The 268,044-nt window shown below is 35.6% G+C and overlaps 11 protein-coding genes across 23 annotated transcripts; 6 read left to right on the top strand and 5 right to left on the bottom strand.

The window, feature by feature from the left end:
- The first annotated feature begins 3,121 nt into the window (after positions 1–3,121).
- RNMTL1B (rRNA methyltransferase 3B, mitochondrial) lies at positions 3,122–49,877 on the top strand. Of its 3 annotated transcripts, XM_051213668.1 has the most exons (22): positions 3,122–3,200; positions 7,072–7,127; positions 7,163–7,402; positions 7,438–7,703; positions 9,720–9,881; positions 17,024–17,235; positions 18,743–20,857; positions 27,147–27,232; positions 27,271–27,346; positions 33,686–33,816; positions 35,707–35,862; positions 36,625–36,685; positions 37,820–37,883; positions 39,311–39,591; positions 41,343–41,443; positions 41,705–41,756; positions 42,450–42,510; positions 44,590–44,753; positions 45,487–45,562; positions 47,914–48,033; positions 48,855–48,951; positions 49,389–49,877. In XM_051213668.1, exons 7-22 carry the CDS (start codon positions 20,615–20,617, stop codon positions 49,522–49,524), a joined length of 1,905 nt encoding a protein of 634 aa, XP_051069665.1. In that variant the 5' UTR covers positions 3,122–3,200; positions 7,072–7,127; positions 7,163–7,402; positions 7,438–7,703; positions 9,720–9,881; positions 17,024–17,235; positions 18,743–20,614; the 3' UTR covers positions 49,525–49,877. The 3 variants fall into 3 exon arrangements, with proteins under 3 accessions (XP_051069665.1, XP_051069664.1, XP_051069666.1); XM_051213667.1 differs by lacking the exons at positions 7,072–7,127; positions 7,163–7,402 and having other exon boundaries at positions 41,705–44,753; XM_051213669.1 differs by lacking the exons at positions 27,147–27,232; positions 27,271–27,346; positions 33,686–33,816; ... (10 more) ...; positions 48,855–48,951; positions 49,389–49,877 and having other exon boundaries at positions 7,072–7,402; positions 18,743–19,139.
- Positions 49,878–50,757: 880 nt separating this feature from the next.
- On the bottom strand, positions 50,758–67,795 carry VPS16_1 (Vacuolar protein sorting-associated protein 16). 2 transcript variants are annotated; one of them, XM_035730377.2, is made up of 13 exons: positions 67,700–67,795; positions 66,185–66,322; positions 66,063–66,151; positions 65,943–66,025; positions 64,157–64,336; positions 62,753–62,986; positions 61,055–61,399; positions 59,580–59,980; positions 56,842–57,667; positions 55,995–56,072; positions 53,691–54,047; positions 51,997–52,100; positions 50,758–51,254 (listed from the first exon to the last, which is right to left on the bottom strand). In XM_035730377.2, the coding sequence occupies exons 2-13, from the start codon at positions 66,232–66,234 to the stop codon at positions 51,119–51,121; spliced, it is 2,883 nt and encodes a 960-aa protein (XP_035585672.1). In that variant the 5' UTR covers positions 66,235–66,322; positions 67,700–67,795; the 3' UTR covers positions 50,758–51,118. The 2 variants fall into 2 exon arrangements, with proteins under 2 accessions (XP_035585672.1, XP_051069663.1); XM_051213666.1 differs by having other exon boundaries at positions 55,995–58,239; positions 61,055–62,986; positions 66,185–67,795.
- Positions 67,796–75,401: 7,606 nt separating this feature from the next.
- On the top strand, positions 75,402–107,796 carry DHX37 (ATP-dependent RNA helicase dhx37; the record flags this gene model as incomplete). The annotated part of the gene is made up of 20 exons (XM_051219036.1): positions 75,402–75,461; positions 78,521–78,577; positions 80,164–80,352; positions 80,385–80,497; positions 80,531–80,950; positions 83,305–83,397; positions 93,068–93,164; positions 94,149–94,481; positions 95,323–95,603; positions 96,808–97,003; positions 98,978–99,142; positions 100,320–100,538; positions 101,880–102,009; positions 102,104–102,336; positions 103,450–103,693; positions 104,101–104,288; positions 104,634–104,748; positions 106,331–106,868; positions 107,490–107,587; positions 107,625–107,796. 20 exons carry the CDS (start codon positions 75,402–75,404, stop codon positions 107,717–107,719), a joined length of 3,864 nt encoding a protein of 1,287 aa, XP_051069662.1. The 3' UTR covers positions 107,720–107,796.
- Positions 107,797–112,256: 4,460 nt separating this feature from the next.
- RBM8A_1 (RNA-binding protein 8A) lies at positions 112,257–116,075 on the top strand. 3 transcript variants are annotated; one of them, XM_051219034.1, is made up of 5 exons: positions 112,257–112,361; positions 115,456–115,515; positions 115,547–115,624; positions 115,666–115,802; positions 115,839–116,075. In XM_051219034.1, exons 1-5 carry the CDS (start codon positions 112,301–112,303, stop codon positions 116,034–116,036), a joined length of 534 nt encoding a protein of 177 aa, XP_051069659.1. In that variant the 5' UTR covers positions 112,257–112,300; the 3' UTR covers positions 116,037–116,075. The 3 variants fall into 3 exon arrangements, with proteins under 3 accessions (XP_051069659.1, XP_051069661.1, XP_051069660.1); XM_051219035.1 differs by lacking the exon at positions 115,456–115,515; XM_051219033.1 differs by having other exon boundaries at positions 115,456–115,624.
- Positions 116,076–116,877: 802 nt separating this feature from the next.
- NMNAT1_1 (Nicotinamide/nicotinic acid mononucleotide adenylyltransferase 1) lies at positions 116,878–130,332 on the bottom strand. 2 transcript variants are annotated; one of them, XM_051213664.1, is made up of 5 exons: positions 127,367–130,332; positions 124,181–124,606; positions 122,330–122,661; positions 121,630–121,731; positions 116,878–118,473 (listed from the first exon to the last, which is right to left on the bottom strand). In XM_051213664.1, the coding sequence occupies exons 1-5, from the start codon at positions 127,455–127,457 to the stop codon at positions 118,270–118,272; spliced, it is 1,155 nt and encodes a 384-aa protein (XP_051069658.1). In that variant the 5' UTR covers positions 127,458–130,332; the 3' UTR covers positions 116,878–118,269. The 2 variants fall into 2 exon arrangements, with proteins under 2 accessions (XP_051069658.1, XP_051069657.1); XM_051213663.1 differs by having other exon boundaries at positions 116,878–121,731; positions 122,330–123,487; positions 124,181–130,332.
- A 16,648-nt stretch (positions 130,333–146,980) lies between these two features.
- STK33 (Serine/threonine-protein kinase 33) lies at positions 146,981–153,194 on the bottom strand (the record flags this gene model as incomplete). The annotated part of the gene is made up of 2 exons (XM_012936634.3): positions 146,981–148,849; positions 152,979–153,194. The coding sequence occupies 2 exons, from the start codon at positions 153,192–153,194 to the stop codon at positions 147,440–147,442; spliced, it is 1,626 nt and encodes a 541-aa protein (XP_012792088.2). The 3' UTR covers positions 146,981–147,439.
- Positions 153,195–153,437: 243 nt separating this feature from the next.
- Positions 153,438–176,983, top strand: MS3_00005571 (uncharacterized protein; the record flags this gene model as incomplete). 2 transcript variants are annotated; one of them, XM_035730375.2, is made up of 10 exons in its annotated part: positions 153,438–153,719; positions 153,756–153,976; positions 158,517–158,714; positions 160,063–160,230; positions 163,582–163,700; positions 166,554–166,632; positions 168,823–168,918; positions 171,215–171,478; positions 176,638–176,723; positions 176,923–176,983. In XM_035730375.2, the coding sequence occupies exons 1-10, from the start codon at positions 153,512–153,514 to the stop codon at positions 176,981–176,983; spliced, it is 1,500 nt and encodes a 499-aa protein (XP_035585670.1). In that variant the 5' UTR covers positions 153,438–153,511. The 2 variants fall into 2 exon arrangements, with proteins under 2 accessions (XP_035585670.1, XP_051069656.1); XM_051213662.1 differs by lacking the exons at positions 176,638–176,723; positions 176,923–176,983 and having other exon boundaries at positions 153,438–153,976.
- Positions 176,984–178,589: 1,606 nt separating this feature from the next.
- On the bottom strand, positions 178,590–189,398 carry PDHB1_1 (Pyruvate dehydrogenase E1 component subunit beta, mitochondrial). Of its 3 annotated transcripts, XM_051213659.1 has the most exons (10): positions 189,364–189,398; positions 189,107–189,333; positions 188,900–189,070; positions 188,801–188,863; positions 188,612–188,755; positions 184,465–184,642; positions 183,249–183,359; positions 180,724–180,815; positions 179,998–180,139; positions 178,590–178,985 (listed from the first exon to the last, which is right to left on the bottom strand). In XM_051213659.1, the coding sequence occupies exons 2-10, from the start codon at positions 189,206–189,208 to the stop codon at positions 178,837–178,839; spliced, it is 1,152 nt and encodes a 383-aa protein (XP_051069653.1). In that variant the 5' UTR covers positions 189,209–189,333; positions 189,364–189,398; the 3' UTR covers positions 178,590–178,836. The 3 variants fall into 3 exon arrangements, with proteins under 3 accessions (XP_051069653.1, XP_051069655.1, XP_051069654.1); XM_051213661.1 differs by lacking the exon at positions 189,364–189,398 and having other exon boundaries at positions 188,801–189,070; positions 189,107–189,177; XM_051213660.1 differs by lacking the exon at positions 189,364–189,398 and having other exon boundaries at positions 188,612–188,863; positions 189,107–189,177.
- Positions 189,399–208,373: 18,975 nt separating this feature from the next.
- On the bottom strand, positions 208,374–225,313 carry MS3_00005569 (uncharacterized protein). 3 transcript variants are annotated; one of them, XM_012936653.3, is made up of 10 exons: positions 225,154–225,313; positions 224,882–225,120; positions 222,354–222,810; positions 219,718–219,975; positions 217,380–217,784; positions 216,263–216,611; positions 214,459–214,621; positions 213,777–214,020; positions 212,302–212,713; positions 208,374–211,674 (listed from the first exon to the last, which is right to left on the bottom strand). In XM_012936653.3, the coding sequence occupies exons 2-9, from the start codon at positions 224,984–224,986 to the stop codon at positions 212,385–212,387; spliced, it is 2,310 nt and encodes a 769-aa protein (XP_012792107.3). In that variant the 5' UTR covers positions 224,987–225,120; positions 225,154–225,313; the 3' UTR covers positions 208,374–211,674; positions 212,302–212,384. The 3 variants fall into 3 exon arrangements, with proteins under 3 accessions (XP_012792107.3, XP_051069652.1, XP_051069651.1); XM_051213658.1 differs by having other exon boundaries at positions 208,374–212,713; positions 216,275–216,611; XM_051213657.1 differs by lacking the exon at positions 224,882–225,120 and having other exon boundaries at positions 208,374–214,621; positions 216,275–216,611.
- A 7,291-nt stretch (positions 225,314–232,604) lies between these two features.
- Positions 232,605–244,954, top strand: MS3_00005568 (uncharacterized protein). 2 transcript variants are annotated; one of them, XM_051213655.1, is made up of 5 exons: positions 232,605–232,788; positions 232,832–232,938; positions 236,918–237,471; positions 239,134–239,571; positions 240,053–244,954. In XM_051213655.1, the coding sequence occupies exons 3-5, from the start codon at positions 237,103–237,105 to the stop codon at positions 240,443–240,445; spliced, it is 1,200 nt and encodes a 399-aa protein (XP_051069649.1). In that variant the 5' UTR covers positions 232,605–232,788; positions 232,832–232,938; positions 236,918–237,102; the 3' UTR covers positions 240,446–244,954. The 2 variants fall into 2 exon arrangements, with proteins under 2 accessions (XP_051069649.1, XP_051069650.1); XM_051213656.1 differs by having other exon boundaries at positions 234,605–237,471; positions 239,134–244,954.
- Positions 244,955–250,352: 5,398 nt separating this feature from the next.
- Positions 250,353–253,548, top strand: MS3_00000112 (uncharacterized protein). The gene is made up of 2 exons (XM_051208014.1): positions 250,353–251,234; positions 253,112–253,548. Exon 1 carries the CDS (start codon positions 250,851–250,853, stop codon positions 251,181–251,183), a length of 333 nt encoding a protein of 110 aa, XP_051069648.1. The 5' UTR covers positions 250,353–250,850; the 3' UTR covers positions 251,184–251,234; positions 253,112–253,548.
- The last annotated feature ends 14,496 nt before the right edge of the window (positions 253,549–268,044 follow it).

Genomic DNA, 268,044 nt, shown 5'->3' with positions numbered 1-268,044 from the left:
CTCATTCTTCTCCTTGTGTTCTGGACATTGAAGACCATCATACCTCAGAAATACAAGATAGATAAACATTTGGGACATGGCTGGAAAGTCTGGACTTCGCCAGTGACCCAGCCGTTCTGTCCCATACGCAGGAATAAATGCAGATAAAGACTCACAGTGAAGCAACAGCTTCCATAGCACTAAGCCTCTACAGTTGCAGGGAAAATGGAAGGACTTGAAATACGGTAAAACGGACAATAATAAATTCACGCTTGATGGGAAGCTTCGGAAAAGTCACAAGTCTTTACATACTTGAGGACATTAATGATAAACAAAGAGGATTTAATGTACATATGAAAGCACGGGCTCGCATGTGAAGTTACTATTCCTACCGTTCTAGAATATCTGGAACTCGAAAAACTGTCACACAACACCGAAATCAAAACTTTTGTTCGAAACGTTGGACACTCATGTCTAACGAAGCTGAAGTCAAAACTAACATCGAGAAAGTGAATCTGTTCTTAAAAAGCTATCCACTGAAGATACTGCAGATCAAGAGAGTTATGAACTACTTCGCTATCAGTACTGCTCTAATAATGGACTTAATCCTAATATTGTAGATTTGTCAAGTTGTAACTGTCTAATCTATAAGTGCTTACATGGAAGTCCTATCATTGTCTATACTAACTGGTCGTATAGTAACGATTACCAATATATGACATAGAACACATTCAGGTTGGAGATAGAAAAATATGTTGAATATGAGTAAAAGTAAATTGTACAGAGCGACCACTCCTGAGAGGCTGAGCTATGCCACCCGATCGCATTCAATTCGACTCATTCTTCCCGCCCCCATCGTTGGGTTTTCCTCGGCGTTAAATGTTAAACATATTTTTTCCAAGTTGTCTCGTGCTCAGCTTTGAGGATTGTGTGGTTAGGGCTCAATGGCATTACAGATCTTCTGACTAGAGACGAACAAGAATAATCTATTGTAGCAGAGAATAAACCAACTGGCAGTTGATTCGGGAATTAAGGTGAGACTCTGAACATAGATAGGGTACATCTCGCGAAACCTTTTAAACTCCATCGTAAGGTGAGAACAACCTCGGAATCCTTAAGGCAAAAGGAAACTATTCAGACCAAGCAATCGAAAGATGACATTCAAAAGAAGAGAGTGGTTCAACGTGCAGCCAATTCGTTTCAAAAAGAGTTCATTATTCGGCTATACTTACACCACAATTTGCTCTGTATGATCGCGGATAAGTGAGAGACAAACTTGTGCTAGTTGGGATTATATAAATGCGTAAAACTTTTTCGCCAACATTTCAGCAGCTAATAATCATTTGAGACGTGACCGGGCCTTGTAAACATTGTGCTGGCAAGGTCTAATTATCTGTCATCCGGTTCATGTCTGATGGCGACTTGTATGTGGTATGTGTTGTTTTCATGTGGCAGATAATCAGAAGACGGACTCTGAGTTTCCTATTTACAGTGTAATACTGCCAACTTTTCGTGACAGGACATTCATATGGTCTGTGAATTCGTTGATGAGGTGGCTGACTAAACTGCCTTCTTACGTTCATGTTTGCATCATATAGACATGACTGGATAATTGAGGATGAAGATGCCACAAGTATTTGGAGTTTGACAACAATTCAACCAGAAACACATTCTATAATTGAATCGTACCTACCCAGTGAAACCAACAGTCAGAAACGTGAAGGTTAGAAGAATTATTTGATAGGTTATCAAAGCGTCGAGTAGTGACTGGCTAGCGGTTGCAGGATGATCATAGTAAAGATTTAACCGGTTTGTAATTTGTCATCAACAAAATTTGAATTTTCTGTCGCTATACAGTATCCACTCATTGAAAAAGCCTAATTTTCATACTCTTAATAAGATATCGAGTGGTTACGTTTATGCAGTATTCTAGGTAAGGTCCGTCGTTAGCAAATTAGAAATTTCTGTGCAGATTTGTCAGATGATTGTCTCACATAAACTAGGAATTGAGGCCTGTGTAAAAAACCTTAGACAAACCATTCACTTATGAGCACTTGTGTTGTTTCTAGGCTTGGAAGTTAATTCTAGGAAGAGTGTGCTCATGCACATCGGACACGGTAGTAGTTACCATTATACTATTGATGGTACATCGCTTCCACGAGTTCAAGAATATAAAGACTCAGGAGTAATAATAAGTCATGACTTGAAAACAACTACGCATTTCAACTCAGATGTTGTCAAAGGTTTTCGTGCGTTATGGTCACTTCGCTAAGCAGTCAAATGCTTTCACGTGGAAATGTTTCAAAGTATATATCCCATCTATGTAAGACCACATTTAGAGTACAGTATCCAAGCAGCTAGCCCATGTCTGATAAAGGATACTAACTCAAATGAGAGTGTTCAGCGTGTGGGAACAAAACTAGTGAAGGGTCTTTTTAAACTTCCCTACGATGAGCGTTTAGAACGCCAAAAAACCTTTTCTCCCATGTCGTATCGTAGGGCGTGAGGTGACCCTATACTGGCATTTCGTATCTTTAATTATGATTTGAGTGTTAATATGTCTTGTCTTTTCTCTCTTTCAGCACTAGTAGTCTTTGGGGTCATAGCAAGAAGGTTCACAAAGCGCAATCTAATAAAGTGGGGTCCCGGTTTTCTCATAGAGAAGTCAATGACCGTGAAGATGGCACGGGAATCCAGTGTTTGACAACGCTTGTACCAGTAACACCTTCTAATATAACTCGTACCCACCAAGAGAAATCAAAAGACAGAATCGAGGAGATCAGAAAATGTATTTGACGATTCCCAATCTATCAGAATTGTCTGATCTAGTCTGGCTGGCGATTGCAGTAGATGTTGAGCACGGCGTTCCCACACGTGATCTGGTGCGGATGCATGACCGAGCACCTTCAGCTAGGTGAGTCCATTAAAACTAATCTGGTCGGCATCCAATGTCGAAAACTTACAGAGCTATTTATTTTGGGGATTTATTTACCGCTACAACAGGAACGCCATTCTCGAACAAGTGGTATCAGCCCCATCAGCGAATATTTTCAAGGAGAGGCTGGACCCTCACTAGAAGGTAATCTGTCGGGAATAGCACAGGTTCACCAACTTACTATCCTTATAATCGAAGACTTAAGATAGAGGTCTCAGGAATTGTTCAAGGTCGCCGCGCTCTTATAAAAACCTGGGCTCCCGTCACAAGATTTTCTTAATTTGAGGTTTGTGTTAGTTCTGATTGTTGTCAACTGGTTTCATTATTAAATGTTAGTGCTTCATGTGCGGTTTTTGGGTCGTCGATTCACCTTTTCTTTTGTTCTCTTTACTATTCCGTCTTATACTACTGCATGTACAGTAGCATATGCTACCTTAGTATATAAAGTATCTCCCTGCTAGGCATGAACTCTACACCAGCCGTAGCGCATTCGCAACTTCTTTTTTCGATCGCCAGAGTTTCTTCATGTTTCATTATCGCAACTTGTTATTCACTGCTCTCACTATTGGTTGTAAGGATATTCTACGTGCTTACTGAGTCGTTGGTTCATTCATCGTACGAGACCTACTACACACGTAGTAGGGTATGTGGAAGCTTAATGAGTAACTTTTATAAACCTGCATATAATTCATTAACAAAATGCATGAACTCGTTGTACATATTTAGTTATTTACATGTTCATTTTAAGCGAATGGTTGTGTGGGATGTTAGAATGAGACGGGTATGTCATTACTTGATAATACAGCTGACATACCTGTGGTTTTTATACAGACCAAACAGTGTTTTTCGACCTAAGGGATGTTAAGCAAACAGCCACAGTTGTTTTTCTTTACCTGACAGTAATGTGGCGAAGTCTTCCCGTATCTAGTTGATACATTTCGTTGCAAGACCATTACTATGCATATGTACCATGATGATTAGTACGAATTTATTGTGCTTCCTTGTGCTACGTATATCTTTTCATTCCTGGGGTTAATAAAATGGGAAGAAAATATTACATCCCTTTAAATAAAATCACTCTTAATGTACCATAAGATACTTGGCGAGACTCTAATTTAGCGACGACCTTTGAACGAATCTTAAATGACCTTGACAATTATTAGCTAATCAGAAGACAGTTAGTATAAAGTGAGAATATATTGTAAGTAAGTAATGAATTACAGTGGATATTCTTCTTTTACATGATTTAAAAACTTGTTGAGGTTTGATAAAGGCTCAGAAGTTCTGAATTCATAATGCATATTGTATAGAAACTCGTCCATAGGGTTAGGGTTTGGGGTTAAGGGTTAGGTTAAGGTTAGGGTTTAGGGCTAAGGTTAGGGTTTTGGGTTAGATTAGGGTTAGGTTATGTTAGGGTTTAGGGCTAAGGTTAGGGTTTGGGGTTAGATTAGGGTTAGGTTAAGGTTAGATTAGGGTTATGGTTAGGGTTAGGTTTAGATTAGGGTTAAGGTTAGGGTTTAGGGTTAGGTTAAGGTTAGGGTTAGGTTGAGGTTAGGGTGCTAACATGCGATCGGTTTACATCGAATTTTAAAGAAGAGGTGTCTATTGACAGGCTACAACCCTAACCACTAACCCTATGGACGAGTTTCTATACAATATGCATTATGAATTCAGAACTTCTGAGCCTTTATCAAACCTCAACAAGTTTTTAAATCATGTAAAAGAAGAATATCCACTGTAATTCATTACTTTCTTGTAATATATTTTTACTTTATACTGTCCTCTGATTGGCTAATAATTGAAATTGCTCAAACGCTTCTCATTGGCTCGTCCCTAAATTAGAGTTTCGCCGTCCCATCTGTTTTAACCTCTCATTAATCACCTCCTCTCTAAAATCCGCTGTGAACCGACCGTATGTTAGCGTCGCGTGTTGAACTTGGCTCCGTGACCTTGAAATTGCTCAAACGCTTCTGATTGGCTCGTCGCTAAATTAGAGTCTCGCCAGATACTTCTAAGTGTTCACTATCCCCATTCAGTGTAACCTGAGAGTAATTGTAAGGACTGTTAGTCAAATTTATACCTGAAATTATACTATGAACGCTGACCTTATGATAACTTCTTTTTTTTAATCGCTTCCGTGCTTCGGTTTGGGCACCCGGGCAGTATTACAGCCCTCACACATATCGAATCAGTTTCAGTTTCAGTTTGGGAAGGACAGGAGGCTCGATGGCCTATGTTAGTCCTGGCAATGGTGGTCTCTCAGTTGATCCAACTTTCTTTTGAAAGAGTCGACGGATGGAGCCTCAACGACGTGCTGAGGTAGTGAATTCCACTCGTTGATGATTCGATGGGAAAGTCGATAGTCAGCTGACAAGTAATTTGTTCTCGGCTTATGAACTTTTTTGGAGTGTCCTCGTAAATTCTCTGTTTTGGAAGACAAGAAAAATGAGGGCATGTTAGGTGCAAATTTATCACTAAGCAATTTGTAGACTGTAATCAAGTCCCCTCTAGTTCTGCGATATGACAACGGGAAAAGGTTCAGCTTGGCCAGTCGAGATTCATACGGAAGCTTCGCTATTGCGGGAACCAGCTTAGTCGCCGTTCTTTGAACCTGCGTGGTCACTTTTACCTAAGGGTGGCATATGGTGGAGGTTCGCAACATCATCCTCATAGTGAGTCAGTATAAGATCTAATAAGGATGATTCAGTGTCCGGGTCGTACCTAGTCGCTTCTTTCACATGTTGCACTAGGGCACATGTGATAACCGCATCAACTAGTTCCTGCTCGAAGGAATTTTCTGACGATTCAGTTCGCAGATTTTCCCAGTCTACCATAGGTGCATTAAAGTCCCCTAGGATTAGACATCGACCACTTTGGGACCAAGTATTGAGACTGCTTAACAGGATCTCATTTGCCTCACAGCTTGGACTGCGATAGACCAAACCAATCAGCAGCTCTTGTCCCTTGCATTTTAAGCGAAGACTAACTAATTCACACGTCCCACTCTCATGGGATACACTATCGATAATGGTAAATGGGATAGCATTCCTAATGAATAGAGCTACTCCCCCTCCTTTGCGCTTTTGTGTTTTGCGATTTGTGTGGCGCATATGTATTTGGTGCCTCCTTGTACCAATATCTATGTGTCAAAATAAATAAATAAGACTTTAGATAGTGATAAGCTGTATGAAAATTTCTAGGCTTCATTAATCATGTATCTAAGACTTTCAGTTAATGGTTTGTGGCTATATGAAGTGAATACTATCCAGTCGCGGCATTGTGCATCCACTTTTTTTCTTTTGTTGCATGTATGTATACCACATATCTAGTTGTAACTTCTCTTCTGATTCCTTAGTACAGTTAGTATCATTGCCACTATTCTTGTTAATTTTGTTTACGTGTTAGTTTTCCCTCGGTTGTGTGTCAAGCTTCAAAACGACAATGATCAGTTACTGACTACATCTTATTAAATTTAAGTGAGACTATAATTTACGTACGAACTAATCAGATATAAGATAAATTCAGTCATCCATTTGGCTAAATATCGTTTTGGCATTTTAGCTGTCGTCAGTTCGTGATGAAAACCCTGAATTAAGTCCCTAACCATCAACTGTAAATCATAATTCTAATTCCTCACACTAGTTTATAACCCTCATTTAGTCCCAGTTAGTAGGTATACACTATCAAGGTCACTCTGTTGTCTCTCAAAGGTTGCCCATAAACTAGTCTCACCAAATTTACTGTTCTTAAATTTTATTTGGGTACGGATGCACGTCAAGATGAATGGTAATTCATGGCTAACAATAGTCTTTGTATGTGTTAATAACTTGAGTTAACGGTATCAGCAGTGATAGTAAAACCAACCAAATACATATTTTGTATATGGTAAGTGAAATCAAGGACCTAAAAGTATAAGATCATATTAAATCTCGTAGCCCTTAGGAAGACAAGTACTAGGTATATCTGGGCCAAGGTCACCAGTTTACTAATATACTATCTAATGTCTTTAACCACTAATTACGCTTATTACGCGAACCTCGGTCGGACAGCAAGTATTGGAACTAAATACAAAGTTCCTAATGTCCTTCTATTCATTGCATACTTTAAGCGTTTTCGTCGGTGAGGTAGCTAACAGATATTTCATTGTTTTTATTTAGTTCTATAGGCTGTTGCAGTTAATCTCATCTTTTTCATTGATATCGACTTACACAAAGTGAGATCACCTCTTACACCTTCAAGTAGTTACAGCAAACCTTTGATGAAAAGCGTTTATAATTTGTTTTCACGCTCAAGTATATATTGCGTCCGGGGTCTATCTAATAGCTTTCTTTATGGAGATGAAATACTAGTTTCTAATAAAGCCTTAGAGGTCAAAAAACATAGAAAGCGTCAAGTTAACATTAATACTCATTGTGCAGAAAATGTGCCGGTTTGTAATACAAAGAAAAATTTTTATCCTGAGTTAAATGAAAATGATTTGAAAATCAGGTAAAAGTAAAACAATTGTTTATTTATCTCTTTAGAGAGGTAATACTTCAAAGTAAGGTATCACTATCACATGATGGTTCTGGAAAAAATGAATCTTGTAAATATCCTACAATTATTCTAGAAGGAAGCAAACTAATATCAGATGCACTTGCAACAGGGGCGAAAGCCACATCTTTGTTCTTTTCTTCACAGGATGCTCTGCAAAAAGTCGGTGATTTAAGCAACGTATTAAGTATCTACTATGTTAATCATCGAGTTATGGATCAAATCTCGTCACTTCAATCTCCTCCCGGAGTAATAGGTAAATTTGTTTTTGGTGTATAATCACACTTTTATCTTTCATATTGCGAATTTAATGCAGATCTACTAGAGAAATATCTATATCTTTGAAGACTAACATAATGTTTAGTTGATATGGGTCCTATGATTTCTCATTTCATGTTCTAAAGAATAGTTTGTTCAGTTTTTCTGAGATTTCGTGAATAGACTGCACAAAAGTAAACCAGATCACTTATTGTTAAAGTGTAGAATTTATGTTGCAGTGTGCTTAGGACTTCCACATTGGTTTATGTTTCTATGTATGGTTTTACCATTGAATAGTGACTGGGAAATGCAAGTTGACATGTTTGGTTGACCTATTATGATACTTGTGTAAGTTCGGTGGTTGTCTACTAGATGTGGAACACATAGTTATTCTAAGGACGATTCTATTGATACACTTTATCAGTCAATAGAATTCTGAACCAAATAAAATGTTGATTTAGAACACAAATATCTGAATCTGTTATATCACTGACAGGGCACTCTGCCTTTTCAATCAGTGATATCAATAAAGAACAAACATTTACATTTTGAACATCAAGTGTCAATTATTTCAAATGTATGACATATTGTTTAGAAGGCTACATTGAAGGTAATATAAAAGTATTTAGAGTCGTAAAAGGTATAAGTCCTTCACGTAACCCCCTGGTTATTGATAAGTTGATCTTCGTTCTAGAGCTTGTAAGCCGCCCCAAGTTGATTATACTCAAGTTTCCGCAACTGGCTTATATAAAAATATCGATTCATTGGTATTGAAGTAACCCTCTCATTTATTTACAATACTGAAATAGTTTGGTACGAGAGAACACAAAGATGAGATGTCTTGTAGAAGTAAAAAAAGAAAGTCATCCATTGAAAATGATGAAAAATAGTACAAGATAAAATTTTAATGAACATATAACTATGATAATTCCTATCTAGTTAAAAGGTAAATCTTTTTGAAGAGTGGAATAGTATTCTGCTGCAAGTTTACCATCAGCTTCTGTTTTGATCTATGTTTGATAACATCTCAAACCTCTTAGAAGCTGGATCTCTAACACTTTCAAGGTTTTTTGACGAGCTGACATGTGCTAAGCCAGAAAAACTGTCATCTCATTACTTTTATAACGCTAGGTTTTCACATCTACACGAATGGGACGTTAATTTGCCTTACACGAATATCTACACTAGATTTCTTCCCAGTGTCTATACTACAGGACTTCAACACAGCTCAGACCAAGAATACGTGATTAACCTGACTAGAACTTCAATATATTTCCACACTAAAAACCGACAACAATCCGTCAACAATCATAATAATAATAAAGGTAAGATAATATATAACTCGTCTAGTACTTGTCAGATTATCTACTAGTCTGACTAAGCAAACAACCAATCTTTATCATTCTCGCCCACACATCAATTACTTAGTTCATTGTCACAAGTTAACCATTTCTCTCAGTCGCTCCCGGTGTTGGAAACGACGTTTGGTATAATTACCACTCAGATAACGCACATGAAGTATCTCCAAATCACCAAGGATACTGTTTTAAGGCGTCATAATTGGTCGAATGACGTGCTCCGTTAGTCCCGAACACTCCGTGTTCGACTTCAGAAATTTTCCGCAAGTAACGATTGTATGGAACCGTCGTCGAACACTACCCTGGACAGCATAGGTTTCGTAAAAGTGGGATGAATAGTGACCTAGTTTAGCATAATTTCTAAAGTTTTCCCAAATTAATTTAATCTCAACTACCACAGTGCTATCAGCACAGACTGTTATGAATCAAGGTCTAATGGTGTGAATAAATAAACGAAATTCCAGATACGTAAGTTTCTACCATTTTAGATGGTTCTCTGCTACAAGTAAGTGTAAATATAGTTTTCTGTCAATTTCGATTGATTAGATTTCTCTTTTTAATCTCTCAGTAGATTGTTTGCCTGTCATTTGGGGAGTTTTTAAACTTAAATTTGTCTACAAATTATGATGCAAAGTATTTATCTCTTCTTGTTTCAGCCCTTTTTGAATTACCACAACAAGACTGCTTCAAGGAAAAAAATGCGAAGTTTCACTTACCTGTTACTCTTATACTTGACCGAATTAACGATCCTGGAAATATGGGCAGTTTGATCCGTTCTGGTGCATGTTTTGGTTTGGATTCTATTTTGGTGACTAAAGGTACTCATTACATTTAGTAGATTTTCGTTTGTATTTTACAGCACTCGGTATTCTTTTTGACGTGGTTTGCACTTTTCATCTAGTGATAAGCATTTTATTAGTTTTCAACCCTGAAGAAATTATATTTGCTTGGCTTGTTTCGTCTTTTGATCTGAGGTTAGTTATGATAATTCGTATGGTGTTCAGTATCTTTAATTTTTCGAACATGCTAATTCAGAATAAACTTTCATTCGCTCCATACAAACATTTATCTGTTGGTCCAACACATCACTCTTATAAAGGTTTTAAATTAAATTTAACGAGTTCTATTAACAAAATAATTGCACAACTTAAGGGTGCTCAATCATATTAACAGATTTCCTTTGAAGGATAATGTAGAGATTGTCGTCGAAGTCCCTTTTTTAAGACCAATATATTGTGAAACTATGACCTATTCAATGTTTAAGCATTTACCCAACGATCTCTCAGTATTTTTGCTATTCTTAAATATTTCTCATACTTAATCATCCTAATTCATTTCTTAAAATGAGGTAAATAAAAGTATAAACAGATGTTTTGTCTTGAGAATTTTGTGCTGGGAATTCTATATTGTACGAAAATATAATATTAAGTAAAGCCATTAATGGTACTACTACTACTACTACTACTACTACTACTACTACTAATAATAATAATAATAATAATAATAATAATAATAATAACAATAAGTAAGAGCTCGGAATTAAATAAGACAAGTTAGAAATATAATCGTGATATTGATATTGTCAGTGATAAAAGTAGTAAAAAGATGAGGTGAATTATTCACAATCTAATAAATAGTTGCATGAGGTATGAACGTTTATTATATATTATAGGTTGAACAGATTGGCATATTAACACCACAGTGACTAATTTCAAGTATTATGATTTGAATTCAGCAATCTTGAAGTAATATGTTTTCCTCCGATCTATCCCTCACTTTTAAAACAGAAAGTTATGTTATCAACTCAAATGTCTCAGCTTTCTTCCTGTTTTTCTACAACTTTTCGTGTAGCTTAGACAATACCTGATGACTAATGTCGATGTACGTTCGTATTTATCAGTGAGCCTATTCGATGGTTGGAAGAAAGTTAGGGGCGGCCAGACCAAAACATGGCACAAGTCCATGAAGTCACTCACAAGTGGACTAAGTCATGTTGGTAGGTGTAGACTACCTGGTTGGGGACCGCGAGATGATAGCAACCGATGGTTAGAGATCTTAAATGACATGGCTCAAAATCATTTGCAATAGCGCAGGTGCATCCACTCTCTGTGTTCTCCCAAATTCTAATCTTCTGAATTCTTTATGTCCCTTTTTTTTTCCTCATCCCAAATTTATTTCACTGGATTATACTCTTTAAGTAACATCTCCAAACCCTAATCTTCCCGATTACTGCTTATACTCTTATTACCTCTACCACTTTGGGATTTGAATTGACAACTGCATCTCTGTACTAATGTGATATGGTAACTCGAACTGATGTACGTACGTACAAAGTTCTACGTTGTTACTGACTGACTGACTATTCGATGGATTAAAATGTATCTTAGACAGTACTTGATAACTAATGTCGATGTGCGTTCATATTTATCAGTGAGCCAATTTGGTGGATGAAAATTTTTAAACTAGGTTTATAGATGTCCTATTAGTCTCAGTTTCTTTTCCACCCCATGAATAATTGCAACCATTATTTTGCGATATAATTAAATATAAATAAAAAGTGATTTGTGGTTAACCGATAGTCATTGATACGCTACTTGATGAAGTTACATGACCAATATATACGCAGGGGCTCTGATATCGAAATTCTTATAGACCAATGCACAATTGCGTCATGTCTTACGTTGATGATGACTGACGTGTTAGTTAACTAGGATTTCAGTATCCTTATCTTGCCTTCCACTGCTACTTATTGGTCTTTGTATTTTCTCTACACAAATGTTAAAAACTACATTTAGTTCATAGTACCTCTCCTACACTTAAGTTTGTTTACGTCTAGGTACGGCCGAGAGTGGGGAGAGTCCGCTCTCCCTCTCGAAATACTCTCACACGGCCGCGCGTATACAGCCTCTGCCAGGGAAGTCCTACTCACTGCCTTCTCGTGGCGGGGGTGTTGTTTACGAAAATGAGAGGACGAAAAGCGAATGTCCGGCGCTTTAACCGGATCACAAATCAATGGTGCACATGGGCTCCAGTATCCTGCGGGAACAAATGGCGTATGAACCAATCGTTGGTCACCGGCTACCATGGGACTGCATCTCCTTACGATGCTCCATTGCCTTGTGGGTTAGACCTTTAGGTCAAAGGCTCGGGGAGTGGCCCCCTAAGATAACCACCTGCTTCGGTTCGGGCACCCGGGCAGTATCACAGTCCACACACAAATGATGAACTCTCTATGTCTATGGAAATTACTTTTCTCGCTTCGAAAAACAAGCAATTGATTCAAATTATTATCATTACAATTATTGTCATTATTAATACTATTATTATTATTACTACTACTATTATTGTCATTATTATTATTATTATTGTTATTATTATTATTATTATTATTATTATTATTATTATTATTATTATTATTATTATTATTGTCCACATTATTCACCCTCTTTTATACTTATACAGCGTCTCGTCTTTGGTGGAAATTCGACTGTATCTAGACGTTCTCGAGTCACTGTCCGGTTGAAAATTGTATGTTACCACCGAATACGAGGACTGAAGCAGTTTTTCTGAAACCACGTGCACCATTCAAACTGGCTGCCTTCAACGTTCGCACATTTATGCAGGTCGGACAACAGATAGGGCTAGTTATGTCTTTGGAAAGTCTTAATATTGATGTTTGTTGTCTATCCGAGACCCGTATTCAAGACTGGCGAAGTACTACAAATTCGATCTCCATCTGTCGCTTCAAAAGGCTTGTTTTACGTGCGCTTATCCGGGGACCCTGTGGCATCTTCGTCTAGTCTTGCTGGCGTTGGTGTCGCACTAAGCACTAGAGCTGAGGCAGCACTAGTCGATTGGATCCCCATTAACAGTCGGTTATGTGCTGTTAGATTAGAAAGTTCCATCAAAGTGAGAAGAAATCGGCGTGAGAAACAATGTATTTTCGTCATCTCCGCCTATGCTCCGACAGATTGCAGCCCGGATGCAATCAAGGATGAGTTTTACCACCAGTTATCTGTTCTTCTCCAGAAAGTGCGTTCGACAGATATTGTGGTACTAGCCGGAGACTTGAATGCTCAGGTCGGGCGTCTAGGCACAGAAGAGAGTCGTTTAGGTGGCCGATGGGGACTCGTTGGTCGCAGGTCAGATAACGGGGACCGTCTACTGCAACTGAGCACAGACCACAACCTGTTTCTGGCTAGCACTAACTTTCGGCACAGTCATCGCCGATGTGCCACCTGACGTCCTCCCTCTGCATCTCAAGCCTGGACTCAGGTTGATCACATCGCGATCAGCTACCGCTGGCGTGGTTGTGTACAAGACTGCCGCTCCTTTTGGAGTACCTATCTGAACTCTGACCATGCTTTGGTCTGCGCCAATCTTACCTTACTTTTCAGTGGACAACGAAGTGACCGCCATAAACGGATTGATATTAGCAAGCTGGTTGCAACTTCTGTTGCAAGTAAGTATCGAACCGAGCTAGCCTCTAGGCTAGCTACCACTCCACCGAAAAGTATAGATGAGCATTGGTTGCAATTGCATGACGCCATGAAAATGGCGGGTACAGTCAGTTGTGGGTTCGCGAAACGTCCCGCCTATAAGCACTGGGTTTCTTCAGGTTCCTTACAACTCATTGAAGCCCGTCGGTCTACTCCGGGTGACCGTGAGTTCGAACATAAACGAAGGATGTTACGTAAGGAAATTGGGCAAAACTTGCGTTTATTTATTTATTTGAACACATGAATATTGGTACAAGAGAGCGCCAATATATATGCGCCACACAAAACAATGAGAATTCGAAGAGAAATAGAAAAAAAAAGAGAACAATAACGAAGAGATTGGTGTAAGGCAGTGTGGTAGTAATGAGGGAACACAAAGGCACAATCAGAAGAAATCTTTCAGGTAAGGGAGACACAACCACTTTTTATGAAGAAAGTAAAAGAAGATTATAACAGGATCGCCACTGGCTTCTATTCGGAGCCATATCTGATAACGTCTCTAGCCACTGTGTATCACCATCTCTCAGACCCCAACCAGGGAGTCGTGAAGGACCGACAGAAGCCAGTCCTTTGCAGCTTTCTTTCATGCCACGACACCATGTCATGCACTGACCACCTCTCCGCTTCTTCCAACCAGTCCCAGAGTCGGCAAATAATGCACGACGTGTAATTCTCTGGGACGACATTCGTAGAACATGTCCAAGCCACCGAAGTCGGTGTTTCAAGATGGTGATACCAATTGAATTATCATCTCTGTGCCCGAACACACGATGCCGAACCTCTGCATTACTGACATGGTGTTGCCACTGAATGTCAGCAATCCTTCGGAAACAGCGATGATCGAACACACTCATTCGGTGGCAAAGCGGCACTCGACGGGGAAGCCTGGTGGTCGAAGCGTGCTAATGAGCTGGAAGCAGCAGCTCCATCTGGTAACTACCGGAAGCTCTTCCAACTCATCCGAGCCACTGGCAGCAAGAAGTCTGGTGTGAGTGAAACAATCTGCGAGGATGATGGGATGCCGATCACTAACATCCATCGACGTCTTGGACGATGGGCAGAATTTTTCAAAGGGCAGTTCAACTGGCCTGCTGCTCCGGCAACATCGGTCAGACTGTCCTGCCCTCCATGGCCGGTGACGACTGATCCACCAAACGAGGAGGAAGTCCGCAAGGAACTCCAACTCTTGAAGCGTTGCAAATCACCTGGCCCAGATGACTTATCTCCGGCTCTTTTTAATGATGGTGGTGACTTTTTGTCTAAGGAATTGACGACGTTGTTTACAAAGGTTTGGGAACTAGAGAGTGTACCAACGTCATGGAATGAGTCGATAGTTGTCCCTATCTTTAAAAAGGGTTCACGTCGTTGCTGTAACAACTATCGGGGGATAAGTCTACTTCCGATTGCGTCCAAGCTATTGGCTTCCGTCATTCTTCGTAGGTTGTTCAAAACCCGAGAAAGATTGACTCGCGAGGAGCAGGCTGGGTTTCGTTCTGGTCGAGGATGTATTGATCATATATTCACCCTCCGCCAAATGTTAGAACACCGCCATACTTATCAAAGGCCAACAATCGTAGTGTTTCTTGACATCAGGGCTGCCTTCGATTCGTTGGACAGGGCTGTTCTCTGGGATTGTCTATTGAAGAAGGGTGTGCCTGAGAAGTTTATTAACATCCTAAAAGCCCTATATACAAACACCTCAGGCAGAGTGAGGGGATACAACCACCTTTCTCCATTGTTCCATTCGAGCAGTGGGGTTAGGCAGAGTTGCCCAATCTCACCATTCCTCTTCAACTTTGCCATCGATGACATTCTGGAAACAGCTCTGATGAATGTAAGTAATGGTGGTGTGGATCTGTTGCCTGGAGAAAGACTTCTCGACCTTGAGTATGCGGACGATATTGTCTTACTGTGCGATAATGCCCAAGGCATGCGATCCGCACTTAATCAGTTGGCAATCAGTGTCCGTAGGTATGGTATGTGCTTTGCACCTTCGAAGTGCAAAGTACTTCTACAAGACTGGCAGGATTCCAATCCTGTACTCACCCTGGATGGTGAGCAGATAGACGTAGTCGAGAAGTTCGTGTATCTGGGTAGCTGAATAAGTGCTGGTGGGGGTGTGAGTGATGAGATCAATGCACGAATAGTGAAAGCCAGAGCGGCTTATGCCAATCTGGGCCACCTTTGGCGCCTTCGTGATGTTAGTCTGGCTGTAAAAGGTCGGATCTACAACGCGTCGGTGAGAGCAGTTTTGCTCTATGCTTGTGAAACCTGGCCTCTCCGAGTTGAGGACGTTCGACGACTCTCTGTGTTCGATCATCTCTGTTTCCGAAGGATTGCTGACATTCAGTGGCAACACCATGTCAGTAATGCAGAGGTTCGGCATCGTGTGTTCGGGCACAGAGATGATAATTCAATTGGTATCACCATCTTGAAACACCGACTTCGGTGGCTTGGACATGTTCTACGAATGTCGTCCCAGAGAATTACACGTCGTGCATTATTTGCCGACTCTGGGACTGGTTGGAAGAAGCGGAGAGGTGGTCAGTGCATGACATGGTGTCGTGGCATGAAAGAAAGCTGCAAAGGACTGGCTTCTGTCGGTCCTTCACGACTCCCTGGTTGGGGTCTGAGAGATGGTGATACACAGTGGCTAGAGACGTTATCAGATATGGCTCCGAATAGAAGCCAGTGGCGATCCTGTTATAATCTTCTTTTACTTTCTTCATAAAAAGTGGTTGTGTCTCCCTTACCTGAAAGATTTCTTCTGATTGTGCCTTTGTGTTCCCTCATTACTACCACACTGCCTTACACCAATCTCTTCGTTATTGTTCTCTTTTTTTTTCTATTTCTCTTCGAATTCTCATTGTTTTGTGTGGCGCATATATATTGGCGCTCTCTTGTACCAATATTCATGTGTTCAAATAAATAAATAAGGTTTTTCAAGCCGTTTAATTAACTCATTTAACAGTTATTCTAACAGTAACAATTTGTCTATATCTTTGTTTTATTATTTTACCAACTCTGTACGGACATGTGTGCTTGTTCACATGTTGTAGCATATGCATATGTCCCTCTCTTTAGCTAAGACGTTAGTTGCTTAAATCGTTCGTTGAATTGTTCGCTTTCCCACATATATAACACTCGAATCTCATTAATCGGTTCGACTCGTTCGACTCTTAATTTGTCTCTGAGTCCTCTCGCGCGCATTAGCTTTTCTGCTCGAATTCACTTATGGTGCTTGTGGCTTAGTGATCTGTGCTGTTCGATAATAAACTATGGAAAACGCGTCATGTTGTCCTCTGAATTAATACACCGTTGGGATTTATTTAATAACAATTATCAGGGTAATTGATATACGAAGTCAAACGAATTATCTCTAAGTTAATCCATTAGAAAATTAAGGATATCATTATTCATCGTATTCAACAGTTTGATAACGTTTAGTCTTTTCGCTTCAGGTAGTGTTGATATTTGGAATACAAAAGTGATACGGGCAGGAATGTCTGGTCATTTCCGCATACCTGTCTATCAAGGACTAAGCTGGACCGATATTAGTCGATACTTTGGAATACGTGATGGTTCGTCCTCTCATATTAAAGTCTTTGTAGCCGACCCTGAACCACTCTTGACTGATAAATTAATCGAATCAGCATGGAAAAAAGACCAAACTGTGAGTTAACCTCTATCCATTACTAACTATTTCTTGTTCACATTTTCGAATCTTGTAAGTTGGGCTGCGTACAAGTGAGTATATACATAAATACCCACCAGTATATATATATATATATATATATATATATATATATATATATATATATATATATATGTAAAATCATATTAACCCCAGTTGGCAAATCGTTAAGTCAAAATCTTTCACGCAGCTACCCGAAGTGGTAGTTGAAACACTGACCGTCCAACAACTAAAGGAGAATGTTTGAGCCTTGATCAACCTAGCTGTGATTTGAGTAGACAGGTGTAGTATCACTAGACTATTAAACTACAACTGAAATCTGAGCCCATGAACCTGTGCTTTTTTACTGTATGAATTATTAATTATTGCAACCGCTCATGGCGATCGCACTCGTTCACTAACACTTGTAGCCACGTTACATAGTAAATATTATTGTTGAAATTGTAAAAACTGGGTAAATATCAGTTTCTAAGTTTAAGATATCGCGAGGCGAATTCTCTTTTATGTGGTTATAGTTTTGTAGTAATTCCTGTATTGCTATTTCAACTTTAGTGAGGCTCTGTGATCCATCTATCTTTTTTGTCCTTTGTATTGACTGCTGAAGTTTCTATGATGTCTTCAACTTTGATGCTTATTACTAGATAAGCCTTTCACATTAAGAATTATGTATACTAGGAACACCAGTTCATACAGTAATTTCCTTCTCCTCCAATCATAATCTTTGTGGTTAATAATTTTTACTGCCAATGAGAGTACTACCTCTACAACTTTAGTATTCACATTGATAATTTCATCTTTGTTGTGGTGTGGCAACTTGAACTGATGCAGATATATACTAGGTTTTGAGTCGCTTATCACTAACTGACAAATCCAAATTTGTTAACATTACAGCCAAAAATACTGTCATGAATCTGTTCAAATGTTAATCAAGCTCATGGAAAACTAATTTGGCTAGTCTTTTGATCAAGACGTACAATGTGATCGATAAATTAAGAGATTTAATTATGATTTTGAACAGTTCATGGTCTAACTTAATTTCTAAAATTAAGTTTCTACATATAGCTTGTGGATATAGATACTGCTATTGGATTAGCAAAAAAACAGAACTGAACCGGTCACATTCATATATATTCCTTTAAAACATTCGTCCACTCAAATCTGTACACAATTTAGCGTTTTGTAATAACTCACTATTGTATTATATCTTTTGAGTTATTTAGTTTTCGAGTTTCTATTATTTCTATCACATTCTTTTATTGTAGGTAGGAAAGAGTTCATAAGTTAATTTAAGCACTCATAATCCTTTAGAGTATTTTCAACATAGTGGTCTTCATCTGAAGTGTAATCATTTTTGTGTAATATTGTTTTAATTTTTATCTAAAAATTCTGCCTTTCCTTTAGTAGTTAACAGTGTTTAATATTTAGTTCTATAATTCCTATTATTCAGATATATTTTTTCTGTAATCATGGTTCTTTTTATTTCTAGAACCATCGGTCACAATATATTAATGAGTGCAAAATATCAGTCGAGTGTGAAGCTATTGATTTTCTTACTCCTGAGTCAACAGATTCCGCATATCGCTTACCTGTACAAACTATCCCACATTTTGCAGTAAACTATATTCCTTCCGAATATAACTCTGCGGAACATGATTGTCGTTTAGCCGTTGTTATTGGATCTGAAATTCATGGTGTTTCTCCGGAAGCTTTTCATTTAGTTCATCTTACCGGTGGTTCTCGACTTGTTATCCCATCTGCAGATAGAATAAACAGCTTGAATGTTTTATCAGCTGCTTCAGTTTTGCTAGGAGAAATACAACGTCAATTTTTGTGTTTTTAATGGAATGTATTTTTTTACGAATAAACAAATTTTTATCCAGAAATTTTTTTCCCCTTTTTTGCCTGTATGCAAACCTTAAGTGTTTGTTTTATTATCTGATGTGATAAACCTATTGGGATTCTTTTTTCGTAGTCCATTGGGGTTAATTAGACTGTCCATTTACCCGCAATACTATGTATAGACTTACTTTTTGTCTTGTTGTTGAATATAGTATTGTGAAAGGTTTAGTATACAGTAGATCTGTTTCTTCTCAACCATGTCCCCTTAACTGAATTTAATGGCATTACAGTAGGTTTCAGTACCGAAATTAGGACTAGAAAAACCAAATAAGCGCTAAATTAATAGTTACAATAAACATTTAGGCAATGATTATTAGCGGTCAGTAGAGCTCATATGAATTTATTACACCACACGCTTGAAATGTAACACAAACTATAAACTAATGAATCTAACTTATTTGATTTTGTTAATATATGCAACTCAATAACGAAGTAGAAGTCTATGTACTTGGCTCTGTGCCACTGCTTTCTGTAAGTTAATAATCTTACCCAGTTGCTCAGATCGAAGTAAGTGGAACTTTGTGTAAATCAGTAACCTAGTGGTTGAAAATCGACTACCATTACCCATCAAAACACTACTGCTAAACATAGTTGAATATTGCTTTTCTGTTTTGTAAAGCTTCACCCGAGTATTTCGTTAATTTAATTTATGTATACCCAATAAAATATTACTATTCGGCTAGTACCCTATGATACATGTTTGTTTGAAATATGAATTTCACTTAGTTTATTTTCAGGAAGATTTTCGTTTATTCAGTCTACTTATTTTCTTATGGTTTGAAGTTTGTGATATTTTGTTCACCTTCAACAACGTAAATATTTATAGGAATCAAACCGTTAGGAACTCACCTTCCATATCAAATACAAGAGAAATGAAATGGTCTCAAAATTATGAAGCCATTATACACTATCAATTTCGAGATATGAATTTCTTTAATTCTTTCAGTAAATCTTCCTTAAACATGCATCTTATCCTGACAATATGCATTCATTATCGCTATTTTTGTAGAAAAAGTACCGTTTTCACATAAGACTAGTGAGTATAATTTCCCCTACAGCACACAGCTATTGTCAATAACCATATGATACGTTTCAAAAATCGTACAGCTTTTCCCGATTTTTAGTCACATTGTTGCTCTATTGAGAACCACTGATTTTGAAGTGCTATAATTTAAAATAGTATTTCTAAATTAAATAAGTAACTAATTTGGTGTTATATGTTTGAATCCCTACCCTATCAACCGACGTTCAACCAATAATCTGTTAAAATTATTGCACCTTTTGACATAGTCCATCAATTTCCAGATGATTACTGAAATACATCGTTTTTTATTATTAGTTGTCTTGGTGGACTCGAATATGATGATTGATTGAACAATATTCATTAATGTAAAAAAGATTTTGTGATAATCTGTTTTATATATGTGGTTTATATAATTTTGTAGAAATTTGAGGAGCAATGGAAAGTAATGCCGAAACTGATAAACTTTCACCAGTAAATACATCTACACTTACATGTGACTGTATGAACAATTCAAAAACTGATATATCTAACGAAAATAATGGCTTTGAGTGTAAAACAGATGGTGTATCTACTTGCTCAAATCCAAACTGTCCATTCTCTTATCTTAGACGGAATACTTTCACTTCAGAGGCATTCAAAATACAACTGAAGAACATTTCTCGTCATGCAGGTTTCTCTGTAAGAGTTGTCTCATAATTAATTTAATCAAATTGTTATAATTTTAAGCCTTCTATTTTAGCCAAAACCTTACAAATAAAAATTAATTGTTGCCTGACTCACTGGAATAATAAAGTGTAATCCAGAACAACAAAGATGAGTCATTTCACAGATTGAAATCATGAGTCAGTTGAAGCTAGACCACCATTGAAAACCTGGAAGCACTGGACGGCCGTTTCGTCCTAGTATGGGACTCCTCAGCAGTGCGCATCCACGATCCCGCACCACGCGGGGCTCGAACCCAGGACCTACTGGCTTCGCGCGCGAGCACTTAACCATTAGACCACTGAGCCGGCATCCAACGGTGTTAATGTCTAACTTCAATCAATCCACGAAGTTGCGCCACCGTACACCATTGTCTTCAGTGAGTTCCTATCTCACAACAGACCTGGTTGAACTCCACTGGTAACGGCTTCTCACTAGAACTTCGGGAGTTTTTCCTGAAGTCAGTCACTAGTGAGCAGTTGATTATTATTATCAGAATGGGTTTTGTGGATCGTGGATGCGCACTGCTGAGGAGTCCCATACTAGGACGAAACGGCCGTCCAGTGCTTCCAGGTTTTCAATGGTGGTCTAGCTTCAACTGACTCATGATTTCAATCTGTGAAATTTCTAAAATCTCCACAAAACCCATTCTGATAAAGATGAGTCAGTTATAAACTTTCGGATTAATTTTCTTGAACTACATTCCTTTGTCAGTTTCTTTAATGGCCTATTTCACTAAATATTTTTGGGTTATAAATCAAGATAATAAAGTTAAATCCCTAAAAAGGAAGTTTAAGTTAGGGTCTAAAGCCACTCAATTATCCTGTCTGTTGTTCTCGAAGTTGGGCGTCTGCAGAATCTTTCATCCGGTTCAGCAACACTCTGTTGGAGACGTTTCCTGGTACCGATGGTAGTGTGATGCCTCTGCAGCTGAGTTCTCATATTTGCTCAGATCTTTTTTCTTTGGTATCTTGATGAAGTGTCCTTCTTTCCAGTCTGTCTGAACTTGTTCTCCCTCCTAAATCTTTCATAATAGAACGTGGAGTATGTTTTCAGTGACTTTTGTGTCTGACTTCAGATCTTCGGCTGGTATATTGTCACGTTCTGCTGCTTTCCCATTGTTGATTTGTCTGATGGTCATTCTGATTTCTTCGATCGTTGGAGTGACATTTATGGGAAGGTCTGTAGGTGCTGCTTCAATATCCGGTGGATTAAATGAATATGACCTATTCAAGGGTTTCTCGAAATCTTCTACCCATCTGCTCCTCTGTTCTTGAATGTCGGTGATTGACTTTCGTTCTTTGTCCTTGACTGGTTTCTCCGGTTTACTATATTTCCATGCCAGTTTCTTCGTTGTGTCATATAGTTGTTTGATATTTCCTTCTCTTGCAGCTTTCTCCGCTGTCGTTACTAGGCCTTCCACGTATTTCTACGGATTCTTGAGGCGATTGAGCTGCTGAACACATAGAAAGATGCCCTCAGACAAACAACCAGTAGGAGATGAGCAGCTGCCAGATCTCAAGGATGCAATGACGTCTTCATGAGTACAGCTTGAGATCTGAATGAAATCATCAAGATGGACCACCACAGTTTAGCGGGTGACAAATAAATATAGGCATGGTTACAAGTGAAAGATGCAAGCAAAGAAAATGCAAATTACAGCAAACTCTAAAGTATGTGAGTTGACAGTTTCAACTACAGAACCCCATACTGATCCCCATATCAACAAAAAATAGAATATTCATGAGCAAAGCCTGGACGTTGTAGGTGATTCGATCAGCAATCAATATAAGGTCAATGATTGACTGACAGTAACATCTAGGGAATGAAGAAAAAAAGCGAGACCTGCACGTTTCCTGCCAAATAGGACTGCGAAGATGCAAAGAGATTAGGAACCAAAAGTCTCAATGCTTTTCAAAATACTTCGCAGAGGGGTTTGTTTTTTCTTGTGATTTAAGAGAGTCTTCAGAAAAAGAATCATAGGTTTAGTTTGATCACGATCTAAGCCACATTTAGTCCTCAATAAACCAGCTACTGCCCAAAACAGTATTAGGAGTTAGCATTAATATTGCTTCACAGAATAGGACAAAAAGTAGACTCTGAAAGTACTCAAGCAAGTCGCCTCGTAAAAGAACCTTGTACTTAGGGGTTTTCACGTTGTAAAAGTTCGCAGTAAAGCCATGCCCAAACCACTCTGGGTGGTACGGGATATCATTTCACGTAATTAAAGATATGCTATACAAATGCTTGCAACCTGCCCAATAAAATGACGGAGCTCAGAACCGCGGTGGACACAGAAAATCCTAATGCCATTTCCATAAGAAACGTGATTAACTCCAGAAGCTCATGGTGGTGAAATCCAACTGTTTGGTCCCTTTGTTGGGTTTACAGACTAAACTGTAGAGGTGGTGGGGTTATCATGAACATAATAAGCACATTAACCATATGAGCTATCGAGAGTCACACGACTCAGAAACATGTGAGCTGGCGCAGTGCCATCTGAAATGCAAAGGGTAAGACATTTTATTAGTTGTAGTACATCGCAGTCCGGAATGTGTAGTGGATGACTTCCTCCTAAATAAACTTATTCTGGTCAAACATGTGTAAAAACCTTATGGTAGGTGACCTTAATGCACACTGCAAATTGGGAAAACTTAAAAGTAGGGTTATCACAACCATCATCTGATTACAAATTGTTAGAAACCACAATTTCTCCGGCTTTATCTCAACACACACGAGATCTCACCAGATATGACTATCAAAGCTCCTCGTCTGTCTTGAATTTAGTCTTCACCCACGGTGATGATGTCATTCAAATGACGATCCTCCCACCTATAGGGAGAAGTGATCTTGCGGTCATATTATTCAAGTTCACGGTTAATATAGTCTGTCAAGCAGTTGTGCTGGTCAGTCCTAATATATGGAAAGCAGACATCAAGGTGATTAACTCAGCAGCCTCGACTGAAAACGGGGAAATAGACTCCGGCGAATCAGTAGGGGAGGCCTGGACTCACAGCAGTTATACAGTCAAATAACTCAACCATTTATACCCTGGACAGTCCCAAAGAAGGAAAAGCACGGCCATCTCTGGATGAACCGAGATACTTAATATTTACTAAGACGAAAAAATGTTGGAACATCACCATCAGCTTTGACACAACGAATATGATGGAACGCAAAAGTTCCGTTTGAAGTAAGTATATAAGCTCAATCTGGGCAGCTCCGGGGAAATACGAATAGCGGTTGACACAGTTTGTAATCAAGCAGCCGAAGAGACTTTTCTCGTACATAAATTACAGAACGGGAACGCACTATTGGATTCTCAACCTATTTACGGGAGTGCATCAAATGAAAGAGGAACTCCAGCACAAAGCAGAGGCCATGGCGGACTATTTCTGGATAGTCTTCACTCAAGAGCCTCCTCTAAGCGTAGGACTAAACCCAAATACACTATGTCAGTTGACCAAGGTGAGTTACTTATCGACTGGAAGGATTCAATCGTCGCTCCGATTCATAAGGTAGGATCAAGACAAACTTCATCAAACTACAGATCTGTCAGCCTCATTTAGTGTCGTAGAATAATCAAAAAGGCCATAATGACAGTCATTGAAACTGTTAGCGGGACATAGACTGGATTAAATCATGCTCAATGCACGCTCGCGTTGGTGCACGCTGATTGGCTAATTCTTATGCAACCAGCGCTAGCCGATACCTGGAGAATACTCTAGAAATCTCCTCATGTAAAAACTATGAATATACTAACGTTTTTCCTGTTGTGCTTCTTACTTCCATCTAACCTTGTTATTTAGAATATAATCTATTTCCTGTTCAACCGTGTTCTAATTTGGGGACTTGTCGAGTAAATTGGTGTCCGAGAATACTAAGAAATAGGAATAGCTGGGTTATAACGTAAGAGAGGATTATAACAGAAACCAACAACTTGTTTAGCAGCGAACAACATGGTTTCAGGAAAGGATTATCTTGCGCAATAAACCTCCTTGTAGCAAGAGAGAAATGGTCAGTTTCCAAATAATGGAGAATCGGCGGATGTTGTCGCCGTAGACTTCGGGAAAGTATTCGATAAGGTGCTGAATAACAGACTCCTTTTAAAACTGAAAAATCCAGGAATCGCCAGACGTCTTCTAAATTGAGTCAAGGATATCATAGTGAGTGGTAGAAAATGAGAGTAAACTCAAAATGCTTCCCCTGAAAACCAGTACTTAGTGGAGTACCTCAAGTCTCTGTCCTAGATCCTTTACTTTTTATACTGTATGTAAATGAACTCCCAAGTGTAGTTGAGTCTCCGATGCTACTTTACGCTGATGATATAACATTTGGGCGAGAAATAATGGGAAATGTAGATGGATGTGCACTTCAGGAGGACTTAGATGTCCTGATTATCTGGTTTAAAAAATGACTGATGCCCATCAACGAGGCCAAGTGTGTCTACATGTACATTGGGGATACATAGGTAAATAGGTACAGTATAATGGGAGAGTCAGTACCTGTAGTCCGGTCTCACAATAATCTTAGGGTAACAATAAGCCATGATCTTAAGACCAAGGCCCACTTCATCGTGGTCGCAGTTAAGGAGTTTACAACCAAGTTGTATACTAATATGTTCACTGCAGTATTCACAACCGTATTAAGATCCAAACTTATAAACTGCTTTCAGGCTTCAATCCCTTGTTTTTTAAAGGTGACTCAGCTATCGTGGAAAAAGTACAGAGAGGAGGTACCCACGCAATTCCAGAACTTTGGGGTTAGCCATACACAGAGCGGCTTGAAAAGCTTGACCTCTTTACTCTGTCCTACGGTAGATCAAGAGTTGATCTGATTTTGATGTATTGAATACTAAGAAATGATTTTGGACCTGATGTATCCTCTTTTTCTTCCTACCATATCAGGAAAACTTAGAGGAAATAGCAGGTCAGTACAAAGGCTAAGAATGCGCAAAATATTCGTGGGATACAGGTTTTTAGACTGAGCCATCAATTCTTGGAACTTGTTGCCCAATGCTGTGGTGTCTGCCCCTTCGATTCAAGAGACGACTAGACACTCTCAGAAGCTTACTAGAGAAGTACTAACACAGGCAGTATGCCTTCTGGACTCAACAATTCTGAATCTAAATATTCTAGATCATCTTGTATTTATCAGGACTGTTTTCGTCCCATGTTCACTTTTATCTTTGCATTAAGCATGTTCTTAGTAGTGGTTATACCTTCATCTAACTCTTTTGAGTTTGGTCTTCTGCCTTGCGATTTTTCAACTTCATAAATGTATTGAAATCAAGTGAACAGTGCTAATGTTGATTGTAGAATACCAGTCCCTCTAGATGGTTAACGTAGGAATAATGTGACTAAAAAATAATGACAGTCAGGCCACAACATTAGATCGTTCAGTGACGTCATATCGACGTGTAGACTTTCTTTGAATGCTCAAAATAGCGGTAAACACAGGTTTTGAGACTTCAAGTGATATGTATTAATATCAATCACAGTGACACAGAAGTATTCTTTCTGCATTCTCCTATGATTCTTTAATGCCAGATTTTTTCTCACCTCTTCTCAATTTCGTTAGCCCTTTTCTAATACTATAAGTATAACTATTATTCCAACTTTCTTTTCCTCTTCTCAATTTTTTTTAGTGATTGTGTTAATATTAAGTGTGTCAAGTTGAATAGATCCACATTTATACCTTATCCCGTATACTTCTATCTGTCTGATATAGTGTAAATAATTGAAACAATTTTGACCTACCTCATCTTGTAAAATTTCCCGACATTAAACTAACTCCTGCATTTTTATGAGTAAAGCTTTTTGAATTTTCCCGTTGTTGATGTTATGGACTGAATTTCTATGTATTTTTTGGGACGTATGCGTCCTGAGAGAACTGCCGTGGTACTGTCATTAAGTCACATGTTTTTCAGTTAGGTTTGATAGTGACTAGCAATGGACACTAGGTCCTGCGTTTCGTTCCGTTAGGCGTTCGCTAGGCGGATGTACCTTAATACCAATGTTAACATTCATATCGGGACTGAAACCCAGTGATTTTCGCTTCGAATACGCGAACCGTTGTCAACTGGGCTCTTGAGTTCATATAGCCACTAACTTGTTAAACGCAGATGAATTTAACATTCTAAAGCTTTTTGAATCTTCTCATTATTGATGTTAAGTACTAGATTTTGACTAGTCTACTTTGCGTACTTTATTTTATAACAGTAAGGTGTACAATCTCAATCTTTTTTCTTATTTTTCATTTGAAGGTAATGAAGAAGATGTTGCAGTCATTAAATGTAAAATTTTGCAAGATAAAGTTTCCAAAATGCGGTTTAGCATTTCTTTCATTTGAGTAATTTGTGTAAAATATTTCATAGAATCGATTTTCAGATCTGCCGCTGATCGTGATTTTGCTATCTCTGTTTTGGATGGACACATTTGGAAAGGTTCGAAAATAGAAGCTAAGGTTAGTTCTTGGTTCTCAATCTGGCGTATTACCATTATTCTCAAATTTTCCCAGTTATTATAAAAGTTATCATCGAAGATGTGAATCACTCGTGATACTAATAGATATCATGGCTGTTAAACGAATTGATGACTATCGTTGCTCATTCTTTTTTTGGATAATGTATTGGTATTTCAGACGATAGGTAATGGGTTGCAGTCCCACATTACAAACATCAACGCTAGGATGTAGGTGTGTTTAGCTGACGAGCACGGGGTAAGACGAAATACACTTCCTAAATTCGATTGCTAGCCGCCATCTAGAAGTATTCTTTCCCTACATACTCCGCCAATGTAAACGTTATTTGGATTACTCAACTTGACTGAACTTTCGTGTGTATACTGAAGGCAAAAAGGAAGTGGTACTGTACATATGTTTTAATTGCCTAAGATGATTTAGACAAAGTCAGATTTTCAACTTTACCATTTCTGTGTTCAGATATGGTACTCCGGTGTTTTGAAGAAGAATCACATCACGAAACAAGCAATCTCAAAGTGAGCTGGTATAAGGGTGGCGTCGACCTAACCACACTCAGTGTTTCGACCGTTCAGTAGAGGAGTAGATATATATCAGAACAAGAGTTTATAGACGTAAAGATATAAGGACAGAATTATATATATTGCGACATAAGCATTTACTTATGCGTGATAAATCAGATACTCGCCTACTCACCTTGATTAAACTCAAGTCACTTTAACTGGACAATTTGAGCCTACCGTAATAATGGTTAAGGATGACCTGCATCGTGATAATTCACGTTAGAGATGAAGATTTCTTTATCATATCAATTGCTTAATGTTGTTTGAACAAAATGCAAACAATGAAGTATGATATGAAGAGCTGTGGTGAATGCTACAAGAACACAATTTCGGCAGAAGGACTTAAAAACGTTCTGATTCCTCCTATATACAAGAATTGACTCACCAACTACAAGAGGAGTCGGTGAACGATCCTGGGAAGTGATTATGAGCTTTAAAATGGGACATAGATGTTGCAGCTCCCACCATGTAGCAGTTTTCAAATGAAGAGCTCTGCTACCACTTATACAATAGAAATAAAGAGCAACTCCTGACAGGAAGGTCACCAAAAAGCTTTGACGAAGTCAAAAAAAACCTTCATCAAAGTAGAACATTCCGCCAAATCAGCACCAGTTTAGTCCTCTCTGGGCAGAATTTTTGTCACGACCAGCTGTACACCACACATAATAACAGATGGATTACCTGCAGATCAAAAAAGGTTCTTCGAACTTTTTTGGTTCTCGAATGTTTCTTGTAAGGGTCTCAGGCTGAATGTGGATGACTATAAGGAGATTCTGAGGATCGACGCCGAGCCTTAGTTAAACAGATTGACTTCTAGAAGATCATATGTCTTCCAATAAGATTCCAAAATCAGTCACACCTCCAGATGCTCGACTGTAAATTTTCAGGTCTTCTCCATTCCTGACCTTTGATTCTCCAATTCCACTGATTTCAACCCTGTGGATTGTTGTGCTTTGAACGTCGTTGGGAAAGACACCAACTATACTTTGAGTAATGCAAATTTTAATAATATAAACATAGATCCATCTGATCTACAAAATCAAGGTATTTGAAGCTGCTTATGTATGCTGTAAAACTGAACGCCCCGGATTCAGGAGCCGAACTCGAGTGTGTGATAGGTGTTCAGGGTGATTGCTTTGAGTGACCATGTCTCGATCATTTTAGTAGTTGTGACACTAGTGCTTTTTCAAATAAATTTATATCTCACTGAGGTATCTTTCTTTCTCTTAAAAGAAAACTACAGTTTTTCCTGAAGGTTCCTTGAAATGACTCATATAATTATCAGCCATGAATTATATTCATTTAAGTCTTACTGTAAAGTAGGGTCATAAATTAATCACAGATAAAGATATTCTTTTTGATAAATTTCAGCCATCATCATACAACATAGCAATCAAAAACTTTGTCGGTATTATCTGCATCAAAACATTTGTTATTCGGAGTCGTTTTTATAAGTAGACCTATAATTATGTGTAACTGACATTTTATCTTTGCAATAAAGCACTTAATTTTTGGAGGTTACAAACTAGTAGTTCTCAAGGTTGGATATGGGTTTCTAGGTAGAAATGGTAAATTGGCTTTCAAGGCTCTAGATGTCCATCGATTGATGTCGTCTGGAATATGTTATCCAGGCATCACCTACTCTGACGCACAATTTGGGTAGTATTCGATCAGGTTAGATGAGGACTGCGGATACACAAGTGAATATTTGTTATCGGTTCATGAAGTTTACTGACTACCGGTCTAAGCCATGTGGAGAGATCAAAGCGTCTTGGATTCGAGCCATAGAGATAATCTTAATCTATGGTTAGAGTCCATAAGTGCCATGTTTCTCAAACTATATTGTCTTTTTCGTTTCACGCCAATATGTGGAAATTGTAATGATAAATAAGGCATTACTACAACTATTGCATGCTGTCCGGTTGACCTACAATACTTGCGAATTCGGGGACTGTTGAGATATTTTAGTACAAACGATTTTACTAGGAACTCGACGACTACATTTGGCACACAGTACTTCAACAATTATCTGCTAATACAGGAAGAAGATTAAGTGTAGGAATAACTTGCTATTCAAGCAGAGCAATCTGAAATAATCCAAATGGTCACGGAAGTATGACCTTAAAATATACAGAAAATTAGCAAACTAAAAGTTGTGGCAGCCAGTCAGAAAAGCCCAGAGATGATCCAAAAAGTTGAATCACAGTAAAAAAATAGAATACTTGAGGTTACCGTTACTAGTAAAACTTTAACATTAATAACAAAAATCGAGTAATCTCGTGATCATTCTAGCAGTAATAAATTTTGAGACTTTTATAGAATACCTAGTCAGTAATCATAATTAAAAGTCAGTTCATCTTGTCTCATTGTGATAACCTTCAGGCTAGTATAACGGATATAATAATAATAATAATAATAATAATAATAATAATAATAATTACTTACTTACTTACTTACTTACACCTGTTACTCCTCGTGAAGGAGCATAGGTCGCTCACCAGCATTCTCCATCCAACCCTGTCCTGGGCAATCCTTTCTAGCTCTTTCCAGTTGTAATTCATCCTTTTCATATCTGCTTCTATTATCCGACGTAATGTGTTCTTTGGCCTTCCTCTTTTCCGCTTCCCTTCAGGATTACAAGTTAGAGCTTGCCTCGTGATGCAGTTTGACGATTTGCGTAATGTATGTCCTATCCATTTCCATCGTCTTTTCCTAATTTCCTCTTCAGCTGGAAGTTGGTTTGTTCTCTCCCACAGAAGGCTATTGCTGATGGTATCCGGCCAATGGATGTTGAGTATCTTGCGTAGACAGCTATTTATAAATACTTGTACTTTCTTGATTATGGTTGTTGTAGTTCTCCAAGTTTCAGCTCCATACAGTAGAATTGCCTTGACGTTCGTATTGAAGATTCTCACTTTGATATTGGTTGAAAGTTGTTTTGAGTTCCATATGTTCTTCAATTGTAGGAATGCGGCCCTTGCTTTGCCAATCCTCGCCTTTACGTCTGCATCTGAACCTCCATGTCTATCGACGATGCTTCCCAGATATGTGAAGGATTCTACATCTTCCAGAGTTTCGCCATCAAGGGTGATTGGATTGCTGTTCTCCGCTTTGAATTTGAGGACCTTGGTTTCCCCTTTGTGTATGCTGAGGCCTACTGATGCAGACTGCTGCTACATTGGCTGTCTTTATCTGAATCTGTTCACGTGTACGTGATAGGAGGGCTAGGTCATCTGCGAAGTCCAGATCGTCTAATTGGTTCTGAGCTGTCCATTGTATTCCGTGTTTTCCTTCAGATGTCGAGGTCTTCATAATCCAGTCGACCACCAGAAGAAAGACGAAGGGAGAGAGTAAACAGCCTTGTCTGACTCCGGTCCTTACTTGGAATGCATCTGTCAGCTGTCCTCCATGCACTACTTTGCACTGTAGTCCGTCGTATGAGTTCCGGATAATATTGACAATCTTCTCAGGAACTCCGTAGTGTCGAAGAAGTTTCCATAATGTCCTCCTATCTACACTGTCGAATGCCTTTTCATAATCAATGAAGTTGATGTATAGTGACGAGTTCCACTCAACTGATTGTTCGACGATGATCCGTAGTGTTGCAATTTGGTCTGTGCACGACCGATCCTTACGGAATCCAGCTTGTTGATCTCGAAGTTGTGCGTCTACTGCATCCTTCATCCGGTTCAGCAACACCCTGTTGAAGACTTTCCCTGGTATTGACAGTAGTGTAATGCCTCTGTAGTTTTCACATTTGCTCAGATCTCCTTTCTTTGGAATCTTGATGAGGTGTCCTTCTTTCCAGTCCATTGGCACTTGTTCCTCCTCCCAAATCTTTTTGAATAGAGGGTAAAGCATGCTTGTGGTTACTTCGACGTCTGATTTCAGTGCTTCAGCTGGTATGTTGTCGGGTCCTGCTGCTTTCCCGTTCTTGATTTGTCTGACGGCCATTCTAATTTCTTCCGTCGTTGGTGGGTTGACATCTATAGGAAGATCTGTGTGTGCTGCTTCGATGTTCGGTGGATTCATTGGAGCCGGCCTATTCAGGAGTTCCTCGAAGTATTCTACCCATCTGTTTCGCTGTTGTTGAATTTCAGTGATTGGCTTGCCTTCTTTGTCTTTGACCGGCCTCTCTGGTTTACTGTATTTCCCTGATAGTTTCTTCGTTGTATCGTAGAGCTGTTTCATATTTCCTTCTCTAGCAGCTTTTTCTGCCGTCGTTGCTAATTCTTCCACGTATTTCTTCCTGTCGGCTCTAATGCTCCTCTTCACTTGCTTGTTTGCTTCTATGTATTCAGCTTGTGCTTGGACTTTCTCTGCTCGTGTTCGGCTGTTGTTAATTGCTGTCTTCTTGTTCTTCCTTTCTTTGATCTTGTCCAGTGTTTCTATAGAGATCCATTCCTTATGATGGTGTTTCTTTAGGCCCAGAACCTCTTGACACGTTGAAGTCAATGTTTCTTTGATGCCTTTCCAGTTGTCCTCCATGGTAGTTTCTTCTTCCTTCAGTAGATCTTGAAAGGCTTGGAATCTGTTGTTGAGAGCTATCTTGAATTCATTGAGTTTGTCAGTATCTCGAAGGAAGGCTGTATTGAACCTTTGTATTGCTGTTTGTCCACTTGTCCAGTTCTTTTTTAGCTTCAGTTTTAAATTGGCTACAACTAGGTGGTGATCTGAAGCTACGTCAGCTCCTCTCCTGGTTCTCACATCTTCCATTGTCCTTCGGAATTTTTTGTTGATGCAAATATGGTCTATTTGGTTCTGTGTAGTGTGGTCCGGTGAGATCCATGTAGCCTTGTGTATACGTTTGTGTGGAAATATTGTGCCTCCTATGACTAATTTGTTGAATGCACACAAATTTGCAAATCTTTCTCCATTTTCGTTCCTCTCTCCCAGTCCATGTCGTCCCATAATATCTTCATATCCAGTGTTGTCTATTCCGACCTTGGCATTTAGATCTCCCATCAGAATGGTGAGGTCCTTTCTTGAGCATTTCTCTATGATTGACTGCAGCCGCTCGTAGAATTGATCTTTAATGTCGTCGTTGCTATCATTGGTGGGTGCATAACATTGGATAATATTCATTAAGATCCCCTCCTTCTTTGTTTTGAATGATGCTTTGATGATTCTGGATCCGTGGGATTCCCATCCTACAAGTGCATTTCGTGCTACTTTGGACAGCATTAGAGCAACTCCCTGTGTGTGTGGAGCATTTTCCTCTTCGTGACCAGAGTATAGCAGCATCTCTCCCGTAGCTAGCCTTTTCTGTCCAGCTTGGGTCCAGTGGGTTTCGCTGATTCCCAGTACTGCCAAGTTGTATCTCCTCATTTCCGTTGCTATTTGGCTGGTCTTCCCGGTTTCCCACATTGTTCTAACGTTCCATGTACCTATAAAAATTTTTGCTCTGGTTGTTAGAAGGGGCATCGGCCTCGTGGCTTCCGAAGGAATTCGGCTTTCACCATGAAGCGTCATAATTCTTCTAAATGAAGACCTTCTAACTCTCAGGGCAGAGTTAAAATGGTTTGAATTATTTTTTCTGGTAAGCGTTTTTTTAGCGAGTTAGTTTTCTACGGGATGGGGACGCTAACCCCATGCCCAACCCTCCTCCTTTACCCGGGCTTGGGACCGGCAGTAACTCTAGAAGAGCTACAGGCGGAGTTAATAATAATGATAATAATAACAATAATAATTATAAAAGTTTTCTTATTTCTACTGCTTGATGTTAAATGCCTTATTTTTTTATCTTCCTGGATATGTTAAGATTGCTCGTCCTCATGCTGATCCATTAATGAAAAGGCGAGCGGAAAGTGAAATAAAATCTGAACTCTTATCAAAAGAACAACATATAGATTGGTTAAGTGAACCAGTTGACTTGGAGAAAGCTCACGAAACGTATGTCTTTTAGCAGTTAAAAAGTTTACTGATTAGTTTCTTTTCTAACAAAAATTCTTCCTATGATTGTTAATCATGAAATGAATTGAACACGCATACACATACCATAATAAACAAAATAGTTTGCTAGAATTCGGAATATTTCTAAAAAAAATTAGCGTACTACCTACCATTTTTTAAAGTTCTGCATGGGCTACAGCTGACAAATGTATTCCAAATGAGGACTAGTGTCAAACAAGGCTGCTTACTCACTCCCTCTTCTGGTGGTTGACTGGATTTTAAAGGCCTCATTTCAAGGGAAGCACGTACCTAGACAGCATCCCTACAGTTAAAGAACATATGGAACTCGAAACAACTACCAATCAATATCAAAGTCAGAATCTTCAATACGAACGTCAAGACAGTCCTACTGTACAGAGCTGAAACTTCGAGAACTACTATAATCATCATCAAAAAGGTACAAGTATTTCTAAACAGTTGTCTACGCAAGGTACTTAATGTCCGTTAGTCGGATACCATGAACAACCTCCTACTGTGGGAGAGAACAAACCAGCTTCCATCTGAAGAGGAACTTAGGAAAAGATGTTAGAAATGGATAAGATATACATTGAGGAAATCATCAAATTGCATCACGAGGCAAGTGCTAACTTGGAATCCTGAAGGGAAGCGGAAAAGAGGAAGGCCAATGAACACACTGCGTCGAGAATTGGAAGCAGGCATGAAAAGGATGAATATCAACTGGTAACAACTGGAGAGGATTGCCCAGGACAGAGTTGAATAAAGAATGCTGGTGAGCGGTCTATGCTCCTCCACGAGGGGTAACAGGTGTAAGTAAGTATCTACCATTTTTTATATTAACAGTATCAAATCTTGGTACATCATCATTTCATTTATATTCCACTGTCCATCAACAGTTTGCGAATCCTTACGGAATGTTTTAAAATAATAAAATATCAGAGTGAATAATTGTTTTCAATATATCTTTGTTTGGGTCTTTACAGTTATAAATTAGTATTTATTATTCGTATTTAAGACTCAGTCGACGTGAAATCCATTAGTCACAATTTGTAACACTTATTGATCCAATCAGAATGTGTATCTTTGTACCTTAATAGTTTGTTAGTTGTAATTGGCAGCTTACAAATTTGTTGTAAACAAATATTTTTTCCGATATCCTTTATTTCTGAATGTTCAAACATATTTTCTTCTTGTTACTTTGTGTTATGTTCTTTGATGTATTGAATGTTTTCCCAAACTTCTTAAAATAAAAATTTCTTATTATATCAAGTTTTATTTTTAATGCCTTTAACTAAATACAGCTTGCACATACATTTTATGAGCTTGTTTGGATCATTTGAGTCGTCTTTTCCATATTCTATGGTATGAATAAACTATTAACTAGCTACAGTATCTCATTTATTATAATCAGTGTTTTAATAATTAAATATTTTAGATAGATCGGTTACTTCATGCTACAGTAAATGCTAATCATGCTGTTCACAACGACTTTCAAAGCTTCTCAATGAAGCCACGCGGCTCAGAAAACATAGATCAAAGTATCGACCGTGTCTGAAATTCTTCATTTATTGATTAGCTAATCTTCCAGATATTTTTATTTGTTTGTGTTATTTCAGAATCTAATTTATTAATCTCTTTGCTTAAGGTTACTACTAACATTATAAAATGAATATATAACATAATATTCAGATAAACGAGTTGTCATAACATACTAGACAATTCTCTCAGTCCATTAATTCAACTTTAATTCTGAATAAATTTTGAAGTAGAAGATTAACTTTGACTGTTTCTGACGAATTTTCGTTCAACTTTTTTTAAATTCTTTAAATAATGGAATAAATTAATAGTTCTTTACTATTTTTCACTTCACAGACTTCGTGACTCCATTCTTCCATTATGGCGTTTGAATTACGATCCAGATCAATTGATTGAGAAACGAAATCTAGTTTTAAAATATTTAGCTGAAACAAGAAGGAGATTGTTGTTGATTAATCCAGAAATCGGAAATGTTGACAGTGTGAAATTTGTGTAAGTTCAAATGTTTATTAATGATATGTATGCGTATATGTACACCATCAGTCGTCAGCTTACTAACTATAGAACTCTGTCGATTGATGTTTTTATTTAGTAAGTTGAACCTTCAAAACTGGACACAAGTTCCGACTTCTCTATCCATATCTTTTCTAAAAGCCGTTTCACCTTGTTTTAACGCTGCTCGCTGACTATCTCTACCGTATGAAATGGTACTGGTAATCGAATTATTCCAAAACAACGTTTTATCATCTAATTTAAATGACTCTGTCACGTAACTATTTCACTTCACTATGCACCATTGTTCTCATAATAACCAATCACATATATCCTATCAAATATAATAATAGTCGCTGTGGACTGAAATTGCATATTGGATAAAAATTGACGTGATAAGACAAATTAAAGAGTTGGATACCATCATCAATGGTTATAAAAATGAAATGGAATTAATGACAACGATAAAGTGATATTTAAATTCAAGATTAATCTTAAAGCTTAACAATAAATTCATCTGGATCACTATAAACATGTTAGTCGTACATCTGTATCAGTTTTTCTTGTGAAGCTAATAAATATTTCAGTCAAATGTTCATCATTTTATTCATGACTAAAGATGTATGTGTATGTCTGATGATGATAGAGTAAGCAAAAATCAAATTTTCTTTCAATTCATTGTTTAATCTTTGTCCATATCATAATAATATCAAGGGTAGTTATCTTTACTTTATCTATTTTCTTGATATTATTTGTTATTAGAGAAGAATCCGATTCAAAAGGTCAAACAACTATATGTAAGCTTGCTCCCATAATTCCATCTGTAAGTTATGTGTTTCTCTTCTGTTAATTCTTTGTCAGTATTTTGATTAAACCTATTTATTGTATTCTAACTTCCTAGGGAGATTAATAAGTGTTTGTCAATAATTTATGATTTTAACCTTTAATAATCTTTAAAAGTCGGGAATATATTTCATTTTACCTTTTTAAAAATAAATATATGGGCTACTTATTTGTCATCTGTGTCATAATTTTTTGTCATACAGTATAAGTTGATTAAAGAGGATTTGTGAAACAGATTAGTTGTACTATGATACCAATAATGATATAAACATTAAACCTGTTGTGTAAGTTAATGACTCAGAAACTTTATGAATAATGCATTAGCGTTTGAAGCAAGACATCCTAAATTGGAGCTTAAATCCAAATAACAACACTGAAATTCAGGAACATCCAGTTAATCAATCCTAATTGGAATCAAATACGCGTCTTAGATTCTACTACCTAACATAATCCATCTTTTTTTAAAAAAAAACAGACAAACGTTTCACATAATTTATTGGCAATAGATTTAATTTAATCATTAAGAAATATTATTTCTCTATGTTGAGTCGGCTTTCCGAGAACTGCGACGGAGCCTCCAGAGGCCCTAAGGTAGCCGAAGAGTCCTAGTCAATCAGAGCATGATGGAGCTTTCTAGAATGTGAATGTTGAGTGCTACTATTGGTCAGTAACATAATATGTCTTTTAGCTGATTGGCCAAAATATGATGTTGATTTAACAAATGTTAACATCTGTAAATACCCGTGTTTTTCTGTACAAAAATGAACCTTGGGGTAAAGTACTTCTCGCAAACTTTGCGTCTTCTCTCTCGTTGTTCAGGTCGCTGCATAGTTCTATCTTGGGGTTACAAAATAGCTTAAGAAACGAATATAGCGTTCAAATTAACAAGACTTATCACCCTAGTATTTACTAAAACTTACAATCTACCATTTCTTAATTGAACAGAACATTGTGAAATAAACAGTCCAGTTTACTCATTTTTGATCAGTTCCTTCGTATATATCCACCAAATATTTAAATAGTACAAGTGATGTTATAATATTTTTCCTTAAAAAAAATACTTCTCATATGGTAAAATTTGGTTTTTATTATTGCACAAACCTTATTACACTAGCCTATTCAAACTGAATATCGAAATAAATCTGAACTAACTATTGGCTACGATGTGGATGGATCAGGTTAGTTAAATGTTTATTTTCATTCCAAGTAAATTCTTTTCGTTATGAAAATATTTTTATCTAATATACATAAATTTTTGAATAACTGGTCACTTAAAAAATTATGCGCTACGCAAATACAGAGATAGTAGTTTAATAAGTAAAAGAAGGTTAAAGGGAGTATAATCGCAAAGTAAACAAGTAAATAATTTGTTGTATGAGATACAGTTCTGTTAAAATTGCAGCCATGAAAGGCTTCTTCCAGTTAAAGGAGTTCCTCTTAATTTTACAGAGAGAATTGCTGGGATTCCCACAAGCCTCTGTTCTGACCCACTGAGTTGTATCATTTCTAGGACCCAAATCCAGGAGTCTTGATAGACTAACATGTGTCAATCTTATGTAATTTTCTGTCATACCTTTGCACTATGTAATAAAATTCCCACCTCTCTGATCTTTTCACCCGTCCGTAGCGTAGAGTAATAGTGAGCTATGTAGAAGCCTCTTAAATGATATTTCTAGTATATGGGAATACTTCTGTATTGACATTCATCGTTGATCATATAGTAATTTCTGTGTGCTTTTTCTCTCATCACTCACTGAATGAGGATCCAATTATGTCTTTCCACCATCAATACTTATTGAACTTCACTGATTACTTTTTACTAATATTATTATTGTGATAACTTTGATGGACTCATGGTCGCTGATGGATAAACATGATAGTCTACCCTTTCTAATTATACTTCACTATCATGTTAGTCGACCTTCACCATCCTGTTTATTTTTTCTCAGCAACCGTTACCATCCATGAAAAACGGTTTACTATATGAGGTAGTGAGGATTTTGATAGCGTTTCTTCTTAATTGAATGATGCAGGCTTTATGTTATAACTTGCTCAATTAAAGGGGATATATATATATATATATATATATATATATATATATATTGGAAAAGTCAACTTTCCTTTAATACTCGTAACTACGCTATCACTTCAAACATCAACCCATCATTCATTAAGCTTATAAGTTCAGACAGACACTAACTTATTCAACGATTTTAAAATTGATTTTTAAGGGTTCATCTTTTCTATTGTTGATATTAAGTGTTGAAATCGACTAGTCTTGAACTCATTAACCTTTGGAGCAAAAGATATCGGATCCTAGTCTTGATGTAAATATCAACACTGGAATCCAGGGATATCCAATTGATAAGTCCCCAATAGGTTGATACAGACACTCCGAATTCCACTTCTAGCCACTATCAAACAATGCTAGAACTTGTAATAAAACGATAATATTGTAGCAATCTGTCCAGAATTAACCTATACCAAAAGAGACATCAATTAAAACCCTTGGGATCAACAAAAAACAAACCCTTACAAATAAATAGATTGAAGTTATGAACTGTCAGTGTTAGCATTTACACACACGTTCATTTTATTCTTTAAGGCCCAGTTATTGGTTTTCGCTACTCCAAGTACAAAGGAGGTTCAGTTGCCGTTGGTTCGTTTAAAAGTTGGAACTTTATGCCGAGAAACTCTACTAAAGTCATAGATGCTTTACAAAAGTTCATAACTGCCTGTTCTAAAAGAGAATTTAAAAAATTACCTTCGCTTAATGCTTTTGATCCTATCACATATAATGGAAACTGGCGCCATGTACTCATTCGTGAATCAAGGTCTGGAGATACATTAGTTGTTTTATACACTAATACACATGGCTTTACTGAGGTAATATAGTTTAAATGGTACTAGATCACCTATTGATTGCTTTCTCATTTTTTTATACTTGAACTCATCAATCTATCTCGTTACCTTTTACTCCTATTGTAAAAAAATAATTAAGGTACCAAATTCATGAAGCATCATACATATTGAATTTTCTAGTGTTTATGTTTTAACATTGACAATACTTGACAGTTAATAATGTTTAGTGGAGCTAATCTGTCTCGAGTATTAGGCAGTTATCCACTGAAGACAATTGAAGATGGTCGCTCAATATCGTAGATTGATCGAAGTTCGACATCAACACCGTCGGATGTGGACTTAGTGATCCTGAGTTTAGGCGTCCGCATGCGAAACCGAAGGTTCTAGGTTCGAATACCGCGTAAAGAATCGTGGATGTTCACTACTGAAGAGTTCTATACTGGAACAAAACATTCATCTATTGCTTCATGTCCTCAATGGTGGTCTAACACTGGTCGATTCGTGACTTGGAAGAAAGCTAGGGGCGGCCAGACCAAAACATGGCACAAGTTCATGAAGTCACTGACAAGTGGTCTGATTCATGTTGGTAGGTGTAGACTACCTGGTTGGGGACCGCGAGATGATAGCAACCGATGGTTAGAGACCCTGAATGACATGGCTCAAAATCGTTTGCAATGGCGCAGGTGCATCCACTCTTTGTGTTCTTCCAAATTCTAATCTTCTGAATTCTTTATGTCCCTTTTTTTTCCTCTTCCCAAATTTATTTCACTGGATTATACTCTTTAAATAACATCTCCACTAATCTTCCCGATTACTGCTTATACTCTTATTACCTTTACTACTACGGGATTTGAATCGACTACTGCATCTCTATGCTAATGTGGTGTGGCAACTCGAACTGATGTACGTACGTACGAAGTTCTACGTTGTTACTGACTGACTGACTGATTCGTGACTTCAGTGAAATTCAACAATCTCCACAACCCCTTACTGATAACAATGCACAATTTACTGATCACTTAGAAATGATTCATCATATTTGTCTAGCTCTTTAGGGCTCATTGAATTCTCTTAATCATGTTGCAATTTGACCATTAGTCTAGATGAATTAACATCGTATTTTCTGTTTCGATGCTAGGTTGTTGAAGGTAGCCATCAGTAGATTGTGGATCCCTAGGTTTCATGTTAAATATCCACAACTAAATATTTTAATGAGTTGTTTTTATCCTAAGATGACTTGTCGATACGTCGATCGATTACATAAAATATACCAGTTGAATGTATACGACCAAACTTTGGTGTGCAAGTAAATAGTTCTGGTACCCCGAAGATGATATGTGACTGTTTATGTAGAGAAACCGGTTTTAATAACCCTAAAAACCTTGAAGAAATCACGAAAATCAATATCATTCGAAAACTTGTCTTAAGTAAACATGAATATATATATATATATATATATATATATATATATATAACACTTGCTTGTTTATATTTCATTAGTGTTTGCCGATTTATGATTCTGTAAATGTAACTCGTTGTATCTTGTTGTCGTCATCATCAATATGATTAACTGAATCGTTCAAGACTTGGTTTTAAAATATAACTATGTCAGTATTAATTGTAAGATAGTAATATTTCTTGTAACTTACGTCCAGAAGCACACTAGCTTTGATAATAATTTCAGGCACAAAAAAATCACTTTCCGTCTATTTATTACCATGATTTTCTGTAAATATAGTCTCCATATATTCCTAAAAAGTTTTTTTTTACTTTAGGAGGATATAAATAATTTGTTGAACGAGTTACGAACATGGTTCCAAACCGGTCCAGGCTCGGATTCCGGTTTAACTAGCCTATATCTATCTGTCTCTTCAAGGTAGGTAGGCATTTTAGTATTCGTTTTTACAGTCACATTTGTTTACGATATGCCGATCAGTAAGTTAACTCATTACACATTTTTCAATGTTTTAATCAAATATTAAGAAGAACACATAAAATTAAACAATTTTGACTGAGAATTAATTTAATCTCTTATCTTTCCTACCCAATAATCATAAATACTTATTATTTTAATAATAAAATTGAATGTTTACATAGTGATAATACGTTTCAATTGATTGAACTTACTCTATTTTAGGTCAGGTATAAAACAATCTGGTGAAGATCTTCGTCAAGTTTTTGGTAAACCTGTAAGTCAGATTTTTATTTCATATTATTCATTACACCATCACTAGTTTGAGGTTACCGGTCACATAAATACACTGTGTAATCATAGATTAGTGACCAATTTCGTATTTTTTTAGTCCTTACTGCTGATCGAATTTAGTCGACTAGATCATAGTAAGAAATACTAGACCCATACTGATGAGCCTCAACTAGCACGAAACTCCGTTTCAAAGTTCTTCTGTTTGAATTCTTCAGTGATTTTATGATTTTTTTTAAAAAGTAAGTTAGATTTCATCTCTTGGCATTGTTTGATAATTCATAGAGTGACTATAATTTTAGTCATATTTTAATAAACTCTCCACAATATTCATCTTGATAGTGGAATATCTGTCATAAAAAGTCAAACTTTTTTAATCCGCTAAATTTTCTATATTCTTGACTAGCGCAGTAGTGTTTAGATTAAAAATCATTTGATACATTTTGTAAGTTTATAAATCTCATGGAACTGTACAAACGGATCTGGCCGTCCATGATTCCCTAAAATGTAAAATTATTTTCTACTCTATTTGCATCAGTTCACTCGCAGTTTGCACTTATTGAGATGAATAGTCATTCGGAATTAAATTGGCCACTAGGTCACCAAATGTAAACTCTATTCATCCATCGAAAACATAAGTTTCTGTATTGAAATCTTACTAAGTGTTTTCATCTTTCAGTATATTATTGAACAATGTTGTGGATTAAACTTTCATATATCCATTTCTGCATTCTTCCAAGGTATGTTGTTATTTACATACATATGTTATGGGAAATTATTTTTTAATATACTTATATCACAATATATTGAGATAATGATACAAGAACTCATTTAATACATAATAAGCTTGGTTGTTATATAATCTTGACATTATAACTGTGCAGTAAACAAAATCTTGATACCTGATGTGTATTACTAGATGCATTGACGAAGAACTTGCATTCCTCAGGAAAATCTTGATGCTTTTCTAAACATATTGATTAAAAACCTAACAATGTTCAACCCATAATATTTGTCTACATAATTTCAAACGACTCATTGAATGGTTTACATCGGCTTAGTGGTTAAAGTACTCAACTGTTAACAATATTTAAGGTCACAAGTTTGGATCTGACGTCATTTGGTTTGAGTAGTATCGCTACAAATTACCAGAAAATATATGGTTCAATGTTGACTACATAAAAACATACTCGGTAACAGGATTAGCTAGCTAACAATAAACCTGTGCTTGACAAATAACAAACCTATTATTATGAATGCCCTGGTATGGCCGAGAGTGGGGAGAGTCCTCTCTCACTCTCGAAATGCTCTCACATGGCCACGCGTATTTAGCCTCTGCCAGAAAAGTCTTACTCACTGCCTTCTCGTGGCGGGTGTGTTGTTTACGAAATTGAGAGGACGAAAAGCGAATGTCCGGCGCTTTAACTGGGTTGGTGGACATGGAGAGTCCACCTAGGGAAGTTGGAAAACCCTGATTCCAAACCAATAGTGCACATGGGCTCCAGTACCCTGAAGGAGCAGATGGCGTATGAACCAATCTTTGGTCACCGGCTACCATGGGACTGCATCTCCTTACGACGCTCCACTGCCTTGTGGATCAGACTATTAATTCGAAGGCTCCGGGTGTGGCATCCTAAGGAAACCACCTGCTTCGGTTTGGGCACCCGGTCAGTATCCCAACCCTCACACAAATCGAATGATTTATGTGGCACATATCTGTTTCTTACCTCCTTGTACCAATATTTATGTGTTCAAATAAACAAATACATCTGAATTTATATTTTTGTGTACTTTCGAAAACTTTCGAGTAGCAATTGATTAAACACCACAATTTTTCAACACTGCTAGCTCATTATACAGAATATCTCTTTTTTGTTAATGGACACATTATTCCGTATCGCATAGATTTTATTTAAACCGAATCATGTATTAATCAATTGTTAGATGATAGATCTGTGTTTGATTTGTTTTCTTTTCTTTAAAAATAATGATAAATCTTATGTGTAATATATCAAAGAGTCCTTAAATTAGTAGTCGTTTCACAACAATGCCAATCAAGAGGTATAAAATAGATTATTGGTCAATCACTATTTCTTTGTATGTAGTGTTCACATATCAATAAGTCTTACGTCGATAATAATTAATCTATCAATTTACTTATCTTTATGAGTAATGTTATTATACCCGAACGAAGAATACGTGAATGATAACTGCTAAGAATTATTCATGGACTATTATTGCATAGATTACTTTTGGATAACTGTCAAGTAGCTATATTGTCTGCATATCCATATTCCTTTTATTATAAGCTTCCATTTGACCTATTGATTACTATTATACGATTTACCATTCATAACTTATTCCCGATTTATTAGCCACAGTTTCCTGTACTCACAACTGCTCCTGGCTTAATCTTGTATAATAATAATTTTTATTCTATGGTGTGATGTGGTCTGGTCTGCTTGTATGTAAACCAAGTATGTCTGAAATATATAATTCATACAGTGGAAGTCGAGGTTCCATTCTGAACTCAACAGGTAGGGCTGGGTTGGAAAGACCAATAAGAATTCAGAGTCGACTCAAGGTTGCTAGTGCTGTTTGACCTGTCGTTGGATTAGCACAAGAACAAGGTCATATAAGTCGGTATTCGGATTGGCGATTTTGTCATGTGATAATTGACAGGGGCAAAAGTCATAATGATTGGCGACGAGAATCTTCCGAAAAAAGTTATTACAAATATATGTATATTTTTTGTATTTTATGCTTGCATAGTTGCTTAAAGAATTACTTTTTCTTCTTCCGTTCTCCGTACATTTCAGTAAATACACTTGCTGCTGAATTGTTATTTGAAAGAATATCATGTCTATGTAATTTACCTTCAAAAAATCAGATTACATGTACTAATGAAAATCTTAATGAGAAGAAACGAATACTGCTTGATGTATGTTGTGGTACTGGAACAATAGCTTTATGTCTTTCAAAGGTGAATTCAAGTTTTATTATTTCTGTTGTACTGTTTTTGTGTCTATATGAAATGCAGTTGTATTGTGTTGTTCATTCAGTTTATAATCTTAACCGAATTTGTAGTGAAATAATTAAATAGGCAAGTAGTTCCATGTTATGCAAATTTGCGATAGGCATTTAACTATTTTTTTACTGTTCTAAATAAGTGATACTTGTAACCATATTCACAGTTTGATTGTATGTTGGAGATGTGCAGTCTGAATCCGCACATCAAAAAACTTCATCTGTAAAAATTGTTTTTATTCTGGTTCATAGGATATAGAAAGCAAGTGGAGAAAAGTAGTTTTGTTCACGGTATTGATGTCAATGTCGCAAATTATTAGCATAGTGCACGAATATATCAATATTTATTGAGATAATTACTCACAGTTAATAAATATCAGTTGAGATTTCCATATCCTCCATCAGCAAAATAGGAAATGAAATTAACAGGGCATGAAATACAAGACGGGAAACATAAAAACCTATTGCATCATAAAGCTAAACAATAGAAATGTAATTCCGAATTAGCAGTTGTGATTGAAGAATCAATAATTTAGAACGAAACTTAAAGATTAAAATGATATCATTTTGTTTCAATAAAATTACTTCATCACGCTTCCCTAACACTGTAATACGACACATATTTCTTGAGCGCATTTATTAGCGACTTACTCAATAATTTACCACTCATTTTTTCATAATATTTTCAGCATTTCGATCGTGTAATTGGTATTGATATGTGTAACAGTGCAATTGAAGATGCTAAATCAAACGCAGAATTGAATGGTACTGTTTTTTAAATGTATGATTAGATTTTTTAAAATTTATATATATATATATATATATATATATATATATATCACTTTTGTGATGGATAACTGTCTCACAACCTATATGGTTGAAATCCACTGGTCACGACCATGTCGAATGTGAGACAATTACCAAACCCAAGCAATCGATGTGGGTTGCTCAATTCTGTAAACTGACTGATGTCAAACATGTGTATCATTCGATACCAGCTCAGTGGTCCAGAGATTAAGCGTTCACGCATGAGACTCAATGTATTTCGTTCCCAGTTGGAGGGGTCATAAGTACACACTCCCAGGGAGTCCCGTACTTCTAATTTTTCGATTGTGATCTAACTAAGATCCGTTCACTATTCAAGAACTCAACAAATCCACTTGAACTTGTGTATCAATTTTGTTACTTTCAAAATGGTTACGAGTTTTTCTTTGAGTTGGTCAAAGAAAATAAATCCTTAGCCTATCTATAACAGTCAATACACTGATTATTTATTGGCCGACTGACAAATGTCCTGGAAATATTTCTGCCGAACAAATAATCTGTCGTTTTAATTCAATTAGATTAGGCATGAATCTCTCCTGTGTGGATAGTTATATTACTTTGTCACACAATTAATTGAATAAAAACTTTCAGAAAAAAATGTATTAATATGGATAACAATGTAGATTATTCATCACACTTATCTTTCGAACAGCTTCGTTAAATTTCACATTTGGTGCAAAAAATTTCAGTAAAATGACAATACCACACATAGCAATGTAATTCATGCACTTATCTATTTATTTCATAGATTCTCTTTATAGTTCCTTACAATTTAGAAACAATATTATCAACTGCTTAAAAACAAAACGATGGACAGCCTTTATGTATGAGAGAGGCCTTGATTTAAGTCGAGTTCAACATCTAAACGTAGATTAATAAGAGACAATTATTGTGAAAGAATTAAGAAAATATTCAAACAACTATCAGTATGGAATTGTGGAGATTGTTGAGTTTTGATTGATATCATGAATCAGTCAATGTTAGACCACCATCGAATACCCGAAGCACTGGGTGCCGTTTCGTCCTATTACGAGACTCCTCAGAAGTGCGCATCCATGATACAACATTCGCGATTCTAACCCAAAACCTTCAGTTTCGTGCTCGACTGCTTAACCTCTAGACCACTGATCTGGTACCTAACAGTGCTAATATCTAACCTCAATCCACGATACTGCACTACCATCTTTTATTGTCTTCGATGGGTAACTGCCTTACATCCGACACGGATTACCTTCTTTTATGTCCACTGACATTTTTATGAGTTATGACAAAGGTGTCTGATTCTTGAATAGTTTTGCAGATAGATAGTAAACTGACTATCCCTTTTGTCAATATATTATCATGTTTGACCCATAAAATCTGTTTCGATATTTTTAGGAGCCTTGAAGATGAGTTATTTCTTGTTAAGATGACTTTAGCTAACGCATTCATAGTGAAGTAATTATCTTATTTAATAAGATTCTAAATTAAATATCGATGATTGAGAAACGAATCTCATTCGTATTAACGTGTATTCCGTCATATCTTGAAGGCGTTCTTGTACGTTTAGTAGAACTATTTTCAGTCTTATGAAGTGAAAGACAGTGGTACATTAAAGACAGAGAAAGATCGCTGCACAATACTGCAAATTAATTTGGATGTCGGACCAGTGGTCTAAAGCTGAAGTGCTCACTGGGAGATCGGAAAGTCTCGGGTTTAATCCCAGTAGAATTGCGGCTGTCCAGTGCTTTCTGGATTTGATTGATTATCTAGGTTCAGTCTATGATCCAAACTATGAAACAACTTCATTTAATCTCTTAACGTGTATTGTCTGTACGATAAAAAACACAGTAAATCAAATCTCTAATCTTACTGAAACTGATATTTTCCGTGGGTCTCAAAATCCCGTTACCCACTTTTCAGTTAACATTTGAAGCCCTGTAAATTGTTTTAAATTAACTAGAAATCTTTCATTCTTGACTGATAGGTCCTGGGTTCGAATCTCGCGGGGAGATCGTGGATGAGCACTGCTGAGGAGTCCCATCCTAGGACGAAACGGCCGTCCAGTGCTTTCAAGTTTTCCATGGTGTTCTAGCTTCAGTCGACTCATGATTTCAACTATTGAAATTTCTAAAATCTCCACAAAACCCTTTACTGAAAATATGTTATGGTTATTAATATTTTTTAAATTTCCATAAGTGTATCAGTTTTGAACATAATTCACATTTAAATCTGTTTGTTTTGTCTATCTCATGTTACAATCCAGTCCCTCTATCAAAAATAATTCTACACATTTATTTTCTTGCTAACAGATATCCAGAATGTTGAATTTTTTGCCGGTAAAGCGGAGAATATCTTACGAAATACTATAGACAGTTTATCAGAATGCTATGATTTGTCAGTTGTAGTTGATCCTCCAAGAGCTGGTCTACGTAAGTTGTTGGTTTCTTATTTAGTTTAGTAATTAATTCCGAGTTATTAATAATTTTTTGCTTTGTCAATGATGGCATGTAATGAACAAGCCTATTCAAACAGTCACTTGTTCTGACTGCTCGAAAAATTGATCACACCTTGCACCTGGTTATAGTGTCAGAAGATATAATACCCGCCGGATAAAATACGTCGAAATTGTTTGAGCTATCAAATTCAGTGTTCTATGTTGATTTCTTTGATAAAATGGTGATCCCAACTGTGCTTGAGCATGTGTCTCAAGAAATTAACATTAGTAGCACTATATCTCCACCGAATATTAACATATCTTTTGCGCACAACGACTACCGAACAGAAAATCGCCAACGGCTAATCGATTCCATTGTTTTCTTTCGCACTATTTGTCTTATACACTGTCACCACAATTATACTGAAAGATCAGCTTACTGTGGTTGATAACTGACGAGTTTGCTGCTTCAATCCTTGTTACGGAATTCCTAGCCACTTATAACTCCGTACTACCACACTTGAACCCACACAATAGATGAAAGGCACAAAATATAAATAAAAGCTTAAGATCCGTCTCTGTAGCAAAATCAAGCTTATTTTTCGTGTCTACTGATAGCTGTTAAACTCTGAAAACTTCTAAAACCATGACATAGTAGGTACACAGAGTTTGACACAATCCGTCCATTTTCTAAAGCCCGTACGTGGCGGGCGTGTAATGATTCGGTTCCTAAAGATCTTATCAAGGGATTCTTATTAAACCTCAACAGTAACTCTATCTTTATCGTTACTCTTATTATTTTCTTATTCATTTTAGATCATTCTGTTATTCAACTGTTGAGAAATTGTAAAAAAATTCAAAGAATTATCTATATTTCCTGTAATATTGAATATGCTGTAGAAAATTTTTTAAAGTAAGTTTTATGTTTGTGTGCATTAGGAATACTTTATATTTGAAAAAAGCATCTACTCTATCCATTGTTATATGTTTGTTTGAAAGAGCGATTTTAACACTTGAGAAGTTTCAACTAGCTAGAAACAAATGGAATCATCTAAATACCGGATAGAGATAAACCACATCAGTACTTGTATTTATTGCTGGTTTAAGATCGGTTCACATAATACTGAAGCGCTAGGTACTGACTTTTCAACTGTTTAGTCCCCCAGAAATTGACTATTTATTAGGCCTCAAACAAAAGACAAAAAGCGTAAAATATGAAAGGATCTGTACTTCTGGAATGTAGGTACAGAAAGCAATGATATTTATAGGCTTTTACATTAAAATAATTTTACTTATTGTGTAATCATACTTTTTTAAAATTCTATGTCATGCTTCTTTCCATGATTTCAGTTTTGCTAGACCTTGTTCCAAGAAATTCACAGGAATACCATTTGTTCCAACTATGGCTGAGGCTGTCGATCTTTTCCCACAAACTCTGCATACTGAAGTTATTTTACTGCTTGAACGTATTCCATCAATTCCATAAACAATTTTGTATATAGTTTATTTCAAATAAATTATTTTGTTACAAACTATTCTGCTTTTTCTTTACAATAAACATTTACGGTCACTTGATTGTTCAAGAGCCCGTACGTGGCGGGCGTGTAATGATTCGGCTCCTAAATAAATTCGTGCTGTTACCGTGTGACAATCTTACTTAGACGAAACACTTAGATTGAGAGATCGAATCTTGGTAAAAGTACAGGTTAAACGAAGAAATATTTATTTACAAATTATTTCTCGTCATGAATCCTCACTACCATACAAGTTTTTACAATTAAAAATGAAATCAGTCCCAAGTGAACCGTGATGAATCAATTTAACAATATATTCTATTAAAATAGTGATCAGTTAGCAATCTGTTTCTCAAAATTCCTCGGGTTCAATTACTAATTTTATCCATAGGTAATTTATTTTAATAATCTGATTACTTAATTCCCTTTGCACACATTTAACTTAGTACGTATCATTAAATTTACAAATAACATTGAACATTGTTTAATTTCGCACTCAATTTCTATTCTTACGTAATGAGTTGTTATGATTAACCGATTATATTATTTTGAATCTCTGAAATTACCATATGATTACTATCTTAGGAGAAAATATTGAGACACATTGCTAAACTGATGCATCACCATTCATTTAGTATTGATTTTATTGTCAACATAGGGTTGTAGAAATTGTTGAATTTCATTGTAGTCACTAACTGACCGAAGTTAAACAACCATTGAGAACGTGGAAGAACCGAACGATCTTTACGTTTCAGTATGAGACTCCTCAGCCGTGAACATTCACAACTCGACAATCGAGGATCGAACCAGAACGTTCAATCTCGTGCGCGAACGCTGAGTCGGGATACAGTGATGTGCAGTTCTAAATTCAGTCAGTCTACGTAGAGTGCGACCATCTTCCATTACTTTCGAAGAGTATCTTCCTCACACCTGACACGGTTTTTCGTCCTGGATACGTACTGCTGAAAAGTCCCATAAGATGAAACGACCATTTAATGCTTCCGGGTTTTGAGTGGTTGATTATCTTTGATCGGCTTGTGATTTCAATGAATTGACTTTATTCTCAGTTGTAAAATCCATATATTAGTGTAGAGCTAATTGAAAGAAAATGTCACTTCACTCAACAACTTCAATTCGAATCTTGTTAGTCACTGATTTCATACTGATGAAATCAATCTACGCAATTAAAAGAAAAAGACTTATTTCGATTAACCAGATAAATACCTCTATTGTCTCCCCTCCTACAAGTGTAACTAAATAATAACTGGAAATAATTTTGTTGTAACAGTAGTATTTTGTTTACAAAATCAAATGTTCAGATAAGGATTATGAGAGGTTTTACTATTAAGCAAAAAAATGGCACAATCAGTGTGTACAATAGAAGAAAGAAGTTCAATAGAAAAAATCAATCGATCACAAGTCGGTATTTACAAGTTTGATGAAGTAAATCATAAAGGATAAAAAATAGATAGGTTTGTTCTTTCAAAAAAAACAAAGATTAGACGTAGATAAAACTAACATCGTTTCAGAGAAATTCCAGTTATTTATGTGTTAAAATATAAATCATCACTGAATTTGTGCTCGTAGATTAGTAATCCGATCATATAATTCTTTGTTGGTTTTTCCAACTTCACGCTGAATATACAATAAATCATATTCTGATTTCTCGCGAACCGCTACTTGAATGGCTTCTTCGATTCTCCTTTTTAAGTAATCGAAGTAAAATGCAATATTCTTAAATGATTTCATTAAGATAAAGTATCTTACCAGATATACCCCCCCCCAAAAAAAAAATACATCAATTCCATTCACTGAAAGCAAATTAATCAGCTAAAACTGTGAATATTCAGTCCTACTTTTGATTGTTTTGCGCAAGAAGATATTTGGAGTATCATTTCAATCTTTTAAGATGTAACCTGTGTATGTTTTTTTTCTTACTGTGTGCATAAACTCATGTGAAGTCTATAGACTATAACATGTGAACAGTTGTACGTAAAATAAAAAGTTATGAGATGAATAAACAAAACGGAACGTTCCTGTTTAAAAAAAAACCAACTTAATTCCATAGATCTTAAATTGTTGAAATAAATTTTTACGAGACTTAATCATGACTACTATATATTTTGTAGGTTGTATTTATTACAGATTAATGTTGTTTGAGATAACATTGAAAATCAAGCAGCACTGGACTTTTTCCTTCTAGTAGATAACTTTATGAAATTTTATAAATTAGAGAACAAAGTCAGTATTTCACTTTTATTATTGTAATTACTTTTTGTTCTCTCTTATTTATACACTACTAAGAACAATGTAAATAGACAACGAAGATCTTTCAGTCCCGTAAAATTATTGATTATTTTTAATATTGTCATAGCTATAATTGGTTAGAATCAATGATTCTATAGTACTGTGATTAACAAAAAAAACAAAAACAAATTGCTTACCCAGTCATTACCCAGAAACGGACTGTTCGTTCAGGTGGAAGTTTAGAAATTAGTTTTATCGCTTCGTCTATACGATTGCCGTCGATACAAATTTTGATTAATATCTTTTTGTATAATAAAAATAATAAGAATTTATTGCGACTAAAGAAGTATGGCTTAAAATTTAAAATAAAACTTTCTATTAACTTATTGATTAAGTTTTGAGTACCAATTATTTTTGCAATGCGGTAGCCAGTAGTTATAGAATATCTGCGTGGAACCGAATATAGTTAGATTAAGGGGAGGTAAGAACCCATAAGTCACTGAATGATGATCACGTCAAGTCATTGCTCTAATTGTTGCTTTTTACCGTTTCAAACAAACTAAGAATGAAGTAGAAGATACGAATACTTAATTGAAAATTAATGTGACATATTATGTGATATAAATAATAAAAGCTGCTTTTTCTTTCTGTTAAATATAGAATCCGATTTAGGATTGAACAGACCATTTCAATTAGGAGTGCGAAACCCTACTTGTGTGTATTCCAATTGGTCAAGTGACTTATTTCATTCATTATAGTCTAGGAAATTAAAATTTATAGTGTTTAGTTTGCATTGATCTAGCTTATTCTGTGGAAACTTTTATTAACCATTTTTGCTTAACTAACATTTAATAAGCTCTCGATAACTACCATATTTTTGTTAAAAATTCAAATTCCTCATTATGCCATATCTTGATCCTATATTAAAAAAGCAAGCCTGTTGTCTGACAACTTTATTATATTTGAGTGAGGAATACAATCTACAAATACAATTAATCCCCATAAAATCACTCAACCAAACTGTAATAGTCAGCTTACTGGTGATTTCAATATATTAATCAAATTCTACTGTGAAGTCTTGAATGGTACAGTTCAAACATGTCGAAAGTAACACAGTTGTCGCTAATGGTATTGGATGATCGTCGCGCTATATCGCGAACTGATTGGAAATGAGATTGTACCCAGTGGTACTAATGCTTAAGCGTTTGCCGCGAGACCTGCAGGTCCTGGTTTCGATCTCGAGCGGGTGCTTGGTTGTACATTGCTAAGGAGTCAAATGCCCTCCAGTTTCCAATGGTACCCAACTAACAAATGAGTTTAACCTCCACAAAACTACCTCAACTAAATACTGATGTATTGTCAGCTGTTATCTTTTACTAAGAATCTACTAACACTGATCTAAACGTCAATTAGATAAGAGAACTGTGATGTACAATGGATTCGATGAACATTTAAATAAATAAAAAATAACCGGTATTCGGTAGTTTGATGTAGTCGGCAGAAAACCCTGGATATATGTTTCGTTCTAGTTGGCGCTCGGTATTAAGGTGTAATTCCAATCTTGAAGGAACTGGTGTTTCCTGTGGGATTCACACCCATATCATCAAAATTCACGACCTAAAACTTTACGATTGAGCTATTCGATCCACACATTAATCTAATGCAGGGCTGAGATAATTACAATTTATTGATTATTCAGTATTAAGAAATATAATCTTGTCTAATCTTATGGTGCTAATAGAAAATAAAAAACTAAACGCGAATATTAGCATACTTAAAACTCCCAACTAGGATATTTTTGAGTGCTTTCACTGAGAAACAAAATAGTGGAGATTATAACACAACAAAGCATAATCATTAGAAAACAATTATTAAGGCTTTTATTGGGTACCTCAACATTAACCGGTGGTTTTTTTGCTCGAATCATTTTATCCATTTCTAACCAAGATGCATTATTGATTGCCATACCAACAACACGAAGAAAAGCGAAACGTTTTTCTGAAACTCTAAATTCTCTGCGTAATTGATCTGCTTGACGTTCGGATTGCCCGGAAGCTAACAAACGACTGAGTGTTGTGTTTAGCGACTGACCAACCCAAAGCTTCTCATTTATACTACCAGACTGTACTACCTCGGGTAATATACGATTAGAGCCGGGTATGGATTTAATTTCGAAGACAGGAGCAGATATTTCTTGTTTCTCAAGTTTACTTTGAAATTTCAATAGACGAACTTGTGCGTTACATTGCTGACACAGAGAAAAGCAGAAACGAAATCCGAATAGTTATAATCTCTATTTAATATTTCAGTAAATTTAATGAGTGTGAAAACATAAATAACTTAATGGGATGGAATTTAAATGGATCCGGAATGGTACTACACAGACGGTGAATGTTGACGCGTAGAAAGCATATTTTAAATTTATACACAATAATACTGATGACTAGTCTATTATTTCAAAAACAAACTTGAACAGTTCATGTTAATGATATCCAGAAGTTGGTGATGTATTACACTACACATTATGCAGTTACACTAAACCAAGCACATCGGTTAGTTCCCAGTTATTGACTTAAAAATAAACAGAAGATATATATTTCTCGTATTATATATCGTAAACTATATCCTAATTATTGTTGTCAAAATGTTTTACCAGAGTATTTCCTGTTTTCTCGTCATGAAATAGTTCCACGAGTTATCTGGAATGGTACCATGTATTATCATACATATTTGAAGGTTATTTATTTATCTTTGTATGGTAAATGCCCTATTTATGTTTCAAATCAATATTTGCTAATATTACTATTTATATAAATTGGTGTAAAACTTAAATCACTCCTCTAATATCTCTCTTCAAGCAAATATACGAAGTAGTTAGGGATGGAAATATCATGATATTTCGTAAATGACATCTATTATGCTCAACAAGTATGAACACATGAAAGATGATAACATGGAGACTTCTTGGATAAGAGGTTCATGTAATGATTGTAATTCATGGTGATAAATGTTAGTCAGTCAGTCAGTAACAACGTAGAACTTCGTACGTACGTACATCAGTTCGATTTGCCACACCACATTAGCACAGAGATGCAGTGGTCGATTCAAATCTCATAGTGGTAGAGGTAGTATAAGCAGTAATCGGGAAGATTAGGGTTTGAAGATGTTATTCAAGGAGTATAATACAGTGAAATAAATTTGAAAAGAGAAAAAAGAAATGGACATGAAGAATTCAGAAGATTAGAATTTGGGAGAACACAAAGAGTGCATACACCTGCACCATTACAAACGATTTTGAGCCATGTCATTCAGGGTCTCTAACCATCGGTTGCTATCATCTCGCGGTCCCCAACCAGGCAGTCTACACCTACCGACATGACTCAGTTCACTTGTCAGTGACTTCATGGACTTGTGCCATGTTTTGATCTGGCCGCCCCTAGCTTTCTTCCAACCTACTCCTATACCACTGAACATCGCACGTCGGGGCAGTCGGTGGTTGGGCATACGTAACACGTGTCCCAGCCATCTCAACTGATGAGGTTTCACTACTTCATCAATTGATTTGCCATCCTTACCTAGTACCCGTTTCCTAACAACTGCATTACTTACTCGATGGTCCCAAGATATACGAGCAATATTTCGAAGACACTTATGATCAAATACTAGTAACCTACGAATATTCTCTACTCCTACCGGCCATGTTTCACTGCCATAAAGTAGGACGGAACGAACTGCTGCGCAGTAAACCCGTCCTTTGGTTGATAGACGGATATCTCGCCTACGCCATAAATGATGCAAGTTGGTAAAACCTAGTCGAGCCTTCTGTATCCGTGCTGAGATTTCGTCACACACCAGACCACAAGGGCTGATGAGACTTCCAAGATAAGTGAAGCGATCGACACGCTCAATTACTTCACTCCCTATCATTAGTTCGGGTGTCAATGCAACCCAATCCTGAAGTAACATTTTGCATTTCGAGGGGAAGAATCGCATGCCGAACATGCTTGCATTGTTGCTTAGAGTGATAAATGTTAGCCAAAATTGTACTTATTTTTCACTTTACTCTAAATTTTGAGTTTTCATTTGTTCTTTTTCATGTATTTTCTCTATATTTGGCTTTTCACTGTATTATTATCATTATCACTACTGACCTTCTTACCACAGATACAAGTAACTTTTTAACTCATATGCTTACCTGAGCCATAAAATCATTCTTTGATTGACGATAAATCTCTTCAGCATTTTGTAATAATGTCAATCGTGAAGCTAAACTCTACAATTAATTAAAATCAATTGTTCGATCATAAGATTTAAGAGTATACAAACTGTAGCAATTATATTATAATGATTATTATTACTACCATTATTATTTTATCAAAGTAATGCTGGTCGGCGGCCTATGCTTTATTGGAAGTAACAGGCGTAAGTAAGCAATGTTACATGAGACTGACTTATTAAGAATAGTACATGACTTTTGAGGCACACTTTAAATGTGAAAGCTGATAATACTGCTCGAATGGCCAAATCAAAATATGCTAAATGGATTACAAGTTTCCAACCTACTGCTTGGAAAATGAATGCTTAAACTATTAAACTATCACTCTAACAAGGGATACTCAAACACCTTTATTAAAATAAACGTAGAAATTGGTGTATTCAAAGTTTGATAGACTGGAATTCATTAGCTTACTTTCAATCTCAACCATCGATAATTGAATTGTTCTTTAAAACAGCATTGGTCATAAAGTTGAGATGATAGTGAATATCACTAATGGATACAACTTTTGTTAATGAACTGAAATGATAACCTATTGTACGTCAAAATAACCAAGACGGAACTAAAAACTCTTCTTAGATCACCAAATAAAGGCACTCTTTGGAGTCAGTCTGTATTGCCTGTGATGAAGGTTAACAGAAGTAGCTTAAGTGGTTCCAACCATACATAGAAGTCTGAGACTTGGAAAAAGGATTACTTAACTTCACGGAAACCAAATATTTTAAAATGAGTGAAAAGTAGAAAATAAAAGAAGAGAACAACTTACATTTTCTTGATAGGCTGAGAGAACAATTTTTTTAGCTTCTGAAGCATGATCATTTTCATGATCAAAATTTAAAAGAGCAGCTTTTGTTGAATTTTCAGAACCAGATTTAGAATGATCAGCTTGTTCTAATGTCTCTTGATATATGGCCAGAGCTATTGGATGCCGACGAAGTACCATTGCAAGATCTGCCGGTGGTAATTTACTTTGCTCTTGCAATGCTACCACAACTGTCGTAATTAGTTCAGGATTTCCAGTCTCTACTGCTCGAACTAATGCACGATTATAACGAGATAATTTTAAAAGTAATGGTACCTGACGCCAAGCGCGTGGCTCATATTCTAATATTTGCTCCGCAACTGTTTCTCGACCAGCTGAAATAACTTGACTAGCTACATCAGCGAAGTCCAAATGAGGAATAGAGGTACTGTAATAGTTGGCATGATGATTACTAGACTTAGATTTGCTCTCTGATGAATTGTTGAATAATTTATCCACAATAGCTGCTACCCGTTCTGATATCAATGTAGCTGCTCCTGAAGATGTTATAGAACTATTGCATGCCCAATGAGCAAGTAAACGAGTAAATGTGCATGTCCCATAATTGCTTTGACTTTCTTCTAGAATGCTTATTGGCCATTTATGTTTTTGATGGATTCGAACAAGTTCAATCGCCATTGGGTAATGACGGCGCATCAATAAACGTTCAAACAATTTGTTTGGTCCTAATTCACGAAACTGACGCCACGTTAGTGCAATACCTAACCATGGAACAGCTAAGCTATTTAACAAACGCAAAGTTTGACAAACCTTTGCAGCATGATCCGCGCTATAAGAAACAATAAAATTATGATGCAAAAGGAACCGAAAAGTAACTACTTAATTTTTATGTAAAATTAGCAAACTTAAAGTATTGGAATACATTATTAATATGCTGTCGAACCACATTAGCTAGACACAGTTAAGGCTTAGGAGTAAAATAAAACTATTGAATGAGTCATGGATAACTTAATAGATTAGAATAAGTCATTTACGAACTTACAGCTTCAACAGTGTCGGGAATATATCCTACCGCCAATCAGAAGGAAAATATAATCCACAACAGTTTTCGGTGGGGTACTCTAGGTTGGAACTTGACCACTAAGAATGAGAAGATTGATTTAAGTCATGTATTTGATCATATGTCTTTCTACCACTGACTAAATGATATGGAGCAACCAAGTGCGAAATGTTGTGATGAGGTGTCAAGTATAACTGATGATGGTAAGTCTGTTTATGACGTTGTGAACCTGTACCAACGAAAGTGGCTGTGTTACGTGCCATACAATCGATGTTACACTTCAGCAGAATGACCGAACAACAAGGTGGAAATCAAATTGTACGACTAATGATAATCCATACCTATCAAAAGATTGTTAAATACCATGGGCAAAAGGAAAAGCTTGAGGGAACATAGAAACCGGAATACTCTAAAAATTTGACAATCGCGATTGAGAAATCAAGTAAAATAACACAAAAAATAGAGAATAAACACCTTCAAAGACAATCTAATCAAAATTTTGAATCCACCAACAAGAAAAACATACGCTTATGATATCCGTTTCTCAAAATAACCTCAGTAAAATATCTACGTTAAAAGTTGAAATGCAAAACAGAAAAATCTTCAAAACTAGAATTCCTCTGTGTACTGCAGTCAACCATTGAATATCAACTATAAGGATTTGTGGAAATAAGATGGTGGTACCTCTGGCTAAACGGAAGAAAACGCCAGTCAACTAACCACAGAAGAGTATAAAGCGCTAAAAAATATCAGAAATAGGATGGACATAGTTACGATTGCAGTTGATAAAGGATACACCACAATAGATATTTACAAAGACGACTACGTTAATAAAGTTAAATTGCTTAAGAATAAAAGTATGTATTAGTCATCACCAAGAAATCCAATCAAAATGTCGACAACTTTATATTTAAGATCACAAACAAGCTCATCAAAGCAGGACAAATAAAAAAATGAAACAAGGTTTATTAAAACTATTCTCCAGCGATTTTATAGTATGCTAAAATCACACAAAACAAATACTCTTCTACGATCGACTGTTGAATTTCATGGGGAATTTCAGTAACACTAAAATATTCAGTGGATTTATGCAATCATTCTATAAAGTCTCCGATACATTTTTTAGGTAAGAATAAGGAGTAGGAGCGAGAAACTAGTGGTATTGAGGATAACTCAATTTCAGTATAGAGTTGTGGAGATTGCTGAGTTTTATTGAAATCATGAACCGGTCAATGTTAAACCACCATTGGAAACCCAGAATTATTGGACGGCTATTTCATCCTAGTATGGGACTCAATTTACCAACCAATCCGGAAAATGATAAACAAAACCAGAATCCACAATAAGATCTAAAGGGGAAAAACTATCGAAATGATTTTATGTAGACACTGTATCAGCACAATTATCAGGAGCAATTAATCATATTCAATTTTTTTTTAAAAAACAAGCTGCTAGTCGTTAAGGAATTTCAAAAGCTTACATCATTTTGAATTAGATAATAATGTCGAGGAAGGCAATGAAAGCCTCACGATTAAACCATAAAGCTCAAAAAATCACAATCGCTGATAAATTATTCCATCATATTTTTTTAAAATACAGTATTTGTATAACCTACTGAATTATCTTAAACAAAAGAAATTCTTTAACTGAGTAATTATGTGCACAAAACAAACAAACTCACAGTTCTTTCAATTTAGCCTCAACTGAATAATGAACTGTATTGTTATTGTTAGTAACAGTGGTAGAAGAAATAGTAGCATTAGGAGTAGTATTCATCATAGCTGATAATAATCCTCGACCTAAATGAGCAGATTCCAGTAGTTCTTGTTGACAAATAGGATCAACAGTTGCATGACATGCTGCTTCAATACAATGTGATATTGCATCAATCATTTGATTAGGTTGTTTAATAGGCAATAAATAATCATTAGTACGTCCACAATTGATTTTTAAACTCTTACTTGCAGACAATAACCATGTGGCTGGACACGATGCTCCAATACGTCCAAGTGATTCTAATGGGGATGGTACACGTTGTAATAATTCGTGTGATGTAGGTGATAGAATGCGAATTCCATCAATCTAATGATACAATATGTGTGTACGTTTGTTAATAAAGAAAAATAAGACAGGAAAAACATGATGAGAATTGGAATATTTCAACATCAATCGAAATTTAGTTTGAATGATATTGAGAGGACTTTGTTTAAAAAAAAACAGCTTTCATAAAACATTACTATCATCTAGAAGAGCTGATAGAAGTCGGAGAATTGGGGAGGATTTTGTTTTTATCCCAATGTTGGATACTTTACCAATGTGTAATATGGTAACTGATTCCTTCACAATACAATGGACTGATAACTAATTCATTTCACCAAATAAACATTCCATTGATATCTAGTTTTCGATGCAACACAATCAACCACATTTCCTCGGATAATGAAACATCTAGTAAAAGATGAAACTATTTTTCAGTCACTGGTAATAAAATTTATCATGAATACTATTCTAATATGGGATGAAAAAATAAATTTATTTGAAAATTGCAGAATTATGACTAGAACTAAAGTAGCTATATTTCGAATTGTGGTAAGGAGTAGTTTTCATTCCACTTTGGGCTAGTCAGCTGGATGTACTTTTACTCCAGTGTTGCTGTTTACACAACAACCGTTGCTTTAATCACCCAACAGGTTATTCACTGAGTTCAGATAGCCTGGATGGAGCGCCAGGATATGGTGGATATACCAATAAAGACTGATCACAATTCAGGCTATAATATCAACAATGAGATAACTAACTACTAGTGTTATGAAGTAATGAATAATAGACTGAGAAAGAAAACAAGAAATGTGATATGTATTCTTGAAATACCTCTCATCATTTCACGATATTTAACCTTTATGAATTGGTTTGTATAAAGAGAGACCAAACTCATCAACACTATAAATGAATAATCTTAAGATTACTCATTCAACTGTCGGAAGTATCAATACGTACCGAGCAGATATTAAGGTGCTTAATTAATCTATTACTGAAAATCGTATTGTTGTTAATAGTACTAAAAAAATCTATGCTAATCAATAAACATTGAATATAGCCTCGTCAATTGAAACACATATTGTCCACACACACACACAAATAAGATATATTACTTACCTCTTGTGCTAAGAATATATCATCAGCATAAAATGTTTCATAAATATCTGACTGTGTACTTATAATAGCAATTAAATTATTCCATTGAAGCACAACAGCTGAATTAGTTAACCAAAGCATCGTTTTAGGATGATTGAATTTTTGATTAGCTGAATTATTATTATTCACCAACATAACTGATATACGTTGGGTCAAGTCAATATGTGAATGTAATTCAGTAAATCGTGTATTGGTAATTAACAATTCACCATTGGTTAAATAAATTGCAACAAATTGCATATTCAAAGATATAGACAATAAGTAAATATCAGAACCAGTTGACCTAGTAAGCTTTGACAAATCAATCTGGATAGTAGAGAAAAATATATATATATTTGAGGAAAACCTCATGAATAAAACATTGTTTAGTATGTTGAATTCCCATCATCTGAGGTGATTGGAACGTGTTGCACATGTCTAGCCATGGCTTACCTCGACGCGTGATATTAGCTGGTGTAGATGTAAGTTGGAAAAAAAGTAAGGGTGGTCAAACTAAGGCTTGGCATCAGTTCACGAGGACACTGGCTACTGATCTGAACCATGCTGGTAGATGCAGACTGCCTGACTGGGCTATGCACAACAACTACGATCAGTTGCTGGGCACATTGGATGACATCGCTTAGAAACAATGACAATGGCGCAGATGAATTTCCTCTAACTTTCTAGATCTTAAGCTCCATAATCCGTTCATCATTACTCCTCCTTTTGTCTTCTTTCGATTCATATCCTTCATTATGCCTTTCACAATTCGTCTTGTTGCCTTCATCTCGCTGCCTCAACGTGATAGAGCGTCTTAGATTACTGTATATTTGTGCCAGGCTCTACGTTTATTATGATTAACTGACTGTTTAGTGGGTACACGCAGCAACAGATGACGTAGAAAACAGTTGTGTTTTTTTTTAAAATAGATACTATTTTGTCAGCAACCGACATTAACTTCTAATTATTCAGGCTGCTAAAATCCATCTCTATCGTACAAGGGGGACTTATATTTAAATGATTTAGGAGTTTGATAAAAATAAAACAACTGATTTTAATTTACTTATCGATAGAAACTACGTTAAGTGATAAAAAACACAAGTGGGGAAAATGGTTGGTGAATGAGAAACTAATTTAGTTTTATTAAATAATAGTGGACAGTGTGCACTTGAGAAGCATAGCATTCCAGAATATAGACCGACGAGTATCTTGAAGTCATGCTAGACGAAGTTATTGACGGTAAACTAAGGTCACAAAGTTTAATATTCACATCTATAATATAAGGAAAAGGAGCATTTATTGTAAAATAAGTTGACATTCTGATGAGAGTAAACTCCAAAAAGAAGCAAGTACCAAGCAGATTCCTGAGTAAAGTAGTAATGATAATCGCTTTATTGAATGTGACTGATATTGACTGGTGCAGAAATAACAGATAAGACTAATATTACACACAGGGATTAGGAAAGTAATGAATATCAAACGATGGTCGATAAATTTGAAGGAAACACAGGTTCAGACTATGTTTAAACAAATATGTATTCATTGAAATCCTGCATCGTGCATGGGAGTAATAAAATAATTTAATAATTTCTATTTTTGTAATCCTACGCATCACAACTAATAGCTCCCTTTCTGATTCACTGCGAGGTTTGAGACAATTCAAAGCTTGGAAGTACTTACACCTTCAACTGTTCCAAAGTCAGCTCGGTACAAATTCTTTTTGTTTGAAAACATCACCCATGGGCTTCGAAAAGAATCAGGTGTTCCAGTTTCAAGAGGTGTTGTGACAATAGTCCAATGTGACAAAGACTTTACTGGTCCAGGTAATTCTACAAGGCGTCGCATACGTGGAGTTTCGATACTGGTAGTTACATATATGTGGTTTCCACCGGTAAGAACAGCTATTCCTGTATTCTAAAAAAAAGATGTCCTACATTAATACTGAAAGCAGCAAGTTCTATATATATATATAATAACATGAATCAATTATTATTAATTACGACTATGAAATAGTGAGCGAAGGTAAAGTCAAATAGCTAATTTGAAGGCACCACTTGACTTTAATAAAGACAAAGCGTTGGACATGCCAAAAACGTAACAGGCAAATATTAGCAATATTTCGCGCTCATAGATGGTTGGGCTATAATTTTCACACCCTTAGAAGTCCATTATGCACACCGTTTGAAGCATATAAAAAGTTTCAGAAACTGGTTAAAATTAGAGGTACACTAACTTTTTAGCTTTGGTCTAAATTAAATAAGGGAAGATAAAAAAAGAGGAACCCTTTGTGGGTGGTCAATGTTAGTTGTAAGAGGCTTTAGAATGTTGATAATTTTCGTTCTCAGTAAACCAGTACTCACAAAGATTCTTCTTTCGAGATCCGATAAGTTAAGAGGAAACAATACTCCATAACTTGTTTCGGTGGTGTTTGAATACACAATTCTTTTTTATATGTTCAGAAATTTCTGATCAAACAAAGCAGTTGCATATCTGGTAAAATGGGTTGAGACTCAAAAATTGTCACACCTACTAACATAGCTATGACATATTTACACAGAAATTAAGCAGTCCTGATGGAAACGACTTAGTGCATCCAGTCCAATAGTTTATTGTGTTTTGAAATTACCAAGCTCAATCCCTGAGTGTTGATTGGTTTAGGAAGGATTTATAAAATAAGCTGACCTTTTATAACTTTTCGCCAAAGGTTGATAACATTCGTTGATGCTGTTTTATGGCAAACTGAAGATTATATCAAGCTATAATGCGATGGAAATCCTGTCTATGATTCTCAAAACTCTAGCTAGCAATTCGGTAATTATACCCTATAATATAATATTGAGCTATTTGACGTATGAAATTACTGTAGGACATTTAAAATTTCTAAAAACAGCTCACTAATACAATTGTATTCAGAAACTGTCAACCTATTAACTATACATTGTTTCTATTAAATACAGTTACGCTGTTTCACAGAAAATTCAGTAATTAAGAAGTTCGTGGCACATCTATTAAATCTGGATTCGGAAATTTCAAATGAGAACAATAACTAATTCATACTAATAGTATCAATACGGCAAGACTTACATAATCAATGGTAAAAAGCTTAGCACTAATTATTTCTCTTTCTTCAGCTTCAGGTCCCATACTAAAACGTCGAACAAACTTGCCCTGATGATCTAATATGATAGTGAATCCTGTTTTTTGGATAACTAATAAATCCTCTGACAAAGTCCAACCAAGCAATATACCAGGTGCATCTTTCCACTGAAAAAAAGGAAGTTTAATTTTTTCATATTATGGAATGAATTCAATGTCGAAAAGTAAATCTAGATAAGAAGTTGGACAAGTGACAATGATTCAGTTTCTATTAAATGTGATAACAATGAAAACTTTTTAATTACATCACTGTTTCCAGAAAATCAAACATCAACAAATATGACAACTTAACTACTTTCAATTACTCTAGCTTACAATACGGCCGGGAATTATTTTGGCACGGAAAGACAGACATATTATCACTACCTGCCGATCTACCATCTCAACAAGGGTTTCTCAAATTGTTCTCAACAATGGTAATCAACAAATCTTCTTACATATTGTGAAAATGGATTTCATTTAGCTTAATAAATGTACGACTTGTAACAGATATGCATTAGTTCATGACTTTCATAAAGATATACTCAGCTCTATCAGGGGCAGATTCCAAACTCCACGAAAATAGTTCAGTGTTCTATCGATAATTACCAAGTGTCTTTTTGTACTGATGAAGACAAAAGAAATAAAGCTCCAATTTACAAAGCCAAATGGGGTTATCGTATTTAATCAGAGTGCATAAGTCAACATACTAAGTGGTCCCGTGAAGTGAAACTTAAAACACTTTAGTTAAGGGGCTTTGAAATCTAGCACATCAAACAGACTTCTTTTACTTTTGAAATCTACACATTAACCAATGTCTCGATTTAGTCAGTAATTTCGAACTAATATCTAAAAACTATATGAAAATAATATATTAGATATAGCTTTTTTTAAAACAAAAATCCAATATTATAGCTTTTTGGGCAAGCCATTTTAACGAACAATTCGTACGTAGTTTACTTCTTTTAGCCTCTTTCCGCCAGTCAAAGTTGGTAATTGTGCACAGGCTAGTTTGAAGCACGCTAGGAAGTTAATATAAAACTCGTCCGGATAGTTTTTCCTCATAAGTACACTTGATGTGCATATTAACTTCAAAAATGGCAAATTTACCTCGATATACGTCTCTTCTGTATGTTTAAAAATATGGACACAAGTACGTCAAACAATAAACGATCAAAGTCTACATAAGGGCTTCACTATAAGGAGTAATATTCAAGTAATCCCTTCAATGATAGTTATGTTCCATCTTGTAATTGATGTTTAATGGCTTATACAAACAGGCGAATTTCAGAGAACTTCATGACACAACTATTGTCGTAATTTGTTTGATTTCAAATCAAAAAACACTGTTCAACGCTCTCATATGCAGTTAAAAACACGGCCATCTCTACGGTCACATAAAAAATATAAACCCATTTCTTGCCTACGCCTGTTACCCCACACGTGAACATAGGCCACTGACCAGAATTCTCAAAACAACTCTGTCCTGGGCTCTTTTTTCAATGTTTTCAGTTGGTACTAGTTATTTTGAATCCATACCTAGGTCTTAGTGTACAAATTTAGGATTGTAACATTATCTTCTTCTGGATTTGCTACAGTGTGAATAACTTTCTTCTAACCATAAGATCTCAAACAGAAAGTATTGCGGGACACTGAGTATTAATTGTCATGTTAATTAAAAGATAAATTTACACATTCAATTCCGAACTAACAAATAAAGTTAAAATCAACTCACAACACTTTGGGAAACGAGTTTGCCTGATGATGTATATATTTGAAGTATAGGTTTCGCTCCCGCTTGGCCATCCAAATACATTGCTAAGTGAACTTAAACTACTGGTAAAAATATCCCTACCGATATAACCAGAATACTGACAAATCGATGTCTTGAATTGTGATATTGAAAATCCCATACCCCACGGCATATCGTAAAGATGAAGCTTTCTACAATACAATAAAAATCAAATCAACAAGTACCTGAAATAAATGTCTCCAACAGCAAACCACTCTTCACCCAAGACCGCCATTATGAAGTTTCAGAAAAGTGCTATTCACGATTTAAACTAATATAAGGTTTAACGACTGACGACAATGATTGACAAGGATACACAGACCCTTTAATAAAAGGCAAATCATATTTGGTAAACAAAGTCAACACAGTTGATGATGGTAGGAAACGCGATAGAAGCGAAATATAATGAATTTAACATATGAATATGTAAAAACAGATAATTAAATGCGTGATTCCCAGTACTAACTTGTGTAGCAGTCTACGTATGCATGAATTAATGTATCAACATCAGTCTTTGAGCAGCAGATATATGTTTGGATAATAAAAATCGCAGGTAAGAACCTTGGTTCATCTTATTTTTTCGGGAAGTCAGGTAATATCAATAGCATTTAAATAAACAGTATAATTTAGAGCCTATTTTATAAATCTGGTTGATACGTAACTTACGTTATCATCAGAGTTAAATGGTGTCTGGCAATGGAATTCAGGACGCGCGATGCATCCTATTTAGGACTCGTTAGCTAGTTATATATGCATTACAGGGTTGATGTTATCTCCAGCACTTGAACCTAGTACCGCCTGTTATTGCGTTATCCGCTAAGCTACTAAGTCCGGTTAGTCACTGGGGCGAATTTTAATTCATTTGTATTGGTTGTTTGGATCCTACGACTGATGATAAGGACTGCAACTAAACAATCTCCTTTGGCATGTGTGCCTCATTCGCAAACTACCCACTATTGCCATACAGTCACAAGCAACATAAGCAGACTTGGACAGCGGCTAACCGTGGAACACAAAACGCGCGCTTCATCCTATTTGGGACTGATCTCCAAACACCCCCCTCAGTAAAAACAGGGTTACTCATCCATATCAGCCTAGAGACCAAGATAACTAGCATTACTATCTAATATCACCCGAACCTTTGTGTTGTCTGCAAACAAGAAAGGCAAAACCAAATATCTCCCGTCAGTCAAGCATAAGAGCCTTATGCTTACGACACCAATGTCGCAAAGAAAGTAATTTCACATCGACAAAATAGAAACACCGAAAAATCCATCTTGGTGTTGAGATAATCTATTGCGAGGTGATTAAATAGCCTATTAACCGTGGTGAGACTTTAATTTATAGCAGGCCCCGGATTTTAGAGCGAAATCCAGTAACCTATTTGGCTAAATAGAGTTTTTGCATTATAGCTGAGGTCAGTTCATTATGAAAACCCTAAATCCAATTCATAAACCTAATCATCAACTGTAAATCATAATTCTAACTCCGCACACTGGTTTATAACCCTCATTTAGTCATAGTTGTCAAGTGGACACTCCCAAGGTCACTCGAACGTTGCTCAAAGGTCGTCCATAAATTATAGTCACACCGCCCATTGTTACTCACTAAATATTCGTTAAGTCAACCCACTATATTGCCTAAGATTACGGCTACTTTATATTCCGTCTAAAAATATGTAAACCCAAGTGACATTTTACAATTTCGAGCAGTTTTATCTCCTTGCATGTAGACGTATGAAACTGACTGCTTCACCACATTAATTCCATCGCGGTAACGCAGCAGTCGTAAAGTTCAGTCAGATAAATCCGATATCCAATATTGTCTCAACGAACAAGAACACGTGAATAGGTTAAATTTTCGTCTATTTTCGCTCTAAGAAAAATTTTTATATCTTCAACAAAGTAAAATGAAAATATTTAAATTTCTCTGAGCTAGTAGTTATACGTATTCAATACCCGTAAATGTGTGCATTGCAATTTATCTAATATCTTCTCCATGAACTTGTATAGACCAATTAATATACTGTTGTTTCGATACGGCTCCATGTACTTGACAGTGTCGGTGGGTGATAGTCTAGCCACCCAACTGTACCAACCCTAGTCAGCTTGGTTGTTTGTTGAACTGTACGTTTTGTCGCTCGGTTGAGTGAATTTGTCTCAGGGTTTTAGGATTTGCGGTTCACCAACGTGGTTGACCTGCACCAAATAACTGGGAGCCTACTCCAGTTGAACGTGGATGGTGTGACCAACCAACTAACGTCAAAGTCACACCTCGTGTCTAGTACAAAACGTGGATTACCCTTTCTTCGTAAGCAAGCCTGATGGCTGCTTTGATGACCATGCAACACAAAACGACGTTATAACAAAAGTTTGTTAGTAAGAATGGGTACAAGGAACAGATTTTGATCACTGCTGCATATTCCAGTCCATGGCGAACAAATTACCTATGCGTGTTAGTTGTTCGTGACCTAAACGAAGATCAGTGGACTGCTTGACACTCATTGACTTGACTGCAGGATGGTTTGATTAAAGCTCAGTTGCACTTCTTCGACCGTACATGTCTCTTGACAGGCAGTATGTTTGGTGGGTCTCAGTGTGAGAAAAAATTATGCGATAAATCGAGTGTTATGGGAAGATTGTTTTGTAGGGATAGTTAATATTGAATTGTTTTCCAATCAGTTCGCAACTAACTACGCAAGTAACTCTTTAAGAATACTTCGAGTTTCAAAACCGAGTAAAGAGGGAGAGTACGCTGTGGGATCAGCCACTTCATCCCGTAGAAAAAACTTGTTAAAAGGCGCTAACCATTTGAATTCCGTCTTCGGAGTTCAGTGATCTTTTTCTAGAAAAGTTATGACGCTTCATGGTGAAAGCCGAGATTCTTCGGAAGTCACGAGGTCGATGTCCCTTCCAATAATCAGAGTAACAATTAATATAGGTACATCGAACGTCCATACAATGTGGTAGACCGTAAGGATCAGTCAAATAGTTTTGTAAATACAAGTTGGCGGTTCTCGGAATCAGCGAAAACCAATGGACACAAGCTGGGCAGTAAACGTTAGCCGCGAAGGGAGAATGCTCTACACACTCAGTGAGTTGATCTAATGCTGTCCAAAGAAGCACGTAATGCGCTTATAAGATGAGAAGCTCATGGACCCAGGGTCATTAAAGCATACTTCACAACAAATGAGGGGATTACAATTAATGCTATCCAATGTTATGCACCCACCAATGACATCACTGACGACGATAACGATCAGTTCTACAAGATGCTGAAATCAATCACAGTGAGGTGCTCAAGAAAGGATCTCGCCATCCGGATGGGAGACCTAAACGCCAAAGTCTAAATCGACAACACCGGATACGGACTGGGAGAGATACACAAACCACTGTGCGTTCAGCAAATTGATTATAGGCGGCCCAATATTCCGTCACATATGCGTTCACAAAGCTTCATGGATCTCACCGGATCACACCACGGAGAACCAGATAGATCTGTAGAATTATAGTCTACTCCGTTATTAGTACTGCTCCAATGATGGACCTAACCTTAAAATTGTAGATTTTCCACGATTTCACTGTCTAATATATGATATATTTCGTGGAATTCATATCATTCTTTACGCTGGATCGTCGTATCGTAACAACTGCCTATATGTGATGGAGGAAACATTTAGGCCGGAGATAGAACAATATATTTAATATGAATAGAAGTCAGACACAAAAGTCACCGGAAACATACTCCACGTTCCATTATGGAAGGCTCAGGAGGAAAAACAAGTGCTAAAGTACCGGAAGTAAGGATTTCTCATCAATATATCAAAGAATGAGCAGAGCGAATGTGAGAACTACAGAGTCGTCACACTACTAACGGTACCAGAAAAAGCTTTGAACAGTGTTTCTGAACTGTATGAAAGACCCAGTAGACGCCCAACTTCGAAGTCAACAGGCTGGATTACGTAAAGACTGGTCGTACACAGACCAAATCGCGACACTATGGACCATCTTGAACAATCCATTGAAGAAACTCGTCATCATACATCAACTTCCCTGATTATGTTGAGGCATCGAACAGCGTAGATAGGAAAACCTTACGAAAAATTCTTCGACATCATGATGTACCTGAGAAAATCGTAAAAATCATACGGAATTCATACGACAGACTACACTGAGAAGTCATGTGTTATTATTATTCGCAAACATCTTATGGGTACATAAGTGTTGTGAAGAAACCATTTCGGGTTTCATCGAAAATGCAATAATGTTAGCATAACATTTGCCATATTTGAAAAAGAGAAGCTATAATGAAAATGGAATAATAATGTTAAATCAGGTTATGTGTAACTGAGAAGAATAGTGAATTGAGTTTAGAGAAGGAAAGAGAGAAAATAAAGCAATAGAAATAAAAGAGACGTGAAATAAGCGAACAGTTTAATAGGCGTGTATATGAAGACAGAACAAGAATAAACAACTATGTATGTATCGTCAAATTAGTAACAAAAATGAAATAGAAAATAATCAAGAAAAAAATTATTATTGCAGTAAGATATGACGTTAGATTAAGTGTTTGTGCATAGTTTGGAGTGATGCCATGAAAGTCCTAATTAAGTGCATGGAGGACAACCCATAGATGCATTCGAAGTGAGGACCAGAGCCGGACAAGTCCGCCCATTCCCCCCTCCTTTCTTCTGGCGGGTGGATAGATTATGAAGGCCTACACATCTGAAGGAAAGCATTGAATACAATGGAGAGCTCAGATGCAACTAGACGATTTGAGCGTCAAAGATGACCTGATACTTCTATCCACACACACGGGCAAATGCATATGAGGACAATCCGTGTAGCAGCTGAAGTAGTGAGTCGAGGAATTAGCGAGTGGAACACCATGTATCGGTTTCAAATATTGGACATCGCCTGTGACGACAGTTTCGGGAGATAATGACTTTGTCAAACAAAAATGTAGAATGTCCGTTTGGGCAGATCAGCTTAAATATACTTTGCAGCAGCAAAATAATCTCAGGCGTGACGACTGAAAACGATCGAAACGATGGCACAAATGTTGTCATATCAAGAAACTGTAGTACAGGTGTTCAAACTAATGTACTGGACTACCGAATCACTGACAAACTCTGTGAGCGAGTTTCACTTTGATTCTGATGCTGCTGTCACATCTGAATCTTGGTTCAAGAGGTAACAAACCATTTTCGAAGTTGAGTTTTCGCGTTAATAGTCACAATCTTAACCACTCCGTGACTTTGAGTTTAGTCGAATACGACCTTACCGACAATAGTCCGACAACATGCAACAGAAAAATTAAGTAACAAAGGGTAGGTCTTTTACCATGGTCACATAATAAAAGCTCGGACGAGGAAGATTGAAGGACGTAAATTGCACTTGAAAGAGATATGAATAAAGATAAAACTACACTACAGAGAGAGGAAAAAATAAACGACATAACTGTCTAACAAAATGCTGCGAGAGAGCTTTCAGCGTGTTTTTTCTGTTAGATTGTAATGGCATTGAGCCCTAATCAAAGAATCCCCAAGGTTGAACGGGAGACACTTGGGAAAATAGACGTTCAGCATTTAACGCGGTGGAAAACTCAATGATGGAGAAGGCGGGAACAATGAATTGAATTATTTCGTGTTGATAGGATGGCATAACTCGGCCTTGCAGGCGTGGTCCCTGCTAAATGTTACCTTATATTACTTACTCAATTACTTACGCCTGTTACTCCTAATGGAGCATAGGCCGCAGACCAGCATTCTCCAACCCACTCTGTCCTGGACCTCCCTTTCCAGTTCTATTCAATTTTTGTTTATTTTTCTCATGTCTGTTTCCATTTCTCGACGAAATGTGTCTTTGGCCTTTCTCTCCACCACCTTCGACCTTGAGAATTAAATCTGAGGGCTTGCCTTGTGATACAGTTGGGTACTTCCCCCAATGTGTGTCCTGTCCACTTCCAGCGCTTCTTCCCGATTTCTTCCTCCGCTGGGATCTGGTTTGTCCTCTCCCACAGTAGGTTGTTGCTAATAGTGTCCGGCCAACGGATCCGAAGTATTTTGCGTAGACAACTGTTAATAAACACTTGTATCTTCTGGATGATGACTTTCGTAGTTCTCCAGGTTTCTGCACCATACAGTAGAATTGTCCTGACATTTGTATTGAAAATACTGACCTTGGTTTTGGTTGACAATTGCTTTGAGTTCCAGATGTTCATCAGTTGTAAACATGCTGCTATTGCTTTGCCGATCCGCGCCTTCACATCTGCATCAGATCCATCGTGTTCATCAATGATGCTGCCCAGATATGTAAAGGTTTTTACATCTTCCAAATCTTCTCCGTCAATTGTGACTGGATTGGCGCATGCTGTGTTGTGTCGGAGAATCTTGCTTTTCCTTTTGTGTATATTGAGACCTATTGCTGCTGAGGCTGCTGCTAAGGCTGCTGCTACACTGGTCGTCTTCTCCTGCATTTGTTGTTGCGTTTGGGATAGAAGGGTCAGATCATCTGCGAAGTCTAGATCGTCCAACTGCATCCTAGATGTCCACTGTATCCCATGCTTCCCCTCAGATGTTGATGTTTTCATGATTCAATCGATCACCAGGAGAAAGAGAAAGGGTGAGAGTGAGCAACCTGGCCTGACACCGGTCTTTACTTCGAACGAATTTGTCAACTGTCCTCCATGCACGATTTTGCAGTTTAATCCATCATAAGAATTCAGTATGATAGTGACTGTCTTCTGAGGCATTCCGTAGTGTCGAAGAAGCCCCTATAGTGTTGTCCTGTTCACGCTGTCAAATGCTTTCTCCTAGTCAATGAAGTTGATGCACAGTGAGGAATTACATTCAATTGATTGTTCCACAATGATCCGTAGAGTTGCTATTTGGTCTGTACACGATCTATCATTACGGAATCCTGCCTGTCGGTCTCGAAGTTGGGCGTCTACGCAGTCGTTCATTCTGTTTAACAATATTTTGTTGAAGACTTTTCCTGGTATTGAAAGAAGAGTGGTGCCTTTTAGCTCTCACATTTGCTGAGATCGCCCTTCTTTAGTATTTCGATCAGATGCCCTTCGTTCCAGTCTGTTGGTACTTGTTCCTCATCCCAAATCTTATTGAAGAGAATGTGGAGTGTCCTTGCAGTTGCCGCTAAGTCCGCTTTCAGTGCCTTTGCTGGAATGTTGTCTGGTCCTGCTGCTTTGCCACTCTTGGTTTGTCTGATGGCCATGCTGATTTCTTCAGTTGTTGGTCGGTCAACATTGATTGGGAGGTCCGTGGGTGCTGCTTCGATATTGGGTGGGTTCAGTGGGGTTGGTTGATTCAAGAGTTATTTGAAGTGTTCTACCCACCTGTTTTCTTGCTCTTCAATGTTGGTGATTACCTCGCCTTCCTTGCTTTTCACTGGTCGTTCTGGTTTGCGGCGATTTCCAGAGAGTTTCTTTGTTATGTCATACAGTTGTCTCATGTTTCCTTCTCTTGCAGCCTTTTCCGCCGTCATTGCTAGGTCTTCCACATATTTACGTTTGTTGGTTCAGATGCTCCTCTTCACCTGTTTGTTTACTTCTGTGTATTCAGCTTTTGCCTTGGATTTCTCTGCTCTTGTTCGACTGGTATTGATTGCTGCCTTCTTGTTCCTCCTTTCTTGAATCTTATCCAGTGTATCAACAGTGATTCATTCCTTGTGATGGCACTTCTTGTGGCTCAGGACCTCATGACATGTTGAAGCGATTGCTTCTCTGATCCCCTTCCAGTTGCTCTCCATAGTAGTTCCCTCTCCACTGAGTAGATCGTGAAAGGCCTGGAACCTATTGCTGAGGACTATCTTGAATTCACTGAGTTTGTCAGTATCCCGAAGAAAAGCCGTATTAAACTTTTGTGATGCTGTCCGCCTTGTTGTCCAGTGTATTTTTTAGTTTCGATTTCATCTTGGCGACCAGCAAGTGATGATCTGATGCTATATCAGCTCCTCTCTTGATTCCCACACCCTTCATCGTCATCCTGAACGTTTTGTTGATGCAGATATGGTCGAATCGGTTCTGTGTAGTGTGTTCCGCTGAAATACAGTTGACTTTGTATATGTGTTCATGTGAGAATATAGTATCGCCATTGACCAGTTTATTGAAGGCACATAGGTTTGCAAATCTCTCACCATTTTCGTTCCTTTCTCCAAGTCCATGTCGTCCCATGGTATCTTCATATCCGGTGTTGTCCATTCCAACCTTGGCACTTAGGTCTCCCATCAGAATGGTAAAGTCCTTTGTTGGTCACTTTTCAACGATTGACTGCAGCCTATCGTGGAATCGATCTTTAGCGTCTTCATTGTGGTCGTTGGTAGGCGCATAGCATTGGATGATGTTCATTGAAATGCCCTCTTTCTTTGTTTTGAAGGACGCTTTGATGATCCTAGGTCCATGAGATTCCCATCCTATAAATGCTTTTTGTGCTTGTTTTGATAGCATCAATGCAATTCCTTGTGTATGTGGGGCATCTTCTTCTTCATGGCCGGAGTATAACAGAAGCTCTCCTGAAGTTAGTCTTTGTTGTACAACGTGTGTCCAATGTGTTTCACTGATCCCAAGCACCTCTATGTTGTATCTCCTCATTTCTGCAGCAATTCGGAAGGCTCTCCCGGTCTCCCACATTGTACGAGCATTCCATGTACCTAAATAAATGGTTTCTCTGGTTTTCAGAAGGGGCCTCAGCCCCGTAACTTTCGAAGGAACTCGGCTTTCACCATGAGGCGTCATAGTTCTTCTAAATGAAGACCTTCTGACTCCCAGGGAAGAGTTTAAAAGGTTCGAATAATTTTTTCTGGTTAGCATTTTTTCAGCGAGTTAGTTTTCTACGCGATGGGGACGCTAACTAGATGTCCAAACGCGCCCCGTTATCCAGACTTGGGACCGGCGGTAGCCCCAAAAAGGGTCCTGGAGAACTGTTTACCTTATATCTTTCACTCATATTAAATATATTGTTCAGTCTCTAGCTTAAGTTTGTTTTCCATCATCCATTGGTGATTGTTACGACGCTATGAGTTGTTGTAGACAATGATACGACTTTCACGTAAGATCTTATAAATTAGGCAGTTATATCATGAAAACTCTACAATTCTGGGATTAGGTCTATTATTAGAGCAGTACTAATATCATAGTAGATCATAATTCTACAACATAACTCATCCATGCACTGCTAAAACATCTTAATATCTTCAGTCCATATGGATAACGGTCGTCAAATCATCTCACAAGAATCGTTTGGAATAGTCTTATTTGTGTCTTTCACGATATTGTGTAAACATTACCACCGCTTATTCTTTCATTTCGTCTAAGACCACTAATTTCCAAGTCCCTCACAAAATGTTTATAACACAGAAATTAAACTAATATTGGTTCGGGTTCCTTATGTCATATCAACTATCAAATGACTATGATATCCTATCCAATCACCTGCTAACACCTAAGGTGATAGGTGCAAACAAGAGAAAATTGGGTCCTCACAGACAGGCAATATCAAAGGTATATGCACACGCAAAAAGATCTACTGTCCTCATCAAACGATAGGTGAAGAACATATTCCGCCCATCCTGTAACGAAACAAACAAAAGAATACAAGAAATCGTCATGGAGGAAGCTGTACAGCATCTGAATACATCAAAACTGAGTATTAGAATGACCTAAATTGTTTCAGTAGGATTGCATATGCCCAACCCTCCTCCTTTACCAGGGCTTGGGACCGGCAGTAACTCTAGAAGAGCTACAGGCGGAGTTAGAAAAGTTTCGAACCCTCATAAATTTATATTTTCACACACAATGACTTGAGATTTAATAGGATTAAATATAGATATGTTAAATATAATTCATTTTATATTCATTTTGGTAAATGATATCCTTGTCGAGGCTCTGACTGTCAAATGAATCATTTAAATACATCCCTACCTGTAAATAAGACAAACTATAAAGCTTTGTTATTTTTTTCTGTCTGCATGATTCATGGTTTAAGGATTGTCAAACGCAGCTCATGCCGAAGATCACTGTCCACTTTTTGAAGCTGAGCAAGTTTTGAAACATTAATTTCTTCAACTGTGAAAGAAGACGAGCCAAGAGAAGAGGTAGGAGGCTTATGGTTGGTGAACAAATTGAATTCTCAGTTTTCCACAGGGCGTTGAAAATACCTTACTACACAATTCATGGCTAGGGGTTCGTGCCAAAAATGCTGTTCCTTGATTCAGTTTGTCATGACGGAGGGTTTGAGGTCGGTTAACTGCAAGGTGTTTTGCAATGTCTAACAGATTTGCTATACTTTTTGTGGTACCAACACCGATCAGAGTCATTTGTTTTGCGTGGCAAATAGACAAATATTTTACTTCATAGGATTTTCTGAAGAGTTTTAGAGCGTCTGAGATCATGATTAATGTTGAGAAAACGAATAAGAGTATCATAAAGATAGTGTAATTTCGCTTTATTTAAGGTATTTCTTAGACAAAAAAAAAATTGCCTCAGTACTGGAGGTTCTGATGATCTCCACAATTTTATCGATAGGTTCAGCTAGTTAGTCAAAGTGGTTATTTTGGAACAAGACAAGAACCCCCGTTCAAATGTTGGGGGAGGTTATATAAGGAGTGTTATCTAAAGAGAAACTCGCCGAAAGTTCGCTGATCAGTGACCACCTACATAAACAGTAACATTTCTGTTGCTAAGCCGTATTGGAATTCGGTATTTCCGAAGAATGCTGGTGAGCGGCCTATGCTCCTTCACGAGGAGTAACAGGCGTAAAAAAATTTCCGAAGAGCAAGTCTGACCTCTGTTCATCAGTTGGGTCTCGTTGTAGGATCCAAACTACGGTTTGGATGTTGAAGAATAGCCTTCCGTGACTTTAGACACGCGCCCTTTCCCGTCGAAATCAGAACAAGTAATCGGGTAAATAGCGGTTCTATAATTCATAATAAATTTAATGTAAATCATTACCTAAACAAATATTATCACCCGGCTATTAAACCAATGATTGTTCAATCAATTAAATCTAAATTACAATAAATAAAGAAGTTGATAGAAGATGAGGAAAAATTACCAGTCACAACAAATGAACGTTATTCTATCCTGGCTGGATAGATCACACACAACAGGAGGAACAAATCAACATGGCTACCGCCAAGAACAAGTGTCAAGTAAAACAACGCAGATGCAGTTCAGGAAGAAACACAAACGACGGAAGAAATTAGAATGGCCGTCAGACAAATCAAGAGCGGGAAAGCAGCAGGACCCGACAACATACCAACTGAAGCACTGAAATCAGACATCGAAGCAACCACAAGCATTCTTTATCTTCTATTCAAAAAGATTTGGGAGGAGGAACAAGTACCGATGGACTGGAAAGAAGGACATCTCGTCAAGATTCCAAAGAAAGGAGACCTGAGCAAATGTGAAAACTACGGAGGAATCACACTACTGTCAGCACCAGGAAAAGTCTTTAACAGAGTGTTGCTGAACCGGATGAAAGATGCAGTAGACGCCCAACTTCGAGATCAACAAGCTGGATTCCGTAAGGATCGGTCGTGCACAGACCAGATTGCAACACTACGGATCATCGTCGAACAATCAGTTGAGTGGAACTCATCACTATACATCAACTTCATCGATTATGAAAAGACATTAGACAGTGTAGATAGGAGGACATTATGGAAACTTCTTCGACACTACGGAGTTCCTGAGAAGATTGTCAATATTATCCGGAACTCATACGACGGACTACAGTGCAAAGTAGTGCATGGAGGACAGCTGACAGATGCATTCCAAGTAAGGACCGGAGTCAGACAAGGCTGTTTACTCTCTCCCTTCGTCTTTCTTCTGGTGGTCGACTGGATTATGAAGACCTCGACATCTGAGGGAAAACACGGAATACAATGGACAGCTCAGAATCAATTAGACGATTTGGAATTCGCAGATGACCTGGCCCTCTTATCGCATACACATGAGTAAATGAGGATAAAGACAGCCAGTGTAGCGGGAGTCTCTGCATCAGTAGACCTCAGCCTATGTTACTTCACGAGGAGTAACAGGCGTAAGTAAGTAAGAATGACGAGTTAAAGGGTGTTAGGTGTAAGAGTCTTGAACTTTAAAATACTAGCTGTTTGTTCAAACATTACGTAGATCAAATACGCAAACAGGTGGAAAGAGCCTCTGAATGTAAACGCTATGTAAAAAAATCTACGCGCAATATTACAACAAATTACAGATTTACACTTTTCTCGTCGGACTCACCACTGAAGATTCCACAGATATTCAGGATTTGACAACCCTTGTATCCGTAACCTACTTAGAATGGAAGGACACCAACCAAGTCGAATCACAAGTCAGGGATGAAGGAAATTGAAGATAAATCTGAAAATTTGTCTTTCTGTAGAGTGACACTACATTTGTGTCAGGAAATGATCAATTAATGGAGTGTTAGGAAAGAGAGTCATGAAATAAAGACACATCGAAGTATAAGGTTAATCCAACTTTCCCTAGAAATTTAGCAATAGAAGGTTAGTGAAGCGCCTTATTTGATGGCCAACGTTAAGCGCACATGTGAGGGCTTGGTAAGTGCCTCCTTATGTAGTTGTCTTTCTGAGTGTATATTCTTGAAATATGCCCAATCCGTTTTCCTTCATTTGATTTTTAATTGTATGCAGCTATTCATACATGTACATGATACAGTAACAATTTTGATGTCAAGTCATGCATTTGTTTACAAACGTAAGGTTTTCTATATGCTTAGCCGAAATTAATAAACTTTTCCTCAGATTCTGGAAGTTGGGCATCTACTGGTCATTTTATATCCTCTTCCCATATTTTACGCAGTACGAGAAGTTAATTGATGTCATTCTAGTTCTTGATGCTTAAAAGTCTATACAGTCTCTCGGACACATTGAAGGTTCTTAATAGTTCTCTTGTTTGCGGTTGACGTTTTGTGCATAAATCGCTGAAAACAAACTTTCTTATAATTTAGAACGTGAATGATTTATTATTTGTTTGTGGGATAATCTTGGTAGCTGGGGGTGTCAGTGCTTTTGTACAGTTATGGTCCGAATTAGTCAACCTCAACAGATTTTTGACCCATAGACGAAACAATTCGAAAATGGCCCAACTGAATCCATTTTTATGGACCTTTAGTCTTTTTTAGGTGTCCCTAAATGCCGAGAGTGGGGAGATTCAGCTCTCCATCTCGAAATGCTCTCATATGGCCATGTTAATACAACCACTGCCAGAGAAGCCCTACTCACTGCATTTTCGTGGCGGGGGAGTGTGTTGTTTATAAAATTAAGAAAACCGAAAGCAAATGTCTGGCGCTTTAACGGGGCTGGTGGGTACAGAGGATCTACCTAGGGGAGTTGGAAAACTCTAATTCCAAACCAATAGTGCACATGTGCTCCAGCATCCTGAGGAACAAATGGCGTACGAACCAGTCGTTGGTTACTGGCTACCATGGGACTGCATCTTCTTACGTTGCACCACAGTCTTATGGACTAGACCTCTAGGTTAAAGGCTTCGGGTGTAACCCCCTAAGGAAACCACCTGCTTCAGTCTGTACACCCGGGCAGTATCCCAGCCCTCACACAAATCGGATGATTTGTGTTGTGCGTATCTATTTGGTGCCTCCTTGGATTTATGTTTGTGTTTTAGTAACAATAATGATAATACTTTCATTAGGTCCTTGGTTTTGTTTTCTGTTTTACTTATATCAGCACTTGATGTTGCTTTCCACTCAATTACTTTATGTAAGCTCCAGTTTGTACTTTAACTAGGTAATAAAATGTAATTTTATGACCACAACTGTGGACGTTTTTTGAGGTTTATCAACACTGAATGACTACAAATCGGTAATCTAACCCTGCCTCGGTATGGGCGTCCCGGCAGTATTTCAGCCCTCACACAAATCTAATGAAGTGTGGCTCATATATATTTGGTGCCTTCTTGTACCAACGTTTGTGTTCAACTAGGTAAACAAATAAATTTCAGTAAACATGATTTGTGTGCCTTAACCATCAAGTTATCACTAGTAACTAACGGGACATCCTATCTAATCTGACATGCAAATCATAGGTTTTGTATTCCATCTTCACTTATGAGTAAATTTCTAGTATCTTAAAAGTAACCTTTCAGTTTTCACGTGTTTCGATTTCAGATTGATTTCGAGTTTAACGAAGCAAAGTACGATTCAAGTAATCCTTTGGTTTTACCGGGAAAAAATGAATCTCGATACAAAGGAAAACGTCAATTGGACCGTAATCAAATCGTGCAAAACCAAATCTTATCAAAGAAAAGACGAAAAGAACTGTTACGAAAAGTATCTCAAAAAGAGAAGAAACTATCGGTAACAGAAATTTCCATATATTTCGTGTTTAGCGTTCAGAGCTGTGGAGGGAATTAGAAGAGTATAAAAAACCTGAAACTACGCAACACATTTCTGTCTTACCTCTGTTCAACAAACCTAAAAATTCGGAAAAAAAGCTAACCAAGTAGATCTGTTATTCTAATTTCCAATCCTTCAGTTGCAATATCAGGGGAAAGTCTTGGAAACAACGGTGTAATGACCTATCAGATACTTCCAAATCTACAGACGAATATAGCAGTGATGAGTCTGTATCAACAAACGAGGTTTCTTTTACGCGAGTGGCCTCAGAACAGGATCTTATTAACGACAAAGTTGGGGAACGCACACGAACCATTGTTGAAGACAAGCATGAAAACAAACCTCTTGAGGCAGGAAAAGTTTCCAAACCTGCTCGGTTTGTTCTTGTTTCAAGAACACCTGAGGTAGCAGCAGCTCGTCTCGCTCTACCAGTTTTGTCTGATGAGGCAACTATAATGGAAAGTATCAGTGAAAATGACTGCGTCATAATATGCGGCGCTACAGGTTGTGGTAAAACTACACAAATCCCGCAGTTTCTATATGAGGCGGGATATGCTACGTATGTGTCCGTTTTTTTGGTGGGGTATATAATCTGTTTTAAGCATTTTTCTTAGTATTAAAGGGAGCGAAACGCTTGGTCTATATTACAATGCGAGTTAACATAATACTGATAACTTACGATTATGAAAAAGTGTATTATTCCTGGTGAACTTTCTATAATTTACGTATATTTGGGCTGAAACCACAATTTAAAAGTTCCATAACTGATTCCCAATTATTTGGCACATTCCAGTAGTCACCGGTTAATTTTTTTGGCACACTGATTATAGTTCTCTGATGTTTACCTAACATTACTTATGTAGTCGTTGTTTATGACTTGACAAATTTGTGTTTTCGCATTCTCATACTCAACTCAGATTAAATCCATTTTTATCAGAGTCAATAAACTGATTGGTTTATCCTGAGCGACCAATATTCAAGTTGTAAATAGGGTAATTGTCATAGATGGCAAATTGGTTGATGAGTTCTTAATTTTTTATCGACTTGAGTTGGTTAGGACATGTGTTACGTATGTCTAACCGTAGCATAACTTGACGAGCATTGCTTGGTGTTGCAAAACTGGGATGGAAGAAAGCTAGGGATGAAAAAAAAAGTTAGATCGGTTCATAAAGTCATTGATTGTTGGTCTGGGCTTTGTTGGTAAATGAAGACTACTTGGTTAAGGTCCGCGTGATAACCGCCATCATTCGTTGGTGACTTTGGGTGACATGGCACAGAGTCGTCCACAGCGGTCCAGATCCATTTATTCTTGATACTATTTTCCTTGAACTTCAGTATCCCTTCATGCAGATCTTCTCATCTTTTCAAACCATATTCCAAATGTTCATTCCTTCTTTTCATCATTGCTACCACATTATTCCTATCTCGCGCCGAAGTAATAAAGTAGCTCGGGTCAGTGGACATCTGTACTGTGTTCCATTTTGACGACGTGTCTGTCTTTTTTGGTTTATATGTATGGGGGGATTGTTTTATCTATACTTAAGTAATAGCTAACTTTTTAGTGGTGTCAGTCAGTCAGTTACGACTTGGGACCAGGCACATATATGCATCGATCCAAGTTGCCATACCTCATTAACATAGCAAGATGGACACCGGATTCATAAAAGTAGTTAATTCAGAGTTGGTAATATATAAAAGAAAGATTGCAATAAGGATATAGTACAGGAAAGAAGAATTAGTTCGTAGAAAGAAAGATATGAGGCGATTTTAATCTCTTAGTTTAAGGGAAGACAGAGAGTGTATACACCGACGCCATTGTGATCGATTCTGAGCCATGTCACCAAGAGTTTCCAACCATTGGTTACTATAGTCACGCGGACCCCAACCAAGTAGTCTGCATCTACCAACATGGCTCAGACTAGAAGTTAGTGACTTCAAGCACTGATGCCACGTTTTGGTTTGGCCGCCCCTAACTTTCTTCCAACCATCTCCAACACCGGTTAGCATTGCACGACGTGGTAATCGGTGTTCAGGCATACGTAACACGTGGCCCAACCGTCTCAGTCGATGAAGATTAACAACCTCATCAACTGATTTACCATCATAACCTAATACCCTGCGTCTAAGCTCACTACTACTTACCTTGTGATCCCAGCAGATGCCAGCAATATTTCTAAGGGATCTGTGGTGTTGGTACCCTTCACTATGAACTACACATATTAGGTGATAGATCGTACGTTTAGACAAAAATATCTTCAATGTTATAAGATGTGTCTTTTAGGATTACAATCCAGATCACAACACTCCAACATAGTTTTCAGTAGAATAAACTAATTAATTCATATTTGAACAGCAGAGTTTTTATAGTACATTGCTTGTCAATCGAAGAAATCATATTGATATATTGCTCGCGATTGGTTAACTGGCTAGTCACATTACACCATATGTCGTAGATCTGTCTAGTGTGATTGCGCCTGATTGCTTCGAATCTACTGACCTCTGACACCAATCTCTTCTGAAGACATTGTTATGCAATGTTCTCTTCAATCCAACATTATAGGGGTTAACGCCTGGCTTATCAGTTGGGAAGGTATTAGTTTGTATTGCTCATGCGTCAATAACCGTACATGGAAATTAGGTTAGAATTCGCCCATCTAGCTTTAAAGTGGGGTTGAAATCCTACTTCATAGTGATTTTGTACCTAACCAATGCTTGGACACAATGTATGCCACCTGACACTTAGGATGATCATTAAATTTATAAGCCTAATATTTATTGTTATTCGGTAACATTTATTTACGTAAGTAGCTTGAACGACTAGGGGTACCTATTGTGTGGCACGTTTCTTTATCATAACTTTCTGTTCATTATTTACAAGGGGTTTCATTGTTTATTACTGCTCATAATTTTTAGAGATGGGTATATGATTGGAATAACGGAACCCCGTCGTGTTGCTGCGATATCTATGGCACATCGAGTCGGTGAGGAACTAAATTTGACGTCTGGGTATGTTTACAGTGTATCATAAATTGATGTATCCTGATAATCTATGACAAAAAATTTCTGTTTATATGATTTAACTAGATGGTAGTCTCTCATAAATCCAATATAGCTGTATTTTTGTAGCAAATAGGTGTACTGGTCTCAGATTGTCACTTTGTAGGTATTTAATATTTGTTTTCTCAACAGCCTCAACCACATGTAATACCGGTTTTCCCTATTTCAGTCCGTGTTGGATATTCTTTTCAGTCTTCAAGCTAATACCAAATAATACGTAACTCTTAGTAGTATCCTATTGTTCAATGTTAAAAGTAGGAAACTGTGTTAGAATTATTAATTGGTTGAAGTTCATCCACCGGTGGTTGAAATTCTTGACCCCTATTGATGAAAATCTATGGCTATGATTAGAAGTATTTATGAATAAGTGATTGGTTAACTTATGTTTCAAAATTTGTGCTCATGTGTTTTAGAACAAACATTTTGTTGCTTGTAATAACTTGTCGATTAACTGTAAATTGTGCATTGTTGTAATCTGATTAGTAGACTGTTTTGATTGGATGTCAAAATTTACGTTTTTATATTGCAATTCTACCTTTTTTTAAAAAATCCGTTAGATGATCCCATCGTCGTTGAATTTAAAATTGTATCTTGTGAAAAAACCCACATCAAACCATATTGTACCACTGAATGTTAAAATGTATTGAGATAAAAAGAAAATAATTTTCTTATTGACCACGTAAAAATGGAACTGAATTTGTTCAGTTATGTAGATTGAAGTCGTCACTGATTGCTATAAGCAAAAGACTATGCATGTCATTGAAAGTAAACTCGGGAACATTGATAACTATTTCTCGAACACGACACAGATTTGTAATTACGATGATTATTATCGTATCTGAAAATAAAATTTTATTTATTTATTTGACCACATAAATATTGGTACAAGAGGGCACCAAATATATATGCGCCATACCATATTTGTGTGCGTGGGCTGTGATACTGCCCGGGTGCCCAGACCGAAGCAGGTGGTTTTCTTAGTGGGCCATACCCCGAGCCTCTGACCTAAAGGTCTGATCCATAAAGCAGTGGAGCATCGTAAGGAGATGCAGTCCCATGGTAGCCGGTGACCAACGATTGGTTCATACGCCATTTGTTCCTTCAGGATACTGGAGCCCATGTGCACCATTGGTTTGGGATCCTGTTAAAGCGCCGGACATTCGCTTTTCGTCCTCTCATTTTCGTAAACAACACCCCTGCCACGAGAAGGCAATGAGTAGGACTTCCCTAGCAGAGGCTGTATAAGCGTGGCCGCGTAAGAGTATTTCGAGAGGGAGAGCGGACTCTCCCCGCTCTCGGCCAGAACATTTGGGGGCCATTACACTTCTGTAATTGCGTCACATTTTGGATAATGGGATCCATGGAATTGCGGTTGTGGGTTCCTACCACAAAACGAATGACAATAACCTTTCCAACATAGTTTTATAGAACTATTTCCCTGTTCAACTAAGTCAGCCAAGAAGCCAGAAAAGGCTGTATTCAATAATCCAGTGTATGTTAAAAAGACAATGAATTTCTGTTCATAATTCCACCCATAACTTGGTTTATGGAAGGACGCCTCAAACACCTTTGACGTTTTCAGCAACACCCGAGCCTCATATCGAATCCTCCAATTTTATGGAAGGAGAAATGACAGGAATTCAGTTTGTAAATTGCACCAATTATCGAACGAACGTGGATTTAGACGCAACGTTAAGTTTTGAAGTTGAGGATGATGTTGCATCAGTGAAATCTGAAGAATTCAATGTCAGAGACAAAAACATAGACGAAGATGCTGATGTCAACGGACTGCTAAATAAGTTAGCAAAAGGGCTTAACTGAGTTAAATGAGGACAAACTCAATTGCACGTGAGTTGCTATAATAGCTCCCCCCTGCAAACAAAAATATATGGAAAAAATGTCTGTGTTTGCACAAAAAATAGTAAACTGAATAGGGTAGTTACAATCGTTTGAAAAAAATGGCTTATACAAAATTAAGATGAAGTTAGTGTGTGCTGTACATTTAGTTTGTGCCCGTCCGTGAGGTTATATAAAATAATAGCAAGAAATAGAAGGAATGCGGTATTGTTTTTACATTTTAAACAAAAATTATACGTATAAGCGTAAGGGTACATAAGATACGTTGAGTTTTATAGCGTATAACATGAGCTTAATAATGCATGTGTATACAATGAAGTGGAAGTTATAATTAATATTTAAAATAGTAGAAAATTATTAATAGAAAATTGTAGCGACATAATGTTGGGGTCATCTTTTTCTGCGGCCAGATCTTGTTATCGGAGTCTTGTCTTTTTGTTGCCTTAACATCGTCGATTCTTAGGACTCGTGTTTCGCTGGTGTGACCATCTTAGAGGAGTCTATACTTGTTGATTGAATATCGCTATCGATAAAAGCTGGCTTCATTCGATCGATGCTGATTACACCTGTCTTCCCAGCTTTCTCTATGGTAACCGTTTTATCTGTCCTCTCTATCACTTAAAATGGGCCGTCGTAACTCGGTTGTAGAGGTGGTTGTACTTTATCTCTTCTAATGAATACGTGAGTGCTGTTATGCAGTTCCTGTGGTATGAATACTCGTCGTTGTTGTGGTCTGGGAGGTGTTATTTTTAAATCGCTCATGTGCTTTCTCAGGCGTTGCATATAGCCGGTCACATCGGTCGGAACACTTTTACGTGAAGTGAAAAGTTTTCCGGGTAACCGTAGAGTAGTTCTGTATACCAACTCGGCTGGAAAACATCCCATGTCTTGTTTAATTGTTGCTCTTAGAGCTAACATTACTAGAGGAAGCTTATTGACCCAATCGTTGTTAACAATGACGGCTGTAAGAGACGCTTTTAATTGCCTATGTAGACGTTCGACCATTCCGTTTGCCATTGGATGGTACGATGTCGTTCGAATTCGTTTAATACCGAGGAGTTCTGTAAGCTGTTGAAAGAGTCGACTTTCGAATTGTGCTCCTCTATCAGTTGTGATAATGGTTGGTACACCGTAGTAAGAAATCTAATTTTCAACTAGGGTTTTGGCTACCGATTCAGCTGAGGTGTCTTTTATCGGTATTGCTACCGGCCATCGTGTAAACCTGTCGATGCATGTAAGGATATAATTGTATCCATTTGAAATAGGCAGTGGTCCTACAATATCGATGAGTGTATGTCCAAATCTAGTGCCTGGGTGTGAAAACGGACCCACTGCAGCGCTAGTATGACGATGTACTTTGACTTTTTGGCACTTCATGCATCCTTCTGTCCAATTACGTACATCGTGATTCATGTTTGTTCATACGAATCGTTCACTAATCAGCTTTATCGTGGCTTTTATTCCTGGATGCGACATGTGCATGCTTTCGAATATTTTCTGTCGCAATGTTTTCGGGATTAAATGATCGTGATCGGCCTGTCGATGTGTCGCATATTACTTTCGTGTTACCGAATTGCACCCCTTCGAGTACTAATAATGCTGTACCATCGGATCTGAGTTTATTTAACTCGATGTCTCTCTCCTGCAACTTTGCCAGACCGTTATAATCAATTCCACTTGCCATAAGTGTGCTTATAGTTGCTCTTGACAGTGCGTCGGCCACATCGTTTTCTTGTCCCTTAACGTATTTTATGTCGGACATGAACTGTGAAATGAACTCTAGCTGTCGGATCTCTCTCGGGGAGTAATTGTCTTGCTTTGCACTTAATGCTTTCGTTAGTGGTTTGTGGTCTGTATAGACGGTAAAATTTATGCCTTCGACCACATGAAGGAAGTGTTTTATTGCTAAGTAAACTGCTAGGAGTTCTCTTCCGAAAGTACTATATCTTGTTTGTGTTGGATTCAGTCTTTTCGAAAAATGAGAGCGGTTCCCATATGCCATTTACTAATTGTTGTAAAACGGCCCCTACCATTACATCTGATGCATCGGTCATGATAGCTAATGGTGTCTCACTCGTTCGTCTGTTTAGTGTCGCTTCTTTATTTAGTGCTTTTTTTAGCGTGCTCGAATGCTTGAGTCGCGTCTGGTGATAATTGGGATATCCGTGCGTGTCCGCGTAACGCATCTGTTAATGGTTGCAATATTGACTAACAATTCGGGATAAATCGTCTGTAATAATTTCTTAACCCGAGAAATAGGCGTAACTTTTTCCATGAGTCGGGTAGCGGATAATTCCTAATGGCGTCGACTTCTGCTGCTATTGGTGTGATGCCTTGAGAAGTTATGTTGTGACCTAGGAACTGTAAGGACTCTTTTCCTAATTCACACTTCTCAATGTTTATAGAAATGCCATGTTCTCTGAGTCGCATAAATAATTGCTGTAGTTGTTGTATATGCTCATCTTTAGTGGCGCTAGCTACTAATAAATCGTCGATATACGCGTATACCCCAGGTAAACCTATAATGACCTGGTCGATAAACCGCTGAAAGGTTTGTGCTGCGTTAGTCAGTCCAAAAGGCATACGCGGGAATTCATATGGCCCAAATCAAGTTGCTACTGCAGTCTTCGGTATGTCTTGTGGGGCAACAGGGATGTGGTAACATGCTCTGACTAAGTCGATCTTCGAGAAGACAGTATAGCGACTCACGAGCAATTGAGTTTATTCTCATTTAACTCAGTTAAGCCCTTTTGCTAACTTATTTAGCGGACAAATTCATCCATACTATAACAACTTGTTGTACTTTTATTATTATTGTACTTATATGAAATATGTGTGAACGAACATTGTTTACCACCTACGCGTATATTCATTCTGCCAACTTCATTACTAACTGCTTAATCTATTCGTTGACTCATCCATTTCCCTATATATATATATATATATATATATATATATATATATATATATATATATATATATATACATTTACACTTACTACTACTACTGCTACTACAATCGTAGTTCGCCTACACATTCGTTTTGCCTCTCTGCTGTGTGGTCCGAATTATCTGCTAATGAAACTGTAGTAGCTGCTTCTTTTTACATTCTGATTTCAAACACCGTTGAAGATTATACGATAACGGTTCGAGGGTGATTAGTTACCGAAGCACAGCCTCTACAGAACTGGTAATCCCGACGTGAGAACAGGAAGCGAATTTCGACGAAATAATCAAATCCCAAAAATCTGACGCACTTCATCTCAATTTGGATTATCATATGAACTATAATTACAACTGTGGATTTATATTACTATTTTAATTACATTTACATTATTTCACGAACAGTATTAAACGTGACGATCACAATCATAATAAATAATGATTATTCATAAACAATTGATATATTGGTGCAACTTAGTAAGTCTGTTCCATTTTATAAATTGTACCATTTTTTTTATTATCATTGTTTTTGCCCGTCTATTTTTCCTTATGACAGTTACATTATTTTCGTGTGCTACTTAATTTTTGATAAACATGTCTTACGAAAACACAGTGTCAAGCGTACAGCAAACCTCGTCCGTGAGGTCTCTTAACCTTCCTGCCCCTTCTTTTAAAGTCACAGACCCAAAACTTTGGTTTATAAGACTCGAAAATTATTTCCTCGCTAACCGCATTCTCTTGCAAAAGGATAAATTTGGCCTCACAAGTACACTACTCCCAGATGAAGTAGCAGACAGCGTTCGAGAGGCATTATCGAAACCAGACACTGACGACGCGCTAAAAGAGGCAGCAATTAAAACCCTCTCTCTCAGTGACCAGCAAGCTGTCGAACAGCTCCTTAACCAAGTACAAATTAGAGATAGAACCCCGTCACAACTAAAAAACTATATGAAAAGTCTACTCGGCGATAGGCACATTAACAATAACCTCTTTTATCAACTGTGGCTCCGCCGACTCCCGACAAATATACAACAGATCCTAGCTGTGGGAGTTACGGACGCTGATTTAGACAACATAGCAAAGATAGCTGATAGAATATACGAGGGTGATTAGTTATCGAAGCACAGCCTCTACAATAGTGGTGTCCTCTATACTGTAGCTGAAATCGTGGATGTGCGGTATAGGGTATCTGCCAGCTACTGTTTATTTGTTCAGTGCTCTGTAATCTCCACATGGCCTAACCTCTCCATTCTTTTCGGGGCTATACGTAGCGGAGATGCCCACGGGCTGTTCGATGGCCTTACAATGTCTAGCCTCATCAGCTTGTCTAATTCTTGTTTTGCGATAGCTAGTCTTTTGGGATCTAACCTTCTTGGTCTTGCATTGATTGGTGGACCGTTCGTTACGATGTGATGCTGAACAGAATGTTTGTTACTTTTACGAGTTCAGGGAACTCCTTTAACAACAATTTATATGGATCATTGCAACTTTTATCTATCACAAGGTTCATTGAAATGGCTTCCGTAAGTATTCCTCATATCGAAGTGGTTTGACTGCCGTTTATAATTCTGTGTCGTCGAGAGTCCATTAGCAGGTCAAAGTTACATAGGAAATCAATGCAAGACCAAGAAGGTTAGATCCCAAAAGACTAGCTATCGCAAAACAAGAATTAGACAAGCTGATGAGGCTAGACATTGTAAGGCCATCGAACAGCCCGTGGGCATCTCCGCTACGTATAGCCCCGAAAAAGAATGGAGAGGTTAGGCCATGTGGAGATTACAGAGCACTGAACAAATAAACAGTAGCTGGCAGATACCCTATACCGCACATCCACGATTTCAGCTACAGTATAGAGGACACCACTATTGTAGAGGCTGTGCTTCGATAACTAATCACCCTCGTATATTCTATCAGCTATCTTTGCTATGTTGTCTAAATCAGCGTCCGTAACTCCCACAGCTAGGATCTGTTGTATATTTGTCGGGAGTCGGCGGAGCCACAGTTGATAAAAGAGGTTATTGTTAATGTGCCTATCGCCGAGTAGACTTTTCATATAGTTTTTTAGTTGTGACGGGGTTCTATCTCTAATTTGTACTTGGTTAAGGAGCTGTTCGACAGCTTGCTGGTCACTGAGAGAGAGGGTTTTAATTGCTGCCTCTTTTAGCGCGTCGTATGGTTTTTCAGTGTCTGGTTTCGATAATGCCTCTCGAACGCTGTCTGCTACTTCATCTGGGAGTAGTGTACTTGTGAGGCCAAATTTATCCTTTGCAAGAGAATGCGGTTAGCGAGGAAATAATTTTCGAGTCTTATAAACCAAAGTTTTGGGTCTGTGACTTTAAAAGAAGGGGCAGGAAGGTTAAGAGACCTCACGGACGAGGTTTGCTGTACGCTTGACACTGTGTTTTCGTAAGACATGTTTATCAAAAATTAAGTAGCACACGAAAATAATGTAACTGTCATAAGGAAAAATAGACGGGCAAAAACAATGATAATAAAAAATGGTACAATTTATAAAATGGAACAGACTTACTAAGTTGCACCAATATATCAATTGTTTATGAATAATCATTATTTATTATGATTGTGATCGTCACGTTTAATACTGTTCGTGAAATAATGTAAATGTAATTAAAATAGTAATATAAATCCACAGTTGTAATTATAGTTCATATGATAATCCAAATTGAGATGAAGTGCGTCAGATTTTGGGATTTGATTATTTCGTCGAAATTCGCTTCCTGTTCTCACGTCGGGATTACCAGTTCTGTAGAGGCTGTGCTTCGGTAACTAATCACCCTCGAACCGTTATCGTATAATCTTCAACGGTGTTTGAAATCAGAATGTAAAAAGAAGCAGCTACTACAGTTTCATTAGCAGATAATTCGGACCACACAGCAGAGAGGCAAAACGAATGTGTAGGCGAACTACGATTGTAGTAGCAGTAGTAGTAGTAAGTGTAAATGTATATATATATATATATATATATATATATATATATATATATATATATATATAGGGAAATGGATGAGTCAACGAATAGATTAAGCAGTTAGTAATGAAGTTGGCAGAATGAATATACGCGTAGGTGGTAAACAATGTTCGTTCACACATATTTCATATAAGTACAATAATAATAAAAGTACAACAAGTTGTTATAGTATGGATGAATTTGTCCGCTAAATAAGTTAGCAAAAGGGCTTAACTGAGTTAAATGAGAATAAACTCAATTGCTCGTGAGTCGCTATACTGTCTTCTCGAAGATCGACTTAGTCAGAGCATGTTACCACATCCCTGTTGCCCCACAAGACATACCGAAGACTGCAGTAGCAACTTGATTTGGGCCATATGAATTCCCGCGTATGCCTTTTGGACTGACTAACGCAGCACAAACCTTTCAGCGGTTTATCGACCAGGTCATTATAGGTTTACCTGGGGTATACGCGTATATCGACGATTTATTAGTAGCTAGCGCCACTAAAGATGAGCATATACAACAACTACAGCAATTATTTATGCGACTCAGAGAACATGGCATTTCTATAAACATTGAGAAGTGTGAATTAGGAAAAGAGTCCTTACAGTTCCTAGGTCACAACATAACTTCTCAAGGCATCACACCAATAGCAGCAGAAGTCGACGCCATTAGGAATTATCCGCTACCCGACTCATGGAAAAAGTTACGCCTATTTCTCGGGTTAAGAAATTATTACAGACGATTTATCCCGAATTGTTAGTCAATATTGCAACCATTAACAGATGCGTTACGCGGACACGCACGGATATCCCAATTATCACCAGACGCGACTCAAGCATTCGAGCACGCTAAAAAAGCACTAAATAAAGAAGCGACACTAAACAGACGAACGAGTGAGACACCATTAGCTATCATGACCGATGCATCAGATGTAATGGTAGGGGCCGTTTTACAACAATTAGTAAATGGCATATGGGAACCGCTCTCATTTTTTTCGAAAAGACTGAATCCAACACAAACAAGATATAGTACTTTCGGAAGAGAACTCCTAGCAGTTTACTTAGCAATAAAACACTTCCTTCATGTGGTCGAAGGCATAAATTTTACCGTCTATACAGACCACAAACCACTAACGAAAGCATTAAGTGCAAAGCAAGACAATTACTCCCCGAGAGAGATCCGACAGCTAGAGTTCATTTCACAGTTCATGTCCGACATAAAATACGTTAAGGGACAAGAAAACGATGTGGCCGACGCACTGTCAAGAGCAACTATAAGCACACTTATGGCAAGTGGAATTGATTATAACGGTCTGGCAAAGTTGCAGGAGAGAGACATCGAGTTAAATAAACTCAGATCCGATGGTACAGCATTATTAGTACTCGAAGGGGTGCAATTCGGTAACACGAAAGTAATATGCGACACATCGACAGGCCGATCACGATCATTTAATCCCGAAAACATTGCGACAGAAAATATTCGAAAGCATGCACATGTCGCATCCAGGAATAAAAGCCACGATAAAGCTGATTAGTGAACGATTCGTATGAACAAACGTGAATCCCGACCGTCTTAAGGATCATGCATAACTTGATTTTATTGTTTTGTTTTATTTCGTCACACAGCTTGACTACTTAAGTCGATGCACGTATGTTTTTATTCATGTGCTGTTCATATTCGATAAGAACTGTTTACCTACATAATGATGTCAGCAATTTTTATATCCAACTTATGTCCATGTCTTCACCGTTAATTAGAGTATCGCAGTAATTATCTTTCAGGGTAATTCACTAGACTTAATCCGAAAATTTTAAGTTAACACTTCTTTCTTTCTTATACCATTCAGACAAGTTTCTTATCATATACGATATGATAAAGAAGTAACCAAAGAAACGTTGATAAAATTTATGACAGACGGGATATTGTTACAAGAAATAAAACAGGTAATTCTCAGTGTTATTGTTACATAAATTTCGCTGGTTGAACAACTTTGTCTTTTTAAGCATTTGATTTGCATTCATGTAATCTACCTGTAAAAATTATTTTACTCACAGATTTTTTACCTTAACGCAAACATATCACCGACAGAATAAACTACTAGCAAATCTATAATTCAAACACTGATAGCGTTAGTTTTCATTGTCTCTTTCTGTAAGTGAAAGTAAAATTAACCTACTGTCGTGATTTCAGATCGAGTCAATTGAAGAAAACAGATAAACATGCTGCATAGTATTGTGATATATAAATTTTCAAAGAAAGAAATGTCATTATTTTATCAATTATGAAAGGAAAGCATTACTGTTTTTTCAAATGGTACTTTGTGTCAGTTACATCTTACATTATGTAAATTAAATGTATAAACATTTTAAAACTGTGGTCACAGTTTGACGTAAGCTGATTTCGTTGCAACTTTTTCATCGAGTAGACTTTATGAGCAGAGGTTTTCTTGTACAGTATTCTTTTAAGGATTAGCATATAATTTACTTTAAAAAATCTCTTTTCTGCTCAGAATTAGGTAGATTTAAGGTAACTATTAAAAAAGTACATTCCAAATATTATTGAAAAGGGGTTATGTGATAATCTAATGGTCAATGAAAAATGTTAAGATAATTTTCCACTTGATAAATATGAAAAGCAGAATAATGTTGTAAGAATGACTAAATACTTATGAAGAAATAACTAGAAAGCAGTAGACAAAACGACAGACAGAAAGGAGTATGTCTTTTTTTCATAATTATTATCTTATAATCTTCAGTATGGGTCTACATAAGTTTTGTTTATTTTCAATTTTAATCTCATATATTTTATTTGATAACGAGTTTATTTCAATAAACTTAAGACCAACAAAATAATTTTGAATTGTATACGTTGTATCAACTTTATTTCTTTTTGCTAAAATACATTTTTCTATTTTAAACTTTGTCAAGGACTTTGAACTATCAAAATATTCTGTCATAATTGTGGATGAGGCTCATGAACGTTCAATTTACTCTGATGTTATTCTTGGTCTTATATCAATGGTAGTACGATTACGTCGTCAAAGGTTTACCGATAACATACCAACAAATGGTAAAGTACTGTCACCACTGAAATTGATTATCATGTCTGCAACTTTAAAAGTAGACGATTTTGCTGAAAATCGTCGTTTATTTCCACACAATCCGCCTCCAATAATTCATATCGAATCACGTCAGTATCCTGTAGCATGTCATTTTGCCAAAGTAACACATCCAGATTATCTGAAGGCCGCATTTCGAAAGGTGAATGATTGCATTTATGTATAACCTGTATTACGGATTGATACGACAGCGTGATACCACTTCTGACTATAACTGAATATGTGTAAAACATGTCTCAGTTGCCCCATTCAGTGAATTTTATAGTCTCATTAGACAATTTACCAAATTCGTTTATTACTATATATATATATATATATATATATATATATATATATATATATATATATATATATATATAACTTCTGCATTGATTACTAAGTAATTTGCTCGTGCACAACTAATCATACAAAATAACACAGTCAAATGCTTACAACATATACTTACCCACAATCTTCAAATTATATATTACACCAATAAAGTAATATACTTCAAACTACCCACCTTTTGATTGACAGACCGAACACCTTAATTGAGTCACATGTAGCACAATAAGGCTAAATAAGCAATGATTGGGCATAGTAATTATCATTTATAAACTTCGTCTTTTTGCTGCGTCCCATTACTTTGGTAAAAGCAGCATATTTCTGAAGTGGATACACAAAATTTGTAAGCAACATTAAGGTGCACTTTTTACAAAGACTGTCGGTACTTCAGTGTATAGAAACGTTTGGTTTATCATAACCTTTTAACTGTTCCAATAAATCCGTACTAATGTTTAATCAAGACATTATTTTATAAATTCGCCGTATTCCATGACGTATCATGAGCAAAGGGTGACATTTAATAATTGTTAGATCACATATTTTTTCTTTAAAAAGCTCCCATACTATAAAATACATCAAATTGACTTGTTTTATTAACCTTCTATGCATATCAGTAACTACTGATTAACATTGCCACTCATAAACTTTTATTTCATCAGGTTGTATCAATTCACAAGACTTCACCACTTGGTGGAATTCTTGTATTTGTCACTGGTCAGCAAGAAGCAAATACACTTTGCAGTTGGCTTACAAGGGCTTTTCCAAAGATGGATGATCAAAAAGTAAATTTAACAAATGAAAAATCTAATAAAACTCATAAACACCAGAAAGAAACGAAGAAATTAAAAGAGTCTGTCAATGCAACCGCTCCCTCAAATTCATTAGATAGTACCGTTTTAGAAGAAAAAGATCAGTTTAACTCAGGCATAGATCTGAACAAGTGAGTTAAAATACAATCCTGAATATTTACAAAAAGACTGACTACTATGAACAATAAACAAATAATAACTATGAATACGAATGAACAGTTTAAGTAAATGATTTCATCGAAAAGAAAATTTTCTTCGCAAATTTCCTTATTTTTACTCAATGACACAATGTGTTATTCTAATTAATCATTTAACTATTAAGTATTATGACTGAAAGTATGTGATCATATTAACGCGATTTATCTAGATTGGTAATAATTACAGACCTACATAGATGTTTCTTTCCAGCTGTTTGCACTTTTGATCCAACTATTCTATGCTACATATTTACTACGGTTCATATTCCGTCTCCCCTACATTGTCATCATTGTAAACCTTTTTTAGTTACTTTTAAACTCTACATTTTTTGCATATTTGGATTACACTATCATCCGATGATTGTATTAATAGTATTGTTCGAAAATGAACTATTCACTTTACAGTTTATTCGTAAGTTTGCTAACCGGCGGTTTAATTTTGACTTTCAAGGTTGACTTTCGAATTAACAGGGCATAACACTCGGTAGAATAACAGGTCTTATTTTTATCAAATCCGTAAGACATTTTATTCCATCTGGTTTATCAATACAATACGGTTGGTTACCAGTGGACATTTTATTATTTCCAAGTGGCATAGTTTCGTATGTAGTGTAAAGTCTTAAGTATTGTTATTTTTCAAGTCATTTTACATGTCGTTTTTACTCCAGTTTTTGCCAATAATCTACTTATCAATATAAGGTTGTGGAAATTGTTGAGTTTCATTGAAATACCCACAGAAGGCAATAGAAGGTGGTTGCGCAATGTCGTAGACTGACTAAAGTTTGACATGTACACCATCGGACACTAGCTCAGTGGTCTAGAGGTTAACCGTTCGCGAGTGAGACTGAAGATCCTGGGTTCGATTTCTGGCTGTGGGGTCATGGGTGACCATTGCCAAAGGATCTCAAACTAGTGCGAAACGGCCGTCCAGTCCTTCCATGTTTCCAACGATGGTCTAATTTTTGTCGGTTCATGATCTCAATTAAATAATCTACTTGATTTTTGGTTGATAAACTGTACCATAGCTGTTTGTGTTACCATTAGTCTTTTAAGTAATATGTATTTTTATAAAGTTAGTATTTACTTAATTATTATTGAACATATTAATTTGTGATTATCTGCACATTTCCCCTTTTAGCTTTGATATTATTCCTGTTGATGAAGAAACGGAAATTGGTCATACTCGAATTAATTCTAAAGAAGTTATTTCAACGAAAGAAAAACAGTCGAATAAAGTTACTTATGAGACGGTGAATGATAGTGATGTTGAAGAGATTGGTGAAGATGATGATATACTCGGGCAAATTAATGAAATTCGTAATGAATCTTATCCGGTAAGTTCAGGTTGATGTATAATTGATTGAAATGATAATACAAGTGAACAAAGAAATTAATTAGATATCAGACTGTAGTGTTTATCACGAATGAGAAATCCATGACAGGTACTTCGTCATGCTGACAGAATCTTATTTGATTATGAATTGCTTGTACTCTGTATAATATATATTCTATTTTGGAACTAAAAGTCATTCTTATTGTTGACCGGACTTAGTACAGTACTTTAAACAAAAATCAGTTTATCACATGTAAGCACGTTGTATCAAAGTGTCTACTGTAAAATATTCTACTGGATAATTTAATAATATGATTTAATAGTATTTTTTTGTTTGATTTAAGTTGGCCTACTGTATTTGTCCTAATTGCTGAATGATACATTTTTCAGCAATCTTGGTGTTATAATCTCTCTTCTTACGGTATGACCCAGCTATTCCTATTGCTTAGTATTCTTGGACACCAAATCACTCGACAAAACCCAAAATCAGAACACAGTTGGACAGGAAAGATTATATTCCAAATAACAAGGTTAGATGGAAGTAAGATGCAAGTAAGAAGCACAATAGAGAAAACGTTAGTATATTTATAGTTTTTACATGAGAAGGTTCTAGAGTATTCTCCATGTTGAAGTGATTGCCTCTTTTATCCCCTTCCAGTTGCTCTCCATAGTAGTTCCCTCTCCATTGAGTAGATCGTGAAAGGCCTGGAACCTATTGCTGAGGGCTATCTTGAATTCACTGAGTTTGTCAGTATCCCGAAGAAAAGCCGTATTAAACTTTTGTGATGTCCGCCTCATTGTTCGGTGCTTCTTGAGTTTCGATTTCATCTTGGCGACCAGCAAGTGATGATCTGGTGCTATATCAGCTCCTCTCTTGATTCTCACATCCTCCATCGTCATCCTGAACTTTTTGTTGATGCAGATGTGGTCGAATCGGTTCTGTGTAATGTGATCCGGTGAAGTCCATGTGGTTTTGCTTATGCGTTTATGTGGAATTATAGTGTCGCCATTGACTACATAGGTTTTCAAATCTCTCACTATTCTCGTTCCTTTCTCCAAGTCCATGTCGTCCCATGATATCTTCATATCCGGTGTTGTCCATTCCAACCTTGGCACTTAGGTCTCCCACCAGAATGGTAAAGTCCTTTGTTGGTCACTTTTCAACGATTGACTGCAGCGTATTGTAGAATTGATCTTTAGCGTCTTCATTGTGGTCGTTGGTAGGCGCATAGCATTGGATGATGTTCATTGAAATGCCCTCTTTCTTTGTTTTGAAGGACGCTTTGACGATCCTAGGTCCATGAGATTCCTATCCTATAAATGCTTTTTGTGCTTGTTTTGATAGCATCAATGCAATTCCTTGTGTATGTGGGGCATCTTCTTCTTCATGGCCGGAGTATAACAGAAGCTCTCCTGAAGTTAGTCTTTGTTGTACAACGTGTGTCCAATGTGTTTCACTGATCCCAAGCATCTCTATGTCGTATCTCCTCATTTCTGCAGCAATTCGGAAGGCTCTCCCGGTCTCCCACATTGTACGAGCATTCCATGTACCTAAATAAATGGTTGTTCTGGTTTTCAGAAGGGGCCTCAGCCCCGTAACTTTCGAAGGAACTCGGCTTTCACCATGAGGCGTCATAGTTCTTCTAAATGAAGACCTGACTCCCAGGGAAGAGTCTAAAAGGTTCGAATAATTTTTTCTGGTTAGCATTTTTTTAGCGAGTTAGTTTTCTACGGGATGGGGTCGCTAACCCCATGTCCAACCCTCCTCCTTTATCCGGGCTTGGGACCGGCAGTAGCCCGCGGAGGGACTCCAGGCGAAGTTATATTTGCTTCAGTTTTATTCAAAATATAGTTATTAATCTATATTTTTCATATCTGTGGAATTTCATATTTCATTCGTATACCTAATTAAAACAACTATGAGTGGTATACTTAAATGTATTTTTTATTTATGTTTGTACTTACATGGTTGTAGGGACCAGTTTACGCTTTACCATTTTATTCATTATTATCACCGGAACGCCAACAAAGTGTATTTCAGCCACCACCTGAAAATCATCGTCTCATTGTTGTTGCTACGAATGTTGCAGAGACTTCAATCACAATCCCGAATATTCGATTTGTTGTAGATACTGGCAAGGTGAGCTGTTTTGGGTTATTTTTCTTCCATAGTGTTTATTAGTTTTTTCTCTCTACATGTATTGTTAATTGGTAACTGGTTTCGCTGTTTAGGACCGTAATCTACTGATAGTCGTGTTATCTTTTATATCGGTCGATTTGAAAGGCGGGGGTCGATAATTTGATTTCATAAACCGTTATCAGTCAGTCACATTGTATCATGACAGAACATTCGTTGGTGAACATTCTAACATTTGATGACAGAAACCGTGACTAATCTACGAAATTCAAACCTACACCCTCCATAATATCATGACTTAGCACATTGGTGTTTTGTATGACAATAATTGATTTGACAAAATTACTGATAATGTCTTTACGTAGTTACTGATCGAATCCTAACCATATAGATAACGTATTTACTAGTTATTACCTGAATATATATATTGTTTAACCAAGATGTTTTATGACCAATAGTTACTCATCAGATAACAAGCGATTTATCAAAAATGAAAACAAAGTTGACTAGACGACCAATGGATTTTCTCCGCTCGTCATATAATCTTTAATTAAAAGTGTAGGATCTATGAGAAGTGACAATTGCAGATGTTTAACACTCTTAAAGCACTAAAATCCTTATCGTCTCCTTGCATATACCAGGTCGGCTACATTTCGTTGTCTTAGATCATGGTTAATACATTTCAAATATCCAATAACAAATAATCTGCCATGTGAATGCTTAACTGATTGTTAATACGATTCGTTAGGATTTACCCTCTCATTTTCCGTACAACTGAATCTGTGACGACAGGCCTACTGAATTCTAACTGACCTAGGACCACTTTGAATAAACGGACATTCCCTCCTTCCCTATACTATTATGCTTGTTTACACTTTCCCTGCAGTTCTTTTTTTGATAATTTTCCTATCATGAACTTTATTATTATTATTATTATTATTATTATTATTATTATTATTATTATTTGATTGCGTCACACTAAAATATCGCACTTTCGTAATGATATATTCGTTATATAATTAAAAGTTATTTAATCTCTTTACACCAGTTATTAACATATTCTTTATTGTGAAAATAAAATTCACCAGTTCACATATCTTACTGTTTTCCAAAATATTTCTAATAATAACTCGATGGATTGTAATTATTTTTAATAAAATAACAAATGCTTTCTGAATAGGTGAAAACCAAAGTTTATGAACCAGCTACTGGGACTTCTAGTTTTGAAATTATCTGGATTAGTCAAGCATCCGCTGAACAACGTGCAGGAAGAGCTGGTCGTATTGGGCCGGGGCATTGTTATCGTCTTTATAGTTCACAAATCTTTTCAAGCATGAAACAATTCTCTACTCCTGACATACTTTCACGTCCTATCGATGAAGTGGTTTTAATGTTAAAGGTAATAACTAATTTAAAAAAATGTCTTGTCAAAACAAATTAAATTACTACTGTCATCTCCTTATGGCCTGCTAATTATCACGCGATACGATCGCCAATGAAAACACCGACTTACTGACCAAAGCTACCAGTAAGAGCAGTCTAGAATCAACTTTGTGTTCTTATTGTTCCACCGAGATAGTAACTTTTCGCCTAAACTAGCCAGTCTAGTCCAGAACACCAATATCAGCCTCCGCTGTTTCAATCATGTGTTTCAGACACACTTGGTTTATATACAAACAGAACAAGTCACATCATTACTATAAAATTAAAAATAACAATTATACAAGATCAGTCAAAAAGTGTCTATAATTATGAGAGACTGTAACCAATAAATTAGGAATAACTTACTAAATAGTAAATCGTATAATAGCATTCAATAGGTCAAATAAAAGCTTATAATAAGAAAAATATAAATATATATAATCTGTTTACTAAACAGTTATTCAATAAGAATATATATAATAAAAGTCCATAAATAGCGATTACAATTTACTTGTTTTTCGTCCAGATATAACAACTACACATGTAATTGATAAATATTCTTAATTTCAATAGTTGAGATCATGAGTCAATTGAAGCTAGACCACCAAGGAAAATCTGGAAGCAGTGAACGGCCGTTCAGCAGTGCGCACTCACGATTCCGCCTCGCGGGATTCGGACCCAGAACCTATCAGTCTCGCTTGCTAGCGCTTAACCACTAGACCACTGAGCCGGCATCCAACGGTGTTAATGTCTAACTTCAACTAATCCACGAAATTGAGCGACACATCCACCATTTTCATCAGTGAGTTACTATCCCATAACAGACACGGTTGAACTTCACTGGTCACTGCTTCTCACTAGAACTCCAGGAATTACCTCTTTAAAGCCATATATTTTTAACTCAGTTGTTTTTTCTGTAGATGCTAATTCGAATTTCTTTAGTTATTGCCTTCTTCGTTTTAAATAAATTATGGAAATAATCATTATTAAGTTAAGATGCTCAAGTAATTCTGATACGTAGAAATGTCTCGCAACCTAAAATATTTACTAAATATACCACATAATACGTGCTATTGATGGAAATCACTATTAGATATTACACAGATAATTTTAATATCTTTTTGCCGTCTATGATATTTTGATTCACTGTGTGTTCGATTTACCGGCCACAGTTTCATATTTATATTTATTCCCATTTGTATCGATCTATTTTACTGTTTTATTACATGTCGTCTTTAGTCCAACTATTTTATCACTTTATTGATGTTTATGTTTGCATAAAAGTAATCATTACGATTTTTTTCCTTTTTTGTATTAGCTTTACCTGGGTAATACAAAATTAACGTTGTTTCCTTTACCAACTCCTCCTTTGCCACAAGCGATTGAAGCAGCTGAAAGACGACTAATCGCTCTTGGTGCCTTAAAAGAGATCGTCAATGCTTCTGGAGGTAATTTCGATGGAAACATTAATCAATTAAAACTCTGACCTTTTACGTAATCTGTCGCGCCGCATATTTATCACAATATACTTTTGTTTTTTAGGCGTATCTCGTACAATTACGGACGCTGGTAAATGGATGACACGTGTTCCGGTTCCTGCACGCTTTGCACGAATGTTATTATTTGCAAATCAATGTCAATTAATGCCATATGCTGTGATACTAGTTGCTGCCTTATCTGTACCAAATCTCTTCCTCTCTCAAGTTGCAGACGCACCTGTCTCGGAACAAGAGAAAACTTTTCAGTCAAATTTTGTCCAACAGTTTGTCAGAAAAGCAAGCATCACTACAAATGAATTTATTATTTTTGTTTTTACCATATGGACTTCCATTTATCAGCTATTTGGCTTCATTATGATACTAATACGTTTTAATGTAAATTCCTGCAAAAAAAACCCTGACTCTTAATCGTCTACATTCTTATTGGAAGTTCTGTTTAACCACTGGATAATAGTCATTCGTAAAACTGTTGATATCAGAATAATCCCAAGCACCTCAAATGTGTGAAAATATACAGACTTCCAATACGTCTATTCACATTTAAGATACGCCGTATATAATTAAAAAGTGTCGATAAAAATCTACACTGTGATGTTGTAGTTTGGGCAGTCGACCTCCAACTAGCCTGTTTTTGGTCCGTAGACTGTAGTCTCATTCCATGTCTTGATTCATCTATCCCTGACTTGTTCTATCTACTCCTATGCCAGCCAACATCGCACACCTGGATTAGTGGTGTTTAGACATACGTAGCACATGTCCCAACAACGTCGGTCAATAAAGTGCTATGGTCTCATCTGTGGACTTATCCTTTTCAACTAGTATTATAATTCTAACCTCATCAAGACTCACTCCATGGTCCCATCAAATTCGAACAGTGCTTTAAAAACACCTTTGATAAAATACTTTTACCCTGCCTATTTTTTCTAATTTTATGGGACACATCACGTAACTGTACGGTAATACAGCCCTGACTGCTGAATAGTATGCTTGCGGCTTTGTCATAAAATGATATCTTAGCATACATATTTTTCCATAAGCCGACATCTTAAAGGTCTGAAGCAGTATGCAACTCAAAACTCATCGTAAATTGACAATGCATTTTAACAGCTAAGTACAGATTTATCTACCATGTATTCACGAAGATTCATTTTTACTGTAAGGGCTAGGTACATCACCTGACCAAAAGTAACAGAGTTGTTTCTGAACTTACATTGATTTGAGATTGAGAGTGTTTTATCGAACGAACCTCATTTGTTCATAATTTCAACAACCTTTGACAAACTCCTGAGAAATGCTTGCAGTGGCATTCGTTTTACTAGTTCCAAAGTTTCATTTGATCATATCAGTTTGTTGAAGCTCTGAACATATATAGGGTTGTTTTTCCTATAGAAAGAAGATTTATATCTGGGAGACCTTGCAGTACTACTGGGGACAATATGTTGTTTAGAGCGCTACTCAGCTCAGCTCAGTGGACTGACTCCTGCAGAACCTGGTATAATTGAATCTGTTGGTGGGAAGACCTATGTATCACGTGATCCTGAAGGTGCATTGAGACAGCTCGTTCATCGATGTGGTGTCCGGTGGAATGCATATAAAGAGGTTAAGCAACTTCGTAAACAACTAACCGATATTTGTAAGTTACAAATTGTGTATCTGTTTATTTATTTGTTTTGAGCTGAAATGAATGGCGAGTTAAAGGAACTTTTAATTGTGTCCAGATTTATACATCTGGTTGTGAGACTTAAACAATTTTGCCAGTCTAAATACTCTACTTAACCCTGTAAATCGCAATAGGTCAAATAATTTGTGAACTCATAATTTTATGGTCATTACTCAGGTTTTGTTTTACATATTCTGATCCTGCTTTCCAACGGCAATAATAATGGGATTTTTGGATTTTGTAAAATAGATAAGAAGTTTCTATTTTTACCAAATACCTATTCAGTTTTTTATAATTATGACTGCTCAAGTTTTCTTTCGCAGGTTCAATGACGAATAACGTCATTGCACTATTTTTATGCTTTTATACTATTACTTTAGTGAATGTGATTATTCCGGATCTTGGTCTTTCGATTGATCTGTGCTTACCTAAACCCAGTGATTTTCAAATGATCCAGTTGAGACAATTGTTTCTAGTTGGTTCACCTTGTCAAATCGCTAAAAAACTTAATGTCTCTGTCACTGGTTTACCGGGTAATGAGCGTCGTAGACTACGTTATGCCTATGAAGTAAGTGAAGTCCAATACATCTCATTGTATATTTTACAGTCGAATTCAGTATCGTACACTTATTTTCTGTAATATTTCAAATACGATCTATTCGGATTACGTAGCAAAGTTACAATGCATTCATCAACTTATACATAAAATTACTGCTCTCTGTATTCATCCCGATATTTATTATAACTGAAATAGTAATAATGAACTGTGTTTCTTTTTGTATATGAATTGTCCTCTTCAAATGTCCCTGTCTTTTAGTGGTTTGTTTTTGTCTCAGTTTGTTTCGTATTTAGACCAGTTGTGTTATGCCTTTCAATTAGCTTACCATGACTTTATTTGTACGATAATTTGTAGATTCCTGGCAAACAAGGACCCGTATTTATTGATTCAAATTCCACTTTGGCACGTGAAAATTTCCCTTTCGTAGCTTATTTGGAACTACATACCACTTCAAAACCGTTCTTACGTTGTAAGAAGAATGTTTTTTATTGAGTTGCTATGTCTTCCGTGTGTGTTGGACAAGTCTCATTGGGTTTGTTTGTAAACTTTGTTAGAATTTCATACACCCTAATCCCTTGACAAATTTAAGTAAACGTAAAGGTAAAGACTTGCAAAGCAACATGAATTCACTATATTTCGAGGCTTCTCATCAGCGACGAACGGCTTAAATTTACAACTGATGGGAAGCCTTGAAATACAGAAAATCCGCGTTATTCTGTAAATCCTGTAGTCCTCTTTTGATTAAGAGATTTTTATGATTGGTTTGAATTCGCATAGAACAAATGTTATTGTTACGAGTATTTTTGCGAGGGTACCTGTACTAATTTTTTGTCTTGGTGTATTAAACAAAACACGCGTATATTTGTAATGCTTTACAGACTACTTGAAATTCTACTACTTCCAATAGCTTTCTAAACAATACTATTCTTCACCTTATGGTGGATATGAATAGCTCCTCATCCCAAGCAATTACTGAATGATTAGTGGAAATTAGTTGATTGGTCAGAAAGATGATTAGTAGACATACCACTCGATTCATTTCTTTTATCGAATAAATTGCTGACGTTAATTCTTTTGAAAGGAAAATGGTGTTACTAGATTTTGTTTTTGTCTTCACGAATGTTCCCCAAACGTAGACAATTTACTATTTGCGCAACCATATTAAAATAACCTAGACGTATGTTTTTAAAAACATTTTCAAAGGGAACTAACCCGACGTCACACTCTCAAGGTATAATTCATATTCTTTAGGCAGATGGTGTTGCAAGGGACTCGTCAATTAGGACCTGTTGCAGCAGACTGTGTCATGGTGAACCTAAAGAATATTGTTCTCTAACCAATAGTTGGTGATTGTAATTTCTTTAAGGGCAATGTGGTTGATACCTTCATCATTCAGGAAAATAGCTATCTAAATAAAATTAGTATGTAACGGTGAATCTTCTTACAAATAGAGTTCTGTCTCTAAAATTTTAGTTTTCATCATCTAAACCCTAATTGAACATAGCATCTGCGTATATGTGTAGTAAATTTTAGTTTGTGACACTAAGCCAAATGGCTATAAAATAAATACTTGGAGATCTAGTTCACAAGTTGACTGAGGTTCAAATTTGTAATTGCTACAATTGATCTCAGTGATATTTTATGTAATTTGTGTATAATGTAAGAAAACATTTAGTATTTAATGATACTCTTTTTATTTCGAATGTCATTATATGTTTAGTTTGCTCTTTTTCCTTGACATACTTTTCAATCCAGTTATAAACATATTTTTAAAAAATTGAAAGTGTAGGAAACAATGAATCGGTTAAACTCTTAGTCTTCGTTCATATGTGTAGTTTTCGGAAGATTTAGTTCCACAATTGTTTGTTTTTTCCTAATTGAATTACGTCTTACTTGTAAATAATATTAAGAGTATTTTTGCCAAATACCTGTGGAGTTCATTGTTAAATTTACAATTAACGTCTTATTACAAAACTAGATATTTAAAAGTTTATTTTAAACGTATTAATTAGAGGCTTTGTATATATTTATTGATTTATATAACATTTTAGCTGTTTGTGCAATCGATCCTGGATGGATCCCATTCTTGGCGCCTCACAGTTATGCTGTCAGTGAACTTGTATTGACAGATAATGTTGACACCAGTGAAAATAAGTCTGGAAATCAGAGCACAGTTAACGAATCAAATAATAGCGGAAATGGTGATGATGAAGGCACTAAATCTGCTGCCAATACATCTATTACATCAAACTCTGTTGTATCCCTTCCCACTCCGCGTTATGATTCTGAACGCGATATTATTGTTACAGGTGCGAAATCTATTATATATATTGGGTTGGGTGTTGTTCCCGAGTCTAGTGCACCACTGTTTGATAATCAGTTTTTGGATCTGCCAAGCACGGTTCTTGTTCCTATAAATAGCATTGCTGCGGCTCAATCACTAGGTTTCAAAGAATCATTAACATGGAGTGTCCGGTGGTTTACTCGTTATCTTTTGGAAGGTGTAATATTCTCTGAATTTAAAAAGTGGTTCCCTTTAAAAATAAAAAAGAGTATTTCACCACAAATTGTAACTGTTTCATGGGGGATGTAAGTTTTGGGTGCTTTTTTTCGTTGACCTCATATAAATTAACATTAATTGAAATTTAGAGAGTTTGTACGACTTATTCTGTTGTTGTATGGATATATTTTTCTCCCGACTGAGGTGATATTCTCATATTGGTATAAACAGTTTGATAATGTAGTTTAAATATTGTTTCTATCTTCACTAATGTATTAACCAGAAATTAATATTTTCTCCAAGTTTGGCTTTCTTTCTGAAACTACGATGAATCATAAACCTATTTTTAAATAATAATAATTTGATACTACTTATTGAAGTCTGACCCTTGTTATTGTAGTAAAAAAGTATCTAGCTTTTGTTTATAACTATGGATTATATATATATATATATATATATATATATATATATATATATATATAAACACCAAGATTGTTTTGGTCACTTGTTCTAACGTCGTCTGGGCAATAAAAACAATTTGATCTTCGTTCTAATGCTTGATTAACTAGATGCTACATGATGACTTGTTGTGAAACAGGTTTTATTTTAAAATGTTTAGTGACAATTGATAAGTTGTGATGGTGAGAATGGTTTTTCAGTGTATTATGAAGCAATATAACTTCAGTATTTTCGTTCATTTCATTTCACAGCATTCGCCCTGAGGTACGTTCTATAGTATCTCTTCTTGTCACTGACAAGATCGATTCAAAGAGAAAACTATTACAACAATGGGAGTCTGACGTCCAATGTAAGTGATGCATCCTTCTTAATGTTGAGTTTTGTAGATCTTTCGAAAGAGCTGGCATCATGGATACGCCCGGAATATGTCAATGACTTCCATGCATCGTGGCCGCTGATACAAAGTCGTCCCATATCCTAATTCCGCAATAAGGTTTACAACATGTAAATTATTTTTATCTTTGTTATCAACTTTCCAAATACATATGTACAGTAGTATTTATTTCCTTTACCTTCCAGTATCATTAATCAATATTGATAGTCGGAATTCAAGACAAACCAGTCTTTTATACTGAAAATGTCTTACTATCCATTACATTGTTTGTATTAGTTGGTGAATAGATTGATTCTCGATATCTTATATTTCAAGCAGTTAGTATAATAATTTGCCCTGGAACATCACTGATTTTCTCTTTTAGTGTTAAATAATTCCTTCAAAAATTATCAAGACCTAGATCCATTGTACACCTAGGTTAAGTCATTTTAACCAATAAGTCTCTGTGCTAAAACTTCTAAACAGTATTAATGTCATTTCAAAGTGCTTATTTAAGCATTAGGGGTGTTTAAGTATGTTCGTCTTCATTCTATTTTCGTTACATCCATGACGATACATCTTGGGTTGTGTCAGCTTTATTGGCAATCCGCATATGGATATCAATATTAAAATCTTTTCTATTAAGTGGCTATTCGTATTCTACTTTGGCCTCTGGGTGGGTCAGTAAATTGATAGCGGTGCGTTATCCTTGTTTGAATCTTTGTGACAGTCGAGAATAACATATTTTGAAGGTTCATTGCACTACAGACGGTAAGGTCGGATGCAGTATGTAGCTAGATGAAGTTCCGTGGAACAGTCAAGGGCAAGTATGAAGGGAATGATGTGTCAATTACGAAAGTCTTATTATTTAGTCGATTCGTGATAGCGTGGAGTTGGTGTGTTGTTTTTGAACAACTATCAAGTTTCGAATCTAAAGATTCAAGTGCTGGATTTTATAGGTGATACTCATCAGTGATAGCTTTTTGGTTGCACCTCCATAAAGCTAGGCCGCATTGCTTTGTGTTATGGTCATTTTTCCTCCGAGTGGATCGTTGCCACTAGATAAGTGGTAGATGCGGTTCAAAAAATAGCCCCAAACGTGTTCATCTGAGGAAAAGAAGTATTATGCTAGTAATGTTATCGTTCCCTCGGCTGTCGTGTCTCATTATGGACGCAATAAGTGTTAAGTTTAGCCTGGCGTACAAAGTCTTAGCCAAGTTGTAGGAAATAACGTTTGTACATTTAGAAAAGGTAAAAACTCAAGGAAGATGACGATGTTTGGTCTGGATCGATTGATGTGACGAGCCTGAAAAAGATAGGTATCATATTAGGATTATCATTTCAAAATCCTGGATTTTGTCACTTTCAATGACGTTTAAGTCCAAGCTCGTAGTTTTTGAGACCGAAGACGTTATATAAAGCACATACTCCTGAAAGTATAAACTCGAAATTCAAGCTTCATAAGTGTAATGCGCTAATAGTATAGGAGGAGAAAAGAAATTCATAAAATATTTTCGGAGACTGAAACGGTGTCACTTAAAGCTAAAGAAATACGAAAGTTATAAGCAGCATTGGTCGAATGGACGTGAATACTTCATGGTAGTTTTGTGCCTCAAGTTCGTACGTCTTTTGACAAGATATGACCTCTGTGACAAAACTCCGTAAGCCATAGAAAACTCCCGAAACAGTTAGAATGCCCGCATTATTTTAAATGCACATATTTGAAAGACCAAACTATGTTTTTAAAAAATCTGTCAACCATTGGAAGGAAACAAATTCATTTGATGTTTTGAAGGACTATTGTGCCTATGACTGATTTAAGAATTGGCAATATACTATAAGCCGTGTTACGCGCGTTTTAGGCAGAAATCAGTGGTGGTTAGGAAGAAATTCAGGACATCTGGTTCTTCCTATTTAGGACTTTTGTAGATGTACCTCCATCCTGATGTCGATGCTCACTCAAAGACATCAGCCAACTATATTTTTAAATGCCAGCGGGTTATCGACTTGGTTAGTGAGTCTAGATTAACACTGGTCTATGCAACGGGATGCAGTGTTCAGACAATCCACACAGGATCAGACGGAAATGGGTCTGTTTCCGCCTATAGTATCAAACTTCAATATTTTCCATCATGAATCAACTACGAATGTAGTCTTGTTAAGCGTAAAGCTACTCATTATTCACAAAAAAGAATTCAGCATGAAATTTCAGAAAAGATATTCTTTCGAATGTCAACCTAATGTATGTGGTATACCGAGCTAACTGAGCATGAGTGTGAATAATTGTCAGCTAGTTGAAATTGTAGAGGTAAATAAACCCCCAAAAATCAATAGCTCTGTAAGTCTTCGACATTTGATGCTGATCATATTAGTTTCAATGGACTCACCTAGCTGAAGGCGCTTGGTCACACACTGTCACTAGATGACGACTGAGAACGTTGTGGTCAACTTTTCCTGCAACCGCTAGCCAGTCACTTCTCGATATTTTGATAAACTCTCAAATACATCTTCGAACCCCCTCGCTTCTGACTTGATTTCACTGGGTGCGCACGATTCAATTATAGAATATGTTACTGGTTCATTTATTGTCGGATTACGAATACTCGTGGCATCTTCAAAATACAACATAACTCCCTCAATGCGAATGCTTAACCCGTCTTACGAAACAAATGAATTATCCCGGCAATGGATTTTCAATAATTTCGCTCCAAACTTCATTCACTACTGAGACCTATGGCTTTTTTGTCTGAAAACGATGTGTTGAATTGGTCAAAACCGTCGAAAGATTAGATATCAGACTTCGAGTCTTTGTAGGCACAATTTGAAAGTATTGTTTGAAGCGATTATACTTATGTGATCGAAAGAGAAATATACTGTCACAGTTGACTCATATTTACATAACTTGCCACGAAATTATATTGTGTATATAGAATTCAGTAAATACAATGTACGTTCAGATATTCCAGGTTATTTAATTATCTGATAATAAAATATTATAGATGCAAACCAACGTTTTAAAGATAGGATAATTTCGGCCATTATGTAAGTGGGATGTCACTGACAATAGGATGTATGATATCTGTTCCACCTGCACATGATCGGAGAGAAACTTTCAGACAGCATGTCCTCTAAAGATAAATATTGATAATGTATTGGTTGAATTCATGAGGCAATTAAAGCTAGAATACATTGAAAAACCCGGTAGCACTGGACGACCGTTTCGTCCTAGTATGGGACTCCTCAGTAAGGCGCATCCACGATCCCGCCCCGCGAGATTCGAACGCAGGACCTATCGGTTTGGCGCGCGAACGCTAAACTCCTGGACCACTGAACCGGCATCCAACAGTGTTAATTCAACAAATCCATAAATATTGGAAATCTCAACGAATCGAATGACTTCGAAGTAATGAATATAAAGAGCCTTCAGAAAAATCAGAAAATTGAGATACATATTTTGCATCCTTCTGAAAAAGGAATCATAAATTTTATGTTATTTATGCAATGATTTTAATGACTAAAAATTCTGACTCAAACATCCACCACGGTTAACAGGCCGTCAGACGCTAGCACTTTTAGACTTACCACTCCATAATAAAATATTCTAAAGTCCTAAAGTATGTTTTACTTTTTCTAGTGGAATAGTGGTGCGAACAGAGAAACAAAGAAGTTAAGACGATAAGCGTAAAAATAACATTTAGTGTTGCCCGTAATTTATTCTACACACAACAAACTTCCATTTTATATAATATACACTGCCATACTCCTTTCTTTTCCGAAGCAATTATAATTTAAACGTGATCTTTTGTACTCTATTTTTCTAACCTAATGAAAATTTTCTAGTAAATCTGTATTTTTATGATTGTTTTCGCGTTCTAGTCATGTTACTCATCCATTTATCCTCCTTTTTTAACGTTAGTTGTACTCGATGTCAAGCAGCTTTAGCCTCAATGTCAAACCAGTTTACCCGTCGTATCAAGGCCATAACCTAGATTGAGACAAGTTCCGTCTTCTATATTATTGAGTAGGAAACGGAATTAAACACTTTCTTTGGATATGCTGACTGTGAGGGAACGAATTATCCTGATTTTGATATGAAATACTTTGGTGAAATAAATCCGGTTAAAAAGGCTCACACATTCAGCCGCTATAAACTATATGATTGTGCATTTTTGATCATATGTTACCTTGCCAGATGAATCGTGTTCTCCCTAATTAGTGCTTGATTCGTTTACAACTGACATATGCTGAGATTGTAGGTTGTGAGCTATCGACCTTCAAAGAGCACGACTTACCACAATTCAATGAACAGGTACATTCACTTTCCCCGTTACTTATATGTTATTGTTTTGTGCATTAACAGAAGTGTGGAACATTGAGCATAGTTTTTTGGTGGAAAGGTCATCAAAACTTTAAAAGTCATTGAAATATAAATGAAGTTAGATGAAATATATATTTACATAACATCTTTATCAAACTCTAGCTGATAAAATCGCTCGTTCGTCTTTGTATACCAGTCTATCGCCTAGAAATGCTTGAATAAACTGTATTATGACTCCTTCCGAAAATTTTTTGTGCTGGGAGATATAATATTTACATTTCTTTAATTCTGTCATAACCTTAGACGAAGTACAATATTTTCGGCGCCAAAAACAACTAATCAACTATACGGAGTGTTTACTGTCCTTTAGGATGGCTGATGTGCTAGATTTACATGGGGAGAATGACTTCGAAGAAGACGCAGATGGTGATCGTAAGTGAACTTTTTCGGTGTTTTTAAAATTTTAATAGTCGTCATAAGTGACTGATTTGAAGGATTATAGTAACGTCAACCGGAATGTACATGTAGCTTATACAGTTCATATTTATTTACCTTCAGAATGTGCTTTTCTAGTGTATTATATAGGATTTCAAGATTCGCAATTAGTCTCCTAATTTTTCCTATGGTATAGATATTGTATTGAAAATATTCAGTTAACGCAACAATCTTATATTGATGTTATGTTATTGAAGAGTGGTTTCAGGTATCCAATCGGATGAAGTTCAGTTATTGTAACACATTCTTGCTGATCTGGTTAGTTCGGCATGGATAGATTTCGTCGGAAAAACGTTAGGTACAGTTTTAGACCTGGAATCATTCTGTTAAACAATCGATTATTTAATTAATTCTTGTTGATCGGTATATGTTCCAGGTTATTATCGTAATCTTGTTGATTATTCGTCGACATTTGAAAATCAATAACTTTAGGTGGGGTCCACATTTCCTTACTACTTTAATAAAGCTGAAATATTGGGTTTTCACTTCTGCGATACATGTAATTGTGAAAACCTTATTTGAACTTAGTCTAGATTCTCACTGTGTGAGAATTAAGAATAGAGTGCGTTATAGTCATATTTACTTTCGTCTGTCTCAAATCCTAGAATATTATTTGTCAAGTTTTGTTGTGTGAACCTTATGTGTAGGGTTGTGTACTGTCCCCTTGTTGCATCCTCATCGATACTTCTCACGTTTCGTTTAAGTATGTTAAGTTTCGGATCAAAGTTTTACTGATGATATTAAGAGAGAATCGTAAGTGAATTAAAGAGGATTTCATAAAAAGAATTGAAATATTTTTCTTGGACCTCAAATCTACTATGAACAAGAATACGTTTGAGGTTCAATAATTCGACTACACGTTCCATGTTTTAAATTTGAAGTATCGTTGAATATTAGGCGTTTATCGAGTATTTTTTTGACTAAACCAAGTAACGCATTGGAAAGCACGTACAAGTTTATTTTGTTGCTGACTTTTACATATTCACAAAGTCAACTCTTATTTTTATCCTCCGGTAATAAAATTTTTATGTAGTGATTTAGCTAAGTACAGTTTGTTCGGATGACACTCATGATTTATATTCTTTACAAGTTATCGTATAATGGTTAGTGTTAAAGTGTATCCAATTAATCAACTCATTCTGGTAAAAGTTTATTTACGTGAATGGTCATTGAAAGCACCACCGTACACGAAAATAACCTCAATAAATGAATTATCATTAATGTAAAATTCAAATGGACGTTGGGAGTGGTTTTAAAAATCCGTGTGTCAGTTATTCAAACGCAAAGTAGAACCTGATACGCTTGTTTTATTTATTTATTTTAACACATAGATATTGGTACAAGGAGGCACCAAATACATATGCGCCACACAAATCTCATTCGATATGTGTGAGGGCTGTGATACTGCCCGGTAGCCCAAACCGAAGCAGGTGGTTTTTCTTAGGGGACCACACCCCGGGTAAAGTTGCCGGTGTGGGCAACCGGGAAGTTATAACTGCCCTCACACCTGTAACAGCACTCAAGGTCACTCTATTCATAATCAATCTCCCTCTTCAATTCCTATTATTCCTCCTGCCTCAACTCTAAACTTTCTCATTTGACTTCCTCATCAAGTGTCACTATGGCTAAGGATTCTGGCTTTTCAGATTGACAAAAAAACGGGAGTTAAAAAGTCAAGTGTAAGTGAGATGATCTTGGAAGAAGATAACACTCTAATGTGCTTTCAACCCAGACGTTAAAAATAATGGGCTGAACACTTTAGGGAGCAATTCAACCGGCTTTCAGCTACTCTACAACTACCCACCATTCCCAAACAGCGTGAATGGGACATTGAAGTAGGCACCCCGACTCTAATTAAAGTTCAGAAAGCTATAACTAATCTGAAACGACGAAGAGCAGCTGGTCCAGATGGATTGGCTTCAGAAGTTTTTAAGCATTGTGGTCCGGTTTTAGTGATTAGGTTTACCAGTATTCTAGCTAAATTCTGAGAGTTGGACGTAATCCAATCTGACAGGTCGCAATCACTAATTGTCCCAATATATAAGAAGAGGTCAAAGTCATCCTATGATAACTATAGAGCGATTAGTTTAACTAATATAGCATCTAAAATGCTAGCCTCAATAACTACCGGACGCTTAACAAAGACACGTGAACTGCAAACACGAGAAAACCAAGCTGGTTCATACCCGGTCGTGGCTGCGTCGACCACATATTCGCCATTCGTCAGATTTTAGAACATAGGCATGCTTATGGGCGTCCGTCAATGATGGCTTTGTTTGACTTAAAAGCAATTAAGGGACGAGTATACTGCGCGGCAGTCCGTTCTGTTCTAATTTACGGCTGCAAAACGTGGCCGTTAAGAGTAGAAGATATCCGTAAGTTACTAGTATTTGATCACAGATGCCTTAGAAATATTGCTTTCATCCGCTGAGATAATCGAGTAAGTAATCATGAGGTTAAACGCAAGGTATTAGGGAGTGATGGTAAATCAGTTGGCGAGGTTGTAAATCTTCATCGACTGAAATGGTTGGGCCACGTGTTGCGTATTCCTGAACACCGATTACCACGACGCGCAATGCTGACTAGTGTTAAGGATGGTTGGAAGGAAGTTAGGGGCGGTCAAACCAAAACGTGGCATTATTCATCTTCCTTCCTTTACTATATCCTTATACACAATCTTTCTTTTACATATGACTTCTACTGAACACCTTCGTAAATATTAAACCGCATTTATGTATCTATTTGTGACAGTTCTTTAATCTCAGTCGCAACAGGTTTGTTGAGACTTTCAAGATAACAGTCATGTCCGAGTCTTTAGCTTCCATATAACCTTAAATTAGTTTCCGAGGCCCATAGTATCAGAAAAATACCGTCTCGTAGCATTGAAAAACTAGGGTTCACTTTGAAACAATACCAAATAAATAATTTTTTATTCCTAGTTAAGATACTCTTGTTGCATATGTAGCATTATTATTTGCAATCATCCAGTTTTAAATGCCTAGATTTATCTGACTCAATGTGTTTATTTCAGATGGTTTAATGAAATTGAAGGAAAGTGCCAAAAAAAGAAAAGGCAGAGGATTCGGAGCTGGTATGAATTCTAATGCTTCTAAGCCCTGTAGACTCAGTCGGAACGACAAAAGAAGGGTATGAATCTCTAGTAGTGGATGACGGATCGTCAAAATCAGGACCTCAAAGATGTAAGTTGTTACGATAAATATATATGTATATTGTTTACCAGCCGTAGAAGGTTGGATATTGTTTGTAAGGAATGTACAGGAAGAAGCTACAGAAGAAGATATTCGAGATAAATTCTGTGAATATGGCGATATAAAAAATATACACCTTAACCTTGACCGGCGAACTGGTTATTTAAAAGTACGTTCAGCCATCTTATTTACTAATAAATTGCAGGGATATGCATTAGTAGAATATGAAAATTTCAAGGAAGCTTTTACTGCTATGGAACATCTAAATGGTTCTGAGCTAAATGGTCAAAGAATTCATGTGGATTGGGCGTTTACGAAAGGTCCAAATCCAGTCAAAATGTCAACCAAACACAGAACACGTGAACGTAGTCGAAGTCGATCAGTTGACCGTGCTCGGCGATAATTGTACACTCATGCTCTAGATAAAATGTTTTTTTACATATCTTAAATACCTTTTTATCAAACAAGAAATCAGCGTCGGCTTGATCTCTTTCGTTGCATTATTAGTTGTTTTAAGCTACACCTATTCGAGTAAAAAACGTTTGTATTCCTTAACTGCTTCACCATTTAAATCATTTATCATTAACCGACTGATCGTGCAGTGTGTTTCGTTTTGAGGCTAATGTATGCAGTAAGCAATATATTTTGTTGGAAAGCATCAGGTACTTGGGTAAGATAACAATCTAAGTGTGGAAGCTAGTGATACTACTAGGCTGCCAAAACTGTAGTAGATGGAGCAAGGTTTTAACCTAGGATACATTAGTAACAGGTATACAAATCGTCATTATTTAGGATCGGTTTAAATGAGAAAAACTTGATATCTTTAAGGTAATGCGACTCTATAAAATTGCAGTCTCATGAAAGTTTTTTGAGTGGTTTCATCATAGGTAGGTAGATTGATATATATATATATATATATATATATATATATATATATATATCTGACATCTACTGTGAATAAGTTTTCATCCCACAGACTATGCCTGATGCATTAGTACCCGGCTGTCGGAATAAGCTCGACGAAATATGATCTTCCAAAGTTTGCCAATTACCCATTCATAACTTGGTGACTAAGTATTTAAATTGATACTGAGTTTAAGTTTATCTTATTTACATTAAAAAGCAATACCTATTTGTCCCATCACCAGAAATCTGTCGCAAATAGGAAATATGCAAGATAAAATAAAAGATACATAGTCCTGTGCTATTTAGGTCATCTTGTTATTCGAAAAAACTCAGTACAAGCATTCCTTCAGATGCTTTGGTTCATCAACCTTAACATCCATTTTTAATTCGCTTAGTATTGCAGTGGACGGCGATACACAAAACATGATTTAACTTTGAGATCGAATAATTATTACTTAAACATTCCAACCGGTGCTTCTATAACACCTTTGATCGACAAACTCATTGACTTCAAAGAACTTAATGTCACTCAGTATTGTAATTTAGTTTTAGACCGTCTTAGATTCAGCGTTACTTGATCTTCTGTGGTCTACATAAGTATGGGAGCGAATTCGTCATATCAAGGATGGGTAGACTTCATGTGTACTTATTTCAACTTGCAATTCACTAACTCCCAGGAATTCGTTGCAATAAACAGATAAGAATAGACACTTTGTTTAACAAAGGCACTTATGGTGTTATTAAAAAATTCATTGGTCAACTACAGATATTGCGTTATTACTGCCATTTTGATTAAAGACCAAGGTATACAGTTTGTGTTTAATACACAAAAACCACCAATGTTGTGTATGATAACATTGTTACAACTTTAAATGACTAGATATTGAGTGGTTCGACGTATCTAGTAATTTTTCCAGTTTGAGAAGCAAAGCTGAAAGTGATTTCCCAAGACTCATGTGCTTCATTGTCCCTGACAGAATATCACTGGTGATTTCGTCGCAAGAAAAATCCAGTCTAATTTTTCCTATTTCTTTTACGAATTGGGATATTGTATATTTATTTACAATACAATAAAAATCCGGGAGAATATTTTTAGAATGATTTAGTGGAGATGTTAAGTTAATGCAGTCATTTTAAAATGATGTACAGAACATATATTACCGATATTATATAATGCTCAGATCCCAACAAAAAGTCTGTTTGAATTCTAGCTTATTCCACTCACCGTTTTAAGTAACGAAGAGAATTACGCAGATATTACATTAACAATGTTATCTTTTTCTGAATAAATATTTTCTTTACTACTGTATAACTAAAAAAGTGTAGCAACTTAGTCATGTTTTACACATTGTTTCTATCGCGTAGACAATTTAATTGTTTTGTTGTTACATTTCACATAACACTTGATGAAACGATACTCTAAACTACGTTTCGCGAAATTAGCATGAAATACATTTACCACATATTTTCAACATTTATGACGACTGAAATGATAGAATTAGGCAGATGAGTAGCAAATTAATTGTATAAGTTTATTTCAAATGATAGCGTGATAAGTAAATCATTTTACAGGATAGAATCATAAAATGAAGTAATTGCACAATTTCAAGAAATTTAATCCAATCAACATGAGTAATATACGTATATCAAGGTGTATTTACAATTTTATGTTAACAAGAATAATCAAATGATTCAACTGTTTGAAAAATGCACCATGAAATCTTTGGTAATTAGTGTTGTACTTCTGTTCTAGTCTTCGATTCAAGTAAATTAACACATCTTTTTTTGGCATCATATAATTTATGTGTATAAATATATTCCAAAGTACGATCTGGAACGAGGTAACGTACACTTTTACCATTTGATAAAGCATGACGTACGAAAGTAGAGCTTAGTGAATTCTGACAATTGTCTATCACTAAACTTATATTATCCTAAGTGAAATATTGGAAAAATCAGATATACATTGGAAAATAACTAAACAAATATTGCATCTATCAGTAATAATGATTTCTGTGCATGAGTAAACTACCTTAATAAATCTATGCTTGATTATAAACGTACTTATCAACATGAAGTCTCCCTAAACTCTCACTGTTTTAAAGTTCTAAAAATGATTGGAAATCGTTTACGTTATGAAATATGCCTTGTGGGGTATCTGTAATTGATAGTTTAAGAGCATTTTGTAAATTATATATTGGTACTTACTGTAAGTTCACTTACGCTGATAATAAATGACTAGCTAGATGCATTACATTTTGCCTTTTCATTAATACACATATATGACAATCTAAGGTTTAAATATGAATATACTTACCTAATTACGCCTGTTACACCTCATGGAGGAGCACAGACCGCTCACCAGCATTCTCCATCCAACTCTGTCTTGGGCAGTTCTTTCCAGTTGCTATTTATCCTTTTCATGTCTGCTTCCAATTCCCGACGCAGTGTATTGTTCGGCCTTCCATTTTTTCGTTTCCCTTCAGGATCTCAAGTTAGCGCTTGCCTCGTGAAGTTTGATTATTTCCTCAACGTGTTCTGTCCACTTCCAACGCCATTACCTAATTTCCTCTTCAGATGGAGCCTGGTTTGTTCGCTCCTACAGTAGGATGTTGCTCATGGTATTTGACCAACGAACATGAAGTATATTGCGCAGACAGCTGTGCATAAATACTAGTATCTTTTCGATGATGGCTGTAGTAGTTCTCTTAGTTTCAGCTCCGTACAGTAGAACTGTCTTGATGTTCGCAATGAAGATTTTGACTTTGATGTTGGTTGACAGTTGCGTTGAGTTTCATACGCTCGTCAACTGTAGGAATGTTGTTCTTGCGTTGCCAATCCTCGCCTTTACATCTGCATTGGATCGTCCTTGTTTACCAATGATGCTGACTAGGTACGTGAATGTTTCCATATCTTCCAGAACTTCTCCATCAAGTGTGATTGAGTTGGTGTTCTCTGTGTTGAATTTCAGAATCTTTTCTTTACTTTGCGTATGTTGAGGTCTGCTGATGCAGAGACTGCTGCTACACTAGTTGTCTTCACCTGCATTTGCTTGTGTGTACGGGATAGAAGTATCAGGTCATTTAAGAAGTTCAAATCGTCTACTTGTATCCAAGATGTTCATTGTATTCCTTGCTTCCCTTCAGATGAGGAGGCCTTCATAATCCAGTCAATCACCAGTAAAACCATGCTTAAATCACTTTGGGTGGTTTATTTATTTGGACACATAGATATTGATACAAGGGGGCACCAGATAATTATGCACCACACAAATCTCATTTGATTTGTGTTAGGGCTGTGATACTGCCCGGGTGCCCGAACCGAAGCAGGTGGTTTTCTCAGGAGACCACACCCGGAGCCTTCGACCTGAAGGTCTGATCCCTAAGGCAGTGGAGCATCGTAAGTCGTTGCGGTCTCATGGTAGCCGGTGACCAATAATTAGTTCATACGCCATTTGTTCCCTCAAGATACTGGAGCTCATGTGCAACATTGGTGTTGTCCATTTCGGCTTTGGCGCTTAGGTCTCCCATCCGGATGGAGAGATCCTTTCTTGGGCACTTCACTGTGATTGATTGCAGCATCTTGTAGAACTGATCGTTATCGTCGTCATTGCTATCACTTGTGGGTGCATAACGTTGGATAGCATTCATTGTAATCCCCTCATTTGTTGTGAAGGATGCTTTAATGATCCTGGGTCAATGAGCTTCCCATCCTATAAGCGCATTACGTGCTTCTTCGAACAGCATCAGAGCAACTCACTGAGTGTGTAGAGCATTCTCCCTTCGCGGGTAACGTTTGCTGTCCAGCTTGGGTCCTCCGGGTTTCGCTAATTCCGAGAACCGCCAACTTGTATTTCCATAACTATTTGATTGGTCCTTCAGGTTTCCCACAATGTCCGGACGTTCGATGTACCTACATTAATTGTTGCTATGATTATTAGAAGGGGTACCGACCTCGTGACTTCCGAAGAATCTCAGCTTCCATCATGAGGCGTCATAATTTCTCCTTCACCTAGGAGGGCACAGTTTAGATGGTTTACTTTGTTTAATCTGGTTGGCGTTACTTTAGCAACATTTTTCTTCTACAGGATGGGGTTGCCGACCCCATGTCCAACCCTCCTCCTTTACCCGGGCTTGGGACCGGCAGTAGCCCCACAAGAGCTACAGGCGGAGTTAAAGTTGAGTGTACTGATCTTGAAATAATCGGACTTAATTTAAACGGACGATAAAGCATGACATATTTTATGTTTAGCAAATGATTGCTCTCGAGAAGCATGCATTTGGCATCGGCAAGTATTTCGCATTGTAACTGTGACGGTTTTTTTATAAGTACATCAGGTTAAAAAAAGAAGTCCAATGTAGATCGGCATAAGGAGTCTAACATATTTCAGACGATGTTATCAGTTACCAAACATATCCAACTGACAAATATAGTTATGTAGTAAACAAAGACTTGGTGGGGAAAACCAATTTGTTATTTTATCTAAAATTACACAGTGCTTTCCTAAAATATGAAAACCATACATGCATGCACCACAGTTACAATAATTTCATAGTTCCAGAATGTGATCAACAATGAAATCCAAGATAAGGATTCCGACCTAATTAGGACTTGTCAGCCGGATATATGTATCCCAGTTTTGATTTTCATATTGAACCTCGAACCCAGTATCAAACGAAAAAATACTAAATCCATATAGCCACTGATATGTTCAGCGGATATGATATAATTTTTAAGGGTTCGTATTCTCTTATTCATTGGTCACATTCCCTAACAATAAAGGTTGGCCAAATACAATCCTGATTACCAATAAACAGAAGAACGAAAACCTTCACAATTACTGTTTATTTGTACTCGTTTTACCCATAACTTGACGGTATTGTAGGCGGTAACCAAATTAGAAATTTGTAAGCAAACCAATCAAATATCGATCTAACTTCTTTCTCTATTAATTTCAAATCTACATTATTAAGTCATCTGTATATTCTTACTATAACAACAGGTAAAAACATTTCAAATACAAGCATTTATGGTAATTTCTCATCAGTGTTTCCAAATAATATTCTGTGTAACAAATCCAAACAAATTACCTTATATTTGCCCAAAATGTTTGACTCATTGATAATTTTTAAAGGCTCATATGAAGGTCGACTAATACAAATTATACCATAGTCACGAACAATCGTTTCAATCTGAAAAAAGAGAATAATCTAATAGAAACTTTATTGAATTAAATTGATCAATAGATGTATGGTTGTTCTATGAAATAAGACCAATTTTACGCATCAGGTAATGTATACTAATTATCATAGTGTTATATTTTACATTGTGATCGATGAATGCTGTGTTTCCCGTCTAGGGCATCTAGCTTATAGAATTCAATACGAGTAATTACAGTCCGTTCTTAGAATGGATGCATCCGATCATATATAAGTAAATTGTAAAAACAACAATAAACTACAAACAAATAAATATTGTGATTAGTTAGCAAACTGAATAAAATTTTTAATTAACCGGTTATTACTTCCCGACAAGAATCAAAGTATAAAGTAGTTGACCGGAGAATGTACGATGGAACGTTGTTGGGGGAAAAGTGTTATACCTCTAGATTTAATGAGTGAAACATGATACCGCAACTGGAAAACTGAAAAAGGGCTATAATACCAAATGTTTTAAATTATGTACATTGTATTTAAGGGTGATTCTACAGAGAAGATCGCTAGTATATACAATAGGCACAGGGTGACTAATTGAATCAAACTAGCTTATTTTTAATAACCATAAACTTACATCTTCTGCTGACCACAAATTTGGAGTTTTGAATGATTCCAGAAGATCAGCACCACAAACTAATTTCACACAAGGCTTTGATAGCAAAACGTTTGCGGTATTGTTTTTGCGACAGTAACATGATCTATCTACAGATGATAATGAAGTGAAGAGATTGCTGTTGAAATGATCATCATTAGTATCATGTACTTGGTTTTCGCTACATTTTATGTTACTAATATCAATAAGAGAGTCAAGATGAAAGCAACTCTTAAGCCAGAGGTCAGTCGCCATGCCTTCTAGTGATGAAAGTTTCGTTTGTTCGTTGTGTTCATTAATTAAACCATCAGTGGCTAGAAAATAAAGAAATTAATAAGTGGATACACCTAAAAGAATTTACTCCTGACAGATGAAGATGTATGTATAATTGAAAACAAGGCACTTTGTAGTTAGTGTACTACGGAAGAGATAAATAAAGCTTTATACACTAAAAAGTTGTTACAAAGATCAATTACGAAACTACGACTGAGTACTAGGAAATCGGTTTCGGTAGATGTTTTCTTCTTCTAAGAGGATATTTATTATGGGGCGGAATATGCATAGATAACTCTAACGACAACTGTGATAGCGTATGCAACCGTTATGCTCGCTTCTAGCGCCTTTCAACTAGCTACCATAAGAAACGAATCTTATTAAGAAGATTTATTGGATGAAACCAAAGAAGATTGATTTTACATCCGAGTTAATTTAGTTCCATGATCATTAGTTACAGAGTGAACTGAGAAGTAAACGACAAAATACAATGAAATTTAGTGAATGGAATCCACGTAAATCCATTAACGTTGACTAAGCGAAAATCTCTCTAAGTCGAAATGAGAACTTATACCGAGTTTCTTCTACGCACGTGGTATATAGGGATATACCATCCTCAGTAAACTTTTTTTCGCAGTAAAAAATGCCGTTAGTAGACAAAAAGAATTTGTATTTTATGAGGAATTATACAAAAGTGATGGATGGGCTATTAGAAATTTGGAGATAATCAGTGGGAATCCCTGTACACATTTTCTGTCTGTACGAACTCATCAGTAAACTGTATCAGCAACAAAAGTTTCCAACCTGACTCCATTTACTTTGGTTTGGGCAACTGAATATTATCACCAGCAAGAATTATCAATGAACCTAAAAGTCAAGTAAGGAAATCTTAACTTCGTGAATAATTTACGTCTGTTCGAAAAACTATACTCTCTAGTGAAGTTGAACTAGCGAAATAGTCCTAAATATTGCTAGTGAGATTGTAGTCAGCACCATATTAAATGATCCCCACAAACTAGCTGTAAGATGATAACGCACAATACTCATTTTAAGCGTTAAGCATGTAAATGATGAGTAAACGTAGATTTGTAGATACAACTAGAAAATTATACTTTTAATAAAGTGTTACAGTTCAATATTTCAATTTATAACTATTAGTTGCTGTAAAATCTAGAAGACATCTGATAAAACCTACTTAACACTTCTTCGGTCACATAGACTAGCTGAATAACTAGTCTTATCAATACGCTGAATTACATATTTATTAAGTTTTGAGGACAATAATTAATGACTGAGAATATCCAATATACATTGGGACTTAAAGATAAATAGGAATAGTTGTAGATCAATGACTCGGGAACTGTCAGGTTAAGTTGTACAATTAAATGTTTATGAACTCTAGTAGTTTGTAGGTAGAAAGTGTTTATGGAACGGGACATTATAGGAAAAAGTGATCTTAATAAAAAATCTTCAATAAAACATTGCACTCCAGGTCTGTTTACATGAAATCACCAAAAGTTTCGCACATATATAAACGCATTTTAAGCATACGAAACTCACGATAAAAATTGCTTGGTGCGAAGCAAGTCTTTTTTCTCGGAACTGAGTCAATTTCGGTTTCGTCATTGTTACTTAACTTCGAGTACGTATTATTCAAGACACTATAAATGTGATCTAAGACCATTCGAGTTCTCAACCAACTTGATTGTGAACACTCCCAATTGCTTACGGCCAACCAGTCGGATGCAGAAATACAGGCTAATCGTGTAAGCTCGACGCGTATAGAGGCAGGTAGGAGACCTTTCTTTTCATACAAATTGGACACAGGACTGAATATACCACCAACGACGACTGTCTGATGGTCATAATTTATTGGATGGTCATCACTATATTCTTTTTGAGTGAACTGGTTATTCTCCTCAGACAAAACATGATGAGATTCTTTTGTTGACAAATGCATATTTTCAATCTTATCTCTTGCTAGTTCTAAAAAAAAGAGTAATAAACAATTGAGAACATTAAAAGTCCATCTTGAAATAAATAAAATGTAAATGGCAAACAAAAATATCTCGTTTCAGCAGACCTTATGAATATTTCAATTGATATTATTAATGAGCGTAGCTAAACAGAGGGAAAAACAACAAACAAGTATTTTTATTTAAAATCAAACCTGACGAGGATTTGTTTTTAGACGAATCTGCATGGGATTTTCTTGAATGAACCAACGAATTCTAATTTATTGCAACTACTCGTACCGTTTTGCTTATATTTATAACTTGGCTTTCCCAGACAATTTTAGAGCTAAGAAACAATTATACGAAAGCTGCTGCGATGGTAAGAATTATATTCACATAAATAAATATATACAGGTAGTTGACATCATGCTTCGAGATGACATTTAATAGCTAGTCCGTCATATGCAATATAGAACATATGTGCAACAGATCAAATTGCCATACTCCACTGGGACAGTGAAATAAAATTGTCAGGGGGGAATAACAGAGGAGTAGACGTAGTAACAGTATTAGTGGTGATAAAATAAATTAGGCATCGAAGATACGATTCCAGAAAATATAGATTAGTGGAACAAAAACAATTTAAAAGGTGATTTAGCAGCTAATGATCCAAAGGAAGGCACCTGGATTACTGCGAACGATCCTGAGCCATGTCACCCAAAGCCTCTAACCACTGGTTACGATAATCACGTAGACCACAACTAGGTAGTGTGCACCTGCTAACATGACCCAGTTTAAAAGTCAACATACTCATGGACTGATACCGTTTTTTGGTCTGAACATTCCCAACTTCTTTCCAGTCTACTCCTATACTAGAAATTATCGCATCTCAACGTAGTAGGTGGACGACTATACATATTCTGTTCTGACCATCTTAACCGGAAAAGATTACCTCATCAATAGATTTGCATTCCTACCTAATATTCTATCACTAACCCGGGCATTGCTTCAAAGAAACCTATGGTCGAATACTGGTAACAAACGAATATTCTCTATTCTTAATGGTCATGTTTCAAACAAATGTGGTAAAACACAGGGAACTACTGAGCAGCAAACTTGTTCTTCGGTTAGTGGACGGATATCTCATCTACTCTATAGGTGATGCAAGTTGGCAAACGGCAACAGTTTTGGATTTGTGTCGAAATTTCATCAAGTAACAACCCAATAGGGCTGATCGGACTTTTGAAATAAATAAAATGGTCGACGCACTCAACTACTTGACTCCCTATCCTTAGTTCAGGGGTTGATGAAGACCCGTCTTAAAGCAACATTTTGCATTTAAATGGAGAGAATCGCATCTGAAACATGTTATTACTGTTGTTTAAGATATTCAGAAGATCCTGGATTTTTTAGCGTCTTTACCAAACGTAACTACATCTGCGTATTCTAAGTCCATAAGAGAATCTCCTTGTAGATTATCAACTCCCGAAATCTTATACGATGAGTGTTACTGTTAAAAGCATGTCTATGACAGTTAACATGGGGAAAATAGAGAACTCCAACTAACGTCACTTGAAGCCACCAATTTCCATTACAGTTCTCATGAGCTCTGACTCGACCAGCATATATACTTCTTTGGTACGCCACTTAATGACAGACAGTGTCGCTCAAGTGGCTTTCTTGAGTCTTAGGATAACCCTTCTAGGCTGAAAGGACTGAATATTAGCCTGCGCTCGATCAATAAGTTAAATAAAATGATAGCTTTGGTGACTTTGAAATGTTTTATAGAAGTCGTTTGATTAACTATCACATCGCGTATTATTTGTCAACGCTAAGTGGAGAAAGTGGAAAGGTGATCCGTTTCTCGAATGGCACCATAGTACGAAAAAAATGTATGAGACGGGGATTTGTCTGTTTATCCGGATTGGTTGCTTTAAGTTCTAGTGACCATAGAACTAAGTGGCTACAGATGTCATAAGATATGGCTCAGAGTGGAAATCAGTGCGAATAATGCTCCAGTTTCCATTAGACTCATCATAGAGACAAAGTGAATTCTGTTATTTGAAAAAATTACCGATTGTATTTCTTTGATCTAGATATATTTATCACTATTCTTTATTCTCACCACTTGGAACTATTTATTTGTTAGCTATACGACTTTACCTCCACTACTTCTTCGAGATCTTATCGCTTTATCTTGTCCCATGAAGCTATGGTGTCATATTGTACAAGAACTCTTCATAAATAAACTCTATAAATAAGCTCTCATTGACGAAAGTAACAGATCTAATTAAGTTTTAAATTAAAGACAATCTTATTCATCAAAAATTGATAAGTGGTAACGGCGAAATATCTGCGCCCTTAATTTTGTAGATAAACATTATTTAAGGATTGCAATATATATGAAACAGACTCAGATCATTTAGTTGGTTATACTTGACTTTCCAATACCCTATAGACGATGATTGAACCCCGTTAAAACGGGGCTACGAGATTATTTAGGTTGAGTTGTGTGTTTAATCGAAGGACGAAGAAACCAAGCTTCCAATGTAACGAAACATGAACATATCCAGACCCCTTATTACCACAATAACCAAACATTGAATGTATTGATTAAAACGAAACAGACATTATTAACTCTGAATAGTCATTTAGGTGATGTGCAGTAAAAGGTTAATGCCTCATTGTTTTCATTAACTCAATCGCTCCAAAGTCCTTATCAATAAGGCCTTTACTTACATACGTAATAAACTATTATAGAATACTTTTGCATCAATACAAGATGACTTACCCATCATTCGCATGTGCATTACAGTAACTGGATTGAAAGACCCACATGACAGCAGAAACACAGGTTTAATTCTCAGTTGTTTGTTGCACATTAGAGTTTGGTGATTAAATTCAAAAGGGTTTTTATAGTGAATCTAACAACCAGCCGAAATTATTTTGTTGACCTTAGACACATAAAGATTTAGATTTTACTTATTAGTTACATAAAAAGCTAAACTTGAACGATTTCCTAAACTTTTAACTAATAGAACTGCATGAAAACTAGAATATGGTCTAGTGGATAGATTTTTTAAGTTTTCTAAAATTTTATACAGAATTCTACAGTTATTAAAGATGTAATTATCATACTCATTTTGCATACTACTAAATTGTTAAACAATTGATCCAAACATTTATTTTTCTGTTTCCATGGTCTTCTTAAGCCATATGCTTGTTTTCATGATGCAATGGGTGTTTTTGTTTGTAAAATTTTAACTAAAGAATGAAATTAACTTTTAGACTTAAACCAAATAAAAAGATGTGAGGCTTAAACTTATGTTTTTAACTTGAGTTTCTGAACTAGGCCTAATATAAACCAATTTTGTATTGTTTGTTTGAATCTTCCCATTGATGTTTACGACTGCAGTCGATCAGTCCTTCATTGGCACATGTGCAAATGGTCTCCACCCAACTGACTAGTCTCAAATAAAAAGAAGCGCGCGTCCTGGGATTCCACTGCCAGCCACCATAGATCTTTGTTTATAATGCTTATGACTGAGGTTATATCGATGCAATCCGCAATGGATGCATATATATCTATGAAACTAATTAATTGCAGTCCTAAACACCAGTAGGACGATCCAAACAAACAATGCGAAAATTAATTATGAAGCTGATAGTACACTCTAATTAGTACTTCGGGAACTTGTGACCATTTGCATTACCATTAAGTAAAAAATAAGTGCATTGAACTACTGTTTTAGATACAGTATCGAGCGCAGGACAAATTTTCATCTACCTAGACCTTACATAATTTCCTTACAACATACGTTAATAAGAAAACAGACTTGCAAATTATGCCTATTAACCAAACTTTTTGAAAAGTAACGGAACAACGGCAAGTAATTTTAAACTCGGGAATAGAATGTAATGAAATAGTGAAATTAAAGCTTGCTAAGCATTCGATCGGCAATAACTCAGTGAAATGGATGTAATATCCAAGTCAGTTTTTAATTTTCACACCCTTCTGAAATTTGAAGTTAGCACTGATAGTTGATGAAGTAGAAATGGGGATCTATGTAGGATTCACTTGGATGGACTGAACTGTATATAACAAATCCCGCGTTTCTATAATGCCAGGTTTCTCATTACATGAAGAAACTAGTCTTCGGAAAAGTTCGACAACCAGTTGTCAACTGTAAGTATTCCTTAGTCATCTGAAGTTACCCAATGGACCAAACGGCAACAATTTTATTTATTTTCTTAAACTTAACTATTTATTCAGACAACTTAGCGTTGTTCAATCAATTCAAGTCTGCATCATACGCATTATATATGTAATACGGAGACACCTGATGATCTTAGATTTAGTACTTTCCATTTGCCAGATAAGTTTTCCACCGGCAGGCTTAATCGTTCAATGCTGTAATATCTCGGTGTTCCACAGTAAGCTAATGAGACCATATAAGTGTTAATTCCACGCGAATGCATCACTGCTGTCCCAGGTTGTCAAGTTCATGCATTAAAGTTCACATAATTCGCTTCTTCATCCAGTTAAGCATTGTGTATAAAACGCTGCGCTATTTAATTCAAAAGAAAATTGTCAGGACAATGTTTCAAAACATAAGGAACAAATTTAGGCGTCTTGATGAGGCATATCAAGATGCTCTCACACAAACCAACACATTTCGCAACACAGAACCTCCTTTTTAAGGATAACGATGTACCAGGAATACAAATGTAGACTTATTACTTCTTTTCCAGTCTTTTATATTTAATTCGCCGTTGTTTTGTTTTACCAACATTTATTACAGACAATCCATACTACACAACCAGTGTTTAAACTCTCTAACTAACTTATTGGCCGGTAGTCCCCAAACAGATTTCGTCTACTTTCTTAAATTTACCCAAGCTCCCAATTTTGTGGAAAATCCCGAAGTCAAATGACCTTCGCCAATGTTTGGGGAATTTACCCAGGTCCGGGAAAATTTTGGGGTTTTAGTGCAGTTTCCCCGAAGTGTACTACAGCGGCTTCCCCAAAATGTGTCAAATTTTCCCCAAAATTGGGAGCTCGGGTTAGGGGAGATCTCAGGGAAAAACCCAAAATTTCCCCAAACTTTGGGGTGCTACACAGAAAGACAAAAAGGGAAAATTCGCATTAATTCTTCTTCTCAGACGGACAAGCAGACATTCGGGCGCGTTTACCCATTATTTTCCAACGCATTTTCCCCTTCATTCGCCTTTATTGGTTGCTTGGGTTCGATCCCGAAAAGGTAGCAGTGATCCTTGTGAAGGCAAGACCTTCGAAAGAAACTATAAATATTCTTAAAAAATTGCGTAGTCAGTGAATATGTCTCTTGGTCACTTTATAACCACACTACGTTGAAACAGCTGCACTTAATTCCAAGTAACCTATATATTTATAAATTCCGCTGTCCGTGAATTACACATTTTTTCGGGCGCAATTTAAATATCGGTAAAAGAATGAAATAATTTTCAGTTTAAAGAATCTATAATTCCTTGAGGCAACTGACAACTTTTGCCTGCAGACATAGTACAATTTTCTCTGAGGACTAATAAAACAATGAACATACGATGTGACGAACTACTTAATTTAAATTTTTGTGGTGAACCTTGAAGTAATCTGGTGTAACAAGGGACAAACTGTGAGCCACTTTCTTCATGTCACGTTACACATGTTTTTTGTTTACATATCGTGATATTTTGTGTTCTCTGATTTTTAACTCATACATGGATATGTAGATCGCCAACGTAGATTGTCTGTGTCGAGTGATTGAGGGCCTACTCTAGTTAAATGGGAATAGTGCAACAAATAAGCTGACATGGAAGTCAAACCCCACGGTTAGTACTTTACGTGGATTACCTTTACGACGCATCCCGGTCCTATTATATTTCATACTGCTTATATCACGAAAACTGATAAGACAATTGATGAAGGATTTGCAACTGAAATATGTAATGTATGGTTGTCACATTTTGCCAAAGAACTCTGTAATTTTGCATCAAACGATAAACTGGTTTTCCTGTCTTCAGTTCTCGTTCACCACGTTGTGGTTAATTTTATGACCGTCTCACATAAACGATGAAATTACAAAAATATATTGATGAGTGTAGATTTGAGGTACAGAAAGCTGACACCATTGCATAGGCCGGTCGATGGAGTATATCTAATTAATGCACGCTCGTTGTCCATGATTTCGATGAATATTTGCGGGCTTCACAGTATTCAGTGACACGACAGGCAGTGACATTTCACTGGGCATACATGTTCGATTTATGTCATTTTCAACAGTACCCAAATGCTTGAACATTAAGACTCTTACACCTCCACCTTCTTACTCATACCATCCCAGCCCAAAAACACCCGAGCTTGGCTCTGCTCCTTAGAACCTGAAATACAAGAGCACGGAATGACCGACTTTCAACCTCAGGTCAAAACATGGTAGATTTAGGAGTTATCTGGCGTTCAAATAGCCCGTGTGAGTCCCTAAAAAAGACAGAACGATAAATAATATCCTACCGGTGATCATTAGGGACTAAATACGAAAAGGCCACCTGACTAAAACTTGGAAAGCATGACAGTTTTTCCCAAAAAATAGGCCTAGTTAATGAGCATAACTATATTTCTGTAACTACGAGAGGCATTACGAAAACGGCTTTCTTCATTACCTTCGGAATATACGAAGTTTTGTATGTCCATTTCGGTTTGGAAAATTCAGCACAAACTGCTGATGCATTTGTAGCGGGAAATAAATCCCCTGAATAAATAGCTCTGTAGGTTTTCGACATTGGATGCTAATCACATTAGTTTTAATTGACTCACCTAGCTGAAGGCACTCGGGCGTGCATCCACACCAGGTCACGAGTGGGAACACCCTACTCAACAACCGCTGCAATCGCTAGCCAGATTAGGTCAGACGATCCTCGATATATTGATAGCCTATCAAATATATCTTCGAACCTCCTCGCTATTGTCTTTTGATTCCACTTGGTGGGTACGATTCATATTAGAAGACGTTACTGGTTGAAGCGTTGTCAAACTCCGAATACCTGTGTCATCTTCACATTTATTGGTGACATATTTGGGGGTCTCAAGCTTTGTACACATGAGTGTTAATGACTTCTTGATCTCCATTCTGAACAGAAAATCTCATTTTCAGCAACAAGGTCTTATTTTCGAACATGGTTTAAACCGTCAGCGTAGATGATCTATGTCGAATGATTGGAGGCCTACTCGAGTTAGACAGGAACGGTGTGACGAAACAGATTACTTCAAAGTCACGCCTCCCTGTCAGCACCTAATGCGGATTACCCCTTCGACGTATCAAAGTACTATGAAGACCGTATAACACAGAGGACGTTATTACCGATATATATTAGCTAAGGTGGATGCAACCGAGAGTAAGACCGCCGCTGCATGGGCCAGTCTCCGGTATCTTTTCCGTGCTATTTACTCGCTTACACAAGTGCCAGCGTAATTCAACGTACACCTAAATCGTCGATTTTTCGTACAATAGTGCTTAGAAATGATGAATATTTTAAGATGGATAAGATTAATCAAACCTTCCACTGTAAATTGTTTATTGTGATGCAGATTATGGATCCTTAGTACCAGAAAAGACCCCCGGACGCTGCCGTACACAGCGATCAGCGGTTTGTTTGTCAATAACATGGTCGTTGATTTTATACTTTGTGCTGTTAATGTCTTTCTATGATCACTGAACTACTAGGGGAGAATGAGCTGTAGAGGTATGTAGACACCAAAAATAAATGGTTCTGTAGGTTTTATACATTGATGCTGACCTCATTGGTTTATTAGACATACTCTAACCGAAAGCGCTTGGCAGGTATCATCATTTGCTGCACAATAGTTTTAATATCTAATCTAGTTACACCGCATAATTCCAAACACATCAATATATATATATGGGCGTTTTAGCTTTTCACTTATGTGTGGAAAAAATTTTGGATTGTAGCGGTAAATAAACACCCAGAGTAAATAATTCTGTAAGTCTTCAACATTGATGTTAACCTCATCAGTTAATTGCACACCATAGACTGTCCCATGAGGTGGTGGTCGCCAAAGTGTTTGTGTAATATCATCATTTGTTTCATACGGTCATCAAATTAGCCATGGTACATGGATACAACAGAAGGGTAATCCACGTATAATGCATACCGCGAGGTGTGACTTCGATGTTAGCCGTTTGATTTTACCATTACCGTCTAACTGGAGTAGGCCCTCAATCACTCGACACAGATAATCCACACTGATGGTCTACAGGATCTTTCGATCTTGATGGTGGCACGGAAAATAGCATTGTCAAGCCCCTAAAGTATTTCGAGCAGACTTGTCATCATCATGAAAAGTCTGACTATAAACACCCACTCGACTTTATTTAAAATGAATTTTTTTAACAGAAAGATCTTGCTTTTCTTGTCAGCGTTCGGCAAACATTTTTGCCGTCAACAAACTGGTCATAAGCGGCACTATGTTCTCACATGAACGCATACTTGAGGCCAAATGGATTTAACCGGATCACATTACACAGAAACAAATCGACCACATCTGCATCAACAAAAAGCTCAGGAGGACAATGGAGGATGTGAGAATCAAGAGAGGAGCTGATATAGCATCAAATCATCATGTGATGGTCGCCAAGATGAAATTGAAACCTAAAAAACACTGGACATTGAGGCGGACAACATCACAAAAAGTCAATACGGCTTTTCTTCGGGATACTGACGAACTCAGCGAATTCAAGATAGTCCTCAGCAACAAGTTCCAGGCCTTTCACGATCTACTCAATGGAGAGGGAACTACTATGAAGAGCAACTGGAAGGGGATAAAAGAGGCAATCAGTTTAATTTGTCATGAGGTTCTGGGCCACAATGAATGAATCACTGTTGATACACTGGATAAGATTCAAGAAAGGAGGAACAAAAAGGCAGCAATCAATACCAGCCGAACAAGAGCAGAGAAAGCCAAGGCACAAGCTGGATACACAGAAGTAAACAAGCAAGTGAAGAGGAGCATTAGAACCAACAAACGTAAATATGTGGAAGACCTAGTAACGACGGTGGAAAAGGCTGCAAGAGAAGGAAACATGAGACAATTGTATGACACAACAAAGAAATTCGCTGAAAATTACCGTAAACCTTAACGACCAGTGAAAAGCAAGGAAGGCGAGGTAATCACCAACATTGAAGAACAACAAAACAGGTGGGTAGAACACTCCAAAGAACTCTAAAATCGATCAGCCGCACTGAACCCACCCAATATCGAAGCAGCACCCACGGACGTCCCAATAGATGATGGCCCACCAACAATTGAAGAGATCATCATGGCCATCAGACAAACCAAGAGTGGCAAAGCAGCAGGACCGGACAACATTTCAGCAGAGGCACTAAAAGCAGACGTAGCAGTAACTGCAAGGATACTCCACATTCTCTTCAGTGATATTTGGGTTGAGGAGCAAGTACAAACAGACTGGAGAGAGGGGTATCTGTTCAAGATACTAGAGAAGGGGATCTCAGCAAATGTGAGAACTAAAGGGCATCGCTCCTCTCTAAATACCAGGGAAAGTCTTCAACAGGGTATTGTTCAACAGAATGAAGGACTGTATAGACACCCAACTTCGAGACCAACAGGCTGGATTTCGTAAGGATCGGTCATGTAAATACCAGTTGCTTACGCAAAACACGTCGAATCCGTTGGTCAGATACTATCAACAACAACCTACTGTGCGAGAGAACAAATCAGATTCCAGCGAAGTAAGAAATCATGAAGAAGTGGATAAGAGACATATTGAAGAAAGCATCCATTTGCGTCACAAGCAAGCTCTCACTTGGGATCCTCAAGGCCAAAGGAAGACCAAAGAACATATCACGTTGAGAAATGGAGACAGAGATCAAAATAATGAACAAGAGTTGAGTGGAACTAGAAAGGAAGGCCCAGAACAGAGTGGGTTTGAGAATGCTGGTTGACGGCACATGCTCCGCAGGGAGTAACTGGCGTAAGAAATTAAAATCCTTTCTTAGCCGTTTTCAAAATATAAATTTGGAATATGTGTCGCAGTATTAATTTTACTACACATATAGAACAGTTTTAACCATTGTTTGAGGTGGCTTTCCATTTTTTATTGATAATATATGTGAACAAGAAAGGTGTAGCGTGGCGTCGAGTTGAGATTAACTATGAACACCGCTACCAAGAAACACGTGCCAAATAGATCAGAAGGCGTAAGAAGCTCGTTCCAAATGACTCCATAAAATCCCCGAGAAGCCAAATATCAGAAGGCAATTAATGGACCAAGTCGATGTTTATTTGCTGGCGATCTCGTGGCATCGAAAGGATACCGAGATCGTGCCAGGATACAAGCTTGGTTACAGAACGTAACCGAATTCGCGCGAAGTTACAATCGAAGTGTCAGTATAAGAATGGAAGCACAAAATAGCTGTCATTAGCACAGTCAAACAAAAGCACATTAAAACAAACACTGGTACAGTTGGTTATAATAATAATTGTTTTTATTAAACCAGTCGTGTTCTCGTGATAAATGTGAGTCACTACAGGAGCCCCCGCTAGAAAGGGTTTACACTTTCGATAAATAGCGGTTTGAATCGTGGGACTGATCGGCTGACGAGCGATCGTAGGACGGAAGAATTGGCGAACAGGAAAGCGATCGTTGATCGTCGAGTTGCCAACGAAGGTCGTTTTCGGAGAACGGTACCAGGAGCGATGTGTTGTATTTATTGCTTGGGTTGGCATGCTACACCAGAGTGGTTTGTATCCAGAATCTGAAGAGGGCGTTCGTAGGGGTCCGGACCAGAAACGCTGCAGACGTAGGACGAAACCACGTTGAGCCAAAAGACCAGAAGCGACCGTAACGACCAAGTTCGAGACCAAGCGTATGCCAAGCATTCGAAACCAATATATCGACTGAGTACGTTGACAAGAGCGTGGGTGATCAGGCCAGCTTTCGCCAAAGTTGACTGAAGTCGACGGAACCAAACGGAGATGGTCGAAGGCGTGGGCTCAGGAAACAAAAAGAAAATCAAAAAGAGAAGAGTGTAGCATGCGTGTAGTATAGGAATAATCCTACACCGTATCGGTTGTTGACTGTGCGACTATTCGCGGAAGCGTACGGGCAACCGTACTCGGCGACCGGAACGTGAGACGGCAGTCTCGTTCGTATCGCGTGAGCCTGCAATCTCATCCGAGGTCAGAGGCGGCGTGGTCTGCTGATCTAGACGTGAGACTATCGTCTCGTCCGTAGACGGTGCAGATGACGCGTGCTGTTGACCGGGACGTGAGAATGAGGTCTCAGATGTATCTAGCGTGGGACCTGAAGAAGATTTAAGGATCCCGCTAGGTTTAATAGGTCTAGCATTGAATCTCAGGTTACCAGATAGGGCACTGTCATCGACGTGTGCTGGTTTGAGACGATCAACGCTGACGATCTCAACGCGTCCATATCGATCAACCTTGAAGGTCTTTTCGTGACGAGCGATCACGTGAAAAGGGCCTTCGTAAGGTTGTTGCCAAGGTTTGCGTACCGAATCTACTCGTACAAAAACATGTGAACAGGTAGATAACTCTCGAGGGAGAGCGACCTGTCGATGTTGTATTCGAGTTGACACCGGAGACAGCGTTCACATAAATGCAGACAGTCGACGGACGTTGTCTGATTTACCGAAATTAGGTCTGCTCCGTGGTGTGAAGAATTCTCCGGGCAGACGCAATGTCGTGCCGTATACCATTTCAGCGGCGGAACATTGTATATCTGCCTTCAAGCTCGTTCGAATACCTAAGAGGACGAGCGATAAGGTTTCGTACCAGTTGTCGTTCTCGTGTGCTCGTAGAGCACTTTTAAGTTGGCAATGAAACCGTTCAACTTAACCATTTGATACTGGGAGGTAGACGTTAATGCGTATGCGAATGCATTCCGTACCAAGCAGCTGGGTCAGCGAGGAGAATAAATAATAGGGGAAAATTTCTCGAATAAAGCGTGGAACTCATCGTCACGCGAATAAAAAAGTAACAAGGATTCGGTACACATACATGTGAGTCTATTATATTAATACTATTCTTATCGTTATCCGTCATGTCGAGTATATTATATATTAAATATGAAAATATACGACAGACGTGGATAGATAAATCATAGACTCACCGAATTGGCTCCTTTGGAAGATTTGACCAGAAGCAGAGGCGTGTTCCAAAATACGGGTCACCAATTGTCGCGTGTCCCAAACTTTGGGATCACCAATTGTAGCGTGGCGTCGAGTTGAGATTAACTATGAACACCGCTACCAAGAAACACGTGCCAAATAGATCAGAAGGCGTAAGAAGCTCGTTCCAAATGACTCCATAAAATCCCCGAGAAGCCAAATATCAGAAGGCAATTAATGGACCAAGTCGATGTTTATTTGCTGGCGATCTCGTGGCATCGAAAGGATACCGAGATCGTGCCAGGATACAAGCTTGGTTACAGAACGTAACCGAATTCGCGCGAAGTTACAATCGAAGTGTCAGTATAAGAATGGAAGCACAAAATAGCTGTCATTAGCACAGTCAAACAAAAGCACATTAAAACAAACACTGGTACAGTTGGTTATAATAATAATTGTTTTTATTAAACCAGTCGTGTTCTCGTGATAAATGTGAGTCACTACAGGAGCCCCCGCTAGAAAGGGTTTACACTTTCGATAAATAGCGGTTTGAATCGTGGGACTGATCGGCTGACGAGCGATCGTAGGACGGAAGAATTGGCGAACAGGAAAGCGATCGTTGATCGTCGAGTTGCCAACGAAGGTCGTTTTCGGAGAACGGTACCAGGAGCGACGTGCTGTATTTGATGCTTGGGTTGGCATGCTACACCAGAGTGTTTTGTATCCAGAATCTGAAGAGGGCGTTCGTAGGGGTCCGGACCAGAAACGCTGCAGACGTAGGACGAAACCACGTTGAGCCAAAAGACCAGAAGCGACCGTAACGACCAAGTTCGAGACCAAGCGTATGCCAAGCATTCGAAACCAATATATCGACTGAGTACGTTGACAAGAGCGTGGGTGATCAGGCCAGCTTTCGCCAAAGTTGACTGAAGTCGACGGAACCAAACGGAGATGGTCGAAGGCGTGGGCTCAGGAAACAAAAAGAAAATCAAAAAAGAGAAGAGTGTAGCATGCGTGTAGTATAGGAATAATCCTACACCGTATCGGTTGTTGACTGTGCGACTATTCGCGGAAGCGTACGGGCAACCGTACTCGGCGACCGGAACGTGAGACGGCAGTCTCGTTCGTATCGCGTGAGCCTGCAATCTCATCCGAGGTCAGAGGCGGCGTGGTCTGCTGATCTAGACGTGAGACTATCGTCTCGTCCGTAGACGGTGCAGATGACGCGTGCTGTTGACCGGGACGTGAGAATGAGGTCTCAGATGTATCTAGCGTGGGACCTGAAGAAGATTTAAGGATCCCGCTAGGTTTAATAGGTCTAGCATTGAATCTCAGGTTACCAGATAGGGCACTGTCATCGACGTGTGCTGGTTTGAGACGATCAACGCTGACGATCTCAACGCGTCCATATCGATCAACCTTGAAGGTCTTTTCGTGACGAGCGATCACGTGAAAAGGGCCTTCGTAAGGTTGTTGCCAAGGTTTGCGTACCGAATCTACTCGTACAAAAACATGTGAACAGGTAGATAACTCTCGAGGGAGAGCGACCTGTCGATGTTGTATTCGAGTTGACACCGGAGACAGCGTTCACATAAATGCAGACAGTCGACGGACGTTGTCTGATTTACCGAAATTAGGTCTGCTCCGTGGTGTGAAGAATTCTCCGGGCAGACGCAATGTCGTGCCGTATACCATTTCAGCGGCGGAACATTGTATATCTGCCTTCAAGCTCGTTCGAATACCTAAGAGGACGAGCGATAAGGTTTCGTACCAGTTGTCGTTCTCGTGTGCTCGTAGAGCACTTTTAAGTTGGCAATGAAACCGTTCAACTTAACCATTTGATACTGGGAGGTAGACGTTAATGCGTATGCGAATGCATTCCGTACCAAGCAGCTGGGTCAGCGAGGAGAATAAATAATAGGGGAAAATTTCTCGAATAAAGCGTGGAACTCATCGTCACGCGAATAAAAAAGTAACAAGGATTCGGTACACATACATGTGAGTCTATTATATTAATACTATTCTTATCGTTATCCGTCATGTCGAGTATATTATATATTAAATATGAAAATATACGACAGACGTGGATAGATAAATCATAGACTCACCGAATTGGCTCCTTTGGAAGATTTGACCAGAAGCAGAGGCGTGTTCCAAAATACGGGTCACCAATTGTCGCGTGTCCCAAACTTTGGGATCACCAATTGTAGCGTGGCGTCGAGTTGAGATTAACTATGAACACCGCTACCAAGAAACACGTGCCAAATAGATCAGAAGGCGTAAGAAGCTCGTTCCAAATGACTCCATAAAATCCCCGAGAAGCCAAATATCAGAAGGCAATTAATGGACCAAGTCGATGTTTATTTGCTGGCGATCTCGTGGCATCGAAAGGATACCGAGATCGTGCCAGGATACAAGCTTGGTTACAGAACGTAACCGAATTCGCGCGAAGTTACAATCGAAGTGTCAGTATAAGAATGGAAGCACAAAATAGCTGTCATTAGCACAGTCAAACAAAAGCACATTAAAACAAACACTGGTACAGTTGGTTATAATAATAATTGTTTTTATTAAACCAGTCGTGTTCTCGTGATAAATGTGAGTCACTACAAATTCTTGATTGAATCTAATAAGCCTGGTAAACTTAAAAATTGAACGATGATAATATTCTAGCCAAATTCTATATATTGAAAATAGAATTGCGGTTTTCGAATTCTATCTGACTTTAAATGAACATATAAGGGTGTTCATAGTTAGCATATTTTTTCGAATATCATATACCAGTACTGTAATTAACAATTGTGCTACACACCGACCAGATATATCCGATTTTACTATATTTGACATGACATAGTGTGCATAATATCGGAGAATAAATATTTATCAAACTTTCGCTAATCTTTATCTGCTGCTTTAAATATCCTTGTTGACTTTTTTTTATATTTCAATAGAAATGTTTAAGATGACTGAGTAATGTATCGAGAATCTTCACTGATTGAAAATCAACCTCATTCATTGTTTCATAATTTATACAAGATATATCGATTTTTTGAAATGAACTTTTAGGTCTTTTATTATCTAGTCCTCATTCCGAATTCGAAATATTTAGCCTAGCCAACAGCCGATTACTAAATTGGATTTGCAACTGGTCTCGTAAATTGGACTTTGCTGTTCGTTTTTATTGTTTATGTACAAAATCTTTGAACCTCTGATAATTTATCACACCATTATATAAAACTTTTATCTCGTTCTGCATTCAAAATTAGTACTATGTGCATGACTGATTAATAATTTATTGAAAGTTCCATATAACAAAGAGACTGATTTGTCTCGAAAAGCTGGATTCTTGGCCAGGTTATAATCATTTTTACCAATGTATATTAGGAAATTGTCCTAGGTGTTTTTTTATCTTCAAAGAACACTATATATGCCTGGTCTGATTAATAACGTGTGACTTGTTGAGTTAATTTAACCCTAATGAAAATTGTATTGTATGCTACTTATCAATATTCAGCAACCCGTTTCGTTTTTAATAACTTTTGAGAATATCCTTGACCATTGGCATAAGCTGACGGTATCTAGTTTATTTATTATTGTGATCATATATATTCTTAATACTTGCGATATATATTCCCAATTATAGTATATTTATTGAGTGTTCGTCTTATTGCATCAATTCTCATGTTATTTCATAATCTTGCATTTTGGTTTCCTCGATTTGAAGTGTCACTCGGTCGTGTGGTTCAAGCTTCTATTGGGAAATAACACTTAGAATGATTGAAATAACAGCAAACTAATCCATATTCACAAAATTCAAATTAACAAGAACTTTACAGTTTAAAGGACTGAATGTACGAGAATATGTCGAAGAATTTTTCCATTGGATATCTACTCAGTGTTTCATTTGATAATAATTAAAATTTTCAAAGGATCGATTTGCTATACGACCGATCCCTTGTTCCAGATGGCTTTTATCAAACTCGTTATGAGTTCAAAATTTTCAGCACTAGTATGTGGTGATTGTAATAAGTGTTAGAAAGCAATCGACAATTGGTATAAAAACAAGATTTTGTGATTATTAATATCGACCAACATAATATATGCAGACAAACTAAAAGACAGGTGATTCTTTACTTGAGACTCGACCTTTAGTAGTTTAGTTCTTCTCTCTATAATTAAAAAAAACCCACTGTCACTATTGCATTACTCCACAATTTTCAAGTCGTTATCACAACATCATAACATTGACAGTAAATCCGTTGCTAAACTATATAACTGTACTGACAAACTATTATTCATAATATTTGAATAGTTCGGGTGAGATGAAGATTTAAATTAGAATGTAAAATACGACTGAACAAGAATGTTCTAATTTATATAACTGATTTTATGTTTCATTTGAACTGACTATTTACCCGATTGTTATGTAAAAAAGATGACGTTTAAAGTTAAATAACTATACCAAAGAATTTTACACATTTCTTGATAGATAATTATTTGTACATTGATCAAACACTTTCAAAACTACATAGCTAAATAAATATATGAGAAAACTACATAACGATATGGAGGTTTATTTTTCAGAAAATTATCCAAGTCTTAAAATGATAAAACTTTATTTTAAAGCTCTGGGAGATTGTTAGAAAATTCTAGAATACAATAAACTACGTTCTCTTTTAATCTAATCTGTTAAATGTCAAATATGATGTTAGTGTTGAAATCGTATTTAAGAGACTTTTTAAACCAGTAAGCTTTTTGAAATCCTATAAACATTCTCTATTTTATGTTCTGTAAAAAAACTCCAGTTTACCTTATGTAATTAGTATCTATTTCTGTTGACTGTTCATAGGACACGTATGAAAGGGAGTCCTAAAATTGGTTAGGAATCTAGTGTTTTAATGTATGTGTGCGCATTAAATTATAATTTAAGCTCAATAGGAACTATTATAATTCATTTTAAACAAAATTAAAATTAATTTATACCTTTCATTTTTCAAACTTAGACTTTGGATAGGAAATGAAGAAGTCACATTACCATTTTTAGTATTAAAGTATGAATTTTGTGAACGAAAAAGTCTACTGGAAATTTATGATAATGATACTCAACCCAAATAATTTACAATATCTTACGTAAAATATAAGCCTATCTTTAGAAATAATTCAAAAATAAAAGATAAGTGAGATCATGAACCGATTGATGTTAGACCACCATTGATAACCTGGGAGCACTGAATGGCCGTTTCGTCCTATTGTGGGACTCTTCAGCAGTGCACATCCACGGTCCTGCTCGCGGAATTCAAACCCAGGGTCCGCAGTCTCGCGTGCGAACGCTTAACATAAGGGATCACTGAGTCGGCATCCAATGGTGTTAATATCTAACCTCAACCAATCCACGAAGTTGTGCGATCATCTTCCATTGTACTGAGGTAGACACCTATTTCCACCCGAAACAGATTGGCTTCACTGGCCACGGCTTCTCACCAGAACTCCGAGAATTTTCTCACGAAGCTAGTCACTAGTGAGCACATGGTAATTATCAGTTTAAGGGTCCCACAATAGGACGAAACGGCCGTTCAGTGTTTCCAAGTGTTCAGTGGTGGTCTAACATCAATCAGTTCATGATCTCAATCGAAAACTTAACAATCTTCACAACCCCTTAACTGAAAAGATAAGTGGTAGTACAATCAATATTGGAGAAACAATTTTGTTAAAATATACATCCAAGTCATGCAATTTTCTCATCTGATTAAATCTATTCACATAAGAAAACTTACTTAGAATTTAGTTTAGCTCTTTGATAGACATGATAGATATGAGATTCATGAGAACTCACGTATAATCCCAGTACTTTTGTTCATATATATCTTAGAACCATTACTATTGTTTTACGGAATCATGATGTAAGTTATGCTTAAGTTTTTAGAATAGGATAATCTGTTGAAATAATAAGCTAATTGATGAAGCTATGAATTTATATCAGCTTGAACAGATTATACTATTATAATTGGGAAGCAATATCGAGACATCCCTTCAAGATTCAGATAACCAAATGGAGACTGACGAATGTCAGTACCGTATATAAGCGACATAAAGATATAAATACTTGCTAATGCACATTCATTGTATGGTTTTCATAAGCATTGATATAATTCATTAAAGTTATTCAGTTTTAACTTTATTTTAGCTATACTCATTTGAAGTATTGCGGCTTGGATTGTTACCAATGATATGATGGAAAGAAAAGTCAATTTTCGATTGATTAACTCATTATGAATTTTGTTCAAGGTTACTTCCGTTTTGATTCAATGTAATGATTACTTAATGTAGTATTTCTTTTCTCTTCTCGCATGATATTTTATTCTGTATAATATACGATATTCTTGTATTCCATTGACATGAACTATGCTCAATATGTGATTTGTTATAACTCTAGGTATTTTTCCTATATGTGATTTCATCCTAATTAATCAAAATGGGTGTACAATCAATATATAAATGAGTGTATTTTCTACTAGAGTCGTCGTCGTCGTGTTTTGGGGTTAATAAATCATCACTTATACCAGTCTTTGTGTTCTTACTTTAACGTCGTGGAAATTGTAGAGGTCCGTCGTTCCGAGTATAAGTGATAAGCATTTCCGAAATAACAGTCGGCGACGACCAGATACAAAAAGTAGCATTAAAAGAGCCAAGACAATAAGCATTCAAACTACAAGTTATAACAAACAATTTGTGCCAGATTCTATTAAGTCTATAAAGAATTTTGATGAAAGTTGTCAGAAAGTTTGATTTCTTTAGGTGATATAGCTCTGGTTGAATTCAGTAAATATTTACAAATAATTATAAATGATAAATATAATGATACAATGAGTGACTTATACTTAATACTGAACTTATTATTTAAGTGTGCTATTCAAATTTAAAAGATGTATATTTATTCAAAGTACGATTAAACATAAATGGACGAGGATGAAAACAATATTTAAAGCTAAAAAGGCTAGATCATAGTTATTAACTGTATGCAAGTACTAGTTAGTTCCAGCTAAAACATCTCAGTATCTATTGAAATGATTTTAAGATTAAGGATAGTCATTCTCTATACTTAAATGTTTGATCTAAGTAATCCGTAGGTCGAACAATCAGATAATAATAATAAAAGGCTGAACACATTTATGGTGCTGATCAGCTGTGGTCAAATGGAAAGTTCTATAATGCAAAACAGAACACCCATTTGTGAGTAACGTCAAAACATTTCTCATATATCCACCATGTAATTGTTGTATTTTTTAATGAATTTGTCAAATAAATGAGAAAAGTTAGTCTTTATCTTTTAATATGATGGTGTAATCCTAAATTTCCGCTATTTGTTCTAATAAGCTGTAGAGCTATTGCTATTGGAGATTCTTTATTAATAGTCATATTAACTGTTACTTATTTTATTGTCAATTTTACTTCTAAACCCGCCTAGTCTTTCGTTTTTTTTAATATCAAGGAGATATTTTGTCTAACTTATTATATAACGAGACTAAAAGTTTTTAAGATTAGTTAAAAGTCACTTTTAGGATTAATTCATTCTTCTAAATTACTTAATATTACATACTGTTCTCTATTGCTTTTACTTGAACTTTAGAGACAATATTTTGGTTTGCTACATAGACTACTGAAGGAAATTAGTAGGCTAGATGGTGAATCTTTTAATGTTACCATAAATATCGCTGCGGATATACTTTTGAAATATTTTAAAGAACAGGTGTTATTCTATGAGATGTAAACTATCCACTCTACTTATATATTTCGTTTACAGTTTTAAATAGTTAAATATAACTCTTTGTATTTTGATGACCTAAAGAAATGTGTAATTGAAAGCTTTCGATCTAATTTTTTTGCAGATGGTGTAACAGAAATTACCGATAAGGAAGTAATAGTTTAAGAAATAAAACCTATTATAATAAATATATAAATAATATTTACACATAAATTCATCAAGTAAATCAATGATAACTTCATAGTGTTTTTATGAACAAAAAATCTTATTTTTCTTTACTCACTTGGGTGATTAAACAGTGAATAAGGGAAACTTACGTGGTATATTACAATGGTTACAATTCCATCTTATAAATATTGTATATTCAATCTATTATTCCTGTACACATTGATTCAACATTGATAAACATCAATTTGAAGCAAAGTTCAATAATGATTATTATTTTATTCTATAGTTACTTTCATATTTTATTTAGGGAGATTTCGTAGAGATTGGTTTAAGTTGTAGGTTGTATTTATTACGGATTGCTACCTTGATATGGTGATCAGGCTTGAATCAATCGAGCTATACTGGCTGGAACAGTCGTTTCTCAAGGTCCTACTATGCAAGACAGGTCGGTTGAAGAGCGGTAAGACTAAGAGCAGATAACACGAGGTCTGAGGGCGAAGTCGTACTGCTGAATGTACAGAGGTGTGACAGCAGTAACGTGTTTCCTTCAGACAACCAGCATGACAGCGATGCTGCCTTCCCAAAAGGAGGGGTGGGGTTAGGAAAGGTCGACCCTAAAAATGTACACATCGCCTTATCCCACGGATATCCATCTCCGACGGGAAGGTCTCAACAAGTACGGAACTAACAGGAAAGTTACTCATAAAAAGGTCATGTGTTACCGACTTCAAGCATTTGTACCTTGAGCACTGAGGTCACGCTTTCAGGTCACTAGAACCACCTCTAATCCAATCTCTTTTTCAGGTGACTCCAGAAGAACCCTTCCACGGTGTGGGCAACCGGGAAGTGATAACCTCCCTCATACCTCTAACAGAACTCTCTGATTTTAGTTAAAGTATCATAGGAAACCAGGTAGCACGGAATAGCTGTTCCGTCTCAGTTTGAGACTGCTGAGCAGTGTGCATACACGAGCCTGCTACGGGGATTGAACCCAGGAGTCCTAAGTTAGAACGAATTGGCTGTCCAGTGTACTAGGTTTTTATTAAAACTTTAATGTTTATTAACTGAAAGTTTTTAAAATAGAATTAGTCTTATTGCTCAAGTAAGCACTAGCAACGCTTTTTAATACAACAATCAAATCCATAAAGCTCAAACAATACTCTTTTACCATGGGTATTAACTTAACCTAAAAAAAATTTTCTTTATCATGAAAAAAATTATTTTCACTTTATAAAAAAACAGATGAATCGACGAACATAAACACCGCTAAAAAGTATAAATAATAGCGATATCTGAGGTTTAAGAATGTTACAAATGATAATACAAAATAAAAGCCTCATTATGTTATAACTAATACAATAATCAATATGTTATTATTCTTAAAGAGTGAATGAAGCACATTTACTTACCGCTTTCTTATTATGATTACAATAAATTTTAAATAAACAAATGAATGAATCCATTTTACGGCGCTATCTAACTCATTAAAATATATACATTCTAAAAACTATTCCAACAACAACAAAAAAAACAGAACTATAGTAACATGATAATAAAAAGACTTGATTTATTTCAGTGATATGCATCAGTTGCTCACAGCTTAAATACAGTAGTAATAACTATTTAGAAAAAAATGAGGATGCATACATACTTCATATTATGTTTACTGAAGCAGGTAGATTATAGTTATATAGATTATTGGTAAAAGGTAAACGTTTTAAAAAATTATAAAGGATTCTAGCTGACACTTTCATAGATATTGGCTTTTATTAATCTAATTATATTTTATTATTGAGTTCGGTTAATGCTTCTCTGTAAACCTGGTATAATGATTGTTGTTGGGGTGATCCAGAAGATTGCTTGCAAAAGACAATCAAGTATCAGGAAATACTAAGAGGCGTTTCATTCAATCAGCGTTCACTTGGAGTCTTGGCCAAAAATATCAAGGAAGCGAAACTTCACATTCAGAGGCTCTGATTGGTTGGCTGCTACACTGCTACTATGTTTAGTAGCATTCCAGAATCTTCTAGCAATCCAAGGACATTTAAAATATTATAAAAAAACCTGTATTTTCTGTATAAAAATGAACCTTGGAGTAAACTACTTCTCGCATACTTTGAGTCTTCTCTTTCGTGTTCAGGTCGCTGTCTAGTTCTAGCATGGGGGTTACAGAATAGCTTAGGAGACGAATATAGCGTTCAATCCGCAAGACTTATCAATTGTACATATACACTTTTTCATATATATATAGTGAATACGATTGTATTTAAGCTGTAAGCAACTGAAGAGTAATTCTGAAATGAATAAATTATCATTTATATTCTACTACAGTTGTTATTCTTGTTTCATTGGAATTTATAAATAAATAAATAAACAGATAAAAAAACTGGGAGAACATTGAAATTCCCTTCATGATGAAGATATATATATATATATATATATTAGTATTTGATAAATCTAAAAATAAATTGAAACGTTACAACAAATGTAACTCAACCAGTTGAATAGAAATTTTATATTACAAGTCATTTACAATTTGATCGATTTTGTAAAAATAAATTTTCATTGGACATTGAAAGTAAATTCACTAAAATTCAACTTTAAAAAGAAATCCTTCTATGGATTAAACAATATTCAAATAGACCAATAATAATAATAATAATAATAATAATAATAAATTGAATAATCTTTAATAATAATCATTACATCTTATCGATCAATTGACATTTATGATGTGAATTATAGACATCCTTATTGATTCACCTTCTCAACATTTTGCTTACAATTATTCAATTCTTTATGATATTGTTTCATTAATTCAAGTACATTCGTTGTAGAATATGTATCAGTTGTCTTGAAACGAGAAAATGATGATGGTCTAGAAACACATTTATTAATATTACTAATACTACTACTACTACAAGATGCTGTGACAGAATTTCCAGGCAAATTATTAAGTGAATGAATTGTTGATAAATTCATTTGTTCATATTCCTTTTCTTTTTTAGATGCATTCAAACTATTATTCACTAATTCATTTGAATTATGTACTGGATAAAATGATAACCATGGATCAATTAGAAGTTGATTAGCGGTTAAACGATAAGCTGGATCAACAGTTAATAAACGTATTAAACATTCTTTACATAATGATGTTATATAATTGCCTAATTTTTCTATTATCTTTTGTATATTAGGTTGATTTAATTCATTGATTAACTGTTTTTCATTTTGTGAATTAAATGGTGTTTGATTTGTTAATAATATAAAGATAATGACACCTAAACTCCATAAGTCACATTGACGTGTATATGATCGTCCATTCAATACTTCCGGTGCCATGTACAATAGTGTACCACATGGATTAGCTAATACTTCTTCACTTTTGCGTACTTCTATGGCTAAGCCAAAATCAATTAATTTCGTTTGTAATTCTCTAGGTGGATATTTATTTTCCACATTTATACAATAATTATCATCAAGTTGAAATGATGGGATTCTAGGTTGGATGTTTGAAACATGATTTGTTTTTGTATTACATTCTAATAATGTAGAATCATGTCTACAGCAAACAGGCAATGGTTTTGTGCTTGAATTTACTGATTTATTTCGAGTAAATACAGATGAACATATTGTTTCAGTTGTTATTGTTGTCGTCGTTGTTATTTCTGATCGTGTACCACTGTGACTGGAACACGAGTCATTATGCACCTCGATGTGTTCATTTTCAGGTTTTTGATGCTTAATAAGAGAATCGAAAGAAATTATTCTACTGTCCGATGAATATTTAAAATTTGACTTAAAGTTCACCGGAGGTATAGTACGAAAATCTAATTCTACTTTGTTTAATAACATAATATTTCCAGGTTTTAAATCTCTATGTACAATACCTCGATTATGCAAATAAGATAAAGCTGAAGCTATTTGCTTTACAATAGCTACCACAATATATTCTTGTAGTCCAGTATTTTCTGGTAATTGTTTCATATAATGATCTAGTGAATTGCCTTCACATAATTCAGTTATGAGGAATATAACTTTTGGTGATTCAGCAACAGATAAAAGTTTTATAATTCCAGGATGTTTAACATGTCTTAATATAGATATTTCACGATCTAAACGAGCACGCTCGCTTGCAGAGAAGGAGTTTATGCGTGAAATCTACAATGACAATGAAAAAAAGGAATTGGAGATATTACGTTAAAGATATGAAGCCAATTTTAATCTAAAAAAAGATATTGTTTCTAAAGGGATGTGGCGGTTTTTTCTCAAACAAAAGTGCTACTATATGGTAGTAGTAAGTGGTAATAAAAATGACGTGACACGTATTTGTCATCCGTAAACTGTTGCTAGCTTAACACACATGACTTAAAGTGACTAATCAAACGCCTTCAATATCTCCCAATGAGATCGGATCTCATATCTATTAGGAAGCAAAAGCTATAAAGATTCGAGTAGACAACCCTTGATTTTTCTGTTCTAAAGAAGCTTATTATACCTTTGTCTTTCGTTCGGCCAAAGGGAAACTGACGGACACTGTCATCAATGCTGTCTACCCTTTTTTGATTTCCTCTGTTCACTTCCTTTGTATCTGTTTTTACTTCTGACATACTTAAAATGATTAACCACTCATACATTTCATATAAAATAATTTATCAAAGTCAATTTTAGCAAGTTCAATTCTGATCCCATTGCCAAAATATGTGTTCATATTATTTATTATAATTATCATGACTACCACACCTGCCATCTCATTATTACTTTATATTTGTGACTTAATATGATCAGTTAAGTAATATATTTGTTTCGTAGACTGACAAAGTGCGTTGATTGATTTAGTATTTCACATATACATGGGAATATTACTGTATATTAGAAAGTAAAGAATGATAATTTTATTGTAACAATACTGTTTGCTTATATTATATTGTTTTGATTTATATGATGTGACATATTAAATAATTGTTTTTTTTAATTATTTGAGATTAAGAGATAAATTTTGATTAATACACCACTCACAAATTAACCTGTGTGAGAGACTTGGAACAGTTTTGTGAATATTGGACTTAAAAGTTTTATTTATTGAGTGATTACAAAACTCTACAATTTTCACTAACATTTTCCCTAAAGTGGATTCAGTTCTTAATAATAATAGTAATAGAGTGAAACAGTAATTGAAGGATTACATTAAATGAAAAAACGATTATGTATGTAAGTTTGAAGGTCGAGTTTTTGATACAATAGGTTGTTATGGATTTAAGAATACCAATGTATTTATGCATTTAAGAAATAAAGCAGTCACCTGATGAAGTCTCATTTTGACTGAGACCGAAACAAGCATACTTGGCACGGTATGATAGTGGAGATTACTCATCCTAAAAATGATTTATGCCGTAAACTGACTTGAATTTAGGTAGTAGATGTAGTCTGCTGAAAAGTTATATATTATGATTGGACAGATGTCCAGCGTGCTCGTCAGTTTTAAATACTTATCTAGTTGAGGTGAGTCGAATGAAGTAAACTGCTTCTTAAGTGATAAAATTTCGGTATAATATAAAGTATTTGACCTACTTTTACTCATTAAGAAAAAATCGGATTCCGCGCTAAATATAACTGATTGACTGAAGTTGTAAGAACGCACTAAGCAAACAAACTCCAAATGACTATCACATGACACGTTTGTTCAAAATAACTTCACACTGACATCGTGTACAGAAAAAACACTACATAATAATTAGGTCAGTTATATGCGTAGTCATAGCAAGCGGTTATATTCATAATCAAACAAATGGAGCAAATGACCAAAGTTATGAGATTTCTTTTAGGTAAACTTGTCACCATAGGTAATAATTAATGAATAAAAGCACACATGTTCACACTAAACTGAAAATAAGCTAATTATACTTGCAAATCAGATATATAGTACCGAATCACCGTTAAACAGGGATATGTAATCGAATCAATACGCATTCCCACACAAATCAGTGGTGTGTTGATTATTCTGAAGTCTAAATTATAAACGTTATGACAAACCGCCATAAGTTTTACTTGTTGAGTTAACAAATAAATGAATCAAGTTGTGAGTAGTAATCATGACTATTAATATTACTGTATGCCAAAATGGTGAATTTGCTTGACAATAGAAAAGTATTTGATGACGTATAATATTGATTCAGTCACTATCAACACAAAGCCTGAAATAGATATAAGTTGACTTAAGTCCCCGTAAATCATTAGGACTAGATAAAGTCAACAAAATACAAAACAAAAGGAAAATAAAAAACATAGCAGTAACGACAATGAAGGAGATTAAGCAATAATAGTAGGGTTTGAAAGGACGAAATGGGAAGGTGTACACGAAAGAATGTTGGAATTCAAAATCTAGAAGAACTAGAGTGAGTCTGTCGGCACTGCTGAGAAAGACTTTTAGTTATTACATTTAAAGTCTTCGGTCAAGTTTTAGTGCATTTTTCTAAGCTGTTTAAACTTTTGAAAAGTATTGACAGAAGTATAAACTGCATTGTTTGTCCATTTTTAGAAATCTCCATTAATAGACCATTCCGCATTACTGTTACACAAATTCAATTAAAATAGTCGATGATATGTACATTCAGCTAGTAGTAGTTTATTTAATGTTTAAAAGTGGAGCTGGCAATTAACAAGTTTTTTTATTAGATCTTATTATACATATCTCATAAACTATTTTAATCAGTCTAGACAAAACAAAGGAGATAAACAAAATAATGTCATATGCTGGGGATAAGATACTAGGTTTTACATTAATGTATACTATAAACTGCAACAGACAACCACCTTTAACTAGACAATTTGCCAGTTATATATCATAATGTTACTTATTCAAGTGGAAGTTAAGTTAGATAAAATCAGAATACTGAATGTTGACAAGTTCTGAAACTATCTATCCAACTAACATTCATTCCTCAAAATAGCCTTCAAGAGACAAACCAGAAAAATATACTTAGTTGAAAAATAAGATGAATACTTAGTAACTTTATGAGCCACAAGTGGTTGGGTGATGCAATTTAACTCCTAAAGTCGTCCAAATTCGAAAGACTTCTCCCTACAAGTAGTCAGAAGGTCAGTTTCATTATAATAAAACTCGGTAATATTTGATATTGAGCGGTGTAAAATTTATGTCAAGCCTAAAATTCATGTCGTTTACTAGGTTATCTTACTAATGGTGAACAATTTGTGGTGCTGTCACAGTGACGGTTGCACAGTTCCCATTTGATGGAAATTGCCTTCACTTGTATGCAAAAAACTGGAACTTATCATATTTTTTATTATCTCACCCGCTTAAATGGTATAAGACAAACAAGTCACCCAAAGTGGTGGTAATTTGGAAAATCGGAGCCATTTGGAGCGAGTTTTCCTAATGGCACTGTGAAAAAGAGTTTAAATTTCACCCCTGATTCACATAGGACTAACCGGGAGCAAGCAACAAACGAGAGTTTATACAAAATTCTATAGGTAACCAAAGGATTATCGTCAAAAACTCTTATGTCTTTCTGTAAAGAAAATTTGTTTGACATCATATGGTAAAAGATTTTCATACTACATTGTATCTTTTTATTAACAGTTGGTGTTTACATATCGTATCTGCCTTTATTACAGGACAACTTATTTTTATGAAACATCATCTGTAAACATGAAATAAAAATCAAGCAATTGATAATTATAGGTCCAGCAGTATTGTAAGTTTAATTTAATGAAGTATTTCGATGCGACTCTTTGTGTTGGAATAGTTGTTTTATTCACATATGTTTCAAATAAGTTTCGGTGTTGATTTATAGATTGATATAAGGGCGTGGTCACACTGAAAATTAAAATAATAGATACAATTTGCTGAAAATTCCAAGGTTATATAGATTTTTGTGGAAGTCTATATAAATCGTAATATATCATTGATTAAAAGTATCACCACCTTAAAAAAACAAGCACATGAAATATGCTAGCTTCTTATCACGCGAAAGTGAACTTTTAAGTGACAGACGAAATTTGTTTACCTTGTTTGATCGTATGTGTGGCCTAATATGGTCACATCTAGTTCAGGATAGTCGTTGACCGTTATGCTTTACAAATGAGTGAATAATGAATTGTCACACGAAACGCCTAAAAACTAGAATTACGTATCTACTCTTTGAAAGTCAGGTGTCATTTGATGTCAAGTATTGGTGCAAGGAAGATTAGTAATGTCTTACAATTCATCAAAAACACATGTATATATATGTGATGACAAACAATACGTCTAGCTTCTAGACGTACTTACTTTCTTAATTGCACAGTTCACACCATCAGTTTTTCTCGAAGCATGATAAACAATGCCAAATGTACCTTCACCGATGACTGGACCAATGTCATATTCATCTTTTAGCTGCGAAGGGGTATTAATACGAACATATGCAAAACCGCTCTTCTTCGAACTTGTGCTACATGAAATTTCTTGTTCTATTTCATCCCCTGATGTGCTGCTTCTATTTTTCATTAAATCGATTCATCAAACAGCTTCCATAAGCTAAACATGTTAGGGCAATGCACCGAATATTTTAAATAATTGCCAAAATTGTAAAGTTGTATTATTGAATGTAAAATATTAAATGGAAGTAAAATAAAATATTAAACATATTCTTAAATAAACAAGTAAATACAATTTTGTTTAGAACAATAATGTCGTAGCAACCATTGTCAAATTTTTGATTTTGCTATTTGTTTTCGCTTTCAGTTTCACGTCTCAGACTTGCCGAGTTTTTCTACCTTTTTTGTACTGTCATAAGAAAATTATCATTTTGATAACATATTTTCATGGAGATAGACGAACAAAATCATGGAAAACATTCTACCGAACAAAAAGAGGAAAATACTGTTATTCCTAGTACTGCCTTTGTTGTGGATCAGAGTGACAGTACAAACTTCGCCAACACAATGAAAGATAGTTCTATAAGCAAAGAACAATCAAAGTTGGCAGGCGATTCGCATATAAAAAGATGCAAAAGGCTTTTGTCAGCGAAAGGTATTGCTGTTGTAGTAAACTTTTTCTGAAATATAGATCACTGGTATACTGACCCAGATCAATTAGAATACTTAAATGATTGCAGGTTACGCGGAGCTTTGCCATCAGGATACTTCATTCGCCATCTAAAGGACGAGAGCATAAGCTTGAAATATAGCGTTTTAGGACTTAAAAAACTCAAGCCAATTTTTTCCAGCATTTCAAACAGTTTGAACATAACTCAATTGGATCTTACGAACACCTGTCTTAACGATGAGGTAATAATTCTGCACACGCATGTTTAACGCAGGTTTGATGCATGGAAATGGTTTTTAAATCAAGTTCAGTTGGTATTTTTTAAATATTTCCTCATAACGTTTGTTTCGATTAAGCTCACAGGCCTTGTAACAGAATATCACAATAATTATTCCGTATCCAAGGAACTTCAAAAAAGCAGTACCGAGACGTGTGCGAAGATTTATAAGTAGTTGGATAGCTTGTTTGCAAACCATTTAGCTCTGTCCTTTTAAGAAACTCGCTATTGCAAAATGGTTCAAACGGTTGTAGACGAAATAGAGGAAGCTTTTGCTTAACGGGCTTCCGCGTCTATTAGCAGTGTATCACCAATACCTCCAGGCAGAAACTTAGATGTATTAACGATAATAAAAAAAAGAAATTGCTAAATCATAGTAAGATATTATCCTTAGTCCTTAAAAATAGGTCGAGTTTCCTCTTAATGGAATTCTGGGAAGTCACTTAAAATAGCTCAGCCGGCAGCGAATTTCAGCATTTGACAACTATTAAGGAGATATTGTGTCTTCAGTCCGTTCTGCTATGTTTTGTCGCTAAATTCTGGGTGTTACCCCTTAGGCTTGTGTTGGAGCTAAACTAAAAGAGGGTTTTTAAAGGGATGTTCAGAAGTGTCAAGCATACTGTAAACCATTAGGTCACCTCTAAGATGCCTATACTCTAATGAGTAAAGGTTAAGTGATTGGAGGCGCTCTTCGTAAGGCTTGAATTTGAGTCAACGGACCGATTTCGTGGCTCGCAGTTGGATATGCTCCAGAGTGTCCTTATCCTTTTGAAGTGAAGTAGGAAATACTATATTTCCATGCTTTAAATGGGAACGAATAAAACTGCTGAAGATTATGTGGGAAGTTCTTCCATCGAACTGGCCAAAAATGAGCTTCAATGTTACCAGTGCAAGGTTTGCTCGAAAAGCATTTTTGTCACACTTAGCTTAAGACTTCAAATTGTAGTGTACCACCACTCCTAAATACTTTTCAACTTGGGATACTTCTACAGGGGAGTTTCTCAAGTTGTAGATGTAGTCTGTAACATGTCTCAGATGGACTACTTTACACTTTGAAGTGTTAAAGTTAGGTCCGTTGTCATCTGCCCACGGACTTACTCATATGTTACAAATTCTGAACTCACTACTTCCGTTTTCAGCCTGCAGTTTTCTCAGTGTTGTTTTTGTTAGGTGAAAAGGACTCTGGCGCTCTAAATGTAGGGAATTTCCGCCGTAATTCTTCGTTAGATTTATAAGGATAACTATTTTGCTATTTTAGTCCTGAGAATGACATACAAGCTAGATAGTTAGTAATATTTTTACTAAAAACCATTGTTAAGTATGTTGTGTGTGACTTATTTTCAGCTTTCATATCTTAAATCTGTTCTTATATTTATTTGGATTTGAACTCGAGTTTATCTTATATAAAGCCATGAAATGTTTTGCATATATATTCAGCCCTTTATGATGGAAAACTTTGTACCAAAAAGCATTGTGACAACTTTCACACCAGTAACTTCTAAGTACTGGATGCTATATTACTCAACTTGATGTATCTAAAACGTCCACAAGGTTAGTAGTTCACACAGGTATAAATGCAATGGCTGACTTAGGCAGTTTACTCATTTTAAGTAACCAGAGGAGCAAATGTAATATTTTACGTGCAAATATTAAGAAATTGGTTGATTTTAAAAAAACGAATACTTCCTCTTTTGTGAGAATTTTGACTCTATTGACCAAGGAGTTTCATGGAAGTGTTTCCATTTGAAAGGCCTACCAAATCAATTAATAAACATTATGTAGGATCTCCACCTCGATGCTTTTGGTTAAGTCAGAGCTCATGGCCAGCTGTTTCCAAAAAATTCAACCTTAAGTGGCGTTTGCTACAGTTGCGTGCTATCCAATTTTTTAGTTCATTGACATCTTACTGAAAAATAACTTCCTTTGCCCAGTTTTTCAAAGTTTTCTAACCCACCCAGAAGTCCACTCATAGAATAAGAATACTCTGGTGATATAATTCTGTTTTGTCAGGAAGCCAAAAAGAATGCATAGGTTTGGGATCGCTTTGAGCAACAATACTGTCATGCTTAAGATATTTTCATATCTGGTCTTCACCAACCCTTTAACTAAGAATCAGGAGCAAAATAATTTGGTGAATCGACCGCTTCGCCTATTTTGGAGGTCTGATCGGCGTAAGAGAGTTAGCTTTTGTGGAATTTTGACACAAAACAAAAACCCGTTGCTGCTTGTTAACTTGAATCATCCATTGAGTCAGTGAGAAAGCTGCCTTTCAACCGAAGGACGAGTTTACTGCTCAGTAGTTCATTCAGTTTTACTTAATGGGTTTGAAACATGGTTATTTAGAGCAATGGACATTTGTAGGTCACTAATATTTGACCACAGGTTTTTCTGAAGCATTCCTCATGTAATTTAGGGCCACCAAATAAGAAATCCTTGGGTTTCGAATATATTGATGACGTGGTTTCTAGTATAGGAGAGAGTAGACGAAAGCTAGGAGCAGCCAAACCAAAAAGGTGACATCAATCGATTAAGACCATAACTGTTGATGTGAGCAACGTTGACAAATACAAACAACTTGATTGAAATCTGCGCAATGACCATGATCAGTGGTTGGAAACTGTAATTGACATAATTACCGGTCGTTCATAATGGTGAAGATGCACTCGCTGTTTGTTATCATCATAATTTTCAATCTCCATATTCGCTTATGCATACGTTTCAACTCGGTCTTTTCAAATCATGTTTCCAGCGGTCGGTCTTTCATCTTATCATCGCTACTGCATTAGTTCGACCACATTTGCTATTTTAATCTCGTCATGCTAATCTGGATTAACAAATTAGGTCACTGGTAATCACAAAATGAATAAAAACTAAATATATTTGAAGGACCTCGATCAGGTAACTCATACTTCCCCACCCGGCTCTAATGTACAGTATCTGTCCTCCCGTGGTAATGACTCACCATTGTCTGAACACTTCTTACTCTTTGATAGCCATTATTTTACGTTGACTCATTTATTTATTTTGAAAATGCCCATTGCACTACTGGTTTGGTTCCCAACTAAATCTCAGGGACGATGCGATGGGATCACTTGAATTTAAACAACTTTTGAGACCCGTAGTGTAGTCAAAGTTTCGTCCTTTAACCAATGTAAGGATAAATTTAACGGTGGTCTTCTCATAATTACTCTTTGACTATGGATTCTAGTTTATAAAATTAGGAGATATAGGTGTGCTCTGCGTGGTTAATCAAAGATGGTCATTTATGGTCGAACCATAAGGTGAGTATTGTTGATTTAAGAGTGCTGTGTAGAGAGGGAATTTTGACTGATGAAATTAAAAGAATAAGCTAAGTAGATAGATTTAAATATTTCTCGGAAAATAACCCTGTACGTTAGTCAACTGTCAATTAGGTAGGCAATATTTGAGTTGCAGTCTTCGGATCTTTCATCATTTAATCGTTTCTCAGTTATTAAAGCAAATTTGGAGTGTAAGTTAGGAACTATCTTTTTCCCAAATTCTGGTTTGGATGATAAGTTAATACATTTCTCATGAGAATGTGACTTCACATCCAGATAAATTTTGACTTTTTTAATAGCTACACCCTATTAAGTTCACTTTTATTGTTATCTGAAATCGGAGTCACCAATTCACACTCTTCATGCTGCATACATTACAAACGATGATCAGTATAAAGACTTGTAGATTTAAATAGAATTTAAAAATATTGAGTTAAATGAAATACAAATATACATATATTCCATAGTTTTTAGTTCATGTTTTGCCACCATAATGTTTTAATGACCGATTAGAATTAAGAATTTTAGATTTAAGCGGTACAACTAAGTTCCGTTTTAGAAATAAAAATATCAGTTGACAAAAGTTCTTTTAAATATTGCTACCTAATCCCCGTATGCGCTTGAGTTGAATACAGTAGCATAATGAAATCTACTTTCATTTTGGTATATGCACTAGTTCTCACGAGCAGTTCCAGGCGTTTAATCTTAAAATATGTTTTTATATCGTCTTCTTTGATTCAGTACAATCGTTATCAGTCATGATGTGATGAATGCTAGATAGTTTGAAGTAATTTAAGATAAATGTTTGGGATGCTGATCCATAAAAAGAAGGCAATGACACAATATGACAGAGGGACAGCTGTTGATGGTAATAAAATACTAATCAAATGTCACAAACCAACTAACGCTAACTAAAGCTACGACTACTGGCTAGATGAACTGGTCTTTTATCTAGTAAAATAACGAATCTATGATTAGTGTATTCACTAGAAAATGCACATGGTTAGATGTTAAAAACGATTGAACGATATTATTAATGGGAATCATCAACATTAAAACTAAGACCTGACTATTAAGCTTTATTTTATCCATCACATCATTTTGAATTACTAACCAGTTAATTTTTAATACTACTTCGTTCTTTTTAGTTATTGCCGATTCCAGTGATTAGCATTTATTATCTTGTATTGCTGTGTTAATTTTCAGTGTGTTAATCATTTATGTCATATGCTTCGAGAGAATACTTTTATAACTGGTCTAAATTTATCTGAAAATCACCTAACTTCTAAATCAGCTGAGTACCTTTGTGAAACACTCGCGTTATCAACAGAACTCTTGCAACTAAATTTAAGGAAAAATTTATTCGATGACATTTCGGGAAAATTTTTTTCTGAATTGATTATGGTAAGTAAATATTCATATTTAATTGAATAACATAATTATCAACTTTTTTGATAAAATCATTTAATCTGTTATTTGTGGTTAAAGGAATGATGTGATAATTTACTATACTTAGTGCCATTTGATTAAGTAAGTTCAAAAAGAACCTTCAAATCTAATCATAAAATTCTATTTCCTGATAAGGCAGTTGGTATTTTTAACATTTCACTTTGAACTACTGATTTCAAGCTAATCCGAATTAACCTTTTGGATATGACTAGATTTGATTCCTGAATAATTTAAATTTATTAAAATCATTTTTAAAAATTACAGGTGTTTGAAAATTCAAACTTTAACTCGGTGTTAAGTAAAAATACCATAAATGGACTGGAATTATACATTAGCACCCCTGGATGCAGGCTCACTGGTCTAGAGGTTAAGTGTTTGCCAGCGAGATCGAAGGTTTTGGGGTCTTTACCCGGATGAAGGTTGTGAATTTGCACTGCCGGGGGTCCTGTCTTAGGATGGGACTACAGTCCTTTGCTTACAGGCTTTCAGTGGTGGTCTAGCTAAAGACAGTTATTGGCTTAAACTAAGAAGATTTCACAAATTAAAATATGCTCATATGAAAACTAGTCAGTACCAAACTTATGTATTTGATGTATTATCATTTTAAAGTTGATCGATCACTGGATGGTGTGTCAGGTACGAAACGAAACATAGGCCCAGGGTTTCCTGTCGACTGCCTCCAACCACCATCTTGTGTATTAGCATAGGCAAACAAAAAATAACAGTATCTGTTAAGACCAGTAATGAAGCCATTCAAGTAAACATATTTTATCGAAATTATACCCAAATATTTTTTGTTGTTATTTCTTTATGTATGGTAATATACCATCTTCGTTTTGTTATGTTACTGATCATTAAATAGTAGTCTGCACTAATAATGAGTAAAATTGGAAATACCTGGTTGCAGCTACATTAGGAATTAATGTTTTATGGATTACTGGTTCTTAGTGGTAGTGTCTTGTTTCTCTGCACTCATTGTTCATTGCATTTTATTCTTATTCTGTAAATAAAATATTGACGTGTAAAAGACATACAGTTAGTCGCGCTCCTTTTTTAATTTCGATTCTTAATGACTGCCACTGATCAACGTAAAAATTAGTAGGCTGTGATAAAGTCTGATTTATTTGAGTAAGAAAGATAAATAGCTTTGAAAATCTTGTCCTTATCTTGGTTCAATGAATCTATGAGTGTTCCGTGAAGAAAAAATATGACTTTAGTAACTTTAACTTATGTTTTACACTTAACATTAAGAACATGAAACTTTATTGTACTTTTTATAAGATTGTATTAAAATTGATTTTAGACTACACGAAAATTGAAGTATATGAATATTTCTTATAATGATTTGGGTGAATTATCTTGTCAATATATTGGAAGAGCATTGCCACACGCGACAACGTTAACAGAATTCGATTTAAGTTGGAATAGATTGGGAAGGGGAAAAATGAATATTTTTGGTAAAGGTCTAGCTGTAAGTTCACTTTATTTTGCTGTTAAATTTTCATTTCTTGTCATTTCAAGTCGTGATCAGTACAGTTGGATGAAATAATCTCAACTTAATTGTTCTAAGGACATTTTCCATTCTGCAGCTCTTTTTTATTGTCAATTCATATAGAATTTCCGTCGAACGACTGTTTTTGATTATGTGTATTTATTCTTCCTTATAAACACTTCTAAAATTAAAAGAACTAAGGATATCTCATTTTCTGCAAGATCTTTGGTACCATATTTAAATAATGTGTAAGCTGGAGATTCCATGTTAAGTAACTGGGAGGACACTGTAGGATATCATGGTCCTAGCATTTTGACACGGCAGGAACCAAGGTGACCCCAATAACTCAGGGCTGAATTTTATTACTATGACGCTGAGTGATATAGGTTTGAATCTAACGATAAACACCAGCTCCTTTTAGACTACTTCATGCCGTACTGACAAGTTCAAACAAGTAGGAAGCCTTAGTTCTAGACTTTCTGCCGACTGCCATAAATCATCAAATATTATCACCTTGTGCATTTGCTATTGAAACAAAGACAACTAGTCGTATCGCGATCTGATCTATAAAATTTTGTTAACACTAGAGACTAGATTGGTCTGACAGTGGTCATTTTACAGAAATAAGTTAATTCAGGTGTTCAATGGTCGGTATTTTTGAACATCTGTGAGTTCAGGAAATAGTACACTTGATTATTTTATCTAATGAACAAAATAAAACGGACAATTTTTTTAAAAGTTTTTGGTTTCTAGTTGGAATAGTTCATCAAATGATGAGATAAGCATAAATTATGTAACTGATGCCCTCCATCTGTCTTTCCAAAGTTTCACTTCTGTAACTAACAGAATTAATATTGCTATCGATAAAATGAAATGTTATATATATACTATTTGCAACTCGACCAGATGACTGAATTTGCCCTGGTAGTAGATGCCTCTATGAGATTCAGATGTAGTCGTTCATGTCTAACCTGAAGATGTGTTGTATGAAAGGAGAACATGGAAGAAAACTTGGCAGAGAAAGCGACAAGAGAAAAAAATTAGCCGGCTACCTATTCAACTCATAGAACGGACTTGAGTTTATTAACGAAAGCAGTCAAAATCAATTAAAAATAACACAAGTATAGGATCAGGACAATTTAGAAATCGAAACTGAAAGTTTGTATCATATACATATGCTTAACTATCTGTGAAAATTAATTATGAAATTGACCGTAACTTTCAAACTACCTGATCTTATGGATAAATAAGATTTACTTACGATCAATAAAAATTCACTTGTCATATTATTTACTTTTTCAATATAAACTTGTACTGATAACTTCGTTTAGAAATCGAGTTATTAAAAACGTTCAAAGTCACCCTCTTTAAAATTTAAAATTATTCATTATATCATTCTTATTTTGAAGAGAACTGAATAGCCAACTTATATTTGACGCTTTGAAGCAATCACTGTTGTAGGTCGATAAAATATTGATATGGCTATTTGGTAATATCCTGCAATAACAACAAATTATCTTGCTATTATATGACGAGACGAAGTCTGATATTGTACAACATGTGGAAGAAGGCAAGACTAGGGATAAGAATTTACTTGTGCCCCAACCATAAGTCCACAAATAATCATTCACTGATTAAAAACCTTGACAAAAGTACATTGAATTATGTATGATTTTCATATCGGGTCAACATACAAATTCGAATGTATTGGACAAGGTAATAGTTGATGTGCAATAATTAATAACTGAATGTGTGCACGCTATTCATACCGTTACCAGATTTAGTTGTATCATCTAATAAAACAGTAAATTACTGAGTCGTGTACTCGCGTTTTCCTAACAGTTGCAATCAATACTTCTTTTCATGATGTGACTCGACCTTCATTATAAGCTATGAGAGAATTTCAGTGGTAACCTGAGTGACTAACAGTTTTTTATCGATGTGAAGACTAATATGCACTGTCTTAAACTCTGGTTCAACGTTGTGTCTCAGAAAAACATATCAGTTAGTTAGCGGTTAATAAGAATTTTGTGTTTTCTCGAGCAACATACATAAAATTTCTTCTCATATTCTTTGTATTAATCTTAGGAATGCAATTACATATTCTCCTAAGTAATAAGTTATTAATTTTTAAAATAGTTCGGTAAACATTCACTTGGTATTGTTTGGCTTATGTCTTCCCATTGAGGTTTAAGACTGCAATTGATCAGTCTGTTATTGGCATATGTGCATACTGTGCGTATGCCTCAATATTGCCTTAATTCACAAGCTTTTTGTAAGCAATGATGGATAGTGGCTAGCAGTGCAATCCAGGACGCGCGTTTCGTCCTATTTGGGACTCGTCGGCTGGATGTACTTGCATTTCAGAGTTGATGTTCACTATGGGACTCGATCCCAGTTACCATTCGCTTCAAACGCCATCGCATTATCTACTCAGCTACTGAATCCTGATAGCCAGATGCTTGCGCGATGTAGTGAATTTAAATTTACTTGGTATTGCGAATGGTACTGGGTTCGAGTCTCCGAGTGAACATCAACTCTGAAATGCAGGTACACCCAGCTGACGAGTCCCAAATAGGACGAAACGCGCGTCCTGGATTCCACTGCTAGCCACTATCCATCACTGCTTACATAAGGTTTGGTAAACATTTATAAATACCTTAAAGGGTTTATTCATTAAAAACTGAAGTTAGCTGAAAAACCTTAAAAATACTCAGAGGACAATTCCGTGAGGAAATGTGAACACAGTTAATAATTTTAATCATTTTAATCATCTTATTATATTCACTAAATCTATTGTTATTATTCGTATTACGTAATCTAGTATTATAACCTTTTTATTAACTGTGTTAACATTTCCTCACGGAATTAGTACTTTTACAAAAACAAAATTTTCATATATATACTTAGAGGACAATTTTTCTATATCTTCCTGGTTAAAGCTCATTAGTAGTTGGCTTCCATAGTTATACAAAAGACTGAATACTTTAAGGTATTATGTCAAACATGATAAAGTGTTGTGGCTTTACTACTAATCACTTTCTGTTCACTAGCCAAAACCAGTTATATTTGTATGTTTAGCAGTTTCAATGTGAATTCACAATTTGCTGTTCGTTAGATACATTAGTAAGGATGATATAACATGATCAGTACATAAATGTAGATGGTATTCACAAATGTACCATTAAATATAACATCTACTTAACAGATTGTTGACAAACTTTCAATAATATCTGAATTTCAGCTTCGTGGCTGTGTTTTCTAAAAAAGTATTTTGGAATTTTACCAATAATTAATTATCTATTATTATTATTATTATTTACTTTACAGGAAAATATTAATCTGAAACATCTCAACTTATCTGCCAATGGAATCGGTCCAAAGAAAGGATGTACAGATTTAGCTTATGCATTGAAAAATAACCTAACACTAGAGACATTAGATTTAAGGTAAACGAATATACTGATTTCATATTGTTAAGTATTATTTCCATCTATTATCTGTTTTTGATGAATTATTATTGAAATTAATATCATGTCTATATGTAAGTGGTATACTCACTATGTTCTGATACGAATTGTAGTAACTTGTATCAATGAAATTTTGTTCCAGATGTTAAATCGTTTTTAACTAAACGATGTATATGTTATGTCAGTCTGTCCTGATCGATTTAGAGCCTGATATCTTTATGTATCGAGCCAGGTTTTAACACATCATCATCACAGCGAAATGAACATATTGAGAGAAAAAAAATAGACACAAAATAAAATTTGTTAGGAAAGAGTTAGTTCATGCATAAGATAGTTTTAAAAATCAAGATCCAAAGGAAGATAAAGCCTGAATTCATCCGGACCATTTTGACTATTTCTGAAACTTATTACCCAAGGTCAACAACCACCTAATTGTTTTCCGAATAATTATTCTTGATATCTAAAAGTTTGATTAAATTGTATTTTACATTTTAGAATCGTGTCAATTCTACATTTCCTTTCCACATTAATCGTCATTAAAATTGTTTTGATTTAAAAGTTTATAATATCTACCATAATAAACAAGATTTTATGAACGTTCACTTAGTTTTCAGAATAATCATTGACAATTAAGTGCCAATTTAACATTTAGTCACTATTCTCAATTAAAATAATATACCATTAATCATAGAAAATTAGTATTTTAAAGTTATTACTGATCAACTTGCTGTTCGGTACATATCTCTAGTATCAACTAGCTTATAAGTGAACAATAGTTAAAAATGACTCTGCGAGTACATTGTTCATTAAATTAATTACCATGGAGTTAAGGATGTTTTTGGTTTACATTTTTTATTCCTGATTTGTAAATAATAATTACAAAATAATGTAAACTCAGTGAGTATAAAATTTTAATTTGCTTAAAGTGTAACTACGTTTTTTTTTATTGTGTTGTGAAGTGAGACTGCAGATTAGAGTGAAGCGTTTTATCGATTGTTTCAGTGACACGGAAAACACGTACGGACGGCCCAGAGTCTCGATTGGTCCCGCTTCCCTGTCTAGCCCAGCCAGTTGAGTCCAGAACACAAGTCTTAGCCTCTGAGTTATGAATCATTATATATCAGACATACTCTATTTATATACCAATCAACCAGACCACATCGTACCATAAAATAGGAAACAACATTTGTACAATATTTGACAAGTGAACTGAATATTGACCAATAGGAAATGTCCATTTAAAGTCCAAGGATACCATTAGACTTAACATGATAATTATTGGTATACTCCTCTGCATCCCTAACAGATTGATTTGTTGTTTATTGAGTAGTACAAACTTGTTTTACGTATATACTACTACGATATCACTAATTTACGATTGATTCAATTCCGAAGGAAAGTGTTAACAGTAATTTAAAATAATTAGCTTTTTTTGTAATCATTAAACACTAGACTGAATTAAATGAAGTCATAAAATAAGTCAGTTATTGTTAGTATAGGTTTATGAATAAGATGTTATGATTAAACCGACTGTTTATTGAGCTGAAAACTGACATTCATATTATTTTTATGATTGTGCTTACTTTTGAATAGAGGTAAATTGTTAGCATAATACTGTCAGTTAACCAGCTTTTTATATCGGTTGTCTTCTCTCTCTGTCTAGCCATCTTGCTAAAAGTACTCAACATTAACTGAATTAAGCTGTAGACGATTGAAGGCACTTATCATTCCTCAGGGTAATATGTTATCTTCACGGCCTTGTACAAACCCAGTCTAGTTACAAAACTGAATATCTATGGATATTCTGATGATCATACAGATAAAATATCTTTCTGCACTTTACTGGTTTGTTAATACATTTATACATCAATAAAAATTAGTCAAAATAGATATTTTTGCTAAATTTGGAAACGCTTGATTGGTTATGATGGGCTGTGAGCTACTTATATCCATATAAGTAGTATATAACGATGGTCGGGAATAGAATGTATCTCAGTAGAAGATCGAGAAGGAAACAACGGGAACGCAAATCAGTTGGTATGAAAATGCACGAACAGAAAAACATGGGACAATAGACTGAGACTTGCAAAAGGAACAGTTAGGTTTGAGATAATTGATTAATATTTTGCAAATTAACTATTCACTGTATGGTTCTCAGATTTTAATGAGATATTCTGTGATTTCGCTTACGGTTACTTCCGACTGCTCCCACCTGTTTTTTGTTCACAATGATGGAATTTCAAAATCGCCTATAGTTAATTTAATTCAAGTGGAATGATCATCAATGCATGTGTAACATATTAGATGAAATAATATCAGTCATTCATTTGGTCAATGGGAAGTGTTTTGATGATCTTGAATAATGGCGTCGTTGTACATTATGTCAAATACACACTGAATTACATTCTGTAAAGTTAATGCAGTATTTCACAAACAGCTGTTTTGTCTGTTGACTAAAGAAGATAAACGTTGGTCGTACATAAAATTACAAACACTCATAATAAATCTTTTCTTCTATACTCACTCAAAAAATAATGATCAAATTGATAAAACAATTACCCCTTTTGATAAATTAGGATAATGCAATGAGGCGAAGTTTTTATTCTCATGGCATTATTCAAACTAAGTTGTCTTTAAATGTTTATCATTTATAATACCCAGTCTTCAGTACAGTGTTTTCACTGATGATACAACCAAGTACACATACATAATAATAAACTAATAGAGAAAATGAAGATGCTTTTATGTTTACTGTTAAGCATGGAATTACTATTCTATTAAAATAACTATTCTTCTGTGACCACCTTCCATTTTCTCATTTTAAAAAAATAGGGACAATAGAATAAATCCAGAAGGTTCTGTATTGTTAAGTAAAGGCTTCTATGTGAACTCAACGTTAACTTGTTTACGAGTGAGTTTTTATAACTGAGCTATTTTATAGAATAACTGGTTCTTACCTCCAAACAAAAACTATTACAAGAATGTCTGATTAATTACTATCTTCATCTTTATGTACACTATTGCACAATCATTTATCACATTTCAGAAGTAGGTTGAAGAAATAAAAAGGGCGACCAAATTAAGAAATTGGATAAGTTCATGAAATTATTGACTGTCTGTTTGAGCCATGTTGCCAGATGTAGACTATCTGATAGGATTCTGCGCAATAATCATCGTCAGTTGTTGAAAACTTTGAGTGATATGGCTTAGATGAACTTAGTATTTATCTAATTACATATCTTGAGCCCCAGCATTCCTCCATAGATATCTTTATACTTTATCTTCTTGAACCATCATCCCCAATGGTAACTGACTAATTATCCATATAGTAGAGCATAACATAATTCTTTTTAAAGTATTTACTGATGGGTTTCTCTAGGGAAGACAATTGAAGCTTCATGATTAACTAATCCATGTTATAGAATGCAACATCTCAGAGATAAAGCATATTGTTTATGAATGACTATAAAGTTTAAAATGTTCGTAACAGTAAAATATAGAAAAATATAAGGCTAATAATCTCCAGTAGAAAAACTTGGAATTCTCAATTATTTATATTGAGAAATCCAAATAAGATCTCAATGAAGTAGTCAAATGACTGATTCAATTCCAAAAGATATCTACTTGAAGTACTTCTTTTTTAGTAGAGCTTTGTCAAAGATATTAGAGCAACAGATTTCACTGTTTGTTCAACCGAATAATAGATTAATTTTTGTAGCCTCACAGAACTTCAGATCAGCTTACTACTCGATAAGACGTGGCTGCGTTGGTTTATCAGCAAAGTGTAACTATAGCAAACAATGTCAGCTATAGGGTTATATAATGTTTTGTTCACTTATTTCATCAGATTTTTGGAGATCGGTTTTTTAATGTGGATTTGTAACGTGATTCACGTAATAGTGGTTGTTTATTTCAGTACTTAACGTTAATCGTAAATAAAATATCTAGAATAAAGTCATGACAAATAACATGATGACCAAAAATATCTTTCCAGTCTTTAATATGAACAAGAATGCAATGATTTTTGAGTTTTCAGGTATGGTTAATTATAAGAAAGGTACACTCTTTATCTAGTAAATTTATTCAATCAATAAAATGGTAGTAAAAATAAGGTCACATTAAAAAGGCGAACTGTCTTATTACTGGGTCAACCTGAAAACTTTATCGTACATAACTTTTTAACATAAAATTAAATACTATAAATGTGATAGCCTTCGTAAGTTTATACATATATATACAGTAATAAGATATGATTTTTAATTCTTTGGTGCTTCGAATTACAAATCGACAGTATTTACTTCCCTAGTATTTCGCTCCTGTAGCGTACACGTATTTTACAGCTGTTCGTGCACTTAATTATCCATTTTCATGGATCTCCTGTTATCACTTCGCTTTCAGAGGAAAATGAGATTATGATGACTTACAACGGCATACATTGAAGAAAAACAAAAACTGATAATTCAGGAGCTTTCATTATACATGTAGTTCTTTGTCGTGATCCAATTTTATGATGTACTTTGCGTTTGGCAGGTGCATTGTTGTACTGGGTCATGTGCTATTTAGCTCAGTCAATTCTAATTTATGATAACTTATTCTCAGAAGCTAATATGACACTGACATTCATTATAATCCATATCCCATTACACAATAGACTTTTCTTAGCCAGAAAATGTGTGCTACTACACAGCCATGTTCCATTACAAAATCAAAATCCACTAAGTGATATTTAATGACTGTGATAATACACTTGTGTTTTTACATCGAACAAATCTCTAGGATTAACTCAATTTATTTAATGGTTTACTTAGAGGGAAATTATATTTTGGAAATATCAGGGACCGAAATTAAAAACAACTCTCACTTGACAATCTGATCCGATTTTTGTTTATTTCCCTGAAGATGCTTGGATTGGACGTTAGCGTTATTTTTAATTTCAATCCCTGAGACTTATACATATGATTTCTTTTGAATGCCCTTTGTTCATTTAGTACCTAATATATTGTGAAACTGTTCGTTTAAATCTAGAAGAAAATTCCTGAGCAATGATTTTTTGTTTGTAATCTGCACAATTTAAAATTTCGAAAACAATCTAATTTTTCAGATGGCTAGAAATCCAATGCAAACTGCTGGTTGTTATGCTATTTTAACAGGAGTTCTAAAAAATCCAAACTGTGGATTGTTGGAACTTGATCTACAGGTAATTAAGTTTTGAATTTTCGTATAAATTCGTTATATTTCAATTTTCCTCCAATCTTTTCTTTCTTTAAAATACAGTGTTATTCTTAGGAAATATGTTTTTCCTCAATGCTACAACTCATCAAGTCGTCCAATACTGAGCTAAGTATTGTCTATTGATACAAATTTCCTGGTTGAAGTCTAGGAGACTATCCTAATTTATGGCTAAAGATTAAGTAATTTGCTTAGATATTTAATTTGAGAAAAACCATTTTACACTTTTTATCTTTCAAATTTACTCGTTCATTTTCAAATGAACTGTTTATATCAAATTCTTACTGTCACTGATATTATTATTTTGTATCAGATACTACTTCTATGAATTTTATTTAATGCTTTCGATGGTGGATAGTGAAATACAATAAATAAAATGTTATCATCTTAAAAGTCTCTGCATATTTAAAATGAAATAATGTAACAGCAATTTGGTACTCAAATTATAAATACTGTAATCTAAATTACATTATTGTTGAAGCAATAGTCAGATAAGATATGAAATAACTAATCGCTTAATTCGTTTTGTTAAAATATCGATTTATAATTCTCAATAAGCGGTCTGATTTGAATTATATTTACTATCTGCATGAATACTTCATATTTTGTTCATGTTTCAATGGGCTACATACGCGGCAAATAGAAATGTTATAATGATGCTAATTTTTACTTTGTAATTGGCAATTTGTAGAGAGATCATAGGTTTGAATTGTACATCAGATTAGTAGAATGAAGACAGTTCTCTATTTTTTTTCTTTAATCAGTGTTGCAACCTTATCAGTGATTGAAATGTAGCCCCTCACACACAGAAAGTATTTTCAGCATAATTTTCAGTAAAAGGAATAAAATACACTAACGGATTCCCAAAAAATAGGATTCAATCCAAATCAATACCTCCAAGGTTACCGTCCCTGTGATCTGTTTTTCTATGTGAATAACTGCACTTGTCCTAAAAGGAGTATTTTTTAAAATGCTTACCACAGTGATATTGAGTACAACAAAATAACTGAAAATCCCGTTCTTAGCTTTATTATCTTATGGGTAACCTACGAGACCTATATCTTTGAAAATAATCGCTATTCCAAATAACTTCTTATCATACACATTTAGTATATAATATCTAGCATTCCAGGATATTATGTTACGATTACGATAAATAGTACAAATTGTTTTATATACGGCTAGGTGCACAAGGTAGCACTAATGGATACGATATAATTAGACCTCAATACCAGATCAAGACATACGTGGACATATAATACTGACCAATGATTAAAAACGAGATAAACTGAGACAGAATGATCGTTTAGTTAAGCAGTGTAAAACCTAGGATACAATAGAGTGAAGTCAGTCTTCGATACATAACAATAGTCTATATACTTGGTACTTGTCAGTCGTCGATCGGTGGTCAAATATATCTTACTTTCATTTTTCATATATTACTTATTAAAGCGGAACACCCAACTGTTTTATTGTCTTTTGAGATTAATTTGTTTGAGGATTTGCATGACTAATCAGATATAATAAGCAGGGGCTAGTCAACTATTCTGTATAACTACACATCATTTTCTAGTTACCATTCTATTCCTTTTATAAATAAGTCCAAAATTGCATCATCAAAAATTCTTAAACGCAATCTTTCATATAACAGAGGTTGAATAAAGTAATTCATGAAATAGAAATTTATAATCACATTTATTTTTATCCTCTCACAATCTAGAAAGAAGCCCAGTAAATTGAGTGGCAACAAAATTTATTGAAATTCAAAATACAATTATGATTAGTTACTTAACTCTTTATCATTTATCGAATAGTTGTAGAAAACAATTCTTAAAATTGGATTTCATCACGAACCGATATCACATTAGGATGATGAGTTCCTATAACTCAAGCCAGAACCAATTGACGCCGAATTTCAGATTACCTGGATACAATACAGTCGTCACGGATGGCAATAGATGATGGTCAGGCTATTTCATAAATTGACTAAACATTTTGTTACCGACTCAGTGATATTTCATTTACCCAATAGCTGAGAGACCTGAAGGTTTTGTGTTCAGTCTCTAACGTCATCGTTCATAGTTGTACTAATAGGGGACCACGCAAGGCGATTGTCCAATATAGACTAGTCATCGATGATTATTCAGTGTATTATTACTATAAAAACAAGTGCATTTCTGTACTATAAACTGACAATTTTTGGAAAGTAATGTTTTATTATTGTATTAATTTATATCAAAAGATATTTATTTGGATTTCGACAGGATATTATAGTAAATCAAGATTTTCTTGATTTACAAGATTCAGCTCGAATTAAACTTCCGAATTTATGTGTAAGATATGGCCAGGCAACAACTGATAAAATTCGGGTACTGTCACCACGTTTTAAAAGATCTGAATATAGTCCAAAAGAAATATTGATCATAATGGGACGTTCAACAAAACAGAGTTTAGCTGATCTATTACGTCCTTTGGATATTGTTGGTAATAAAACTATTACAAGACAACTGTTCGTGAAAATTCTAAATGTATGTGTATAATTTATTCTGAAATATTCATAAAACTTAATGGGTAATATTTTGTTTGCAGTATGTTAGCTCATACATATGAAATTTAAATGATTCTTTAGATAGAATATTCACCACTCAAAGTACACTGGATGCGTGGAACCTTGGAGGTGAAAGCCGTTATTTTAGATGTAAAAACACTGAATAAATTTCTGACTACTATATTTAGTCTACTGACGCGAAACCTGACAGCCCACATAAACAACTGCGGTTGAATTTCTAATCTAACCTGAAAAGATTTGACCCGGGTAGTTTAATCGTGTTTGTATTAAGGCAGATAACGCAGAATAACGACAGGACTATGTAAAAAAAATCTATTGGAGTTGTAAACTGTAACAACAGAACTCTGACTCTATGGTACCAAGGTATCACGCTCGTCGCAAGATCGAAAATTACTCGGTTCGATTTTCTTAATGTTAACTGACCATATATATATATAGCCATCCTTAGTTTCAAAAACTTGTCTGACATTACTCATTATGTCTGAAAATTTTCTCTCTCAATAATTTCATTTATTTCCTATTTGTTTAAGGAATTTGATCAAAAACCAATTGATTGCAATCAATGTAGTTTTGAATAGAGCAAAAACAAGGAAGTGAGCAGAATAACATGAATTTGTTATATTTCGTTAGATTGTCGTCAACTTCTTACAACCCAAAAACATAAAATCCAAAATTATTATAAATCTTACACACTAATAACAGTAAAAATGGATATGTATCATTATGATGGCGTAGTGAGAGTGCAGATATATAATAAGTGTTGTAGATGTATGAGAAAAGATTCTTTATCTTCAGATATAGTAAAATAATTAATTGATTATGTAATGAAGTAGTTGAATATAAGTTAATAACAATTAAGAATAACATGAGTTGAGACCAGTCAGCCAAAAAACAAATAATATGGCTATAAATTTGAAATAAGTGATGCAATTAAAATTGGAGAGAAGTTGAAAAAAATGACGATAAAATCACCATTGGTAAGGATTGATTTGTAACTGTGTCCTTTTGGATAAATAATTTTGGCTTTATTCGTTTAATGGATATGGCTTAGACACATTTGAAAAGAGAGGCATTTAACTATCGACCGATAATGCGTTGAACTGAATCATCCTCCCTCAGTTGTATGGTAATGTCGAGATAATGGAACTTACCATCCTTCTCCTGTTCTATGGTAAACTGGATATTTTGATGAGCGTCGTTGAAAAGGTTTAGCAGGTGGTTTGCCTGTTGCTGATCATGCACACTGCTGAGGAGTTTCACAATAGGACGAAACGGCCGTCCAGTGCTTCCAGGTTTTCCATGATCTCAACTGTTGAGATTACTAAAATCTCCACAAAACCCCTACTGATACTAATAAGATTATCGTCAACAAACCTCGTATAATAAGCCATTATATCATCCGCGCCTTTATGCTTGTTCTTTCAAGGTTGGTCATGAATATATCTGCTAGGACAAAACCAAGTGGTCTTCCCATTTTTATCCCATCAGTTTGACGACAGATGATGTTATCAGATTGAAACAGGATATCTTTTGGGCACATAATTAGTGCTGTTAGAGATAAGAGGTCAGACAGCTCGCGAAATATGCCTATGGTTTTCGAAAGTGGTATTTTGGCAGGCAGAGATTTTAAATCAAACCAAACTGTCAACTTAACATCGAAAATTTGTCTTTGTTTGAACCTTCAGTTAAATTATCAATGGTATTTTAGATTTATCTTATTTCACCAATTATACAATACAGTATGACTCATAATTTATCACTTTTGATAGAATATTAATCTTTGTAAGTAAATGTACACACTTGTGTTTTATACAGTTTATTGTGTAGTTGAATATTGATTAGATGTCTGGAAGTTAATTCACCTGTTCATAACTTCCCACAGCTTTCATTATTGATCATATAGTCAATGCTGTCTTGAAATATTAGTAGAATATTATGGATGTAAATGACCTAATGATATATAGTTTCCATTTATTCTGAGAGAAATGAAATGACAACTTGAAGATAGTAAGAAGAAAACAGAACTTAAGGGGAACAAATGATAGTAGGTTAACATAAGGTGAAGATTTCGCTTGTTAAAACTTAAGCAATTAACAATAAATAACTTCAATGATTTGTTTCACCATTTCGTGTAGACCTTCTACAAGATTATCAAATAAACAAAGAATCAAAAACAAGTTCATATTAAAAGATGGTTCCATTATGTCTATATATTGGCTTATCTTGTCTACAGTGAAAATTCGCATTATTCGGTGCGAAATCTCCAGGCTGCCCAGATTTTATTGCTTAATGATAACCATTAACTGATGTCGATATCTCTTGAAATTGTAGCGAGTAACGTCATTCAGCCATCTCAAGGCTGAGATTATTGTCCATCAGTATTTATGAATGATGAGATTTTGTCAAGTGACTGAAGTTAAGAATTTAAGCCGTTGGATTCTAGTTTATTCGTTTTTAAGTTAAATCGCTCTCTGTTAGACCTGAAACTCCTGGGCCCGAATGCTGACATACTTGTAAGTCGCCACTGATAAGAAGTTTTATACTGTATCGACAAAGTTACTAAGCTCGCCCTGGTTTTAAGCTTTTTTCCAAATCGACATCAATTAATGACATGAAACAACTTTAAACGTCATTTATATTTATTGCTTATCTATGTATTCAAAACCTAGCCGCTGTAAAACTTCTCATTTAAAACTAAATGAAAGTTCAACTAAATCATACCTGATCAACCATGTAAAAAATATTACAATAATATATTTAAACAAACTGACAATTAAAAACTAATATTCGTTTATTATATGATAATATACCAGTCAAATACATGTATAATTTGACAATAATCTAAGTACAATAATGTCTTTACAATGTTAAGTAGTTATTATGATCTTTTGAAATTATGAAAAGTACTTACTTATTACTAAATTTGATTAATCAATACCAAAAGTTAATCTTATACAATTTACAATCTAACTATACCGTAATTTCCAGATTGTATTTTGATTCACTTCTTAATAGAAATGTTTCATTATTAGAAGTAATAAATCTAAATTAATTTTAAAATGAATTTCAGAAAGCTAATCATTTTGTATTGTATTATTTAAACAGATTTACATGACGGTAAGTTATGACATTTAAAAAAAATAATAATAATATTAATCATATTTTATGGATACGATCATAATTTATAAAGAAACTCATGAAATTCATCGAATGTTGAGAGGTTATTTTAAAGATAACCTATTGAGAAAATTCTTTTTTAAGGGAATCAAACTTTTTTTTGGTAATTACTATGATTATGTCAAGGATGATGTAAGGTAAGAAAGCTTATCAACCTTCTATATTGGCGAGAACAATAAACGGGTATAGATTTTGAGATTACCAACAGTCAACTTACCGTTCGGATTATTGCTAATCAATTCAATCCAATCAAACTACTTGTGTATACGCTTTAAACTTTATGAAAGTTATCAATGATCAGCTTGATTTTTCAAAACATTTCATGAATGTTCATTACAATGGAAACAGGAAACAAGCTTATTGTGATAAATGAGTTTTTAAGGGGAACAGAAGAAATTGACACTTATAGGTTACTCAATGTACAAAGTTACAATTACTAAAAACAAAGTTAAAAATGTAGTTTTATTTCCGTTGTCAATCGATAGAAATAAATAAGTCTTTTTATGATGGCAGAATCAAATGAATGCATTTCGGAGTAATCACACAAAACATTGTTTCGACACTTCAATCAATTAGCTCATGGAATAAATATAGTAGGACTAAAAATCAATAATCTACAATTTTCCGGATTCAATAATTAGCATATTTCATCTAACAAGCCATCAAGTTATGATTGTTATCACTTTCGCCCAACGTATATGACATTTATTATTATTCACAGGGATTTAGACGTTTCTCCTGTTGATAATGAAGTATTGAATTTGAACATTGGATCTTGTGTTGAATAAATATTTTCAGTAATATTGGCTAATAGATTAATTTCCTAGCTATCAATACATCTACCTCAAAATTAACTATTCTGTCAGTATAATGTTATTTTGATTGTATTTAATACATTCTGTAGTAAATAATAGGCCTTATCCATTCATATTGTCATAATCGTAAACGCACATTTCAATTACACAATATAAAACTATGAGCAAAGTATTTACTAATTTTAGTTATGAGTGGACTGGCAGCTTTACAGAAAACATTTTGGAGTATATCTTAGGGTGATCAAACTGAAATATGTTGTCACTGACCTTTAAAATGATACATATAGAATAAAACAGACTCAGCTAGATAATCTTAATTTAGCATTGCTTAAAATGACCTACGATGATGCAGATAATCACTTTTCTTCCGTAGAGTTCAAAATACTGAACTCGTTTCTTTCAATTTCTTTGCATTTTTCTCATTATGTACTAATATTTTAATGATCCTACTTATTTCGTCTTTACTCATGTCAACTTTCACCGTAACAATGTATACTGTAAAAATAAGCACACATGATATTACCAAATTTGCTAATCTTAATAAATCATACTGTGGAACATATTTAATATTAAAAATTCTTTAAAGTGAACCTATATGATCATTACCTGTGTTCAATAAAAGATCAATATTTCATGCAGTAAAACGAAAGGATTAATCATGGTTCAAATGAGTGAATTAAATGAATAACAAGATGTGATACTCCTACTTTTAAAAAAAACAATCTGCTGTAGTCATATATTCGAGCAATTATTACAAGTTGTTTATTGCACATTGGTGAGCTGTTATCAGACGGTGTTTCGTTATTATTAACTACAGACAGGAAAAAATGCTAGTAACACATCGGCAACGAAGTTGATGACAGGATAAATATTCATCACATCGATAACAGTTGATGTTACTTTAACATGTGAAAGGAAGGTACCAGGTCAATTACGAAAAAGAATGGCCTGTATATCCAGGTGAACCACTGTTTTTCATTTTGTATAATATCTGGTGGCGATATAAGATGGAATGTATACCTACTTGACTAGTTTTTTAAGGTTAATAATAAACAGACAATTTGTATAAATTGAAAATCTCACTTTTTGAAAAACTACATATAATCGGAATATTTACATCTTATAGAGGCTTGGAATACAATTTACTGAAGAACAAATGAAAGTATTAATGCAAGAATTAGATCCAAAGAATCTAGAAGAGGTTAACTTTACGTAAGTGAAAAACTACTTATTTGAAGAAATAAATAAGTATTTGAATTATTTAAAAGTAGATGTTTTATGATGTAAATATGACGGGAAAATATCGATTGCAAGGCACGAAATTCTGGTTACTTTGATGTTGTAAGGAGATGACAACGTAAAAAATAGGGTGATTGTCAAATCTAGTTTATTAGAAATTAAATGCATTTAGTATACTCAAGGGAAATTCTATTAATTCTGAATTAAGGTTAGAAAAAATTTATGATCAATGAGGTTATTTTCAAGATATGATAAATAAATCTTTTAGCGTGCTCTAAACTGACAACCTGGGAGCAGCCATACATGTGTGCATGTCAGCCTCAACATTACATTCCACACGTTTACCAGGAAACGATTATTTGAAGCTGCTCATCGATTTCCCATCACTAATATTCATTTTTGCAGTCAAATAAAATACATTTTCCAGAAATAAATATTTGTGGCCTGCATTTACCATAGATTGTCATACCCTTAAAAACCAAAGTACATCTGCTCTGTATTAGCGAGAGGCTTCTCAGTAGTAACACACCAGATCTAGCTGGTCATCGAACACAAGAACTATAGGTCTCATGGTATGTGGTTAACGAATAGTCTACTAGGTTAATTTTTAATGGTCTACATTACCAACTTCAGTCGTTTCTCGATATACCATAACATCAAATTTAATCAATAACAACCGTTTCATTCCCGACATGAGAGAAATCTTAGATATTGCTTTCCGATAAAACTTCATGAACTCATCTACAAGTCACTAGTAAGTATATGATTATATTCTTTCCAAGCTTTCGTGAGAATGAGTTCTGTTTCCAGGTGGCAATCTGTTATCCTGGGATGTTCAAATTAAATGTTTTACCCACTAAATCCTCTTATTTTTCATTCATTGTCTTTATACAATGAGTGTTGCTTTATTATCTCAGAAAGAAACAACGAAAAACCGTAGGAATATTTTAAACTAAATACAATAAGTGTGTATTTGTCTATATTATGGGGTAAAATTTTATTCAAATATTAAGACAATTGATAAGCCTAAATAAAAGTGCTTCTTGTATATATTTCGTCAATGCTGATGCAGTTTAAAACAACGACCACTAGTTATAAACGTACTACACACTCCTTATTATGAATAACATTCTTAATGTTATGGTAACCAGAGTAAAATGGAGGAAGCTGCGCTGTCGAATGCAATCAAATTAATACAAAAAGTCTTTAACTTAGCTGAACTCTCACATCTAAATCTGAATCTTACAAGTCAGAGTTTGAATAATTACGGAAAAACAAATCGAAAAGCATCTCAATAACTAACAAACTTACTGTTAATTTAATAACAGGTTATCTTGTCTTTTTTCTACTCAAGATGTCTTTGTTTTTTTGTTTACCGTTGCGGATTGTTTCTAATCAATTTAACTGAAGCACAATTATTAGTCTGTCGTGTCTTGTGAAATAAAGTGAAGTTTTGTTGTACTAAGGTTAAGTGTAATTTCCAAGCAACTCATCTCACACCTGAAGTTAAAACCCCGATAAATCGCTGAAATAGAAACGGTCGTATCGCAAACTTGTGTGAAGAGATTAAAGGGAGTGGTATGTAGAGAGATCAATTATGAATTGGCGAACTATTCGCTAAACCTGTTTATCTTATTATTTTTCTTTGTTATTATTATCATTATCGTTTCAGAGATTTTGAATTATAAAGATATCTTCTTCGAAAAATCTCAGTCTGATTTCTGAAAGCTATACAGAACTCCAAAAATTATTTAGACAACAAACAAAAAACTCTGAAGATATTTTTATTTGTTCTCATTTTATATGCCCTTGATTTTTTTTGAACTAAAAATATATAAATAAGGTAATAAAAAATACTTTATTGACTAACTGATATAATTTTGTGCAAAACAACAATCGAGGGAAAATTGCTAGACATTTAAATAAGTAGTATTAGTAGTTGTTGTAACAGTGGAACACAATAAATTTTACAAATCACAAGTATACTGAGATGCATCAATAGTGAAAGAGTATTTTATATAATAAACTAGTAGGTAGCTTGCATTGCCGGTACGAAAGGCAGTTAATTAGTTAAAAAGCTAACTGTTCACTGAATATTCTTAACCATTTTTACAGTAGTTACAATATTATGTGTATCAGGATAAGAAGCACGCTCCAGATTTTGAGCATATGGCATAGGAATATCTGCGCCAGTCACTCGTAAAACTGGAGCATCTAAATAGTTGAAAGTATCCGCTAAAAAAATTCATAAAATATAAAGGCAAAATGTTTAGTTCGTAATATTTTAAATATAAACTATATATATAATGGTAACAAAATATTGGAGCAACAAGTTATAAATTAAATTGTAATGACTGCTTGTGCATACAGCCTCCAACATTGTTCTATCATCTTATAGATTGAGATTAAAGCCTAATAATTTGGATTATTTGACCATAGACTGGTAGGAAAGCTAGCACCATTCACAAAAACAGGTGACTGATTCTGATACCCCTCACGAATGATTTCTTACATCTAACTTTGTTTAGTGGAGCGTCAGTTAAAATTATAAACAAGTCAATTCAAAGTATAAATCTTACTGAGTTATTAAGTAATTGTTTAATGAAAATGTCACAAGTGAATTAAATATCCCTGAACCAACAATATTCAAAGTCTAAATATTAGTAAGAAATTTGTAATACGATAATTGGCTGAAATATTCAAAAGCAGTCGTAAGCAAATTTGCCATAACGAATAAAATGATATAACTGAAGCTTTGCCATTCCATTTAATTAAATGATCATGACAATAACTTCTGAGGTCATGAAACAGTGAATTTACTAACTCAACGAATGCAACTCATTTTTATTAAGTACATACTAAGAATTACAATTTAGTTATGTAAAAACTAATGATACTGGTACTCTATTTTCGAAATTGAATCAATCAGATAGAGCAGTGTTTGCATCTGTAACTTAATTGGATAAAATCTGAGTTGTCTTCTTAATCATGAAGTCATTAATCTAACAAAAAGCTTCAATTATTCAAACATCAAATAGAAAAGAATAAATATTTTTATTATCTTACAGTAGGTTGATGATTTTCTCAGACTTACTCTCAATTTTGATTATGGTGAATGTTTACGGTGCACTTTATTGCAAAATTTAATATAAAATCCGAAAACGTGATTTAAAAGAAACCTAGTATCCTGAAGTTTTCAGAAAGGATATGAATGGAATAATATATTTACAATGGGTACTAAACTTACTTTCCATGACGCGAGCACATATTTCAGCACCAATACCACATACAGGCCAACCATTTTCTACGGTTACTAAATAATGTGTCTTTTTAACGGATTGAAATATTGTTTCTTCATCCATTGGCCGCAAGGAACGCAAATTAATTACCTAAAATAAGGAAAAAAAGAATAGAATATGTCCGATATATTAAAGTCTACCTTACAGTGTCAAGAAAATAAAAGGACAACTCAAAAACACATGAACCAGATTGTATTAATTGACCTATAAGCAAAATATACTATGCAGTGACTGGCCAGTTAAACTTGGACAGTAGTCCAAACTTATCGTCCACTGGTTGGAAATTAGTTCTAAATTATGTAGTCACAGCCCCACATATAACCTGTTCAAATATGATGAGAGTTGGAGTATTCAAGATGACAGAAACTAGTGGCCGGAAACAAACTGAAATGACTTAAAATCGACCACAATATTACAGATAAATACGTTCTGTACCTTCTTATGACTTTTGGACATCTTAATAACTACCATTAATTGGACCTAAAACCTATCTGTCATGATCTGTATTTCAAAATTATAAACTGTCTGGTTCATCTGAAAAGACTAGAAAAAAGAAGAACGATATAAAAGTTTGAATCACGGAATTATATAAGTGAGTGGTTGAGGAAAAACTCATTGAAAATTATTCTACACACGGATTACCAAAGAAAAACGATGAAACATTTCTTGCATACCTCGGCACTGATACCTAGTTTTGATAATTCTTCAGCAGCGGCAAGGCAAGTACCCACACCTAAACTGTAACTAACGAGAGTGACATCTTTCCCTATAAATTAAAATACAAAAAACGACCAGTAAGTATGTAGAACGTTGAATACACGATTCATAACATTCGCTTTTCTCTCTTTACATTTCAAATTACCATGCATAATTCTTATCTACAATACTTTAACAAATGCGTGACAAAACTGTTAGAAATCTATTGCACAAACATCTATTATGCATCGTATATCAACTCTGTTTGTCACGCTACTATCGAAATTTTTTTAACAAAACCAATTGTTTTGAAAGACAAATGACGTTTCTCCTACAAACATTTATAAAAAGGACATATTTTAAAACAAAAACGTGGACATTTATGAAAACTTTTAAGATATGAGAGAACAGCTTCACAAATAGAGGATTTTGATCAAATTTAGCAATGAGGTTAATTCCAAAACAAAATTCTAACACACCAAAATAAACTTAAATGGGTATTTGAGTTACACGGCAAAGTAAGAAATTATCCTTAAAGTTTAAGGAGAACAAAAGTTACTACATGTATAGTCACCTTAAATTTACGATTCCCTAAACATTCTAAACCTCAAAAGCCTGATCCAACATAAGCTTTGTCGTCTCTGGGCTATTGTGAATATTTCTTTCCAAAACTTCCTACTGCCATGTGGAGGACTTTTCTTCTGCAAATATTTTTAACTGTGATCAACTTTTGGACCACGCACATATTTAATTAATTAGAGACAGTAAAGAAAGTATCTGATAATCCAACTTCGACTAAATTCTCTCATTCTAAAAATGTAAAAAACGAGTGAAGGAAACATACTGCACGTAAACACCATAAGCAATACAATTCTATAATATCATTTTAAGTGTCAAAGATATTAGTATTTATACAACCAAGATTTGCGAGGAAGTGACGTATACGGTAGTTACTATTAATGAATGTTATTTATGTACAGGTTTAGTTTTTCCCCCATACGCAAAGTGTTGGAAAACAATAGATTTCCTCTACCATAAAGGTGGAATCAATAAAATTTCATAACCAACAACGGATATTACTGATTAACGGCTCTAAATATTGCTTCCTAATAAATCCCATCTACGATACACAGAAACACCTAGCCTGACAAAGACATCAAAAATTATGTGCTCCATAGCTGAGTCATTATCTAGCCGCTTAATACTACTGTTTTTTTATATTATAGGATGCATAAATTCACATATCAGAATCAGAAAAAGATAAGTGAAAAGCCATAATTAGTAAATCGAAACTTATATATGATCAAGCGATAGACTTGTCATTGAAGTATTTGCTTTATAAACAGCATATACGAGTTCGGACTCAGGACTAACTGCTTCGGTTAGAGTAGCGAATCACTATTGAAAGCCCCTCACAGAAAGTTTTTCTAAAATCTATATCCATGGAACTATGCTTGATCGCGGGGTTGCATCAATTATTTTTAATAGCCACATCCTTTCCTTGTCAGCTTAATATATCCAATGCCTGTAAATAGCGTATTTCAATAACAAACTCTTCACATTATTGTGAAAAGAATAATAGATTTTTTTTAGATCACATCTGTTATTGATGGACAGAAAATAATTTATGCTTTTCGTCATAACCGTATTATAAATATCACGAGAAATGAGTACAGGATGGCTTTACGCTTTAATTTTGAATTACTTTGGTTGAAGATATGAGTTGGCGAGAAGTATTTAATCGCGAGTTACTGTAAAGTACTGAGTGAGTAATATAGAGATGGAGCATAAAGATCTTGGTAATTAGTCATCTATAGTTGTTAACTTATGCACACTGAGGTGCTTAAGACATACGTTACACAAGTTACGCAACCAATAAACGAAATATAATCATTAGTAAGATTGAACTATAAAAATCAAAGGGTGACAAGAATGAAATAAGAAATTAGTTTTGAGATTACTGGTAGTTGTTATGAATTGGGATCCAAAGTCGAAGTGCTGAACAACTGACGATAATGACATGCGTAAATTTATTCTTGATACTGCATTAAATCTTAGGAACCGTATAACACTACATGTATTTACTCCATATTGCACTCCTGTTTTTCCTATTTGCATTCATATATTTTTCCCTCTCTTGATGCCAAATATTTCTTTTACTTCAAAATGTGGTAGCTTTAAAAAAGTGTGGGGTTAAACACTTCTCTTTCTTGTCCTGGTTTACTTTGTTTGTTTATAAAGCAACATCACATTAAATTTTACGTTTTTGTAAGGTGGTTAAAGACGAAAATGTAGGACATAAGTAAAGTTGTAAGAAAAACAATGGGCGAATGAAAACTACTAGAAAAGTTGAAATACAAAGTAATGGAGTTGTATAATAGATATACAACTAACACATTTTAAAGTCATATATTAGCAATTAGTAAATACTCATGCACCAACAGTGAGAATCTAATGCTGAATCAAAGAATAAGGACGGAAAAAGAAAAAGAAAGAGGCTCACCTTCCCTTTCAACTTTAGCTTGACCTATAGGAAGCAAGAAGTCTGAAGACAATGCTTCGTCTGAAACATCAAATGACTGTCCATATAATAATTCGCTCTCCAAATGAACCACTGATATATGAGGAAATAAATGTCAGAATAATAATGGAATTATATCAATCTAGTACTTCAGTAAAAATAAAATCGAAATAAACTTCAAGCAAATTGTTATTAATGAACATTGATAGGATAAAGATTGTGAAATATGCCCGTGTAGATTCATTCGCAATTTATTTCCAACAAGATCAAACGTTGATTTACTTAACTCACTTCTAGAGAATCCTAAAAACATTCCCTATGATCTGCAAGCAACGAAATATTTCTTGAGTAACAGAGATTGGTCTGACTAATGTAGTTCATAAGATCACCAGACAAGGGCTAGGAGCCGTGAATCTGAGTACAAAACCCTATACTTGATAAATAAACTGCATTATTGAAGAACAACTTTTTAACCTTTTAATTCAACTAGCCGACCGAAAGGACCATTACACTACCTCTGGACCACAAGTACGGTTGGCAATGCCCCCAAATGCCCTGGTACAGCCGAGAGTGGGGAGAGTCCGCTCTCCCTCTCGAAATGCTCTCACATGGCCACGCGTATATAACCTCTGCCAGGGAAGCCCTATTCACTGCCTTCTACCTGAGGGGGTGTTGTTTACGAAAATGAGAGGACGAAAAGCGAATGTCCGGCGCTTTAACCGGATTTCAAACCAATGGTGCATATGGGCTCCAGTATCCTGCTGGAACAAATGGCGTATGAACCAATTGTTGGTCACTGGCTACTATGGGACTGCATCTCCTTACGATGCTCCACTGCCTTGTGGATCAGACCCTCAGGTCGAAGGCTCGGGGAGTGGCCCCCTAAGAAAACCACCTGCTTCGGTTTGGGCACCCGGGCAGTATCACAGCCCTCACATATATCGAATGAGATTTGTGTGGCGCATATGTATTTGGTGCCTTTTTGTGCCAATATCTATGTGTTGAAATAAATAAATTCTGATCTGAACACACTTATATATAGATATATTCCCGCTCAACTACCTATGCTATAATGTTTGAGCTAGCTAGACTTTAGCAGTAAACAGTAGATTGTTTGTACCAGGTAAAAACAGAACTTACGAACGATATATATATATATATATATATATATATATATATATATATATATATAACTTACCTGGATCCGGATCACGTATGGCCGATTTCAGGAGACCTCGACAATCTTCACAATTGTAGGGAGCCAGAACTTTAAGACCAGGGCAACTAGCGTACCACGCACCGTAATCCTGACTATGCTGGGCGGCGACGCCAGCAGAGCATCCATTCGGCCCTCTGAAAACAATTGGGACTGACACCTAGAAAACATAAGAAACAGAAATGATATAATGACTTGGATTGTTATTTTTTCAATGACGTGATTAGTTTTGTTTCGTAGGCAACGTAACTGAAAGCAATATTGTGAAACAGCACAGTAATTTATTCGAAAATGAAAGCTCAGGAATGAGATGATAGCAACTTCGAAATTCCATAGGCTCTCCACAAAACCACACAAAGAAATTCAAAACTAAAAAAGTTATTCACATTAGATTAATGTTCATAAATTATCTCATTCTTTTAGAAACCAAATATTTCCATTATGATAACTGTTAAGCACAATATAAATAAGCACTTTTTTAGGTAATTTGTAACCAGGTTTTAAAGCTACTGTTCTTTAAAACCGATAACTTTAATAAGCAGTCTAAAGTAGAAGTTTATTGATATGCCTAACGAAACAAAACGAGAAACTTCTTTGATCAAAGACTAATATTAACCAAAGGATGATTTACGACAGAAGCCAAATCAGTGAGCTGTTATTTAGTGCCTGAATGTCGATTCACTGTGGTATTTGAAGGATCCGACCGTTGTTGTAACCTTGACGTGGTGGTCAGGCTTGAATCAGTCGAGCTATACTGGCTGGAACAGTCGTTTCTCAAGGTCCTACTATGCAAGACAGGTCGGTTGAAGAGCGGTAAGACTAAAAGCAGGTAACACAAGGTCTGAGGGCGAAGTCGTACTGCTGAATGTACAGAGGTGTGACAGCAGTAACGTGTTTCCTTCAGACAACCAGCATGACAGCGATGCTGCCTTCCCAAAAGGAGGGGTGGGGTTAGGAAAGGTCGACCCTAAAAATGTACACATCGCCTTATCCCACGCATATCCATCTCCGACGGGAAGGTCTCAACAAGTACGGAACTAACAGGAAAGTTACTCATAAAAAGGTCATGTGTTACCGACTTCAAGCATTTGTACTTTGGGCACTGAGGTCACGCTTTCAGGTCACTAGAACCACCTCTAATCCAATCTCATTTTCAGGTGACTCCAGGAGAACCCTTCCACGGTGTGGGCGACCGGGAAGTGATAACCGCCCTCATACTTCTAACAGCACTCAAAACCACTGTATTCATAATCAACTTCCCTCTTCAGGCTGGCTTCAGACCTGCTCATAGCTGCATCGACTAAATACTCACCATTCATCAGATTCGAGAACACAGGCATACTTATCGATATCCAACAATGGTGGTCTTTCTTGACTTAAAAGCAGCATTTGACTCCGTAGACCGTGAGATTCTGTGGCAGTGCCTGTCATTGAAAGGCGTACCTCAGAAGTACATAAACCTTGTGAAGGCTCTTTACTCGAGCACCACCAGTCGAGTCAGAGCTTATTGCGAACTGTCATCTGCTTTTGCAACCTCAAGTGGTTTCCGTCAAGGCTGTCCACTTTCTCCATTTTTGTTTAACTTCATCATAAACCTACTGATGGAAATAACGTTCTCGTTTACTGAGTTTTCGGGCATTGATCTACCAGGAGGTCTACTTATCGACCTAGAATACCCAGATGACATAGTCCTGTTTGGTGAAGACGCTGACGAAATGCAGAGTCTTCTGGTAGCACTGAGCAACAATGCCAGAATGTTTGGAATGCGCTTCTCTCCCTCTAAGTGCAAGTTGTTGCTTCAGGACTGGTCTGCATCAACACCTGAACTAAGGATAGGGAATGAAGTGGTCGAACGCGTTGACAACTTCACTTACCTTGGAAGTATGATCAACCATAATGGGTCGGTGTCTGATAAAATTTCAGCACGGATTCAAAAAGCTCGTTTGGCTTTTGCCAACTTGCGTCACCCATGGCGAAGGCGAGATTTTCGTCTATCAATAAAAGGATGAGTATACTGCGCGGAAGTTCGTTCTTTTCTAATTTACGTCTGCGAAGCGTGGCCATTAAGAGTAGAAGATACCCCTAAGATACTAGTATTTGATCACAGATGCCTTAGAAATATTGCTTTCATCTGCTGGGATAATCGAGTACGTAATCATGAGGTTAGACGCAAGGTATAAGGGAATTATAGTAAATCAGTTGATGAGGTTTTAAATCTTCATCGACTGAGATAGTTGGGCCACGTGTTGCGTACACCTGAAAACGACGCGCAATGCTGACTAGTGATGGGGATGGTTGGAAGGAAGTTAGGGGCGACCGAACCAAAACGTGTCATCAGGGCTTGAAGTTACAAACTTCTGATCTGAGTCATGCTGGTAGATGAAGACTACTTGGTTGGAGTCCGCGTGACTATCGTAACCAATGATCGGAGACTCTGGGTGGCATGGCTCAGAATCGATCACAATGGCGTCGGTCTATACACTCTCTGTTTTCCCTTAAACTATGAGATCAAAATCGCTTCATATCTTTCTTTCTTTCTGTACTGTGTCCTGATATGCAATCTTTCTTTTGTATATTACCACCACTGAATTAACTACTATGAATCCGGTGTTCATCTTGTTGTCTTAATGAGGTATGGCAACTTGGACCGATGCATATGTATGCCTGATCCTACGTTGTAGCTGACTGACTGAAATTTGAATGAAACAATGATTCCTTTGTACTTCAGTGCTCGCTGACTACGGATTCCAAATACAATAGTTTCACTCGTACTCAACTACTTCTAACTGCCTTAAATTGAGCTATTTCGGGAATTCTTAGTACATTAATTCAAATACTTCTAATTATTATATTTACCCATACAAAATTATGAGTGCCGTCCGTCTAATCTCTTATATGAATTGAGTAGTGTGTTGTTTAGAAGTTGGGAGCTTATCTAAAAGCCATCAGATGTTTGGAGCTTTCTAACTAATTTGACTAGTGTACAGTACCCCAAGAAGTCAGTACTCCATCTAATATAACTTGATGATCCAAACATGATCACCACATCAAGGTCAAAGCCACTATGGAGTTACTGATTACAATATTCAACAACAGAACCGGTAACTCTGATTTCCTGTGTTATTCGTAGAGTTCTGAGTAACTTTCTGGATGTAGAATAAATTTAATCAGATTGTACTCTTAAATACCGTGTTACGGTATTATGTCAGATTGTTTTAACTGACAGTTTACTTAATAAATCTGATGATCACTTGAAGTATGAGGAATAAGTTACTGTACACCGGACAGAATATGTTCCGAATTGTATGATTTGATTTCCTAATAACATTGAATTGTGAAGAGCGCTGTGAGGCATGGTACAGCTTGTTTGGTTGACGAATACCACGAAAATATCCACACAAAACAATTTAACAAGATCCATGACTACTCAACTTGAGGGAAATTAAAATATGTACATAAAGTCCCAAATATTTACACTCCAATAAACTTAATGAGTCAGGTATTCGCGAAAAATGAATTACAGGCAAAAAATATCCGTATGGTGTCCCACATATGACTAGTAGTAATATGCTCATAAAAAGTACAGTAGAGAAATTGTCGTGGTTCGATTTAAAAGTAGAATAAACAAATATTGGTCTTTTTAAAGCAGTTTTACCATGTCAAAAGTTGCCATTCTCTACCTGGGTAATCAAACTTTTAGTTAAAGTTATAAGATTCAGAGACTTTTAAACCCATGACTAAACAGATTGAGTACATTAGCATTGGATAATTGAAAAGTAGCAATTACTAATATCAGTTACTATTGCACATATATAGGATTTTTTATTAAGCACTCAAAACGCAATCTTTTTTCCTTAATGAACAGTTGATTATTGATCCAAGTGAACACAATAAGGTAGTAAACGAAAAAAGATCTGAGACTGAAAATCAAAGAGGAATAACGAATGTACTAATGTTGCAAATTACAGAAGTAATTTATTAAGCCATTCATTAAGCGAACTGTTTATCAAAAATAAATAAACGTGTAGCCCAGCCTCACAATAAAAGCTCAAACGCTTGAAGCACTTAGTTAAACACAAAAAAGTTAGACATGACAGTTGAGGAGAAAACACAAAACTGTTTTACTCACTAGTCCAGCGGACATGTACGATGATTTTGCAGCAGAATTGATTATTTGGTCTATAGCCTGCATAGCGAAATTAAAAGTCATGAATTCACATATAGGCTTCAGGCCAGCCATAGCTGCTCCAACAGCAATTCCAGCAAACCCCATCTAAAAATTACAAGTGAAATAAGTGCCCTAGGTAAAACTCTATACCTCTGTTATCGGTGTATCCATGACACGACTATCTCCAAACATCTTCCAAAGACCTTTCGTAACCTGGCAAACTAAACTTTCGATGCCATGATATCATACTTTGTAGGCACCGTCATATTCAGCAACTTCCTCGCCTAGAATAATAACATCTTTATCCCGTTCCAGTTCTTCACGCATAGCAGAATTGAGGGCATCCCTAACAGTCATTTTAGTGCCAAAGACAGAGCTAGATGTCTTAAGTGACCGACTACATAGCTGTGGTCTGAAACTCTGGTGAGTTTAGTAGTGAACAGTGGGAAGACAAACCTTTGCGAACAGAAAAAAGCGTTGCGAAACAGACATGTAAAACAATGGTTGTAGTTGGCGCCAGTGAGTGTGTGTACCCAAGCGACTATATAATTGGGTCATCCAGTTGGAGCCATATTTGCTTTAAAAGTTTTCTAGGTCATTAGGAAAATAACAGATCACTCATTCTGCTTTCGAGTTAGAAGTCTGATATCTTCTACAAGTGAGTTGTATGTTTCTTGTTTCTCCTTAAATGAATTAATGAAACGAAAAATTACCATCCTAAACTTCAGTCATTCAAAATTGTTCAAATGTTTGTGGACGGAATATAAGAAGCTTTCGCTAAACAAGCTTCCGTGTCTAGTAGTAGTGTATCACCAATACCTCCAGGCAGAAATTTAAGTGTATTAACGATAACAGAAAAAAAGAAATTGCTAAATCATAGTAAGATATTATCCTTAGTCCTTAAAAATAGGTCGAGTTTCCTCTTAATGGAATTCTGGGAAGTCACTTAAAATAGCTCAGCCGGCAGCGAATTTCAGCATTTGACAACTATTAAGGAGATATTGTGTCTTCAGTCCGTTCTGCTATGTTTTGTCGCTAAATTCTGGGTGTTACCCCTTAGGCTTGTGTTGGAGCTAAACTAAAAGAGGGTTTTTAAAGGGATGTTCAGAAGTGTCAAGCATACTGTAAACCATTAGGTCACCTCTAAGATGCCTATACTCTAATGAGTAAAGGTTAAGTGATTGGAGGCGCTCTTCGTAAGGCTTGAATTTGAGTCAACGGACCGATTTCGTGGCTCGCAGTTGGATATGCTCCAGAGTGTCCTTATCCTTTTGAAGTGAAGTAGGAAATACTATATTTCCATGCTTTAAATGGGAACGAATAAAACTGCTGAAGATTATGTGGGAAGTTCTTCCATCGAACTGGCCAAAAATGAGCTTCAATGTTACCAGTGCAAGGTTTGCTCGGAAGTTACTTTTATCACAGTTAGCATAAGATTTTAAATCGTAGGGCACCAGGACTCCTAAATCCTTTCCAACTTGGGATACTACTAGAGAGGAGTTTCCTAAGTTGTAACTGTAGTCTGCTTCTTGTCTCAGATGGACTACTTAACACTTTGAAGTGTTAAAGGTAAGTCCGTTATCGTCTGCCCAACTTTGAAGTCGAGTCAAATCCTCCTGAAGTGCCTGTATATCGTCTTGGTTGCTTATCTCTCTCCAGAGTTTCACATCATCGGCAAAAAGTAATAGTTGTGACGTTACCTGTTAAGGAAGATCATTTATGTAGATCAAGAAGAGAAGAGATCCTAGTACTGAGCCCTGGGGGACTCCACTAGGACATTCCATAGCCTGAGATAAAGTGAAACTAACCCTGTCCATCTGATCTATAATAAAAGGTGAAGAGTTGTGTTAAAATCAGTACCTCGAACTCCATATGTTCCACGCATCCTGTATTAAATACCAGGACACCCTACAAGTAACCGCCTGGTGTCTCCGTAGCTCTTGTTAAAAATAAGCATTTACGTCAATTTGCTCACTGAAACTAGACCTAACAGTCGAAACGCCCTTTTAAAACTTCTATATGGCAAATCGCTGGACCACATGGCAAAGTGGTTGTATTATCAAAGAGTTGAGTTGTTGATGAACAACAATTGAGGCCTATTTCTGTGTGGAAATTTTCTGTTTTTGAAGTCTAACAGAATAAATTTGAATTGAACCACTTCTAGCAAACAGAATCACAATTAATTAACTTGGCGACTTAATCAGTCGCGTATGAGTCATTTTTAAGTTTAGACGAAACCATAGCGCATGACTAAACGAATTTCCAATTTAACGAGACCCAAAGAAGATTATTTGCCCAGAGTTCAGAACTCAAGCTGGTGATGAGGTGACACTAAACGTCGAATTTACAACTGGAAACCTTTGATAGCTGTTACTGTCTGTTTTAGTACATTATTATAGTGAACGTTCGGTATTTATGAATATATTGATGCTGTTCGAACTCTGTTTCGGGGATATCAATACATTTTACTTTGTTTATATTTCATGGTAAATCCTCAGCTCACAAATCTTAACCATTTTACACCAATATATGATGACGAAAGTATATTTCCGACAAAACAGGTACAAACCATTTTTACAAGGGTGATTAATATGATACAGTGAGGTTTTCACTAAATGCTCAAAGATAAGGTGGATACCCAACAGGCTTGTTAAAATGCAACATCAGTAAATCAGAAATGGTTAGCTTGCGTGTGTTCAATGGAACTTACCTGCCAAATATTTGTGTAATGAAACTAGTTAGTAAGTATTCAGTTGTTATAAAGTAGCGAATGGAAAGCGTTTTCTATAATCTGTGACCCTGAAAAATGCGTTTGTATGGTCTATGTATCAGGTGTGGAAAGGAGCTTTGTGGGTGTACACTAAAAATGAGGTACTGTAAAGAAAAAAAGAAAAGAGAAGAACTAGGTGATTAGATATAAACCTCAACAATGCTTCACTGTTTGTAGAAGAGCAGAAAAAGTTGATGATGTCACAGGTATTCAGTGTTTGACAACGCTTCTACCAGTAACACCTTCTAATATATTTCGTTCCCACCCAGAGAAATCAAAAGACAGAGTCAAGGAGATCGGAAGAGTATATTTGGCGATGATCAATATATCGGAATTCTCTGATCTAATCTGGCTAGCGATTGCGGTTGATGTTGAGCACGGCGTTACCACACGTGATCTGGTGCGGATGCCTGACCGAGCGCCTTCAGCTAGATGAGTCCACTAAAACATATGGTCAGCATCCAATGTCGAAAACTTACAGAGCTATTTATTTTGGGGATTTATTTACCGCTACAGATCACTCCCCCCTAGTGGGGCAGTGACGACCCTAAGACGTGGCCAGCCAGAAGTTTAAACCCAACGAGTTTGTCGTTGGTAAACACTCTTCTGATAGCTTACTAAGTGCAGCAGCGTCTGGTCGTCTTTCCTTACTATATGGGACCGAGGTACAACATAGTAAAAAAAGAAAGAGTTACAACGAAAATTTCGACTCCTCGTTAACTGCATCGTTCTTTTCCAGTCGTCCTGGAAAAGAAAAAAGAAAGTGTAAGTGCATGTCGAAATACACTCGTATGTGCGTAAAAACACAATGTCGGCGAAAAAATGGAAAATATACTCAAGCACACGTAATAGCGTTAAAAAGTGTTTTTTTTGTTTTGTTTTTTTTTTAAGTAAAAAAATATAAATATACAAGCATATTAAAAGTTTTTTTAAAAAAAATTATATATCGTAAAAAGAAAGATCGAGATAATATTAAATGTCGAGTAGTGCTTTACGTGCAGTAGTCGTTTAAATGTTCTGGAAATCTTACTCTTCTTCCAGAACGCGTCGTTTTAAGTTTATTTTCAGATACATTCGGAGTATCATCGCTAGTGTTGGTTGTTGGATGAGTCGTTATAAGTGTCGGAGTCGTGTCGTTCGATTGTAACGAAGGAAAATCGACGTAGATAGGATTTCCTTCTAAATACGCTGCTTTGAGGCGATCGATGCTGATGCTATCGTTTGTTCCGTTCTTATCGACTATATAGTACTTCGGTTCGCGTTGAAGAACTTTGAAAGGTCCTTCCTATGCTGATTCGAATGGTCATCGATGCGAGTCTCGACGAACGAAAACGTGTGTACTATATCGTAAGTCAGGTTGGACGAAAACATCAGTTGATTGAGGTCGAGTGGAAGCAGGTTTAAATGAACGCATTGCGTTTGTAAGCCTGTTCGTGTAGGAGGTTAGATCCATGTTCATTGAAGAGGATGAAGGATCCACGAATTCTCCTGGAAGTCGAAGTGTCGTTCCATAAACGAGTTGAGACGCAGTGTATCCAATGTCAGCTTTCACTGCATTGCGGATACCTAGTAAGACGAGTGGAAGAGCGTCGGTCCACTTTGAAACGTTTGCAGCTGATAGTGAAGCTTTTAGTTGTCGGTGAAAACGTTCTACCAACCCGTTTGCTTGTGGGTGGTAGGCAGTCGTTCTGAAGCGAGTGGTTCCTAAAAGTGTGGTCAGACGACGGAAAAGATCAGATTCAAACTGACGTCCGCGGTCTGTAGTGATGGTTGAAGGGCAGCCGAAGTTTGCTACCCATCGTTCGACGAAGGTGCGGGCCACTGTTTCAGCAGTGATGTCCTTGATAGGTACTGCTTCTGGCCATCGAGTGAAACGGTCTACGCAGGTTAAAAGATAAGAGTATCCATTTGAATCTGGTAAAGGTCCTACCAAATCCAGATGAACATGGTCGAAACGAGCATCGGGAGTTTTAAATGAGCCTAAGGGACATTTATTGTGTCTGATAACCTTAGATTTTTGGCAGCTTACACAGGAGCGTGCCCACTCCCTTACGTCTTTATTCATTCCAGGCCAGCAAAATCGTTCTGCTATAAGCTTGATGGTTGCACAAACACCTGGATGAGAAAAGTTGTGCAATGTGTTGAAGACATTGCGTCGGTAATGTTTCGGCACGATTGGGCGATCCCTACCTGTAGATGTGTCACAAAGTAGAGTTTCCTTACCTGTTCCCATCTGTTTGATGCGTAGTTTAAGTGTTGTGGACGATAACTCGTGCTGAAGATCACTGTCTTCTTTTTGAAGCTCGGCGAGTTTAAGAAGGTCGATTCCTTGGAAACTGTTCAAGGAAGTTATGCGAGATAAAGCGTCTGCAACTACATTGTTTGCTCCAGAGATGTGTTGAATATCTGAAGTAAACTGCGAAATGTAGTCCAGTTGTCGAGACTCGCGGGGAGAGTACTTGTCAGAAGGAGAGCTTAACGAGAAAGTGAGCGGTTTATGGTCCGTGAAAAGAGTGAATTCACGGCCTTCGATATAGTGTTGGAAATTTCGTCCAGCACAATACATAGCTAGGAGTTCCCTACCGAATGTGTTGTACCTCGATTCGGTGTCTAGCAACCTTCTAGAGAAAAATACCAAGGGTTGCCAGGAGTTGTTAACCCATTGTTGTAAGACTCCTCCGATTGCCGAGTCGGATGCGTCTACTGCGATGCTAATGGGTGCTCGGGTGTCCTGGTGTGCAAGCATTGTTGCTTTAGCGATCAGTTCCTTAACTGTGGAGAATGCTTTTCGTGCGGTGTCGTCTAAATTGATGGATTTCACATTTCCACGAAGTTGGTCGGTCAGAGGTTTCATAAGTAATGCGCATTTCGGTATGAAACGTCTATAGAAACTTACAAGGCCGTTAAACGTGCGTAATTGCTTGACGGTGGTCGGTTCTAGGTAATCCAGAATGGCCGCCACTTTGGTTCTAAGGGTCGGATACCTTGAGCATCGATAGTGTGTCCTAGGAAGTCTAATGAGTCGGTTCCGATTTGGCATTTCTGAACGTTTACAGTAATGCCATGTTTTTGTAATCGTTCGAAAACAAGATCCAGATGCTTGAGATGTGTTTCTCTGTCCGGACTTGCGATTAGACAGTCGTCAACATACGCGTGTACGAAGTTGAGACCTCGTAAAACGTCGTCTATGAATCTTTGGAATGTTTGAGCAGCATTCCTTAGACCGAAAGGCATTCGCAAAAATTCATAGAGTCCGAAGGGAGTTATGATAGCTGTTTTCGGTATGTCGTCAGTAGCCATAGGGATTTGGTTATATGCTTTAACCAAGTCGATTTTCGAAAAGACAGTTGTACCTTTCAAGGTAGCTGTCAAATCGTGAATGTGAGGCAACGGGTAACGATCGGGAATGGTTTGGGCATTCAATCGCCGATAGTCACCAGTTGGACGCCAATCGTTGCTGTCCTTTTTAGGGACCATGTGCAACGGAGATGCATATGGGCTACTTGACGGTCGTATGATTCCTAAGTCTATCATATGGTCGAATTCGTTTTTCGCTAACCTTAGCTTTTCGGGAGCTAGTCGTCGTGCTTTAGAGAATACAGGTGGTCCTGTAGTCGTGATGTGATGTGTAACGTTGATGGTTACACACGGTAGTTTCGGTTGAGTTTGCTGAATCCCAGGATACTTATCGAGTGGCGGTTGATAAAGTGGGTCTATCGTATGTTTAATTGTGACTGGGGATACTCTACAACCAGTAAAAGAAGTTACGCAAACGGACAAATTAGTGTTTCCGTCTACTAGCCTCCGTTTGCGCGTGTCGATGATCAGATTATTGTGTTGTAGAAGATCCATACCAATGATTGGCATAGAAACATCAGCAACAACGAAGATCCAGTGAATGGGTTTGCGTAAACCCACGTTAAGGTAAACGTACCTTTTGCCATACGTAGCGATCGGTTTTCCGTTTGCCGCCTGTAAGTTTAGGGTCGATTCGTGTAGTCGGTCGTTAGGATTTGCTGAGAGAACGCTAACTTCTGCGCCAGTGTCGACGAGGTAGCGAACTCTCGTTGTCACATCTGTGACGAATAACAGACGGCTTTGTTCGCCGGCTACGGTTGCCGTTAACGCGTGCCGGCTTGGAAGTTTCCCCAGTTGTCTTTCGAGTCAGTCAGTTTCGTGTTGGGAAAATTGCAGGGTTTTCTGCAATTTCTGGAAAACTTTCCATACTGGTTATGATACCAGCACCAGTCGGGGTTATCTGTCTCTCGTGGTCTAGAGACAGATCGCTTACGAGAAATGCTTCTACGTGGAGTGCGCGATCTCTTACGGTCGGCACGAAGACTAAGATAACGCGTGAGTGTGTGACATAAGTCGGTTATATCATTCTGAGTCGTGTGAGGCTTTTCTTTGACTGAAAATACCTCGGTAGTAGGTTTCGTAATTTCTAGAATGCGGTCGGCAGATGCAGCTAGCTCGTCTAAGGCGTTGTTCTGGAACGAGACCAGAACCGCTTGCACCTGTTGGGGAAGTTTTGACAAGAAGAGTTGTTTGAATAGACCTTCGTCGAAAGTTCTTGGGCCTATTACCTCTCTCATCCGTTGCAACATGTCCGTCGCAGAACCGTGTTGCAGGTCGATGTTATTGAAGAGTTGATCTAACCTTTGTCGATCGGTTAGGTCTCCTCGTTTAAGAATCGAGCGTTTTAAGATTTCGTAAGGATCGGAAACATCACTAGTAAACATACTAGGTGTTACGTACCTGTTGAATTCGCGCAGTAGTGCCTTGACTACTGCGAGGAATTGTGCACGTGTGTCGATCACGCCGTGCTCGGAGAAGTCGGCTTCTGCGTAGCAAAACCAGGCTTCGATGTTGTCGGGCCAGAAAGGCATCAGTTGAAACGAAGGCGGGGACAAAGTCTTAAGCTTGAGTACTTTAGGTGTCTGTTCAGTCATGATGAAGTATGAAGTACGATAATGAACGAGGGGAAAATATATATATATCCAAGAAAAAACACGAAAAAAAATCACAATGTTTAAAAAAAAAATAAAAAATAAGGCAATGATATATAAAAAATCCCAAAAAGGAACAGACTCACAGTTGCAATTAGGTGTACCAGATCACGTTGGTCTCACCAATGATGATGTCACAGGTATTCAGTGTTTGACAACGCTTCTACCAGTAACACCTTCTAATATATTTCGTTCCCACCCAGAGAAATCAAAAGACAGAGTCAAGGAGATCGGAAGAGTATATTTGGCGATGACCAATATATCGGAATTCTCTGATCTAATCTGGCTAGCGATTGCGGTTGATGTTGAGCACGGCGTTACCACACGTGATCTGGTGCGGATGCCTGACCGAGCGCCTTCAGCTAGATGAGTCCACTAAAACATATGGTCAGCATCCAATGTCGAAAACTTACAGAGCTATTTATTTTGGGGATTTATTTACCGCTACAGATCACTCCCCCCTAGTGGGGCAGTGACGACCCTAAGACGTGGCCAGCCAGAAGTTTAAACCCAACGAGTTTGTCGTTGGTAAACACTCTTCTGATAGCTTACTAAGTGCAGCAGCGTCTGGTCGTCTTTCCTTACTATATGGGACCGAGGTACAACATAGTAAAAAAAGAAAGAGTTACAACGAAAATTTCGACTCCTCGTTAACTGCATCGTTCTTTTCCAAAGTCATAGACAGACAGTATATAAAACTAATACTAGCGTTTCTCGCAAAAATGAGTCCTAATTCGATAGTTTTCAAATAAGGGAATATAGTGATAAAGGGCAGTCCATTGTAATGTGTATCAGGATGGACTGTACTATGACGTAAAAGCTGAAATTGTAAGCTGAAGGGCCACTCTTTAAAGTCGTAGGCTCAACAAGGCGAGTATAGCTTGTAGTAACACTAATAACTTTATTGCTTCTAATATTCTTTTGTTCTCAATCATTAAATCACATCCGTTAAGTTGCAGACGTTCAGAGCAAAATTAAGCACGGTATAAGGGATCTTGATAGAATGACAAACCCGCTGTAGTATTTGAAACATGAATTTCAAGAGGAACAAGCGCAAGACAGCGACCTTAGCATCACCGATTGGTTGATCATCCTCTATTATAGGGCTCCGAAAAACATATAAGCTGTCAAGATACACAAACATGGGTGGATTGAAATTACCACCCTCACCATAAGCATTCGCAGGTCAGTATTTCCACTACCCCTCTTTCGTGATGTTAGGCTAATTTAAGCTGATTATAATAAAATAAACTATATCCTACTCGAGGCCCCACGTTTCGCATCATAATTGAAGACAGTATTTGCAATGATAATAACAATATATTCTCGGATAACAATATGTTGCATGAGGCATATCAATTTACAGGCAAGATAAAGCTGATACAAATGTCACAGACACTGATTTATTAGGTTACTCAGCCATGTTAATACATTATACAAGCTCCATGATACATGTTTATCAGACTGTTATGAGTTATGACCTATGTGTTTGGTATCGGTGCTGTACCGTAAGCTGCTACGATATTGAGTATGGACTTCGAAACATATTTAGATCATTTTGGAAAGAGCAACGGTGGACAAATGTTTTTTTCGATGTAGGCGAAAAGTGGTGGAATACAGTAGTCTTTGTTGTTATGAGGATATCATTATTCTGCCATATTATTGTGATTAAAACCCATTTTTCTGTTCATTTCGGTTAGACACGCAATTCTTGTCGACAGGTTTGTGAGTTTCACTTGATGACTACGATCCCCTCAATAATTGTTATTTTTACGTTTAGAAACGGATAGAGTTTAAATCCAAGTTGTCCTTGTTCTGATTATGACTTTCATGGAGACTCTGAGGTCGGAAGTATCGCGTTTACAGTTTTAGTGGAACATCTGTATAACAAATTATATCCTACGAATTTTCGACCAGTAACTCATCAGAAATTCATACGTTGGGTGCCTTTAAATGTCTACGGAGAATCATAAGACTTGTCAACTTACTGAATTGTTTCTCCACTATTCAAAAACTCATAGTGATTACCAGTTTGGAGGAAACGGTTACCGAGTGGCTCCCTTGTTATAGTTATAATTAGCTGCAGTACGCTTAGCTCAGACGCAAAGAGAAACTGAGTTGGAAAAATTACGTTTAAAGGGGGGGAGGATATTAAATTCAAGATGTGGTTGACAAGATGATGATGTACGAGTTTACATCTGCCCACGTGCAGTCGTTGCTCTTCATGGAAAGGACTGGACAACATTGATATCTAAAGATTTAGATCTACCAAAGAGAGAGATCATAAGGTTTGATAGTAATTCAATGAACTATTGAAGTTTCATATGAAATTTTGAAGACTGCTTCGATGGAAGTGTTTGAATTCGATCTCGGCTAAACTAGTTGGTTTAGTATTGTGATGGTGATACTGAGGCTACTTAAATTCATTGTGCATTGCTCGAACTAGAAGAAGGCTATCGTAAGGCTGTAGAGCTTATCGAGGAGGCATTTGATCAGAAAAACATCGTAGCTCATGCATTTGGTGATACGATGCTGAACATCTGTGGTATTAAGTGAAGAGATCTAGATAATATAAGAAGACTATCTCATGAGATACAGATTTTTGAGCTAACACTCGCGCAGATGAACCATATATATGTTCTGAACTCTACAAAAACTATCGAGAGTATGTTCTTGAAACTCACATCATACTTACAAAGAGGATGGGTGAAAGTTGCATGTAGAATTCCCAAGACGGGCAGATAGTCTTTCTTCAAGGACCTTTACGAATCTGTGAAGCAGCGGTCAGATATTGCTAATACCAGATGCGGATTACTTGTCAATGAAGGTCCTTCTAATCTCACCCAAACGCAATCGGCCGTTGTTATTAAAAGAAACATTGTAAGATCCATTTTGAATGTTTTGTGCGTGAAATTCATTCCATGTATGCACTTGCAGCTTGTTCCTATTAATTCCTTTAATTGTACACTTAGTTAGTCTTTTTGATTCCATTTAAGTTGTCGATATTTGTATTTTATTATAGTTTCTATTTTTATTACGCCTTTACTAAGTTTACGTGTTTTTTCCTGAATTGCATTTATGTTGTTTTACTTGATATTTAATCTTGGCGGCGGCCATATTGGTTTGGTCCCTTTTTTGTTTGTGTTGCTTGTATTGACTGCAGTTATGCATTTTTGATGGTGAATTAAGGCACTTTTCCAGAATTGGAAACACTGTGTTATAAAGCAACCAAATATTATATTTTGAACCAGTCTGCACGTGGACTATCCGGACAGGATGGAATAACGTTTACTTGTTGTGACTGGTAATTGTCTCACATCCTTCATCAACTTCCTTATTTACTGTAATTTAGACTTGATTAACTGAACAATTATTGGTTGGATATCTGGGTGGTCATATTTGTTTAGATAACAATGTACATTTAGATTTATGGTGAATTTTAGAACCGTCATTTTACTCAATCACTTTGTTTTGGTTTCAAATGGGCAAGGGTGCGTATCCAACTCACCTAGACAGCTATTCTTCAGTCCAAACCTTAGTTTGGATCTTATGACATTGATTCATACTATAAGGCGAAAGTGTCTTTCGCTAACACGAGAGGGTCTGATATCGCTCCATACGTAATACCAAGCACTCTTGGTTTGTAATATTTATTGTGTACCGAAAATCTCCACTTAGACCAACATGGAAGGTTTATACATAGGTATATTAATGAAGGGAGAGTTTGTGCTAAAGAAGTTGTGTAATCTCTGTCTGAAGACAGATCACATAGCGAGAAAGTGTCGAGCACTGCGGTCATTTACCTTTAAATGTTGTGGCTGGAGACACCAAAACGTTTTACACAAGAAGCGGGAAGAGCAAAGAGACTGTAACAGTAATATCCACATCAATGTTCAACTCTGTACTGAGGAAAGTGCTAAGCATGTACAGTGAGAAGTAGCACTTGTAATAGTGCCTGTATTGGTGAAAAAATGTAGAAAAGGCTGACCAGACTTGTGCATTCCTGGGTAGCACCTTGGACGCTTCGCTTGATACATAAAATCTAGCTACAAGGATGAATTTAGAGGGAGAACTGCAGACACTCGTTGAAAACTCTAGATACCGAGTCCGCATTACGTTGTAAAGAGGTTTGACTGAGGGTTTACTTTTTAGATTCTTCTTTATCACTCAGGATTTCAAAGGCATGGGCTGTCAGGAGATCACACGTGTTACGTAGGACAGTGCCAATGACATCCCAAATTATATCGTAGTCTTATTTGCACGATGTGACCAGGCCAAGAGTTGACAATGAAGATGCCAACGTACCTATTGGGTGCAATGTGCCTGAGGCACATAAGATAACGGAGAAGAGAGTTGCAAAATCCAACAGACCATGTACCATAAGAACTTTAGGGTGGACGTTTTTTGTACCTTACAGGGGGACTACGAAGTATGTGGGTATCATAGATGATCTATCATCTAAACATGAGCTAGAAGCTTGATTAGACCAATTATATAGAATGAAGTTTAAAGAAGACCCGAATCGCTGTTTTCCCGTGTTGGTCGAAGATAGTAAATCCATGGACACTTAGTCCAAATCTATACAGTTATTAAATGTGCATTATAAAAGAGCTCTAATCCGGCGTCATCAACAAAGCCTACCTAATAATATAAAACTGGCGATGAGTAGATAACATTTCTCCATAAACCAGCTCACACGTGACCTAAGTCTGTGTAAGCGATATGTTAATGTGATGACACAGAATGCCGAACGGAACTACGCCGAAAAGGCTTCAGAGAACTCCATAAGTTTCAGGTTTGGTATCTAACGCACCACCCTGTCTTCCATCTGAAAAAAACCTAATAAGCTAAGAATCGTGCTCGGCTGTGAGATGCGATACACCGGTACGTCCCTAAATAAAAACTTCTGTTATGGATCGGGCTTAGTCAATAGTATGGCAGACGTCTTCACCAAATTTCGGCGATAACCAGTAGGTCTCACGGCAGGTACTGAAGCTATGTTTTATCAAGTGATTGTCCCACCACAGAATCGTGATCCCCTAGATTTTTATGGTGGCCGCAGAGCTACTTAAAAACTGAGCCAGGTACCTACAGGCATAATGTGTAACAGCTTAGGTTGATTGGTTAAGAGTTGAACTCAGAAAACTAATTGCATTTCAAAACAACAGAGTTCAGGTATTCATTCACTTCCTGATTTTGTATAGGCATTATACTTCCTAATATCTTACATTGAATGTTGAAAAGCTTTGTTTGTCTGAACAGGCAATCCCACGCTCCACTGTGGCTGCGCGAAGATTTAAATAGAGACCTACTCACTACTGGTCTGCTTTCTTCTATCAAAAGAACAAGGGTTACATATAAGGCACGAAAAATTTACATTTGTTTGGGGCGACCTTCTCATCAAGTTGCGCAACGTTTTCTCTACAAAGAACTACATCAGATATCGAGATCAGGTTTCCCGGATGTATTATACAGACTGCAAAGAAACCGTACTAAGTTAACTATTTATTAACCAGTATTGATACGTTAGAAGAGGCTAAATTAGTATATTCTCAGTTGACGAAGATCATACATTTAGAGGGTTTTAATATGACAGGTTGGCCAGCAACAATATTACATTAATCAAGTTTATTCCAGAGGAAGATAGGATAGGAAGAAACGTAGAGATTGTTTATCTGTAGAAAGAAACGATAGGACATTGGAAATAGAGTGGAATGTTCGAACGTATGAGATCCGCTCGAGTGCGAAAATTTGATGCGACCCCTACAACGTGAGCCATTTTTTCATACGTAGCTTCTATATCAGACTTAGTTGGGTTTACAGCTCCAGATATCTTTCCAGCTCAATATGTTTGGCAATTTACTTGCTAGCAAAATCTGGCGTGGGATGCAGAGCTTCCCAGTCACTGCTTCACAATATGAGACTGTTGAGACGCCAAGGTGAACTGTCACTTCCCAGATGTCTCGGAATGGAATCGTACAAACAGCAGGTTACTCAGATTCATTGCTTTGCCGATGCCTTAGAATTTGTATATCTCAGAGATACGTAAACAATGGACTAGTAACGATCCACGAATTGTTTAAAGCAGGTCAATGGAGATATGTTAAAATTAAACAGAACCCGGCAGATCATGCTTTGCATAGATTATCGTCATATAATGGCATTAAACTAAATGAGTAGTTTCACGGACCGAACATTTTATGGCAGAACGAACGTGACTGGCTAAATTCAAGCGAAAAGGAAAACCCTGTATTAGCTCATTTGTACACAGCATAGCTAGGCGAAATACCCTTGGAGAATCATTTAGACCGATTTTGGATCAATTCAGTGAATGTAAGACCGGGTCCAAAATGTTGAGAATATTCGCTCTATGCAGATGTTTCGTTCATAATATGAGGACGAAATTAGATGGAAGACCGTTAACTCTGGGTAGATTGAGGTTGGAAGTTATTGCCAATGAGAAGCAGGATTTAAATAACTTTGCTGAAGTTATCTCACTCTTCATAGATCTAAAGACATGAAGGAGCATACATCATAATGATGAGCACAGCAATACATCTAAATCTCAAGAAAGGCCGAGGAGAGGCGTAGATGTATCTGTTAAGAATGAGGAAATGACACTGCCCTTAATCTCTGCCGGTGAGGGAAATAAAAGTAGCTTTTCATGTGGGAACATGATAACGAATCATGATCCATTGATAATAAATAACGTCATTCGAGTAAGGAGACGACTCCAATTATCGTGCTTGCCCTTCGAAAGCAAATATCCGCTTGTACTTTCTAGTAATTATTTTGTTTCTGACTCGATCACAATGCACTATCATATACAGAACGCGCATTCATTACACAGAAAGTTCTTGATCCTTAGAGTCCAGGCTAGTATCCGAAGAGTCGTGAGGCGCTGCTTCCCGTTGAGAAGACTCAACACTACGCCATGCGCACACATTATGGTTTTATGCTACCCAAATGTCTCCTGAACACTTACGTACCAATATCAAATTCTGTTGGTACATAATATTTTGTGCCATTTTACGAGTCGTTGAAAAAACGCTAGGACTGTTTGTTACTTCCCTGTCTATTAAAGCATTTCATATCCAAATAGCCCACACCTTGGATAGTGACAAAAATGTTTTCGCTCTCTCGAAGCTCGGTGCTAAGTTAGGCTACCTAAAATATATGTTTAGCATCAACTGTTCAAACTTCAGAGGAGATGACGCGAGTCTTAGACAGATTGTTTGTAGTTGGGACCACAATAATATATCGAATTCGCTTTTGAAAATAAGTTGTGAATGCCACTTTAAACTTCAGTTAGCTGGCCACCGAGATGGTATGTGGGAACGCGTCATTAAGTCAATGAGAAGAATCTTGCGATCACCAATTTTTCAGAAGGTATTGACAGATGATACTCTGGAGGCATCTTTATTAGAGGCTGAAGAAATATCCAAAAATCTGTCACTCGTAAAGCTAGTTAATGACTGTGGTAATTTGGATGTATTCACACCAAATAATTCGTTTTTAGTACATAAATGTGTATCTTTCGATGAACCTCAGGTGCGTACAACATTCCTATATAATAGAAGGTGGGAGCAAGAGTAACAACTAGCAAGCTTATTCTGTAGTAGATGAATGAAGGAGCACCGACTAACTCATCAGGCGAGATCCAGATGGTTGGACATGAGAATAAATTTACAGACAGGAGATCTGTCGTTATTAAATAATACTGGCTTGCAGAGTGATCTTTGGTTGAAAGCTATAATTAGATAGGTCAGTTATGGTCCAGATGGATGAGTTATAACAGTTCGGCAGATAATGGTTTGTAGTCTTTGTTTGTCTTAGTGCTTTCAAGAAGAGGCACCAATAAAATTTTTGCAGTACATGTTAGATGCGTCTTACGCAGATTTGCATAAGTATTGGGTTGATGATGGGATATCTGTCAAATTCCATTGCTAAGTGATACACAGACCGATTAAAATTTAAATAATTTGTTGAAGACTGTGGTAGTGTAGTATTCCCGGGGTATACTACCTGCATATAACATAAGGTCCCCTGATACATGAGTGGCTAGCTTCTAATGTGGAGTGGTGCGAAAATACGGATGATTACAAAAGGATTGCACCACACACTTATATTGTGACTAGTCCTTGTTACCGATTCATTTTGTAGTACACATTCTACTGGTCGGTCAGGGTAAATCAGTTGTTCAACTTGTAAATTTACGGCTTTTTTATACCAATTGGATCAATTTACATTTTAGAAACAGATCAGGCCTGTTGGCTATATACATAGCAACCTGTCTTTATAATAGCCCTGCTATTACCGTATGAGACAGCATGAGGACTTATCCAAGGAATTCATTTGTACGAAAATTAAAAGTAACACAACCTATCTATTGACGATCCTTGTTCAATGGAACTCCCACATAAAAACAAGTCTTGCGTGGAGCCAGTTGTCATAAAACCTGTCAAAATAAGTGATAATTGGAAAAAGTCATGTTGTTCTGAATTGCCTAGGTTCTTACTGACCGCTATTACTTCTGTTTGACCACTGCCCAAAAAACATTGTATTTCGTAGCGTTTTTTGCGAAAACCGAATATCTGCTTCAGTTAGTATACAATAATTAAAAGTGTGTAGTTAATGTACCCAGATCTTTTGCTAGTTAATAAAGTAAACAGTTCTTTTGAGTAATATGTATAATACTTCAAAACTGTATTCAAAACTTAGTCTTTTCATTTTTATAAGACAAAATAATAAGGTTTTTCGTCATTATGATATATTATCATTCCTGTCGAAATAAATTCATTCTTTACAATTGATTGATCACTGGGTGTTGATCAATATCATGTATGTCTGGTCCTACTCAATGCAGATTGAATCCTATCAACAAAGTTGCAATGTGGCCACCATTCTAGGTGACACAACATTGCATGCACCATGTTGAGATAAAATGGTGGTTGTAGGTAGTCAACAGGAAACCCTGACATGATTCTTTTTCTGTGTATGTCACAAATAAATCAAGAATATGAAATAATTTATTCCTTAAATTGATTATTGGAATAATTTTGTGTTTTATTGAAATGGTTAACACAAATATATTTTTTTCATTTTATAACTCTGGACTGTATAAGCAATGAAATTTTCTTAACAGATCTAAATAACGTGGATCATATCGAAAATAGACTCTGACAGCAATGACAATTTTAATTCATCAAAATAAATTCAAAATTTCAAATATTTCATTAGTTAAAAAATAATATTGAACCAGAATATGAAAGGGGTTCGTAGAAGATTCATGGGTTACCACAATTCCAGAACTGATTATTCTTTATATTCCATATTAGAAAAAGTATTTTAGGGTTTGGTTGATTTCAGAGAAAGACAAGTATAGATGATGCAATCATAATTATTCATCGTTAGATTCATAAATAAGTATGGGGGTTGTGGAGATTGAGATCATGAACCGATTGATGTTAGATCACCGTTGAAAACCTGGTCACGCAATTTTGTGGATTGGTTGATGTTAAACACTAACACCATTGGATACCTGCTCAATGGTCCAGTAGGTTAAGCGTTCGCACGCGAAACTGAAGGCTTTGGGTCCAAATCCCGCGGGAGGGACCGTGGATGTACACTGCTAAGTAGTCCCACAATAGAACGAAACGGATGTCTAGTGGTCTAACATCCATCGGTTCATGATCTCAATCATAAATGTCAGAATTCAGTATAATACCTCAGACTCAAATAAATTCATGAAAAGATCAAGTTAATCGAATTTTTGTGCCTAAACATAAAACAGTTGTTAACTTTCAATCTATTTTATATCAACATCCCATTTATGTTAATTGTAAATATTGTTTCCACTTTTCTAGTTTAGAATTTGATATACAATTTAAGTAAAATAGACATAATATTCATACCACAGATTTCATATCATTATATTATACTGAATTTATTAGATTCAATTCACTAAATTAACTTTACACGGTTAACTACATTTTTTCTAGTTTTTTTTGTTGAAAAATTATTTGTCTACACTTTTACGATTACAAAATTCCTTTTTTTTTCTAATGTGTGAATCCATGTAAATTTATTGTATATTGATTTTCATTCCTATTTTTTTATATTAAAATGAACCAATGGTAAGTGTCATTGTCTTATTCTAGAGAAAAATGTTTCCTTTTTATTTGTTGTTGTTTTCTTTCTTTTTTTTCATTTTTCTTTTTACTAAGCGATCTAACCAAAATAGGAAACGAAATATCAGTAATATATAAATCATTCAATTTTTTGAATTAAATGAAAGTAGCTTAACTTTGAATCCTTTAAACTAAATAAGTTTGAAAAAGAAAAGAAATATGGATTGATTGTTTCGTAGTTTGATAGAAATGTTGTAGATTTTATGGCTTAGTGATTTAATTATCCGGTATTATTCTATTAACTTTAAAGGTTTCTTTCTATTTATGTTGTTTGATAATTTACACATAGTATACAGATTGTTTTTACAATGTATCAGCTTTTTTATATCATAAATTCATATAAGATTGTATAATTTTACTTAGAAATGAAAAAAAGTATCCTGTGAATGAATACCAAAACACAGTATTTTTACAAAAAGTATTGTGAGTTTTATTGAGTCACTTGAAAAGAAAATGAACAACAACCGAACTAGAATGTACAATCTCTACATTTCTAGCAATGTTAATAGGACTCGAGTTGTGTTGTTTATTATATTAAAGTGAGTACTTTATGTTTGACAGTAGTATCTGTGACACCGAAAACTTATGACTCAAGACAATGTCTACAGTATCTTAGAATATATTGTCCTATATTGGTTGATATAAATGATTGTGTATATAGGATCAAATAGAAAAAATTTGAACCTTGGATAGAGGTATCACAAGCAAAAGCAAAAAAGTTTACAACCATGTGACTCAACAAATCAAAAGACATTTTGAAACATGGCCAATATTTCAACCAGTGACAAAAAATGATAAATAGTAATATGGTCGAGGATTCCGTAGATGACAAAATTATCAAAGTAATTTTTAAGTCAGAGACTATATTTATTTGCAACAACAAATTATTTTGTGCTCTAATTGACTGAGGAATTTAATGAACAGATTCCGCAGATGACCTAGCCCTCTTAACCCATACACACCAACAATTGCAGATAAAGACAACTAGTGTAGCAGCAGCCTCTTCATCAGTAGGCCTCAACATACAAAATGAAGAAAGCTAGATCCTCAAATACAACACGGAGAACATCAACCCAATCACACCTGATAGAGAGGCTATGGAAGATGTGGAATCCTTCACGTACCTGGTAACATCATCGATGAACAAGGAGGCTTTAATGCAGACGTAAAGGCGAGGATTGGTAAAGCAATAACAGCATTCCTCAAGTTGAAGAACATATGGAAGTTAAGACAACTGTCAGTCAACATCAAACTCAGAATCTTTAATACGAACGCCAAAACAGTTTTACTAAAAATTGTAGAACTAACACAGCCATTATCAAAATGGTACAAGTATTTATAAACAATTGTGTACATAAGATGCTGAATGTCCGTTGGCCGGATACTGTCAGCAGCAACCTAACGTGAAAGAGAACGAATCAACGTTCATATGAAAAGGAGAAGATGCTGAAGATGGATAGGATATACATTACGGAAATCATCAAATTGCATTACGAGACAAGTGTTAATTTGGAATCCTAAAGTCCCGTAACTTTTCAACAATCAAGATATATATCTCCTACTAAGATTAATTATTTCATTTTCTTTTTTATTATAATAAATTTTGAACGATATTTAAAAATTTACTGCTTAGCGTTTCAATTACAAAATATTTTCATAAGAACAAAAGATCAAAGAACTTTATCGTTAAGATATTCGTTCACAAAATGTATCTGTATTATTATTCACATAGATAATGTAATGATTAAGACAGTCGAATCTTCAAAGAGGTAATATCAAATCAATCTTTGTATTTTATATCAAATAGTAATTAAAATTTCATATTCATTTTTCAAGAGATATAAAAGAAACCTCATTAGAATTACTGTTGTAACGTGTGGATTGCAGATTATGGATGAATGGAGCAGCGTTTTATCGATCGATCCAGTGACACGTAAAACACGTACGGACGACCTAGAGTTCCGATTGGCCCTGCTTCGCTGTCTAACCCAGCCAGTTGAGTCCAGAATACAAGTCTCAGCCTCGGATATATGAATCGTTATATTTCAAACATGCTCTGTTTATATACCAACCAAACAGACCACATCGTACCATAAAAATAGAAAACAACATCTGTACAATATTTAACGAGTGAAATAAATAATGGCCAATAGGGAATGTGCATTTAAAGTCCAAGGACATCATTAGACTTAACATGATAATGATTGGTATATTCCTCTGCATCCCTAACAATTACATAATAATGAAGTGGATAAGTTTTCCTCCTATCCATCTGATAAACTTCTAATCAATGGATCACATAAAAATCCTGCGGAAGATGTATGATTGAAAGGACGTTTAATCACCACCATTTGAAGGAACTCGAAGAATAGACGTACAACCGGGATACTTCCAACTACACTATTTCAACATAAACACAACGCGTCTAGCACTTTAAGAGTGTCTCTAAACACCAAAAGTGGATTCCGAAATAAAATATAAATACTTCCAACTCTCATTGCGATTTTCTTCAATTCGCTGATAAGTGCAATGAGTACACGTTATCTATATTCATATAATTCATGCTCCATTTACCTGTAGAAAGTCATTAAAAGCATGTTCGAATTCCTCTCAATGAAGAACCTCTGACCGAACAATAGTTGTCGAAAAAGAAATTATAAGTCGACGGGAGCTGTATTTTAAATAATTGATACAATAGTATCACTATTAGTCATCAGTAAGATTTTATTTAGGTACAGAATAATAAAATAGTAAGCAATAATAGAAGTGAACCAATAATAAGAATATTTGAAAATCATTCATTAAGCACAGATGCAAATGTACTAGCAAAGCGAGGCGGGACACCATTTGTGGGACCAGTTCGTGGTATTCAAATAGTGAATTCCCACAGCCCTTCAAGGTTGTGTAAACTAAGAAGAGGTCATTTTAACCAGGGAGTAGTTTCCAACTTATACTGTAAAGACATATCACCACCAGTCACGAATGTTTTATATCTTTATGCGGAGACATAAATATAAGTCCAATATGTTTTACGCCTAGACAGTAGGAGATCGTTCTTGGTTACAGAAGGATATTGGGGTTCAGTACAGCCTACTACGTTGCGGATTTAGGAACAAAACGATTGAACTTTTCTAATATGATCCGTTTTCTTCTAAATTAACAACAATTAATTATGCTCAACACATCAAACCTCGACGGCTAAGACAGAAAGAAGATGGGATTAAGGGTAACCTAATAATTGTAGTATAACAAGCAACTCAAGAGAAATTCGTACCAAAGTTGTTACTGTAGTGGCAGAACATGACCTTCGAGCATGTAGCAATCCAGCAAACTAAAAAAACATGGGGACCAATCGGAGGACAAAGGTCATGCGGAAAATCGAATTAGTAAAGAGTATGCGAGTGGTTATCGTTCCAGAAGAGATCCTGGCCCGAATTGAATCTGACTATTCTTGCGACCGACTGAGCAGGTTCCCAATCTTTTTCTTCTGAAAACGAGCAGAGACAAACTAGGGACTAAAGGAGGAAGTAAACGACGTGAGCAGTGTGCTTCAATACCTAAAATGGCGAGACTCTAATTTATGGACGAGCCAATCAGGTTTACGGCACCAACTTCAGTGCTTAATGCTAACGTACGATCGGTTCACAGGGAATTTTGTACAAAACGTGATGATTGAGCGGTTATAATAAATAAAATGGCGAGACTATAATTTGTGGACGGATCAATCAGGTATAAGATAATAGATCTCGGATTTTGGCGCGAAAGCCTTCCATCCATTTGGCTAAATAAATTTCTGGCATTATAGCTGATGTCAGTTTGTGATGAAAACCCCATATATAATTCCTAACTAAGGCAAATTACGACAATTATTGCGAACTGGATAATAAAAGCACCAGTAACACTGGCTGCAGCCAGGTACTACAATTTATACGGATGTTTAGAGAGCGTGCACTCAACAACCGGAGGCCGACTATTCTGTAGCTGTATGGATGATTTCCTCCACTGCATGTATTACCACGTACAAGGAGTGTATCCACTTTATTTCCTTGGTTTTGCATAACATATTTTTACTCTATACTGACTGTTTGTTGATTGGCTAATATTTCTCAAGGTCACTTAAAGATTCGTTCAAAGATCGTCCATAAATTGGAGTCTCGCCCCTAAAATACCAAGACGCTATTAAGCCAAATAGTTGGATGAATTCCGCACTAAATTTCAAGACCTGTTATCTTATACCTGATTGATTCGTCCATAAATTTTAGTCGCGCCGGAAATTCTTATGGCTTTTGCTCCTATCATACAAGCAGTCTAGAATCCACATCATCATACAGTAAGTTTGAGTAGTTGAACACATGAAAGGGACCTGTACTCCTTAGGTTTAGATCTATTACTGTCTTTTCACTCTTTTGAGTTAAAATGAATTAATCACGAAAAAAATCCATAAATATGACTAAGAAACGTGAAACTGAATGCTACTTGTACAAAAATCCCTTCTAACAAAATAACTCAAAGATTAAAAGAAAGAAGATGATTATTCGTTCACACTTATGGCTCCTGCAGCTGAGTTTCTGTGAGGTGAATTATGTTTGACATTTACAGCAAGGTCAAGAGAACTTAATAACACTACAACCAGTCACTTCCGAGTGACTTGGCGTTAAACCGATTCTGTAACGATTTAAATGGCTGACCAGTTAGATTGTCGATAGCTCTAGGATTTTTGGTTTCGTTCTCCATTTTCGCTCTTGTTACTCAAGTTACTAATGTAGCGAACGTAAACTCAGGCGGGGAAAACCAGTTTATTGATTAATACAAAATTACAGTGATTCGGTAAAATATGAAAACCATACATTAAATACACCATTCGCACTGCTTCTTTGGGTTGTTTTCCGCATGCTCCACTATTCCTCTAATTCTGTTGTTACTTCGATTACTCTCCGATTTCCTCCCTGTTATCTTCATTTCAATCTTCTGCTGCCAAGCATTCCACTTCCAATTGTTGTTGCATACTAATTATGTCTTTCAGCGTAAGTAGCATACACCACATTTTTACCAACTCTAATAAGTGAGTAAGCAAAGAACACTGAGAACAAACTGATAGCTCCAACTGATAAACACATCAAACCCATGCAAAAATTTAAGAGGTTGGAGATAAACAAGTCCGACCCGACTTACCACTTATGGTTTCCAAGTTTGAAACTTGGAAATATGAGATATCCCAACAACTATGATCTCCCGGACGAATAATAGTACTGCACTGAATACTATCACAGGTTATATGTGCTTACAGGTAGATAGACTGATTTCAGCATTTGAAGTTAGTCAGAACCTTCGATTAGTAAGCATTTAAATCATTCAACGTACTTTTCCCTTGTTAGCACTTGACCTACAATGAAATCTTGGTGTCATGTGATCTGCCAGAACAGCTAGGCATATCGCCGTTTTTGGCATAAAGGTTTTCATTCAGGTATGGACCATTTTTCTTAAAAGCTCATTACACACCGGAATTTACAGCCCAGTAAACCCAAATTTTATGTGTTAAAGTTGATACACACGTATTATATGAGTGAAACACACTGAACAATCTTTTTTGCTCGACAAAGTTTAGTACTCAAAAATAAAAGTAGTGTCACATGGTCGAGTATTTATAACTCATGAGATAATTTACTTATAAAATTAACTTACAGGTGTACAAAATAATCCAAATGAACGGGTTCAGTATTATTTCTATCTGGAATTATTTATATACGGGAAAATAAAATAAGACACTAGGAGGGATTTATAGTCTTTGTGTTAAGCGTTTTAACTGCGTTAATTAACATTTTGATTTCTAAAGTTTCCCGGCGAAGTTCTTCTGATACTGTTTGCCACTGATTTCCTTCGATATTTTCGGTGGTTCTAAGAAGGCTGCTGGGAAGAGAGTTACGAATAGATGATTTATCTGTTTTTTTGCGCAACAGTATTTGTTTTTCCAATTTGTCACGACGGTTCTTGAGATTCGATAACCATTGCCTAAGGCCTTTGTGTAGACGATCACGAATTACGATAACTTCACTACGCATTGCGATTTCAGCTTTAGTAGGACCTTCGCCTAAAGCTAAACACAGAAGTAATTATAACCATATCAGTGGAAATCAGTAATGAACACTTACAGGATAATACACGTTAAAAATAACTGAAATGGAAAAGTTTTAGTTTTGAAGATATTTCACCACTATATATTAAAGGTTGCAATAGATGGGACAAACTGATCTAAATGAACTATCATTTCGACTCATTAACTTCCATTTATTTAAACAGAAAATCAGGTAGTAAGCCACTCATTCGGAGTTCAGAGGAATTTTACAGACGAGCCAAACAACCATGATAGTAGATGTGGGGTTTTTACATGAGCAGGTATCGTATACTAAAGCGCTTGCGCATTACTCTACTTTAAGCTTTAATCAAATGAGATGAGTGACTTTTCACGGGTCAATTTGTGATCCAACTAAAAAACAATAGACTGCATAGGTCAGTTAGCCCGATTACTGAAAAAAATTTTACTGGCTAGAAAAACCTGTAACCCAAAGATCATACTATGCTTCAGTCACCTTATAATTTCACATAATACCGTACAAGGTAATACTTCAATTAGCAATGCTGGTTAACGAAGGAGCAGACTGCAGACGGAGTGGAATTAAGCCATAAAGTCACTGGCTCCTAGTGTGAGCTATATTGGTAGGCTCCGAGTATCTAGTTGGAGGTAGTACGATAGTTGCAGTTCATAATTAGGGACCTCACGAGACGAGGTTGAAAATCGGTCTCATTAGTCCAGATACCAGACCATGAATCCTAATAGTATCCCACTACTACGTAACGTCACATCATTTTTTAATTACAAACACGTTCCTCGATATCTAGCATTTTATGATATTTCAAATCTCGTTATTTGATTTGTTGAGTCAACGTTGCTGTGTTGGTGAAATATAGCAACTTGAACTGATGCATACCTATAGAAGATCCGATGTTGCTTAAAACTGACTGACTTGATCAGGATACCTGGTAATCGCTACATTCAGTTTTTATAGTGTTAAATAGGCGTAAGCTTCAGCAACACATTCTTACATTTTGTTTTAAAATTTATAAGAATGTAACAGGAAGTTAAAGAACTATTTACTTACCGGCTAAACGGGTTGCTAAGTTAGCCATACGTTTATCCAACATACTTTGACGCTCGGCGATTACAGAGTGACGTTTTGCTAAGTCCTCAGCTTTAGATTGTAAAGTTTGACGTTCAGATGTTAGCTTCATTGCTTCGGAATGTTGAGCTGAAATTATATCTTGTAACTGTCTAGAGTGATGTTCAATCATTGAGCGAGCTTTCATTAGACGATCTAGAGGTCCTTTGCGCAGTATATCAGAGACCTAAAACAAATCAAACTACATAAGGTTACTTATTTCCAGTCATTCAAAGTTTCGAAGTATGATAGCATATTTACGATTGCATTAAAAGTTATGATGACCATTTTGACTAGTGAGAAGTTAGAAATTTTAAAGGCCTGCAATCAAACAATCAGTTCGGAATAATAACCAATTTGTGCATTAGGTATGTGCAGCGGTGTGAAGGCTAACGATACTAATCAGTTTCTTAAGCCAAAGTAGGCAGAGTAGGCTTCGAACAAAAGTGGTAAGCACCGATCTAGACTATGATGTTCTGATTTGATCATTATATATGAAACTAACAACCAGACAAAATGAAGTCAGAAACATTTCACGAGTAAGTAGTTATAGTTTCAATATCGGTGCAACTACAACCAGTAACAATTAATATTCAGGAACTGAATTATAAGATTCAAACATTACCTTAATAAAAAATTGAACCAACTGTTGCTGGGTAAGATCGGGTTGTAAATTTAAACCGGTTATCATCGGAAAATGTGAATTGTCTCCCGATAACACTTGTTTTATTTGAGATGTGAAATGTGAACGGAGAGTTGAATCACAGGAATCATAATGATCAGTAGTTCTGAGATATAAAAAGGCAAAAGAATTTATCAACTTACATTGTACATCACACATATGACGAGGATGAAACAAGTTCAAAAAATGAATAAAAATAACTCTTAAATTATGCACTTGATTAAGGGGAAGTGACTGTCGACTGACAGCGCAGAGAAGTCCCACACAAAAACAAGACGAATCACTAGTGCTACCTGGTTTTTAATAATGTACTAAACTTATTTCACATAACGATGAAAACAAGTTTAAAAAAGTACACATCATAGTAATGTTACATACACGATAGTACCTGAGAGAATGGAACGGAGACCTAATGGTTAAAACATTTGGCTTTTAAAAAGTAAATTGTACAATCAGACGCCACTACACCTTTAATCTTATCAGCTGGGTAGTAACAATGGTCCTCATAAGAACAGTGGGACTACTCAAAGTCGAATACATAAAAATGTACGTGATAAATGCGAGTCTAGAGAATGATGAAGAATATCTTTCAGTCAACGTATTTATGAGAGTTAGAGTGGAGTGCGGCATACATGTAAGTTATTAAACAAGAACAAGTTTCTATACTAAGATTAGTATCAGCGTAGAGCTAATATTTTGACCTAGACCTGTTTCTATTAATAATTGCATGAATATTCAAACCGATTTTAAATAATGCTTTTTGAAGATACTTCATCGTGATGTACAACCACCTTTTGACTACTTAGATTGACATTTGAATCTTATGATTATTTGTATTTATATGTAAGTGTTTCGTTACTTTGTGTTCTATTGTTCGAAAATCCAAGTTAACCAAGAGTCGTTAAAATATACGAATCTTTAATTTTCCTTCTGAAGGCTAACTATACAAACCAGAATCATACCAAAGTATCTAATCTATTCATTTTTAAGGCAAAATCTGTAATTGTTGGGTCAATAGTTCCGGATGTTAATTACCAGATACACGATTGTACTTCAATCAAGGCAATAATCGAACAACGATGTTCAACTTCATTATTTACGACATGAATAAAAATCAGACTGTACAAAACGGATTTACTGTACTTATGCAAAAAAAAAAAAAATCAAAGAAAAACAATTTTGTTCAGTTTCAGTCAACTTTTATATATTTCTGAATGAGATGAGGGTAGATCTTTATTCAGAAACCAGGAAAATGTTGGGAACGCTTTGCTGAATCAGATTTCAATAGAAACTTCCGAGACAGTCCTTGAAAAGTGACAGATTACATTTCATATCCTAAGTGAATAATTACCGATTTTGTTACGAATTTTAGTTGATATCCAGAAGCTTCCAGGATATCACGATCACACATAAACTTATAAATATCCTCGTTTTTTTGTACCTGAAATAACCTTGGGAGTGAAGCCACTTCTCATACTTTTCCTCCTTTTGTTTCCTGATCAAATGTTAGAGATTTATGGAAAACTAGGAAGGAGTTAGAAGTCGATATCAAATGTTCGAGCATTAGACTTGTCAAACGGTTTCCTATTACTACATTTGCTGTAAACTATAGAAATAAATAAATCATATTGCAAAGACAAGTTTGACCAGCTATAAAACTTTACAAATTCTTATCATAGTTATTTTTATCAAGACTTATATTCAATGCAGTTATCATATGAGTATGAAGATAGATAAATTTAATAACCTTGAATCTAACCCAGTATAACGTTGTTTCATAGCATAACTTTCAGGTTTCCGTGTTAGACTGATGAAATGTACCAAACATGAATAATCAGTTATACCGGCAGTTGAATCAATTGGTTGGATAGGTGCACGAATAAACAAAAGTGTGACACCTTTAGTTGATCGACAATCAGCTAATGTGGTTGTAGTTTTAGATTTCGGTCGACTTTTTGACAGGAAATTACATGATAGTTCAATGAAACCAGCTAGTCTAAACTTTCCCTCCATATCTTCATTCATCCCATCAGGGGTAGAGATGGTAATTTGGCCACAGACAAGGTGTTTCACACATGACTGCCAATCCCGAATCTCTGAAATAAAAAAATTCAAAAATTTCCGACGAAAATAAACCATCAGAGAATGACCAATTTATGGTCAAGTCATAATCATGAAAAAAAAACTTGGCATCTCTACATAGTGATACATTTAATTTCTAGTAAATGAAGATCTACCAGTAAGTAATGAATTTCAATCAGATTGTGGGTTTGTGTGACACTATATCACTAGATGTTTATTTCATCTGCAAACCGACAATATTTGAAAATTTCAATGAACACCGGAAACCATTATACAGCTTTTTTCGTCTTCTTCAATGATAGTCTATAATAAAATTTTCTGAAACTAAGGTAAGTAAATTCTCAGTATTATGATCAGCTTGCTGTAGTTAATTTAAAGTTTACTAACTGATGTTTTTTTTCAAATTCATTTAATTAGTAAAACATACTCGATTTATGATTTCATAGACAAGTATTTGTTCATTTTGAAGTATGACATATGAATAAATTAGTTCAAGTAAAAACAGACAGATATATCTGATTTTAACAACATTATAGAGTGAAAGTAAGCATAATGTTATATTCAAAAGAATGTTGGAATCGAAAAAAAGCAGACCAAAAGTTGATAACTCCATCGACTACTTCCATGTCCCCAGCTAATTAGTCTAATATAGTTTTAAACCATCTAGAAATACACGTTGGTGCGGTGGCTAGTGTTAAATACTGTAGGCTGAATTAATTAATATTTCTTTATCATAAAAAATTATTATATTTAATAAGCATTTAACAATGTGTGATAATTACCTTCAATAAGAGATTTATTAGAATCATTTAACAGTTGACTGTTAAATTCACTACACCATAGTGAAAGATTTTCAATCCATGATAGACTAACAAGATGAATGCCCATATGATGAATTACATAATATCCTTGATGTGAATATTTCAAGCCAAAAATTCTATTTTTAACAAAATCTGAACCATCTATCGAATAACTATTATATTCAATATTGTCCAAAAAATTTAGATTAGCTGGTTCTAATGACAACGATGGAGATTCAAAATGATTGTAATCAGAATAATTTGAAGAATGAAGTATACTACCGTTTGGATGACACTGTTGCACAGTTGTTCTATTACTAGACATTAGATTAAGATCCACAATATCAACGAGACAGAGTAAAACTGGAGGGGTTGTAGTTTGATTTTCTGAAAGAATAAAAAAGGATGTTTTATTTTTGTTTTAATAAAGATTAAAGATTTGGTAAGTTAGAGAAAACATATTAAAGTGACAATAATGATTATGAAATAAATTTCTCGAAAATTTCCACAATATAAAAGTAAATTAATCCAAATCGTGTTTAGAAAAACATCCAGGTATCGATCTATGTACCTGTTGTTTACGTCACATTAGCACAGAGAGAGGAAATTAACAAAGATGATAATTAAAAGATACAAAATAAAGTTTCTAATAATAGTAAAACTAAATATGTAGATGTTATAATTTCTCTTATTACGACCCAGCTATTTCTATTGCTTAGTATTCTTGGACACCAGATTCACTTGACAAGTCCCTAAATCAGAACCTAATTGAGGAGGAACGGAATTATATCCCAAATAACAAGGATAGATGGAAGTAAGAAGCACTATAAGAAAAGCGTTAGTATATTTACAGTTTCTACATGAGAAGATTCTAGAGTCTTCTACAAGTATCTGTTAGCGCTGATTGGATAAGAAATAGCCGATCAACATGCACCAACACAATCTTGCACGGAACATGCTTTAACCCAATCTATATTCCGCTAACAATAGAGAATATGAATTGAAAATGTATGGAATAATATTAAGACTAAATATTTAGAGCAAGACAACGATTGAATGCAATTATGGAACGGTGACCGATTTTGGGTCGTTATCATGTAACGTCAGTGATCACAGAATACTATGATTTCACCGTCTACGTTGTTACTGACTGACTGATGATTTCACCGATCAGGAAATCTGGATTAGTAGTTAAAGCATCCAGTTTTCTGACAAAAGATTACAGGTCAGAACACAGTTTCACATAATTCGGTTCAGGTAATGTTACGCTAGCCCTCGTACAAACAATGCAGCTGAAAGCCGGGGTAAGAAAACCTGTACTTGATAACTTGTTACAAGAAGAGACAGTTAATAGTCATATCAAGTGGTGATTTCCCTTTACAACTAATGAATCCAAGTTACAAAAACGTAGTAACCTTAATTTAGATTCAATGGCTAAACAGTAATCCACAAATTGAAATATGTCTACATCCTTGATTTGAGTCCAAATATAGTAAGAAGCATACCCAAGTCATGAGTCTCATACATCTAAAAAAACGCCTAACAATATGGAGATCACGAGGAAAATTCTATAAAAAACCTAAAATTGGTCACTACGAATAGGAAAAAATTCCATAACGACATTTTGACTAATGTAGCTTGAAACTTAAAATCATGTAGTTCAAAATTATCACTAATCCAGTGAATGAACTTATTGCCTATTTTATTCAGTAATTATGTACCATTAATTAACTTTTGCCTCTATTTAATTGGATTTTCGTGAATTTCTGGTTTTTATATCTGATATTTTTCGCTTAGTCATTAGCAATTAGAGTTCAGAACCAATTCAGTAGCTTGCTAAGTTCTAAATTATTTTATTCAATTACGATAGTAAATAATTTCAGTTATTTACACAAAGATATGTGCTAAAAGATTGAAAGTATGGGCTATAGGTACATTATCATCAGTTCACAACAACAACATAAAAACTATGAAAAGTAGTTCTAAGTGTTCGACTAATTCAGTAGTAGGATTTTTAGTTCATGAATACGGTTCATTTCGACTACTATATCCACAAATGAATTAGTTATAACTGGATAAATCGACTTTTTCTTTACAAATCATTGAAGTTGAATTTAATCAAGCAAAAACAATTCTTGAAGATATGCTCACGAAAAAGTATGTTCACTTTACTGTCTAGTGACTAAGAGAAAGGTATTGAATTCAAAAGTGATAATGAAACGTTTAACTGTATGTAAATTCAAAGTGAAAGTATATTAAGACAGTCAACAATTTCACAACCAGTCCACCAACATAACGAAATCTTTAAAAATAAACTCACTGTTTTTATTCTGTCCAGGTATATTGGCTCGCAGAACAATACCATTATGCAAACGACCAATTTTATCAGCTAACACTAATATATCAGGAGGTTTTTCAAATGAAAACATTTCTGAACTGTCAATAGGACGAATACAATGAATAGCACAGAATTCATCTCCATAATTATCAATTGATGGTGGGAAAATGTGCAAAACATTACATTTTAGTTGATTCATTTTACGAACGGACAAGCATCCACATACTTGAATAACATCACCTATATAAATCAATGAAAACTTATTGTTATTAATTGTTTACATTATTTTGAATATACAATTTCGTTTATTTTTTCCTCAATGTTTATCAAGATATACTCAAAGAGAATCTTCGTGAATATTTTTGTTGTTATTATTACTATTACCATTAAAAATAAGACTAATTATAGAAAAACCGAGTGAATAGCGGTTAAAGATTCAGTAACTTAGTGACTATTGCTCAGTAAAAATAACCTTTATGTTTTAATGGGTACTCTTCCACTGTGAATAAATTGATATGCAGAAAAAAACTATACTACACAGAAAATTGCCAAAAATACATTGGTTCTGAAGAAGAATATACAGATTTACCAAGGGTGATATTTTTATTTGCATGTTATACTAAACATTATAAGGGCAGTTTTCGAGACATTCTAATTAGATTGAAAACTATGTCAAAACGTTTTGGTTAGAGTGAAAAGATAACATTGTTAAAATGTACAATTTTGACTGAACAAAATAACACTTGTGACTTCAGGCAATATCGAGGCAATCCATAAAGGATGCACATATGCCGATAAGGGACTAATCATTTGCAGTCTTAAACATAAGGGGGGGGTCAAGCAACTAATACATGACAAATTAGACTAAACATATTTTATAATAACAGGGAAAAATCAATGTAAAAACTCAAGAAGGGATTTGAATAAAATAGGAAAAACACTTTGTCGTTGATGTCCGCATAACATCTACAATCGTTTATGTATGTGAACATAAATATTGGTACAGAGGGGTACCAAATAAATATGCACCACACAATGACAATGAGACTGTGAAGAGATAGAGAATGTAAAGTGTGTATAAGAAAAAGGACAACAATGAACAGAAATTAGTGTATGAGAGTGAAATAATAATAATAGGAGAGGCAGTTCAGTTAGCAAAAATACAACCATAAAGAATCCTTTCAGTTAAAAATGTTACGTTCATTTTTTATGAAGTAAAATAAAGTTATAGCAGGATCGCCACTGGCTTCTACCATGAGCCATGTCTGATAACGTCTCAAGACACTATGTTGCATCATCTCCTGGACTCTAACCAGGGAGTCATGATGAACCAACAGAAGCGGGTCCTGTACAGCTATCTTTCATACCACGACACCATGTCATACACTGACCACCTATCCGCTTTTCACTTATCAACCCTGACTATCTTTATATGAGCGTATGTATGTGTACATCTTATCCTACTCATCACATGTCTGTAGCTTATTTTTGTGTGACTACAGATATTGATTAAAGCCTCATTAAATTGAGTTGGCTCACGTGCCTTCTCCACTGCGCATCATTTCGTTTCGCTTCGTTCCTTTGATCGTCAGCCTGGATCAATGATTGTTGTCAAAATATATATTCTTGCTATCCTCGTATATTACTATCAAATTAACTCGCGTTAGTGAATAACGGAATTAAAATAAGTCAAATATCAAAAAGGATTTCGAATGCGTATATTTTGTACAATTATTGATCCAGGCTGGTGATTGAAGGAACGAGGCGAGACGAAATGATGCGCGTTGGAGAAGGCATGTGAGCCAACTCAATTTAATCAAGCGTTAATCGATTTTTCGTAGTCACACAAAAGTAAGCTACAAACATATGATGAGTAGGATAAGATGTACACACACATACGCTCATATAAAGATAGTCAGGGTTGATAAGTGGACAATTAACAGGGTCAAAACGTGACTCAAGAAGAATGGATGAATTGGCCTATACAGAAGCTAAAATAAGTTATTTGGGCTTAACATAGTAACCGATACTAAAGTATACGTGGTTTCAGAAAGACTTTTTCAGCATTCGTAGTCGGTGGTAGCATTCAACTTTCGACCAGTCAGTGACTCGAGATCCTTTAGATAGGACAGGATTCCTTTGACAATGTCTTGAGTGCATAAAGTGGTCCCGGACCAATCCATATTTGTTCTAGGTCTTATTTTGACAATGATTAAGTGACTGGCATGATAATTTGAAAAGTACTGAACATCTGAGCAAGGCTCGTAAATGATCTAAGTAAAGTTTAGTTAGGACAGTACATCCCGTTTTGTTCCGAAACACTACATTGGGTTGATGGATGAATCTAAAAACATAATGGCTACTAAAGGTATCATCAAATTTTACGCCCAATGTTTGGTAAACCGATAAGTTTGTGAACGTTTAGTATCAAGCTTTTCATAAATTAGTAACACAAACTGCCTTTTGAAACAGAAGCGGACAAGTCGCGAATATATACTCGAAAGGTGATATTTATTTAAAACTATCGAGCCCTACTTTCAACAACTGAAAAGTCGGAATACGACGAACATGAGTGGGGAAAACGTGATATGAACCGACAAAACAGTAAACCTTCTTACCTGTTTCGTAAAGAAGGAACAAACAGCAATCTTGTAACTGAGCTTCCGATAAACCGCGTTTTGATATAAATAGTGCGGAACCGAAATCAAAGTCGACACACTTGCTGCCTAAAGCAAAACTGAGATTCATTTTCGTATTGGACACTGATGAACTGTTATCATCGTTTTCATTGCAAGAACTCTCATCCGAATCATTCATATCCTGGTAGGTAGCATCAAGAGCGCTATGAGTAAATACTGAAAGATCTGCTTCAAGCCATAAATTGAATCGAATGCTTTGATTTTCTGAGGACTTTACACAATGAATGTAATATATAAAGGAATTTTCGGTTACAATAACCAATGTTCTGTTAGATTTTGGATGCCACCGCACCTTTACTATAACGTCATTTAATTTTGATTTGGAGGAAAGGTCTCTAAGATCAATAGCACAGTATATTGGACGAACAATTTGGTCCTAGAAAAATAGTAAAATAATGAGGGTGGGATACTTCTATTTTAAATGCTATAGACATGCTTTCCGTGGTAAAAGTTTAGTTTGACATGATAGATAAATATTCTACTCGGGAATCTTATAGAACTTGAGCACACAAACGACATAGACTTGTCAGATGTTGAAAGAGCTTTCCATTAGAAAAATCAAGTGACTGGAAGAAGGCTCCTAGAGTTTAGTGTTATTTATTGATTTTTAATTGTTCTACAGACGATATTAGTTCGTGAAAAAAAAACTAACCTATGTCTGAAAACTGCTTTGCGCGCTCGGAGCACAAATTACTAAGTAATAAGAAGTGTAACTTCTAAGTCATAGTATAGCTAGTGACCTGAAGGTGAAAAATGAATTCCTATCAATAATTCCGCAACAAAGCATGAATAAACCGTGTTGATTGATAAAAGGGAGTTGTTTTCGTAAATAAACGATGAGAAGTGCTACTAGTTAGCAAGAACTGGTCGGAAAATGTATTATGTATAAATTTGCATATTATTGGTTTAGAAAACAATCCCAAGTTAATAAGGTGATGTGATTTACATCAACCAGAGCGTAGAAATTTGCTACTTATATAATTCCTAATGAGTCGTACACATAAGCAGGCAGAAATACATATAGATTTTATATCTCCATCTGCAACAGTTGTAATGAGTACCAGAATGATAAGAGTTACAGCTCTTTAAACCACCGACTGACTGCATTTTGAGAAAGATTGACATGAACTTATCCTATTTTGAAGAGGAACATTTGCCATACAGTTAAATTTTTTATTTGTAATGGCAACAGCAGGTCTGTTCAGTGTTCTAGTATGGAAATTCAATTGCTCAGATTTCTAACTTTGGTTACGATAGTGATAACCGAGGTTTCCAGTCATCCCAAGTCGACTAACGTAATTCGCATCAATAGGCATACGTTCAAGACCTGGATGGAATATTTACCCTCAAACATTGGCGTTAATAAATGTTATTCAAAAGAACAAGATCACACCATCTCTTAACTTGACATTACTCAAATGCTTACAGGGAACGGAGTTTAAGAGAGATGCAATGATACAAAACAACGGAAGCAACTGATAATCCAGGTCATTACAGTATCTTGTGAAATATTTGACCGGACAAGTCAGTATTTTATTTTAACACATAGATATTGGTACAAGGAGGCACCAAATACATATGCGCTACACAAATCTTGTTTGATATGTGTGAGGGCTGTGATACTTCCCGGGTGCCCAAACAGAAGCAGGTGGTTTTCTTAGTAGGCCACTCCCGGAGCCTTCGGCCTGAAGGTCTGACCCACAAGACAGTGGAGCGTCGTAAGGATATGCAGTCCCATGGTAGCCGGCGACCGATGATTGGTTTATACGCCATTTATTCTTTGAGGATACTGGAGCCCATGTGCACCATTGGTTTGGAATCAAGGTTTTCCAACTCCCCTAGGTGGACCCTCCATGTCCACCAACCCGATTAAAGCGCCAGACAATAATTGAAAACAATTACTTGATCTGCAGGTCATCATCTAGGTAGACACTTACGACTAAACTAATCAACTATTAATGAGGAAAATCAAGTTCAGTAAGTTGGTAATATAATGTTGAACTACTTGACCGAAAGTTTTAGTTTCATTTATCTTCCATTGAATATAGCAGTTAGGTATTATAGTTCGCTACTGAAGAGACTACTTGATTTTTAACTCGGATGTTAAATTAGAGTGTGATCAACTTAATACGTCTATCATATTTTGGTTTCGTGATTTCTACCAAATGTAGTCGGTAATATAGGTTGTTGAATAGCTATGGCAAAATCAATCTGAACAGACAAAGGAGGGGATGACGAGGAGTCCGGAACATAAGCGGAAAACAAGCTTCAAAAGATACAGTTTAGCGGGCTTCCTATTTTACTACTTTCTGCGTGGCGAATATAATGCTTCATTTAAAATCCACCGTTTATGTTCCCCCCTTACTCGAAAACAATGTAACTAGTGGGAACCAAGTACGAATGATTCTACACGCAGGAAAAAGTACTCAAACTTGAAGAAAAATTACCTGACAAAATTCTTTTGCGCCGAACTGTGCATCCACAACAAACACACAGGTTTCAGATATGAGTGCTAAAAACTGTCCACATTGAGAACATAACAACGAGCTCATGCCAGGTGATGGTGGAGGAGTTAGGAGTACGGGTAGCTTTGGGTAAGATAAATCGTTTGTAACGCCACAGTCTTTTATAACAAGGACAAATAATTGGTTGATACGCTCATTTAAGAAAAATATTCTCAAATGTTCTATTTTTTGTATTATCAGAATACACTACTTACTAGAACAAGCTCCACTTTTGCAATACTGCGATACACAGGTAATCGTTTTTTCTAAAGCTGATTTGTAGTTACAATAAACTGACATGTCCAACAATGGCAAGATATCCTTAAGAACAGTAGTCAGAGCCATTTTCGTAACTGGCGCTTTATGTTTTCCTTGACGAAACTTTCAAATCTAATATCTTTGTTGCGAGCTGGCATAAACCGATTGTTTTCTTTGAGCTCGATTTTTGTTGTTTCGATACGGTTCCAGGTGTTTGGTAATATTCAGTAAATTGTAGTCTAACCACTCGACTGTACCTGGATTCCACTGCTCGCTACCATGTATTTTTGCTTGTAATGCTTGTGAAGTAAGGCAATATCGAGGCAATATGCACAGTATGTAAATATGCAAATAAGAGAATGATCAGTTGCAGCTTTTAAAGTCAATGGGAAGATTCAAACAAACAAAACCAAGTGGATGTAAACCTCACCCCATCGCAGTAGCTAAATGGAAAACGCGATGGCGTTTGAAGCAAACGGTACTGGGTTCTTTTGCCATTTCTCTTCCCAACACTTACCCCTCCCTCCTTGCTGTTAACAGATACTGAGGTATTAGCAACAGTCATTAATTTCCTTAGTGTATAAGATCGATTTGTGGCTATCATAGTCGCGTGTTTGATTGAATTTGTGTTTGACGATTTGAATATACTGGTTGAGATTGTTACGGCTGTTTCCAACAAAGTCTTACGCTTCCTCATTTATTAGTTCTGTTGATGTGGCTTCTCCACACCGTGAGAAAACGCATCAGACTCAACGACCAGAGTGACTTAACACAAATCTATAGTACTGCCTAGATGCTCTTGCATCACAGCAACAGTGAACTCAGTCACCACAGAAACCATAATCAAATGGTGAGTCTCTGTCCTAAACGAGCGACGAGCAATCGATATGTCTTTTTTTGTTGTTCCTCCTTAGTAGTCAGTGTTACGGGCAGTTAAGGGTTTTCTTTTCTCGCACTACGTTTTTGCTTACTAGACTGACTTGGAGTAGAAACCTGTAAGAGTTTGATCCTGGTTACTTAGCGATTCAGTTTTGGTGTTTCACTGGGGTGGTTCGTGTTTGTACTTGATCCTCTGAAGCTCTTTATCTGGAGTTGTATTGAGCCTTCTTATAATCTTATTGTTAGGAACTGTGATATAATAATCGACCTGTTATTAACTTTTGATTTGATACCTTTGTCTCTGCCAGTTGTTCTTCTAAGTATAGTGAAACTGCTATTCGAAATGCTATTACCATGAATGCCGCTTCATAGAAAATTAAAGAATTAGTCGAGACGAAAAGTCGAAATAAGTGAATATATGCCACACGTGAATGAACTTGAAGGACATTTAAAACTCTAACGTCACGTTCGCCCCATCCTAGAAACAACTGCGCGTTTATCCAGTAACTTCTCCGCAAGCTATGTGTTTGGAAGTGAACAGTCGTATGCATGTCACAGTTGAACCAACCACGAAGAAAGCAGCTGATTGAGACAGTCCCAAATTGCTTCGGAAGACTGCTATTCTAGTAATATATTCCAACGTTTTACTCTTCACACACCCTTTATCACCAGGGGATGACGATGAGGAAGATATAGAGGCATTTCATTGTAAAGATATCTCATAACGGTATTCCGATACTGAACCTTACAAGATAATACTTATCAACATCTATTTTAGACGTCCATGTTACTAGCGACAGGAGAAATTTACAGAAAGTCTCAATAAGGAGGCAGTCGCAACGCACTTGGGGATGGAGTTGAGTCACCATATTCTGGCTGGATCTTGGCACAGAACATCTAACCCGGTGCAACCATAGTCCTGAATGAAGTGAAACAGCCACCTAAAAAATCAGGTAATTTAACACGTTTTACAAAACAGGAACACCAAGACCCTAGAGGAAAAGTGATTTTCTAGGATCAGAGTAGCCACGCTGATTCACGACATGACGAGAGATTACCCTACAGGAGGCTAGTACTGTCACCAGGTCGGTGGTGACTAAAAACTTTGGCGGTTACTTTGACAAGCAGCTAGATTGGGCATACTAATAATACAAACCAATCACCTCCGTATGCTCACCATAAGTGTGGGCACAATTTGCGGGACTCAAATGTTGGTGCTTTAAGAACTGACAGAGTTATGGCCCGATAACCCACTGGGTTATGAGAAAACCGATTTAACTTCTCCATACACTCTAATGATTTACACTGGTGAGGCGAACCCGAATTCCCACAGACTAGCTTTACTCTTAATATTTTTGAACGTAATAGAAAGTTTGGTCAACAGCCAAATCAAGAAATACGTTGACGTGTGTAGTATATTCACATAGACTCAGCTTGAGCTCATAAACGCCAGGTTATGTGTACCTATCGCCTTGGCTTTTATGCGAAATTTTAAAGGCCTATTGATAAAGGAAAGTAACGGTACATTCACTGTGTCTGATTTTGTCAAAATATTGAATGTTGTTAAAAATAACTTCCTAGTCATAAAGTTGGTTCAGATTAGTCTCATTAACTCGTTCATGTCTGATCTTCGAAGTTAGTTGAAAGGCTGAGTGTTCTACTTCAAAGTCGACAGTATGTGGATAATCTGAAGGGTGCCAGAATATCTAACACTGCAAACGACCATCCCTTGTTCTTTCCTCCAGATTTATAGTTTCCTTTCAAAACAACCTGTTTGATCACCTCACACCCATATAAATTATCTGAGACTTGGGAGGCATCAAAATGTCGGGTCATAAGTTTACCGTGAATTCAGATATCAGTAGGATGGTAGGCAATTAAAAATGCTAAATCGTATACAACCACACCTCCAAATTGTTGTCAACACCTTACTTCATCTTTTAATAATACTTTTTCAATAAAGCGTGGTCTGAGCTTATTGTCGGATAGAAAACCACACATGTGTACTAGACATAGTTTGTTTTATGCCTCACGTTGTTCGCGTAGATTTAGGTTTTCCGACGCCCAAACTGATCTTCAATCAGTTCAGTTTGTACGTTAGGCCACATATCGACAACCACCAGTCTTCGTGAATACAGATGGTAATTTTTCCAGGAAACTCCTAAGTCAGGCAACAGAAGGGGTTGTTGAGCTATGGGATAGTATTACATGAGAGGCTCCATAGGTTAGGAGTTTCATCTCCAAACTATAGGGACAAGCCTTGTTACAGACCTCAACATAGTCAGCTACTCAAAGCATACCAAACAGTCATTATAACAGACAGTTTCCTTTATGGTCCTAAACTAAGAATATGTAGGATCTCCAACTCGACCCAAACAACGTTGCTGCATATCGCGCCTATATATATATATATATATATATAACAGGCGTTTATATCTTTTTATCCATTATTTTTGTGGTAAGTGATAATAATTCAGTTTCATCAACAACATACAACAAGGTTTCAGAGATAGAATGCTACCTCAGTAAATTTACTAAAAGATCGAATTGATGAGTCAGAAAACTTTTACAACAAAACTTTTGGAAATCTATCAGTTAAACACCGTTTTCGTGAAACTGCTTAATACGTTCATAGATGCTGTAGGAATGAACATTCAAATCAAGCTTAAAGTCATGTTGCGACTAATTCAGTAAAAGTCGCAGGCATTTTAGTCCCCAAATCCCTGACGTCGATAAACATATCGACCGTACTACCAAACAGTGAATAAGGTATAACGCTTAGTGTAGCGGAAAATACCTCCAGAGCATTTCGTGGGACAATATTCTTATTTGTTCTGTTTCTTCTCCCTGTTGTGTATTTTAACCTTTGTTTAGATCGCTTCTAGACACACATTGGGTCTTTCAGTCTTCCTAGTCTGAGTTTTTATTATGTGACTTTGGTTAAAGACTTACCCCTTGTTACTTAATTTTTCTGTTACATGTTACCGGACAATAAGGTCGCGTTCGACTGAACTTAAGGTCATGATGTGATTTAATGCGTGACCTTTAACCTTTGACTGTCTGCCAAGATGGATTGCTGGAATTCTTGAAGATAGATATCTGATGCAGTCTTTTTGGGAACATATTTACTGATTCTCAGGTGTTGAACTCCTGTGTATTACCTATTTTTTAATATTTAGCACTCTGATTTGCGTTAGAGAAACCCTTGACTAAATACTACAGGCCGTACCGTTTGAGGTACTTTGTATTTTTGATATAATTTGTTCTCTGCCTTATATTAGAACCGTTCAAATTGAGCACAGAGTTTGTGTTTTGATGTAATTTAATAAGAGTAACTCGAAAACGCCTTGTACGCTATACAAAAATGTATTCTAGTCTAATAGAATACATTTTGGTTCGTTAGTTCTTCATTCAAGCAGAATATTGGCATTTCGATCGTTAGACTTGGGCTATGTTACAAAAATTACTTTCTCGTTCTACGGATTTTAAACGGTAACAGTACTGTTGAATATATATCATGGTTATGACCCTGAGCAATTTCCTAGTTAATCGTAAAGCAAAATAACAGTGGAATAATAGCTTCGTTAACTCACCTTAACTGTCTAACAAATCTTCATGACAAATGTAAGTGGATGAAATTATATACTAAGATGTCTGTTGGTTTACTAAGTACTGTTATAATCCTGTAGGGTTATCGTCACCGAGCGATGCCAGCTTTATTACTCTTTTGATTTCGAATTTATGGGATTTGATGTTGAAAGTGAGAGTTGAGAGTCAGAGTCGGAGAATAATACCTATATCTAGTAACCAACCTTGGATATGTGTTGAATCGCATTAAATGCATTAACAAATACACTGTACAAAGGGCAGACATTTCTCGCAATTTAGCTACTGCACCATCTTGCATTTAATGTTTGGCTAACCAACATATGTGTTTTATAAATTTCAGGCATTTTGAGAATATAACTTTGGAAATTTTTACTTGGTTTTTAATGACATACAACTCATTCATCACTGTGCTTTCAGTGAAACAAAATTGATTTGAAGCTATCTCAACTTTAAGTAGCTGACATTTCAGAATTAATTGCAGAAGGTATAACGAACACTGTTAATTCACCGAAAAAGGAGATGGTTAGCATTCTGTGTGGTTTAAGAGATTTTTCGTGTTGTTATCTTCGTGAGCACTTTAAGCAATTTTAATTGCACGACTAAAACATCGTTGTGGTAGACTCACTGTCTACTCTCTGGTTGAGGATGGAATTCAATGTGACAACTGCAATAAGTAATATCAAAGCATGTGGACCAGACTCACACTGACAGCATATAACGTTTGCTGCAAGCCACTATCACGTTGGATGTTCAAGGCATGCTGCTATAAAGCGTTTCTGCTGGCTCTTGAGCTGCTAAACACTGCTAGAGAGGTGACTTCAGTCCAACAACCTGCAGCAGATTAGCAGCTATCAAAATTCAGTGAAGCGACGAGCATCATCATGAGTCCAGCTGTAGATCTGAATGAAGCCATCAAGGTGGACCACCATAACGTAGTGGATGACAAACAGATATTAGGCATAGTTACAAGGAAAAAAATCACAAAAATAAAAAAAATTACAGAGAGTTCCGAAATATGTGCGTTGAAGGTCTCAACTACAGAACACCATTTCAACTTTGTAGAAGATTTGATCAAGAAACAAAATAAAGTCAATGATTGGCTCACAGTTAAGTGGGTCTTCCGTAAAGGAACCAAAGGCTAGGTTTGAAACGGTCTAGAGCACATTTATTCCTCAAGAAGCAAGCTACTGCTGGAAACAGTATCAGGAGTTAGCATTTATATACGTCACAAAACAGGACAAAAATTGGACTCTAAAGGTAAGTAGGCTAGTCGCCTCTAGAAGTTACTTTTGGTTCCGCTTGGTGGAGAAACCAAATACTAGGAAATCCACGAAAACTAACTGGATCTTGAATATATGTCCGTGAGAATCATGATCTGATTGATCATATTAAGAGACAGTCGTTGGAGACAGAAACAAATGAGCACTACCGGAACCGTCGAAAAAACCTTCTACTTGAGGGTTTTCACATTGTAAAGTTCAGTGCAAAACGATGGCTAAACCATTCCGGGTAGTACGAGACAGCATTCCGCAGAACTAAAGGTATTATATACATGTTCTGTCAGCCTAGTAAATATATTCACGGAGCTCAAAAACGTGACTGATACAGAAAACCTTAATGTTATTCCCATCTTAGAAACATGACTAACGTCAAAAGTTTATACGAGTTCAGCTGACTGGCTTCTTACTTTATTGAGCTTACAGACCCAACCGTAGAGGTGGTGGAGCTATCCTGTACTTAATAAACAATTTAACCATACGCGCTGTAAAGGCTATGTCACACGACTCGGAGAAATGTGAGCTAACGTGGTGCCATTTGAAGTGCAAATGGCATGCCGCAGTCCAGGATCATCAAATGATGACCTCCTCCTAAATAAACTTAAATACTGGTTAAACAGGTGTAAAAGTCTTGTAGTAGTTAACTTCGATACAACTTAGAAGTAGGGTTACCAGAAACATCAAATGAACACAAATCGTCAGAAACCACAATTGACCCGATTTCATTCCAACACATATGGGATCCCACCAGATATAACTTTCGAAATTCCTCGTCTGTCTTAGACTTGGTCTTCACACACGGTGATGATGTCATTCAAATGGTGATCCTACCATATATAAGGAGAAGTAATCATGCAGTCATCTTATTCCAGTTCATGGGCGATATGGTATTTCAGGCAGTTTTACCGGCCCGTGCTTACATACAGAAGGCAGACATGAAGGCATTCAGCTCTGCAGCCTCGGTATGGATCTATTTCCAGCAATTTTACGATTGAGGAACTCAACCATTTGTACTCTGGACAGTCCCAAAAAGGTGGTGTACAGCCACTTCTGGATAGACTGGGATATCACATGTTTATTAACACAAAATAATAGATGTTGGAATGTCGCTATCAGCCTTGACAGAGCAAACACGAAGGAATGTCACAGTGTATATGCACAACTCACGCAGCTCATGGAAAATACGAAAATCAGTTGGTACAGCCTGTAATGAATCATAAATTCGAATCTGAATCTGGAAGGGAAGGTCAGATACAAACTCATGGATTTTCAGACATTTTTACTTCAACTTCAAGAATAGGACGATTATAAACTTTCGAAACCTGATATATTTGTATTTATTCATGCTAGTTACCCTTTCAAGGCTCTCCAGAAGAACTAGCCAACCTATGGTTTTCGGAAAGTGTGGAAGCAGTAACTAAATTTAGGTATGCACTGAAAAGCAACTAAAAGAGCAATTTGTGTTATGAAGAAAAAGTGTGACGGTTTTCAAACATCAACAGACTATGTAAATATCAGAATACCTGAAAAACATGTAGTCCTACACACTCGATTCTGCTCACGGATAATTTAAATTTCTAAAGCCCACCGTTAATCTTGAAGTTGAAGTTTGACAACGCTCTAACCAGTAACACCTACTATGAATCGTACACGCCTAGTGAAATCAAAAGTCAGAAGCAAGGAGGTACGAAGATATATATGATAGACTATCAAGATATCGAGAATCGACTGGTCTAGACTGGCTAGTGATTGCAGGAAAAGTTGAGCACGACATTCAGTTTCCACTCGTGATCTGGTGCGGATGCGTGACCGAGCGCCTTCAGCTAGGTGAGTCCATTAAAACTAATGTGATCGCTATCAAATATCGAAGACCGATAGAGCTATTGATTTTGGGGATTTATTTACCGCTACAAAGTCAAGGCCGTTGGGGACGACCGTCTGATATTGGAGTCGTTTGTCGTTCAACCCGCTATTTCGGTAAGCTTTACCATGATATTCTACACCACCAAGTTAATTTTTGAGTTTCAATCGTTCATCACGCATCAAAATTAGTGTTTTTACTTCAACTCAATCTGTTTCATTTAAAGTATTAGGGGTCGCGTCTTATTTCGAAATTTATACTTAAAATTTACCGCACCCCACATCCCTTGGACTATACCATGGGGGCCGAAAAACTCTCCACCATGGCTCAATAAGGAGGGGGACTGGTGAGACAAAGTCTCAGTATCGAAAAGCTCAGAATACCTGTGTTCCGACCCTACGTAAGTCTATAAAGTTGTACGAAGAAAAGAATTGTTAAGGAATCCATAGAATGTCCTAGACGCTTGTATTCCTATATAAACCAAAGGACAAAAAGAAGGGAAAGTATTCCTGCACTATGAGGAGATAGTACCGCCGCATCATTAGTGCAGGACGACTTTAGTAAGGCTCAATTGTTTTCAAACTACTTTAGCAATGTATATACCATAAAACCACCCTTCCCGTCAGCGCATACAAATCCTCCCACACATACACTGGATAGCGTGACCATTTAAAACCCCGATGTCTTCAGTCTGCTAAATAAACTTGACATAGGTAAATCCACGGGACCAAATGGATTGCATCCTAGGCTACTAAAGGAATTACCTAACTGCGTTGCGAACCCTTTAAGTATATGCTTTAGTCTATCCGTAACGCAGGGTCGTTTACTGAGAGACAGGAAGAACGCCATAGTAATTCCTGTTTTCAAAACAGGTACGAGACATAAACCTGAGAATTGCCGACCAGTTAGCCTAACTAGTGTGGTTGTTAAAATCTTGAAAAAGATTATTCAAAGGGAGCTGTTTAGGTACCTCGATGAAAACCGGATCCTTTCGGAGAAGCAGCATGGTTTCAGAATATGTTATTCTTGTCTCACTAACTTGTTAGTCGCTCGTGAAAGCTGGTGCGCTCTTAAGGACTAAAAGTTACCTGTAGATGTAGCCTACATTGATTTCAGCAAAGCTTTTGACAAAGTTCCACACAACCGGCTGTTATAGAAGCTAAGAAGTGTCGGATTGGAGGCAATCTATTGATTTGAATAAAAGACTTCCTAGTTGGGTGCCAACAAAGAGTACGGGTGAACTCAAAGTTATCTAGCTGGGGCACTATGCTTAATGGAGTGCCCCAGGGTACATTTTTTTGGGCCAGTGCTATTCCTCTTGTATCTAAATGATCTTTCTCGTCTCCTATCATCATTGGTCTTGCTATATTTTGACGATGTCAAGATATAGAGAACGATACGATGTAAGGGTGATAGCTTAAAACTCCAAAATGACCTGAAGAAATTATCTGAATGGTCTCAAACCTGGCAGTTGCCGATAAATGCTTCCAAGTGTGTTGTGATGTATATATACATTGTTCGCACGTCCTAAACTTGAGTACTCCATACAAGCGGCTAGCCCGTGCTTTAAAAAAGACAGTAAGCTTTTGGAAAAGGTTCAGAGAACAGCAACTAAGCTGATTCCCGGAATAGCAAAGTTCCCGTATGATGCTCGACTGGTCAAGCTAAACCTATTCCCGTTGTCATATCGCAGAACTAGAGGCGACTTCATTACAGTTTTCAAATTGCTTAGTGATAAATTTGCACCTGATATGCCCTCATTTTTCTTGTCTTCCAAAACAGAGAATTTACGAGGGCACTCCAGAAATGTTCACAAGCCCAGAACAAAGTACTTGTCAGTTGACCGTCGACTTTCCCATCGAGTCATCAAGTGGAATTCATTACCTCAGCACGTGGTTGAGGCTCTTTGAAAAGAATGTTGGATCAACTGAGAGACCACCATTGCCAGTACTAACACAGGCCATCAAGCCTCCTGTCCTTTCCAAACTGAAACTGAAACTTTTGCATCTGTAATCATATTGGGTACAATAGTTTTTCTGGTTATCGATCTCTATGAGCCAAACGGTTCATTTGTGCTTTCTAACCCAACTTTGCGTGTCAGTTTTAGCCTCTGGGTGGTTTTTTCCAAGTTATTTGAAAGTTTTCGAATGATGACATGATAGTGTGCAAAAGAAATTGTTAACACTCGAGTTTTCTTAACTGGAGGAGTGGTGTGGGGTATGATGAGTGCAAAGGACGATACTGAGAACTTTTTACAAATCTAGCACTTGAAAATTTTAGGTGTAGTTGTCCTGAATGCGTGTGATTGTGCCAGCAGTGTTGCTCGGATCCAATAAGTGCGTTATCTGTTTAAAGAATGAATTTTTCCATGTTTTAAAACATTAGATTTCTGGTGCGTTTATCAAAATAGAAGCTAGATCTAAAACCATTTAACGCTTCTAGCGTTATTTAAGTTTGCGAAATACCTTTTCACACGCCTTTTACTTCAGTCTACACTAGTTTAAATTTATTTGTTGGTTCGTGTCTGTATATTCATATTCTCCGTTTTCCCATGTATTTCCCAGAGTTTGGTTTGCCAACGTTTTTGACGTTTCATTTCTTTAACTATCACTTTAAAGTTACATTTCTGGTACATTTTCATATTCACTGTAGTACCATTATAATTTCCGAATTTTTGTGATTATCTGTTTTATCCATATGCTGTTTATAATCATCGTCTAACGTTATCGATGGGGTCGAAACTGTCTCTTTGTTCAAGATGGTATGCTGTGTGACAAGTACAGATGGTCCCACAAAATGTGTAGCAATCTATCACCGACTGCGCATAAGCATTCCTGCAGACCGCCTTCACTACCGTTATGTAGAGAATGCTGCATAAAGACTGATCTCTCTGATGAAGTCTTTGAGGTCCTAACTCTGACGAATAAGTTGCCAAGTGGCGATACCCACTCAGTGAGTCTGACATTGAACAAATAGGAAACTAAAAGTTTAATTGCTGTTTACAGGTTAAGACAACTCGAGTGTTAACAATTTCTTTTGCACACTATCATGTTATCATTCGAAAACTTTCAAATAACTTGGAAAAAACCACCCAGAGGCTAAAACTGACACGCAAAGTTGGGTTAGAAAGCACAAATGAACCGTTTGGCTCATAGAGATCGATAACCAGAAAAACTATTGTACCCAATATGATTACAGATGCAAAAACGCGACTCCTAATACTTTAACTGAAACAGATTGAGTTAAATTAAAAACACTAATTTTGACTCGTGATGAACGATCGAAACTCGAAAATTAACGTGGTGGGGAAGAATATCATGATAATTGTTCAATGCTAGGAATTCCATCATGTTAAATAACTGAAAATTGCCTTTGGGAAGTATTGTCACTTTGTAATGATTGTTCATAATTTGGAAATGTCACAGTCACAGTAGCCCTTTGTTATGCAGTTATAGCGACCAGCAACTTATAGTTCCTGACCGTCGATTAAATAGTGTGAAGTTTCATATGCATATGGTCCTGAGATTAATTATAGCTATTTGTCATATACTTCGTCCTTGCGGTAGATAAGCACACCAGCTTTTATATGAAGCGCGAAATTACCATAGACCAGTCATAAAATATCAGTGTCACATGAAATAGCAGTTAGCTATATCGTTTCCCTCTAAAGTCTAAGATTGTAGGACTTATGAATTTTTAAAATGGTTTCTCATTGGCTGTTCTACTCTACTTTTGTTGGACCATAAAGCTGAAAAGTACTAGTGTTTTTGTTGATATTAGCCCGACTGGCTCATCATAACAAACAAAACTTTATCAAGGTAATAGTACGGATTTTAACCCAGGGATCTTTCATTGGTTTCTACACAAACCTCTAGTGCTCGTTAAACTTAATGAAGCAAGCCCATAATTTACATCACAAAGAGAACATGCAGGAAGTTAGCAATCCAAGTAAAATCACAAAAGTGAGAAAACTGCCCGAGTTTTCACGGAGCGAGCCGTATAGAATTTAAAATCTGGAAGGTTCTTCGATTAAGACCATCAGTTACATCTTAAATTTGGAATGTCCATATAATTATTATTTTACATTTATTGTAGTGTTCCATAATTGAACGAAATACAAAGTCAAAGAATTTCATTATTAGATCAGTCCCAACATAGTTCATTTTTCAAACAAGAACGAGCTTACTAAGCCTACCAGATTCAGGATATATATGTATCCAGTGTATTTGTGTCCATATTCCGTCACTCAGATTTAGGCTGTACATATGTAACTCCCCATAATGTCAGTCATCATAGTTGGAGGTGGTATCATGGGTGTTTCTACCGCTTATTATCTATCAAAAAGGAAGGTCGACACACTAATAATTGAAAAAGAGCAACTTGGATCTGCAGCATCTGGGCGAGCTGGGGGATTCCTTGCTAAGGACTGGTGTTCTCACAATGAAATGGATGTTTTAGCCCAGAACGGTTTTGATTTGCACATGAAATTAGCAGATGAGTTCGGTAGTGCATGTGATTATAGACGTGTTAATACGTATTCTATATCATTATCTCCTGGGAAATCTTCCGGTTCTTCAAATTCACCATCTTGGGTCAATGCGAAAGTAAAAAATTGTTCACTGATAGGCGACTCTACAACTACTGCACAGGTTTGTTTTGTATTTTCTTGTTTGTTGGTAAGAGTACTTCCAAGGGCCCTGTAAAAATAAACTCTTAAACACTAAACTGATTTAGTTTTAAACCACTAATGTTCATTTACTTTTATTGGTATCCGTTTTTTACTGTAGATGTTTCACATGTGTTATTTTTTTGCGTACCGTAAAGGTTTAATGTAACAGGATTAAATTTTAAACTAAAAATAACAGCTGAAATCCAGTTGAACTATTCCTCAGAGTATTTTACTCATCGTCCTCAACACCAGTTCTGAATACAGACCACGGTGCCATCTTTTTCCTCAATAGTCGTACTAAAGGCTTGGCTTTTAATACCTGTTCATTTGATAAGTCTAAAGAGCTATATCCCACTACTTATCACCTCCGACTTTTCTACTTCCTTTGTTTTAACGGTCGACTATTGCTTGCGATCATTGTGTAGGGTTTCTGTCTGTTTATTTCATTGCGTTTGTATCTTATTTTCCGAGCAACTGTTATTTCAATTGAAACTTCTAAAATCCACTGTTTTTTCCTAACCTTATGTCTATGTTGCTGATAGATATAGCCTTTGTATTTATAGCTTTTTGGACTTTATGCCAAATTATTCCGATTGTGACTGTTCCCCCTGACTTTTTTCTCAATGTTTGGATAATTCTCCCCTAAATAACTCGATTCATCTTTCAGCCGAAGTATAAATGATCCTCAGGTTTTGATTTTCTTACATTTAAATAAATGAAGGCAAATTCGTGCTCCCAGTTGAGCACGATCAAAGTGTAGACATTTGACTCACATGAAGAATTATTTTACCATAGAACCATCCCAACAACGACTGGTATTGATACTATTTAGTGGTGTCTATGATTGATTTAATTTCAAAGATCGTCCAGTCAAACACTGTTTATCGTTGATTACTGAGTTCATTTTAGTTTTTCTTTATAAGATTTCAGGGACTAAGCTAAACAACTGGTTTATTGTAATGAAAATTTAGAGTTGAGTAATATTCATATAATCCATCACATCTACAAATGCAATCCTAAATCTGAGATAAAGTAAACGAATAAAGTTCTGGATTAAAAGCTTTTATTAGCAATTCTATTAGTTAAGCAAATTTCTGTTTTTATTTTAAAAGACACTTTGTGCATAGAGAACTTTCAAAAACTGGTAATTGCTATCTTTTTTGTAACTTCACGTTAATATTATGGATCTTTCTCTCGTTTGGTAAAATCATCAGTGATTTTATGTCAAAGATTTTGACTTGGAGGGATTTTGTTCAGATTAGTAGGTTGTTTTCGCCACAGATTGATCTCAGTTAATGTACTACTGAAAACCATGGGACTGTTGAACAGTGCGGGTTCACAGCGACATGAGTCGAACTTAGGACCTCTGTTTTTCACAGCTAATGCTCGACTATGAAAAGCACTGGGTAGGCGTCCTATAGTACAATTATGATTTCAACCATTTTGTGATATAGTGTAACAACCATTCAATAGCATTGATGACAACTATTACATTCCCTATGTGTTTAACTTTAGTAGACATGCCCTATGTATAGTCACCTATTAAAGTCAAGATTACATTTTTATTTCATCATTTTGAGTTTTGTCATGTAAAAATAAAAAACTGAGAGTATTATTTATTTTATTACATTACTCCTATTAGGTACATCCCAAAAAACTCACAGATGAATTATTTCGGCGTGCTCAATATTTAACAAATCAGGGAACAAAATTGAAAATTGCCCGTGTTATAGGACTAGAATTTTCAACATCGAATACATCGGCTCCCAAAGTTAGTGGTGTTCGAGTAATAGAATCATCTACTTCAAATTCTGAAGTTATCCCTGCCAGTTTAGTTATACTTACTACAGGACCATGGTCAAAGGAAGCTGTTAGTTGGTTACCATCAGGATGTTTAAATCCTAATAAATTTCATGGAAGGCGAGCTCATAGTATCATATTGAAACCAAAAATAGAGAAGTCTCCAATAGATGCTAAGTGTTTGTTCATGGATTATCAAAATTCTGAGTTCTCTTGTTCACCTGAAGTTTATCCAAGACCTGATAATACAGTCTATGTATGTGGTCTTGGTGATGGAGCAGTGAGTTTAATCATTGTGTTTTTGGTTTATAAACTGTTATTGTTATATTCATACACATAGTCGTGACCAAAAACCTAGGATCGAATAAAGATTGGAGAAAGTCTATTGGATTCGTTTTTCGTCTTCTCAATATTGATTACTCCTAAGGAACTCAACTTTCACTCCCACCAATTTCAAAAAACAGGCCTACTAGATTAAATAAGATTTCCATGTTTTTTTGTAAATATCTGTTTTCAATTTCAATGTCATCAAATAAAATGTATGCAAAATTTTGAGCTTTCGTGGACCTCAGGTTCAAAGCCAAGATTTCCCAGTCCTTGCAAGTTAACTCATTTATTTTCATCAACAGACGCCATTCACACAAATCTATGTTTGTGAACATCTCCATTGTCATAGTATACATTTCGATTGGTTTCCCATATTTGAATATGACTAGTGATAATTTCATAAAATTTCTAAACTTCATTATTATTCCTTCTAGCCTGTGCCGTCTTCAAAGGACCAAGTTGAAATTGAATCTTGGCGTTGTAATCGTTTAAAAGAAATAGTTACTAGTGTAGTCCCATCATTAAAAGATGCTGAGATGATAACAGAATCTGCTTGTTATTTACCGCTAGTGAGTGATGGCTATCCTGTTATTGGTCAAATTCCTGGTTTATCCAATGTTTATATTGTCACGGGTAATTCTTGTTGGGGAATTCTTACTGGACCTATATCTGGACGCCTTTTAACAGCTGTCATTTTAAAAAATAACCCTAATTTAATACAGAGCACAAATTCAAACGTTACCGACCAAATGGAGCTGGATGAAAAAAAGCCCAAGATGATTTATTACAACAACCCGGTATTGAGTTGTTTAATCCAGCAAGACTGATAAAATAAATAACTTGATTTTTTATATTTTTTAAAAACAGAATCTGTTTTTTTCGTTTTATTTTTTTTATCTCAAGTGGAGTTTCACATTAATCTGACTGGTGTTTTCGTCTGATTCAACCAGTACAACTCACTTGTCATGACTAAAACTTCTCTTTTTGAACCAGATTGTGACAAAAAATACACATATCTAAGTATTGTTGCCTAATATACTACCATTTATTTATTACTATTATGTGTTCCTTTGAAGCAGTAGTACCGGGTCACTCACCAGGAACCGAAGTAGCTGTAGCGGGATTAGGACCTGCAACCAAATAACTGGGGACTAAGTACTGTAATTGTTAAGTGACCCTTTCCACTAGTTGACTGGAAAAAACCAGTTTTAGGATGCTCTGGATGTACATTCCAAGTTGACTGGTCTTCATCAGAATCGCCCTTAGCACAACGTAAAGATTTCTTTCTTATTTTTGTGTCAAGGTTAATTTACATTAGCACGAAAAGCTACTTATTTGAAATTGTTTTTGGCAAGTAATTAGTATAAAAATGTTTAGACACAATAGTAAAAGCGATAAAATTAAGTAGTGCATAGTACGCTTCGATATCTAACAGTTTAATGAAGCCTATTGCATTACAAATTTCTGTCATAAGGTGAGTATAAATGTATATATTGGACAAACCATCCTGAATAACATAGTGTTTTATACAAAAGTACTTTCCAAAGTACATTGTGAATTCGTTTCAGATCTACTCAAGGCATTGCTAATGTAGATGATAAGTACATACGATCGAGTTGTATCTGTATTCCTAAATAGTTCAGTTCATTTGAAGGAGAAGTAACTGGACTTTTTTACAGCTAATTGTAACCTTCAAAAATGTTCAATTGAAAATATAACAATAGGTTACCATTACATTGATAATGTTGCACTGCATAATCAACTACAAACCCTTATTTGCCGACTTAGTTTTATCTGATGTTTAGTTATACAGTTTTAGCTGAGTGGATGAATATTACAGTGTATCAGTTCACGGTGTATATACACAAATCCACTTGTTCAGCAAAGAAAGTATATGGTCTGTTTTTTGATGCTAGTGACCATTTTTTACTTAAGGCTCAAATTTATCCGTAATTACATTAAATGCAAATTTGTTATCAATACGAAGGAAGTCGTTGGAAGATTGTCTTATGTTGTACTTCGGAAATACATAATTTTGCATAGGTGAACATGTAATAAGCTTACTGGTTTTGTAAGTTATAGTATAAAGGATACCTTTAAAGGAGAGAGTTCGACATCTGAAGATTAATGATAGTGACATTTATTTTTAAAATTGATTTCTTGTAGATTTACTCTTATGTCCAATAAGTAATTACAGTCTAAGTAGTAGTCATACTGAGTAGTGTCACTTTATGATTTGTCATTGGTAGAAATCAATAATTCGTTGTATTAAGTTTTCTTCGGCCTAGTGTTCTTGGATACTTTTTTCACTCAACTGATTTTCGAATGGAAACACGATTTAGACGGAAGTATAAATATTTCAGAGCGGATAGCAAGTTATGTTAATATAATGAGAAAGTATCACTGTATGAAAATTTTACACTGAAAATTTCTATAGTCTTCTCAGCTCATTCACTAACGCTGATCGATTGAAGATGAACCAGTCAGCGAGTTCCAAAGTGGTCTTATTCGAAATATGCTTTAATCAGGTCCTGTTGACGTGCTTAAAAGAAAATGCAACCGTGCAGAACAGTAAATCAGATTCGAATACTGTCCGATCAACTGATCATTTGATACCCCTGATGAACTGAATTCATAGAAGTAACCTGTGATTTCAATTTGTGAACTTTTACTTCTATTCGATAACTCTCAGAAACTTGAAGTCTCCATAACTGTTGCAGAACACCTTGGTCATAACTGTCGAATAGAGATAGCATTGTTGATTGATTTGGGGAGATCGACAAGCACATCTGTTATATCCTGACGAAGAATTAATGAATGGTAGTTGCTCGAACTTATTTATGGACTATTACTACGTATATTCATATTGGATAGCTATTAAATAGATTATATTCATATTACCTTTATCATAAACTTTCATTTGACCTATTGGCTACTGCTATACCATTTACTATTCCCAAGTTATTCTCGATCTCTTAGTCACAGCCTCTAACATTCACACCTACCTTTCGGTTTGCTCTTGTATAATTGTTATTTTCTATTTTGTGGTATGATATGATTTGATTAGCTTATATGTAAACCCAGTATGTCTGAAATATATGATTTATGCAGTAGAAGCTGTATTCTGGACTCAAACAGGTCGTGCTAGGCGGAAGGACTAATCAGGACTCAGAGTTGACTCTTGACTGCTCGTACTGGTTGACGTGTCATTGTTTTGGTACAGTATCAAGATTGTATAAGTCGTGTTCTGATTGGCAATCTTATCATGTGATAGTTAACTGGGCAAAATTTATAACAACATCTCTTTTTAATCTGAAGAACCGCATCATTTAAACTAACGACATCTGAAAAATCCTTTTGTAGAATGGCAAATAAATTCCAAATTAATGGTTTAATGTACTTTTTTCAAAATCATTTTTAAGTTAATTTAGTAATTGTATTGAATTATTGTAGTGCGGAATAATCTAGTTTGATACTTTTTGTCTCAATCCAAAGTTTACCATTGACCTGAATCAACACCATTGTTTATATTCTTTGTCCGATTTTGAAACTTCCTAATCACCGAAGGTTTTCACAACTTCGAACTGTGGGTGATGGTTCTTGTTTAACTGGAATATCACTTGCCTCTACAACTTGGTTCATTCATTCGCTTAGTCGTATGCACTATTAACCGGTCACTGATTTATCTGAAATATCTGGTAACCGACTATAGCTAGCTTAACATGTTTGTGCTTCTTTTGGATACTTGTGATTAAAAAGTTTGTGTTAATAATCATAGTTTTTGTTTTCAAATGAATAGCTACATAACTTTCTACTAAAAGGATTATTATGTTGAAGGAAAAAACAAACGTATACGATTTATTTAATTCACAGACAATTATCTTAAGATTATATGGAAACATTTTCAGTAGATCCCCAGGAAACTTTGGTATCCCATGTACAGTAATTCATGTGAAAAGTGTAACCCAACTATGAAAGTGATTGGATCGATATCAGGTCTGAGAATGTTAGGATCAGGTAAAAACAAGTAATTATTTGCATCAAAGTTTAGCTCCTAATGTTGATTGAAATCCAAAATATTCCGATACATCTGTACTCGAGATGTACTGCTTTAAACTACACCCTACAAATGTTCAGTCAGCGCACCTAGTAATTACAATAATATTTATTATTCACATAGATCCCAGGTGACTGGTGCTATTCAGCTTTGAAATTTGGGTTGTAGTAAATAGGTCCCATTCGGATATTTGATTTATAGCTTTTCCTCTTAAGGAAAATAGATAGTTGGTTTATCTACCTACATAGAGTGGGTCTTTTCGATGCCAACAAATTTCCTCCTTCATAGTTCGTTTGTCATCTGTTTTACACAAAAGTAGACTGATCTCTGTTGAAAAATAAATATAATTTCGATCTCCTATAAACAGTCTTTTTCTTAACTTACTACTTAATAAAATGTTTAAGTACTAGAAGTGATTTATAAAGAAGTTTTTTTCAATGAGAGTCTAGTTAATTATCCTATTATTCTCGTTTTTATTTAATTAAAATCGAATATTACTTTAATCTATCTTATAAAATGATTTAGACAAATCCAATTCATATAAATGAGCTGATATTGAAGAAGTATAGGCAAATCGCCACATAAAAAATATACAGTTTGGTTTATTACTTTAGCCCAAATGATGTTATGTACAACTTATTTATTTTTTCTCTTATTTCCCCTGTTATTACTTCTACTGTATGTGTTGTGAAAGAATGAATACTGATGATGTTGTTTTTGGGACAAATTTATGGGTTATTATTGATATTTTCATTGCATAGTTAATAGATAAATATGTTATTGTATTTCTACATTCTCCTGATTGTAAGCTGCCACTGGATCGATTAACTGCTGTTGTATCCTTTGCTATTTCCTAATTATGTTTACTTAATCATTCACCTCCTCCGATATCTTCCACTTTCGGTGTAGTTATTCCTATGTTGTAATTTCATCATCATATACATTTGCGATCAGAAAATTACTCTACGTTATTGTGAGTTGATTGGCATAAGATATACTATTGAACTATTGCTTGTTGTATTGTATTATCAAACAGAAGACACGGTTGAAAGAAGTGTTCAAACTCTAGACCAATAGAAGTTAGGATTATTCTCCGCTTCAAACTCTAGGTTTACCTTGCTAGTGCGAACGAATAATTGGTTGAACTTTGGACGGTAGCGATAATCAAAAATGGTATACACAGAGGTGGAGAAAATTTACAGGATGTACGTTGACGAAAAATTATCTAGATATCTATCAACCTGCATTCATGACATTGTACATTCTTCTTAACTTTTCCCGTACTATACTATTTATTCTATACCATTCATACTGTACTGTCTATATTATTTATATTATACCATTTATTCTGTGCATTGCGGTACTTGCCTAGTTAGAATGTGACAGCTATTTTATTTTTGTGTACATCGACAGTTGAGGAAAAAATAAGATGTATGATTATCCTCTAATAAGTCATATTTATTAGTAATCATCATTTGTCATATGATAGTTGCACGTCTTTTCTAATAAATAAAAACAACATTTACTGATACTACTGAATATCTTATCCATATTTCATTTCGCCTTCATCTTTTCGCTACCGACCAAATAATTATGTTTATGTGACTAGTTATATTTTTAAAGATCGACAGATTTTGGTATTTTAGACGTTTGTATATTCAATTAATAAGTTTTAGAAGCAAAAACTGTTAATTGATTCATGTTTGTAAGCAATGGTTGCAAACAACGAGCTCTAATGCAAGAATACAAGTGATTGCTTGTTGTTTTTTGATCCTACGTAATGTACATCTCTCAACTATTTATATTAGTTTAAGTAGTATGTGATGAAATATAGTCAGAGATTATGTCAGTTTACATGCTTTTAGTGAATTTCTAGACTTTGGGCTATAAATTAAGTAGTAATGTGCACATTAGAAGGTTTTAGTTTTTAAGAACGTTTGAACATAATTTCGTGAACTTGTGCTTTTTTTCAGGCTCTTAAGTAAAATTTAAAAAAAAACAATTATGCTGTTCTTTACAAATCCTCGTCAATACATAACAAATATATTGCCTTTTTATTAGGAAATAAAATAAAGTCTCTTATATCCAGTTAATATTAACTATCGGGCCTGTATTCGATAACATGAACTAAATGTAACTTTTATTATGAACTCATGTATGTTAGGAGTATTGTTTATGTTATAACTTGTGGCCTGTGTGCCCTGTTAATGTATGACATAACGATACCATCAATTAGAGAGCAGTGAATTATTGATCGGACCAATGACGCGTAAAACCCGTGCGAGTTGTCTAGAGTTCTTATCAGTCCTGCTCCCTGCCTAGCCCAGCCAGTTAAATCCAGAACACCAATCTCAGCCTCTGCAATATGAATCATTTATTTCAAGCATACTGGGTTTATATACCAACCAGACAGATCAAACCGTACCATAAAATATGAAACGACATTTGTATAAGAATCAGCCAAATGTGGCTGTGAATGAGGGCGGTAGTAATTAATAGACAGGGCATAATTCAAGGATGGTAGATCACATAATAATAGTTCATAGATCAAAATAAAGTTCATAATAAGAGGGACATGAATATGAAAAGTTTAGTTATTTAACAATTATACGATAAAAATATACGCATAGTATTGGTCCATAAATGGGTCCCAAAAGTTACCATTCATTGTGCTTATCGGGACATAACAGTTTACTTTGATGTTCTGTTGAACCTTTAACATTATTACTACCTATAAGTAACTTATTCAGCTGCCTCTCTTTTTTTCTCTACTTTTGTTTATCTAAGGTTATATTTTAAAGTAGTAAATAAATATATTTATCTTATTTGTAAATGTTAATTAGAATAGATTCTCTCCTTTTGTTTTCTAACTTGTACATATCTCAATTTTTAGGTGGGCTATTGATTTGTGGTAAATAAACTAGTAACAATGATTCATTTTGGTAGAATAATTTATATGTTTATGTGTTTGTGAGTTATTGATAAACAACATTTTGAATGTAGACATTTCTAACAGGAATTATTAGAAGAATGACATGATTTTTATGTTACTTACATTCTGTTATCCATATGCAAATATATATATATATATATATATATATATATATATATATATATATATATATATATATATATATATATATATATATATATATATATGGTTATAGAGATTTTTATGTCAATCAAATGAAATGTTAACTATGCCCTATTCTCACATATTTTGAGTGACCTACACTTGAATTCCTTCTTATCTAGTCAACAGATTAGATTTTCTTTTTATTTCGCACTGTCTTAAAAAGTGATAGAAAGATAGATGTAAAGTATTTTATACATGTGAATATTTTAAAATAATTTCATATAGGACAACTGATTCACACAATGTAGGTTGAATTTATTAATATCAATAAATTATTCATAAAATCACGTTATACATAACTTACAATTCAGTGATTGGATCCATAATCAGCTACCGACTGAAATCATGACATTTTTTGATTGTTATCCTGGCGATATTGAATTCAGTTGTATGTGAGACCATGAGCACGAATTCTCAAGCGGTTCGAACATAAAACCAGACAACTGGTCAGTTCTACTTAATCCTTGCTTCTCAATAAAGATGACGTTCCAATTGTAATTCAAAATCTCAGGTGAACAACATATCGTTTTTTTTCATTTTCAGCTGTAGTGGTATACTTTCAGTAGTTATTTTGTTTATTAAATGTATTATTCACTGCTGAGGAGTCCCACAGTAGGACGAAACGGCAGTCCAGTGCTCCCAGGTTTTCCATGGTGGTCTAGCTTCAGTCGACTCATAATCCTAACCACTGTAATTACTATAATATCCACAAAAACGCTTCTGATATTATTCAGTCCGAAAAAACTACATTGCAGTTTGCATTAAATTCAATGAGACATTTCGCAACTACTTAGTAGTAGTATAACTTTTAAATCCAAATTGTAACGGTTAGGTTCTTGTAATTATTCAATTTTCCCCATCTGAGATACATTTTCTTCATCACGATCTTTACTTTGAAGTAGATAACTCCACACATTTCATCATCTGCAGAGCCCAATTATTAGGAGTGCTGGTTCATTCTCAACCAAAGCGTAAACTGTTTTCATCGTTTTATTCTTCAATTAATTAGTTGTGAGATTTTTAGGGTAACTATGGGAAGATTTAGATCAGAATGCTGTATCGAGAAAAACGCTGTTATTAATATTGTTTCGCTATACTGATATCATCTACAAGTGTCTGTGATGTAATTTTCTTCCATGACAAATTATAATTTCTTATCTGTTCTGTAGTTCGCTAGTCAATTTCATTTTTTGAGTATTACATAACTTTATTCTTTCATTTCTGAAAATTCTGTTCACATGATTATATTGGTTTTTATAGAATATTTTTATATTCAACTTTTAACTAGATAGCTGTTTGAACAACGATTTTAATCCTTTCACAAACACTGTTTACCATTAATTTATATATATGTATGTTAAACCTAATGTTAATCAAGTTTTTTTTTAATGACATCAAGTCTGTACATTGAATTGTTTCCGGAACAGTTAGTTGTTTCCAGGTTGTAAGCAGCTAAAGAAAATTTGCGAAAAAAGAACTTACATTATTTTCCTAAATTCTTTGTTCCTGCCTTAGTTAGGACTATTTTATTATTGTCGTTCAATTAAAAATCGTTTCATTTATAAAGTTAACATAGAAATTAATGAGTTTCATTATTTAGCTCAGTGTCTACTGAGGCTTTTTTTGGGAATAAATTCACAGATTAGAATTTAGATCCCATTGATCACTTGAACGTTGTATACTTTCATTATAGACTAATTGAGTTGTTGTTTTTTTAAAATAGAAATCATTAAATAAAACCACAGCTTATATATGTCAGGTATGAAGAGGCCTTTTCAAGGAGGATATAGCGTCTATTAGCTTTCGTATGTATTATTCATTCCTTTCGAATTGGTTTGACAGATAGATATATGATACAAGATCGTTATTATTTTTTTCTAACTAATCGGATTTTCGTTTAAATCATCTTATTGTATTCCTTTTTCTATGAAGTAATCAATTGAAGACAAAACTATATGGGAATTATCGTGTATCAATTTTTTTAAGATTCTTTTCAATAATTTGTATCTGTGAGAACATAAAAAATCTACACTTATTACTCATATCTGGGATGAAACTGCTATCGCCTGTTTCTTTGTTTTCAGTTGTATTCCATTTTATGTTAATCCATTTTGAGAACCATCAATTTATAATTTTTCCTTATTTTTCTTTCATTATGATTAGATAGTCATTACTATTTAGAGAGGCTTAGTATATCAGAACTGTAATTTGAAATGACTCTTAATTATATTTACCTATTTTCTTTACTTATGTTAACACGTATATCGGAAGATCAACAGTCATTTTATACATGAGAATCGATAAACACAAAAAAATTGTTAGTCAGTGGTTTTAAATTGTCTAATCATCATTGTTATGGTGATACTGTAGATCCAAACATATAACTTCAGTAAATCGATGGAGAGAGGAAGGAAAAGAAAACTGTTAGGCGTAGCAGAGCTAGAAGTGAGAAATATCAATGACCTTAATTTATGTCTGTGAAAAAAAGCTTGTGATTCACCTGATAAAATGTGACTTTTTTCCACTTGTCAACCCGTACTTGTCAAAAATATTTTTTTGTCCACCTTACTATTTTTAATTTAACTACATTGACACTTTATAAACTTTTATAGCCTTATAATGTTGTTATGAAAAGTTTGTTTCATTATTTGCATTACTATTATTTCAACAGTCTTTTGATGGCTTATCATTTACATTATCAAGCTCATCAGGTAATTTTCAGATATTTTTTATCACTTTGAATTATTATAATTATCACTGTTAATAACGTCATTATGCTTACTCGATTATTAGTTTTCGGTAATTGCTAACAGTTTTGTCATTTCATAAACTATACTATAACAATTATTTAAACATGATTCATTCAATTGCTTGGATCGTAAACTATGCGATACTGAAGATGTAGAGAAACCTCAGTAGCTGACTTCTATCTGAAGTTTATACTTATAATGTTGTCTAGACAAAGATGAGTACGTGATGAATAAACCTGGGAAAACAGAACACACAACTTCATCAAAGGTACGAAATATCTAATTGATTCTATTCCTTTGAAAATTTGATGTAGATAGTTGTCAAAAATAATTATTATCAGAAGGGGTTTGTGGAGATTTTAGAAATTTTCACAGATTGAAATCATGAGTGCTCGTGCGCGAAGCCAGTAGGTCCTGGGCTCGAATCCCGCGGGGTGCGGGATCGTGGATGTGCACTGCTGAGGAGTCCCATATTAGGACGAAACGGCCGTCCAGTGCTTCCGGGTTTTCCATGGTGGTCTAGATTCAACTGACTCATGATTTCAATCTGTAAAAATAATTATGTTTATGCTAAGTTTATTAACATACTGAATTAATTGTATGCATCGTTATTCTATAACAATACTTCCAAAAGTACATTTTTCATGGAAAACTTAATGTGTATGCATGATAAATTCTAAAGGACATACAATAATGGTTAAATGAAATTTGCTAGATTTTGTTCATAATATTTATTGTTTTCATTTTTACCAACAAAGAAATAAACAGTCATTTTTTATTTCTTACACATAGTTCTTTTATGATCTTAGAGATCAAGAATGAAGATTGGTGCAAAATATTATGAATTCATTTTATTTCGTTAGGTTCTCATCAGCTGCTAATCTACCTGTGATCTGATGTAGAAGGTAGACTTCGTTTATTATGTAAACGAAAAATTTCAATCAAACAATACAAACTGATCTGCATCAGTAGGCCTCAGCATACACAAAGGGAAAACCAAGGTCCTCAAATTCAACACGGAGAACAGCAATCCAACCACTCTTGATGGCGAAACTCTGGAAGATGTAGAATCTTTCACATACCTGGGAAGCATAATCCATGAACAAGGAGGTTCAGATGCAGACGTAAAGGCGAGGATTGGCAAAGCAAGGACAGCATTCCTACAGTTGAAGAACATATGGAACTGAAAACAACTTTCAACCAATATCAAAGTGAGAATCTTCAATACGAATGTCAAGGCAGTTCTACTGTACGGAGCTGAATCTTGGAGAACTACAACAACCATCATCATGAAGGCGCAAGTATTTGTAAATAACTGTTTACGCAAGATACTCAACATCCATTGGCCGGATACCATCAGCAACAGCCTTTTGTGGGAGAGAACAAACCAGCTTCCAGCTGAAGAGGAAATTAGGAAAGGACGATGGAAATGGATGGGATATACACTACGCAAATCGTCAAACTGTATCACGAGACAAGCCCTAACTTGGAATCCTGAAGGAAGGCGGAAAAGAGGAAGGCCAAAGAACACATTACGTCGGGAAATAAAAGAAGATATAGAAAGGATGAATAACAACTGGAAGGAGCTGGAGAGGATTGCCCAGGACAGGGTTGGATGGTGAATGCTGGTGAGCGGCCTATGTTTCTTCACGAGGAGTAATAGGCGTAAGTAAGTAAGTAATACAAACTGATATCAGTTATCGATTATAATAAGTTACTAAACTTTATTATATTTGTTTGTAATATTTGTAGCATACAACTCATCTTTTCAAGTATCACAAATAGTGAACTTAATGGAGATAGACCTCTAGAAATTGTATGATATATCTATAACTAAATATTACACTACTGAACTATATGCGTACACAAAATATTAGATTAGAAATAAAAAGTGTTTGTTGAATTGATCGAATACATTTGAAGAAAACTATCATTGCTAAAGAAAAATTTCAGTTAGAAGCATAACTATGTACCTAATTGATTTATTCGAACATTTTCCCTAGATTATCAATAATCTCTATGCTTGTTATTAACATTTTGAAAACACTTTTAATCAGTCTATAAATCTATTTTGTTATTTAATAGATAATGATTAAATAATACGTACTTTGCATTGATCTGATTTATAGTAGCTAACTGGTAAGAATTACACTAGACGTTTAAATCTTTTAACATTAAACTAGTTATAATCTCTAAGCAGCAAATTGAACAGTCGATTCTAAATTATTATCGTTAGATTTCATACTGGGAATGTTTATTTTATCTAAAAAGATAACATTAAATAATATCACCGATAAAACTCTGACTGAAAACGTCAGTGATAGGGATCAAGGTCACTGAATAACCAATCAACTATTAGGATTGAATGTAAGAATAAATTTTTGACTAAAATAATAGATTTATTTGATAAACTGTCATTTGGTTGACATAATGTAAATGCACCACCACTTTAAAAAAAAGATTTCATTCATCAATAAAATATTTGCTCTTTTTCTTCAAATCACGTGAGCCTTTCGATTCAATAAATAATTTTTTCTTTCTTCTAAAGAAAAAAAAGAAGCTTCAGGGTATAACCTCATAAATCCGTAGCGTTGCTTAAATTCTTCAGAAGTAAACGATTCACAAACTTCTCAGTAATGTAGAGCTAACTGAATTTTTTAAAAATTTTCATAATCAAGGGAAATCGTCCAATTGATTAATTTTTATGCGTTTTTAGTAGTATGTTCAGAAATAATTTGGAACCAAATTTCTTCAGAGGTGAGTAGTTGAATTCAAAGAGAATAACTGTATTACTTTTAGTAATGTTGGATTGTGGCTAACACTGATACTCAGGATGGTTATTTCATCTTTTTTGTTCGTAAGCAGACTAGAATCTAGCAAATTTCTCTTCAAATGTTGACACGTAACCATATCATTGTTGACAGAACATTAGTCGTTTATATACGCAAACACTAACTAATCAATTTATGTTAACCAATATCCTCTTGTTTAGTCTTTAGTCTTAATTTAGTTATTCATTTAGTTAAATGATTCAACACTCAAATGTTGTGTAGTATCTGGTATTTGGTGGAAATCGACAATAAATCCTTCACCTAGATTTCCTGTTAGTAATTCTTTGTAGTGCGAAGGTTGGCCATTAGTCAGTGTCTTATTGACAAAAACAACTCATTTATACAAGAGTTCACCTGAATTTAGATCAGTAAAGGTTTTATGATAGTGACCAAGTTAAGAGAGTTTGGATTACTTGATCTGCATCATCTCTATCAACAGCAAAGATTTGTGTTGCTGGCAAGTGCCAAAACACATGAAACTAATGTATAGGATTTCGTGTTAACTACTTTCAACTACCTGGGGCTTGTACAAATTCTCTGGAATCAAATTAAACTTATATATATATATATATATATATATATATATATATATATATATATATATATATATATATCAGAAAAATGCTTACAATATTTAGAGATCATTATATGTAAATTATTCATTCTCAATATCTTATCCTTTTATTTGTTTTATTTGAACACATAAACATTGGTACAAGGATGCACCAAATATATATGCATTACACATCATCATTCGATTTATGTGAGGGCTGGAATACTGCCCAGGAGCCCAAACCGATGCAGGTATCTTATTCTTCATTGAACTACAAGAACAGAAAAAGATAGTATCTATCATATCCCCACAAAATGTTCGTTAATGCAAGCAAAACTTTATCAGCGATTAATATTTGGGGAAAACCGATAGATCTACACCATTTATGATGTATCCATAACCCGGAATGTTCATAATACTGTTGATCATCAGAATCCTTTCTTTTCCTAAAACAACTAGCAAGCAGCTACTGTCAGTCTATATAGCTAAATGAAGGACAGATAAAAGTCGGTACCTTTTGATATATTTTTTCTAATTGAATAAGTAATTCAAACCTTTATATAATGAACGTATCTTTTCTTACAAACTTCTGAAACATTTCAAAACTATTAACTCTAAGCTTATTTTATGTAAACAACATGTAACCTAAGAACGTTTAGCTTAATTCATTATAATCGTGTTCATTAGGTATTTATGTTATTTCTATTTGTCTCTTAGTAAGGTTAATTAAAAGTTGAATTTTTTCACATGAGAAAACAAATTATTAGATTGTTATTATTATTATTAATACCAATTAAGAAAATGTTACATTTTAGGTCGATAAGGTCTTTACAAAGAAATTAATCAATTAGATATGAGATGAATAGTAACATGATTAGATGACCCAATAGACTTAACTTGAATGTATATTATTTAAAGAAATCATTATTTTATGGGAAATTATTTCTTTTTGATTGCTTAATTATTAATTTTGACTGGTTCTTCCAGTCTCCAACATTGTCCGAACATTCGATGTACCTATATAAGTTGTTTCTTTGGTTGTTAGAAGAGAAATCAGTCTCGTGACTTCCAAAGAACTTCGGCTTTCATTATAAGGCTTCATAGTTCTTCCTTCAACTCCAAGGGCAGAGTTTAAATTGTTTAATTTGTTTATTCTGGTTAGCGTTTTTTTAACAAGGTTTTTTTTCTACGTGATGGGGTTTCCGACTCCATGCTCAACCCTCCTCCTTTGTGTGGGCTTGGGATCGGCAGTAACTCTAGAAGAGATACAGGCGGAGTTCTAGTTATTAATATGCGTTACTAAATATAGAAAAATCTTTAATTCGGTGAGACAGATTTGATATTATAGTAAATTAAAGCACAGAGAAATCCATTTCAATTTAGTAATCCCTTAGGCATGATTTCTTTTTTGTTAGAATTGTAAAAACTTGTAAAACGTTATGTTCATTCAAAACGTTATGCTCATTTAAAGAGAAAGATAATTTTTTGTAATTGTTTGTAACAGACTGTTTAGTGCTTCTGTTATATGAATAATCAGTAATCGCTTTTGTTTCAGTGCTTATATAACATTTTGTTTCAATCTCTTGTTTATTGTTAATAAACAATATATAAATTGAATGTTAAATTTCTTTTTTAAATGAATTGTTATTTATATGTGTGGCAAGTGGCTATCAGGGCTCGGTAGCTGAGTGGATAATGTGATGGCGTTTGAAGCGAATGATACTGGGTTCGAGTCCCATAGTGAACGTCAACTCTGAAATGCAGGCACACCCACCTGACGAGTCCCAAAATAGGACGAAATGCGCGTCCTGGATTCCACTGCTAGCCACTATCCATCATTGCTTACAAAAAGCTTGTGAATTAAGGCAATATAGAGGCATACGCACAGTATGCTCATATGCCAATAACAGACTGATCAATTGCAGTCTTAAACCTCAATGGGAAGACACAAGCCAAACAATATCAAGTGAATTTAGATATGTTAGTTTTAGTTGGATTTACATGGTGGACAGTTTAGTAACTATGTTTTTGTATGTATTTATTTACATCAGTAGATAGTCAGAGAATAACTGATGGGACGTTTCAGAGGAAGGCTGATGTTATACAATCTAGAATAGATAAGGATGGATATCGGTGCAAAATAAAAGTCAGAAGCTTTGACATGGTTAAACTCAACTATTTCGTAAGACTAATAAGATTTGACCATAATTTAGTAGACTGCTGAACAATGAGTGATCTATAAACCAAGATCAGTTGAAATGTCATTTTTCAATCTCTAGCACTTAATTAGTTTTTGAATAATACACCATAACTCATAAAAGCTTTATAGAATACGTTTAAGTGAAACAATACCCAATCTGACCCAATCAAAATATACTTCACTTTAATGCATAATCCTATTTTCTTTTGATAAGATTTTTTTCATGAAGAACTAAAAATCTGTTATGATTATATTCACTACTATGAAATAATTTAGGTATTACTGGGTTGGAACTAAATGATTCATGATACTAAAAAAACATCACATTCGCTGTTAATCTTGTTTTAGTGATCAGTATTTTAATTTACTTTTAGTAGCATCATTTTTGTTTAGAGCAATGATATTTGGATAGAACAGTTAAAAAATAATTAACAAGCTATGAATAAACATCTTCCATAGGTAGGGGGAATATCTGCCAAATAATATTAACCTAAATGCTAGTCACTGGACGTCAACGTTATGGCTTCAATCACTGGTGGAATCGTGCGCGTACTAATGAGAATTTCTATACTATAATGAAACGCTTGTTTATTAGTTTGCACTGGTATTCCAAATGATATCAATTTTTGACGAGTTCCACCTACGAATAAAATGCTAGTTTAATTTGGAGGTTTGTCAAGAAAATTTGGTCAATTTATGCATGGTTTTTATCATGGATTAATATCAAATAGAGTATTACTCTATAGAATCATGAGAACTAATAACAATCTGGATTACGATTCTATCACAGGTAGAACCCAGTGCATTTAGATTTCACATAAAACAATGATAACATTATATAATAATAGAAATTTAAGCTAAACTCAGGTGCTAAAAATTGTACCGCCTAACTGTTACAAACTAAGATTAAACAAATATTCACTTCTAAATAATGGTCAAAACGTCTTCAAACGTCGTAACTTTATGGTACAAAAGTGATTTGCAGTATAAGATTAAATTTTAACGTGGAAATATTTGAAGTAATACTCTTCACGCTCATTTTATTTGATACAATATAATTGATAGAATAATAACAAACCTAACATGAAAATTAATTATGATATTTATCAGAAAACTACACATTTATACATCTTAAGACTGTCCAATAAATACACGAAATCGACTCCTAAAGCTTTACAAATTTCAAGTTACATCATTTATATTCCCTCCAAAAACTAACAATTTGTACCCAAACACGCATGTATCGCTCCTGTTTCTATCGTTTGAGACATACCTGGCTCTTTAGTGGCCCGGTATCTTGACGCCAATTAGATCGGAAGATGTCGACGGGCTCACCACTTTTGTGGCCATAAATTTAACTCCAATTAGATCTTATGTTGATCGCTATCGAAATACACATGTCGCCAATCCTCGTATATAATTATCGACTTGAATCGCGTTGGTGAATAATGAAATTAAAATACGTCAAATACGAGAATGGATTCTGAATATGTATATTTCATGCACTCATTGATTTAAACAGGTAATCAGGGAGACAAAACAAAGAGGGAAGGACGAAGAGGATTGGAGAAGGCAAGTGAGCCAACTCGACATAATCAAGCGTTAATCGATATTCATAGCCGAACACAAATAAGTTACAGACCTGTGATGAATAGAATAAGAAGTGAACACAAATACACTCATATAAAAACAGTCAAGGTTGATAAGCGAATAATTAACAAGGTCGAAATGTAATTCAAGGCGAATAAGTAAATTGGCTTGTCCGGAAGCTCGAATAAGCTATGTGGGCTTAACATAGCAACTGACACTACGGAGTATTTCAGAAAGTGAATTGCGTGTGTACTTGAGCCTTTTAATATTAGATGAATCTGTGTTCACAGATGATTTCTTCAAGGTCAGTTAGTTCATTAACAATTATTTGGACGTTAAATTATCTATAGAAAGATTGAAAAATCCCCATACATTCGAATTCGTAGTGGATTCAATACATTTAAACGGAGAAAGTGTTAAGCTGATTGTATAGTACTTATGAATAACTTTTAGATAGTTCGTTTGAAAACTACATAGTTAATGAAAGGGTGGATAAATTTAAAATTCTGAATAAGTAATTCCAAGTATAATAATTCCATATTTAAATTTACAAAGAATCTACGCTGAATTAAGTGAGTAAACTATAAAAATAATAGCTAAGTTAGTTGTGAACTGTAAGTAGAATGGCCGAGAGCAAGGAGTGAGCTGAGAATCATAATGTTCTGTAGTGCTAATCAATGAGCTAATCGTGTGTGCACAAGGGAAGTAATAAAATAATTTAAACAAAATGTTTTGTCATCAATAATGAAAGATGTGCAAAATCAATAAATTTGCACGTTGAGATTTTATAACCGTTTCTACAATGATTTCATCAGCACTGGGAGTTAAGGGTAATTCTAACTTTACAATATCACTGAAGTATTCAGTAAGTCAGATACAACGTAGGACCAGGCATATATATGTATTGGCCCAAGTTGCCACACCTCGTTAGTAGAACAAGATCAACACCGAATTCATAGTAGTTACTTCTGTGGAGGTAATATATAAAAGAAAGATTGCACATAAGGATACAGTACAGGAAGAAAGAATTAGTTGGTAGAAAGAAAGATATGAAGCGATTGTAATCTCATAGTTTAAGAGATAGACAAATAGTGTATACACCTACGCCATTGTGATCGATTCTGAGCCATGTCACCCAGAGTCTCCAACCACTGCCATTAATGAAGTCGTCAATCAACTTGAAAGAGCTGTTCTCTTCAATTTGTTATTTCCATCATCTACTTTCATTGTTTCACAATCTTCTTGTGAATTTTAGCCAATTCTCAAGTGACTTATGTATTATGCTAAACATGTAATTAATATCAATAAATTCACTATTTTAATACGTAAGTGTTGCATACAACAAAAAAGCTGTATTCAACACTGCTTCACATGTATATTATTTATATTATTAAGTGGAAATTGTATCATATCCTACCTGATTAGGAAACTTCGTTCACAAACCAATGTAATGTCTGTGAACAACCAAAAACACGTTGATCATTTCATTACTCAATCGATTTAACCATAATTGATCAAAACTTTTAAATATTACTACACTGTTCGGTTTGATAAAAGCTGTTTTCCAGAAATTATAATAGTAATTAGACAAAAAATTTTCAGTACTTCAGTAAAAACTCTGGTAGTTTTATTTTGTTTTTCTTTTCAAAAAAAAAAGAAAAACGTTTGTGTATATCGTTTATTTTCAGGGATAACTAAACAGTCAGTCACAAGGTATAATCTTCATTTAGTAGATAAAAATTGCCTATCTTTCTTCTTTTTTTTTTCATGGTCATCTTTTTCTATTTTTTTTGTTTTATTATTATAAAATGACGTCATTCATTTCAATTCAAGGTAGAATTCAATATTATTTACGTTAGATTAAAACAATGATGCTAATATTATAATGTTCACAATAACAACCATGAATTTGATCGAGATATGAAAATTTTAAAACTGACAAAAATGTAAACAAAGTGAATAATTCATTTGTAAATAGACAAATTTGAATAAGAATAATACAGTGTATAACCAGATTAGGAACTTGATTATTAATATGTATGCGGTTAGAAAATAGAATGAATTGGAGAAAAGAGACCGATGGTTATAAGGGATTGGTAAAAATAATAATAATTGTTATTTATATACTACTTTAAAGTGGATTATTACTTTTGTACAGCTTATATTCTTGGAGTCAAATTCACTAAACAACAGTTGGTAACCAAGAATTTCGAGATAATGTTTTCATCTCAATATTCAATTTCTAAGGCGTGTATATTCAAACTATTCAGAAAACGCTAGAAATCATTCCATGTTGTTAACTATATAATTCAACTATTTTAACAAACTTTCTATACCAATAATTACCTCTACTAGATTACTATATTGAATCAACACCATGTATAGTTAATTGAAAACATCATACTTTTGATATACGCTAATTAATCGAGTAAACAATATTCAAAACAAGATAGATAATTTTTAATTGGAATGATCAGTGATATGATCTTGAAACATCAATTGAACAGATTGCATTTTAAATCAAACCACTTCAAAAATTAAATGAATGTCAAATAAATGAGCTAACAACAATTAAAACCGTTTTACATGTAATTTCGTTAAAAGATTCTAAGATATATTTTCATCTTATTTTGTAAGTTTTGTTTACTTCTGCTTTTTTTTACATTTTGTCTTAAACTAGGGTTGTTCTCTTTTTTATCAGTTAAGGTGTTGTGGAGATTGTTAAGCTTTTGATTGAAATCATGAGTCAATTGAAGCTAAACCACCATGGAAAACCTGGAAGCACTGGACGGCCGTTTCGTCTTAGTATGGGACTCCTCAGCAGTGCGCATCCGCGACCTCGCACCCCGCGAGATTCGAACCTAGGACCTATCAGTCTCGCTCCAGGCGCTTAACCAACTAGACCACTAAGCCAGCATCCAATGGTGTTAATGTCTAACCTCAACCAATCCACGAAATTGCGCGACCACCTTCCATTGTACTGAGGTAGACAAAATTGTTTTCTTTTTTCATTCTGTTGTAATGAAAAGAAAATATTGAATGCACTTTAAAATTTTCATTTCAACCCTCGGAGATTAAATACAAAAAAACATTGACAAAGATCTCATGTTTACTTAAATATTTGAACATACCTGAAAGAATTAATATCATATCATTTGGATTTAATTCATGTAATTATTTTATACTGTTCAAGCAAATGACTGTAACATAATAGTTACAAAGTTAGCATTTAATATAAGAACTAAAATCACCGATATCAAACTCATGTTAAAAATGATTGACAAACTGTTGTTTGTAGGTATTATTATCAAGGTTTGATTTGATGATTTCGAATAAATTTAGCATTGGGTAGATTGTTATAAATAAATAGAAAACACGTGTAAGATCCCAATGAATAGAAGAAATAAGGTTTTCCGATGTTTCGTGACTCAATGTAAGCCAATTCTTCAGAGAATAAGTAAACATCAGAAAAATCTAATTTTTCTATTCATTAAATTATCACAAATATATTATTTATTTAAAACTGTTGTCTATGTATTTTTCCAGAAAGATCATGCTTATTTAACACATTCAGCATTATTGTAAATCTCATTCAATATAAAATACCTAATGAATTTTAATTATATATTAATGAGTGATGAAGGAAAATATTTAAAGTTTTGAATTATATCAAATTACGTGGATCAGCAAAACAAATATAATATTTCAGTTAATATTGAATAATTTTTGATCGTTGAATCCATGAGTCGATATAAGCTAGACTACCATTGAAAGCCTGAAAGCATCGGACAGCCGTTTCGTCCTAGTGTGGGGCTGCTCAGCGGTGCGCATCCATGACCCTGTATATGGGACCCGAACCCAGAACCTTGGGTCTCGCACGAGAATGCTTAACTTTTGTACCATTGAGCCGGCATCCACCAGTGTTAATGTTTAACTTCAACCAATGCACAAAATTGTGAGACCATCTTCCATTGTCTGAGATATATACCTATCTCTACGTGACACGGATTGGACTCCACTGGCCTTCCAGTGCATACAAGTCTTTAATAGTGGTCTAGCTTATATCGACTCATGAGGTTAACTATAAAAAATTGCTACAATCTCCACAAACCCCTATTCTAATAATATTGAGTAACAAATTTAAAAAGAGTGCAGCAATTTATTAAATCTATGTATTCATTTACATGTTTTAAATATGTATAATAGTATGACTAAACAAACAAAATCTGTTTAAATTACATAACCAGTAGTGTTTGCGCAACATTTAAAATAGTTACTATGGTGACTCATCATTCATTTCAATAAATAATTTAAATGAATAACGGCAAATCTTTTCATAAAATTACTCACCTTAGTAGTTATTTAAGATTTTCACCATAAAATTGTTTGTCTTAACACTGTATGATTAATCAGTTACTTTCCGTTTCTTAAAAGAGTAATCACAATGACTGAACTTAAACCATTAATCAATTGTCTAAAAATTTATATTCAATTTACTCTGTTCAATGAAATAACTAAAAAAAAATAATTTTTTTTCTATTAAAATAAACAGTTTTTAATTAGTTTAATTTTAATATTTGAACATTCAATAAGTTTTGATGTATGACTTAGTGGATGATTTATTTATTTTATTTTCTATTCTGAAATTCCTTACTGATGGCACACATCTATGTATGGCGTAATCAGGATAAAAATGATTTGATTAAAATTTTAATTATTAATTTTATATCTTTTCATATAATAAATTAACACATGATATTATTATAATGAAATATGAATTAATACATTAGAGTCATTTTGACCAGTTACTATGTGAACCATAGGTGTCATATCCCACAGTAACTGTTCAGTTTGAGTTATTTTAAATAATTTTTATGGTGGGGGGGATAGGATAAAAATCCGAGATTATGTTATTGATTTTTTAATTTCATGTGTTATTTCTGTTTTTGTAATACAGTTTGATAACTGTTCAGCATAAAATTAACTTAAATTCAATGTAATATTTGAAAGATGAACATATTTTTCTTTTGTCAACATCTATGTCTTCTTCCTGTGGTTGTGCAAAGTCTCAGTGATTTTTTATCGCAATTTTCAGTTTATTACAGTTGCAATGAATGTTTTTCTATTTCAGTGATTAAGTAATACGAGAAACTATTAACTTTGGACATCCCATTAGTTGTTATCTATTAGGCGAAATATGACTAGAAATTAATGACATATATCTGATGAACATACTGAGTTACACTGGAGGAAAATATTTAACAGGTTTATATCTAAGGAATAGTTAATGTTAAGTTTGTTCATTTTTAAATAAGTCATTAGTATTTTATTATTTAACTATGATGCCTTAATGTTATACATTCGTTCAACTATTTAGTCTAAACAACATATATTTCTACTCAAATGATTGATTCATTAAAATTTAATGGGAAAAAAATGAATAATTTTCAGTTATTTTGTAAACTCTGTTTTCATATTGGATTGATAGTTTATCCTTTGACGAGTTATACTGTCTCTTAGTAATATATATCTTATGTAGTTTTTAATTTCAGAATTGATTTAACTTTCGTTGAATAACTAAGAAGCTGAAATCTACACTAAGTTGACACAACTAGTGTTTTCCAAAACAACGATTATAGCCTTATGATTAAGCCGACTGTCTCAGCAAACTCAACAATATATAAAACATCTACTTGATCAGCATACCTCAATCATCTATTCAGTCAGTTACTTAGTATTTCTATCTTCTTAAATCAGTTCGACTGAAATTTTTGGAAGAATTTCCAGCTATTTATCTTATATGTAACAGTAATCAAAATTATAACCAACCAAAATGAATTGTACCGTTACATAATGCTGATGAAAATCACAATAACTAATTATTTTGATTATAAGGGTTTATAGAGAATGTTGAATGTATATTGAGATCATGAACGAAACTACATTAAGCAACTACTGAAAACCAGGAAGTATCGGACAACTGTTTTGTCCTAATATTAAACTGTTAATAATAAAAACGAGAAATAAATAATTATGATTTTTTTTTTCGATTTTTTATTTAGATGTAAACACTTATTTAAAAACTTATTTCGAACGTGAAATCCAGACTTTTGTCACGAAGTTAGGTAAACATAAATTTTGCACTGAACTAATACCAATTGGAAAACTATTACTAACTGAAGGGACAAAGGAATTTTGTTTCTCTTTGACTTGTGAATCCCCCTACCCTTCAAGAAACTTAGTTTTGTAGTATCAAGTCTTATGCAGTGTTAAATACTTTAAAACCACTGAGCCAGAATTGCGTATACTTCATGTTTTGAGCTTCAAAATGATAAATTTTCTGAAGTTGTAGTTGAGTAATGTCAATGAAATCCGAGAACTATCGGTAACTCATCAATATTATTAAGTAAACATGATGTTATATTCCAATTTTACTAATTCCAAAAGTTATGAATCACTGGATTTCAAATCAAAGATCTAAAGGTGTTATTCTTTTCATTAGATTTGAATCAACCAGATTTGATCTTGTTTGAAGTCATCAGTGAGGATTCTCGAGGCATTAACAAGATGAAATGAAATTGATATTTAGTCCTTTTTAGCTTTCAACAGTTCACCAGTTGATAATTTCATTAAAAAAAATAGCCAAGTGATCATTATTGACGAAAATCAAAGTGATAACACAATGTTTCAAATCGAACACGAAAAGTTAATTTCTTTCTAGCAAACTACGTAATTATGTAATAACCATTGAACATAGAAATAAACATGATTAGAAATCATTTAATACATTTATCTACTGTTATGTATAATATTATGCGATTTTAGGAAATTGGTGAAAATTAGTACATTGTTAATCCTCTGTAGGATTGTATCAGCTACTAAACACTAAACAAGTAACTCCTTAAATCATTGTGCCAATAATTTAAATCAATTCATTATCTTGGATTTTTCATAAAATTTAGAATTTAGTTTAACCTGCAATGTTTATTATTCCCTTTAAAAATCATACTTAGTATGGTTAGTCCTCCACTGTTATTGACATTATTATTATTGGTAGTAGTAGTGTTGTGAACGAGAACACCGTTGGGACAACTAAATGTATTTTAATATAACACTACAGAATATCTTGATAAAATCTGAGAATCGTACAACAGATGCTTTATTTACAATATGTCAATCAATTGTTCCTTCGTTTCCATAGCAATCATTTTCTGTTCTCGTTCTCTTTTATTCAATCTTCCTAACCTTCTGCCGCCAGACATTTCACTTTCGAATGATGATATATACTACTTATATATGTCGACATCAGTAGTACATACCACAGCAGTATTAGTATAAACAGTATTTCAACGCTCGCTTTATATTTAATTAATCCCTCCTCTGATTATAATGACATGGAATTAAGTAACTTGACGTTATAAACATACACTATAGTTAAACTCTATATTGCTTGAATAAATAAATAATTTTTTAAAAACTTTTTTATCATCTAAAGTCAAATTAAGTTGTGGACTAATTCGTTTCTACCTTTAACTTAGAATAAAATATGTACAGTGAATAATTATTAGGATTTATCTGTTAGATTTCCTAAAAAAATGTTGACAATTTCTCATGTTTTAATTGAAAAATAAGGAATGAATTGTATTATAAAAAATATACATTAATTAGGTCATCTAAGATGAAAATGAATATTCTAGAAAAAATCTAATATCTTAGTGAAAGGTGAATCAGAATGTGATGTATATTAATTGATCTGACCTATATGTATGGTAACATAAAGGTAAAACATTTAAAAAAAGTGTATAATTTATCCCCTAGTTATGAATTTTTCTGTGAATATAAATTGATGTAATCATTTTTGTTTCGTTTCGTTTCCTTTTCTTTTTTTGGATTTTTCTTTTTAAGGTGACTTTCATTAAAACTAATAATGAAGTAATTACTGATTGTTTGTTGTTTGACCTGATTTTCACATCAATTAATACAGATTGTAAAGGATAGTGAAATTCTGAAATTTAAGGAGAAAAAAATATATAAGAGAAAACAAATAAATAAACATAATTTCAATGGTTATGATCACGAGTCAGTTGAAGCTAGACCACCATTGAAAATTTGGAAGCACTGGATGGCCGTTTCGTCCTATTGTGGGACTCATCAGCAGTGCGCATACACGACCTCACCCCCTGCGAGATTCGAACTCAGGACCTAGACGTTAGCACCGTTGGGTGCCGGCTCAGTGGTCTAATGGTCAAGTGCTCGGGCGCGAAACCCGTAGGTTCTGGGTTTGAATCTCGCAGGGGGTGAGGTCGTGGATGCGCACTGCTGAGGAGTCCTATACTAGGACGAAACTGCCGTCCAGTGCTCCCAGGTTTTCCATGGTGGTCTAACTTCAACTGACTCGTGATCTTAGCCATTGAAGTTACTATAATATCCACAAATCCCATCTGATATTAAATAAACAACATCGAAACGGCTATCTAGTGGTTTCAGGTTTTCTATGATGATCAAGCTTTAATTAACTCATGAATTTAACTATTAAATTGTTACAATCTCCATAAAATCACTTTCTGATAATAACCATTCATGTACTCACTAGTGACGGTCTCCAAGAGGTATTTCCTGGAGTTGTAGTGAGGAGTCGTGACCAGTGGAGTTCAACCGGTTCTGTTGTGAGATAGTAATTCATTGAAGACAGCGATAGATGGTGACGTAATTTCTTGGATTGATACAGTACCAAAGTAATTATTAATTCAAACAATAGTTTATGATAAACTCCATTCATATACTAGAAAAATAATGGATAAAGTGTTAAGATTTGCTACTATGAACTTGTTAGTAAATTCTGTCCACAACTTTTGAGATTCTACAAAAACAAATATAATATGCAAGTGTTTTAAAATCAATTATTTCACTTGTAACAGAACTTTTATAAGAATGAAATAAAGTAATCAAACAGAAATCGTAAATTTAAGCAAGACCACTATTGAAAATCTGGAAGTACTGGATGGTGGTTTCGGCCTAGTATACGGCTCTTCAGTAGTGCATATCCACGATCTTGCACTCATGACTCGGACCTAGGGCCTTCGGTCTCGCTCGAGATAACTGTGACATTTACACAAAACATTCCTGTTATATTGTCCATATGATATTGAAACTCGCACTGAAAAGTGTAAAACAAGTTTAGTTGTAACTTGATAAGTAATCAGTAATGTGACCGTGTAAGGTTAGAGAAGAATAGAAGGATGAAAATAATTTACGGATGAACAATATAAGAGATAAATGTATACTTAACAGATATGCCGAAGATGTGAAAATCGTCAAGGTCATAATGACTAGGGAATAGTAGCTGTCAGGAATCAATTTTTATCGGTATTCATTTATGGAAGGTTGTTGTCATCATCTACTAGCAGTTACTTAATCATAATTATCTGAACAATTAGAATATTGTAAGTGAATATGTCAGCAATAACTTGATAAATAAAATGATAATGTTCAATGTATCAAATGCTTAATTATGTCTTTGTATATGACAAGCAAGTCGACACTGTCCCTAAGTGCTAACTCTAAACCCCTAGTCCTAACCATAACTGGGAAGAATGTGTGAACTGGTAAAAAATCTAGTAGGGTCTTTATAAGTGTTCGAGAATTTATATACCATTAATTTTCGCGATTTACAGGGATAATAACCGATGGGAAACACCATTAGATCCATCAACTCTGTAAAATATGTTCACCCTCTGCAACATTATTGTTTTCTTCAAAAACTATTCATTTATAAATACTATTTGATGACTCACTAGAAAGCAGCTGAAGATTCACCGTAGTTGTTTTGATCTCGTCTCTAAACTGTACTTTTAATAACACATTAATACATAGATACTGTGAAGAATGAAAAAAATAATGATAGGAATAGAGATTAAAGGTGTTAATTTGTGAATTTATAGTGTTCACTATATTTACATAGTGAACTCACGCTATATCCAAACAATGGTTTGGCAGCAAGTTAATATAAGAGTTCGTGAAGATACTATTCGTTTGAAGATACTTGAAACTATGAACTCTATTTAGTTAAAAAAAAACTGGAAACCAAAGGATACCGGATTTTTGTCTTTTCGTAGTGTGAGATTCTTTTATAGTGCGAACCTACGACCGTGTTAAGACTTTGTTGTTTCATGATGGGGAGGATAACCTTCAGACCACTAAGTTAACATACAATGATTTATATTTCAAACCTTAATCTATTCGAGTTATTGTGTAATAAACACTCGATACTATTGCTGGGTAACTGTCTCACATACTATAGGTTTAAACTATACTAGGTACGACTTTGCAGTACTATTCTGGGAATTCATATGGAAGCCAATCACACAAGTGAGTATATTAATATCATTATAATTGTTGTAAGAAGATTTGTAGAGATTAGCTTAGTTCCACTGTTCAGTGAATGAAGGTAATCGACCTGATGCCATGAACTTTGCTATGTTGTTGGTTTTCACTCGTCAATAAATTCGATTTACTCTCTTGATGAAACTGCTGTTTATTTTTGGCATTTGGACCTTTATCACTCTGTGCGTGTGTGAAGGTCAGCAACCGTGTGACAGAGCTATTCTGTCTACTTCCCACTTTCCATAGGACTGAAATGTTTGCACTACTTGATCATTTAATTTTGTTTAAATTTATAGATATATTCGAAAGATAATTGAGGTAGAATATCAAAGCTGAGTGCACTTAGTATTGAAGCATCAGACAATGGTAGATGTGTCGGCCGATTTCATGGATTAGTTAAAGTAATACATTAACACCGTTGGATGCTGGCTCAGTGGTTTAGAGATCAAGCGCTTTCGCGCGATACTGATAGGTTCTGGGTTCGAATCCCGCGAGGCAGGGTCGTGGGTGCGTACACTTCTGCAGAGTTCCACAATAGGAAAAAGTGGCCGTCCAGTGCTTCCAGGTTTTTCATGGTGGTCTAGCTTCAATTGACACATGATCTGAACTATTGAAATTACTACAATCTCCATAAAACCCCTTCTAATAAAATTACACATTAGTACTTTCCTTTTTTTAAAATTACGTTTCAATGAATGTGACCATGATAAAGTGTAAGCATGTTACTAAATATTCATATTAAAATGTAATTACTGTTTACATTATTAACACAATATCTAGTAAGTAATAGAACAAATTATCTTTTTATCTATGGATAATAACTTCCTGTTTTCTCACTTAAATTTATAATATCTCAAATATGATTGATAAGTTGCTCATTTGTAAATTATTAACTAAATTAACACAATTTATTTTTAGTCTTTCAA

The sequence above is a fragment of the Schistosoma haematobium genome, chromosome 3, assembly GCF_000699445.3.
Source record: "Schistosoma haematobium chromosome 3, whole genome shotgun sequence".
NCBI classification, from domain to species: Eukaryota; Metazoa; Platyhelminthes; class Trematoda; order Strigeidida; family Schistosomatidae; genus Schistosoma; species Schistosoma haematobium.
Note: the sequence above shows the minus strand (reverse complement) of the source record. Positions and strands in the feature narration are given on the sequence as shown.

Bases quoted from the DNA above. Each gene is read 5' to 3' on its own strand.
- RNMTL1B (XM_051213668.1), top strand. From the start codon at position 20,615: ATGGAAAGTAATGCCGAAACTGATAAACTTTCACCAGTAAATACATCT. The intron at 42,511-44,589 runs GTATGTTGTTAT...CGTACATTTCAG, and splicing joins CATTTCTGCATTCTTCCAAG to TAAATACACTTGCTGCTGAA. The intron at 44,754-45,486 runs GTGAATTCAAGT...TAATATTTTCAG, and splicing joins TAGCTTTATGTCTTTCAAAG to CATTTCGATCGTGTAATTGG.
- VPS16_1 (XM_035730377.2), bottom strand. From the start codon at position 66,234: ATGGCGGTCTTGGGTGAAGAGTGGTTTGCTGTTGGAGACATTTATTTC. The intron at 59,981-61,054 runs GTAAGTAATATA...TTGTATCATTAG, and splicing joins ATATATTCTTAGCACAAGAG to ATTGATGGAATTCGCATTCT. The intron at 51,255-51,996 runs GTAAGCAATTTG...TTACTTAAAAAG, and splicing joins CGTTTCTGGGTAATGACTGG to GAGAATCGAAGAAGCCATTC.
- RBM8A_1 (XM_051219034.1), top strand. From the start codon at position 112,301: ATGGCTGATGTGCTAGATTTACATGGGGAGAATGACTTCGAAGAAGAC. The intron at 115,516-115,546 runs GTATGAATTCTA...TAAGCCCTGTAG, and splicing joins AGGCAGAGGATTCGGAGCTG to ACTCAGTCGGAACGACAAAA. The intron at 115,803-115,838 runs GTACGTTCAGCC...AATAAATTGCAG, and splicing joins GGCGAACTGGTTATTTAAAA to GGATATGCATTAGTAGAATA.
- NMNAT1_1 (XM_051213664.1), bottom strand. From the start codon at position 127,457: ATGTGCAACAAACAACTGAGAATTAAACCTGTGTTTCTGCTGTCATGT. The intron at 122,662-124,180 runs GTGAGTTTCGTA...TTTATTTTCTAG, and splicing joins CGCACCAAGCAATTTTTATC to CCACTGATGGTTTAATTAAT. The intron at 118,474-121,629 runs GTAATTTGTTTG...TATTTCACTTAG, and splicing joins ACATTTTGGGCAAATATAAG to GATAATATAAGTTTAGTGAT.
- PDHB1_1 (XM_051213659.1), bottom strand. From the start codon at position 189,208: ATGACCCAATTATATAGTCGCTTGGGTACACACACTCACTGGCGCCAA. The intron at 183,360-184,464 runs GTAAGTTATATA...CTCATATATCAG, and splicing joins CATACGTGATCCGGATCCAG to TGGTTCATTTGGAGAGCGAA. The intron at 178,986-179,997 runs GTAAGTTTAGTA...GAATTTTTTTAG, and splicing joins ATGTGCTCGCGTCATGGAAA to CGGATACTTTCAACTATTTA.
- MS3_00005569 (XM_012936653.3), bottom strand. From the start codon at position 224,986: ATGAGCTCGTTGTTATGTTCTCAATGTGGACAGTTTTTAGCACTCATA. The intron at 222,811-224,881 runs GTAATTTTTCTT...CTATTTTTCTAG, and splicing joins GCGCAAAAGAATTTTGTCAG to GACCAAATTGTTCGTCCAAT. The intron at 216,612-217,379 runs GTAATTATCACA...TTTTTATTTCAG, and splicing joins TAATAAATCTCTTATTGAAG to AGATTCGGGATTGGCAGTCA.
- MS3_00005568 (XM_051213655.1), top strand. From the start codon at position 237,103: ATGTCAGTCATCATAGTTGGAGGTGGTATCATGGGTGTTTCTACCGCT. The intron at 237,472-239,133 runs GTTTGTTTTGTA...TACTCCTATTAG, and splicing joins ACTCTACAACTACTGCACAG to GTACATCCCAAAAAACTCAC. The intron at 239,572-240,052 runs GTGAGTTTAATC...TATTCCTTCTAG, and splicing joins GTGGTCTTGGTGATGGAGCA to CCTGTGCCGTCTTCAAAGGA.
- MS3_00000112 (XM_051208014.1), top strand. From the start codon at position 250,851: ATGAAGGCGCAAGTATTTGTAAATAACTGTTTACGCAAGATACTCAAC.